Source organism: Citrus sinensis, chromosome 3 (genome assembly GCF_022201045.2).
Source record: "Citrus sinensis cultivar Valencia sweet orange chromosome 3, DVS_A1.0, whole genome shotgun sequence".
In the NCBI taxonomy this organism is placed as follows: Eukaryota; Viridiplantae; Streptophyta; class Magnoliopsida; order Sapindales; family Rutaceae; genus Citrus; species Citrus sinensis.
In genome coordinates, this window is record NC_068558.1 from 36,328,752 (window position 1) to 36,613,237 (window position 284,486).

General features: G+C 32.9%; 30 protein-coding genes, 1 long non-coding RNA gene, 3 other non-coding genes and 2 pseudogenes across 64 annotated transcripts; 20 read left to right on the forward strand and 16 right to left on the reverse strand.

The window, feature by feature from the left end:
• Positions 1-578: 578 nt before the first annotated feature.
• CHI1 (chitinase CHI1) lies at positions 579-2,068 on the reverse strand. Its single transcript, NM_001288905.1, is given in 2 exon segments — positions 579-1,132; positions 1,760-2,068. Coding segments are annotated over 2 exon segments (696 nt in total). The 5' UTR covers positions 2,052-2,068; the 3' UTR covers positions 579-728.
• Positions 2,069-13,987: 11,919 nt separating this feature from the next.
• LOC112495548 (chitinase 4-like) lies at positions 13,988-15,563 on the reverse strand. Its single transcript, XM_052438834.1, has 2 exons — positions 15,221-15,563; positions 13,988-14,552 (listed from the first exon to the last, which is right to left on the reverse strand). The coding sequence occupies exons 1-2, from the start codon at positions 15,495-15,497 to the stop codon at positions 14,149-14,151; spliced, it is 681 nt and encodes a 226-aa protein (XP_052294794.1). The 5' UTR covers positions 15,498-15,563; the 3' UTR covers positions 13,988-14,148.
• A 25,962-nt stretch (positions 15,564-41,525) lies between these two features.
• On the forward strand, positions 41,526-41,858 carry LOC102629949 (CASP-like protein 1C3). The gene has a single exon (XM_015530412.2). It carries the CDS (start codon positions 41,526-41,528, stop codon positions 41,856-41,858), a length of 333 nt encoding a protein of 110 aa, XP_015385898.2.
• A 16,367-nt stretch (positions 41,859-58,225) lies between these two features.
• On the reverse strand, positions 58,226-65,189 carry LOC102620278 (uncharacterized). 4 transcript variants are annotated; one of them, XM_052438152.1, is made up of 10 exons: positions 65,007-65,189; positions 64,058-64,260; positions 63,240-63,348; positions 61,951-62,296; positions 60,987-61,056; positions 60,728-60,795; positions 59,978-60,093; positions 59,787-59,893; positions 59,375-59,514; positions 58,226-58,869 (listed from the first exon to the last, which is right to left on the reverse strand). In XM_052438152.1, the coding sequence occupies exons 1-10, from the start codon at positions 65,085-65,087 to the stop codon at positions 58,610-58,612; spliced, it is 1,500 nt and encodes a 499-aa protein (XP_052294112.1). In that variant the 5' UTR covers positions 65,088-65,189; the 3' UTR covers positions 58,226-58,609. The 4 variants fall into 4 exon arrangements, with proteins under 4 accessions (XP_052294112.1, XP_006478781.2, XP_006478783.2 ...); XM_006478718.4 differs by having other exon boundaries at positions 64,058-64,281; XM_006478720.4 differs by having other exon boundaries at positions 64,058-64,274; positions 65,007-65,168.
• A 287-nt stretch (positions 65,190-65,476) lies between these two features.
• On the reverse strand, positions 65,477-68,600 carry LOC102621012 (uncharacterized). 4 transcript variants are annotated; one of them, XM_025099014.2, is made up of 3 exons: positions 68,451-68,600; positions 68,136-68,222; positions 65,477-67,341 (listed from the first exon to the last, which is right to left on the reverse strand). In XM_025099014.2, exon 3 carries the CDS (start codon positions 67,220-67,222, stop codon positions 65,579-65,581), a length of 1,644 nt encoding a protein of 547 aa, XP_024954782.2. In that variant the 5' UTR covers positions 67,223-67,341; positions 68,136-68,222; positions 68,451-68,600; the 3' UTR covers positions 65,477-65,578. The 4 variants fall into 4 exon arrangements, with proteins under 4 accessions (XP_024954782.2, XP_006478785.2, XP_006478784.2 ...); XM_006478722.4 differs by having other exon boundaries at positions 65,477-67,352; XM_006478721.4 differs by having other exon boundaries at positions 68,136-68,232; positions 68,451-68,599.
• Positions 68,457-71,449, forward strand: LOC102621679 (hypothetical protein). 2 transcript variants are annotated; one of them, XM_052438156.1, is made up of 4 exons: positions 68,457-68,601; positions 69,073-69,314; positions 69,987-70,235; positions 70,917-71,449. In XM_052438156.1, exons 2-4 carry the CDS (start codon positions 69,108-69,110, stop codon positions 71,184-71,186), a joined length of 726 nt encoding a protein of 241 aa, XP_052294116.1. In that variant the 5' UTR covers positions 68,457-68,601; positions 69,073-69,107; the 3' UTR covers positions 71,187-71,449. The 2 variants fall into 2 exon arrangements, with proteins under 2 accessions (XP_052294116.1, XP_006478787.2); XM_006478724.4 differs by lacking the exon at positions 68,457-68,601 and adding an exon at positions 68,723-68,987.
• Positions 71,450-72,009: 560 nt separating this feature from the next.
• LOC102621973 (signal recognition particle 14 kDa protein) lies at positions 72,010-74,660 on the reverse strand. Its single transcript, XM_006478725.3, has 4 exons — positions 74,505-74,660; positions 74,284-74,377; positions 74,064-74,173; positions 72,010-72,477 (listed from the first exon to the last, which is right to left on the reverse strand). Exons 1-4 carry the CDS (start codon positions 74,505-74,507, stop codon positions 72,316-72,318), a joined length of 369 nt encoding a protein of 122 aa, XP_006478788.2. The 5' UTR covers positions 74,508-74,660; the 3' UTR covers positions 72,010-72,315.
• Positions 74,661-75,584: 924 nt separating this feature from the next.
• On the reverse strand, positions 75,585-80,149 carry LOC102622273 (uncharacterized). Its single transcript, XM_006478726.4, has 8 exons — positions 79,988-80,149; positions 79,578-79,684; positions 78,621-78,664; positions 78,409-78,494; positions 78,122-78,230; positions 77,523-77,536; positions 76,722-76,823; positions 75,585-75,898 (listed from the first exon to the last, which is right to left on the reverse strand). The coding sequence occupies exons 1-8, from the start codon at positions 80,030-80,032 to the stop codon at positions 75,776-75,778; spliced, it is 630 nt and encodes a 209-aa protein (XP_006478789.2). The 5' UTR covers positions 80,033-80,149; the 3' UTR covers positions 75,585-75,775.
• A 29-nt stretch (positions 80,150-80,178) lies between these two features.
• Positions 80,179-84,059, forward strand: LOC102622574 (uncharacterized). 2 transcript variants are annotated; one of them, XM_052438155.1, is made up of 8 exons: positions 80,179-80,321; positions 80,434-80,522; positions 81,304-81,377; positions 81,481-81,572; positions 82,131-82,239; positions 83,081-83,094; positions 83,518-83,623; positions 83,713-84,059. In XM_052438155.1, the coding sequence occupies exons 1-8, from the start codon at positions 80,265-80,267 to the stop codon at positions 83,910-83,912; spliced, it is 741 nt and encodes a 246-aa protein (XP_052294115.1). In that variant the 5' UTR covers positions 80,179-80,264; the 3' UTR covers positions 83,913-84,059. The 2 variants fall into 2 exon arrangements, with proteins under 2 accessions (XP_052294115.1, XP_052294114.1); XM_052438154.1 differs by having other exon boundaries at positions 80,180-80,321; positions 81,289-81,377.
• Positions 84,060-89,719: 5,660 nt separating this feature from the next.
• LOC112498447 (U2 spliceosomal RNA) lies at positions 89,720-89,933 on the forward strand (annotated as a pseudogene).
• A 291-nt stretch (positions 89,934-90,224) lies between these two features.
• On the forward strand, positions 90,225-90,385 carry LOC127901541 (U1 spliceosomal RNA). Its single transcript, XR_008053781.1, has one exon. It is a non-coding gene; the product is annotated as a U1 spliceosomal RNA (small nuclear RNA).
• Positions 90,386-91,628: 1,243 nt separating this feature from the next.
• Positions 91,629-91,825, forward strand: LOC112498451 (U2 spliceosomal RNA). The gene has a single exon (XR_008053796.1). It is a non-coding gene; the product is annotated as a U2 spliceosomal RNA (small nuclear RNA).
• A 494-nt stretch (positions 91,826-92,319) lies between these two features.
• LOC112498392 (U1 spliceosomal RNA) lies at positions 92,320-92,480 on the forward strand. The gene has a single exon (XR_003065710.2). It is a non-coding gene; the product is annotated as a U1 spliceosomal RNA (small nuclear RNA).
• A 6,510-nt stretch (positions 92,481-98,990) lies between these two features.
• LOC112498169 (E3 ubiquitin-protein ligase RSL1-like) lies at positions 98,991-100,035 on the reverse strand. The gene is made up of 2 exons (XM_052436043.1): positions 99,410-100,035; positions 98,991-99,087 (listed from the first exon to the last, which is right to left on the reverse strand). The coding sequence occupies exons 1-2, from the start codon at positions 100,033-100,035 to the stop codon at positions 98,991-98,993; spliced, it is 723 nt and encodes a 240-aa protein (XP_052292003.1).
• A 12,346-nt stretch (positions 100,036-112,381) lies between these two features.
• On the reverse strand, positions 112,382-114,561 carry LOC102623341 (E3 ubiquitin-protein ligase RSL1-like). Its single transcript, XM_052436408.1, has 4 exons — positions 113,824-114,561; positions 113,592-113,743; positions 113,188-113,241; positions 112,382-112,558 (listed from the first exon to the last, which is right to left on the reverse strand). The coding sequence occupies exons 1-3, from the start codon at positions 114,477-114,479 to the stop codon at positions 113,204-113,206; spliced, it is 846 nt and encodes a 281-aa protein (XP_052292368.1). The 5' UTR covers positions 114,480-114,561; the 3' UTR covers positions 112,382-112,558; positions 113,188-113,203.
• Positions 114,562-116,592: 2,031 nt separating this feature from the next.
• Positions 116,593-123,689, reverse strand: LOC102624316 (E3 ubiquitin-protein ligase RSL1-like). Of its 9 annotated transcripts, XM_052437550.1 has the most exons (5): positions 123,045-123,639; positions 122,660-122,948; positions 122,398-122,543; positions 121,750-121,799; positions 120,621-120,843 (listed from the first exon to the last, which is right to left on the reverse strand). In XM_052437550.1, exons 1-4 carry the CDS (start codon positions 123,265-123,267, stop codon positions 121,762-121,764), a joined length of 696 nt encoding a protein of 231 aa, XP_052293510.1. In that variant the 5' UTR covers positions 123,268-123,639; the 3' UTR covers positions 120,621-120,843; positions 121,750-121,761. The 9 variants fall into 9 exon arrangements, with proteins under 9 accessions (XP_006478799.2, XP_052293508.1, XP_052293505.1 ...); XM_006478736.4 differs by lacking the exons at positions 121,750-121,799; positions 122,398-122,543; positions 122,660-122,948; positions 123,045-123,639 and adding exons at positions 116,593-116,863; positions 117,725-117,774; positions 118,549-118,694 and having other exon boundaries at positions 118,809-120,843; XM_052437547.1 differs by having other exon boundaries at positions 122,666-123,652.
• A 10,932-nt stretch (positions 123,690-134,621) lies between these two features.
• On the forward strand, positions 134,622-137,156 carry LOC102613379 (E3 ubiquitin-protein ligase RSL1-like). 3 transcript variants are annotated; one of them, XM_052438766.1, is made up of 4 exons: positions 134,622-134,836; positions 135,273-136,070; positions 136,734-136,807; positions 137,028-137,156. In XM_052438766.1, exons 2-4 carry the CDS (start codon positions 135,412-135,414, stop codon positions 137,117-137,119), a joined length of 825 nt encoding a protein of 274 aa, XP_052294726.1. In that variant the 5' UTR covers positions 134,622-134,836; positions 135,273-135,411; the 3' UTR covers positions 137,120-137,156. The 3 variants fall into 3 exon arrangements, with proteins under 3 accessions (XP_052294726.1, XP_052294725.1, XP_024955137.2); XM_052438765.1 differs by lacking the exon at positions 137,028-137,156 and having other exon boundaries at positions 134,658-134,836; positions 135,200-136,070; positions 136,734-136,997; XM_025099369.2 differs by lacking the exon at positions 137,028-137,156 and having other exon boundaries at positions 134,661-134,836; positions 136,734-136,997.
• A 5,700-nt stretch (positions 137,157-142,856) lies between these two features.
• Positions 142,857-144,647, reverse strand: LOC102613961 (DNA-directed RNA polymerases II, IV and V subunit 8B-like). The gene is made up of 5 exons (XM_025098196.2): positions 144,500-144,647; positions 144,277-144,358; positions 143,802-143,959; positions 143,329-143,423; positions 142,857-143,160 (listed from the first exon to the last, which is right to left on the reverse strand). The coding sequence occupies exons 2-5, from the start codon at positions 144,332-144,334 to the stop codon at positions 143,049-143,051; spliced, it is 423 nt and encodes a 140-aa protein (XP_024953964.2). The 5' UTR covers positions 144,335-144,358; positions 144,500-144,647; the 3' UTR covers positions 142,857-143,048.
• Positions 144,648-145,736: 1,089 nt separating this feature from the next.
• LOC102625354 (DNA-directed RNA polymerases II and V subunit 8A) lies at positions 145,737-149,181 on the reverse strand. Its single transcript, XM_006478737.4, has 5 exons — positions 149,061-149,181; positions 148,424-148,544; positions 147,495-147,652; positions 146,341-146,435; positions 145,737-146,085 (listed from the first exon to the last, which is right to left on the reverse strand). The coding sequence occupies exons 2-5, from the start codon at positions 148,497-148,499 to the stop codon at positions 145,974-145,976; spliced, it is 441 nt and encodes a 146-aa protein (XP_006478800.1). The 5' UTR covers positions 148,500-148,544; positions 149,061-149,181; the 3' UTR covers positions 145,737-145,973.
• Positions 149,182-150,326: 1,145 nt separating this feature from the next.
• Positions 150,327-154,724, forward strand: LOC102625626 (peptidyl-prolyl cis-trans isomerase FKBP16-3, chloroplastic). The gene is made up of 7 exons (XM_006478738.4): positions 150,327-150,493; positions 150,959-151,242; positions 151,754-151,837; positions 152,827-152,876; positions 153,623-153,671; positions 154,180-154,254; positions 154,394-154,724. The coding sequence occupies exons 1-7, from the start codon at positions 150,454-150,456 to the stop codon at positions 154,511-154,513; spliced, it is 702 nt and encodes a 233-aa protein (XP_006478801.2). The 5' UTR covers positions 150,327-150,453; the 3' UTR covers positions 154,514-154,724.
• A 405-nt stretch (positions 154,725-155,129) lies between these two features.
• On the reverse strand, positions 155,130-162,886 carry LOC102625916 (DNA-directed RNA polymerases IV and V subunit 2-like). The gene is made up of 8 exons (XM_006478739.4): positions 162,625-162,886; positions 161,306-161,788; positions 160,622-160,834; positions 159,157-160,040; positions 158,438-158,729; positions 156,857-157,801; positions 156,268-156,557; positions 155,130-155,942 (listed from the first exon to the last, which is right to left on the reverse strand). The coding sequence occupies exons 2-8, from the start codon at positions 161,774-161,776 to the stop codon at positions 155,441-155,443; spliced, it is 3,597 nt and encodes a 1,198-aa protein (XP_006478802.2). The 5' UTR covers positions 161,777-161,788; positions 162,625-162,886; the 3' UTR covers positions 155,130-155,440.
• A 2,051-nt stretch (positions 162,887-164,937) lies between these two features.
• LOC102626204 (60S ribosomal protein L44) lies at positions 164,938-166,412 on the forward strand. Its single transcript, XM_006478740.3, has 4 exons — positions 164,938-165,091; positions 165,726-165,905; positions 166,000-166,074; positions 166,173-166,412. Exons 1-4 carry the CDS (start codon positions 165,089-165,091, stop codon positions 166,230-166,232), a joined length of 318 nt encoding a protein of 105 aa, XP_006478803.1. The 5' UTR covers positions 164,938-165,088; the 3' UTR covers positions 166,233-166,412.
• Positions 166,413-170,322: 3,910 nt separating this feature from the next.
• On the forward strand, positions 170,323-171,604 carry LOC102614258 (cyclin-dependent kinase F-4-like; annotated as a pseudogene).
• Positions 171,605-180,822: 9,218 nt separating this feature from the next.
• On the forward strand, positions 180,823-182,118 carry LOC102614550 (cyclin-dependent kinase F-4-like). Its single transcript, XM_052438494.1, has one exon. The coding sequence runs from the start codon at positions 180,894-180,896 to the stop codon at positions 182,109-182,111; it is 1,218 nt and encodes a 405-aa protein (XP_052294454.1). The 5' UTR covers positions 180,823-180,893; the 3' UTR covers positions 182,112-182,118.
• A 357-nt stretch (positions 182,119-182,475) lies between these two features.
• On the reverse strand, positions 182,476-189,298 carry LOC102626500 (exosome complex component RRP45A-like). 3 transcript variants are annotated; one of them, XM_052436395.1, is made up of 10 exons: positions 188,927-189,298; positions 187,687-187,896; positions 187,173-187,268; positions 186,957-187,071; positions 186,257-186,337; positions 185,959-186,147; positions 184,470-184,753; positions 183,526-183,584; positions 183,049-183,260; positions 182,476-182,849 (listed from the first exon to the last, which is right to left on the reverse strand). In XM_052436395.1, exons 2-10 carry the CDS (start codon positions 187,851-187,853, stop codon positions 182,745-182,747), a joined length of 1,308 nt encoding a protein of 435 aa, XP_052292355.1. In that variant the 5' UTR covers positions 187,854-187,896; positions 188,927-189,298; the 3' UTR covers positions 182,476-182,744. The 3 variants fall into 3 exon arrangements, with proteins under 3 accessions (XP_052292355.1, XP_052292356.1, XP_052292357.1); XM_052436396.1 differs by lacking the exon at positions 186,257-186,337; XM_052436397.1 differs by lacking the exon at positions 188,927-189,298 and adding an exon at positions 188,428-188,901 and having other exon boundaries at positions 182,476-183,260.
• Positions 189,299-189,789: 491 nt separating this feature from the next.
• LOC102626802 (uncharacterized) lies at positions 189,790-190,607 on the reverse strand. The gene has a single exon (XM_006478741.4). The coding sequence runs from the start codon at positions 190,543-190,545 to the stop codon at positions 189,997-189,999; it is 549 nt and encodes a 182-aa protein (XP_006478804.2). The 5' UTR covers positions 190,546-190,607; the 3' UTR covers positions 189,790-189,996.
• A 3,418-nt stretch (positions 190,608-194,025) lies between these two features.
• LOC102627080 (uncharacterized) lies at positions 194,026-195,080 on the forward strand. The gene has a single exon (XM_006478742.3). The coding sequence runs from the start codon at positions 194,175-194,177 to the stop codon at positions 194,847-194,849; it is 675 nt and encodes a 224-aa protein (XP_006478805.2). The 5' UTR covers positions 194,026-194,174; the 3' UTR covers positions 194,850-195,080.
• Positions 195,081-196,419: 1,339 nt separating this feature from the next.
• On the forward strand, positions 196,420-198,044 carry LOC127898648 (disease resistance protein RLM3-like). Its single transcript, XM_052436044.1, has 3 exons — positions 196,420-196,817; positions 196,962-197,091; positions 197,775-198,044. The coding sequence occupies exons 1-3, from the start codon at positions 196,420-196,422 to the stop codon at positions 198,042-198,044; spliced, it is 798 nt and encodes a 265-aa protein (XP_052292004.1).
• Positions 196,936-200,177, forward strand: LOC102615145 (disease resistance-like protein DSC1). Of its 3 annotated transcripts, none has more exons than XM_052436477.1 (4): positions 196,936-197,091; positions 197,775-198,093; positions 198,208-199,319; positions 199,423-200,177. In XM_052436477.1, exons 3-4 carry the CDS (start codon positions 199,038-199,040, stop codon positions 200,080-200,082), a joined length of 942 nt encoding a protein of 313 aa, XP_052292437.1. In that variant the 5' UTR covers positions 196,936-197,091; positions 197,775-198,093; positions 198,208-199,037; the 3' UTR covers positions 200,083-200,177. The 3 variants fall into 3 exon arrangements, with proteins under 3 accessions (XP_052292437.1, XP_052292438.1, XP_052292439.1); XM_052436478.1 differs by having other exon boundaries at positions 197,870-198,093; XM_052436479.1 differs by having other exon boundaries at positions 197,941-198,093.
• Positions 200,178-201,259: 1,082 nt separating this feature from the next.
• Positions 201,260-208,789, forward strand: LOC102615421 (beta-galactosidase 10-like). Of its 3 annotated transcripts, none has more exons than XM_052436266.1 (19): positions 201,260-201,599; positions 201,876-201,971; positions 202,064-202,176; positions 202,322-202,388; positions 202,573-202,665; positions 202,908-203,048; positions 203,718-203,806; positions 203,913-204,018; positions 205,619-205,703; positions 205,824-205,942; positions 206,032-206,196; positions 206,432-206,640; positions 206,897-207,009; positions 207,177-207,295; positions 207,433-207,540; positions 207,646-207,756; positions 207,836-208,047; positions 208,133-208,439; positions 208,642-208,789. In XM_052436266.1, the coding sequence occupies exons 1-19, from the start codon at positions 201,417-201,419 to the stop codon at positions 208,750-208,752; spliced, it is 2,547 nt and encodes an 848-aa protein (XP_052292226.1). In that variant the 5' UTR covers positions 201,260-201,416; the 3' UTR covers positions 208,753-208,789. The 3 variants fall into 3 exon arrangements, with proteins under 3 accessions (XP_052292226.1, XP_015386034.2, XP_052292227.1); XM_015530548.3 differs by having other exon boundaries at positions 207,186-207,295; XM_052436267.1 differs by lacking the exons at positions 201,260-201,599; positions 201,876-201,971; positions 202,322-202,388.
• On the reverse strand, positions 208,294-210,212 carry LOC102627367 (uncharacterized). Its single transcript, XR_008052779.1, has 3 exons — positions 209,842-210,212; positions 208,626-208,809; positions 208,294-208,425 (listed from the first exon to the last, which is right to left on the reverse strand). It is a non-coding gene; the product is annotated as an uncharacterized LOC102627367 (long non-coding RNA).
• A 3,040-nt stretch (positions 210,213-213,252) lies between these two features.
• LOC102627556 (putative F-box/FBD/LRR-repeat protein At1g78760) lies at positions 213,253-216,059 on the forward strand. Of its 2 annotated transcripts, XM_006478743.4 has the most exons (3): positions 213,257-214,440; positions 214,844-215,005; positions 215,628-216,059. In XM_006478743.4, the coding sequence occupies exons 1-3, from the start codon at positions 213,505-213,507 to the stop codon at positions 215,913-215,915; spliced, it is 1,386 nt and encodes a 461-aa protein (XP_006478806.2). In that variant the 5' UTR covers positions 213,257-213,504; the 3' UTR covers positions 215,916-216,059. The 2 variants fall into 2 exon arrangements, with proteins under 2 accessions (XP_015386018.2, XP_006478806.2); XM_015530532.3 differs by lacking the exon at positions 214,844-215,005 and having other exon boundaries at positions 213,253-214,440.
• Positions 216,060-217,162: 1,103 nt separating this feature from the next.
• Positions 217,163-219,666, forward strand: LOC102627844 (protein THYLAKOID ASSEMBLY 8-like, chloroplastic). The gene is made up of 3 exons (XM_006478744.4): positions 217,163-217,552; positions 218,584-218,970; positions 219,297-219,666. Exons 1-3 carry the CDS (start codon positions 217,214-217,216, stop codon positions 219,321-219,323), a joined length of 753 nt encoding a protein of 250 aa, XP_006478807.2. The 5' UTR covers positions 217,163-217,213; the 3' UTR covers positions 219,324-219,666.
• Positions 219,667-219,883: 217 nt separating this feature from the next.
• Positions 219,884-227,649, reverse strand: LOC102629291 (GTPase-activating protein gyp1). 5 transcript variants are annotated; one of them, XM_052436281.1, is made up of 11 exons: positions 227,335-227,647; positions 225,724-225,880; positions 225,439-225,619; positions 224,504-224,574; positions 223,698-223,835; positions 223,519-223,610; positions 221,906-222,177; positions 221,312-221,397; positions 221,009-221,110; positions 220,142-220,329; positions 219,884-220,055 (listed from the first exon to the last, which is right to left on the reverse strand). In XM_052436281.1, exons 1-10 carry the CDS (start codon positions 227,469-227,471, stop codon positions 220,168-220,170), a joined length of 1,398 nt encoding a protein of 465 aa, XP_052292241.1. In that variant the 5' UTR covers positions 227,472-227,647; the 3' UTR covers positions 219,884-220,055; positions 220,142-220,167. The 5 variants fall into 5 exon arrangements, with proteins under 5 accessions (XP_052292241.1, XP_052292242.1, XP_052292244.1 ...); XM_052436282.1 differs by having other exon boundaries at positions 219,884-220,329; positions 223,519-223,562; positions 227,335-227,649; XM_052436284.1 differs by having other exon boundaries at positions 219,884-220,329; positions 225,724-225,800.
• A 12,581-nt stretch (positions 227,650-240,230) lies between these two features.
• LOC102606875 (ribosome biogenesis protein bms1-like) lies at positions 240,231-249,078 on the forward strand. 2 transcript variants are annotated; one of them, XM_052436986.1, is made up of 18 exons: positions 240,231-240,494; positions 240,593-240,739; positions 240,830-240,920; positions 241,006-241,124; positions 241,607-241,797; positions 241,914-242,124; positions 242,756-242,996; positions 243,283-243,686; positions 244,192-244,291; positions 244,601-244,794; positions 244,970-245,328; positions 245,620-245,716; positions 245,793-246,011; positions 246,619-246,858; positions 247,048-247,257; positions 247,517-247,786; positions 247,961-248,164; positions 248,415-249,078. In XM_052436986.1, exons 1-18 carry the CDS (start codon positions 240,390-240,392, stop codon positions 248,577-248,579), a joined length of 3,567 nt encoding a protein of 1,188 aa, XP_052292946.1. In that variant the 5' UTR covers positions 240,231-240,389; the 3' UTR covers positions 248,580-249,078. The 2 variants fall into 2 exon arrangements, with proteins under 2 accessions (XP_052292946.1, XP_052292947.1); XM_052436987.1 differs by having other exon boundaries at positions 244,973-245,328.
• A 9,602-nt stretch (positions 249,079-258,680) lies between these two features.
• On the forward strand, positions 258,681-261,067 carry LOC102630759 (uncharacterized). Its single transcript, XM_006478749.4, has 4 exons — positions 258,681-258,931; positions 259,026-259,273; positions 259,415-259,476; positions 259,873-261,067. The coding sequence occupies exons 1-4, from the start codon at positions 258,734-258,736 to the stop codon at positions 260,826-260,828; spliced, it is 1,464 nt and encodes a 487-aa protein (XP_006478812.2). The 5' UTR covers positions 258,681-258,733; the 3' UTR covers positions 260,829-261,067.
• Positions 261,068-284,486: the final 23,419 nt, after the last annotated feature.

The following is a 284,486-nucleotide window of genomic DNA, read 5'->3' on the forward strand; positions in this document are numbered from 1 at the left end:
CACACAAATATTTTTTTATCAATCACAGGCTTCAATAAAATAACATCAATCATAAAGCTGAAGTTTTGTGCTCCTGCAAAATTGATTTAGCTTTACTGGCAGCCCCCACAAAAGCTGCCCAGTGCCCGCTATCAGCCACCTTATAAATATATTGATTTATTTAATAAATTGTAAATACGTAACAAAGTAAGGAGGTTGAATGAAATTTAGTATCACAAAACACTGAAAAAAAGGTACAACAGTTGTCACGTAGGTTCCTTTGTCCTAATATCTAACACGATTCTCCGCATAATTCCGCGGAAATATTGTCTTGTTTTGGCAAGTGAATTGTCTCGTTCTGAACCATTTATTGTTGATCAAAATATTTGTTACATTTATTAAGCTATTAATTCATCATCTTTTTCAAGTTTTATGTAACATATATTATGTTATGAAAAAGCTGGGTTACTTAAAGTTGGTGTCCAATCCGACACTCAATCAATCACTAAAGCTAGTATTGCTCTTTGTATAAAGTTAGCTTTGGCTTTTCCTAAAAAAGCCAAACCTAAATCAAGGTGGAGTTTCTCCAAGAAGCATAATTAATCACAAACCATATAAGCAATAAAATATGGTCGGCAACACCCTTTTATTTCTTCAATTTATTTTGTTTTAGGTACATGAAACCGCCCTATATTATAAAATTACACCACATTATTTCAACAAGCCAGTGAAGTATCGGCGAAAACATTTTAACAAGAGAGATTTGGGCCAGGAGCAACACCAAATTTGTTGCAATAATCCTTATAATATCCAATGCGAGCTTGAACCTGAGCAGGTTGCTTGCCACCGCATTCAACGGCACCATTGATTCTCTGAATTGTTGCACCAAAACCTTGGTTCACAACTGGGTGCACATTGGTCATCCAAAACCACACGGCAGTCTTAAATGACACAACGGGGTCCTTGGCCACCGTTTCGGGAGCTCTTAATCCGTCAAACCCGATGGCTTTTCCGGCAGCTCCGTAGTTGCCATTTCCGGTGAGTTGGATCGGTCCACGGCCGTAGTAGAACTTTCCGGGAACACATGGGTACTGTTTGTTTTGTTCATCACAGTACCTGTTGGACTTGTTAATCTCTTCTATGTAGCAGAAATCTGAAAAAGCCAGACATTTTTTTTTCTAATTAATTCTCTCTGGGCTTAATCAAGATAATTGGCTAGTGGCAAATCATATCAATTAAAAGTTGGAGTATTCAATTAGTTTTATTGAAAACTTTTATGTGTTCATCAAACTGAGAACATCATTTAATACATATAAAGCATGTAATTAAAAAGAGTTGTCTAAATATACATGCTAATTAAGAAAGGCTCTTGCCAACAAGAAATTAAAAAGCATAGTATATTATTGTATTCTTTATAATCGTATCGATATCCTGTTGATGTATAATAAAAAAATAAATTTCTTATTAAAACAAACATGGGTTGGAAATAATTAATTTCGCAAGAATTATATATATTTCGCAAACAGCAGGAAGGTTATGTTCATTCCAACCTTATATATATTTCTAGTAGTGAACAAATATGGGCCCTTCGATTTGAAATTCAACTTCAACCTTTTGCTTCTTTTTTTTTTTTTGGGGCGCCCGGTGGGGGATATAGTTTTAAAAAATTTCAAAAACGGTTTTGAAAATAATAAAACAAAGAAAAGTCGTTTTCTTCTCTATGCATGGATTGCTCATAAATACTTTGCATGCAAAAAGAAATAAAATGGAGAGAACTTACGTCCAGTTTCATGAGTGACGTGTGCAAAAAATGCAGCAATCTCACGCTTCGAAACTTCTGGAGAGCCGCTACCAAATTGAGGATAAGCCTTGGCAGCATTCAGAAACGCATCTCTCGTGTAGAAGCTCTTGCCGGCACAACTCGCGGCTGCCTGATTCTTTATGCCGTCGAAGAACTGGGGAGTCACAATGTTAGCAACATTTTGACACATTACATTGGTGGGAAAAGCTAGGGCAAGAATGCCCACAAGAGCAAAGGTTACAATATTTTTTTTCATGTTAAGTGGAGCCATTTTGTTTAGGAGTAGAGAAATGTGAGTGATATGCAAATGTTGGTGATGGGAGTACGGCATTTATAGAGTGCAAAATGGACGTTATGTCTGCCACGTGCTGGTGAATTGTGATAAATTTGAACATAGAGTTTATCTCTTGTTAGGTTTTTCTAGACTTCGCATTTGTTGTGGCTTGACTTGTCAAAAGAACTAGAAATAAAATAAAATAAAATAAATTAAGTCTTTCGAGTGGGTTGTTGATTGACCGCCATCTATATTAAACTTTTTCAAATTAAATTTGAATAATAATTGTACAAAATATAATTTTAAATAACTAATTTTCAATAAATTTTGAGGAAATTTGTTTTTTAATGTAACTGAATTAATTGTAGATTGGAAAATCTTAAACTCATACTTGTTTCGAGCTTTCAGATATTGAAACTCAGACATGTTTATTTTTAATTATCTACCTACTCTGTTTATATATATACACATGCACTAGACTTTACACAAATTTTAACAAAAAAATATGTGGTTTGTACTCATTTGAGTGATTTAAATTTTTTTAGGTTTACTCTTGTTAATTAATAACTAATAACACGGTATCATATTTTCTCAGCTAAATACTTATTTGGTCTGTGTATTTTTCAGTTAAGTATCCATTTAATCTCTTTATTTTAGAAAATATTTCAAGACATCTTTACTGGTAAATATATTACATTCCTACCCTGATCTTTTCTTTGATTTTAGAATAATACCCTTACAATAATATTGTTGGAGATTCAATGAAAAGAAAAAAAAATGAATTTATCAAATTAGTCTTAAAAGTAAGATAAAAATTACTCTATCTATTTTTTGTTATCTTAATTTTAGGATTAATTTGGTAATTCAATTTTTTTACAAAAAATTAACTTAGCTTAAACATTGCTTTAAATTAGTTGGTATTAATTTATCATAAATGGTTACTAGTTGTTTTAGAATGATATTTATTTCAAATTTGCTAATATATTGGTTAATATGCTATTTATTTTTTTAGATAAAAAATTAATGCCAAAAATATTATTGTTAGTTATTGTTGTAAAAGGTAAGAAAAAATAAGATGAAGATCGTAACATATTTCAAATAGGATGTCTTTACATTTTTTTTAAAATACGTGGACTAAAAAGATATTTAAATTAAAATATAGGATATATACCCTAATTTCTTTATAACTTAATTTCCTTTCTTTCCTTAATTCTTTTTCCTTTTTTTTAGTGATATCACAACGTAAAAATTAATAATCAGTCCAAACATTTGAGTTTGTTTTAATATTTTCCGTTTATAAATACTAAAATATTTATGTATATCTTCGAAACTGAAAAGTCAAGTCTTCCACTAACTCCCGTTCTCAATTAGCGGCGTAAATTTGGGTCCATGAAATGAAAGCAATTCTTCTAGTACCCTTTTCTCCACACTAGTTCTTCTTGTTCTCTTCTCGGCATTGATATTCTGGTGTGTCACTAATCAATTTAATATCTCAAAATATTTTGGTGATGTCCTAATGTATATAAACTTTCATTCTCAAGTACAAGGGTTTTCATCAGTTTTAATAAAATCAATATTTAATATATTATAAAATCATGTAATTTAATAATATATTTGTAATAATTTTATTAAATCATATGACTCAATAACGTGTCATATGAAATAAACAATAAGCTGTCCACATGAAAAAAAAAAAGTTTATATATATACTTATAAAATTAATTAGAAAATATCCTTATTAAAAATCTAACCGATCAAAGGAGCTTCTAAAACTTTCTCGTAGGATAAGTTGTCTTTTTCCATACAAATACTTAAAAAACTTTTTTCTGATACAAACCCCAACATATGATTATGGCCATAGAAAATTTGAAAATTTTGTCCAAAAAAAAAACTTGAAAGAAAAGCTTAAAACTAATAACGAAAAATAGGATAAATTAATCAAACACATGATGACCAATTTTGCATTAATCTATTTGTGATAGCCAATTTTAATCAAAATAAATATTTCTGCAATCGGAAAAATAACTTTTTTTTTTTAACTTCGATATTAGCGACAGGCAGCCACTGATTGGGACCATCAAGTATACAAGTTTACAACGGTACGAAACTTGTTTTGATTGCATTCGGCTTCCCCAAAAAAGGGGCAAAAAAGAAAACAGATTTTCTTTGTAATGTCGGTAGCATGTTCTTTTGACAAGTTTAATAAAAGATTCAAGAAAATCTATGATTTTTTACTCAAAACTTTCCACCTGGGGAGATGAAAACTGCACAGTTAAAGCATCAAACACATTGTTCATGAATCATGATCAAAGGGAAAAAAATTTCTTAGCTGGATTGAAAACATCAAAATCAGTATTCATAAATCATGATAAGAAGATAAAAGTCCTCTTTGTCGGATAAGAAACATTAGCTTTTAAGTTTTTTTTTTTAAATGAACTTGGAAGGATTCCAGGTGTCCCTTTTATAATTTATCAATAGGGTAATTTGCCCTTATTTGTATGAAAAGCCAACCACTTCCTCCTCACAACCAAAAAAAAAAAAAGGACAAAAAACCAACCTCATCCGTCGAACCAGCCAGTAATTTTTCACACGTGTACAATTTTTGGGATTTCTTAACACATGCTGTTTGGAAAGCATCTCGTATCGCCCAAAATAAAAAGTGCATAATTTTTTTTTTTCAAAGGTTCTTTTATAAATGATATTGGTCAATGGAATTATTGTTTTGCTCTAATTTTTTATTAGGCTCTTCTCTTGGGATTTTTGCCCTTCATTCGAAGCCTTCTGACAAATCACAATTGGGGCTATTTTGAATGACAAAGCTTGCTGGACTTATGACTAGGCTCCTTTTGGTATTTCATTTCATTTGAATATGTAATTTCTTTAATTACGTTTGAAAAAGAAAAATATGACAAGAAAGAGGAGTATACTATAATAGTTATCTGAGTCTGATAACGGAACAAAATTTTACCTGTACAGTGCTTACCTTGATAGAACTCAGTGCACAAAGTAGTTGAGCATACATAACAAAATCCCCAAACTTTACTCCGTTGACAAACATGTCTAAGTTAAATTTACTCTATTATAAAAAGTCTTGGGCGTTGGGTGTTTTAGGAGCACCACATCATTCACATTCACATTATAATATTTGAGCAAAAGAAAATTGCCTAAAATATGTATGATTATCTGCAGGCTTTAAGTTTTATCCAATTAAAGAATTGAATGTTCATCATTTATCAAATTAATAACTAGTTTTTAAAGAAATTATGGCTCTAAAGTATTTCCAGTTTTCTTTAATTTCAGAGACGAGTCAATTAACAACCAAAATAATCCATTAATCTATGGCAGACGAGAACAATATTTCAATTGTAAATCAACCTGAAAGTTGTTTGCAAACAGATCATAATCTATAGGAACAAATCAGTTATTTATATATATATATATATACAAATTAACTTTATTCTTGATTTTTTTCTACACGACAATATTTGTTTACAATTGTATGATTCTGGCTGATGGAAGGTATAAACCACAAATCATGTGATTAGCAATTAGTTCTTTCAACTATTGTTCAAGCAATAAAGAGTCCCATTTCATGGCCAAGATTGCACTTCAACCAGAAAAAGACATGATCTTAAATGATATAACAAAATAAATATGTAGTAATTTCACTTACAAACTAAGGGTATTTTTTACTTTCCTCCATTGATTATTCAAAAAAACTTCCGCTGACCTGAAAACATTTTTTACCATAACAGTTGTGTGGCTGTTTAGTGGACCTTGAGGCGTTCCATAGGACATCCACTGATTCCAAATAAAAAACGCACCCTTTGTTGAGTCCGGCCCAATACATCTTTTGTCATCTACAATAAATTATTTTACAATTTATGTTTATGATTTTTGGACTTAATAACAGCGGTTCATTGACAATCTACTTTAACAGTAAGGGAACCTATTTTTAGGTTGCAAAACTTGCAGCAATAAATTAGCTTCCCCAAAAGAGAAATAAAGATTTCGCATTCTAATTAAATATCAAGGAAATTAATTAATTGTGCTCCATTATTCCAACTTCCGAGATCAGTACATCAAAATTGAACATTAATAATTAAATTGTTCAAAACTTGTTGCGATAAGCTAGCTAGTTCCCAAATGGAAGTATAAGATTTCACTTCCTTAGATAGACACGATAATCTTTTACTATAAATTTAAATTAAACCTTATTAAAGGTCTTGAATTCATTGTACGCACATAGTTTGAACCTCATATAGACCACCAACGTAACCATGAAGAAAACTATCTTCTATAAAAGATTTTCCCACCAAAGCTGAACAAGTATCAGATTTAGGGTTAGGATTAGGATTTGTCAACATTTAGAAATTTGGATTTAGATTCAGGATTTGGCAACATTCGAATTTCGGGTTAGGTTTTGGTAGTTTTCCTGTTGTATTTTAATGGCTATTAACAAGAAATTAATCAACTCACACAACTTTGATCAATTAAAGACAGAATGGAATCAAGAACAGAAAATGATTCAGTCAAACAAGAACCTAGAAAACTATTCACAGTGAACAAGCTTTACAATCAGATCAATTGTTTTGAGGACACTTCAAGGATTCCAAATAATCTAGAATCACCTGTTTTAGCTAAGAAACAAAAGAGAAATCACACACAAAGCAATGCACAGCAGGCCCTTTTATATTTTGGAAATTTTCTAGAAACACCTTAACAACCTTTAACCTTTTTGCCACATTAGCGCAGAATTTACAAATTGACTCCTCATTTGAAGTCGATTTGCACATTACTCAGCAACTTTCATTCGATTACATTTTAGTCCAAAAACATAACTCATGTCCTCACACTCTCCACCTTGCAGATCTGATTCAGCATTACTCTTGACCATAAGTGCTTTAAAAAAAAAAACCTTCAACCACGCAACTTAACAACTAGAACCATTTCCAATACCAATCAAGTCTACACAAATCTTAAATTTGGCTGTTGGAATTACTTCTGTTAACATATCAGTAGGGTTGATATCTGTATATATTTTTGTTACTACAACAAACCCTTTTGTGACCTCATCTCTGATAAAGTGCAACTTCATATCAATGTGTTTGGTTCTCCCATGATAAATTTCATTTTTGATAAGCTGAATTGCACTCTAATTATCACAAAAGATCTAAACTGTCTTTTGCTTCAACCAAAATTCATTCAGTAGCCTTCTCGGCCACAATGATTCTTTTACTGCCTCTATTGCAGCAAAAATTCAGCCTCGGTAGATAACAAAGCTACTATGTGTTGTAAAGTAAGTTTCCAACTTATGAGACAGTTTTCCAGCATGAACAGGTATCCAGAGATAGAATTTCTCCTATCTAAGTCACCTGCAAAATTAGAGTCCACATAGCCTCTAACTTCACAGACTTCTTGCTTGGATTTGCCATACACCAGACCATGATCTAAAGTACGTTTCAAGTACCTTATAACCCATTTCATAGCATCCTAATAAAGCTTATCAGGATTACTCATAAACCTGCTTACTACACTTACTGCATAAGCTATGTCTGCTCTGGTGCAAACCATTGCATACATTAAGCTTCCTACAGCCAGTAAATATAGAATTTCTTAGCATCTGATATTGGAGACATATCATCAGAGAGTTTAAATTGAGCTCCCAAAAGTGTCATCACAGGTTTTGAATCCATCATAATATACTTTTCTAACTCCTTACTGACATATCTTGATTGGCTTATAAATAAAGTACCAACAGCTCTATCTCTAAGAATATCCATAACAAGGATCATCTTAGCACTGCCAAGATCTTTCATTTCAAATTCCCCCTTTAATAAATTCTTAAGTTTCTCAATATCACTAGAATTTTTACCAACAATGAGTATATCATCAACATACAACAAAAGATACATAGCTCCACCTGAGCTTATGTTCCTATGATAGACATGTTGTGCAAATTTTATTGAACTCGCAAGTGCACGAATCTATTTTAGAATAGATCAATGGTGACAAGTGTCGATCCCACGAGGAGGTGGATTTTAACTGTGTGTAGAATTAATTTTTCTAAATGGGTGGTTGGAATTATGGTAAAGATGATTTTGAATATCTTAAAATTTAAATTGAAATGGCAGAATTAAATTAAAATGGAAACTATAATAATTGAAGCGCTTGGGTATCTGGATCCGCATTAACATGCACCATGGGCTAAATATTTCTTATTAATGCCAATTAAATCATGAGAGGGGAATCCACACCTCATGAACCACACTCTAATCAATATGGTGCTAAGAGCTTATCGTACCAAATAATAATAACTTTGTACTAGGGAGCCGGTAAAACCAGGGCGGTATCTAGACAAGATTATTATTATTTGTCGACGAAAAGTCAAAGCATCCACAAAAATTAGAGGGGAAGAGAAAATAAATTTACCAAATAAAGCCCATGACATATGTTGAGACTTCACCTTCAACCCAAGCTTGAAAAAAAATTAAGTACTCATAATTGAACTAGGGGTAAAATAAGAATTTATTAAAATACGTAGAAAATACAAGATGGAGAATGAATTATAGAAAATGGAACTTAAAATTGAATTCAGAGATATCAAAATAGGGGGGAGAGGTCCTATTTTTATAGATACATTGAGTAAACCATGACTATCGAATTAAAAACAGTTTGAACGCTCAGGATTGCGCCACGTCATCAGTCAATAGTACGCGGTTTGACCACGCGGTTTGAACAGTGATACGGTTTGACCACACGGTTTGAACAGTCAACCGGTTTGAATAGTGACATGGTTTGGTTGAAAATAATCTTGTGTATATGCATGTACTGTACGCGCGATTTTTAGTCCACTGATATGCTGCCGCGTCATCAATCAACAGTGCATAAGAATTTTCTCCAATGGAATCGTGTCACCTCATCAGTCAATGCCACATCATCGGTCAATGCCACGTCATTGATCCGTCTATGTGAACAGTGTCGTGAACAGTAACGTAAACAATACCGTACATGTGAATAATATCGTACATGTGAACAATGATATTTTTCATTTTATGCTCCTCCTAAGGTTTTCGACTGTCCTGAGTTCAAAAGTGATGTCCGTTTTACCGTCTGATCTCTCGTTCATTGTGAAATGACCATGATGTCCCTAAAATACATAAAATACTTAATTAAAATAAAACATATATAATTGAATCACAAGAAACTTAAAATACATAAAAGTAAGGGTGTTAGTAAGACTTGAAATGTAAAATGACGATTTTCTCCTTTATAAATATACATTTTCTAACACTCAACAAGACACAATTATCATATGTGCTCTTGTAATAGCCATTAGAGATCATAAACTGGTCAAATCTCTTACATTGCCTAAGAGACCCTTTCAAGCCATATAGAGACTTATGCAGAAGACATACATAATCCTTATGTCCCTTTACTTTAAAACCTTCAGGCTGTGACATTAATATCTTCTCTTCAAGATTATCATGTAAGAAGGCAGTCTTTATATCCATTTGTTCAAGCTCTACGTGAAGCAAAGTCACCATAACAAGTAAGGTTCTAATTGATTTGTGTTTTACAGCATGTGAGAAGATTTCATTAAAATATACCCCTCATTTTGAAACCCCTTGCCACAAGTCTTGCCATATATCTTGAGTCTTTAACACCTGAAATACCCTCATTCTTCTTGAATATCCATTTGCAGTTGACAATTTTCCTATTTCTTGGATTAGAAACCAATGTCCATGTCTGATTCCTTACCAGAGAATCCATCTCTTCCCTTATTTCTTTAATCTAGTTATTGTTGTTCTTGTTACTTAGTGCTTTTGCGTAGCTGCTAGGCTTTTCAATTGAAACATCCTCTACACTCGTCAATGCATATGCAACTATGTCTGTATATGCATACCTTTTTGGGGGTATGATATGTCTTCTTTATATGTCCATATCTAATTGATATTATTGCAGATCAGTAACTTGTGGTGCTGCATCTTCAATTACTACTGTATCTTGAGAATAATCTTCAACAGCTTTTGGTTGTACTTCATCTTTATGAGCACTAGACAACTCTACCTCAATCTTAACACCTTGATTAATGACTCCAGTAGTCAGTGTCTTATTTACATTAATATCAGTATCAGAAGTTACTTGATCAGACTTATTGATTACAACAACTTCATTAAACAGAATATATAATTAAACACTTATTAGCTTTTCCACACCAAACTCTGTAGCCTTTAACCCCATCTATATAACGAACAAATGCTCATTTGACAGCTTGTGCATCAAGCTTCCCTTGTCTAATATGAACATACGTAGGATGCCCAAATACCTTGAGATATTTATAGCTTGCAAGTTTTCCAGACTAGACTTCTTATGGAGTTTTGAACCCAATGGCTGATGATGGACTTCTATTAATGAGATAACAGGCTGTTGAGATAGCTTCAACCCAAAAACTCCTTGGTAATTGATAATTGATCAATAAGCATCTTGTTTTATAAACAAGAGTTCTGTTCATCTTTTCAACTAAGCCATTTTGCTGAGGGGTGAGCCTTACCGTCTTATGCCTCTTAATCCCTCATTCTTGATAAAAAAAAAAACTTTAAACTCTTTATTACAGAATTCAAGTTCATTGTCTGTCCTAAGGCATTTCACTTTGAAACCATATTGAGCCTCCACCAAAGCCTTCAAGACTTTAAAATTTTCCAAGACTTGATCTTTGGTTTTCAAATATATATACCCAAACATTTCTGGAGTACTCATCTATCACAGACATAAAGTACTTTCCACCACTTAGAGAAGAGACCTGACTAGGCGCTCAAAGATCAGCATGCACATAGTCTAAAGGTTGTTTAGACACATGCATCCCTTTAGTAAATTTGACATGTGTGCTTTGCTAAAAATACAGTTTTCACATAAGTCTAACTCAATTATTTTGTCACCACAGAGCAACCCTTGAATACTTAATTTTTGCATTCCCCTAATACTCATATGGCCAGGTCTAAGATGTCATAACATAGTTCTATCAAGCTCAGAAATAGTTGTCATTACAGTTGACACAAGCACTGATGATCCTTCTAATATATAAAGACCATTTTTCTTAATCCCTTTCATTACCATCTCAGTCCTTTTCATAATCTTTAAACCACTATTTTCAAATTTGAAGAAGTATCATGTACTATCCAGCATGCCTAAAGAGATTAAGTTCCTCTTTAGCCTAGGTGTATGTCTCACATCACATAGAGTTATAACAATCCCATCAAACATCTCTATTTTGATAAACCCTATACCAAAAATCTTACACACATTGTTGTTTCCCATCAAAACTCTACCACTATCCACATATTCATACTCATAAAAAAAACTTCTATCAGGACATAAATGAAAGGAACAGTCTGAATCAAGGACCTAATAACCTCTAATGTTGTTGTTTAAGGCTACCAACAAGTCAGCACTATGGTATCCATCATCAGATAAATCATCTGAGGCCACTGCTGCATCTCATATTCTCTCCTTATCATATTTCTTTTTCTCAGAACAATCTCTAATGTAATGGCCTTGTTTCTTACAGTAAAAACACTTCCTCTTCTTCATTTTTTTTCTTTTGCAGATCTATCAAAATTGTACGTGAAAAGTTCTCATTTATCCTTTAATACTGCATATTTTTTGTCACTGTTTAAAAGTTGGAACAAAATGAGTAATAAATTTCATTGGAACTCAAGTTGTAAAAATAAATTATAAGATAGATGGAGCATCATTCTCCCTAATTTTAATTAATAGATCAAACTTTTTCTTCTGGATAATTATTTCGAGGAATAGTATCCTTAGCTCGTTTACGTAGGCAACAAGTTAGCATAACCTACATATGAAACAATATCTTCTAAAGACTTGAAAATTCTCGTAAGCAAGAAGTTAGCATAACCTACATATAAAACAATATCTTTTAAAGACTTGAAAAGTCTAGTCAATTTTCTAAACTTTCATTCTTGAACGATGTCTATTTTCTTATAGGTAAACTCAAGGGACATTTTCTTTAAAAAAAGTTGATAAAACAAATATGAAATTGAATTAAATTCTCATAATTAGAACCGAAGCAGAAAAAAATGACGTTATTTTATATTTAAATAATGCTACATAGCATGATCTAAGAGAATATAAGAAATTAAATAAAAAATATTAAATTTTGTAAAAAAATTAAAAAAATTTATAAATATTTAAAGGACCAAACTAAATCGAAAATCTTCGTTCTAATTCTATTCCTATTGATTTTTCAAGAATTCAGTACTGAACCAAACTAAAGTTTTGGATTCGGCCCAATACCTAATCAAATCGTCTCATTGCCCACCCTTAAGTAAATTATTGTTTATATATAGCTTGTTGCAAAATAATAATCATATAGGATTCAATTACTTTGAAACAATTGCAACATGTGTCAAATTTTTTCATTATGATACTTCAGCTGTATACATGAAAAAGTAGTTTCAACGGTAGGATGTTGTTATTTGGTTATTAACATTATACCCTCTAAAAAATATTTCAGAACTTAAAAACAATCCGGCCCAAATTCCAAATCTCTCTCTTCTTCTCAAAATCATCTTCATCTCATCTCATCTCACCTTCATTTCATCTTGTTCCCTAATTGTCGCCCAAATTCTCATCTTGTTCTTGTTCATTTACAACTGAATTTGATTTAGCATTATTATTTGTGGAACTTTCAAATTAAATTGACCAAAAGTGACTGTTCCTTTGGGGGCGGACCCAGGCCTCGAAAATTTTTGCTTACACCCCTTAATTTTTTATAATTTTTCATAAAATAATATTTATTTTATTTTTAAATATGTCCCCAATTCAACCTTTTTTTTCTTCAATTAGAGTTAGAGATTATATATTTATTGAATAAATTGAAATCATCAGAAGTTTAAAGCCTTAGCACCGCTTTACTTTATTATAAAAAAATATTATAATTTGGTCTAATTGAAAAAAAAATGTCAATAGATTATAATATTATCACTATGAGTAATTTTAATCTTATAATAAGAGAATCTTTTACTTTAGGGAAAAAGATACCTACATCCTCAAGGTTTAGAGAAATGGTTATGTAGATCCAAAATTTTTAATAAAAGATACCAAGACCCACTTTTGATTATAATACCATTTAGCACTATTAACTCAAAAAAATTTTGTAAGGTTGTCCTATTATCTTAGTATGTTAAATTTGTTGGAAAAAATCCAATACTATTAGGTTATGTGACAGAATAATAAGTCTCTAAATGGTATGATTGAGGTGGTGCGATGATCCCACACAAATATTTCTTGTCAAACAGAGGGTTCAAAGCCATAAAATTAGTAGAGTAAATGCAATAAAATAATGTTATTCATAAAGCTGAAGTTTTATGCTCCTCCAAAATTGATTTAGCTTACTGGCAGCCCCGATAAAAGCTGCCCGGTGCAGGCTATCAGCCATCTTTATAAATGTGTTGATTTATTTAATAAATTGAAAATACATAAGAAAGTAAGGAGGCCAAATAAAATTTAGTATTGCAAAAGATTGAAAAAAAGGCGCCACTGTGATACTACGGTACGAAAGTTGTCGCGCAGTTTCTTTTGTCCTAATCTCTAACACGATTCTTCTCATAATTCCATGGAAACATTTTCTTGTTCTGAACCAATTATTGTTGTCAAATATTTTGTTACATTCTTTTTATGCCACACATTTTATCAAAATATTTGTTACATTTATTAAGTTATTAATTCGTCATATTTTTCAAGTCCTATGTTATATATATTATGTTATAAAAAACCTGGGTTACTTAAAGTTGGTGTCCAATCCGACACTCAATCAATCACTAAAGCTAGTATTGCTCCTTGTATCAAGTTAGTTTCTTTTTTCACTGACAAACATCTATCATATTACTTTTCCTTAAAAAAACCAAAGATAAATCAATGTAGAGTTTATTCAAGAAGCATAATTAATCACAAACCATATAAGCTGTAAAATATGGTCGGCAACACACTTTTATTTCTTCAATTTATTTTATTTTAGGTACATGAAACCACCCTATATTATAAACGCCAGTGAAGTATCGGCGAAATCATTTTAACAATCGAGATTTGGGCCAGGATAAACGCCAAATTGGTCGCAATAATCCTTATAATATCCAATGCGAGCTTGAACATGAGCAGGTTGCCGGCCATCGCATTCAAAGGCACCATTGCTTCTCTGAATCGTTGCACCAAAACCTTGCTTCATAACTGGGTGCAGATAGGTCATCCAAAACCACAAGGCAGTCTTAAATGACACAACGGGGTCCTTGGCCACCGTTTCCGGAGCTCTTAATCCGTCAAACCCGATGGCTTTTCCAGCAGCTCCGTAGTTGCCATTTCCGGTGATTTGGATCGGTCCACGGCCGTAGTAGAACTTTCCGGGGACACATGGGTAACGTTTGTTTTGTTCATCACAGTACCTGTTGTACTTGTTAATCTCTTCTACGTAGCACAAATCTGAAAAAGCAAGACATTTTTTTTTAATTAATTCTGTCTAGGCTTTATCAAGATAATTGGCTAGTGGCAAATCATATCAATTAAAAGTTGGAGTATTCAATTAGTTTTATTGAAAATTTGTATGTGTTCATCAAACAGAGAACATTATTGAATATATAAAAAGCATGTATAAAGAATTGTCTAAATACACGTGTTAATTAAGAAAGGCTCTTGCCATCAAGAAATTAAAAAGCATAGTATATTATTGTAAAGGGTGCATAAATTCTCTATAATCGTATCGATATCCTGTTGATGTATGGAAAATAAATAAATTTCTTTTTAAAACAAACATGGGTTGGAAATAATTAATTTCGCAAGAATTATATATATTTCGCAAACAGCAGGAAGGTTATGTTCATTCCAACCTTATATATATATTTCTAGTAGTATAACAAATATGGGCCTTTCGATTTGAAAATCGACTTCAACATTTTTTTCTTTTTTCTTTTTTTTGGGGGGGGGGGGGGGGGGGGACAACAAATAAATTAAAGTATAAAAAACGGATATAGTTTAAAAAATTTCAAAAACAGTTTTGCAAATAATAAAACAAAGAAAAATCGTTTTCTTCTCTATGCATGGATTGCTCATAAATACTCATGCAAAAAAGAAATCAAATGGAGACAACTTACGTCCAGTTTCATGAGTGACGTGTGCAAAAAATGCAGCAATCTCACGCTTCGCAGCTTGAGGAGAGCCGCTACCAAATTGACGATAGGCGTTGGCAGCATTCAGAAATGCATCCCTCGTGTAGAAGCTCTTGCCCGCGCATCTCCCGGCTGCCTGATTCTTTATGCGTTCGAAGAACTGGGGAGTCACAATGTTAGCAATATTGTGACTCATTACATCGGTGGCAAAGGCTAGGGCAAGAATGCCCACAAGAGCATAGGTTACAATATTTTTTCTCATATTGACTGGAGCCAGTTTGAGGGAAAGTTCACGGAGTAATTCAAGAAGTAATGAGAAATGTGAGTGATATGCAAATGTTGGTGACGGGAGTATGGTATTTATAGAGTACAAAATGGACGTTATTTCTGCCACGTACTGGTGAATTGTGATAAATTTGAACATAGAATTTATCCTCTGTTAGGTTTTTCTAGACTTCGCATTTGTTGTGGCTTGACTTGAAATCTAGCCAGCTTGACTTGTCAGAAAAACTAGAAATAAAATAAAAGAAAATAAATTAAGTCTTTCGAGTGGGTTGTTAATTGGCCGCCATATATATTAAAAAATTTCAAATTAAATTTGAATAAAAATTATACAAAATATAATTTGAAATAATTAATTTTCAGTAAATTTTGAGGTGAATTTATTTATTTTATTGTAATTGAATTAATTGTAAATTGGAAAATCTTAAGCTTATACTTGTTTCGAGCTTTCGGATATTGACACTCAGACATGTTTATTTTTAATTATCTACCTACTTTGTTTATATAAATATACACACTAGACTTTACAAAATTTTTAAACAAAAACTTATGTGGTTTGTACTTATTCGAGTGATTGAAATTTTTTTAGGTGTACTCTTGTTAATAACTAATAATGTTAATTCTATTGGCTCAAACTTCTGATAAACTTTTTTGTTTTGGTTAATCAAAACACGGTATCATATTTTCTTATCTAAATGCATATTTGGTGCATGCATTTTTAACCTAAGTATTCGTTTAGTGACTTAGTCTCTCTATTTTAAAAAATACCTCAAGACATCTTTACTAGTAAATTTATTACAGTCCTATCTTGATTTTTTTTTTACGTTTAGAATAATACCCTTGCAATAATATTATTGGAGATTTAATGAAAAGCAAAATATGTAAATTTATCAAATTAGTCTTAAAAGTAAAAGTAAAATAAAAATTACTCTAAATATTTTTTATTATCTTAATTTTAGGATTAATCTGGTAATTAATTTTTTCATAAAAAAATAACTTAACTTAGACATTGCTTTAAGTTAGCTGGTATTAATTTATCATAAATGGTTACTAGTTTTAAACTGATATTTATTTCTTAATTTACTAATATATTGGTTAATTTACTAATTATTTTTTAGATAAAAAATTAATGCCTAGAATATTATTGCAAAGTTATTGTTGTAAAAGGTAAGATCCTAACATATTTATAATAGGATGTCTTGACATATTTTTTAAAATATAAGAACTAAAAGGATATTTAAATTAAAATATAGTATATATACCCTAATTTCTTTATAACTTAATTTCATTTCTTTCTTTAATTCTTTTTCCATTTTTTTTAGTGATATCACAACCTAGAAATTAATGATCAGTCCAAATATCTGGTTTTTTTTTTTATATTTTCCGTTTATAAATAGTGAAATATTTATGTATATCTTCGAAACTAAAAAGTCAACTCCTCCACTAACTTCCGTTCTCAATTAGTGGCGTAAATTCGTGTCCATGAAATGAAAGCACTTCTTCTTGTACTCTTTTCTCCACATTAGTTCTTATTCTCTTCTCTTCAATTCATAATTTGGGTGGGTCACTAGTCAATTTAATATCTCAAAAACTTTTGGTGTTTTCCTAATGTATATACAATTTCATTCATTATGTTTTTACCAATGCACTCACAAAATATTTATATATTTTCAGATGCAGGGATCTTTATTTATTTTTAATGCGGATATACTATTAAGTCGTATGATTTAACAAAGTTAATATTCAATATATCATAAAGTCATGTGGTTTAATATAATGTTTGCACTAATTCCAAATTACATTAACTAATAATATGAAATAAACAATAAGCTACCCACACAAAAAAAAGAATTATATATATACTTATAAAATTAAATAGAAAATATTCTTGTTAAAAATCTAATCGATAAAAGGAGCTTCTAAGAGTTTCTCGTAGTATAAGTGGACTATTTTCCATACAAATTCTTGAAACTTTTTGCTGAAACAAATCCCAACATATGATTATGGCAATAGAAAATTTGAAAGTTATGCTCAAAAAAAAAAAAAAATTGAAAGAAAAGGTTAAAACTAATAACGAAAAATCGGAGAAATTAATCAAACACGTGATGGCCAATTTGCATTAATCTATTCGTGATAGCCAATTTTAATCAAAATAAATATATTTGCAATCGGAAAAATAACATTTTTTTTTAAAATTAAGATATTATCGACGGGCAGCCACTGATTGGGACTGTCATATAAACAAGTTTACAACGGCACGATACTCGTTTCGATTGCATTCGGCAGCCCAAAAAAGGGAAAAAAATAAAACAGCTTTTCTTTGTAATGTCGGTAGCATGACACTATAATTTCTATGAAGTACAATATAGTTTTTTTATTATATGAGATGATTGCTTAAGAGTACAACTTATATTACATAAAATTACAATTGATATTTATAAATCAGATTATTATTGGAACTAGTTTATATTAATTTTAATGAAGCACCATTTAAATTTTTTATTCTCACTAATATTCGAAAAATGTCCACTCCACTTACATTTTGTAAAGGAGAAAACTACCGGCACTTAATTATTAATAATAAGTGGGGAAGGATTCCTCATAATTCTATGGGGTCGAACAGCTGCACCCACATAAGTGAGTGCAGCTGTTTTAACCACTTGGCCAAAGTAACTTTGGCCGATACGACATTGCATGTTCTTTTGACAAGTTTAATAGAAGATTTAGGAAACATCTATGATTTTGACTCAAAAACTTTCCACCAAGGGAGATGAAACCTGCACAGTTAAAGCATCAAACACATCGTTCATGAATCATGATCAGAGGAAAAAAATTTTCTTTGCTGGATTGAAAACATCAAAATCAGTATTCATAAATCATCATAAGAACATAAAAGTTTTTCTTTGTGGGATAAGAAACATCAGCTTTTCAGATTTTTTTTAAATGAACTTGGAAGGATTCCAAGTGTCCCTTTTATAATGTATCAAATAGGGTAATTTGCCCTTGTACGTAAGGCCAACCGCATCCTCCTCACAAAAAAAAAATAATAATAATAATAAATAAATAAATAATAAAAAATCAACGTCATCATGCAAAAATCCCCACGGGACGGAAATCCTCGGAGATTTTTTCCATTCGGAGAAGGTACGGGATAATTTTATACTCAATTTTTTATTCAGAAAAAAGACGGGAAATTTTTTTTACCCAATTTCTTATTGGGGGAAGGAACGGGGGTGAGGTGGAATCCCCATCCCCTCCCCATTTCCCCCATTTTAATTTTATTTTTATTTTTATTTTTTAAAATTACTAGTTAATAAATAATAAATTTTGAATTATATTATAAAATTATAAATATTGATAAAAATAACAAATATCAAAATATTTATATTATTAAACTTTTCGGCCTAATTAACTAATTAAAGCCTTAAATTTTTATTTAAGACATTAAAAAGGCCGCGTAGATTCTATTAACTCAAAATTTTTGTTTTAATTTTAATTTAATTTAATTAAAAAAACTAATTATCTACTTTTATTTTATTATCGATATAAAAGTAAATTCTTTTCTTTTTATTGTATGATTATGAAGATTGATAAAGATAATTATTTTGATAATTTGTATTTTGCATGTGACTTTTGTAATGGATCAATATTAATGTAAGATATATTTCGAACTTCACTTTTATTTACATTTTTTATTTTAATATAATTAACTCAAAATTGAAAATAAAAATATATATTAATTATTCGAGGACCGGAGACCCTCGGGGATTCTCTGTTATTATTCAGGGAGGAGATTAAGATTTTCTCAAATAATTCTGATGCGAACGGAAATATAAGCAAAATATCATAAATGGGTACGGAGAAATTGATTCTCATCCATCGAACCAGCCAGTAATTTTTCACACGTGTACAAATTTTGGGATTTCTTACCACATGCTGTTTGAAAAGCTTCTCGTATCGCCCAAAACAAAAAGTGCATAATTTTCCTTTTCTCCAAGGTTCTTTTATAAATGGGATTGGTCAATGGAATTATCGTTTTGCTCTACTTTTTTATTAGGCTCTTTTCTTGGGATTTTGTGACAAATCACAATTGGGCCTATTTTGAATGATAAAGCTTGCTGGACTTATGGCTAGGCTCCTTTTGGTATTTCATTTCATTTGAAAATGCAATTTCTTTAATTACGTTTAAAAAAGAAAAATATTACAAGAAAGAGAAGTATACTATAATGAGTTATCTGAGTCTGCTAATGGAACTAAATTGTAACTGTACAGTGCTTACCTTGATAGAACTCAGTGCACAAAGTTGTTGAGCATGCGTATCAAAATCCCCAAAATTTACCCCGTTGCCAAACATGCCTAAGTTAAATTTACTCAGGTGTTGGGTGTTTTAGGAACACCACATCATTCACATTTACATTATAATATTTGAGCAAAAGAAAATTGCCTAAAATATGTATGATTATCTGCAGGCTTTAAGTTTTATGCAATTAAAGAGTTGAATGTTCATCATTTATCAAATTAATAACTAGTTTTAAAAAAATTATGGCTCTAAAGTATTTCCAGTTTTCTTTTATTTCAGAGACGAGTCAATTAACAACCAAAATAATCCATTAATCTATGACAGACGAGAACAACATTTCAATTGCAAATCAACCTCAAAGTTGTTTACAAACAGATCATAATCTATAGGAACAAATCAATTATATACATATCTTACGGCAACAAAAAACATACAAATTAACTTTATTCTTGATTTTTTTCTACGCGACAATATTTGCTAACAATTGTATGATTCTCGCTGACGGAAGATATAAACCACAAATTATGTGATTAGTAATGAGTTCTTTCAACTATTGTTCAAGCAATAAAGTGTCCCATTTCATGGCCAAGATTACACTTCAACCAGAAAGAAACATGATCTTAAATGATATAACAAAATAAATATGTAGTAATCTCATTTACAAACTAAGAGTAATTTTTACTTTCCTCCATTGATTATTCAAGAAAACTTCCACTTGACCTTAAAACATTTTTTACCGTAACCGTTGTGTGGCTCTTTAGTTGACCTTGAGGCGGTCCGTAGGATGTCAACTGATTCCAAATGAAAAACGCACCCTTTGTTAAGTCTGGTCCAATACATCTTTTGGCATCTACAATAAATTATTCTACAATTTATGTTTATGATTTTTGGACTTAATAATAACGGTTCATTGACAATCTACTTTAACAATAAGAAAACTATATATTTGCTTGAAAAACTTGCAGCAATAAGTTAGCTTTCCCAAAAAACAAATAAAGATTTCACATTCTAATTAAATATCAAGGAAATTAATTAACCGAGCTCCATTATTCCAACTTTTGAGATCAGTACATCAAAATTGAACATTAATAATTAAATTGTTCAAAACTTGTTGCGATAAACTAGCTAGTTCCCAAATGGAAGTACAAGATTTCACGTCCTTAAATAGACATGTATCTTTCACTGTAAATTTAAATTAAACTTAATTAAAGGTCTTGAATTCATCGTACGTGCATACTTTGAACCCCATATAAGTTATAGACCAACGTAACCACGAAGAAAACTATCTTCTATAAAACTTTTTCCCCACCAAAGCTAAAGAAGAAGTATCAGATTTAGGGTTAGGATTAGGATTTGTCCACATTTAGAATTTTAGATTTAGATTCAGAATTTGGCAACATTTGGATTTCGGGTTAGGTTTTGGTAATTTTCCCCTAAATTTTGATATATTTTTATTTTTAGTTAATTGTAGATAAAAATATGAATTTATTTTTTAATTTATACTTGAAAATTATATTTTTACTCAATAATGATGATAGAATATTTCCAAAACATTTAATTCTAAGGCTAACATAACGAAAATGGGTAAAATAATAAAACCTTAATAAAATTAACACTGTTATAACAACATAGGATTTCACGTTAATTTAAAATATTAGGAGATTTTTGTCTAGTTTCACCAAACAACAAGAGGTAATACTCATTTTCCCATTTATAAATGAGCAAATACTCCTTTAATTTCTAAAATTTGAACTAATTATGGTTTTAAATATTTTGCTACATTTTTTTTAACGTTACCCATATTATCAAAATATTTTTTTATATTTCTTAAGCTATTAATTTATCATATTTTCCAAGTTTTATGTTACATATAGCACACGTTAGGAAAAAGCCGGGTTGTTCAAAGTTGATGCCCGAACAGGCAAAATCAAAATGATTTTTTGGACTCCAAATCAAGCACCAACTTCGGCCAAACTAACATTGCTCATTGTGTAACGTTAGTTTTTCCCCCTATTTTTTCATGGAAAACGTTTATAATATTACTTTCCTTTAAAAATTAAAAATTAAGGGATTATTTTTATCTAAATTCTAATTATTTTTAAACATTTAGAATTTTTAATTTAAAGATTCTAAGTGAATTAATTATATTATCTCACCAACTAATTGATGAATGCCACATCATTTGAAATAAGTTTTTGGAGTAAAAAGTTTGAAGTGTATAGCACTACTCTTTAGAAATCTAGTTATTTTATGTTAAAACAACAGTAGTGATCAATAATGGTCAAGAGACTTATGTAAAGAAAATGATATAATTGATTAATTATTTAAAAGTTCTCTATATTTTAAATTTTAAAATATTATAAATTTCTGTACATTATGTTTTGGAATTGAGTGAATTTACACATTGTGGGGTGCAGAGGTGCCTACCTTCTAACAGGCCCATCTCTTGGGATTTGGGCCTTCATTCTAAGCATTCTTACATACAACAATTGGGCATATTTCGAACAATAGAGACTGCTAGACTTATGACCCTGCTCGATTTTGGCATTCGTTTCATTTGAATATATAATTCTTTTATGAAGGACACGACAGGAAAAAGAATGGGAAATTTATAAAAATAATCCAAAACTTTTGTAATTTTCATAATTAGTTCTCTAAATTTTTTTTATCAATATTAGCCAAACACAAGGTTTTCTCCCCAAATTACTCTTGTTTACAAACCAAAAGCAACTTTCCTTCTTCCTTTTTATCAAACCAAATGCAGCCTTGCACTCTTGAATCATCACCGGTGACGTCAAACGGCAACGGCAAACGCTGACGGTGAACGGTAAAAGTGAAACTCCGATCAAATATAGCATAATCCATCCAGATCCAACACCAAAATCCGCATCACCGAGTGGTAAGAGGTATTTTCTCAACTTGTGAGAGTTTCAAAGCGATTGCATCTTGGTGCGACAAGTTGCCCGTTGCACCAAGAGTGAGTTGCACCGAAACTGTGTCTTGGTGCGATAGATGCCCGACACGCCCCTGTCCCGCGTGCGCGCTTGCTACGACAGGCATGCCCGTCGCACATGATCTCAGATCGCGCACCATCACTCAATCTAATTCATGCCCACGACAACTTCTTCACCCATGCACCACTCCAACAACTTCACCCATACAATCGACATCACAAACCCTTCAATCTTCACCCACCATCACCAACAAAACATAAAAACCAAAAGATAGAAGAAGAATAGAAAATAGAAATCTAGGGTTTTTGACTTAACCTTTGATTTTAGCTCTTGACCGAAATTTTGATAATGTTGGCTGCCGAGAATGGACTCTGAGAAGCCGCTGGCAATGAGTGGACACGTTGGGAGATAAATCGGCGGTGAGAGAAAGAGAGAGAGAGAGGGAGGAAGCTTGGTGAAATGGGAGGGCTATTTTCGACACTTGGGAGGATTTTTGGCTAATGTCGATATGAAAAAGTTTAGAGGGCTAATTTTGAAAATAGCAAATTGTTTTTGGTTATTTTTGTAAATTTTCCAAAAAGAATGTTGTAACGGGTGATATGAGTTAATGGTGCGTTTGGCACACTATATTATATTATGTTGTATTGTATTATTTTAATACAGGTATATTGTATTATATTGTATTGTATTAGCACTGTATTATAATAATACTTACAATGTTTGGTGCTACACTGTACTGTATTAATTTTTAATTATACTATATTTGGTGTTGCATTTGTACTGTATTAATTTTTTGTGATTAGTTTAAAATGTATAGTTTAAAAAAATATTTATTAGTACTTAAAAAATATTAAATATAGAAGTCTTAAATTTTAGAAATTTAACAATTTTTTTAGTTTTAATATTAAAAAATATCATAATTCTATTAATTATATTACAATAATTAAATAATTTAATATTATATTATATTTACTATTTAATTATTTATTATTAATCATATTAAATTATAAATTTAAAATTAATTATAACATAAAATAAAAATAATATTATATTATAAATTAAAATATAATATAATATTATTAAATAATAAATTTATTAATTTATAATAATAATTATAATGTAAAAAAATAACCTAACTCTTATATCCAAATATTAAAAAAAAATGTTATATTCAGACTTTAGCTAAGTTTAGACCCACTCATATTTCAGACAAAAAGATAAACGTTACCTAACTATAGTCTTTGTAGCATTTGTCGCACTAATAACCCATTATTAATTGCTATTATATTTGACCAGTGGTGGACTTTGATCCTATTTATTTCGCTTAGCTTTGGAGAGTGTTTAAAATATAGTAAAGTTGTGTTTGTTTGCTAAGAAAATGAGCAAGAAAGTGAAGGAAAATTAAAGCAATGTTTTATTGACTTATTTTAGGGGTGTTCAGAATTCGATCCGATCCGTTCAATCCATCTGATCTGTAAAAATCATATCTGTAAAAATCCTACATGTGGATTGGTGAATTGGATTAGATTGAAATTTTAAAAATCCGCAATCGGTGGATTGGATATGAATTTACTTCCATGAATCCATAAAATTCCGTGAATCCGCAAAAAAAAATTATTTATTTAATTTAAAAAATATTATAAGTGTGACATTACATAGTTACATAAGCACCATAACATATCTTAGCCATTACCTAATAAAAATAAAAAATAAACAATGATTAAATAATCAAATATACAAATATAACTTATAAAAATTATAAAAAAAAAATAAAAACAAAGTCACACGCACTAGCAAAAATAAAGTAACATAACGCCAAGTCAGTGGTCACCAACAATTTGCAAACAAAAAATCCTAAGCTTCCCTGTCGTCACACGCACTAACAACACCCAATACTCGTTCGATACACTTTGGACACCGATTTTTAGGATGTTAGCCGCGCGATTCCGGCGATACCAAGCAATCTTCTTCCCCGAGTCCATCAAGCCACTTCACAATCATAGTTCCAGCCGAAAAATTTCACCGTCACAACCTTCAAGATCGCCACCCGTACAGCTTCTTTTGGTTCCCATCGTTGACGGCTCCGTAATCACCACTTTTCGACAGGCGCAACAGCCTTAGAGAAGGATCAAACTGTGTTTGTTTTCAGAAACTTTGCTATTTCAACTATTGCTCCTCGAACACTCGTGACTCTTTTGGGTTTTTGTGTGTTTGTGCAAAGACCTCACCAATTGAGGTAATTAAAGTTAAATTCTTACTTTCTTTTCGAGCTTAATAATATGACTAAATAAAATAACAAAACGAGATGAGTTGTTGGGATAAAATTCGTTAGAGACAAGGGCAAGATAAGTATGGGTTGTTAAGTTAAGTTTGTTAGGGAAATAGTTTAGACTTTGTTTTGTGTAGGAGTGTGTAATAAGGCTAGCTCTACAACATCATTTTATTATTTATATGTATCGGCTTGAAGTAGAGGGGTGTGGAAAAATTATCTTAACATTTTGATTTCAATAAAGAGGAATTCACGCTGGAAGTGGAAAGCAAGTTTAACTTTCTTGTGTTTTTTTTCTTCCAATACTTATTACTTAATTTGTTCCTATTATTTTTCATAATTAATTTTAATGATTTTTTTTCTGTTATTAAACAAGAATTGTGTGTTTGTGCAAAGAACTCACTGATTGAGTTAATTAAACTTAAATTATTACTTTCTTTTCAAGCTTAATTTGTTCCTGTCATTTTTCGCAATTAATTTTAATGATTTTTCATATTGGTGGTGTAGATGACTTCTCAACTTGATAAAGGAAAATGCGTAGCGGTAGATTCAGCTCCTCCAAATCCTAAATCATCCAGTAACGCTGAAGGTACGCCCAATAAATCCACTACTTCAGAAGCTTGGGAGCATTTTATCTAACTAAGTTCTGATCCACTACATCCTAGAGCCAAATGTCGATATTGTGGAAAAGAATATAAATGTGGTTTTAATAAAGGAACATCTAATCTATTGAGTCATATAAGAGAGATATGTCCAAAATATCCTAGTCGAGCTCGAGTGGACAAAAAACAAAAAAGTTTGTCTTACCAACTAGTGAAAAATGAAGAGCCATGTAGCCTTGTATCAGTGACCTATAGTGTTGAGGCTTGTAGGGAAGCAATTGCTAAGTTTATTATAAAAGATGAGATGTCATTTAGAGTTGTAGAGGGTGAAGGGTTTAGGGAAATATTGGGAGTTTTTTAAAATAGATTTAAAGTACCATCTCGCACTACTATTGTTCGTGATATTTTGCAACTTTATAAAAAAAACAAAGAAATATTTGACTGATTTTTTTTGTGAGTAGTCATCAAAGAGTTTGCCTCACTACAAACACATGGATTTTAACTCAAAATCTTTGTTATATGTGTCTTACAGCTCACTTTATTGATGATAATTGGACATTGCACAAAAAAATATTGACTTTTTGTCAAGTTACTGACCATGAAGGTGAAACAATTAGTAGGCAAATTGAAACATGCCCATTAGATTGGGGCATTGAGAGAGTTTTTACAATAATGGTTGATAATACTTCTTCTAATGATGGTGCTGTTTTTTATTTGTCAAAAGTTGTGAACAATTGGAACGGTGCAATTTTAGGGGGTCAAAATATGCATTTGAGGTGTAGTGCACATATATTAAATCTCATTGTTTCAGAGGGATTAAAAAGTATCATCAGTTGATTTCTAAAATTCTCAATATTGTAAGATTTGTTAGATTTTCACCTTCTAGGACACAAAAGTTTAAGGCATATGCAGAGCGAGAGAAAATTTCTTCAAATAAGTTGTGTCTAGATATCATAACTAGATGGAATTCCACTTTTTTCATGTTTGAGGCTGCTGCCACTTTGAAATTCTTGAAGGATTTTCATGATGCCACTTTGACATTTTCGGGTTTTTTATATGTGACATCCAATATTTGGAGGGATAGTAAGGATTTATTTTTTAAGATAATGGCTGAAAAAATAAAAAAGAAGTATGATAAGTATTGGGGAAATTATGAAACAATCAATCTTTATTTGTTTGTTTCTATTTTGCTTGATCCTCGACATAAAGAATGGTTTTTGAGATATTGTTTTGTAGTGCTGTTTAGTGAATTTAAAGTTAATGAGTTGGTTATTAAAGTGCGGAATAATTTACATAGTTTATATGAAGAATACAAATTGCTTTGTAGGGATGATGTGAAAGTAATGGATGTTGTAAATGATGAAAAAGAGTTAGAGGTTGATATTGAGGTTGATGCTAGGCAAGTGTTTGTGATGAAAAAGAGTTAGAGGTTTATATTAGATTTTTTTTAATTTCATTAGTTTATGGATTGGAGATAACTAAAATTTTTAATCCGTAAATCAATGCGCAAAATGATGGATTTGGATATGGATTGAGTTAAATCCACATCTGATCCGCAGATGTATGGATTGGATATGAATTGAGTCAAATCCGCATCCGATCCGCATATGTATGGACTGAATTTGGATTGAATTTAATCAATCCGTGGATTGGATTAAAAAATTATTATCCGCAAAATCATGGATCGAATATGGATTAATATCTAATCTGTAAAATCCGATCCGCGAACACCCCTAACTTATTTATTAAGCTTAATTACAGAATGAATTACATACATCTGGAATCTATTTATATACACATCAGTACATAGAGAAATTTGTTACTAAATCTATCTTGAAGTCTCTCACACTAGCTAACAGCTTACTGATATTGTTGTAACTAACTTCCATGTCATCTCACTGATTTATTAAGTTACTAACCAAGCTACCAAGCTTATCATGCTCTGAATCATCATCAATCATCATCATCATATATTCTAATATCCTCCTTCAAGCTAAATGATTCTGGAAGAACATTTAGCTTGCTTTTGAAATAATGAAATTGACTATAGGTGAGCGCTTTAATGAGTATGTCTGTTGTTTGATCAGTATTGAGAACAAAACGAATACTTAGTTGTTCTATTGAAACCTTCTCCCTTACAAAATGAATATCAAGCTCAACATGTTTAGTTTTGGTATGATACACTGGATTATTGGCTTGGGCAATAGAACATTGATTATCACACCATATAATAGGTATGGTGGATGGTTTGAGATACAATTATGATAAAAGAGTTTGTATCCATATTACCTCTGTTGTAGTTTAGGCCAAAGCCTTGTACTCTGACTCAATGCTTGATCTAGAACAACATGTTACTTCTTAGATGACCATGACACCATATTTGGACCCAAAACACAGCATAACTAGCCACTGATTTTTCTATTATCCCTATCATAGGCCCAATCAGTATTTGTAAAACAAATGATTTCCATATCACTATGTTAATAAAATTTTAAACCAAAGTGAATATAGCCTTTAAGATATCTTTATAACCTCTTACAAGCTTGCCAGTGTTCAACATAAGGATTAGAAAGAAATTGACTCAGTTTGTTGATAGGAAAAGCAATCTCTAGTCTTGTTAGAGTGATGTATTGCAAAGCTCCAATAACACTCATATATTGAGAGGCATTATCAAGTGTTGGTCTTGTATTTCTTGTAAGGTCATAAGAGGCAATCATAAGTGCTGCACATGGACTGCATTTATCTATATTATGCTTGGCTAATAGGTCAGTTATATATTTAGCTTGAGACAAAGGAATACCCTTTTCTGGTTTGGTCACTTGAATGCCTAGCAAGTAATGAAGTTCACCTAAGTCTTTGAGAGTTATGTATATATGAGATTACTTGATTCACCATAAATGGACTTGAACAACATAAAACAGAACTAGGAGAATATGATCATCATGTCACTTGTAAAAGAGAATCTGATTTACAATTTGGTAAAATGCCACCACTGAATTATAGTTGACTTGAATCTATCAAACCAAGCTCGAGGTGATTGTTTTAGGCCATAAAGAGCCTTATTTAATTTGTAAATATGATAAGGTTATGAAGAATCTACAAAACCCTTCTTAAGTTGATACATATATAGATTTTCCTCAAGAAAGCCATTAAAAATGCATTATTAACATCAACTTGCTAGTAACCTACTTATGCATCACAATCAAGCTAAGCCAAACCTTAATAGTTGAAGCTTTAACTATAGGATTGTATGCCTCATCATAATCCACTCCCTGAGTTTGACAAAAACCTTTAGCAACCAGCCTTTCCTTATGTCTGGAAATAAATCAATTTGGGTTATATTTAATCTTGAAAACCCATTTGTTACCAATAACATTGACAGATTTAGATGATTCTACCAAAATCTAGGTTTTGTTAGTCTGTAATGAGCAAATTATTCTTTCATGGCTTGAAACCACTTGGGATTTGCTAACGCTTGAGCTAAGAAGTAGGTTCAGTTGGGGTATTAAGGAAGGCAGTAAGATATATTTTAAGTTTGAATATACCAACCTTAGACATAGTGATCATTGGATGAGAATGAGATTCTGGTGGAGTAATATGTGTAGTAGATGGATTATGGTATGTGTGTGTGAGGAATCATTTTGTGTGTGAATTCAGAACTCTTATGAGGAGAAGAAATAAGTACCTATGAAATGCAGAGAACTAGAGAATTACTTGCTATAGAAAGTGCTAAGAAAGATTGTATTAGTGATTGTGAATTAGCAATACTTGACTGAGAAGATGAAAATGAATTATTTAAGTTGGATTGAGATAATGAAGTAGTACAAGAGGACTGAATAGATAAGAAATCTATACTTGACTTATAGGGAAAAGACTACTCATAAAAATAACATAATTGGAAATATACACTCTGCCTGAGGAATAAAGACATTGATAGCCTTTATGTTGAGTGCTATAACCAATGAAAATACATCTACCTGTTATGAACTCAAGCTTATGTCTATTATAAGGTCTAAGATAAGGAAAACAAGAGCAACCAAATACTTTCAGAAGGCTAAAACGTTTGAAATAAAGTATTTGATTGTTGTTCAAAATAGAAGTAGGTAATCTATTTATCAAATATATTGTTGTATGAAATGCATTCTACCAGAAAATTAAGGGAAGATTTGCTTAAGCAAGTAAGATAAGTCTAATATCAACAATGTTTATATGCTTTCTTTCTATTTTGCCATTTTGATGATGAATACGAGGACAAGGATGTCTAAAATGAATACCAGAGGAGAAAAATAAAAAAGAAAGTGATATAAACTCTCTTCCTCAATCAGTTTGAAATGTTTTGATTTGTTTATTCAGATGTTTCTCTATAAAGGTTTAAAGGAAATAAACACATCAAGAGCTTTTGATTTTGCAGTGAGGGGAAATATCCAAGTCAATCTACTATAATCATCTAGAATGGAAAAATAATATGTATAGCTCAGAGTAGAGGCAGTAGAAGATGGTCCCTAGACATCAGCATTTAGAAGTTGTAAAGGTTCTGTGGTCTTAGCATGGATAGAATTAAAATGTTGAAGATGATTTTTGTCATATTGACAAGCATTACAGAAAATGAGCTTAGAGATTTTATTGATATCAGTAAATGGATTACATGACTTTAAAACACATTTAAGTCTTGTTGGATCCTAAACTATCTTATTGCAAGAATATTGAAGACAAGAGCCCCTTATCGTTGGCAATTGAAATGGGAAACATAGACGTTCTAGAATATATTTTGAGAAGTCTTCCTAGCGGTATAAGTTGGTCAAGTGGAAAATCTCCATTGCAAGTTGTCATAAAGAAAAGAAATCTAGCTATTTGAAATCCTAACATTATTTTCTACTTCTTTTATTTTAAAAGTACAGTTTTCTATTTCAAAATTTATTATAAAAGATATATTAATATTTTTTTTTCAATTTCAAATGTACTACAATTAATTAATCAGCACAAACCGGAGCTTCTACTTTTGGAAATCGGAATGGAAACATTCCACTTCACTTTGCTGCATCATATGGCTATCTTAAAGGAGTGTGCTACCATAGTCAAATTGATTGAGTTGTTTAAAAGCTACAAATTGTGCATATGTAGAGTTTTGATCTAGTGTGCATCAGTCGTGCACTATAATATGTCTACCATTTATTCACAAATATATAGCTACTTAGAGATTATACATATAATCTTAATTTTGTTTACTTAACATTAAGTTCATGGACTTATATCTATGCTATTGTGCACTTTGTTGGATATATAAGTAGTCAAATTGATTGAGTTATTTAAGAAACTAAAGATTATGCATATGTAGAGATTTGGTGCATTAGTCGTGCACCACAACATGTATACTCGTCTATGCAAAAAATATAATATATCTAATAAAGCTTATAAAGTATTGAGATTATAACATAATGATGTCGTTAATGTTGTAATAAGTGACAATATTATATTACATTGTAGAGTTAATTTAGTGCTTAAAGCTCCTTATGATATTACATTGTAGAGTTAATTTAGTGCTTAAAGCTCCTAATTTAGTGCTGAGGATGGAGAATGCAATGGGAAACATAGCTTTGCATGAAGCCTTGTTTATGCTAGGCAGAGTCAATGTATGGAGGACAAGTACTGCCGGTAATTTTCTGACTATGGCTCGTTCCTATTTCTTATTAAATCCTACACTAGCCATAGACGACACAATCAAGACAAATATTATCAACTCCTTGGTGGCTATAGCACATTTTCTTGTCTCGTTGGATCCTAAACTATCTTATTGCAAGAATATTGAAGACAAAAGCCCCTTATCGTTGGCAATTGAAATGGGAAACACAGACGTTCTAGAATATATTTTGAGAAGTTCGCCTAGCGGTATAAGTTGTTCAAGTGGAAAATCTCCATTGCAAATTGTCATAAAGAAAAGAAATCTAGCTATTTGAAATCCTAACATTATTTTCTACTTCTTTTATTTTAAAAGTGCAGTTTTCTATTTCAAAATTTATTATAAAAGATTTATTAATATTTTTTTTTCAATTTCAGATGTACTACAATTAATTAATCAGCACAAACCGGAGCTTCTACTCTTAGAAGAACGGAATAGAAACATTCCACTTCACTTTGCTGCATCATATGGCTATCTTAAAGGAGTGTGCTACCGTAGTCAAATTGATTGAGTTGTTTCAAAGCTACAAATTGTGCATATGTAGAGTTTTGATCTAGTGTGCATCAGTCGTGTACTATAATATGTCCACCATTTATTCACAAATATATAACTACTTAGAGATTATACATATAATCTTAATTTTGTTTACTTAACATTAAGTTCATGGACTTATATCTATGCTATTGTGCACTTTGTTGAATATATAAGTAATCAAATTGATTGAGTTGTTTAAGAAACTAAAGATTATGCATATGTAGATATTTGGTGCATTAGTCGTGCACCACAACATGTATACTCGTCTATGCAAAAAATATAATATATCTAATAAAGCTTATAAAGTATTGAGATTATAACATAATGATGTCGTTAATGTTGTAATGAGTGACAATATTATATTACATTGTAGAGTTAATTTAGTGCTTAAAGCTCCTTATGATATTACATTGTAGAGTTAATTTAGGCTTAAAGCTCCTAATTTAGTGCTGAGGATTGAGAATGTAATGGGAAACATAGCTTTGCATGAAGCCTTGTTTATGCTAGGCAGAGTCAATGTATGGAGGACAAGTACTGCCGGTAATTTTCTGACTATGGCTCGTTCCTATTTCTTATCAAATCCTACACTAGCCATAGACGACACAATCAAGACAAATATTATCAACTCCTTGGTGGCTATAGCACATTTTCTTGTCTCGTTGGATCCTAAACTATCTTATTGCAAGAATATTGAAGACAAAAGCCCCTTATCGTTGGCAATTGAAATGGGAAACACAGACGTTCTAGAATATATTTTGAGAAGTTCGCCTAGCAGTATAAGTTGTTCAAGTGGAAAATCTCCATTGCAAATTGTCATAAAGAAAAGAAATCTAGCTATTTGAAATCCTAACATTATTTTCTACTTCTTTTATTTTAAAAGTGCAGTTTTCTATTTCAAAATTTATTATAAAAGATTTATTAATATTTTTTTTTCAATTTCAGATGTACTACAATTAATTAATCAGCACAAACCGGAGCTTCTACTCTTAGAAGAACGGAATAGAAACATTCCACTTCACTTTGCTGCATCATATGGCTATCTTAAAGGAGTGTGCTACCGTAGTCAAATTGATTGAGTTGTTTCAAAGCTACAAATTGTGCATATGTAGAGTTTTGATCTAGTGTGCATCAGTCGTGTACTATAATATGTCCACCATTTATTCACAAATATATAACTACTTAGAGATTATACATATAATCTTAATTTTGTTTACTTAACATTAAGTTCATGGACTTATATCTATGCTATTGTGCACTTTGTTGAATATATAAGTAATCAAATTGATTGAGTTGTTTAAGAAACTAAAGATTATGCATATGTAGAGATTTGGTGCATTAGTCGTGCACCACAACATGTATACTCGTCTATGCAAAAAATATAATATATCTAATAACTTTGCTAAACAAAACCACAACACTCATCAACTTTGCTAAATATATTCCCAGTATATCGCAAGCACCAGTGAATCTACTAAGGATGGAGAACTTAATGGCAAACACAACTTTGTATGAAGCCTTGTTTATGCTAGTCAAATTTACTAAATGCAAACAAGTACTACTAATAGGTTTTTAGCCATGACTCATTCTTATTTCTCATTAAATCCTACATTAGCCATACATGAGGTAATGAAGACAAGTATTTTCAACTCCTTAATAGCTTTAACTTGTTTTCTTGTCTTATTGGATCCTAAATTGCCTTGTTATAAGAAAGTTAAAGACAAGATCCTCTTACATTTGATGACTGAAATAAGAAACATGGACATTCTAGAATATATTTTGAGAAGTCTACTTTGTAATATAAGTTAGTCAAATAAAAATTCTTCTATGTAAGTTGCCAAAAAGGAAAGAAATCAAGGTATTTGAAATTCCAATATTATTTTCCATATCCTTCATTTTAAAACCATAATTTTCTTTTTTAAAATTTATTTTAAAAGGTGCATTAATATGTTTTTTGTTTTAAATTTCAGATATATTATAATTGACTAATGAGTACAAACCATAGCTTCTTTTTTTAGAATATGGGAATGGAAACATTTCACTCTACTTTGCTGCATCAAATGACTATCTTAGAGTGTACTTTTGACTTGAAGTTAATAGTCATAATGCTTTCAAATAGAATAAAGAGACATTTTATCCCATATACCTTACATGAAAAAAATGTCAGTTTAAGATGATGATGGAGATGTTAAAAAAGTAGCCTTACCCAAGTATGTTTGTCACTGACAATTGTTGCAACATTCTATACTTTGTAGCTAAGAATGGTTTGGTTAAGTCCATCACCGAGATTCGGAGACTGATATAACCAAGGATGAGGTAGTTAATTAGATGGATGAGGATGGGAATACCCTTTTGCGTTTGGTAGCCGTACATGGCCATTCTCAAGTTGTTTATACTTTGCTCAGATATGGTTGATCAAATCCTGAACTTACGAACAAGCAAGACTTGACAGCCTATAAAATGACTTTACAAGTATATAACATGCAAATGAATATATCTGGAAAATTAAAAAAAAAAACAGTGAAGCTATAACACTTTCTCTTTATTATCTAATAACCTACTCTTAAAATAAGGCTTGTTTTAACTTTCTATATAATATTGTGATTCATTAATCTTATGAATTTTTCAGTTGTAAACAACTCATAAGAAGGTTACTGCTCACGGTGAAAGCTCATGAGCAACAAGTCAGAAAAGTAATGAAAATCAAGTTAAATTAGCAAGCATAAATCACTCAATCTTATCTTAAAGCATATTTAAATTAATACTTAATTAATGCCTATTATTGTTTATCTTTAAAGGGACAACATTATATATCAATAGATTAATGAACAAATATATCAAATTTGTTTAGCCCATTGTATATGGTGAAAGCCCAAGAGCATCGGGCTAGAGAAATGATGCATATCAAGATAAATTAGTGAGTACAAATCATTCTTCTTGGTCTTATGATTATCGCTTGTGTATTTTTATAATTGAATTCTCTATCATAAATTACTTATATCTTTACATAAAATTGTTACATGTATTTCTCTAGTTGGAATATATAAAGATTGAAACTTAAAATAGACTAATACTGCACACAAAGAAATTTCATTCATTCATATGCATGATATATAACACATGCTCAATGTCCTTGCATGATATAACAACTCTTATTTGTCAATCATTTCCTTACTTGATCTTACCTCTATATCATGTAAAGTATTATTGCTATATGCTAAGTCATCTGAATATGTCATCAATACTTGCTGACTTATGTCACTTATATAGCTAGGAAGGCAAAGATGAGATGATTAAGTTAAGATCTTCACTAGGACATTCAAACAATTTGCTAAATATATCAAACAACTGACATACTAACACTTATAATGATAAGATATATTTCATTTTATTTATCTACATATACTTGAGTCTATTTTCGAATTATTTATTCTACAGAAGAAGACACTATCAATCTATTTCCACAATGACTAGGATTATGAAAGGATAATGACACATTTTTTAATCCATTTTTCATGGGGAAGTTAAGCAAAACGAAGTTCAGAGACTATCTTTATTCAAAAAATGAAGACAATGATTTAACCATTCATAGTTTTCAACAATGTCAGTATGAATTCTGTGACCATAACAATATTGATTCTCTCTTGGGCACAAATATTTAAGCACAATTCAACCTTTAAAATGGCTTTGGTTGCATTTGTGTTGATGTGCTTGTCCATTTCTTTCATGACCAATATTTTTTATTAGTGTCAAGCTATTAGTTTAAAAGGTACTCCACCTCTTCGCCACTCAAGGTTCTTTTGCCCTTATTTACATCTATACAAGTTGTACTTCTATTCTTATCGAATATTTCAGTTTTTAAACTAAACCGCATTTTTAGTATAGGTTAGATCCATTGAGATTACTTTTCGCTTTGGATTGTTTTAAAATAAAGAAGTTAAAGACTAGATATTTGAAATGTTAGCGAAAGGATAATATGAATGCTAGCCTTCCTCAGACCTTAATAGTTAGCTAGTTAAAAATTATATTTATACTCTTAGTTGTTTTCTTTAAATTAATTTATGAACTTATGTCTATGCAACTGTGCACTATATCGAATATGGAAAAACAAGTATAATTTTAATTCTGTTTAGGCAATAAAATATTGATTGGATTATATATACTAAAAATAACATTATAAGTATCATATATTAATGTAAAAAAATATGTGTTAGATATATATTTTTATTTTTCATGTTTTATTAAGGTAAACATTATCAAATTTTTTACTAATTGAAAAATTTATTTATAACTTGTCATGTGTTTAAGCAATAAAATAATATTTATGAGGTTATATACATCAAAATATCATATTTCAGATGATTTCTTTTTGAAAAAATAACTAAACACTTATATCCAGATATTAAAAAAAATGTTATATTAAAAAAAATCTACTATAATCATCTAGAATGGACAAATAATATGTATAGCCCAGAGTAGAGACAGTAGAAGATGGTCCCCAGACATCAGCATATAGAAGTTGTGAAGGTTCTGTGGTCTTAGTATGGATAGAATTAAAATGTTAAAGATGATTTTTGCCATATTGACAAACATTACAGAAAATGAGCTTAGAGATTTTATTGATATCAGTATATGGATTACATGACTTTAAAACACATTTAAGAGCATTGATGGCTGAATGACCAAGCCTTTTATAAGTATGTCTACACTAATTAAAGTTGAAGATACTGTCATAGTAGTTTGAACATAAGACTAATTATTTAAAGATCTAAAATGACTGAAATCATAACACATGAACTCACAAGAACCAGATAAATGAGCAAAAAGAGAATTGGTTTAGGGAAAGCTGAGTGAGATAAGAAAGTTGATGATGAAGATTGAGTTGAGACAGATGTTGCTTGAACTTGATACAAGCCTTTCTGAGAAATTCCTTTAAGCAGGATGTTCCTAGTTTTCCTAGCCTGAATATAATAGAAATTTGCAGCAAATTCAACAAAAACATCATTATCAGTGAGTGATTTTGAGACACTCAATTGGTTTTTAGTTATATGAGGTACAAGAAGAATATTATGCAACAAAATGGGAGAATGAGTTAAAGTAGCCAAGTTGGCATATCCAGTATATGTAATTTTCAATCCATTACCATCACCAACAAGTAATTGTTCAAAATCAATGTATGGTTTTAATTGAAGAAGAATACTTGGATTATTAGCAACATGTGTAGAGGCTCTATTGTCACAGTACCAAGGAAAATCTTTTATTGCTTATGGTGAAAAAAATATAGGAGATGCTGGTGTGAAAAGTTTAGTGGCATTATCAAATGCACTATTGTAACGATTGAAAGCTGCTAGACCAATAGTTGAAGAACTAGCACCAGGGTGATAATAACTAGGAGTTGAGATGGGATTGAAGTTGGGATAAACCATACAGCCTTGGTAACCATAGCCTCTGGGATTATATTGTCCATTAAAACCTCTAACAGCACCAGAAAAAGACCTATGAGCAAATCCCTTGCCATAACCATTAAGAAGCCTAAAACCTCTTCTACCACCTCTGCCAAATTGTCTCCAAGGTACAAATTTACGATTAAACTTGTTTTTGCATTTATTTGTTCCACGTCTAGGAATGAAATAGATTTGGCAGATGATAGGATCAAAATTACCACCATTGTTATTATTTTGTGCCGAATTAGACATATCTCGAAAGAATGAATCTAGATTTCAATTGTTTTTCTGATTACCAAAACCAGGCTTAGTAAAATCTTGACTTTTCTGAAAAAAAATTAGCAATTAAATTGTTCATAACATCATAACTAAGTTTTCCTTTCTTCTGGTAAAGTCTCATTCTATGACTTAATAATAAAGCATACAGATCATCCAAATTCATACTTTCTCCTCTGGCTAGTAGACTTGTAACAAGTGATTTGTACTCTTGTGATTCTAATCGAGTTAAAATATAAGTAACGAGATTAGCATTTTCAATAGGTTTACCAGCAATAGCGAGTGTATCAACTAATCTTTTCATCTTAGCAAAATATACACTCATTGTCATTAATCCATTTTTAACGGTTTGTAATTGCATTTTAATAGGTATGATTCGAGCTTGAGTTTGAGAAACAAACAATCCCACAGCTCTTGTGATGATACACAATGAATCACAGAGGAAAGCAAATTCTCTTGAATTGAGGATATCATCCAGCTGAGAAGTAGCTAATATGTTATGATCCACGCAAAGAAAGTAGGATTATCAACTCTTGTTCCTAATCCATTGATTGACGAGCTTGCAACATTTGAGGCTTGAACAAGATACTGAATTGGACACTTGCTTTCACTATTAATAAATCCTTCCAAGCCATTTCCTTTTATTTAAGTGGGAACTTGAGTACTCCAAACGATAAAGTTGTCTTGATCAAGCTTTATAGGTGTTACGAAGTAATAAGAAGTGCTGCTTTGATTAAAATCATTAGTCGGCTCTGATACCATGTTTCAAAAAAAGTAAAGTTGTGTTTGTTTGCTAAGAAAATGACTAAGAAAGTGAAAGAAAATGAAAACACTATTTTATTGACTTACTGATTAAGCTTACAGAATGAATTACATACATCTGGAATCTATTTATATGCACATCAGTACATATAGAAATTTGTTATTAGATCTATCTAGAAATTTCACACACTCTCACACTAGCTAATAGCTTACTGATACTGTTGTAACTAACTTGCCACGTCATCTCAACTGATTTACTAAGTTACTAACCAAGCTACCAAGCTTATCATAATTTGCAATTATCATGGTCAGAATTATCATCAATCATCATCATCATATATTCTAACAGAGAGGCATGCATTTCAATCCCTTCTTATGAAACTTTCGTCGCTCGTGCATAAAAGTTGTTTTTACAACTCAGTTGGGTCCAATATAAATTTTGAATAAGAATTTAAAATATTAATGAAAAAGAAAAAAAACAACTAACCAGTTGATGAAATGTAATCTAATGATTAGAAGTTTGTGTAAGAAATTACGTATATAAGAACTAAAAAGAAGGACCCCCAAACTTACCCATTAAAAGAAAAGATAAAACAAAACATTATTCTGAAAAAATCCACTCCATATTCAAAAAATAATTTACCTAAGGTAAGACTTGAACTTTTTATTGGACTACTAAAGAAAATAAAGGAGTAATATAATGCTCCTCATTCCTCCATTGTTACATATATCCATAGACACGACAAATTAAACCAAAAAGGAAAAGGAATGCTGCTAGCTAGGTTACATATATTGCAATCTCATCTTGCTAATATGCTATTACTTCTCTAACTTAGTTGATTGCGGGAGAGAGGACAGGTCTTTCACCACAGTTTAAAGCACAACCCAAAAGGTGAAGCAGTAAAGCACCATTATCACAGCAAATGCGATGATAACGCTTTCCTCACCAAGTCCCATAAATTCGTTCCACCGCCCTTGATCTTTAGATAAAGCTGCAAAATAATTAATGCCGAATTAAAGCTGCAACGCAGGAGTAATCATTTAAATTTATCAAGTATGATCATTTTGGTGTTGCTAAAAATCCTTTTTTTAATAATGCAAACAAATAGCATGCTCGGGCACACATTTTTACATGAAATTTTGTGCAAATGCAGTTTACAATATTATAAAAATCTTTACATCTTTTGCAACATTGTCAACATGAACGTCCACAAAATTTCGTGCAGGACTCATGCAAAAATTAAAAAAAATAAATAAAAAATTCTGAGATAAGCCAAATTAATCTCTCTTGGTTACTAAGAATGCTCGGGGAAACAACACAAGCAAATGCCACTAAAAATATTGCTAATAGATAACAATAAACATCATCCTTCAAAAGTATTATCTTCATATTACCGCCTTCTTTCAGAAAAAAATAACCCAGTATTTGCAATTTGGAATTCAGAAGGAACAAAAGAAGGAAAAAAAGGATGAAGTTTCAAAAATTACCGTATTAGCAATTGTCGAATGGAGGTTCAAAAGCAAGAAGTCAAAGCGTTTAGAATTTGAATGCCTTTAATTTTATTTTTTTTTCCCAACTTGATCTTATATAAGGTTTATTTTTCTTCTTTAATAGACAAAAAGACTGATACACCCCAAACATTAAAATTTGCTTGTTTTTGAAGGAGCAAAATTAAGGTACTGAGATAAGATTTGCTTGTTTTTGAAGGAGCAAAATTAGGGAATTCTGTTAAGGATTTGTGATTTTTTGATAGGAAAGAAGAGTTTCTAGTAAGCAATCGATTGAGTTTTACTATTCTTTTAGGTTTGTGATTTTTGGAGGATGGTTTTTGAGCAAATTCGCCATTTATTACTTATTAGTAAGGGAATGTACCATTTTAACTTTTTAATTACTTAAACAAACCGAAGTAATTAATAAATTAGGGTTTAAATGTTTTTTTCAAAATGATAGGAAGTTGTGTCCCTTTCTAAAAATGTTCAGGGTATCAATTCTTTTACAGAATTAGTTCTTAATATATGCTTTGTAATGACAGTATCTATAAATTGATATATTTCTTGAGGGTCAAGGGAGGGTTTTTTTTTTTTTAAAAAAAAAGAAAGGCTTACATAATTAATTATCACGCGTATTCAAAACAATTTTTAATGATAAAATACTAAAGCTAACACATTCATGGTAACAATTTGTTGAAAATAATTTAGGCTAATTGTTCGAAGGGTTATATTAGGGTAAATTTGGGATTGCAATATTAGCCTTCCTAAAGAAGAAGATTTTATACAAATTCTTGAAAAAAAGAGAGAGAGAGAGAGAAAAAAAAAATCCGCTTTACAAATAATTTGCAAATATTCTTGGTAAATTTAGAATATTCTTAGATAATATTATTACTTATTAATTACATATTGTGAATTGACCAAAATAGCCATGTTACTATGTCTGGCAATGTAAGTAATTATGTTACTACATCATTAATATTCACTTTCCAAATATATTGCAAAAAATATTCTTTAATAAGTTACTAATATGAATGAGTCTTACTTATATTACAAAAGAATTAATATGAATAACTATATTATTATATAAGTAATAATTAAAAGTAAATGAATGAAGACGAAAAAATAAAAAACCACCAGCAGTTATAATTCTAATTTATGAACCTAAAATTAAAAGGTAATGCTCTATCGAGCATTGGCATGGACAAAATATATCACCCGCAATTATAATTCCAATTGATGAATTTCAGTATTTTTTATTTATTTGATTTTGTAAAGAATGTACTTATGAAATTATATAATTTCTTTGAGGCCACTTATGGTATTTAAATATATTTAACAGTAAACATTTTGGAAAGTTATTATAGGCCACCCCACTATTAAGAATCAATAATAAAGCTGAATTTTTTGATGTTTAAGAATCACTTTTGAAATTGGTTTGCCAAACTTATTTTGAGTGCTAGATTGTCGAATATGTGATAATTACGTATTTGACAATCTAATCCCAAACATGCTATTATTCTTTTACTACTCCAATTACACTAAAATATCAAACAACTATACAGCAATTATTGAATTGTAAATTTTTACATGTTAAATAATAAACATAAAAGTCATCTTTACAGGGGGTAGTGGATTCCAGAACCCTAATTTTATATCTCATATACCACCTCAAGTTTTGTTACAGCAAGAGGCCAATATCTCCATGGTCACTATAGAGAGGATCTGCACATTTTCGCTGAGGGTGATAGCCATCTTGACGACATTTTCCGCGACGATTGTGATGATCACAAGCCATGAGAGAGTTAGATTGAACGAAGTGTCATATGAAGCAAAGTACAGTGACATGCCAACATTCAAGTTCTTTGTAATAGCAAACGCAATTGTATGCATCTATGGCCTTCTGGTTCTCTGTCTTCCTTCGAAGAGTTTGCTCTGGGGATTAATCGTTGCTTTAGATATGGTTTTGGATGTTACTTCAAGCATTTCGGCTGCTTTAGCAATTGGTCAAGTGGAAAAGAATGGGAATTGTGTTTAGAGAATAGAGATCAGTGTCGTGGATTATGTTGCAGTTTCATCCTGGCTGTTATAATCAACCTGCCGGAAACATTCCCCGAACTGAACAACTCCTGTCTGCCTGCCTCTCCTTTTCGACAACCTTGGCAAGTTAAATTACTGAATTTCCTGCTTGCTTTTCTCATCTCCACTAAAATTGTATTTGTAAATTAAAAAAAAAAGTAAGACAGACTATGAGTTTTAATCTGAGTTCTAATTATTGTGAGTCACTCCTTAATTGGATGATGAATTTTCTAATTTGGTCGTGGAATCATCCAATAGATGGGTTACTTAATTTTAATAGTAATTAAAATAACAATTTCAATTATAGCTATGACTATTAATTAAAATTTAAAATTGTAATTATGATTATAGTAAAATAACAAGAAAATAAACTTCAACCATTTAAAGATATACTGTTGTACCATAATATTAGAGACTTGAAATCCACAAACTTCATTTTTTTTTCTCTTATTTGTTGTGTAAGAAATTCCTCAAGAATTCTCTAGATTTAAGAGAAAACTAAGTCAGATTACATTTTTTTCTGAAAATTATTATTAAAAATACTCTTATTAACTGACTGTGGATAGTTTTTGGCGTGAAATAAAAAAAAAAAATATGAAATCCTTTTGAGTGTCAAATATTATTAAAAAAAAAAGATACGATTAGCATTATCAATTTGTATCAAAATAGACTGAAATCAGAAACAAAATAAGTTGTTTACTTTGACTCTAAAATTAAAATTTTAATGGACTATTACAAGTAGTCAAAATGTCCTTAGTTAATTATTATTATTATTATTATCTAGTAAAGATAATAATAACCGAAAAGCAATATAATAAACAATATAACAATAATATATTATTATACTATTACTAAAAATAATAACGACGGTAACAATAATAAAATATTAAAAATATTTTAATCGGCCCAAACGTTGTGGATGACTGCATCGTTCAGCATTCTGCTAGAAAACGACAATTTGCTCTTTGAATAAACAAAACGCCAACATTCCTAAATGGCAAATGCCAGTGCATAGTCCAGATGACTCGTTGATTATCTTTTAACACAATCCTTATTGAATGCAGCCTCTAAATGACGTGACATGTTCTTTCAAAAAATTATTATAAAAAAATATTCCTATCAATTAAGTGGGGATAATTTTGGGTGCGAAAAAAAAAAAAAGAGTATGAACTCTTTTTATAAGCCAAATATTATTTTTAAAAATCAAATTAGCATTATCAATTTGTAATTGGAATAGAGTAGAATTAAAATCAAAATTTGTTGTTATTTAACCATAAGAATCATAATCGAAATGAATTATATTCCTATCAATGTATTTACTTCATCTAAAAATCAGAATGTAAGAAAAATACTACAAGTTTACAATATTATGGTGAAGCTACTTGAAAAAGCCTTGATATATATTACCAAAAAAGAAAAGAAAAAGGAAGAAAAAGTATATACTAATGTGACCTTATTTAAAACTTCATAACCAAGATAATTAAGAAAATACCATTAAAAATATAACAATTATTCAGAAAAAAAACTCAAATGGTTAAGGAAAAGGTGAAGCTATTTGAGCTATAGAAATATATAGCCCTCTATACATTTAAATTAAAAAAATACCTCAAAAAATCTGCAATAAGAATAAAGATATGAAATTTGGAAAACAGAAAAAGGATGAAGCTTCAAGCTTACGTAATTAACTTATCAAATTCGAGTTCAAAAAGCAAGAATTCAACACGTGCATAATTAATTTGATTGTATTCGTTTTGATGTAGCTCAATCTTATAGAGGGTATTTTTTTTTCTTATATGACACAACAGGTAAATGCTCAATAAATTATGTAATATTATTTCATGCGAGGCGATCATGTGCCATAGGCTTTATTAATCAAAACAGTCTACCTTGATTGAATATTTTAATATTCTATATATATTTAATTAGCAAATTGTGAATTTTCTCTTTGTCTTTCGCATAACTGTCAATTAAGAATGTGAAGAACGACATAAACCACTTAAGTTTCTACTTCCTAAGAATCAAATGTTAATATCTCATTTCAATATTCTGTCCATGGTACTTGAAGTAGTTATTAAAGAATATATTATTGGCAGGTAAATATGATCTTTTAACAAACAAATGAATTAGATTTAATTCACCACTAATGCTATACTCAGTCAAAATACTTAGTTTATATTTTAACTGATGTGGCAAATAATGTGTCACTATTTGATTAGTTCAAGTGATAGTTAATTATTAACTTTTATCATTTCTAATGAAAATAATGAAATTATATGGGTAATAGACCCGTTGGGATACTAAGAAATTTATCAAAGATCCAAGTGATAAAAACAAATTCTAAGAGTGATTATAATCTTCTAAATGATGTAAATTCATATAACAAAATCAAATTTGGATTTAAGCCTAGGTTAAGGACTTAGAATTGATATGCGGATTTGAAAGAACAAAATTGACCAAGATGTTAATGATGAATATCATTATTGGTATGTTAATGAAGTATAAAAGAAATCTTAACTACTAGAGATTATAACTCAATGAATAATAAAACTCTACTTATCTTAAATTCAATTGATGGTTTGCAAGATTAGACTATTTTTAATACTACTGTTATAATTTAGCATTCTAATTATAGACATATTAAAAAAAAAAACCCTTCATTTGATGGTTGTGGAATTAATTTCTTTATTGACTGATGGAAAAAATAATTAGATTTAATCTGATTATTTTTTGTAATTTTTAAGGTGAAATTGTAATTTTCATTTTGGGGGATAAAATGGTTATTTTTTAAAGTTTCCGTTAGTTTTCTTAATGGATTCCAAACGGAAGTGGAAAAGTGAAACAAAATGTAACTTTAGGTGGATTCTAGCCAAAAAAAGAAGAAATTGTGTATTTTTAAAAAAATTAAAAAAAACGGTTGGACGGTGAATATTTTTCCTATAGAGATTATTTAATGGTAATGAGCCCTATAAGACTTGAACCCATTTCCTCAACTTACGTTAAGAAAATGGGTTCCACTAGGCTACAGGCCCAGAAGGTACTGTTTGGACTTAAACAGTTGATCTATAATATTTGGAGTTCAACTATCTCTAAAATTCTATTATAACCCCTTTTAGTTGGGTCTAGCTACTTTGCAACAGTTGTAAGGTGCTATCAATTTTAGTCTTATGTGACATTAAATTTCATTTAATCCCTTACTTTTTTTTTATTTATATTTTATTTACAAGTTTATGAGCTCTACCTAGTCACCTTTTAATATGTAATTTTATTTTATTTAATATTATTTTTTTACATTTATTTATAAGTTTATATACTTTAGCCGGTGACTTTTTAAAATGTAATTTTATTTTATTTAACATTATTTATCTTTTTAAAAAGAAAAAATATAATAATAAGCCTATGAATAAATAATATTTAATAAAATAAAGTAAATAATATTAAAAAGTTATTTTAAATAAATTAAATAATATTAAAAATGATATTATTTTTAAGACGCTATTATTTTTTAATATTATTTATTTTTTTAAAGAATAAATATAACTATAAGTCTATAACTAAATAAAAAATAATATTAATTTTTTAACACTCATGACTGATTATTTTATTTTATTTAACATTATTCAGTTTTATGAAAGAATAAATAAAATAATAAGCCTATGACTAAATAATATTAAATAAAATAAAAATGAATAATATTAAAAATGATATCTATTTTTAAGGCTCACTACTGATTATTTTATTTTATTTAAATATTATTTATTTTTAAAAGAATAAATATAATAATAAACCTATGATTAAATAATATTAAATAAAAAGATAAAAATGTTTAAAATAATATTTATTTTTAAGGCGCCCTATAAAAATGTTAAAAATAATATTTATTTTTAAGGCGTCCTACTGATTATTTTATTTTATTTTATGTTATTTATTTTTTTGAAAGAATAAATAAAATAATAAGCATATGACTAAATAATATTAAATAAAATAGAATAAATAATATTAAATAATTATTATTTTTAATAAAATAAATAATATTCAAAATTTATTCTTTTAAATAAAATTTATAATATTAAAAATAAAATTTATTTTTTAATACTCACTATTAATTAAATAATATAAATTGGAGACAATCTGGACATATGTGCTAAAAGTTTTAACTATTTAACTTGTTTATGTTTTTAATAAATACCAAGGAGTGTAATGTTAATACTCAAATAGAAAAATCTCTACCATTGAAACTACTTTTTTACTAAATCCAACGGTAAAGGATTGAACTCAAGAAAAGACAAAAATTGGTGGTACCGTGCAACTGTTGCAAGATAACCGAGTCCCTTTTAGTTATTTACAACCTAAACCCCCCATTTGAATTATAGTAAAAGACAAACATATATATTTAATTAAACTTACATATTAAATACCACTATTTTTTATTTGAAAACATATTTACACCAACATGCCATATGTATTATATGTTATTTAACACTTCTCTCAAAAACCCTCTTTTCTTTTCTTTCTTTCCTTTTTTCCCTCTCTTGAATTGACCATATTGATTTTTTTTTTATTTCAAACACCAAAAAAAAAAAAAAAATCGAAAGCCTTATGCTAAGAACACAATGGCATACCAAACAAACAAAATTTGAACTCTCTGTTTATGTGCTGAAAATAATTCGGAATCGAGAAATTATAAATTGAAAACATAAAAGGCTTTTTAACCAAAACATGTTAATAGAGGGTAAAAAAAAAAATCTTGAATCTCGTTAATGACCAAGCCTATTTCCGTTCTGTTGCTTTCTTCCTTCATAGTCAGATCTACTAATTTTGACATGCATTATTTATTATTTAAAAAAAAATTTAAACACTTCTATAAAAAAACCCTCTTTTCTTTTTTTGCCTCTCTCGAATTGAACATATTTATTTTTTTATTTCTAAAAATCGAAAGCCTTATGATTCCTTTTCCAAATCATATATGGAATGGAGGCTATCGGCAGTCACAATGGAATTATGCTAAGAACACAATGGCATATCAGAGAAACAAATTTTGAGCTCTCTATTTATGTGCTCAAAATTATTGGGAATCGAAATCCATAAATTGAAAAATTAAAACCCTTTTTAACCAAACATGTTAAAAGAATAAAAAAAAAATTCTGGATCTCGTTAATGACCAATCCTATTTCCCTTCTCTTGCTTTCTTGCTTCATAATCAGATTTACTACACTTTGGCAATTGAATTCAACGGAGAAGGGCAGACTCAATGGCTAGCTTGAACAAATTTCACATCCCCAAGGAACGGTATTTCAATAATGGCTTTGAACAAAAGGAAACTGAAGTGAAAACATTGGATTTGAACAATAAGAATGAATTGAAATACAGAGGTTTCATGAGAAAATATTCATTTAAGGTTTTTTTTCTTTTCATTAAGAGAGTTGTTATAAGACATTTAAATTATTTTTAAGTTGGATAAATAAAGAAAAGAGGGGGCGCCAATAGTATCAAGAAGGGTCACAAAATTATAATTCAACTTTGAAAAAAGATCCAGTCAGCTAAATAATAATTAAAGTAACTGCCCGTCATAAAAACGAGAACAAGAAACTAATTAAGGCTTAAAAATGGACCGTACTGCAAAACTTGCAGCAATAACTTTGCTAAATCAAAAGAGATGACTGAATTCTTGTGTTAAGAGACTTTCTCGGGTATATTATCAAACCAGTAATGTGGTTCAATCTTGCAAAATAAGAGACTCATTTTTCTCTGTCAGGGTAAAACCTGATGAATCAACCTGCCCGCGGGGTCCTAGTGACCCAGCAGCTATCACAACAGGCTCTCAAATGCACAGATTCGTTCTCGCCAGGAACATTTGACTGAGCTTTTAACTTTTGTAATCCATGTGAAAGACACGTGATTTGGGCTTACAACAATAACGGCCTAAACGACAGTTTCTCTGGTTCTCTCCGGTGTCGTTTTGATTCACTTGCTCGACAGAAAGGCCGTCCTTCAATTTCCTTTTTGCTTCCTCTGGTTCAATGAAGCCCTTGTTAAGAGTTTCTTTTTTCGGTACGACATTAGTAAAAGGTTATTGATGGGTGAATCAGAAGCCTGTCAAGCCCCAAAACACCAGTTCGAAATCTGTCAGGACGATTTTGGGTAGGGCCGGCTTTAGAGCTTGAGGGGCCTTAGGCGAAATTTTTTTATGAGACTTTTATTATTTTGTAATTTTAATACTCAAAGACATTTAAAAATGATCAAAATTGATTCCATCTTTAATTCTTGAATTTCAACAATAATAAAAAAAATCAAAATTTTAAAAAATAAAACCTAAAAATTAGTTAAGAAGATAGATTTTTTTATTCCATTAAAACCGTTAAAAAACAAACAAACAAATAAATAAAAACAATTTTATTTTCAAATAGAATATTTAGAATGATAGAATATAAAAATTTTAAAATGATGAATTGATGTTCAAAAATAAAAATGGACTTTATATTTTAAGAAAATAATTATTTTAAATGAACCAATGAATATAATAATTTTATTTGTGGAGAAGAGAACAAGAAATTTTTTTCATTTACTAATTCTTGAGATTATGAGATTTTTAATAGAAATTAAAAGAAATATTAAAAGTTAAATATGAATAATTGAAAAAGTGGACTCATATTTTGTGATACTTATTACAGCTATTGTCAAGCCTATATTTATTATTTTGGAGAAATATAGTTAAACCGATTTAAATACTTTTTCTGTTCAAGAGTTTTTAAAATATAGAATGTTCATAATGACACCCAAAAATTATACCCAAAAAAATTAAATTTAGTTTAGTTGTCAAAATTTTAGTTATTTTAAGTTACATGATTATATGTAAGATACATTAATCATCAAAACTCATGTAAATAATCAAACACCGTCAACGTAATGAGATAATGGAGCAATAGAAAATAGCTTGACTAATATAGAATTCGTTGTTCATAACTTTTAGTTACCTTGAACTTCCAATTGATGTAATTTAATGCCATGAGCAATACGTAATTGCGTTGCATTTGTCATTGCACACAAGGGAATGAATTAACACTACTTTTCCTCATTATATGTGGAATATGATCTTAAAAAGAATAATGATCTAACCACAACTACCTTTATATTTGTACACACTAATGTCTAGTTTTCGTCAACCTTTTGCACAAGTAAGTTCAATTAGAATGGCTGCCACATTGAAAAAAATTTTTAAAAAAAATTATTAATGAGATTGGTCAGTAGAATTATTATTTTGGTCCATATAAGTTTACTGGACTTATGAATGACGAGGCTTCGTTTGATCATTCATGTATATATGTCAGTATATATATTTAAACGATATTCATATATAATTTGTAATGACAGGATTAATTGATATTGCATGTGTGGTGAACTGACTTCACATGTACATGTATGTATATTTAAAACAGTTTGTCATGATAAAGTCGATATATGCATTAATTAACTGGCGACAATTTACTGAAAGTCCATTTTATCACGATGTGAATCTAATTGAAAGTATCTAAACAAGTCAAGCACATAACATAAAAAGAGGAAAAATGATAAGACAAGCCAGATACTATTTATACTAATCTCACGTTGTTGATCACATTGTGTCCCAAATCACTCTTCTGATTGGATATTTTTTTTTTTTTGGTTAAGTTGTTATAATCAATAGAAATTTACAATTTGAAATTTATTAAAACTCTAGATACAGACACATATAATACAACTCCGAGGTCTAGTGAGCATTGAGTTTGGAAAAAATGTCCCACTCACATATAAGGAGAAATATTTTTCATTCAATGGGAATGAACCCCATAACACTTGAACCCATTTCCTGAACATAAGTTAAGAGAATGAGTTCCACTGGGCTACTGGCCCAAAGGATACTTTTGGACTCGATAAAATGATTGATCTACAATATGTTTTAATAAGGAGTACCTCTAAAGCCCCATCTAACCCCTTTTAGTTCATTGGAATTATATTAAAGACAAACATAAATAACTAATTAAACCAACATATTAAATACCACTAATTTTTTTTTTTTGAAAAACTATTTACACCTGCATGTCATATGTATTATTTATTATTAAAAAAATTGTTTTTAACACTTGTATAAAAAACCCTCTTTTCTTTTCTTTCTTTCTTTTTTTCCTCTCTTGAATTGATCATATTTATTTATTTTTATTTACAAACACAAAAAAAGGAAAAATCGAAAGCCTTATGATTCCTTTTCCAAATCAAATATGGAATAGAGGCTATCTGCAGTCATAATGAAATTGTGCTAAGAACACAGTAGCCAGACAAATAAATTTTGAGCTCTCTGATTATGTGCTGAAAATAATCGGGCCATAAATTGAGAAATTAAAATGCTTTTTTAACAAAAACATGTAAATAGAGAAAAAAAATCTTGATCTCCTTAATGGCCAATCCTGTTTCCTTTCTCTTGCTTTCTTCCTTCATTCGGCAATTGAATTCAACGGAGAAGGGCAGACTCAATGGCTAGCTTGAATAAATTTCACATCCCCAAGGAACGGTATTTCAATAATGGCTTTGAACAAAAGGAAACTGAAGTGAAAACATTGGATTTGAACAATAAGAATGAATTGAAATAAAGAGGTTTCATGAGAAAATATTCATTTAAGGTTTTTTTTTTCTTTTCATTAAGAGAGTTGTTATAAGACATTTAAATTATTTTTAAGTTGGATAAATAAAGAAAAGATGGGGTGCCAATAGTATCAAGAAGGGTCACAAAATTATAATTCAACTTTAAAAAAAGATCCAGTCAGCTAAATGATTAAAGTAACTTCCCGTTATAAAAACGAGAACAAGAAACTAATTAAGGCTTAAAAATGGATCGTACTGCAAAACTTGCAGCAATAACTTTGCTAAATCAAAAGAGATGACTGAATTCTTGTGTTAAGAGACTTTCTCGGGCATATTATCAAACCAGTAATGTGCTTCAATCTTGCAAAACAGGAGACTCATTTTTCTCTGTCAGGGTAAAACCTGATGAATCAACCTACCCGCGGGGCCCTGGTGACCCAGCAGCTATCACAACAGGCTCTCAAATGCAAAGATTCGTTCTCGCCAAGAGCATTTGACTGAGCTTTTGACTTTTGTAATCCATGTGAAAGACACGTGATTTGGGCTTACAACAATAACCACCACAACAAAATTTATTTATTACAGCAGAGTTTTTTCGACAAATTTTAATTAAATGCCATTAATTATTATTAAAGACGTCATGTCTAATAGCTATGCCATTGTTCATCACCGATAAGGTTAATACTACAGCAGACTTTTAATAAATGCTATAAAAAATATTAACTTAACTTATTTTAACGGCATAAGAATGAAACATGTCGTGGAAACATTTTTTTATGGCATAGAAATATATGCCATGAAATGCAATTGTTTTAACAGCATAAATATATTAGCCATGAAATATACAATACTTTAATAGTGTAAAAATATTTGCTGTCGATATAAACTAAATCCTATATAATTTTATTCCAGCCCGCTATATATCCATTGATTATCAGATTAATTATTCAATCTTATCCTTCTATCTCCATTTTTTTTTTTTTTTTGGTTTCCTTACGGTAAAATCAACTTTTTTTTTTCCTGAAAGTTGAATCTCTTCTAGCAATTGAAGGGAATTCTTTCAATTTGTGACGATAGAAAATACTCTAAAATCAAATAAGGTAAGTTGATATTCCATATATTGAATTGACTGCTTTACTAGAATAATTTATAAATTACCTTTTTTTGGCGTGTGGTTTTGTTTAAAAACGACACTTATATTTTGTGCCCTAAATCGATCTTAAGCCTGCTCTACCTTCAATTCATAATTCTTCATAGATTCATCCAAATCTGTATATTGGGGTGATTTTCTTGAAGTTTACGCACTGAAGAAGCCCATGGTAAGAAATTTTTGTTGATTATAATGATGACCCTTACATTAACGAAAATTGTTCTATTTATTTTCTCTATTATAAAATTCAGAAGATTTTTTTAAACAATTTTACAATCAATTTTCGTTGATTTTGCTTGTTGAGTTTGTCTTTGAAGATTGGTACTTGGGTTTTCACATACGTGCGAATGTACAATTGGGTACTATTAATTCAAAGAGACCGAGTTAAGTAAGTTGTTTATCTTTTCTCCTCTTAATTTAATTTTTTTATATATAATTTTAGTTCTATTGTTATAGTAATGAAATGAAAATATTTAGTTTATGAAGATGTTTCAGTTTTATATATATATATTTGAAACAATCTAGATAAATTCATTTGGATTTTCTTTTTGGCTGCAATTACTAATTTTTTCTCTGTGTTATGTATAATGAATTCGCTTAATGTTTTGCAGGGCTCTGGAGTTACAACAAGAATTGTTTTGAAGGCCAAGGATTTTGCATCAAGGATAGAAAATTATAGTTTAAATTTTTAATGTAACAATATTTTTTTCCTTTCTCTTCAATTGTTGTATCAAAATAATAGAACTTACGAAGTTTTATTGGTTGTCTATTGACAATTCAAGTTATACAATTTTTGTTCCAATGTATGAAATGCAATTTTACCATGTGAATGAAGTAGAGAATGAATTCGAGAAGCATGAAATCAATTAAAAATAATAATCATATTTTTTCACCATTTAAAAAAAAACTTTCAAAATATAATATTTTAACAGCCTGTATTGAAATGACATTTTAAGTCACTACAGCAAGCCATAAAAAATGTTAATTGGCTTCATCACCTTAGTTATTAGAGCGGATCAATAAACACCGTTGAAGCACCTATCAACGGCTTATATTGCCTGCCATTTAATCTATTAAGCGGCGTTAATTTTGTGCCGTTAGAAGTGTATGACTTTTCACGGCTCATGGGTTAATGGCATACAAATCTTTGCCATCTTTAGCTATTTAACGGCATGAACGGCCTAAACGACAGTTTCTCTGGTTCTCTCCGGTGCCGTTTTGATTCACTCGCTCGACAGAAAGGCCGTCCTTCAATTTCCTTTTTGCTGCCTCTAGTTCAATGAAGCCCCTATTAAGAGTTTCTTTTTTCGGTACGACATTAGTAAACAGTTACTGATGGGTGAATCAGAAGCCTGTTAAGCCCCAAAGCACCAATTTGAAATCTGTCAGGAAGATTTTGGGTGCGTTTGGGGCAGCTGCGCTGCCACCCTATATTATAGGGGATATTCCCCTTGAATTTAGGGTGGGGAGCAGCTGCGCTGCCTGCCCCAAACGGATGCTTTGTCCAGTAAAAAGCGACGGGTTATTTGCACCTTAAACGTAAAGAAATTAGATAATATTAGTAGATAAAATGACACATTTCATATCATATTATTTAGAACACAAATCTTGTATGGAATATTCATCAAAGCCTAAACACTGATTATCGATGATGAGTTTAATGGAATAAGGAGTTTTAATGGAGATTAGGCAGCAGTCTGTAGGATGAAAATGACATAAAGAGAGAAATCTCATATTTTTCTTGTGCTTATGTTAGGATACAAGTTTCATTTTTCTTTCATCAGCCAACTTGAAATCAATGGAAGAAGTTTTGGATCCCGCGTATTTTGAAGCTGCAATCAGAGGCAATATCGATGATTTCTTATTTTCTGATATCCCTAAACAGGATCTACATCATATTTTCGAGAAAGTCTTGACTGATGGTAGTAGTTTACTTCATGTGGCGGCGAAGTCTGGTCATGGCGAAATTACTGCGAAGATAGCCCAGTATTATCCGTTTTTGATCAACAAGACGAACAACCAAGGAGATACTCCTCTTCACTGTGCTGCTCGAGCTGGGAAGTTAAACACAGCCACCGCACTTGTCGACTTTGCTAAGCACATTCCCAGTACGTCGCAAGCACCAGTGGATCTGCTGAGGATGGAGAATGCAATGGGAAACACAGCTTTGCATGAAGCCTTGTTTATGCTAGGCAGAGTCAATGTATGGAGGACAAGTATTGCTGGTAGTTCTCTGACTATGGCTCATTCCTATTTCTTATCAAATCCTACACTAGCCATAGATGACACAATCAAGACAAATATTATCAACTCCTTGGTGGCTATAGCATATTTTCTTGTCTCGTTGGATCCTAAACTATCTTGTTGCAAGAATATTGAAGATAAGAGCCCCTTATCGTTGGCAATTGAAATGGGAAACACAGACGTTCTAGAATATATTTTGAGAAGTCTGCCTAGCGGTATAAGTTGGTCAAGTGGAAAATCTCCATTGCAAGTTGCCACAAAGAAAAGAAATCTAGGTATTTGAAATCCTAACATTATTTTCTACTTCTTTTATTTTAAAAGTGTAGTTTTCTATTTCAAAATTTATTATAAAAGATATATTAATATTTTTTTTTTCAATTTCAGATGTGCTACAATTAATTAATCAGCACAAACCGGAGCTTCTACTTTTAGAAGATCGGAATGGAAACATTCCACTTCACTTTTGCTGCATCATATGGCGATCTTAAAGGAGTGTGCTACCTGCTTGAAGTTAATGGATATAGTGCTTTGAAAAAGAATAAGGAGACCTTGTATCCGATACACCTTGCATGCAAAAATGGTCATGCGAATGTGATGGTGGAGTTGCTCAAAGAGTGGCGCTGTCCAAGTTTGTTTGTCACTGACAATGGCTGCAACATTCTACACTTCGCAGCTAAGAATGGGCATGCAGACATGGTCAAGGCCATCATTGAGATTCCAGGGACTAATATGACCATGGATGAGGTTGTTAATAAGATGGATGAGGATGGGAATACGCCTTTGCATTTGGCAGCCTTGCATGGCCATTCTCAAGTTGTCTATGCTTTGCTTAGATATGGTAGGTCAAATCCTGACCTTAAGAACAAGCAAGGCATGACAGCCTACAAGATGGCTTTGCGAGAATATTACATGCAAACGAGCATCGCTGAAAAGCAAGAAAAATCTATGAAGGTATGACTTTTTGTTATCCAAGAATCCAATCCAGAAATAAGACTTGTTTCAACTTTCTATATGTGATTTATTAATCTTGTGAATTTCTCAGTTGCAGACAACTGATGAGAAGAGTATTGGTCGAGCTGAAAGCTTAGGAGCATCAAGTCAAAAGAGTAATGAAAATCAAGATTAATTGGTAAGTACAAATCACTTGTTCTAATCTTAAAGAATAATTAATATATAATTAATGTCTATTCTTGTTTATCCTCCCATTGATTGCAATTTGAGGTACACATTATATATCCATAACTTACTAACAATTATGTCAAATCTGTTTAGCCCATCGCATATGGTGAAAGCTCAGGCGCATCAGCTCAGAGGAGTCATGAATTTCAAGATAAATTGGTGAGCACAAATTGCTCAATTAGTCTTATGATTATTGTTGTTTATCTATTTTCATATAGTTAAATTCTCTATCATAAATCAATTATATTTATATATTATAATATTTATAGTTGAGATTATAAAGATTGAAGGTTAAAATAAACTAATAATATACACAACGAAATTCAAAGAACAACAGTATTTTTTCATTCACTCATATGCATGATATATAACACATTGTTTCTTTGCTCATTGTCCTTGCATGATATAAAAACTCCTATTTGTCCCATCATTTTCTTGCTTGATCTTACCTCCATAGTATGTAGGGTATTATTGCTATATGCTGAGTAATCTGAAAATGTCATCAAACTTGTTGGATCATGTCACTTGTATAGCTAGGAAGGAAGAAATTAGGTAACTAAGTTAGGATCTTCAGTGGGACATTCAAACACTTTGCTAAATTTATCAAACACCTTGACATACTAACACCTATAACAATAAAATAAAATATATTTCATTTTCATCTCTTTGCATATACTTGAATGTATTTTTCAAATACTTCATTCTGCAGGAGAAGACCCTATCAATTTTTTTAGTCACGACTAGGATTCTGAAAGGAGAGAGCATGCCGTTTCTTAATCCACTTCTGGTGGGAAAGTTAAGCGAAAAAGAAGTTCAAGGCTTTAGAAAAACTCTACTTGTGGTAGCAGTGCTTATTCTTGGTATAGCCTATAGTGCTTCTGAAAAAATGCCCAGTCTTGATGATGCTGGTTCCAGTAATTCTGGTGGCACTTTCTCGATTCAAAAACTGAAGACAATGATTAAACAATTCTTGGTTTTCGACAACGTCGGTATGAATTCTGCCACCATAGCAGTATTGATTCTCCTTTGGGTACAAATAGTTAAACACAGTTCAACCTTCAAGATGGTTTTGGTTGCATCTGTGCTGGTGTGTTTGTCCATTTTCTCCATGAGCATTACTTTCTATTACTCTGAAGCTATTCATGTCAAAAAGGGCTCCACTTCTTCCCCAGCTATCAAATTTCTTGCGCCACTCTTTATGCCCATACAGGCGGTGCTTCTGTTCTTACTGAGTATTTCAGCATTTAAACTGAACCATGTTCTCGGCCTAGGCCAGCTCCACTGGTATTACTTTTCGCTTTGGGTTGTTTTTGAGCATAAGAAGTTAAAGACTGGCCGTTTGAAATGGTGGAAAAATGGGTAGTATCAATGCTGGCCTTCCTTGGAATGTGTATTTTCTTATTTTATTTAAATTAAGATTGTGTGTTTCTATCTACGCAACTTAAACTCTATTGGATGTGTAGAAAAACAAGTTTAATTTTTATTCACTATATCTTTACATAAGGATTGGCTTTATATATATTGTGTAGAAATGAGTGACAATATGACATTTCATTGTAAATGATTGCGCTTCTTGAGAATACGTGGATCACATGAACTAATTATTTAGTCTTTGTCGCACTAATAATCCACTATTAATTGCTAATGTATGAACCTGTGAACTTTGACCCTATTTATTTCTCTTGGCATTGGAGATGCATATATTTATCAATCCCTTGTTATAACATTTTCGTCTCGTGCATAGAGGTTGTTTTTACCACTCGATAGGGTCCGTTACAAATTTTTAATTTGAAGTTAAATTATTAACAAGAAGAAAAAAAAACAACCAACCATTAAATAAAATGTAACCTGATGATCAGAAAGAAATTTGTGTAAGAAACTACGTAGAACTAAAAAGAGGGACTCATGAACTTACCCGTCCAATAAAAAGCAAAAACAAAAAATAATTCTGAAAAAAATTCACTCTCTTTTCAAAAAATAATTGACTTAAAAATTGAACTTTTTACTAGATATTTGAAGAAAGGAAACGAGTAATAGAATGCTCCTCATCCCTCCATTGTTACATAGATCCATTGACAAATACAACCCACAGTGAGAATCAACGTTGACAGAGCAACTGCGATGATAACAATTACCATACCATCTCCCATAGCTGCGTCCCCAATTCTTGAGCTGTAGTTAAAGGTGCAATGCAGGAGTAATCATTTAAATTTGTGAAGTAGGATCGTTTACAAATCATGTGTGTTGCTAAAAATCCTTTTTTGAATAACGCAAACAGAATAATCCTCAGGTGCAAATATCTGCATGAATTTTTTTGCAAACGCGACGTTTACAATGTTATAAAAAATCTTTACATCTTTTACAACATTGTCAGCATGTGCGTCCACAGAAGTTCGTCGTGACTCGTGCAAAAATCAAGAAAATTCTCAGATAAGCCAAATTAATCTCTCCTGGTTACTAAGAATTTCCGGAGAAACAACACAAGCAAATGCCACTAAAAATATTGCTAATAGATAAGAATAAACATCACCCTTCATAAGTATTATTTTCATATTACCGCCATCTTTCAGAAAAAATAACTCAATATTTGCAATTTGGAATTCAGAAAAAAAAAAAAAAAGGATGAAGTTTTAAAATTACCCTATTAGCAAGTTGTCGACTGGAGTTCAAAAAGCAAGAGTTCAACACGTTTAGAATTTGAATGCTTTTTAACTTTTTTGTCCAGCTCGATCTTATATAGGGTGCAATTTTCTTCTTTAATGTGGTATTACAGAATTAATGCTTAACAAATGCGTTTTTAATGACAGCATCTATCAATTGATATATTTCTTCAAGATCAAGCGAAGGTAATTTTCTTCAGAAAGGCCAGCATAATTAATTATCACGCTATTTAAAACAATCTTTAATGATAAAATATTAAAATTAACACATACATGGTAACAATTTTTGTTAAGAATGATTTAGGTTATTTATTTGTAAGATTACAATAGGGTGTATTAGGCATTGCAATCTTACCTCCCAAAAGCAAAAGATTACAATAGGGTGTGTCTGCTTTACAAATAAAATGCAAAAATGTTTGGTAAATTTAGATTATAATCATTCGTATTAATTTATTAAAGAATACTCTTTCCCAAATAGGCATGATTCCAAGTCATGAACCTAAAATTAAAAGATTTAGCAATTCAACAATCAAGAGTATGTACGCTGGTAAGTGCGGAAAATAACCATTCAACTGAGAGTAGTATCAAAATTGTAATTCCAGTGAAAGCCAATGGACCGGCACAAAGATACCATTCCATTAAAGAATATCAAATATCGGAAGGACTTCGAGGGTGACCATTTTCCTGCGAATGAAAAGTGCCATACATGATTATTTATCCAACTGTGTTTAGGGAATAGAGATTAGTGTCGTGGAATAAGTTGCGGTTCACTCTGGCTCTTATGATCAACCTGGTGGAAAAATCCCCAAAACTAAACAACTCCTGCCCGCCTCTCTCAACTTTCAACAACCGTTGAAAGTTAAATCACTGAATTTCCTGTTTGCTTTTCTCATCGTCATACCCTGATGCTTTTCCACTTCTACCAATTGCATATGGCTCTGGCGAAGAACTATTACATTGCATTTCAAGACCATGATAAGATCGACTAACGAAATACTCTGCTCCAGATTTAGCTGTTCCCTTAACAATAGGATCGAGACTTCTGTCACGCAATTGCAAAGCCTTCTCCGCTGCATTTGCTAAAGCAAGAGCTCCCTCCTTCTCTTCCTCCCCATTTTCTGTTTCTGTAACAATAGTGAATTAACAACTAGCGCAATATCTTAACTGACATAAGGTGTTCTGAACTGTGCTCTTCAATGAACTTCAAAACCAAATTGGGCAATTTAAAACAAAAGTATCTTTCGTGTAGAAAAAAACCTATATGTACCAGACATTGCTGTACAACTAGTTAACCATGAATTTGTTGATTTTATTTAGAAATTAATCATTAAAATTTTAGTCTCTTTATCTCACAAGAAATCAAAAAATTCTAAGTCAATAGGCTTTTCTAGTAAATTATAGATCAGTCAGGTTTTTTTAACTCATCATTCGACAAGGAGAAGAAGACACTGACAAATAGCCTAACTTTATTTTTTGTAGCACTTCAATTGTCAGTTTGTCACGACGAGAAAACTTTTGACTAAATGTTTTCCTTTGAATCAAATTTCCATTAAACAACATTCAAAATTGTAAACCTCCAGAATAAATCATGTTTACTGCAAAGCCTCAAACCAGAAGTGAGAGGCATACCTTGTTGGGCAACATCTTCCACATATCCACCTTTAAGGAAGGAAAACCGTGCTTCTTCAGCCTGATCGTTTGCTTCAACTGGTGAAGAACTCATCAAATCACGAAATTCCATCACATATGCTCCTGTCCATTGAGTTCCTCTAAGGGAAGAAAAAAATTGTCAATGTCAGGTTTTAAAAAAATGAAAAGTTGAAATTAGGTCCCCCCCCCCACCCCCCCCCCGAAACCAAAAAAAAAAAAAGATTAACAAGAAACAGAAAAAATATATTAACATGTGAAAAAGTACAATGGTGTGCCAGATATCCACTAGAGAACCCAAAAAAAGGTTAAAAGGGGAACAAAAGCTATATAATTAGTTGAAATTACATTAATAACTAGCGTTTAAAATTTAAGAGAGAAAATCTTGCTGTACCTGCCGAAAGCCAGCATAGCTTCAAATGGGGTTATAACAGGAGCCAAGAATTCTTTGCTATCCAAAAGAGCAGTTTGGGCACACGAAATGTTAATGAAAATATCACACTGCAACAAATAAAAAATACCATAATTAACGTCAACTTACTTAACAAAAGCATAGACATCCTACATGCATCTATCAGAACTTGCCTCTGGAAAGTTTGCAAGTTTTGCAGGGTTTGGTCTTCCCATGACAAGAGTGTATGCCTTTTTCCCTGCTTTTGTAATCAATTCTTTCATCTGATGAATCATATGAAGGTAGCCAGCTGCGTCAACACTAGCAAATTAATTCCAAGACCTCTGTAATGCATAAATGAAGCAGCATACATAAGCCTTAACACAAAAGACAACTTTTAAACTGGAAAACAGACACGTGCACAAATTTAATCTGTAACACCTAAGAATTGTTACAGTAGGAATATGGCCTCACTTTCTTCAAGTGTATAAATAGACTGAACAGCTCCTGCCAGTTGTTTCATGTAGAATTTATCATTGATCAAGTAAAGAATCAATTCACCACTCAAAATTATAAAATCAAAGCTTCAATGTATGAGAGGTATCTTGTGTAAGAGGAACACAAGAAAAATCTTCTCTTAATCATGAATCTGATCTTGTCATTTTGTTTCATCTTTCTGAAAATAACACAATCTTTCTAAAAAAATTACACAGATTTTATCATTTTATTTCATCTTTAGTTCTTAAGATTATTAAGAGAATTAGAAGTAACAACCATAAGAAAAGGCAATTACAATATTAACAGTGATAGTCACCCAAATACGATTGCATTTACTTTTAGCTAGCCAAGTGTGCCTAATATATTTTTACAAACTCATAGTTCGATTCCGGAACACCAATGTGTCACTTTGATAAGATTAAAAGATCATAGAAACTTCAACATACCTACACCAAGAGTTCCCACTAGTACTCCAACAATGTTAGCATCCTTTGCTTTCTCTACCAGGTAGTATCTGAAAGAAACAGTAGTGCAGTGAAACACACAATAATGCTACAGGAGTAATACGTAAAGGGATAAAGATGGACTATATATCTTTAATACTACATGAGAAGGGAAGACTAAAAGAAGAAAAAAGGACATGGAGAAAAATAGACGCATGTAAAGGGGGTTGCAAAAGCATGGATGACATTGGTTGAATAATACCTACGCTTAAGAATTTTCAACTGTTGAGATACGTCAGTCAGCAAGCGCTCTTCTGTTGCATCATATCTGACTAAAAGCAACATCACCAGAATTAAAAAATAAATAAATAAATATTTAAGGGAACAATACAACTACTGTCATACTTATGCATGCTGGAGGCACACTAAATACATGAACAGCATCTCAAGTAATAGTAATTTAGATTCTAACGAATTTTTCCTAGCCCTATAGAGACAAAATAAATAAAGAATCAACATGATGCAGGAGAAATTGTAGTGCGTAATTTGTTGTTTCTTACTGTCGCTTGTCAGTACCAAAAACAAACGAAATACACTGGAAAACTAGAATTTTATTAGTATTTCAAAAAGTATTATTCTTTTCTGATTGAGAAAACTCTGAGAACATGACGGAAGAAAATACACAAGCAACACTGATATCTCGTTTCGGACTCTGGAACAGAAGGAACTTCCCACTCTTGAACAAGAATGAAGAGTGGTCCAGCCTGTGATAATACATTTTCCTATCTAGCACCACAAAAATAGGGGAAAAGCTCATACAGAAAAATAGTTGCCAACTTATGGTTTGAGTTTAGAAATCAAACAATCAGCATTACAACCTGACCACCAGGTTTGATGAAAAACTGTAGTGTAAATACATGCGAAGTAAACAATCAATCTAAATGAAAGAAGACATGGGAAGGAGAACCACACATCTACTGCACCAGAATTAATGAGACTGAGCAATTACTTTGTGTCAATGAAGAAAATAGAAAAGATGAAATCAATACAAACATTTCCAAAGAAAATATATCCTCAGGCAACTAAGATAGACATTGTGTGTGCTTACATGCATTTACGAAAATAAGAAAAGCATTGTGTGTGCTAATGTGCAAATTCTACAAAAATATGTTAATATGAAAGGAAACTTGGCAATAAATTTCAGGAGAAATTTAGCAATTATCTACCTATTTCGCAACAATTAAATGTCAGTACAACATTTGCAAAAGCTGTATTGTCAGAGCCAATCCAGAAAAGCAAGTATTCCTCCATTTTTTTTCCGTCAGGGATATTCCAGACCAAGCCTCCAATTGTATGCCTAGTACCAGCTACGGAGGAAGAACTCTCATCAGCAGTGCAGCCACCAGCTGGTCCACATAAGCTTTTATGATCTTTGGATGGTGTTATAACTGAACACATAACATCTGCAAAATTGATTTCTAATTTCGACCCAGACCCATAAGAGCTTGATGCTACTTTCAGTGCTTCTCTAATATGTGGTATTGCATGCGCATACTCCAATCCATAAAGGGCCTGCACTTAAAAGAAAATCTGATCAACAGCCCTAACAAGATCTGATCAACAAAAACTTCTGGCAAGATCAAATCATTACATCACAAAGAAAAACCATTCAATGTAAAGAAGCATCCAATAGGAGGGGCACAAAACAAAAAGAAGAAAAAAAGGGGAGAGAGAGGATACGCCACCCATGCAGTGGGACATAGTGTTCCGATCTAGAAGAAAATTTTTCCTCTTAATTAAGTGGGATGATTTTCTAGATATCTGATATTGTGTGTCACACCTCATAGTGAGGATACACCACCCATACAGTGGAACATAGTGTTCCAATCTAGAAGAAAATTTTTCCTCTTAATTAAGCGGGCTGATTTTCTACATATCTGATATTGTGCATCAACCTGATAGTCAAGTCATAATTAGTCCTTCCAATAAATTAAATTCCAACATGCCAGAAATTCAAGGAAACAAAGCTTCTAATCTAGTTGGTTTTATAACTATGGAAAAATTAAAGTGAAAACTAGAAGAGGCAGCTTGAATTGGCAGATTTGTTACTAATATGAATATACAGACTCCATAAATTTCAGGATTTCAAGCATCATCCTCTTAAATAATCCATAAGCCAAGGACCTAATAGGTACAGAGAGATTGCTTGCCACATTTGATTGAGCTTTAGGCTATGTTAGCAATATGAATACATGTCAAAACATCACAAGTTTAGGAGACAAAATGACATAAAACATCACAACATCAACAAAAGGTGGGCATCGGGCACAAAGTTTTCATTACTGACATCCACTATTCCTTGCTGGGGACAGAGAAAGTGGTTTAAGATGGATCAAGAAGAAATACATTAGATTTTCACAAACTAGCATCTGCTTATGGCAACATAAAAGTAAAATCAGTGCAGAAGGCCAAAAAAAAAAGAAATGAAAAAAGATTATAGGAATTAAAATCATACCAAAATAGGTTTGCCATTGGTCAAAGCATGCTTTGATAAGTTTTCAATGCAGTTGGATGTATTAATGGAAGCCTTTCCAAATACAAAGAATGCGGGAAGAGTTGATGTCCTGCAATCAAAACGTTATGCCCTTTGAACCAAAAAGTTAAATTATTATTATTATTATTTAAAAAATGAACTAGAAAGTCGACAGTCATAATAAAGTAGAAATATGATGAACTAAATTTGACTGTTGCATCCACAAACCCTGAACTCAAGCAGTCACTGAAAAGACCACCAGTAGGCAAACCAATAAAAACTAAAACAAAATGATAAAAGATGAATCATAAACAATGTAACTCTTCTTCACCTACCACCTAAACTCATAGCATAGTCTTCTAGTTATTTAAACTTTCATCGACTGTAATCATTTTCCTTATAGATGACAAAAGAAAGGATAACAGGATTTTTAAGTTCCATCAATCCTAAGAAGGCCTAAGCATTGGTCAAACTAAGACTTTCACAGAAATCAAATGTACCTAATAAAAGTTATTTTTTTAGTTATTACCCCATTCTAATATTTCTTGACTCTCTAGCAAAAACTTTTGAATGTAGTCTTTTTATCTCATAAAAGTAATGAGAAAAATCAAGATAGAATGCAAGGCTACGAGCCTAAGATAATTTTTATAACCCCATCAAAAATATTAATAGAAAATATTATGTGACTCACATTTCCATTCATAATATTATAAACATGACCAGAAACAGCCTTGACAACAGTGAAAGAAAACAAAAGGAGAGATGGAAAAAAAAAAAAAATTAGGTTAATGAGTACTCACGGGCTAAGACAGGTATGTCCATAATGTATGACACAATCGGCATCAACGTGGGATGCTCCAACCTCGTCAACACAACAGCTACCATAAGTTGTGTCTGCCATTACAAATAATCCAATATCTTTGTCATCCACACTCCGCTCACCATCAGAACTTCTAAGTGACCCAAGTTTGGTCCTCAGCGCTCGCACTATTCTTATTGAATCCTTCAATAAATCATCTGGGAACTAAAATCACTAAAAGCTTAAATTAAATAAAAACAAGGAAATTAATTAATAAATCAATAGAAATTCTAATCCTCAGGATCCCCAGACACCTTTAAACATGCTTGCATGATTACTTAAATAAATATACACATATGAGTTAAGATTACACCAATTTTATTTATAAAATAATTTGATTCGTAAAACTAAATATTGGATTTTATACTTGCAAGCGTACTCCCATGACTGCCAAGCCTCAGAGATACTTAGCCGTCCTATTGAATCAGCGATAAAAGTTTATGGATCTTATTGCTGCATGATTGTTACTAATGCGATATTAAGCATGGATTAGTAACATACTAATGAATTTAATCTCAATAGTTGAATCAACCAAAAAAAAAAAAGAATCATAAATAAACTTATCAACTGGTCTAAACTAATAAAAGTTTATCCTTGGCATGCGAGTCAAGCTTTTAATTCTCATCTCTTTTTCTTATGGATTGAGTTTCCAGGAAAATCTCTGTTTTGCTGCCTAGAAAATTCAATCATGCTAAACAAAGCTACTTCAAAATTCTTTATTTAAACTAACAAAAATAAACCTTTATCTTCCATTGTTTAAAAGGCAAAGCCAAATATTTAAAATAAAAAAGCAAATAACCAAATTTCTTTAAAATTAGAAACCCGAGATTTTACTAGGGTTTAAAAAAATGAAAAAAAAATGAAGAAAATAAAATACTAATATATGTTACCTGCAAAGCAACTCTAGTGAATTTCCTACTGTAAATAAAATCGGCAGTGCTGGCAATTTCGTAATTTAATTCGAAGTCCATGTCCAAAGAGTTTACTAATCTCTCTGTATTTCACTCTTCAAATCGAAAGGATGGAAAGCGACGAAGAGAAAAGGAGCCAGGGGGCGGTTCGTTTTTGCCTTCAGGTTTTATATTTTTTAAAATTTTGAGTAAATAGTAAAACGAGTAATGACGTATGGCTCCCTGTAGTTTTGAGTTTCCTCAAATGAGTACACCTGACTTCCATTTCCGCAAAGAAAGGTCCGGACGCCTGTGAAATGACGGCATTACCCTTCGTTCAAAAATCAATATTTTAAGAAGATTTTTGTGTCATTTTTAATTATGAACAATTATTTTGTGCAGTTTTTTTTTTTTGTTTCCTTTTAAATTTGGTTGAAATTATTTTTCACTACTAAAAAAGAGTTCGAAAATATCAAAATGGAGGATTATTGAAAATAAAAATTTGGCATTTTCTCCTATACTTGAGGAATAGTGTCAGAAAAGAACATGCTCTCCAAAATATTGATGTACAATTACAATACATCACTCGAAGAGAGTGTTAACACACTCCTTGCAATACCAATGATCTCTCCGAGTAACCTATGTAGAAGCTGCTTGACCTTCCTCATCCAAGACAGCAGCTGCAGAACCTCGAGAATGATCCTTAAATGGAGGTAACTGAACGTCGTCTTAAATCTAGCAAACACAACATCTATCGCAAAATCAGATTTAAGGTTTGACTTAGGAGCGAGACCATAGAGAGCATACTTGCCGTACGCTAGCAGCCTGATCTGTTGGGGTGCTTTTAACTTGCTAACGATAGACCTCAATAGCCCATCTATGCGCAATACTGCAAGGAAGTTAGGAGGCAGAGACTCCATGAATGAAGATATGTCCGCCACGGTCAGAGAGACTAATTCCTGCTTCACTTTTCTTCTTTCTTCTGCTGACATTCCAGCTCCAAGAACAGATTTGCTGTCAATAGATCTTCCAGTAAAAATGAGAGGCAAGTATCGTGAGTACTGACCAATACCAAATTGTTCACCTAGATGTTTTATTTCGTCCGAGTCCAGAAGAATCAATGCCTTCCACAGTCGACAATAGTCTACTCTAAATGTATCATCCAATGTTTTGCAAATTCCATGATCAAGAAGAACCAAAGAAAAGCCATTCCGACCTTCTGAAGAAACCAATATGTTGCCAGCGTGTGGATCTCCATGCACAAAACCATGGACAAATATCATTTCAGCAAACACCTCAACCAATGCTTTTGCAACCTTTATGGGATTTGCTTTTATTTCCTTCAAAGAATCAAGATCATCGACTTTGCAGCCCTTACAAAACTGCATCGTTAGAACGTGGCTTGTTGTAAAATCCCAAAACACGTGAGGAACCTGGACCATCTCATTGTTTTTAAAATTCTCAGCTGTTTTCTCAGAATTTTTTGCCTCCTGAATGAAGTCAAGCTCCAAAGAAATGGTCCCAGCAAATTCTGATACCAGCCACCCAAACCTGTACTCTGGGAAAATCCATGTAACAGTCTTTGAAAGGAAAGACATAATTGCAATGTCCAGCCTCATCTTATGCTCTAACCCAGGGTACTGCACCTTAACTGCGACTTCTTGATCACCTCTCAGTATTGCATGATGCACTTGGGCAATAGATGCAGCAGCAATTGGCTGCTCATCAAGAGAAATGAATATCTCAGACAAATGCTGACCCAGATTGCTCATTAGTACTTCTTTAATGGATTTAAAATCACAAGGAACTGCCTGATCCTGTAGAGACAAGAGAGTTGATGAGTATTCTTTGGGAACCTGCCTAATGGCAGCAACAAACTGACCTGCTTTTACGTAGAAACCTTTGTTCATTTCACATAATTTCAAGATTCTCTTGGCTGAACGTAAATGAACCTCAGATAGTTTGCAAAGATAATCTTCAGAGCCAACAGACAAACCGTGTAAAGAATATTTGTAGTCAGCAATAGTGAAAGTAATAGTCGAGATTGCCCGAGAGGAGCGAACAATGCCATCGATTCCAGCCTTAATTTTATCCGCAAAGAGTGGAAATGGAAGAAAATCAGAATGACTCGTTGCATGGAAGGTGAAACCGGTGGCTGTTAGTAGGTAAACTGTTCTCTTCAATATCTTGCTAGCCTTCATGTTATAGAGGTTCATCCAATATCCAATTCTTTTATAGATTCAGAACCAAAATAATGTTTTTCACCATATAAACCAACGGTTTCACCAACATTAGCCACCTCCATAATCTCAGCATCTGGAACCTCGCTACACTCCTACATTTGAGCTATAGAGTCGTTAAAAATTGCCGTTAAGAATCAACTATGAAGCGTATTAAAGAAGAGAAAATATCCAACATCAAGAATACCGAATAAATAAGCAATATAAATCCATTATTGACTCTGCTGACTGAAGTTGCATGTAAGCGCTTGAGATTGGAAGGAGAGAGCCAGTGCCCATGTATAAAATTAAGATTTTGGGTTGTATCAGATGATGAGTTTTTGTTGGCTATCTTTCACTGTTAGAACGTGCTCGCCCAATTACTTACAAATATTACACACATAATAGGCAGGAACCAATTACACCAAAAAGGACTATCACATAAGGAATACTATGAATATGATTTCAATACATGTGTGTGTGACACTAGCATGCAAAACTAGTATTTGGAATGAATTTGATCTCAAGAGATGAAAAAGCAAAACAAATAAACCCTATTGAATTTGATTTCGATTGAGTTTCCAGACAACCAAACAGAGAATGACGATGGAACAAGTTTTTTTTCAACACATGTTTTTGGTAGTCAAAAGAAACCATCAAATTACCACGAATTTCTTTAATGTCCAGATAAATTAAATTTACAATGAAGATCAGAGAATATTTGTTATTTTACCAGCAAAGTAAAAGGGAAAACGAACAGGCTTCAACATTTTTCATAAAGGAACATAATTTCTCTAATTTTAACAGAAACTTAAATATAACATGAACTATACCCAGTTAGCTCAGTTTAGTCAATTAAACACCAGAGGTTTTACGAGGGTTTAACATAATAAATAAATAAATGTGTTACCTGCAAGGCGACTATGGTAATGAAATAAGCGGTGCTGGCAATTTCGTAATTTGATTCCAAGTCCATGACCAAAGAGCATCAGTACTTCTGTTTCACTCTTTAAAGAGAAGCGAAAAGGGAACAACAAACAGAACCAAAATGCAACCCGAACGGGGAACGGGTTTCCAGTTACCACAAAAACACGACCCAATCAATATTACATTTCTATTTATGCTTTAAGTAAAATTAACTTAAAGTAAAAAAAAAATGAAAACTTAATTAATAACCAGAAGAAATCCTAAGGAAAATAAAACGATAAGAAAACTAGTGTCTCACATTGGTGCCGGAGACGTTTTAACCGTCATTGCTCGCCGTCTCACCGGAAGTCCAAAATTTCTGGCTAGTGGCTCAGAAGATTCTTCATCTGAACTAACGAAGCCAGCTGCGAGCCGCCACAAGCCTTGCTAATATCGTCGCTCACTCGCGGGTGCGCAATCACAGGCCTCCGGAAGCTATCAATTTCCCTATTTTTCTCTCTCTGTTTTTCTTTTTTTCTTTTTTTTTGAGAATTTCGATTCTTACGCTTACTTTGATGAAACGAAAAAATCAATTTAAAAAAAAGTACAAATGAAATGAAACAATTTTAAAAATTTGGTTCCCGGTATCGGGTTAAGTTACTGTCAAAACAAATCCGGGTCAGACCGGACAATTTAGTCAATTTATACGACGTAGTTTGTCAATTTGCCTTAATAAAAGGAAAACCGCCTTTCACAGTCACTCTTTTTCCTCCGTTCCTTCTCCGTCCGTTTCAAATTATAGGGCTTAGGCTTTATCGTTCCAAAATTCTCTCGTCCATTCGACATTCAAATATATGTAAGCCACACTGTCTAAATTTTTAATCTTTAGTATTTTAATTCTATCATATCCATAGTTATTAAAATTCCAATTTTTTTTTCAGGTTTAATTTTACGTTGGATTAGCGATTGCTGAAGAATGAATTGTATTCAGGCTACAAGTGCAGGCAAACCTTGTGTACATCTTCCCAACAGAATCCGTTCGGTACGTGAGCGTAATACTGCACGCCGGACTTCATTGAAGCTTAATGCGACGGCGTACAATCATGGCTTGCCGGCGTTGAAGTGCCGACAGAAAAATACGGTCGTTTGCTCGCTTGGTGGCAAGGACAAGTCAGATGATAAGGTTAGAAAGAAGTCCTTTTTGTTTTAAGGCTGTGTAGGCGTCTCTTCGTGGGTGATTTAATGAATGCTTATATTTGGCTTTGTAGATGGCTCTTTGTGGGTGATTAGTGAATGCTTATATTTGTTTGATGAAAGGTGTGGCAGAAGTTATAGAATAAAATTATGTTTTGCATTCTCTGTTTTTTCTTTTTTAATTTGGTAATGGAGTTTTTTTGTTCGGCTTGATAACCCATTTGCATTTTGTGCCTGATGGGGTTAGCTGAATAGCTGGTTTTGAGTAGACTGTGATTCTTTTAACTTGGGAGTAATTGCTTTGAAGGCTCGATTTTGTGCAAATGCCGCATTCTTGAGCTGTAATATTCATAATCTTGAGAGTAACTTAGGTGTTGTGCAGGTGTAACCTCATCCATGATGTTAATCTTTTTTATCTGTAATCATGAAATTTATTTTTCAAAAGAATTTGGGCCGCTTTTGTTTTCTCTTTGACCTTTTTAACTTAATATTAATTGTCATTACGAGAGTGGCAGTTCTTCAATCAGTTATTCCCTTATCTTATTTGCAAAGGGCTTAATAAAAGCTGAGAATTTGTTTTTGAAACATATTTGGGAGCATAAGATATTTGCACTTGCTTGGCAAAACTATGCGCATCTGACATTTTTATGTACATCATCAGGGAGCTCCATGGCAAGATTTCAGTAAAGCTATGGGAAATCTGGGTAAGGGGCAATCAGTAGAGGATGTGTTACGGCAGCAGATTCAAAAGCAGGAATTCTATGATGGAGATGGCGGCAAAAGTCCACCACGTCGTGGTGGCGGTGGACATGGTGGGGGTGGTTCTGAAGAATCTGGGGATGAAGGCGTTTCTGGGATCATAGATGAAACTGTGCAAGTGGTATTAGCAACCATCGGCTTCATATTGCTGGTAAATTATCTGTTTCTCTTCCTTTTCTTTTTTTCTCGCCCTTCAAATTGTGTCAGAAAGCACATGACCAAACATACAGTCTTTAGATCACTAATTCTCACACATATGTGACTGTTTAGTCGTTCTTAATGATTGATGAAAATGGTGCAAATAATGAAAATATACATGCACATGAAATGCAATGCTGTTTCTGAGCTAAACTTCCGTCTTTAATGACTGATGATCTGCTTAATGTGAGGCTTAAAATTTAAAAATAAAGCATTTAAAATGTTAATTGAATAAGAAATAATAGCAATAGTTAATTGAAAAAAATTAATAGCAGTGGGAAAATAATGGGTGCCTTCTGAAAGTTGCTTTATCATATCAATTACCAGTCTTTGTTGAAATAATGTAACATGATATATTTGAATGAAACTCGCCTCATCTTCCTGTTGGTGTTTGTACTTATGTTTGTAAACATCTCATGATTGTCTTTCTTGTTTTATCTTACGTTAGCAAGTTTTCCATGTGCTAAGTTTCATATCCACTTTATTGAGTATTTAAAAAATGCTTTAGTTTATTGATTTTCTTGATAATGATAATAATAATAATAATGATTTATAGGTTTTTAAGTCCATAGTTTGAAAATTTGTGTCGCAGCCCATGTTTATTATCATCTCTCACTTGCTGATTTCACTGCAGTATATTTACATAATTGCTGGTGAGGAGCTGACTAAGCTAGGAAAGGATTACATAAAGTATCTTTTGGGAGGAAGCAAGAGTGTTCGTTTGTCAAATGCAATGGACGCGTTAGAAAGTTTCTGGAAAACACTGAGCGATAACAAGTTGGTCTACGATAAGTATTGGTTGGAAAAGGAAATTCTCAATACCACAACATGGTTTGATGGTCCTGAGAAGTATAGACGTATGCTTAGGTCCTACATGGAACGGAGTGCTGATGAGGAGTCCTGATTTATTTTAGCAATCCTCCTTCCTCTCCAAGCCCACGTTATTTCTTTCCTCCTAACCTTGTATCTTCTGCAACGTTAAGAGGAACTATTATTAAACTTTAGGAGGAACTAGCATTACATACTCTTTTGTCCTCTCTTTTTTATTTTTCTGAGGCTGCTACAAGATCAATTTCTTACCGCGTATTATTAGCTTAAAAGCAAATTTTGTATAGCAATTTAAACTTTATCTTCCATAACATTTCAGTTGAGTATTGGCTCAGGCCTCGGATGTTTTTGTTTTGCTTGTCATGTGGCCCAGATCTGTCTTCTCATCCGTATATTAATTCCTGTTGAATTTTACCTATACCATTAAGGATTCCAAATTAGTAAGAAGCTCAAAGCCGACAGAAAATTAAGTTTCTTAGAATATGCTAGACTTAACTGGAATCACAAATTAGGTGAATGAGTTGCCGGTTTGATCAACAGGAAAAGTAGCTTGGAATCTCGTCCGATGCAGTACGATTGATGCTAGCATGAATGCAATAATATTGTTTTGCTCGTCTAACAAAGGACTCAAATTTTGATGCATTGATTGCTTATTTTAAATGCTTACAAACTTCAAGTTGCTAAAAGCTTTAATGGGAATGTGAACAAATTGCAACGGAGGAGGATAAGATGATCTATTTGAAAGAACTATAATATAATAATAATAATAATAATAATCACATGCTTCTGATGAATGATATAAGGTCGTTTTGGCCTGCAATTATCCTCAACATTACCCTTTCAGCCGAACAAAACATTTGATTAGGGCAATCATGGGAGGAGCAACAACAAGACGTTAATCATATAAAGGTCACTTCAATTGCTCCGGATAATCAAAATAATTGATGCTCATCTGATATTAGTTGCAGAAATTTCAATCACAAATCAATCTACGGTGAGGCCAGCCAAAAAATTTAATCATTTGCAAATTTTTCCAGATCATAAGCAACCGATAAGAGAATCGAATGTCATCTTCAACAGGGCAGTCAAACAAAAACCCATTTCCTTATCCTCTAATTGTTCAAAACTGAAAGAATCTTTCTCCGAATATATGAGAAGACACAAAGGTTTCCAATGGTTTCTCTAAGAAGGAGGTAAGAACTTGTTCACACTCTCTTTGGCTTCTTCGTTGAACCCGCTCCATCTTTCCGATCTCCATCTACACCCTTCTTCTTGTCTTTCCTCTCCCTCTTCTTTAGAGCAGCCATGTGTGCCTTCAAAAGAGTTGCATAAGAAGCTTGAAAGCGCTGGTGATCCTTTGCCCCTACCTTCTCAACAAAATCAGGAATCCCTGTTACTTTGTTAGCAATGACTTACAAATGCATCATCAAAAATAAAAATAGACAACCAATTCTCCACCATTACCTAGCAAGACATGCATCATGTTTGTCCAGGAAAAGAGATCAGGATTGGAGCGTAAGCACAATAGGATAATTACAATGCATATTCACGATCTATATACATGGTACAGTTCTTAAATGCCCAGATCAATTCTAAATTGCACCTCTCACAAGTGGAGAAGCGTGGCAATGAAATAATTCTTATAATAAAATTCAATGGTTGCAACCATATAATCCAATTTCCCAATCTTTCTTAACCCAATATTCAGGAAAAAAAAATGATGTGGCAGAGAACACTAACTTTATGAACTTGAGAACATGATTGCTCGGAATTAATTATTGTTGATCGAGAACATGATAGCTCTGAATAAATTATTGATGATTAGTCTGAGAAAGTTACCATAGTCAAGACATCAAGAACCACTTCTCGGTCTAATCTCGTATGATATTCCAGAAACCAGAAGACAAGAACCAAGAGAAACCTCCACATATTTTTCAGAATAATAGAAAAAAGGTAAGAGCTTGGCTTTGTATTCCTTTAATTTTTAAATATTAACTTTAACAAGGACATATGAGAGCCCACACTCCCTAACAAAGCCACTGAGACATATCGCAGCCCAATATTATCCTAAATAAAAATAGAATCACCATAACCTATTGCTATTGCTTGTTTACCAATAAGTAGCTCACCCACAGGAGCAGAAAGAGGTCAAAGCAAAAAACAACGAGATGGGAGGAAACAGTTTAGTTGTACTATTCTACCAACCAAGATCATCAAATAAGTATACAAACTTAGTTCCTCCTGCAGATGCTACATCTACCAACCATGTTCCGAATTTCTTACCAAGGCCCTTGTATCACAGTTCGGTTCCAAGAATATTGTCTAACAAGACTTCTCTTCACCAACACATCAGAGTATTTCAAGAATCAAGCTTCAAATTGTAAAGTGAAGCATGACTAAAAGAACCACCCCATAATGACAAAGAATCAATTCAACCTTCTTGTGCTGTTAGAAAAAAATATATTTTTAAGGCCACTTTATACATGCCTAGAATCAACATCAACAAACAAGAAGCAACAAGAAAAGTTGCTGACCTAGCACCACTTTTTCCTGATTCAAGCTCTCCATAACCAAACTACTCAGATATCTAAAAAACTTCATCTAAACACCAAGACAAATTGGTCCGAGCAATCACTTTCAAAGGGGTTAAACATGAAAGCACCAATTGCTCTGGGAAATTTTACAAGAGAAATTCAGTTTCCATGCACATCACATTCATGTTAAACTTTTTTCAAAGCTTAAAACAAAGCATCTTTTCCTACTAGCTTTAGTGAACATTGTAAAGAAAGAAAATCTCGAGCTTAAAACGGTAAGTTCTATCTATCAATGAATTACTAGCATATGATGACCGACTTCGAAATCATACATAGAAAACTGCTCTCAAACAGTTCATATACATCAAAAATTGAACTTAGCATTGCGCATGAAAAATTGATGAGAAAAAGAGACAAACCGTAGTAGAAATCTTTTGCTTGCCATCAGTAGCACGAATAAGGCATCTGTACTCAACTGGTTCTCCAGCAGTTGCCATTTTATTCTTTTGTGATTTAGACTTCATTGACGCTACAATTCACATTAATGAAATTTAAAAAATCATAATATCACACATAATAAACACCATAGCTAATAACCCAGATCAACTAAAAAACAAAAAAAAAGGAATTCGAAATTACATCGTTTGAAAGTAACCCAAACGGAGCCCTTGTCCCTGTTGCGCTCAAACATGCTTGTCAACTCATTTAGAAACGGATCCGGTTGCAAAAGACCCTTTGAAATTAAACCCAGAAATTTGAAAAATCAGCACAAAATTATATATTTTATAAAACAAAAGGAATAACCAATAATCCTTTTGGGTAGATAAACTAATAGAATTGAGGAAGCGATCGAGGGTTACCATTAATGACGTTTATGTTCGTTCTTGCAGTCCCAGACTGAATGAGTAGTTACTGAATGAGTAGAAGAAGCAACAAAGCAAATGAAATAGAATGGAGCTATTAACATTTTATTTCATGGGCGTAGGCCCAAGGCCCATATAATGCTTTTTCATTTTTGTACTTCTATTGTTTTCTTTTTAAAAAATTAAAATTATAAATTATAAAGAATTATTCTGCGTGGAGCTCAAAATATCCTAAATAGTAAATACATCAGACCTCTATAATTTAAAAAAATAATTAAATATAATTTTATCAAGGTTATTTTATTTTATTAAGGTTTCTTAATATTATTCTTGTTTTTACATCTACTTATGAAAAAGGAGGGAATTAAAGTCTTAACAATTACAAGGTGTAAATAGCTTATATTAGTAATTTTTATTTACTAATTCATAGGTAAACCATTTAAAAAAGAGTAGGGCTTCTTTTAACACCCCTCTAGATATCCTTATGACACTCCTTTTGAATTTTATTTCTTACAATTACCCCTAGTTAATTTATAAACTACAAATTCATTTCCATATTCCTACAAACTTTTACCCAAAAAAAGTATTTCTTTTAATTTTTATTTATAAAATACATAGAAGAGTCCCAATATCTTTAATTATTTTCTTTTTATTATATAGTTTCCATCTGCATAACTATGAATTTTTATACATTTCTTATGAAAAATAAAATGTTTAAAATAAATATAAATGAGAAGTTATCAACCGTTTATCATAAGTTTACTCCATTATAAAAAAAAGATTCTACTTAAGTATTTTGAAAAAAATATATATTTAACTTTAAGTGTTTAATTATGAAATGGGTGAGTGTAAAATTTTGTTAAAGGAATAATTCACTGAATTCTCTTTGAAAATAAGAAATGAATTAATTTATTTTTTATTATTTAGGTAATTTCAACTAAAAAAAAGAAAGATATAAAATGAATTCCATGGGTGTCAAAAAAGCTTGCTCCTTCCTCTTTGAAAAAACAGATTTTCAAAGAATACTGCAATGTCGTTCAGTGCCAAGAGCCTCTTCCTATCAGTGCAAGCGGATCAAAAACCATTCAAAGGCGTGCTGAATTTTCAGATTTTCAACCAATGCCAAACCATTGAGCCATGGTCTGGGTCTACCTAGCTGAATAGGAATTTGCTGCATGTCTTAGTTTGCACAGAATGTAGATAAAACTTTCTTTTGTGGAAAAAAGTAAAACTAAAATCTGGATAAATCTTCTTAGTGAACAGATTCTTCAGTCTGTTTCTTGAAGCTTGATGACAGCATCGAAGCTAAACTTCTCATCCGGTTCAAATAATTTTTCAAGATCTTCAAAACTCTGCTCAACTCTCAAGTCTTTACTTACTTTTAAATCTTCCTGCATTGACCCAAAAAAAAAAAAAATGATAAACAGTCTTTACTTACTTACATTTACCATAGAAATATAATTGAGGAAATGGTACTGCCACAAAACTCATCATAAAACAATTTGGCACGAAATAATTAATCATCAATTATCACGGTGAATTATTAGAAGCATCTACAAGTAAATTTCTTAATCTGACTACCTTTTACAGTATACTTAAGTATATCGCAGAAGGAAGGCATTTGATGCATAACATACTCCTATACTTTAACCAATATTTCCCTTTGAAGATCTTTAACAATATCTAATTTATTATGCATTTTTTTTTTGAAGTACAAAATACATTATTTGGTCAAATAATTAATTCTACGGCATACTCATCCATCAATATTTTCTAAATTCATGTTACAGAAACCAATTCTTGAAATTTATCATAAGATTGGAACATGCAATCCAAATGCCATATATAAAAGGAAAGTCCATCCTCTTAATTTATTGATGTGATATTAATACGAGTTTTCTAGAGTCATTACTCCACTTGTACTCGATAGAAAAAGGATACAAGTAAAAGAAGTAATAGTATTCACCGTCACGTCAACCTCCTTTTTTTTATTTTTTTATCTCATCTTTTTTATTTTCTATTATCTATTGAAGAACATTACTAATATCGTGCATCAAACTTGTTACCATATAAACACATAACTTTATGTAAGCTTTGAAATCATTGACATGCCAAATCAAATGCATCAATTTGAACACTTTTTTACTCTATCATGCTAAAGCAATAAGCAAGCAATTTGTAGAAAATGCCAAGATATACTCTATCGCAGGTCACCTTTTCCACAAATTCAGCTACGGTAGTATCAATTACTTTCTTGATGACTTCCTTGTAAACATTAGTAGGTCCAAGTACTTCTAATAAAATGTCTCGTGGTATCTGCATGACATGATAAACAAGCATAAAATTGGTAACCACCTTTACAGTCAACAAAATAAAATCCTTGTTTTTGCAGCGACATACATGCATGCTTATTAAAAAATGCTATAATGCCACTGTCTTTTTGCATCATTATGTAACTCAAAAAAAATTGAATGATTCAGCAGTTCCCATACTTTCAGTTCAGCCTTGAGAATTTAGACACAAAACCCATTGCAACATATCGTTGGAAGGAAAAGGGAAAATAAGGCTGAATAAAAAACACAAGCTGCAGGACTCTCACCAAAAAAGAAGTGTGCCAACTCTCACTACAAAAGAAGTGTGCCAAACTACGAGTTTCATAATTTCATACAAACAAAGAATCCTACGCAGACAAAAACATTCTAGTTTAGCATAAAAATGGATTGAAATGTAACCCCAACCCCTCTTTTTTTCTTTGGGTTCCTTTTACTTCCTTTTACAGAGCTTGCTCACATCTTTCTTCCTATTAATATATATAGAGTTTCAGGGTTGGGTCAATGGTTAGACATTCCAGGATTAGATCAAGGTGTCTTCACTTTAAACTCTACAAATTCATCTCCCAATCTGATTTGCTAATCTTCTTTTAGAGGTCCACAAGGGGATGGAAGCAAAACAAGATCACCATCATCACAAATCAATGAATTGATTGCAGCAAAACAATAGGTGATGGCAACTTACATTTGGTGTTTTTCCTGGCAGTGTCCAGATTATTCACCACATATGAGCAGCCAATTGAAAAAATTTCCAAAAAAATAAAAACATTAGTGATTCATTAAATGAGGAAGCGGATAAAATATAGTACATAAGAATACAACGGCAATATAATGATATGAAGCATAACAATATGAATCATGCATTTAGATCTAGAGATAATCCATACTTTCTGTCTAGTACAAACTGTGCCAGAACTTTTTATTAGTAATAGCTTACCATTCAACATACAAGAAACAAAAATTCTCAGCAAATTCAGAAAGTGGCAGTATCAGTGATGTGAAAAGAGATCCCAGTAGTCCAATATCATCCTAGTCTATGGTAGGCAATGATTAAACATTTCAAATACACATACAAGCAAATGCACACTCAATTGGCAGCGAGTAGTGCATAGGCAGAGAATATGATGTTCTTTTTCCTTTGACCAGGAAGAAACAAGTCAAAACTTAAGCCAATAAGATATTTTAAGAAAGCACATGCATGCAAATCTGATGATTATGTGTTTTCAAGGTTTAAAAGATAAGAATAACTTCACAAGAAATTGTTCAGTGCATAAATAATCTTACCTCCTTTTACTCTGCGAAAGCCTGGAATTGGCTGTGCTGCAGCAACCATTTTGTTGAATACATCATCAAAAATTGCCCGTGTTTTAGCACTGGATACCTCGACACCTATCTAGTAACAAGAAAAATATTTTGTGGTCAAACTTAAAAGCCATGTAATTGCTTCTGAATGTATAAAAAGTTTAGTATAAATCCAAGAAATGTGCGAGAAGCATAAAAGTTTCAACTTCAACCTTGAAGGTTCCATAATTTGCATAACATTTTGACAGAAAAAAAAAAAAGTCTGATACCTTCAGTTCCGTAGCCTCGTTTGTTCTAGTAGTAGAAACGACAAAGTCTTCAAATTGAGAAGAAGAAACTCCAGCATCTTCCACAGCTGATTCAAGTTAAACCACGTATTTGCAGAAACTCTCAGTAGTAGCACTCGGAAAAAAGCCACAAATAAAAGGAAAATAAAGAACAATTGAGGACAACCAGAAATAAGCAAAAGTAAGACACGAACCTGACAATACTACAAAAATAGGCAGACAATTTTTATGATTCTTCCTGCAATGTGAAAAGGCTAACTAATAATTGCTGTGTAACAGGCATATGGATTTTAATCATGTTCTAGTTCAAAATGACACAGCATGTTTGAAATATAAGCTTCAGAGCATAGGTCAAGTTATCAACCGGCAAAGCACCCAAGAATTCAAATAATAAAGGTACAATAGTACTGTCATCACATAAATGCACAATCCACAGCAAGTATTGCTTATTTGTTAAGCAAAACTCCAAAGGAATGGTGTGCCAGGAATATTAATCAGCCTACTGTGTCTGTAAAATACTCAGAACAACTAAAGAAGTCCACTGCGTGCTTTGTTTTGTTATTTCTTCAACAGTTCTGAAAGAAATCACAGACTAAACAAGATGATCTCAGGCATCAATTATTGCATATTGGTAATTCGGCTGTTCACTCTGTAGTTAAACAATCAACTTCTACGTGTAAAAACGACATAACTGACTTACACAAAAAGGATAGCTACCAGCCATCATGTGTAAAACGTTACTAGATCCCCTTGCTACCTATTTTTTCCCCCCTCCCACAGGGAATCCTACCATCTCTAATTATAGGGATGACAAGGGGTCAAGATTGCCATCCCGAGCCTGGAGCGAAAAATCCCAATCTCAACCCAACTGATTTTCGGAGATATAATAATAGGTGCGAATGGGATGGGGCCGTCTCCCCATAGGAATTTTGAAATCCCTACTGCTCCTATGAAATTGAACCAAAATATTGTAAACAAATAGCCTTGCCACACCCTGAGTTATCAGGTAAGGCTTAGCAAAGCAATGTATGAAGCCTCAAGCACTGACATAACCCACATGCAGAAAACAGATTTCGGGTGAATATCTCGAATGAAACAATTGATTCACAATTAGCAGAAAATCAGGTATTAAATTGGGAGAGAAACATTACCTTTTCAAAAAGTTATGAGTGTCACACCTCGTTTGAGGCAAAAAACATGCTCTTTTGGAAGAAATTATAGGAGTAGAAACATCAAAATGTTGTCTGCGATTAACAATCTGCAAAGAACCATACAATGCCATCAGTGTTCATATTTCAATACAAACATATAAATAAGGGGAAAAAAAAGGTATTTGTTTTTTTCCAGAACAAATACTGGAAAAATAGAATAAGTTAAACTAAAATTGCATTAAAGGACGATAATTAAACCCATGTAAGAAAAAATGCAATACATATAAAAGGAAGTGAACAGATTGAAAATTATGAAATGGATACAAAAATATACAATAAAATATAAATATACTTTGAACTTTTTTTTGGGGTCAAATTAAGAGGAATAAAAGAATGAAGGCGGGAATTACTCTAGGGTTCAAGCCTAAGGAGAGTGATTTAACGGCTATCTCCATGTTATCTTTATCTTCTCCTTCTGCTGCTTCAACTGTTATCTTTTATCTTTACTATTGTACAAGCCAACGCCCTGTGGTTATGGTGATGTATGTTTAAACGCTGTCGTTTAAGAAAAATAAAAAGGTTTAAATTTTACGAAACGGCGCCGTTTGGCACCGAGTGAAATTTATATAAAATCCAACGGGAACTCTGTTGATAAACAAGAACAGGAGAAGCATCGGGAGCGTAGCAATGGCCTCAGCTTCAGCCACAATGACGATAATTCCATCAAAATTTCAAAATATTGAAGTAAAAAAATTCATATCATTCTCTGTGCTTTATTTACTTTTGTTCAAAATTATCATTACTCACAAAACAATCAAGTTACTTCTCATTCTTTATTTTATTTTATTTTTTGTAGTTGTTTTCTCCGAGGAGTTGCGGAAATTACACTCTTTGCCATCCAAATGCGCCCAAGAGTGTTAATTTCTTCCATTTTCAAAACTCCAGGTATAGGTCTGAATTAATGTGTCAGTTCAATTAAATGATATTCTCAATACAATTAGGATAAAGGAGCGAAAGAGTGTTACTACTTCTAATATTATTATATAAAAATTAATGATACCTGGCTATGGATTTACTAACTTACCGATATTAAATTGAAGAGCGATTTAGCAATCACTCGATAGTGGTACAAATATAAGTAAATTTTGTTTACTTTCCCTCCAGTATTGTCTAACAGTAGATGGTATTGGTCAATTTATTTGTTTCGTTCGATAACATTATTTGGAAGGTGTTTTATGAATTCCAGAAATGTGAGAGGTTTTTGACAGATTTTGAACCCACTTGGCTCCTTTCCGTATCTTAATTTAAGTAAGAGAGGTCCCTGCAATTTACTATAGGGAAATACAAATCCATGTTCCTAATGACAGACGAAGCAAATGGATAGCTCATGGTGGTATTTGCTTCGTTTGTATTTTTTAAATGACGGAAGCATTAGCCCTGTCTCTATAATAGATTAATAGATTCATTCTTGCTTCTTTCATCTACCTTAGCAAACAGAAGAAGAACTCGTCGTTTTGCATAAAGTATATCTTTTCTTACTTTCAGTTGCTTCTTCTGCATCGTTTAAAATGATAGTAATAATAATAAGTAAAATTACTTATTCACTATGACCCAAGCTTAATTGATACTTTCCATGTGCTTACTTTTATTTAAAATGATTTTTATATATTTTCTTTGTTAATGAGATCTCTATGGATATTGCCTTGCATAGTTGCTTCTTCGTAAGGCCATCATTATATTGTAATCCCCTTATGAGAAGGGTCCAACATGTGTTAAAGACGGTGTCTGCAGTTGATTCAGGTGAGCTTCGCATAATAAAATATGTCATGTAATGTCGTTTTGTTTACTTCTCCTTTCTGTTGGTGTATGTTACTGAGTAATTTGCTTCAATGGTGCTATGTAGGCGTAGAAGTGTCTATTACAGAACCAGAGGACTTGATAACTGTGAAAGATGCTAAGATAGTTGTAGAGTCTCAAGATGAAGATAAGATCCAGGTTTGCCTTTGGGATTCACTTGTTTAATGTCATCCAAGATCATTCAAATATTCATCATTATTTGCATACCGGTAATATGCAGCTTAGCTCAAAATATTGCAGCTTCTTATAATAGGTCAGTATCCTTTGAGTATAATGCTATAAGAATTATTTTCCATTGGCAACTTTTATGACACATAAAAGTCCAGAATGGATTAGTTGGACTAGTGATTTTTATTGTGTATTATAGATACTGGTTCATGGTTTCATTTAGTAATATAGCATTCAAAGTGTTTATCTGAGTTCATGAAAGTGAATGAAAATGGTTTGCAAGAGTTTCGAGGAACATCAACAGCGCGTGAAAATTCAAACACGACTTTACCTGGTAGCTTATGTTGTTTGGGCCCTTAAATAAAGTTCCTGGAGGGCCTTCAAACATTTTTTAACTCTACAGGGTTTGCTTGCCCTCAACATTTGTTCCTTGTAAGAAAAACTATGGCAATGATAATTGTTGGGCCGTTTTGCCTTAGTCATGATTTAGTTAAGACCTCATTTGTGATTCTCATGTTCAATTGACAGGTAAGAGTGGACTTGACTGGTGATGCAACACAAAGAGTATTTGATAAGGTTTTAACAAATTTAGCTCGTTCGGCACCACCAATTCCAGGATTTCGGCGAGAAAAAGGAGGTAATGCATTGTTGTTACTTGTTTTTATTATTATTACGTTGTTTGAGTTCGCAGTTGCTTATGTTTCTTTTTTTTTTTGGAACATTTAAAAATGTGCCATCGTATGATATTTTTCAAGCTCTATCGTTACTTCTTCACTTTGATGAATAACATTAAGCTTTATGTAAAGCAAAAATGAGTTGTCAACCATATCTAATAATACAAATCCATTGTCAAATTTGTTAAGGAAAAGGAGGTTATGATGTTTGGTAATATTTCAGTTATATAAAAATTACGTGAACTTTGATATTACTTATTAATTTTATTGTTCCCAATATCTTATAAAAATTGAATATGAAAACTATTGAGCTTAAAAAATGGTCAACATCTTACATATTAGGCTATTAACTGGTTGATATTAGTTTCTATCAACTTCATTATCTGTGTTGGGAATTCATAAACATCATTTCCAAGCCTAGTTTTTGTTTAGTATTTGAATGTTTTAAATCATATTTTGATGACCTATTCATGCCAATAAATGCCTTTTCATTTTGACATCTTTGAATTCTACCTTTGGACTTATGGTCATCAATAAAAATTCCCCTTTCCCTTGATTACTTCAGCTTTTCCATGTCTATCTGACCATCTATCGTTCTCTGTTATGCAATCATCAAAAGAGCATGGTTTAAGTCTAGATTGTTATCGGTTGTATAGGATCATCAAAGTTGGTTTTGTTGAAACTACTGAATATTTTGTTTTGATAATAGACTGCCTCTTCTTTAGGTTCGTAGATTTTTCTTTTGTAAAACCTCAGAATTTTCAGTCCATGAACTCTAACCTTCTGATCTTGTACCTAATGCAGGAAAAACTACAAAGGTGAGCATCTTCTGGCATTGGGTCTTCCAACAACTTAAAATTGTTTTTGAGTAGCATTACCTTTGGCTAGATATATAGTGTACGAGGGCTGATTAATTTTATTCTTTGAATGCACATTTGCAATTTTCAAAAAAATTGCCTTCTCCTCCTTATCCAAATTGGTGATTGCTGTCAAATGTAAACATTACCAGTTAGGAAACCTGTAGGGCCTAAGTATCGCACACATGTTTGGTATCGATATACAGATTATGGGAATGGGGGTGTGTGATAGTCTTGAAGCTCCTTAAATTAAGCTATAATTTCCGAACTTTTACGAATAGCCTTTGTCAAACCACGTTTCACTTTGTATGAATTGCTCAAACTCCCCTGTTATTTAAAACTCGTTCTTTTGTGTCGAAAAAGGCTAAATCTTAATTTCTACAGGTACCTAGGGATTTTCTCATACAAATCCTTGGTGAAGAGCGGGTAACCAAGTTTGTTGTTCAAGAAATAGTTAGGTCAACATTGACTGATTACACAAAAAAGGCAAGTCATCGTCAACCCCTGTTTACATACATCTTTTTTTTTTCTTTTTTGCTTGACTGACGCTCTTGGGGTTTTTTCTGTCGAAATAGGAAGGTTTGAACGTGAAGGACAAGAAAGTTACCACAACCCAGAAGGCAGAAGAACTGAGAAAGTCGTTCTCTCCAGGAAATGAATTTGGTTTTAGTGCTGTGTTGGAGCTTGAAAAATCGGAAGTTGAAGAATCTGAAACTGAAACATCAAGCTCAAGCTCAAGCTCTTCTGATGAGGAAAATGACGAGGTTCCAGTTAGTTAGAACTTTACCATTTCTTGATGCCACCACTTAATTGGGTTATTTCTTGCTTAATTGTAAGTTATGCAATTAGTGTTAATGAGCTCTGGCCTCTTGCAATGACTTGCAATTTCATCTCCTAATAGAATTTTGCATATTTAGGGTTTATAATTAACATCTTACTTTACAATCACGGAGATAACTGGTCATTGCATTAACAACACATGTCAGTTAAAACATTAAATTAACACTACATTCGTATGTAACATTGACGATCTTTACAACATTAACCAAGTCTTTTTGTTATAAACTATTTAGTAGCTACATCACGAGCTGTTGGGATATATTTTACACAAAACAGACTAGTATAATCTTTTAATCTCTGAAAGAACCGATCATTTTGTACAACGTTGATTAAATCAGATTCAATCTCTAGCAGAATCAGCCCCGATTCCCAGAATATCAAGAGCTTCCAGTGCATAATTAGATTCAACCTCATGCACAGCATATCATCTAAAACGTTCCTTAATGTGTGGATTTACCAATCAAAAAAGAAAACAAAAGATGGTATCATGATCTAAAACTTCATTTAATTAACTTCAAATGCATTTGCATTTCCATATCCAACAAATTACACATTACACAGAAGCATAGACATGTAACGCATAAACTAGAAAGAAAATACGTGAGAGACATAATTGTTTAACTAGGTAGCTCTTACCCTATTACATTCACCATTTTTTTAACTAGATAGCTGTTACCCTCTTACATTCACCATTGGTTCATAGAAAATGAACACTAAATGCGCCCCAAAGAGAAAGCTCAATGAAGAACAAATACAGCAAAAACTGAAACAGTGCAAAGCAGTAAGATGGCATCCGAAACCTGGTCAGCCCAGGAAGTGCTGATGCTGAATCTAGCAAGGTTATGATAGAACGCGGCAAGGCACATCGGTCCCTGTGAAAATAAAGTGATATCAAAGGCCAAGGTGTTGTCAGCCAAGTGTGCCAATAACAGCAGCAGTGCTGATATGACACAGAGACCCATAGCGTAGCTTAAAAGCACGAGATTCCTTTGATGTTGAAGAAGAAGGTCGGTGCCATTAGAAACAGCGTCGCGTCCAAAACCAGTGGAATATTATTCAGAGGCTAAATTTTGGTAACTATCAAAGGATCTCACAAATATAATAGCCACCACCGCAAGGACACCATTTATGTGGAACCGAAGCATTTATCGATCATGTAGCATTCGTGGAGGTCGGATTCCAAATGGCATTTTGAGACAGGTGATATGAATGAAAACACAAATGAATCTGTGATTGGCTGTATGTATATATATAACAATTTTGAACCACTTAAGAGACTTATGGAAGCAGGACTAGGAAAAGCAGTCAAACTAAAACTATGGTTAACTTTTAACTTTGATTAAGTGTTGCCTGTAAGTAGTAGTTCATAACTTAAAACTTCAAACTGCAGTTCACAGTTCTCTGCTGCTCACTGACATTATTCTTTTGGGATTCTAGGACAAAAATAGAACACTTTGATACACGAGTCTCGTTTGCTTAATGTGTTTCGCTTGGGTTGTATTTGTACTTACTATACGGGTAATTTTTAGGAACCCTTGAGGTTTGGTGTATTAACACTTACATAAAATGTATTGATGTAATTACATTTACTTCTGTTAGTATAAAAATACGTATGACATCAGTATAGGAGGGTAAATGTGTAAAATCATATTTAAAATTAAAAATATTTTTTTTGCTAGATCAATACAATTTTGACCGATTTGCCCGCCGTTGACCGAACGTGACCAGCCGGCCATGGCTCCACAGGCGGCCGATGGTAGTGTTTTGCCATTGCCAAAGTCCCCAACGCTGGTGACCAACGCCAGTCACGAGAGCCTCTAAATCAGCTGCATCCACCACCGAGCATTAACCCAAGAAGATGGGTTTTGTCTCACAACCCCCACACCGGCAGTGCCCCTTTGGCCGTTGCTGATGCCACCCATCCGCCATCACCCTTGAGCCATTCCGATACCATGCAGCAACCTCTAACATCCCAAAATTCAACCACACACAGCCCTCAAAACCCTAGCTCGCAGCTTCTCACGCCACATGCCACTGCCATGATTTTTGCCATCGGTGAGGGTTCCATTGTGTCACCGTCCATCCCCTCAACCAACCCCCGTGCAGCTCCGACCTCAAAACATCTCAACAGCCACAAATTTCATCCCGCACTTGCGGCCATGTTCAACCCAATTAGATCTCACAAACGAAATCCTCTTTAAGCCCAATACACCGCCAACATGCATTTTGTTGAAGTGGGTTTTCAAACAATTTGTTAATTCTGATGCAGTTAATTACTTTGATACTTGATAATATTTTACTAAGGAATTATTTCAGTTTTAAGGAATTTTTTATAGTTAACATGTCAATTACTTTACATAAATGATTTTTTTTTTTATCTTTTTCTGTGTTTTGTGATTCCGGCCAAACTTATACCCATCAATTCTCAAATTTATATTTAATAATTTATTATTTTAATAAAAAGAATATTTTAATAATTTTAATAACTCACTCACGGTCAATTTAAATATTAAATAATAACAGAGGAGATTTTTATAATTATATCAATATATTCTATTTAAATATTAATAGGTTAAACCTCATATACTTAAAAATTACCCCTTACTATGATTTACTTTATTAATGCTCACGCTTCTGCTTTCAGTTTCAAAAGATTAATGATCACACCATTTTTATGTACCTGGCTATGCAGTCTTAATGAAAAAGATGTGACTCTGACACTCCCACCATTTTTGTGTCTTTACCCAGTTGATGTTATTTTCCTTTGTTATTATTGACTGCCAAATAAAATATTTTAAGAAATAGAAACACTTTTCTACATGGTTTTCTTTGAACTCTGAACACTTTCTTGTAGTTGTGGATATTATTATGTTAATATTTTAAACTTCTCTTAGAAGATGGGATCAGGCTACGGTGCAACTGTGGCACCGTGCCACAGTTACATCTAGTCGTTGAATGCAGTTAGATTAGTGGAGTCCACTGACATCCAACGGCTAGATACAACTGTGGCATGGTGCCACAGTTGCACCTAAGGTTTCCCCTAGAAGATGTCCATCAAAGTCACTGTCACACCATTTTGATGTATATGGCAATGCAGTGACTCTCAATTAGAAAAAAAAAAAAAAAAAGTGATTTTGACTTCTTTGACCCGTCCTTTCCTTTCCTTTTATGTTCTTTATTTCTTTGGGAAATAGTCATTGTCTATATGATAAAATTAAATTAATAATTTTTCATCAAACAGTTCGAATGTACCAAAAAAAAAAAAAAAATCCTTGAAGGTAACATAGAGTTGCAAACGGCAGACCTAGTGTAGCTAAAAAAATGTAGTGTGCACTTTTTCTCTGCGAGAAATCTTTACTAATTTAAGAATTAAAGAGAGTTACCATAATAAGCACATTAATTAATAATGTACAAAGACATTTATTATGCATTATGTGACAAAAAGGAGCCCATCGTTTTCTCATTAAATTAAAATCCTAGCCCATTTGAACCAAATCATCAAATACCAATCCACCTTATAATAATCCATGCCAAATTTTCCTGCTACAACACATCCATCTATGAAATCCACACACCAAAACCTTACTGCTCGTATTCTTGATTCATTAATTCATTGTTTTTTGACTCATCTTATAATTATTTTTTCAACCGTGAATTGTGAAATGTGATGTGTTGATTGTTTAGAGATAAAATTTAATTCATACTTGCCCTAGTGATCAGTGAAAATAATAGAAACATTTCATTAATTTAGCAGAAAGTTCATTTACACACACATATATATACATACCTAGAATATGTTGAGTATAAATTTCAAATATTTGAAAGAAAATCTTTCTTCGCATATGTACATGAAGCAACTTGAACCTAAACATTCTTCTTAGTCCCGATCTCGCTTAGGAAAGGGGGCAGTTTATAACAAAGTTTTTGTGTTGCTAATTCTTAGACGTAACGCCTCTTATCCTATGCTGCCTATTGTTACTGGTGTAATAGGGTTGAATTGTAATACAGAACCCATGGGTGTAACCTTTCGCTCAATACTAGAATTGACAATTGAAGCATCTGAGACTGCATTAATCGGGGATACACGACAAAATGAATGGTTTTATCTATAAACTTTACCTTCAACAAAGCATAGATTTTTTCAATAATTTTTTTTTATTCTTTTCTATCCCAAATTGTCTTTGTTAATCATAATAAAACTGTGGTACGACACCTATTTTGGGGGAAAAAAATCCAACATATACATGGTTTTCCAAAACTAGTTTTGTACAAAATAGTACCAATTATTTGCTTATATTCTTTATAAGAAAGTTAAGCCCTACTAAATAATCAATTCAAGAGGATGAGTAACAGCATAGACTAAACATTATACATCACAATAATTTATTCATTCTTTATTATTAAGTGGTTTAAGAGAATCGGTTTAAGTTTGTATTCATAACCAATTCCTCTGAAGAAATTAAAGAACATATTTGTTTTAATAAGGACCCAACAAAAAGAGAACCCATAAAAAATTTCAAGGATAATCGAATTTCGCATGCAAGGTTTCCAATTTTAGCAATTATGAAACGTCACATAAAAGCTTGAATTGTACAAAAGCTTGAACATACGGCGTCGTAAAACTGGTGTTTGCATGTTTGCTCTATAGATTGATGTGGTTCGGTTGACTTGGTCAATTTTATATAAAATTGACCCCTTTCTAACAGGCTTATCTCCCCATTTGACATAGAGTCGAGCTATTGGGCACCCCTGGAAAGTCATGAAACGTCTTTTACTTGTATTTACAATTTTACTTTTACACCCCTCCACTCATGCATCGTTGTTTGCAATTTTCATTTGTGTTAAAAGCACATTTGTTGTTTGTTGGCTGTTGAAGGTGCTTCAATTCGTTGATAAGCCAAAATTCCTACTCTTTCACTCATAATATTCATATCAATTCAAATGTGGAGAATTAAATAAACAAAATACTACAGAAAATCTAACAATGAAAGGGAGAACTTTTGAATATTATATCTAGATTGAAAATTCACTATTAAGATTTTTTTTTTTAAGGGAAAGAGAAGTTAAATTTAAGAAAACCATGGTTGCATACTATTCCTTCGTTGTTTGGAGATTGTTAACAAACAATGGAGGGTATTTTTATTTGGGTAATGAATGGCTATTTAGGTCTTAGAGAGCAGTTTGAAAGCAAAAAGTGCCAATATATATGAATGTGGAAACTGCAACCCGCTGATGAACTTATATATATGGAAACTGCAACCCGCTGATGAACTTTGTTTGATATTTTGAAGTACAAATGATTGGAGATCAAATAAATTTTCCATTTTTAAGAATATAGCAAGGGTGTAAAATTTGACGGTTTCATGTAAGACTTTATGTTAGTAAAATACTAAATTAAATCTTCCAAATTATATAATTAAATTTGAGAAATTGAATATTTGTTCTCTTGTTTTCATTACAAGAGATCAAATTATTGGAGAGATTCAACCTAAACTCCTTATTTTTATTACAAAAGGCCAAACTAACTTAACTTTATCCTCATACTCATCCACCATGAAATAATGAAAGCATTCTCTAAATTATGCTATCGGTTAAAAAGTTGTATTAATTGAGAATGTGGAGTGCCTAATTTTATTTAGAGGGAGTTCTCTAAGACTTTTACAAATTAAACACATCGATTTAAAGAGAGAAAAAGAAGAAGCGGTCAGCTGTATATACAAGAAGCAACTGCATAAGCTTAAAACTCATCCCTTTCTCGGCCTGTTGGCGAAGATCAAGTAGCGTAGTATCTCAGATACTGTATCTGTTCTTATCAGTTTAATATATGATATGTGAGCCAAAGGCTCGCACGATATTAAATTAACCATTTTAAGGCGGAGAGTTCGCTACGGGAGCTTGCTACCGGGGCTCTCGAGCGTCGCCCTTGCGTTGCACCACTGCGAGAGCCTGGCGCACCCCACCAATCCAGCTGAAAGTTTTTCACATGCAATCTGCTTCTTTTTTTGTGTTATTTATTCTCAAACAAAATAAATATTCAACCTGCTTTTGCTCAAGGGTTTTTAGTGATAGAGAATATAAATGGTATGTTGCAGATTCAACCGTGCATGATCTGCTTGCTGTGGAAATCAAGTTATAGCATGATATTGAAATGAGCTATTCGACATTGCATAAATATCCCACATCGGGAAAAGACTGAAAAATAAAAAAACCTGAGGCCAGTACAAATAAAGAAGCTGGAGCAACGTAAGAACATACTTACCTGGACGGGGTCAATGGCGGATCAGGAAGGCCCATGGCCTAGGATGGTGGCTCTCATTGCACTTGGAAGAGTGCACCACCCTAAGGTCTCCCCAAGCGGGAGAGCCTACGTCATAATTTGTGACAGTGGGGGCCTGCGTTCGCGCGGCCCCTGTCCATTGCTAGTAAAAAAATTTCACCATTCAAATAGGCATCATACTCTCTTCAACATCATAATAATAGTACTAGTAATGTTTAACTGTTCCACTGAGCATAATAATACCATTCAAATTAGCAACATGGAGTCTCCATAATCCCATAACCCTTAGTATTAACCTAAGGATTGAAAATACATACTTTGAGAACAAAATTAAAAAAAAAATTGAATTTTTGTAATAGAAAGTGGGGAGCAACATGTTGTATCTCTCGTAGAACGGAATCGGAGTCAAAACCTGACATCAACATTTCATCAGAAGATTTAAAAAAGGAAATAGGATCTATATGGTGATTTTGGTAATAGCAACAAATATGTAAAAAGAAAAAAAAAATTGAATGGTAGAACTGACAAGGCTAGAACCATGGATTTTGAAGCTTCTGAAAGCTTCTCATCCATATATGTATGATGTATCAGATATAAAATTTTGATATCCAATTTGAGAGCTGAAGTTAAAGTGACCATCAGGTGGGCAATTAAATAAATGAAATATTAGAGAGAGATTCTAAAAATGAAAGGGAGAACTTTTGAATATTACATCTAAATCGAAAGGTCTCTATTAAGAACTTTTTTTTTCCCTTTTTTTAATTCCATCTTTGTTTGGAGAGATTTTTGTTTGGATATTATTACCAAACAATAGAGAGCAGTTTTGTTTGGTTATTGATTTAGGTCTTGGAGAGCAGTTTGAAAGCAAAAGGGCAACCAAGAGCCAATATATATGATTGTGGAAAATATAACGCGCTGATGAATTTTGTGTTGTATTATGATGTACAAATAATTGGAGATCAAATATATTTTTCTTTCTTCAGAGACAGCAGGAGTGTAAATTTTTGCGATTTCATGCAAGACTTCATGTTAGTAAAACACTAAAACCTTCCTACTAATTGCATAAATTGGAGAAATTGAAGTCTTGATATCTTGTTTTCGTCATAAGAGATTAAATTACTAGAGAGATTCATCCCTTGACTCATTACAAGAGGAGCGAAATTAACTTAATTGTACGGTTATGCACCACGAAATAAAGAAAGCATTTCTATAAATTATACTATAGGTTAAAAAGTTGAGTAAATTGAGAACGTGGAGTGCCTGATTTTAAATTGGAGGTAGTTCTCTAAGACTTTTCCAAATTACTACATTGATTGAGAGAGAAAAAGAAGGAGCTGTCAGCTATGTACAAAAGAAGCAACAGCATAATCCTAAACTCACACCTTTCTCGGCATTTTGGCCAGGATCAAGTTTAGTATCTGTTCTTATCAATTTAATATCTGATATGTGAGACAATGGCTCGCACGATATTAGATTAATTATTTTAAGGCGGAGAGCTCGCTACGGGAGCATTCTACCAGGGCTCTCGAGCGTCGCCCTTTCGTTGCACTACTGCAAGGGCCTGGCACACGCTACCCAATCCAGCTGAAAAATTTCACATGCTGTCGTGGGATAAGCAGGATTTTGTGATGGAGAATTTAAACTGTTCCTTGCTTTATCTTCTTTCTATCAAATAAATTTAGTGATTAAGGTGTTGTCATGGATACAAATTTATTGGGTGTCTAGTCTTTGAGTAGACAGCGGCATCGGAATTTAATTGTAAATCACTGATCGATGAATTATTTGTTTCCTGAAACAATATCACGAAGGATCGATATACAAGCAAGTTAATCATTTGAGAAAAGAAGAAGAAGAAAGAATTTGCCTAGACCATGGAATGCTCTTAATTGGATGGTATGTTGCAGATTCAACCTTGCATGCATGACCTGCTTGCGGAGGAAATCATGATATAGCATGATGATATTGATACGAGTCATTCGACATTGCATAAAATATCCCACATTGGAAACAGACTGAAAAATAAGAAACCTAAGGCCAGTACAAATAAAGAAGTTGGACAACATAAGAACATACTTACCTGGACGAGGTCGATGGGGGATCTAGAAGGCCCATGGCCTAGGATGGTGGCTCTCATTGCACATGGAGAGTGCACCACCCTAAGGTCTCCCCAAGTGGGAGAGCCTACGTCATAATTTGTGGCAGTGGGGGCCTGCGTTCGCGCGGCCCCTACCCATTGCAAGTAAAAAAATTTCACCATTCAATAGGCATAATACTATCTTCAAAATAATAATAATAATGATAACAGTACGAGTAGTAATAGTCAATTCTTTCATTGAGCTTAAATCCTAGTTGGTAGGTGCTGAAAAAGTTGTAGTTATGAAATAAAAGTTAATAATATTAGTAAATTTAATTTTTAAATAATAATTTTAATAAGATTTTTAAAAATATAAAAGATTTTTCATCATATAAATAGAAAATTAAATCAAATTAGTTTCTAAACTAAAGCATTTAATGTTTATCAAACACTTTAGTGCTGTAACTTTTAAGATATAACTATTCAATCTTAATCTCAAACAAGGCCTTAGTAATACCATTTAAATTAGTAACATAAAAAAACTGAGTCTCAATAATCTCTAACCCTTGACGAATCTAAAATGCCCAATGCTAGAGTTTTAAATGGAACTTAATTTAAGGGTTGAAAATAAATACTTTGAAGGAAAAAAAAAACACTTGAAAGTGGACAACAAAATGTTGTATCTCTCATACAACACTCTATTGTTCACAGTCATGACCATCATAGTATCTTCAAGTAAGCTAGCATATTATATGAGAGATTCTATAATACCTCTATGGTATTACACCTATTTAATGCATGTATGATATGTGTTCATTTATTTTAAAAAATCATCATGTAATTGATAGTTATATTTAATTCATGAACACATGTCATAAGTGTATTAAGTGAGTGTAATAAAACAGAGGTACTCTAGTATCTCTCCATATGATATTATCCTTTCACCAATACAATGAACTTAAGGTTTGAGTGTGTATGGTTGTGATCAAAATCATTACCTATGTAAGTACTACAAGAAATAGTTGATAAGTGACAACTATCTTATACTTGATAGTGTGGTTGGATCTTACAGCAAAAAGGTACTAACATCAAGGAGGATCAACTTCTAGAATGCTGAAGAGTGAGAAACAAGAAAAAGCAAAATGAGTATAATATAACTCAGCGAGTGAATTCTTAAAATTAGCTTCTCTCTATATACATTTAGAGAAATTGTATGATATCTCTGATACATTATATTATATAATTCCTCTTCATAAAGGGACCCATTTATGTCTATCACGTAATGAATCAAGAAACGTAACTGGATAAAGTAGTGCTTACGTGCTAAGGTTTCTCGAAAGCCAGCTATAAGAAACGTTTGTTTGTAAGCCCAAAACTTCGATTTGCAATGAGTGCAAAAGTTATAGTAATAATTTTATTATTTTGTTTCTTTCAATGACTTGAGAAAAGTGCCATGAACCTACGACCTCCTTCCACAAACGAAAAATCTCAATCGCTTTAATTAAGTCAAGAATTTCTAATTTGGATGAAGGACGTGAGGACAAAAGAAAAAATAACTTATGTTACAAAGAGCACACATTTTCAGCTTATATACACAACTAATGCATTAATAAAAATTAAAACTTCAAAGAAACATGTTATTTCCTTATCATCTTCAAATACCGTGCACAGTAGGATAGATGTAGCAGGCATCAAACGCTAACTCTAAGGAAAATGCAAGACTTGATACTGAGAGCATCTATTATAATCATTCAACTAACTAGTTCTTAACGAAAAATATTCGCTGGGGGATCTTGCCTAGACCCAAAAAGTGGCTCAATTTTAAGAGAAGACAAAGCAACGCATAGAGAGCAGATGGCAATGCCCAGCACTATAGATACAGCGCACACGACTGCAAAGCCTAAATTGTGATCAATTGCTCCTGAATAACAGACCATCAATGCTAATGATGCCCACATAATAACTACCGCTACCGGAAGGAGAGTAAGCATGCGCTTCCGAACATCGCCATCTCTGTTTGCTTGGCTTTCCAGAAATGGATTTTCATTTGGCATGTTGTTGAGACCCGTAAGAAGTCACTTCAAAGTTTCACAAATATAAGATATTTTTTGAGTCACTTGAGAGGATTGAATACGCTTAAGTAGACTTTAAAAAGAATCAACAAAATTAATCCTCACAATGCTGTAGAATGGTAACTATGGTTCTGGTTAACTTTTAACTTTGACTAGGAGTTGACATAATTAAGCACTAAGCAGCGGTTAAACTGCATGCAGTTTTCGTTCTCTCTACTCACTGTCACTGACATTCATTTGGGATTGTGAAGCAAAAGTTGAAACACCATTTTTATGTATCTGACTCTGTAGTTTTAATGAAAAAGTTGTGTCTTTTAACTGCCTTGACTCTTCCCCCCCTCTCCATCTTCTTCTTCTTCTTTTTAATTAGGAAATAGTCTTATAAATTTAGAGAAGTACAGGGAATTAAAATTAACAAGTTAATTGATGATGTACGTTGATATTTATGTATTATGTGACTAAAGAAGAACATCGTTTTCGCCTTGAAGTTAAAATCCTAGCCCATGTGAATCAAATTATCAAATAACAACTCATTCATACACCATACACCAAAAATTTACTGCTTGTATTCTTAGTCAAATAATTTTACTTATTCTCTCTCTTTTTTTTTTTTTTTTCTAAATATTTTTAACATGATGCTAGTTATTAATATTTGAATTGTAATACCAGTAAAATTATCTGTTACTTCATTCGATCACCCACATAATAGATTTATATGATATTTGCTCAACAGATATCGACATGTAGATGGATTATGGTTCGGTGGTCCAGGAAAACTTAATTAAGTAATTGTTTATTTTTTTGTTACTAAATTCAGTTAGGATGTATCTAGAACTCAAATGTTTACCCTTTCCGAATTGAACTACCACGACGTGACCAAATTTACAACTTTAATCGAACATGTTAGGATAATTTTTTTTTTTTTTTTTTTGGTTTCCCCTCTTTCTTAATTAGGATTACTAGCATACTACTTAATGAGTTACGAAGTACTACTAAGAAAGGTTTACCTAAGAACCTTGACTGCAAGCTATGCAACTCTAATGTGAAATGTTTGTTTTTTTATTATAATACATATATTTCTACTTTCATTAATAGCTATGACTCTTACAACTGTTTTTTTTTTTTAATAGTAAAATGTGATGTGGTGATTTTTAGATACAATAGGTTGAACATAATTTCAAATAATTGAGGAGAAAAAAAAAGTTCCTACATCAACATATGAAGTAACTTAATCATATAACTTCTTTATAGCGTATTCTGAATATTTGGGTGCACAATAAGTCAAAAATATGCTTCCTAGTTCCTATATACTCTTTTAACAACATAGACCAAATAATATAAATCACATTTCTTCTTTAATTGTTATTAATTAAGAAGTTTAAAAGAATGGGTTTAAGTTTGTCTAATAATTCCTCTTAAGAAAGTAAACGTTTGTTTTAACAAGAACCCAACAACAGTTTCAAGGATAATCAAATTAACATGCAAGGTTTCGAATTTGTGAACATGGTCGGACCAAACTCTATATCCACTATGAAATGACCAAGTCGCCCTTGACTTAGACAAACACAAATATAGACAATTGTACATTATACTTCACATTTCTTCATTATTTAGATATTTTGTGATCTAAGAGGACCGGTTTTGAAAGTTTGTCCGATAATGCGTCTTAAGAAAGTAACAATATGAAGGATGATCAAATTAACATGCAAAGCTTTCCAAGTTTGGCAACTAGGGAACCTCCTCACATAAAACTTGGAATGTATTACAAAGCTTCAACAAACGTCGTCGTGAGAGTGATGTTTTGCCGTGGATTGATGTGGTTCGGTTGACTTGGTCAATTTTGTATCAGTTTGGGCCCTTTTGGACGGTTTATTTGCATTAACCAATCTTTTCCTTTGTTATTCCTTACTCTTTATGACTAGGAAAATGCTTTTTCGATATCCCATTTGCCCTCGTTTTGTTGAATGACACTTGTGACCTTACCGTTGTTGAAAAATCTTAAATTTTGGATTAATTTTCCATTACTCCTTGGAAAATAAAAATCTTCAAAATGCTTACAAATTATTATAAATTTTAGTTTATTCTCTCTCTCTCTCTTTTTTCTTTATTTAAAGATGGAGAAAAAATGAAGGTAGGTTGATGAAATTTTTTGATCTTCTTAACCAAAGGTCCGGGAATAAATTGAGATTAACTATAGTTTAAGGTATGAGTTTTATATATTCTTCCCCTACTATTTGTATAACTCCACCCCAATTACTAAAACTTTTTATTGTTACAAATTTGCCTTTCATATATTGTGCTCCACATTTTCAATCTCGTTTTATTTAGTTGACTGAGACCTTTCCCTAACCTTATCAAACTAAAATCTTTATTTTTGATTTCAACGGGTGTTGCGATTGAGCTACTCCATCATATTCATGTGTGTATTTTTATTTTTATTTTAAACCATTCATTTTCTTAAAGTTCAATAGAACAATCAGAAGCGTTAGCAATCTAGTCCATGTTGTTATGGGTGATGAATGGAGCATAAACATCACCTAATGGATGCATAAGAATCGTGTCTCTTAATGAAAAATTAGTTCGAAAAATTAACTGAGTTAATCACCTCCAAGTTCCATTAATTTGTCACTACTCAATAATAAAATAAATTGCAGCAAAATAATGAGAATTTGTGCCAAAACTCAAATGATAGTTGCAAATTTCTTCATGAGGATGATAGCCTGTTGCTTCCTAGTTTTGTGTGCTTGGCTTTCTTTTAAAGCTTGGAAACATGTTTACGGTGAGTGGAGAGAGGAGAGAGAGAAAAAAAAAAGTTGATGTAAGTGTAGTTTGGTAATAAGAGACATTTATTTATAAAATATTTTGATTTACAATGCTTTTGTAGGGTGCGTTTATAATTGGGGTGGTATTACAAAATAAACGAGGTTGAAATATCATTATCCTTTAGATATTCTTGATCTTTTAAGTATTTGTTTAACCCCCAACTTATAATATGTTGTGTATACCCCCATCTTTTTCGCTGTAAGCTTAGGAATAATGGAAAACTTGAGGGTGTTAAGCTTAAGCAATACAAAACCATGCTCCATTTGGCTATTAAACTACAATTATTTAACTTTAATTATAGTTTTAGAAGTTAATGATATTTTAACCTATAGTTATCTGATGAAAAACTTGTATTTGCTTTAACTTTTATTTAAAAGTCGAAGCTTGCTCTTCACAACAATTATGGCCTGAAAGCAATACTAGAGTACTAAACGGAGCCTAAGTTAAGGAGTTGACAACGAAAACTTTGAGGAAAAAAGGAAAATTGAAACCTTAAATTTTAATAGAAAATGGGAGGCAGATACATACAACACTGCATTGTATTTGTTCACTGAGTCATGACCGTCACAACATCTCAAAGTAAGACATGTGATACATATGGTGATCAAAATCTTTATATGTATCAAAGCTACTTGTGTGTGATACTACAATAAATAGTTGATAAGTGACAACTAGAATATAAGTTTTTTTTAATATTGAGGTACTATAACTTTTAAGTTACAGTTATTGTGAAAAAAAATTGTAATTATGAAATAAAAGTTAAATAATTTATAATAAATATAAATTTTAAATAATATTTTTTATAATATTATTAAAGATATAATAATTTTTTTCATGATGTTAGTGAAAAATTATATCAACATAGTTTTCAAGATACAACAGCTAGTATTTATAAAATATTTTAGTGCTGTAGATTTTAAGTTACGGCTGTTCAATCTCAATCCCAAAAACATTCATTCTATATTAAAGGGAGGACATCGCAGTCGAATCTCACAACAAAATGATAGTAACAGCAAGAAGTAACTCCTCGTATGCCTGGGAGATAGAGACAAGGAAAAAAAGCAAAATGAGTGTAATACAACTCAGCGAGTGGATTCTTAACATTACTACTTTCATAACGTACAAGGAAGGTAAAGAATAATATAATTAGTTAACAACTAGATAAAAAATGAAACCAAGTTATTTATAATGCTTTCAATTAGTATTCTCTTTACATCCATTTGTATAGATGGAGAATAAAATGACGCAAAATGACAATTTTCTAAGCATATGGAAAAGTTGGTTATAACCTTGTTGAGAGAAATCAATGCACAAGGAGAGCTACAAGAATGCAGTAAGCTCAGAACAATTTTCTAAGCATATGGAATAGTGAATTCATACACGGCATTGATGGCAGAGATAACCAGACGCATGCAGAGCAACATAAGCTAATCATAATATTGTTACTGAGATATATATTGTGTATAGTTCCAAAACATATTCCGAGTCAATATTGAAATCCTACCAAATCTTAGGATAGAAACATATAAACATATCAAATATTGTGATTCTAATTAGCAGACTAAACGTCATATCATCATCCATTGTTAAACTTCATAATCAAGTACGGAACAATCAGTAATTACTAAACTTTGTAAGCAACAGTAGAAAGATTATAGTAAGTTCTTCAAAAAAGGAAGATTGACTCACAGCCATAAGAAGAAGCTTAGCTTTGATCTGGGCCAGTCCTTCGATCATCTTCAATTACAATAAAATGCAACAGACTTAGTACTTATATCTGGCATATTTCCTGCATAAAAAGAGATGAGTGACCAAAAGTGGCACCAAAAGTGCCGATCTGATCAAACGCTTTCAATCGACGCTCAAATCTAAAAATAATAATAATTAGTGTAGAAACATTGAAGCTATAAGAAAATTTTCGAACTACTTACTTCTTAATCAAAAAAGCTAGAACAAATATAAATCCTGCTGCCATGAATAAAATTGAAAACGCTATCCTGCAGTTGCATGCAAAACTCCTAAAGCATAAACATCCAAGCGGATACTTTCCCCCACATTTATAGCAAAATTGAGTCTTGCATCTGAAAAAGTAAATAATGTTGATGATGAAAAAAATTATACTTTTGAAATTAATAGTTAATAACAAGCAAACGAGGGAATTAGGGGGGCAAAAAAAAAAAAAAAACTAGCCTGCACATGACAACAGAGCAGCCGTTCTTGCGCTCAACACAGTGGCCACAGCCAGGGCACCTAGTCCAATTCATCGTCTCCACAAGCTGCCCAAACATAATATCATTTGGGTCCCTCAAGTTCCCACTTTCTTCACATCTGAAGCCAGCATGCCATTTCAACTTGCACTGAAAACAGAACCATTGCTTGCAACTTGGGCACTGAGCTTTCTTCAATGTCCCATTTCTCTCACACTCATTCACTACCAAAGCCAAGCAGTTTGTGTTGGGACAGTAGCTTCTCTCGAACCCCAGAACATAATCGTCGCAAAGAACATCACACCATTTTGAAAAAAGACTCGATGGGATGATGGGTTCGCAAGAAAAAGGGTCTAAGTCATGACTACACTCTAATCCAGGGCATTCGATTTTGGCTGTGTTGTCGTCTTGGACCTTCACTTGTATGTATTTGGCTATGCAATCTTGACAGAAAGGGTGTGTGCAGCGATTCTTGTTCTTGAATTTCTTGCTTGCTGCCATTGGCTCTATGCAAATCTCACAAGTGAAGCTGCTTCCACTGCTTTCTTCTTCTTCTTCTTCTTCTTCTTTCTCTAGGTTTTCTTTTGGTGTCTGCAGTGTATTTCCCATGACTTTTTTGCAGCTCTCAATTCTCTCATTCACTTTCTTGAAAAGGTAGTAGTGGTAAAGTACGCTGTGCTTTTGACTGAGGATATAACGCAATAATTTCGTACCGTTTTCGTGGATAGTGGATGGTTCTTTCAACTTCCTGCGTTTGCGCTTGCTTGGGATTGGGGGTGAGGGGAGGGCTTACATGGACATAACCATGTAAAATTTACATTATAATTTAAAAGTCTTTGTATTTTTTTCAATTCAAAAATCATATTATTTTTATTAATTTTAAGAAACAAAATCTGAGGCTGTTTGATTAGCCAATTTTTTATTTTAATTTGAATAAGTCAACAAATTGTAAAATTATTTTCATATTTTGTTATTTGTTTTTGATACCTATCTCCAAAGTCAACATATGGCTATCCAACTAACGTAATTTCATCTTTCAACTAACGTTATTTCATATATTAAGTTCTTGAATTTTCCATGCATATCATCATAGTGACTTCACTCATTCAGTTCTTGAATTTCCCATGCAGATCATCATAGTTATTATTCTTAAGTTTTTTATGTAGTTATGTATATACCCTATATTCTATATATATATATTTATTTATTTATTTATTTATTTATTTTTAACTGAATTGGATTTCAATTCATGCTTTAAGGTATGATTTTGGGTTTGAGTAATGATACAGCCACAAACTCTTGTACAAATTTATTTTGTACAAACTGACGTGACATTAATTGATTGGTTGAATAAAAATATAAATTAATAAAAACAAATCATGTGGGCCAAGTGATATTTAATTCAACTAATCTTATCATGCCACATCAATTTGTACAAAATAAGTTTGTACAAGAATTTGTGGCTGTATCATTACTCTTTTGGGTTTATACTTTTATGGTTAGAAAGTTTTCTATCATTGTCTAATTTATATTGCTTATGCTTATAAATTTTAACATATAAACATAGTAAGATTACAATGTAAAAAATATAGGATTATAGTTTTTTAAAGTAAAAAAAAAATGAACAAGTTGATATTTATTTAAGGGGATTCAAATAAAAAGCAAATATATTATTTAAAATTAAACATTCAAGCCTATTTAAAGTTTAGACTAATTTAATTTTATTTAAATTTCAGACTAAATAAAAAAAAACCACCTATGTATATTTTTTCTATGAAAAAAAAAATAAATGACATTATGCGTAATACATCACACTAAAAATGTACTCAGGATCAGAAGCTTTTGGTCCTCGAAGTACAACTCATAGTTTGTTAGCCTAATATCTATTCGTGGGCGTAGAGAAATCAATAAACTCAATTTAAAGTTTGTCCCCTACGTCAAGACCTACTTTCATCTGTCAAATTAAAATAATATGGCACATAAGTATTTCCAAAAAATTTGAAAAAAAAAAAGTTACTCTCTTAAAGGGAGACAAAGAAATAAATGAATTAAATTTAAATCGAATCGTAAATGAATTTGATCAAAAATTGATGAATTTGAATTTATTAAACCATTAGTAATTTCATGATTCGAATTTGATTCGTTTATTAAATGAATATCCATTTAATTCATTTATTGAACAAAATTAGATGAATCGAATCGAATTTGGATTCGTTTACCATTCATTTAATCATTTATGTGGAATTAATAACAAATCAATTGAATCTACATTCATTTACCCAAAAAATAATAATAAATAAAAACCAAGTAAAATAAAATTAAAAAAACCATAAAATTTACATCCTACAAAATATAAAAAAATTCTAAACGAATAAACGAATCAATGACCTCAAACCCAAATTATTTAACCAATCAAATCAAATTCAATTATTTTGTCAAATGAATCAATTTTTTTTTCAAATCTAAACTCATTTAATTTGAATGGAATTAATAGAATAATCAAGTCGTGTTGCCACCCTACTCACAACATACGTGGAGAGACAATAACAAAGTAAGAAATGTCCGCCATCAGCGAGTCCAGTCTAATTGGTTAATTGATAACTTACTGGTATATTGTAATAAAATGTGGTAAGAAACTTGGAATTCAGATTAAAACAAACTGATTCAAATCATGATAAATATCACATCAATCTGAAGTCAAAGATAAACTGACGTGAAACACAAATTTTATTATATATGATATTTTTGGTCAAAAAATTAATTTATTAACATAATAAACTAATTATTTGAACCAAAACTTTAACTTATGTCATCTAATGGAAAGGTTTGCAGCTCCATAACAATTTGACAGAACGAAGCTTCCTGAAATATTATGATTTAAAATCGCAGTATTTGGCGTCCGCGAGAACTTCTCATATTCCCTTAAAAAGCCCATCATTTTATACCTTTTTCAAGTACAATCTTCTCCTTTATTAAACAGAGCTGTACTTATTATTTAATTTCCATTACTCAAGCCTCAAGAAAAGGGAAAATCGTCTTACTTTTTGGAAACTGAAATTTCAATAATTATATTCAAAATCCTTAATAAGCCTTAGCCCTGATTAAACACAGTAACCTCTACAAAAAAAGAAAAAAATGGTCAGAATTTTCCCTTCTGTTTTTGGGGACTAATGACGCTGTAAAGGAGTTTGGAAAATCACTTCTACATAAGTCGACGAAGACACGAAGTTCACGACCATTAGATCTCCTGAGAAAGGCATGATATTTCTCTATATATATATATATATATATAAATGTTTCAGTCATAAATTTTAAAGTGCGGAAAAGTGCAGAAAACTTTTAAAACCGTATGGTTTTAAAGGTTTAAAACTGTAAGTTTTTAAAGCTGTGTGGTTTTAAAAATTTTCCGAACATTCCCGCACTTTAAAATCCCTGACCATAATAGCACAAATTGTTATACAAATTTATTTTGTACAAACTGATTTAGTATTAACTCATTGGTTGAATAAAAATAAAAATAAAAAATTATGTGGACCGAGAGTTATTTAATTTAACCAATTAAATCATGCCACATCAGTTTGTACAAATAAAATTTGTACAGGAGTTTGTAGTCATATTATTACTCATATATATTACATCCGTCCACCATCCCTCCCAATGTACTAAACGTTTCTGTTTATTTGGTGATTAAGATTAGGACATATCAGTGCTACTTCTACCTGAGTACCTACGAGAAATAGTTTATAAGTGACAATTAGAATAGACTACGTTGGTGAGACGATAGCAAGCTTGAATCTCGCTATAAAAAGATATTAACAGCAAGGAGGAAGCTCTTGAATGCCCGAGGAGATAGAAACAAGAAGAAGAAAGATGAGTATAAATGTATAATATATATAACTCGGTGAGTGGGTTCTTTAAATATTACTACTCTCATAACATACTTTCCGGAATCCACTAGTACTAGAAAAGAATAATAAAAACAGAAATAAAAATAAAATTACAAGAAGGGAGAAAGCGAATAATATAATGAGTTATGAGTATGATTTCAATTAATATTCTTTTTACATCCATGTCTATGTTGGAGAATGATGCAAAATAACAATTCTAAGCATAATGAAAATTTACTCACAACTCAATGCACAAGGAAGCCATTCTAAGCCCGTCGTACATGAGTGGAGAGTAAGCTCGGAATTAAAAGTAGAACAGTCACAGCTAGTCATACACTGCAAATATGATCAATGTGCATGTTCAGCAATATATGCTAGTCATATGTAATTGGAGTGTCGTCATATACCTATGCAGAATTGTTATAGCTACCATAGACAACTTGATACTCAACAAACATGTGTATCGATAAAAGCTGGTTATATGTAGACTACAGTAAGCAAGATACTCACCCAAAGTGAACTCATAAATGGCAGAGATAATCAACTGGCTTGCAGAGAAACATAAACTAATAGTAATATTGCAATGGTTCAGCAACTTGTTTCAATTCAATATTAAAATACCAAATCTTGAGAGAAATGCATATAAACTTACCAACATTGTATTTCTGCGCATGAATAAAATTCTGATTAATGGACTATATGTTATTTCCTCAATCATTGTTACACTTTACAATCACGTAATGAAACAATTAGTCAGTAAACTTTGTAAGCAACAACAATGAGATAAAATAAATAGAAAATCAATAGTTCATCCACTCACTGTCCTCTTAATCTTCATAACATCCATATTAAATTACTGAGAAATACGAAAGCGGAAGCGTACCTGAATCCATGGTGATTCATAGTGGTTCTTGAGTGTAGGAGATGGACTTCCAATCTTCTCTTTTTCTTGAGTTTAGAATTCTCTTTGAGAGGATTAGAGAATTACAAAAGATTATTAGAGAGATTGGGGACCATAACCCCTTTTTATATAAATATCGTGACTATTAGTTTTCCTTTTGGAAAACCCAACAGTCACGTATTTATGATAATAATCACTTCAGCCCCTCATTAAAGTGATGATTAAATTCTGGTATCTATGCATTTAATCCACAATAATTATACCATTAACTATTTAATGAACTTCAATTAGATCACTTAATTCTTGGCTTATTAAATAATAGCACACACATTTTATTTATTTCATGTGTGGCCCCAAATATATTAGATTAATATAAAATTAATCTAACAATATCTCCCACTGGGCCACAAATGAAAAACTGAAATGTGTCAAACTTAATGAGCTCATGAAATTGCTATTATGTCCTTAGGGTATATATGAACAATCTAGTTCAATAACCACATCGGTATAGGATCATAGCGGCCTTTGTTACATTAATTGTAACGCAACCATCCATGGTCACATATATCAATATAGTTACATAACATAGATCAATTGTGGATGCATAGCATGGAAATTACATGCAATGTGATCTAAACATGTCTATTCCCAGCTGGTCCTAATTCACTTTATTGAGATCTAAACTTAAGTTAGTCCAACAGAGTGTAAGGAACTGAAATACTGTATTTCTGCAGAAAATAATCTAAATAATATAATCAAAAATCTAAAAGTCGCACTTAGTAATGATACAAACTCCCACTAAATCTGAATATCTTCAAGTAAAATCACACCCATACGAGCAGTGTGCTCATGAAAGACTTTAGGTGGTAATCCTTTAGTGAGCGGATCCGCTATCATGGAGTTTGTCCCAATGTGCTCTATAGATATTTGTCCACTCTGTACTCTTTCCTTCACAACAAGGAACTTGATGTCAATGTGTTTTGACTTTGTAGAGCTCCTGTTGTTGTTGGAATATAAAACTGATGACTTATTGTCACAAAATATCTTGAGCGGTTTTTCTACACCCTCTAGAATACGCAGCCCAGTGACAAAATTACAACCATATTCCTTGATTAAACGCCTCATAACATGCTACAAACTCTGCTGCCATAGTCGATGAAGCTACAAGTGTCTGCTTGGCAGATCTCCAAGAAATTGCTCCACCAGCCAACATGTAAATATAGCCTGATATGGATCTTCGGCTATCTTGGCATCCAGCAAAATCAGAGTCGGAATACCCAATGATCTCTAACTGATCCGACCTCCTATATGTGAGCATGTACTCTTTTGTTCTCTGTAAGTACCTCATAACCCGTTTGGCTGCTTTCCAATGATCCATCCCGGGATTGCTCAAATATCTGCCCAACATGCCAACTATGAACGCAATATCTGGACGCGTACATACTTGAGCATACATAAGACTCCCTATAGCTGAAGAATAAGGAATCTTCTCCATTTCCTGGATTTCAAGATTGGTCTTAGGGCATTGACTAAGGCTGAATTTATCTCTTTTGGCGACAGGGGTGTCACCTGGTTTACTGTTTTGCATGCCAAACTTCTTTAAAACTTTATCGATATAGTTCCTTTGTGACAATCCCAGAATACCCCGAGAACGATCCCGATGTATCTCGATTCCTAAAACAAAGGAGGCATCACCAAGATCTTTCATTTCAAAATGTTTTGATCGAAAACTCTTGGTGTCGTGCAGTATGCCTATATCATTTGTGGCAAGCAATATGTCATCAACATATAAAACCAGGAATATATGTTTACTCCCACTGAACTTGTGATACACACATTCATCAATAACATTTTCCTCAAAACCATATGAGATAATTATTTGATGAAACTTAAAGTACCATTGACGAGAAGCTTGTTTGAGCCCATAGATGGATTTGGTTAGCTTACAAACCATTTTCTTTGGGTCTCCCAACACAAAGTTTTCTGGTTGTACCATATAAATTGTTTCCTCAATGTCACCATTAAGGAAAACAGTCTTAACATCCATCTGATGTAACTCAAGATCAAAATGTGCAACAAGTGACATAATTGTCCTAAAAGAGTCTTTCGTAGAAACCGGAGAGAAAGTCTCTTTATAGTCAATTCCTTCCTTTTGAGTAAAGCCTTTAGCTACCAGACGTGCTTTATACCTTTCCACATTACCATTTGAATCCCTTTTGGTTTTAAATATCCATTTACAACCAATGGGCTTCGCACCGGAAGGTAATGAGATGAGTTCCCAAACTTTATTGTCTTGCATTGACTTGTACTCTTCATTCATGGCTTCGATCCATTTATGAGAATTGGAGCTTTGCATGGCTTGATGAAAGTTAATTGGGTCATCTTCCATCACTCCAGTTTCATCCTCATGTTCCTGAAGAAATACTATATAATCATCCGGAATAGCATTTCTCTTTTCTCTTGTGGATCGTCTTAATTGCACAGGCTCTTGAGGTTGTTGAGTTTGTTCCTCAAGAACAATCATCTCATGTTGATGCTGGGGTTGAACAATATTGTCAGATGGTTGAGGATCTGAATTTACTTCATGATCAATGACAGGTATTAAAACTTGTACATTGTCAAAAGCAACAGTGGATCCCTCTTCATCTTCAAAGACAATGTTTCTTACTGGATTTCTCCCCCCAAACTCAACATCCTCAAAGAATGTAGCAGTTCCCGTCTCAAAAATTGACCTTGTACTGGGATCATAAAACTTAAAACCCCTTGATCGCTCTGCATAGCCAACAAAGTAGCTGCTTACAGTTTTGGAATCCAATTTCCTTTCATGAGGTCTATAAGGCCTCGCCTCAGCTGGACAGCCCCAAATATGTAAATGGTTTAGACTAAGCTTTCGACCCGTCCAAAGCTCATAAGGTGTTTTAGCAGCCGCTTTAGTTGGCACTCGATTTAGGATATAAGCTGCTGTTTTTAGTGCTTCACCCCAGAGTGATTCTGGTAAAGTAGAATGACTGATCATACTTCTTACCATATCCTTAAGAGTGCGGTTTCGTCTCTCAAATACACCATTCATGCTAGGCGATCCTGGCATAGTATATTGAGGGACAATTCCACATTCCGCTAAGTATTTAGCAAACGGTCCTGGACGTTGTTCACCTGAACCATCATATCTACCGTAGTATTCACCACCACGGTCAGACCTGACATTTTTAATCCTTTTGTTGAGTTGTAACTCAACTTCGGCTTTAAACGTTTTGAACACATCCAAAGACTGTGATTTTTCATGAATCAGGAATATATAGCCATATCTCGAATAGTCGTCTATGAAGGTAATGAAATATTGTTGACCATTCCAAGTAGCTGTAGGGAATGGTCCACAGATATCTGTATGAATTAATTCTAAGACGTCTGATGTTCTGTAGGCTCCTAATTTCTTACTTTTGGTTTGTTTTCCCTTGATACACTCAATACAAACATCAAGGTCTGTAAAATCAAGAGATCTTAAAATCTCATCAGACACTAATTGCTCAAGTCGAGCTTTAGAGATGTGACCTAAGCGTTTGTGCCATAATGAGGCCGAATTTTCTTTCTCTAATTTACGCTTTATACCTCTGGAACTAAAATGCAGGTTTTCATTATAACGTGAAACATTGTCTAGCAAATATAGATTGTCATAAGCATTAAGTAAACCGGTTCCAATAACATTAGAATTGATAGATAAACTAAATTGTCTGTTTACAAATGAACAAGAATAACCAGATTTGTCCCAAACAGAAACTAAAATCAAATTCCGTCGAAAAGACGGAACAACAAAAGTATCTAACAAATCCAAATAACAACTAGTTTTCATAAGTAATCTAAAATGCCCAATTGCTTCAACTTCTACCGTCTTGTCATCTCCTACATAAATGCATCTTTCAGCATCACTTGGCAGCCGGTAGCTCAGGCAACCCTGCAATGAAACACAAATGTGAGTAGTAGCACCCGAATCTATCCACCATGTGTTTCTTGGTACTGAAGCTAAATTAGTTTCAGAACAAACCAAAGTAAAAAATGTACCTTTCTTTACGCGCCATGCGTGATATTTTTGACATTCCTTCTTCACATGTCCAGGCTTGCCGCAGAAGAAACAGCCATGCTCGGCCTTTGGTTTCTTTGGCTCTGGACCCTTACAAGCAGCAGCTTCACCTTTTTTTGTTCTTTTGCCCTTATCTTTAGAAGTGCTTACCATATGTGCATATTCGGATTTCTCTTGCTTCAGTCTCTCTTCTTCTTGCACACAAAAGGAAATCAGTTCATTGAGATTCCATTTTTCTTTCTGACAATTGTAACTGACTTTGAACTGATTAAATTGTGTTGGGAGAGAGATAAGGACCAAATGCACAACCAAATCATCATATAGGTCGAGCCCTAATGCCTTAAGCTTAGAAGCAAGATGAGACATCTCCATGATGTACTCCCGAACGTTTCCCTTGCCTTTATACTTTATTGAAATCAAGCTTGCTAAATGCGTACTTGTTTCAACCTTATCATTTTTTGTAAAACGTTTCTGAATTTCGGTAAGAAACTCACTAGCACTTGTAACCTCATCAGTTATAGCACTCCTAAATACTTCTGGAATACCGCGCTTCATGATCATAAGACTCATCCTATTAGATCGATCCCACTTCTCATAGTATAACACATCCTCAGATGTACTATCATCAGTGAGTTCGTCTGGCTTAGGGTGTCTGAATGATAAGTCTAGATCCATGCAGCCTAAGAGAATCATCATATTCTCTTTCCAGTCCTTAAAATTAGTCCCATTTAGAACCGGGACACTATTCATGTTTGCAGATATAGAAGTAGCAGACAGAAAAGCTAAATCGAGAAGAAAAAAATAATGCTCACATTAAATAACTCAAGTAATAATCTTTAAAAATTTAAAAAACAAATTATAACATTTCAAGATACCTAGCACAACATTAGTAACAAGTCTTTGGACTATAATACTAATTTTAAATGGTACTCTTGTTGCAATGATCAAATTTTGACAATAAATTATGTCAAGTAATGAACCAATCTTTGGATTAGTAAATTACTCACATTAAGTTATCTTAATAATCGTCACAAATTTACCATCACAAGTGTGTGTGTAATTAGGCCAAATATTAACCTTCCTTTGGGTCGATTAACATCCGCAGGAATTACACAAACACAAACATCTAACACTTCAAATAAACTACTCTACACAAGAGATATCACTTTGGTGACTTCTTGTTTTAATTAGCATATCATCAATGTTAGACCAATAATAAACTTATGTTATAAATCATTTTAATTTAAAGATTATAAAACCATAACCGAAATAATTGATAAAACCGAAACCGAAACGTGGTCTAACCACAACAATTACAAAATTCCAAGCAAAATGATATTAATAACTCAATAATCTAATCATGGATGTGGCTCTGATACCACTTGTCCTCTTAATCTTCATAACATCCATATTAAATTACTGAGAAATACGAAAGCGAAAGCGTACCTGAATCCATGGTGATTCGTAGTGGTTCTTGAGTGTAGGAGATGGACTTCCAATCTTCTCTTTTTCTTGAGTTTAGAATTCTCTTTGAGAGGATTAGAGAATTACAAAAGATTATTAGAGAGATTGGGGACCATAACCCCTTTTTATATAAATATCGTGACTATTAGTTTTCCTTTTGGAAAACCCAACAGTCACGTATTTATGATAATAATCACTTCAGCCCCTCATTAAAGTGATGATTAAATTCTGGTATCTATGCATTTAATCCACAATAATTATACCCTTAACCATTTAATGAACTTCAATTAGATCACTTAATTCTTGGCTTATTAAATAATAGCACACACATTTTATTTATTTCATGTGTGGCCCCAAATATATTAGATTAATATAAAATTAATCTAACACTTACAACATAAGAATCTTAGCTTGGATTCGAGGCAGTCGAGCTCTTTGATCTGAGCTCTTCTTAACGAAAGTCGGGAATAAATTGAGCTTAGCGATAGTTTAAGGTATGGATTATAATATTTTTCCCCACTATTTGAATAATTCCACCCCAATCACTAAAACTTTTTTTAATGTTACAAATTTGACCTTCATATTTTGTGCTTCACATTTTCAATCTCGTTCAATTCAGCTGATCGACACCTTTCCCTACCCTTATCAAACTAAAATCTATTTTGTTGATTTCAGTATGAGTGCCACAATTGACCTACTCTAGCACATTTATGTGTGCCTTTCATTTTCTTAAACTCTAACAAAACGATCAGAAGCATCAGCATCATAGTTGGTGAATGGAATATAAAATCACCTAATCGGTGTCTAAGAATCGTGTCACTTAATGAAAAATTAGTTCAAAAATTTAACTGAGATAATCACCCCAAGTTCCACTAGTTTGTAAATACTCAATAAAAAATACATTGTAGCAAAATTATGAGAAACAGTGCAAGAGAGTTCAACAATTCATGTTTATTTGTCCCAAAACCCAAATGATAGTTACAAATTTCTTCATGAGGATGGTGGCCTGTTGCTTCCATTTGTAGTTTTGTGTGCTTGGCTTTCTTTTAAAGCTTGGGAGCAAGGTTACGATGAGTGGGGAGAGAAGAGAGAGAAAAAAATGTTGATGTAAGGGTAGTTTGGTAACAAGAGGGGTTTATTCATAAAATAATTCGATTTTCAATGTTTTTGTGGGTTGTGTTGTAATGGGGGTGCCATTACAAAATAAAATGGGGGTGGAAATGTCATCATCCTTGAGGTATTCTGATTTTTTAAGTTTTTGTTTAACCCTCAACTTAATACCAGCTTCTTCGTTGTAAACTCAGGTATAATAGAAAAGTTGAGTTGGTAGGGGTGTTCAGAATCCAATCCGATCCGTTCAATTCATCTGATCCGCAAAAATCCAATCTATGGATTGGTGGATTTGATTAGATTAAAATTTTAAAAATCCACAGTCGCTAGATTGGATATGGATTTACTTCTGTAAATCCACAAAAATCCGCGAATCCGCAAAAAAATAAAAAATATATTTATTTATTTAATTAAAAAATAATATTTGTACATGTGTTACTACTTACTAATAAATAAATAAGTTAAAATGTAGTTACATTAGCACTATACATATTTTATCCGATAATAATGTATAATAAATATGATTAAATAATTGAATAACTAAATAAACAAATATAGCTTTCTAAACATTTAATTTTTATAATTTTAGTTAATTTTCATGTATTGATTTAAACAAATGAGATTTCTTCTTTTCACGGTATTATATTTTGAGACTTTGAATGTATTATTCTATCTTTATTTAAACACTTAATTTATTTAAATCTTATTCAATTTTGAATTTGATCGGTAATAAAATTATTTTTATATAAGATTTTTTATTTAATTAGTTTGTACAATGAACAGAATTAAAAAAATTTTAATCCGCAAATCGATCCGCAAAATGGTAGATTGGATATTGATTGGGTCAAATCCACATTCGATCTATAGACATATGAATTGGATTTGGGTTGCATTCGCCAATCCGTGGATTAAATTGGATTGAAAATTTACAATCGATAAAATCATGGATCGAATATGGATTGATGTTCAATCCGCAAAATCTTATTCTCGAACACCCCTAACTTGAGGGTATTAAACTTAATTAGTTTAATAGCTCCGTTTGGCTATTAAACTACAACTATTTAACTTTAATTATAATTTGGAAGTTAGTGATATTCTAACTTATTAATCATTTTCAGGTGCAGATGCCTGCATTTTTTTAATGCTGGCATACTTTTAAACTGTGCGGTATAAAATGGTTAATTTTCGAAAAGAATTATAAAATCGTAGAGTTTAAGAGAGTTAAAAACTAACTCTCTTAAATTCCATGGTTTAAAGTGTATCTGTATGAAAATAAAATGAAGACGCCCGCACTAGAGAATGATTATCTAACATATAGTTTATTTGATGAAAAACTTATATTTACTCTTAACTTTTATTTAAAAGTTGAAGCTTGTACTTCTCAGCAATTATGGCCTAAAAGCAATGCTAGAATACTAAATAGAGCCGAACTTAAGGAGTTGAAAACGAAAATTTTGAGAACAAAATTTGGTCCCAGGAAAATAATAATAATAATAATGATTATTATTATAAAACACCTTGAAAAATTAATTTTTATTAGAAAATGGGAGGCAAAATGTTGTATCATTCATACAACACTACATTGTATTTGCTCACGAGTCATGACCACCGCAACATCTCCAATGGGAGGATATATAGCTCAATCGAATCTCACAACAAAAAGACAGTAACAACAAAAGGGGACCTCTCGGATGCCTGAGAGATAAAGAAAAGAAAAGGAAAAATGAGTATAATATAATTCAGTGAGTGGATTGTTAACATTACTACTTTCATAACATACAGGGAAAGTAGGGAATAATTTAACGAGTTATAATAAGGTAATGGAACCAAGTTATTGATAATGCTTTCAATTAGTATTCTGTTTACATCCATATGTGTAAATGGAGAATATAATGATGCAAAATAACAAATTTCGAAGCATATCGAAGATTTGGTTATAACCATGTTGAGAAAAATCAATGCACAAGGAGAGCATAGTCGTACAAGAATGCAGTGAGCTCAGAACTAAAGCAGAGTAGTCACAGCAATATAATTAAGCTAATCATAATATTATGACTGAAATATATATTTGTGTATAGCTCCAAAACCTATTCTGAGTCAATATTGAAATCCTACCAAATCTTACGATCAAAACATATAAACATATCAAATACTGTGATTCTGCGCTTGAATAAATTCTGATTAGCAGAGTAAATGTCATAGCATCATCCATTGTTAAACTTCATAATCAAGTACGGAACAATCAGTAATTACTAAACTTTGTAAGCAACAATAGAAGGATTGTAATAAATTTAAAAAAAAAAAAAAGGGGTAGATTGACTCACAGCTATAAGAAGAAGCTTAGCCTTGATCTCGGCCAGTCCTGCGATTATCTTCAGCTACAATAAAATGCAACAGATTAAGTACTTATATGTGGTAAATTTGGTGCATAAAAGGACATGAGTGGCCTTTCAGCTTCTTCAACATACTTAGCAATGTATCACACACATTCTCTCAATCATATGATCAAACAAGTAATGTGTTTCACTGTAAACTCAAAAGGTAACATCGCTTTTAAATAATATTTTCTCTCCCGCGTCATCCATGGCATTAACAGCATCAATTAATAAAAGTGGCACCAAAAATTCTAGTCTGATCAGACACTATCAATCGACACGCGAATCTAAAAATAATAATAATATTGAGTGTACAAACATTGAAACTATAAGAAAATTTTCGAACTACTTACTTCTTAAATTCATCAAAAGAGCTAGAAAAAATATAATTCCTGCGATGAATAAAATTGGAAATGCTCTCCTGCAGTTGCATGGAAAACTTCTAAAGCATGAACATCCGAGCGGATACTTTCCCCCACATTTATAACAAAATTGAGTCTTGCATCTGAAAAAGTAAATAATGTTGATGATGAAAAAAAATTATGCTTTACAAAATAATAGTTAACAAAAAAAAAAAAAACTAGCCTGCACATGACAACAGAGCAGCCGTTCTTGCGCTCAACACAGTGGCCACAGCCAGGGCACCTAGTCCAATTCATCGTCTCCACAAGCTGCCCAAACATAATATCATTTGGGTCCCTCAAGTTCCCACTTTCTTCACATCTGAAGCCAGCATGCCATTTCAACTTGCACTGAAAACAGAACCATTGCTTGCAACTTGGGCACTGAGCTTTCTTCAATGTCCCATTTCTCTCACACTCATTCACCACCAAAGCCATGCAGTTTGTGTTGGGACAGTAGCTTCTCTCGAACCCCAGAACATAATCTTCGCAAAGAACATCACACCATTTTGAAAAAAGACTCGATGGGATGATGGGTTCGCAAGAAAAAGGGTCTAAGTCATGCCTACACTCTAATCCAGGGCATTCGATTTTGGCTGTGTTGTCGTCTTGGACCTTCACTTGTATGTATTTGGCTATGCAATCTTGACAGAAAGGGTGTGTGCAAAGATTCTTGTTCTTGAATTTCTTGCTTGCTGCCATTGGCTCTATGCAAATCTCACAAGTGAAGCTGCTTCCACTGCTTTCTTCTTCTTTTTCTTCTTCTTTCTCTAGGTTTTCTTTTGGTGTCTGCAGTGTATTTCCCATGACTTTTTTGCAGCTCTCAATTCTCTCATTCATTTTCTTTCAGAGTCCATTTTATAAGGTATTAATGGAAAAGCAAACGAAAACTCTTGGAAAAAATTGTTAGATTTCTGATTTCTGTTTGACTGAGAATATAACGCAACAATTTCGCACCGTTTTCCTGGATAGGGGACAGTTCTTTCAACTTTCTGCTCTTGCGCTTGCTTGGGGGTTGGGCGTGTGGGGGAGAGCTTACACGGAAATAACCATGTTTTTGCATTATAATTTAAAGTCCTTGTATTTCATTTTATTCAAAAATCATATTATTGTTATTAACTTTACGAAATAAAGTCTAAGGCCGTTCTTTTACCCTTTTTTTTTTTCTGAATAAGCCAACTAAATTTTAATGTAAAAAAATTTCATGCTTTATTTTTATTTTTCATATCTATTCCCGGAATCTACATAAGTATGTCCAATTAATACAAACTCATCTTTCTTTTCCAACTCACATTCCTTTCCATTTTGCTGAGTTACTTCATTCATTAAGTTCTTGAATTTTCCATGCATATCATCATAATTATTATTCTTAAGCTTTTTGTGTAGCTATGTATATAGTCTGTATTTATAGAATCTTTTTTTTTACTGAATTGGATTTTAATTCATACTTTAATATATGAGTCGTATGACTTTGGGATTAGGCCTTTAGGGTTAGAAAGTGTTCTATCATTGTCCAATTTATATTGCCCATCCTTACTGATTTTAACATGTAAACTTAGAAAGGGTGCAATGTAAAAAAATATAGATTTTTATTTTTTTAAAGATATAAAATAATAAACAACCTAATATTTATTAAAAGAGATTCAAATAAAAAAATAAATATATAATTTAAAATCAGACATTCAAATCTATTTATAATTCAAATTAGTTCAATTATATTTAAATTTCAGACAAAAAAATATCACATAAATATATTTTCTCTGTTACAAAAAGTAGTATGACATTATACATAATATATCACACTAAAAATCTACTTAGAATCAGAAACTATTGGCTCTCCAAGTACAATTCATTACTCTCTTAAAAGGGTGGCAAGACGAATAAATAAATCGAACTTGAATCAATTCGTAAATGAATTAGATCAAAATTCAATAGATTTGAAGTGATCAAACCAACAGTAATTTCATGATTCGGATTTGACTCATTTGTTAAACAAAAATCCATGTAATTTGTTTCTTGTACAAAATTAACCAAATCAAATCGAATTTGGATTCATTTACTATTCATTTAACCATTTATACAGAAGTACGAACAAATGAATCGAATTTAGATTCGTTTACAAAAGTAATAATTAGTAAATAAAAAATAAGCAGAATAAAATTTAAAAAAACCATAAAATTAACATCCTAGAATTTACAAACAAATCTTAAATAAATAAATAAATGAATCAATGACTTCAAACTTAGATTTTTTAACAAATTGAATTGAATTCACCCATTTATTAAATGAATTATTTTTTTCAAACTTAAACTCATTTAATTTGTATCGAATTTAATCGAATAAACAAATCATGTTGCCACCCTACCGACAACATACATGGAGAGACTCACAAAATCGAGTTCAATAACAAAGTAAGAAATGCTCCCCGTTAGCGAGTCCAATTGGTTTAATTGATAATTTATCGGAACATTGTAACAAAGTATGGTAATAAACTTGGAATTTAGTTTACAAACAAATCGACTAAATCATGCTAAATATGACGTCAATCTGAAGTTAAATAAAATGTGACGTGAAACAAAATTTTATTTTATATTATATTTTTTAAAATTATAAGTACTTGGCGTGCAACGAGAACTTCTCTTATTCCCTTAAAAGTCCGTCATTTTATACGTTTTTCATTTACAATCTTGAATCTCCTCCTGTATTAAACAGAGCTGTACTAATTATTTATTTTCCATCACTCAAGTCTCAAGAAAAGGGAAAATCGTCTTATTATTTTCTGAAAACTGAAATTCCAATAAGTATATTCAAAATCCTTAATAAGCCTTCGCCCTGATTAAACGCGGTAACCCCTCCCCAAAAAGAAAAAAAATTTTGTCAGAATTTTCCCCCCCTTTTTTTTTTTTTTTGGGACTAATGACCCTGTAAAGCAGTTCGGAAAATCACTTCTAAATAAGTCGTTGAAGTTCACGTCCATTAGATCTCCTGAGAAAGGCATGTTATATGTATATGAATTACATCCGTACACCATCCCTCTGAATGAACTAAACGTTTCCGTTTTATTTGGTGACCAAGATCAGTACATATCAAAGCTACTTCTACCTAAGTAACTACGAGAAATAGTTTATAAGTGACAATTAGAATAGACTAAGTTGGTGAGACAATAGCATGCTCGAATCTCGCCACAAAAAGATATTAACAGCAAGGAGGAAGCTCTTGAATGCCTGAGGAGATAGAAACAAGAAGAAGAAAGATGAGTATAAATGTATAATATATATAACTTGGTGAGTGGATTCTTTAAAGATAACTACTCTCATAACATACTTTCTGGAATCCACTAGTACTAGAAAAGGATAATAAACACATAAATAAATATAAAATTACAACAAGGAAGAAGAGAATAATATAATGAGTTATAAGTATGATTTCAGTTAATATTCTGTTTACATCCATATCTATGATTGGAGAATGATGTAAAATAACAATTCTAAGCATATTGAAAATTTAGTCACAACTCAATGCACAAGTAGAGCATGCCAAGCCCATTGTACATGAATGGAGTAAGCTCGGAATTAAAAGCAGAGCAGTCACAGCAAGTGATACACTGCAAATATAATCAATGCGCACGGTGAGCAATATATGCTAGTCATATATAAGTGGAGTGTTGTCACATACTGGTGCAGAACTGTTATAGCTGCCATACTTGATACTCAACACACGTGTAACGATAAAAGCTGGTCATACATAGACTACAGTAAGCAAGATACTCACCCAATGTGAACTCATAAACAGCAGACATAACCAACATGCTTGCAGAGAAACAGAGAAACATAAACTAATAGTAACATTGTAATGGTTCAGCAACATATTTGAATTCACTATTAAAATACCAGATCTTGAGAGAAATGCATATAAACTTATCAAATATTGTATTTTCGCACATGAAAATTCTGATTACAGACTATATGTCATTTCCTCAACCATTGTCACACTTGGCTATCACGCAATGGAACAATTAGTCATTAACGTTGTAAGCAACAATAATGAGATAAAATAAATAGAAAATCAATAGTTCATCCACTCACAGCATAAGAAGCTCAGCTTGGATCTGGGGCAGTCGAGCACTTCAGGCCAACTACAACAAAATGCAAAACATTATTTACTTATATGTGCTTTCTAATCTTAAAGTCCTTGATTTATTTGTTAGGAGGCATGCTAAGTTGCGATTAACAGATCCTGTTGTTCTTGCCGACATGGCAAAATGATCTGGCCCTCTAGAAGCTGAGAATTGGTGCAGCTTGGCAGGGTACTTTTCAGCTTCACAACAATTTCACTTTTGATCCACATAGAGTGAAGAAAATAATTAAATATGTCAATTAATTCGCTAAATAACAAGAGATGACTGATCTTTTAGCTTTTACAACCTACGACTAAGCAACGTGCCAAAATACAAATTGCCGCAAAGTTGTAATCATTGTATTGTTAGACTCTATCAACTCTCAAGCATATTATCAAATGACTAATGTGCTTCAACACAGACTCAAGGTAACATCATTTTTCAGCACCATTATCTTCCACATCATCCACAACATTAACAGAATCAATTACTTCAAAAAAAAAAAGGACCGGAAAATTGTGACCTCAAGTCATCAACATGCACAATAAACTTACGCAAGATCCAAAATCTAACCAAAAGCCCTCTTGGCACTTTCAATATTTCCAAGACCTAAAGTTCTGATCTGATCAAACATTCATGTATAATCACTATGGGCCCCTTCTCCATTGTCAAACACTACCAATTGCATTACAAATCTTTTTTCTTTTTTAGAAAAAAAAAATTGAAACGGAAATGATAAAACTTTAATTCAATCAGCAAAAAATTTGAAGCTCAGAAATTTTTCATACTTACTCTTTTTCATTAGAGCCAATACAACCACATGCATTACAACTATAATTGCAATGTTTGCAATCATTAAACGGCAGTATCGGGTTGCTTGGCATGGACATCCAAATAAAGTCTTTCTCCCACATTTATAACAAAATCGAGTCTTGCATCTGAAAAATAATAAATTAAAAAGGAAAAAAAAAACAACTTTGATCATGAAAAAATTAAATTCCCGAAACGTTAATTAATAAATAACAAGGAGAAAAGAAGGAAAACAAACTCGCCTGCACAAGACATAAGAACAGCCTTTCACTTTCTCAACACAGTGGCCACAAGCAGGACATCTAGCCCAATTCATCGTCTCAGCAAGCTGACCAAATACAATATCATTCCGGTCCCTCAAGTTTCCACTTTCTTCACATCTGTACCCAGCATGCCATTTCAACTTGCACTGAAAACAGAACCATTGCTTACAATTTGGACACTGGGTTTTCTTCACCTTGCCACTTCTCTCACACTCATTCACCACCATGGCCATGCAATTTGTGTTGGGGCAGTAGCTTCTTTCAAACCCTAGAACATAGTCCTCACAGAGAACATCACACCATTTTGAAAAAAGACTCGCTGGGATTACGGGTTCGCAAGCAAAAGGGTCTAAATTATGCTTACAGTCTAATCCAGGGCATTCGATTTTGGCTATGTTGTCGTCTTGGACCTTCACTTGTATGTATCTGGCTATGCAGTCTTGACAGAAAGGGTGCGTGCAGAGACTTTTGTTCTTGAATTTCTTGCTTGCTGCCACCGACTCCGTGCAAATCTCACAAATAAAGCTGCTTCCATTGCCTTCTCCTTCTTCTTTCTCCAGGTTTTCATTTGGTTTCTTCTGCAGTGTGTTGCCCATGATTTTTGCAGCTCTCAATTCTCTCTTTGATTTCTAGGAAGTCCATTTTTAAAAGCTATAAATGGTAAAGAGAACCAAAAGTTTTGGAAACGTTTTGTTTGTTTCCCGATTGTAGTGAGCTTGTTGCTGTTTCTTTACTGACCCACAGCGTTCATTCGCTGACTCGCAATAAAGAGTCAAACTTGCACACCAACGGGGCGGGCCGGTTCAGAGCAGTGCATCCAACCATCGGCTTAGCAAGAAAATCATATTAGTGGGAAAAAATTTATATAACATCAAAAAAAAAAATCTCATTTCATTTTTCTTATAATTTTATTAGTATTTTTTATACATTTTAAGAAACTAAATTTTTAAAAAAGGAGTTAAATCATAAAAGATTGAAGAGCATATATATATATAATCATTCTCAGGTGCGGACGTCTGTATTTTTATTAATGCAAGCACTTTTAAATTGTACGTTTTAAAAAAGTTTGTTATTATATAAACCATAAACCCATATAATTTTAAAGAGTTAAAAACTAACTCTCTTAAATCTCGCAATTTTAAAATGTGTTCGTATTAATATAAAAAAAAAAAACACTCGTACTAGAGAGGGACTACATACATATATATATATATATAGAGAGTATTAGTTTAGATTTTTTTATTTTTAATAATAAATTTAATTTTGACGGGTTTTAACGTTAAGTTAAATTTATGTATTTAATTAATCCAACATGGGCATCAATTATTTAGATAAAATATGTCATCTGAAAATTTTGGACGGAACCTTGGTTAGTGGCTCCACCCCTGGGTCTAATAAAAAGGATTATTTGAACCAAAACTCTAAACTGTGTATGTAATCTCTAAGTTGTGGAGGCCAGGGATTGCACGGCTTGTAAGTCGTAACACAGAGCTGGGCAGCTGCATAACAATTTAAAGCTTCCTGAAATTGCATGACTTAAAATTAAAGTATTTGCCGTGTGCTACCAGAACCTCGCATTATCCCTTAAATAGACCTTCATTTTGATTTTTTTTTAAATTACATTTTTCTCCTGTATTAAACAGAGCTGTAATTATTTATTTCCCATCACTCAAGAAAAGAGAACTCTCTTATTTTTTTCAAAATTAAAATACTTATGATCATCATCCCTACAAGAAAAAAAAAATCGTCAGAATTTTCATTGTGCTTTTTGCCTAATGCCCCCTAAAGAAATTCAGACAATCATTCTGTGTAATTCAAATGAAGTTCATGACAATGTTTATGCGTACATGGTGATCAAAATCATTACATGCATCAGAGCTATCTACACAAGTACTACAAGAAATAGTTGATAAATGAGAAGTGACCGTTATAATAGACTGGGTTGATGAGAGGATAGCGTGGTCGAATCTCACAATAAAAAGATGCTAACAACAAGAAGGAACCTCATGAATGCCTGAAGATATAAAAAAAGAAAAAAGAAAAAAGAAAAAAATAAGGATAGTATATATAACTCGGTGAGTGGATTCTTAACATATTATTCCTTTCGTAACATACTTCCCGGAATCTATTAGTACTACAAAATAAGAAAAATGAAACAGAAACAAATATAAAATTACAAGAAGGAAGCAAGCAAGCGAATAGAATAATGAGTTATGAGTCAGATCACAGAGCAATAATTGTATAATGATTTCAGTTAATATTCTGGTTACACCCATATGTATGATAGGAGAATGATGTAAAATAACAAATCTAAGCATATTGAAATTTTAGTCACAACTCAATGCACAAGTAGAGCAAAATAAAGCCCGTCGTACATGAATGGAGTAAGTTCAGAATTAAAAGCAGAACAGTCAGAACTAGTTGTCATACACTGCAAATATAATCAATGTGTGTGTAGAGCGATATATGCTAGTATTGGAGTGTGCTCATACACTGGTGCAGAACTGTTACATCTACCATGGACAACGCTGATAATCAAAACATGTGTAACAATATAAGCTGGTTACACGTAGACTACAGTGAGCAAGATACTTACCCAAAGTCAATTCATACACGGCAGAGATAATCAGCAATTTATATGCGGTAGAGATAATCAACATGCTTTCAGAGAAAAATAAGCCAATAGTAATATTATAATAGTTCATCAACATATTTCGATTCAATATTAAAATCCTACTAAATCTTGACAGAGAAGCATATAAACTTATCATATAGTATTTCTGCACATGACATTTACAAGAGACCACATGTCATTTCATCCACCATTGTTAAGCCTAGTAATGAAGTTATCGAACTATTAGTTACTAAACTTTGTAAGCAAAAATAGTGATCTATAAAAGTAAATAATTCATCCACTCACAAGATAAGAAGCTTAGCTTTGATCGGGGGGAGTCATGCGCTCCAGGTGACCTACAAAAAAATGCAATACGTTATTTACTTATATGTGGTTGCTATTAACAGATTCTGTCATGCTTGATAACATGGGAACATGACCTGGCCCTCCAGAAGCTGACAATTGGTGCAGCTTGGCAGGGTACTTTTCAGCTTCATAACAATTTTACTTCAGATCCACACAAGATGGAGAATATAATTATGTCTGTCAATTAATTTGCTAAATAAACAAGAGATGAGTGATCTTTTAACTTTTCAACCTACAATTAAGCAACATGGCGAAATACAAATTCCTGCAAAGTTGTATCCATTGTATCAATCACATTCTTGTAATCAACGTATTAGAGTCTCTCGAGCATATTATCAAACAAGTGATGTACTCTAATGTAAAACTCAAAAGTAACATCATTTCTCAACACTATTATCTTCCACATCATCCATGACATTGAAAGTGTCAATTATTTTCAAAAAAATAAATAAAAAAACTCATGCAAGACAAATCTTAGCAAAAATCCTCTTAGTACTTTCAATATCTCGAAGACCTATCAAACATTCCTGCCCCTTTTCCATTTTCAAACACTACCAATTGAAGCTAAAACATTTTTTTCATACTTACTTATTTTCATTCCAGCGAGTACAATTACATGGAATATGACCATCATTGCAATGGTTAGAATAGTTAACTGACAGAATCCAATTGTTTGGCATGAGCATCCAGATGAAATCTTTCTCCCACATTCATAGCAAAATCGAGTATTGCATCTGAAAACGTAATTGGATGAAAAAAAAAAAAAGGAAGAAAGTCAATTTTGATGATGAAAATTTTGAATTCTCAAATTATTAATTAATAATAAGGAGAAGAGGGAAAATAAACAAGCCTGCACATGACAACAGAGCAGCCATCCTTGCGCTCAACACAGTGGCCACAAGCAGGACACCTAGCCCACTTCATCCTCTCCACAAGCTGACCAAACACAATATCATTCTGGTCCCTCAAATTTCTACTTTCTTCACATCTGTACCCAGCATGCCATTTCAACTTGCACTGAAAACAGAACCATTGCTTACAATTCGGACACTGGGTTTTCTTCACCCTGCCACTTCTCTCACACTCATTCACCACCATGGCCATGCAATTTGTGTTGGGGCAGTAGCTTCTTTCAAACCCTAGAACATAATCCTCACAGAGAACATCACACCATTTCGAAAAAAGACTCACTGGGATTACGGGTTCGCAAGCAAAAGGGTCTAAATTATGCTTACAGTCTAATCCAGGGCATTCGATTTTGGCCGTGTTGTCGTCTTGGACCTTCACTTGTATGTATCTGGCTATGCAGTCCTGACAGAAAGGGTGTGTGCAGAGATTCCTGTTCTTGAATTTCTTGCTTGCTGCCATTGGCTCTATGCAAATCTCACAAGTGAAGCTGCTTCCTCCTCCTCCTTTCTCTAGGTATTCATTTGGTTTCTTCTGCAGTGTGTTTCCCATGATTTCTTCGTTTTCAGCTCCCAATTCTCATTTCTCTGTTTCATTTTCTTGCAGAGTTCATTATAAAAGCTGTAAATGGTAAACGTGACCAAACTTTTTTGGAAATGTTTTGTTTGTTTCCTGATTGTGGTAAGTTCGTTGCGCTCTTAATGACCCACTTTGCCCATTTGTTTGAGTAAAAAATCGAGGCTTCTTTGCAACTGCGCCACATCAGTGGTCATTAATTTGCGTGCTGCATAAGCCCACAACCTCAGTGGAAATAGAATCGTAGTAATAAATGATATACATCAACACTCATAATCCTAGCTGTTTTATGAAAATTGAAAACCAGTTATAATCATGCCCAAAATCAACTTAATGTTGATTTCTTCGAGATTCAAGAAAGGAGGACAACTAAAATTTTGAAAAAGAGAAATCGAGCAGCATGTTTATATCGATTGGCTCGTGTAGGGAATCTTTTCCACGAACGATTAGGTGGGTGTTTCACATTGGGTTGGATTTCAATTTTAGGAGATAATGATTACGAACTAAGAAAAATGATAGTTTTCATAGCTCGATTTATTTTTATATTTTGATATTAGTGTCAATTTAGTCTTTGTACGTTAAAACATTCTTACTATTACATTATCGATATCCTGATATTACTTTTTGTTCCTTTTAATTTAGTTTTAAAATATTATCTTCTTACAATGATATATTTTTTTTATAAATTAATAAAAAGAAAAAAATAGATACTAATTTAATCCCAAAAATAAAAATAAGAAAGGATTTATATTAATTTTTGTGGAATATTTTGCTGAGGAGTTAATACATTAATTTATTTATTAATGTCCAAAAAATTGGTAATTTAATTTTTTTAACATACGCGAGCTTCCACAAAAGTTAATGTATATTCTTTTTGTTTTTATTTTATTTTTGAGGTTAAAATAGTAATTTAATTTTTTTTATCAATGTCTAAAAAGAAATATTATTTTAAGACAAGTATTATTGTAAAAGAAAGGCAAAAGGAACAAAAGTAACAATAAGAGTGTCAATAGTTTAATAATGTAGATGTTTTGAGGTAATTTTATAAATATAAGGGATAAATTGATATTAATCTAAAAATATAAGGATCAAACGAATTTTTGCCCTTTCAATTCACTCTAACACGACGGTCAAAACAAATCAGGATCACACCCTTTCCAAATATTACATTAGAAGAAAACATACAATATTAATTTCAATTCAAAAATTAAAAAAAATTATAATACATTAGAGGTATCAGATTGATTATAATATAATTAAATAATATTGTACTCGTGTGTGTGGATATTTTTTTCAAACCAATATATACAAGTGATAATTAGTTATATTAAACTCCAAGAATTGATATTTGGCACAAAAAAAATTGTGAACTAACAGTATATTTTAAGAAATTGCATAGAGCCAATAAAAATTAAACAATAGTTATAAAACAATATTGAAGCTAAGAAATTCTTCATGACTATTTAATAGAAGCTACCCCATATTATAAGTGCAACAAACACAGCAAAAAAAACCATTTGTATAAAGAGCTCTCGAAAGGTGTCTCTCAACAAAACATTGCATGAACATCTACTTGGAAGCTTTCCCCCACATTTATAACAAAACCGAGTCTTGCATCTGAAAAATTAAAATTAGTTGATAACAATAATAAACTAAACAGCGATTTTGATTAAGAGGAAATTAAAGAGGGGAAAATTAACTAGCCTGCACACGACCACGTGACAGCCGTTCTTGCGCTGAACACAGTGGCCACAACCAGGACACCTAGCCCACTTCATCCTCTCAACGAGCTGCCCAAACGCGATATCATTTCGGTCCCTCAAGTTTCCACTTTCTTCACAGTGGTACCCTCCATGCCACTTCAGCTTGCACCGAAAACAAAACCAGTGCTTGCAATTTGGACACTGAGCTTTCTTCATTCTTCCCTTTCTCTCACACTCATTCACCACCAAAGCCATGCAGTTCCTGTTTGGGCAATAGCTTCTTTCATACCCTCGCACGTAATCTTCACAAAGAAGATCACACCATTTTGAAAAAAGACTGGATGGGATCATGGGTTTGCAAGAAAAAGGGTCTAAATTTTTTTGACAATTTAACCCGGGGCATTCGATTTTGGCTGTGTTGTTGTCTTGTACCATCACTTGTATGTATTTGGCTATGCATTCTTGACAAAAGGGTGAGTGCAGAGATTCTTGTTCTTGAATTTCTTGTTTGTCGCCATTGGTTCGATGCAAATTTCACAAGTGAAGCTGCTTCCATTGCCTTCTTCTTCTTGTCTCCCTCGGTTCTCAGTTGGTCTCTGCAGTGAGTTTCCCATGATTTTTTCTCTTCGTTTTTTTTTGTTATTGTTGTTAAGAAATAAAGTCATGTCTATTTGGTTAATTTAATCTGATAAGTTTTGCTAGGTTGGTATGTTTAGCAAGAAACTTGGATTCAAATCATGCTAATATCATGCATGTTATAAAGAAATTTAATTTAGGGAAATCTAACTTACTATTGTTGTTACAAGGTCACAATGTTTTTGTGAATAGTAAAAAATTGCTTGTTACTCTTCTCAATTTTTTTGTCAAGTGTAACAAGATTTAGTTAGCAAATCATTTACATTTGACAAACCCAAAAGAGTAGGCTTGGAGAAAAAAAAATCGAACCGATCGGTTCGTGAGTGGTTGTACAAGATTGGATTGATTTCCAAACCAATTTTATCAATATTGATGTAAAATTTTGCTCAGTGTATAATAACTAATTTTGTGTTATAGAATTTCTTTTAAATCAAGGTTTGTGACCTACTTTTTTCCTAAAGTGATTTCTTAGATTACGTGTCTTCTTATGATTATTTGTCTTTAAAAAAAAATTGTCCGAGGGTACTAGTTTGTTGGCGATAACCTTCCAATACTCAAATTAGTCATTGTACTCAATTTCAAAAAAGCAAGTCTATAGGGAGTGGGACAATTTTATATTCATATTATGTCTTACCTCCAAATGTGGGAGGCTTTAGCCTTATATAGATTACTTGAAGAATTGAGTTAAAGGAGTTATCATGATGCGTGGCATTGTTAGTTTGACAAATGCCCATAAAGCCCATGCATAACGACACTTATCAATATGTGTTAATATTTGTTCATGATAGATATTCTTTGAACACTTAGCTTTTGACTTTTAATGGGCTTGGACTTGACTACAACCCTTATATTGGTTCCCTATTAAGAGGATTGGTTTAGCGGCATAATGAATTTTTGTTAAGTTATTGCTAGCAGGCACTTATAATATTTTATAAATAATTGCCCTTAATCCATTCTTGTAAAGAATAGCCCTAGAGCATTTTTTCAAACAAGTTTTGCATGTAGGCATATTTGTAAAACTCTACCCATAAACAATTTCCTATGTTTGCCCATAAGTGTTTCGTAAAATATTTATTTGTTCGTAGGCTCATTTTATAGAACGTATGTTTGTTTGTAGATTCATTCCATAAAATGTATGTTTGTTTCATAGGTGCATTCTATATAATGTTTTGATCTACAGACTCATTCTATAGAACACTTGTTGAATTATAGGCTCATTTCTTAGAATGTTTGTTTGCTCGTAGGCACATTCCATAGACTTTTTGTTGTCCTATAAGCTCGTTCTGTAAAATGTATATTTGCTCTAGACTCTTTACATCAAGCATTTTCTATATATCTAAGTCATTCTTGTAGAAAATAGGTCTATATCATTTTTTGTAGAATGATGCATTTAGGCGTTTTATTAATTCTTTTCTTAGAATACTTTCTAAATACCTAAGTCATTTTTTTAGAGAATATATCTAGGTCATTTGTGTACAATCATGTCCTTAGATATTTTTTCGATTTTCATCTTTGGACAATTTACATGTAATATTTTACAGATAATACTTTTTAAGAATCTAGGTTCACAAGAATAACCTAGATAATTTCATATAGAAAATTTTTGTGGGGCTTATTATTTTGGGTTGTTGGGCTTTTTGTCAATTTGGTATAACACTCATCAGATTTTTTTTTGGTATTAATGAAAACAAAATTGGGAACACTGAACTTCTCTCTGTCATAGTTGAACTTGAAGATACCACCCATACGTTTGTTAGTTTTCTTTCTTTCTTTCTTTTTTTTTTTTTTTTTTTTTGGTGGGCCTTCAAACCACTAAATACATTTATGTAGTGTTGGGAGTATGCGAAGTCATTTTTAAAGTTTAAAGAATAAATTATTATCCGAAATAATTTTAGAAAAATATTTTATTCTATTTTAAATGTATTTTTCTTTTTTTGTAATATACTGATAATTATTACTACTAAAGGTAAGTTTCTTAAGATAAGATCTAGAAAAATTATAACTTATTATAATGTACAATTTATTCTTATTGATAACTAGTCCAAATTGGGATTGAAAATTTTTATAACTACATAAAAGTTATTCCTACATAGAGTAACACTATAGAGAGGTATTCCTACATATAACATATGCTTGCTCGTATAACTGAAAGACGAACCCTCAATTCTTGCTCTAATGAACCCTCCATTCTTGCTCTGATGTGAAAAAGAAAGAAGACGATTTTCTCAGGTCGGAGCACTGTTCATTTTTTATTCATTTCCTTTCGCATATGTACTTCAACCAATTGTGATAAAATTTAAACACAAATGGCAATAGTGGAGTGATAAAGAGCATTGTTATAGGAGTCGTGTCATATTTAGATAGGATGAAAAAATCGCATCGATCTGTTACTCTATTTATAGGGCCGGCTTTAAAATGTTTGTGCCTTAGGCAAAATTTTTTTATGAGGCCTCTATTTATTTTGTAATTTCAATACTTGAAGAAATAAAAAAAGGCTCAAAATTTATTCCATTTTTAATTCTTGAATTTTAAAAATAAAACTTAAAAAAGAGTTAAGACGATATTTTTTATTCCATTAAAACTATTTCAAAACAAACAATCAAATAAATAAGAATAATATTATTTTCAAATAGGATATTTAGAATGATAGAACATAAAAAGTTGAGATGATGAATTGATGATCAGATAGAAATAAACTTTGTATTTATATAAACTGATTTTTTTTAAAATTAACCAATGAATATAATAATTTTCTTTGTGGAGAAGAGAGGAAGAAATTTTTTCATTTACTGATTTTTGAGATTACAAAGTTTTTAATAGAAATTAAAAGAAATATTAAAAGTCAAATGTTCTTACATTAAATCATTAATTTTTTTAGGAAATTGAAAAGATAACTAATTTAATTTTTTGTTAGAAGGACTAATAATGAATGAATTAATGATTAAATAATATTATTAGTTATATCTATTTAACATTAATGTTATCAAATATAGATTTTTCATAAAAAAATAATTCTTAATTGTAGGATAATTAATAATTAGAGAGATGTTAATAAACTTTTTGATTTCCTAAAATACGTAACTTAAAAAAATGAAAATTATTAAAAAAATCAAAAAATGAGATTTTCACAAAATATGGGGCCTTAGGCGACCGCCTTGTTCGCCTATACCTAAAACCATCCATGTTTATTTATATGATATTTTCGAACAAATATATTAAAGCAATTACATTTCATGTCTCTCGTCTCATGCATGTTACTGCTGATTGCCTTTGATATTTTAAACCAACTTTGATTCACCAAATTAATCAATTAATTTATTTGCTCTAAATTCTCATAACTTACCCATGACAGATTTCCAATGCGGACACTCTATTTCATTTTTCTGCAAATTACTCAAAAAGTTTTTGGTTTTTAAGGCAATGTTTATTAAGCCATATGAGTGGTGGCACAAATTTTTCGCAAAGGTCCAGAAACTGACTTGAGCGTCGGAGGGTTCACGCCGGAAAAACTTCTGGCGCCTCTGACCGTCTTCTATGATTTCAAGTATTCGTAGGTTAATCGCTAGTGGTTGCAGAACATCTTGACAATTGACCAATCAATTCTCCAAAAAATAAATCTAATGATGGTGTCGAAGTCTGATATTAAGTCGCTAATAGACTAGATCAAATTTGGACATCAACAGTAATGTCATATGATCATGATTTTCCAAGACATCGTCTACTTCTAGTTAGTGTTTATACTAATAAATATATCAATTGATGTTATTATTGTGATAAATAATATAAAATACAATAACGTTGAGCCTACTTTGATGTATTTACAACTTTACTGTAGAAGCCAATCTCTAATTTTTTTTTGCAAAAAAAAAAATAATAATAATTAACGTGGAAGATTGTAAATATAACAAAATCAAACACAAAATTAGTTTTTCAAAGGAATTAGAATTGTCTCATTATCTGAGTTTCTCCTAAGCACAAAATATTGATGGAAATGGAAAATTATTGGTTAATAGATTAAAATATATAAATAGTTAAAAATTTCTAGACACTAACACTAATTAGGTAGAAGGTAACGTAAAATACTTAAAAACTCAAGGAGTATTACACAATAAATCAAGCCTAGATGTTTCGCCTTGTTAATTGATATATTTCAATATACTGTTTTACCATTATTTTTGTTAGAATTCTGTCAGATTTTTCTGCTAAATATCACCGCTTGAGAGAGTATATGTTGGCTCGTATATTGAGACACGCAAACACAAACTTTAATTAATTTTGGTCTCCTTTATTAGTCATTATATAAATTGACTACAAGTTAATAAGCTAATTAAGAAGCTCGTGCATGTGAGAGGCTTGTCAGAGTTGCAAAATCATGGGAGTTTATAGAATATTCACTTGCGAGATTTGCACGGAATCAATGTCAACAAACAAAATATTCAGGAACAAAAATCTCTGCAGACACCCCTTCTGTCAAGAATGCATAGCCAAATACATAGAATCCAAGGTTCAAGACAGCAACACAGCCAAAATCGAATGCCCCGGGCTCCGCTGCGAACAATTTTTAGATCCTTTTTCTTGCAAATCCATGATCCCACCGAGCCTTTTTTCAAAGTGGTATGGTATTCTTTGTGAAGATTATGTTCTAGGGTTTGAAAGAAGCTACTGCCCCAACAGAAATTGCATGGGTTTGGTGGTGAATGAGTGTGAGAGAAAAGGTACGTTGAAGAAAGCTCGGTGTCCCAATTGTAAGCGATGGTTCTGTTTCCGGTGCAAGTCGAATTGGCATGCTGGGTACAGATGCGAAGAAATTGGAGACTTGCTCGGGGACCGGAATGATATGTTGTTTGGGCGTCTTGTAAAGAGTAAGAATTGGGTTAGGTGTCCTGGATGTGGCCACTGTGTTGAGAGACGAGACGGCTGTCCTGTTATGAAATGCAGGTTATTTTCCTCACTTTTTCTCTTTTCTTTCCTTTTCTCTTATTTATATATGTATATAGGAGCTTGCTACCTTACAATTATTGTAAGGTACTGCTCTTTCACAAAGTGGGTCGTGAAGTCCAGGACTGATTACTATTTTAGTGAAAAAATTATACTTTAAAATAATTATAAGGTAGTCACTCGCATATATTTAAAATATTTCAGCCAACTAACATAATGAGTGAGATTATTTACACCTCTTACTAAAACTATTAAAGCGTGAAGTTATTTTAATTTAAATTAATAAGGAATACTTTTTTTCTTTTTCTTTTTTTAAAAAATTTAACCACAAGCATATTGTTTACAAAACAAAAGAATTTTTAATTCAACTTGTTGGCAGTTGGCTTTGCTTATGACAAATAGATTAGATTAAGCAAAATCATCAACAGTATTTAACAAGTGGTTTTATTTGTAAGTAAGATAGTGTTCAAAGGATGCAAATACCTCCCGCCCTTAAAAGACTATGACATCTATAGAGTATTAGTATATATAATGGAGTGTTGAATTTTAATAAATATGATATATTTGGTCTTAGTATGCCTCCTAATATGACTTGTGACGTATATATGGTGGTGTACAGAGAGTATAGACAGAAAGGCATTTTTCTAATGACTCAAAAGTTTTAAAGTACTATATTTACCACTGTTCATCCTTTATAATTATGAAAAGGGTGAGGCTATTTATCAGTTAAATAGTTATAAAACACACACACAACAAAGGGCGTGAAATAATAATAATCTGAACTGATAGTGCTTGACCTTTTTTTTCAGATGCAACACATATTTTTGCTACAAGTGTGGAGGAAAATGTCCATCTGGGTGTTTATGCAAAGAAAAGGGCCACATCTATATTCATTACTACCAATTACCTGTTAACATATATGTTTCCATAATATTGATTTTGATGATAACAAACAAGAAGAGGGAGAAATTTGTGGAATCATTCTTTAAATACATGAAATGTTTGTCATCATAAAAAAGGGGGAGATTGTTAACATGTATGTTTCCATAATGTTGATTTTGATGATGACAAACAAGATTAAGAATAATTAATCTTTTAAACTCAAATTATTTTCTTTTTAAATAAATCATTATTTTCACATTTTAAAGGTTTTATATTTAATGAAAAAATGATTTTATGAAATTATTTGTTCTTTCAAGTTTATGGTTTAATTAAAAAAATTTTGAAAACTTTGAAATCAACAAGTATTGCTTGAAATTTTGGAGAAGAACTTATTTGAAAAGTGTCATAGCATTTTGAGCTACATCATAATTTCAGAAAGTTTTGGGATTAACAAAGCATTACATAGAAATTCTGAAATTGGACCTATTTGTAAAATTTCATAACGTTTTGGGCCGTAATATAGTTTTATAAAGTTTTAGGATCAAACTATAATTTTAGAAAATATGTCACTGTAGCAGTTACTGTATAAAACGGCGATCCAATATCTTGATAACGGCTCGCCGACATCTAACAGAATTGAAGATTAGCCTCTGGACCTAAACGGCGATCCGACAATTTTGATAAACGGCTCGTTGATATCTAACAGAACTGAAGATTAGCCTCTGAACCTAAACGGCAATCCGACATCTAGATAACGGCGATCCGACAATTTGAAAAATCAGCCCAATGGTCATATTGACCAGTCAAACGACGATCCGACAGTGTGCAGAAAGTCAATAACGGCTAGTTTTCAGCTCCAACTATAAATAAGCTCAATCCAATTCAAACAAAAAGAGATCCAAGAGTTATCATTGAGCTTGCCATTGAGCATAAAATTATTATTGAGCTTTGAACTTGTTTTTATTTCTTTGATTCACGCCTTGAGCATTCATTTGTAATCAAACACATTGTGTGAGAGAAAATTCATTTGTAATATTTATCCTTGAGAGGTTGTAAGTGTTGGGATACACTTGGGTTAAGAGATTGACGATAATCTCTTGTTGTAAAGGTCTATTGACACCTTGGAAGTCAATTGTAAGCGTTTGAAGCCTTGAGAGGCTAGCTTAGTGAAATTCTCAAACCTAGTGAGCTTGGAGGCGTGGACGTAGGCGGGGATTGCCGAACCACATAAAAATCATTGTATTTGTTTTCTCTTCCCTTACTTTTTTATATTGTAATTGATTTATTTGTTATTTTTTAAAATTAGTTTTGGATTTGCATTGAGTTTTGTTTTAGAATTGAATAATTTTTAATATCCCAATTCACCCTCCCTCTTGGATTGACTAGTTAGTATTTCATTACCCACCATGTTTGCACTTTTTCTACAGTTCCTTGTTGCAGTCCTCTTTTAGAGCGGATGAAAGCATCTCATTGATCTGTATTATAAGCTTTTTCTTTCTTTTTTTCTTTTTCCTTTTCCCCCCAACATATTAAAATAAAATTTACATTTCATTACTCCTGAGCCATGTGACTGCCGATTTCCTTTTGCAATTTGAACCAATTTTGATACATCGAATTAATCAAGATATTTACTTCTAAATTGATATAAATATACCAATTACAGATTTCCAATGCGGACACATGAGACAGATACGAAATTTTTAAATGTCACTTAAGAGAATGACTTGATGATACGCCTAAGGTAAATACTGAAAGGTTTCCGTTTCCAAAATAGATATACGATTGAAAACAATCGAACAGTGTATTTACTATTTACGAGAAATCAAACACCCCTCTACCTTTGAAAAAGAAGAAAATTTTGATTTCTAATAAAGAAATTGAAGAAGAAAAATGTAGACAAGGCCTAGCTAATATTAAATCACGTATTTGCCAGCTTAGAATGGAAGCTTCCTGAATAACCCTGTCTCTGATTTTTTGTGCACAAACAAAATTTATTTAACATTGAGGAAAGCCAATTAATAAATTAGAGAATCAAACACAAAACTGGCTTCATCTGATTATTGTTGTGGTTAGATCTAACTTTTTTAAAGATAAGATAGTTTTTCTATTTGATAAAACAGAAATCAAACAAATTTGACATGTTAACAAGTGAAAAATTCGCTAATTATAATGAAAAACTTTTTGAGTAATTTTTTAAAATATGGAGTCTAACTAAAAAATTGGATCAAATAATGGAGACTAAAAGAGTACTTGCTAGCTTAATGCCTTTTGATTTTAGACCAAATTTGATACATAAAATTAATCAAGATATTTGCCTCTAATATGACTCGAATTTATCTACTATAGTTTCCATTGCGAACACAAGAGACAAGTTTGAAATTTTTCTAATCTCAAATTTGTATCTTTTAAATGTTTATCTACATAAGAGAATGATTTGATATGTCTAAAATAAATAGTAAAATGCTTCTTTTCCAAAATAGATACAAGAGTATAGGCTTGATAAAAGTATTTCACAGATTGATCATAATATCATTAAATGATCATAAAGTTAATAAAATTTGACCATGTACGACATGAATACCATAATTATAGCCAAAGTCATTGATACCCATAATATATATATATATATATATAGCAGCGGTGGTAAATTGACGGCAAACGAAACCGACAGTAACTGCATAATTTTAAACTTTAAAAAAACTAAACTTGCCATTCATTAGTCAATGGTTGTTGGTGTGCTTGCCATAAATTTGGTGCTTATTGGCCATGATTCATGCATTGCCGTGATAGCAGCAAGGCAATTACCTGCAATTTCGAGTCCAGGTGATGGCAGCGAGATCAACGGTTGTAACCACAAAAATAATTGTGTAAAATCATGGCACGCACGCTAGGTGTTTGATAAATTGCCCTCTGGTAATTTTTTTATTCGTGAGTTTGCCGTCATTCCCTAAATTGGATTAATAACTACTGTGTAGTTTATTGTTGACTTGTTCTGGTTAACACTATGGTCGCAACCAAACACCACTGTTTTGTTGCGTTTTTATCCTACTCGCAAGTCGCAACCGTAGTGTTGTTTTTTGTTTTTTTGAAAGACCGTAGTGCTGTCACCTATACGGCTATACCACATTTTTGGTCTCAAAGTGTTCAGGTGTCAAATTATTGGGCGTTGGATCACTTTCATCTGAAACCAACGGTACACTAGCTTAACAGCTGAAAAGGGCCTAAAGAGTCGTAACCGACCACAGTTGCAGTTGCAACTACCACTTGCAACATAGACGTGGCCTGAAAAAATATATCAATTTTTTATTTAGAAAGCCTTTGCCGGCAGCGTGAAGATGAAGAGTCTAAAGTCGAATCTCTGATGCGATGATTACCTGACTCTTAAGGTAACTTCGATGTAAAATCGGATCTACTATTTTTTTCTTCCCATTTTTACACTGTATAGTTAATGCACAATTATGAGTTCATTTTAGTTCACGATCACTATTCAGTCATCATTTTGATCCGCTGTGAGTTTATTTCCACTTCCATGGTTCTGCTATGCTTCGTAATTTTGAATCTTTGAACTGATCTTATGATATGTACAAAACATAAAGCTCTTTTGATCTGAACTTATGCACAATTATTCGCTTTATTTTGATTTGGTTAATCTCTTCCTGTTCATTTAAATTTCGTTTTGAGTTTCCTCTGAAAAACATTTTATGTATAGGGATTTAGAATCTGAATGGCTGTTTGCATTTGTCTATCAGGGATCTAATTTGTCTCTTTCTTGTCTCTATGTTTGACTGAATAAATTACGGTTTTGGTGATTGTATCGGGTAGGAAGCTTGAAAACCAAATACACTGCAGAAAGGTTTGCCTCTGGAGTTAGAGAAACAGTCTGATAGGCTATAAATAAATCAGGTAATAGGCTAGCTCCTGTTGGAGACTTATTGTGATAGCGTTATTGCAAATTCTGAGCATGGGAAATTCACTGCAAAAACCAATTGAGAACCGGCAAAGTCCCCGGCAAGAAAAAGAAAATCCTCGGCAAGAAGAAATTAAAGAAGAAGAATTAGAAGACATTGATGGAACCTTCACTTGTGATATTTGCATAGAACCAATGTCGGTCAACAATAAATTCAAGAACAACAACCTCTGCACGCACCCTTTTTGTCAAGACTGCACAGCGAAATACATAGAAGTCAAGGTTCGAGACAACAACACAGCAAAAATCGAATGCCCGGGGCTACATTGTGAACAATTTTTAGACCCTCTTGCTTGCAAACCCACGATCCCATCGAGTCTTTTTATAAAGTGGTGTGATCATCTTTGTGAAGATTATGTTCTAGGCCTTGAAAGAAGCTATTGCCCTAACAGGAACTGCATGGCTGTGATGGTGAATGAGTGTGAAGAAATTGGAAGAGTGAAGAAAGCTCAATGCCCTAAATGTAAGCAATGGTTTTGTTTTCAGTGTAAGTTGGCATGGCATGCGGGGTATCGATGTGAAGAAAGTGGAAACTTGAGGGACCGGAATGATATTGCATTTGGGAAGCTTTTGGAGAAGATGAATTGGACTAGGTGCCCTGGTTGCGGCAACTGTATTGAGCGGAAAAAAGGCTGTCGTATTATGTTCTGCAGGTTCATTTTCCTCTCTTTATGTTTATGTATCTTTTCAAACCGTTATTTGTTATAACAGTCACAAACTTTTTGATACTTGCCATCAATTTTTCGTTACATAGTGTGTTATGAAAATATGTTATCACACATTATATTGTAGTGATAGAAAAAATTTCTAGCGTTGGTTCTTAAGCCCTGTTTGTGACTGCTGGTGCAACCCTCCCAAACAAATTTAGTGTTGCTCTTCTTAGCTGCCACAGAGCTACAGGTATTTGAGCCTGAAGGAGCGCTACTCCTGTGCCAAGTGCATGAGCTTGAGAAAAAACTCAACTCAATAACTTAGCATTTTCGTTTTTGTTTTTGTTTTTTTTTTGTTTTTGCCTTCTTCTGTTTGTTTGTTGCTTATATACGTAGTGTGCGAATACTAGTAAGATAGTGTTGAATTTAATAAGAGATATTATCCACGGTACCTTTAGCACTGTTAAGATAACTGCTAAGATAACGCATGCATTTGAAGTATGAAATTCAGTCTTATGTACTTATAAATTAAAACACACCAAGAAAAGGAGTATGGACTTTGTGATATGAAATCTCATGAATTTATATTTTTTATCAATTTAATTTGTGAACTAATAGTGCTTGCTCTCTTTTTTCTCTTTTTTTTTTTTGTTTTTGGGCCCCCAGATGCAAGACAAGGTTTTGTTATGAATGTGGAGGAAATTTAAAGAGTCCATCTGGGTGTTTATGCAAAGAAAAAGGTGACGTCTACTGTCATCACTACTGTGCAATCATCTGTGGACTCATTCTAATTTTTACAGTTTTAGGAGTTTTAGGAGGTGTGATCTATGGAATTTATTGTGTTATAAAGCGGGTATTATATTAAAATGTTTGCACCGGATAATGGCCTGATATACGGTACATATTATAAATACTGAAAGATTTTATTTTTCTTTTCTTTTCTTTTTTCCCCCCTCCCAGAAATAGATATTTCAATAGAGGGTGTCACTGGGGGATTGCCAAAAAGCCCAGCCCGAGCCTGGTTGTTCTGGGGTAAGCCCAAATGTACTTGAAATAAATAAACATATATATATTATTTTTAATTAAAAGTACAGCTTTTTAACATATATCAAACCCAAGTTATACACGCACACACATAACCGATCGATAACATATATTTAATACATTTAAAGTTTAAATCAGTCATGCCTAATTTTTAAAGCCTAATTTAATAAAAAAAATTGAATTTTATAAATTATAATATATAAAACATAATTTTTTTTTAAAAAAAATGTAGAATATAAAATTTGGGCTTTTTTATTCGGTCTGAAACAAAAGATAAGCTTGGGCAGACATTTTGTCATCCCTGGCTTCTTCACTTCACAGCCTCCTCAGTACTCACTCATACAGGAAAACAACCTTTGATCAAGCTCGGACTCTTGAAACGTATAGATATATATATATATATATATATATATGTATGTATATGTATATGTATTCAAAACAAATAAGATTATAAAAATTCGGAATCAATAATCAATCGGTATATAAGCTTTCCAGATAAAAAAATTACTATGGAGGTTGGAAATTTATCACGGATGCTTACTAAACATAATAATAATGAATGTGAATTATTATTATTATTATTATTACTATTATTACGCGGGTTAAATATTTATGATCATTTGAAACAACAAAACACTAATTCTTGCTCTAACGTGATTACAAATATGATCCAAACTGTAACTTCTGAGAAATTGTGGGATCCTTGTACTTTTCAATAAATTTAAAAATTCCTTGCAAAGTTGTCATACAAATTAATCACCTAGGGCTTGTGAGAGACTTGTGACGCGATAGTGTAATTGCAAAATCATGGGAAATTCTCAGCAAAAACCAATTGAAAACGGAGAACATCCCCAGCAAGAAAAAGAAAAAATAATAATAATTAAAGAAGAAGAAATTAATGGAACCTTCACTTGTGAGATTTGCATAGAACCGACGCCGGCTAACGATAACATAAAATCTGTGTACACAACACACCCTTTTTGTCAAGACCGCATGGCCAAATACATTGAAGCCGAGGCTCAAGTTTCAAGCCAACGACACAGACAATCGAATGCAAAATGCAAACCCATTGCGAACAATTTTTACAACCCTTTACTACCAAAATGCAAATCCATGAGCCCATAATGTTCTGGGTTTTGAAAAACGCTGTTGTCCTAATAATTTTGAATTTATTTTTTTTGTCAATATATTATATATTTATTAGGTTAATTCATATTTAATTGAATAGATTGATAAAATACACTAAATTTTCAGTTGATGAAATATATATGTACATTAAAATATAAATACACTCTGTACATTGATAATTTATTAATATATCGATTAATTAGTATATTTTTAAATTATTATATATCATAGCATTGTTATTAATTTATGAAGATTATACGGTAGTTTCAATTTAGATAGCTGATGTCAAAATAATTTCCAAAAGAAGATAAATTTTAATCTCAATTTCAAAAAAAAAATAAAAATTGTAAGATGACTTAACAAAAAGTTGAAACAAATGGCAAAATTAAAGTTGCAAATAGAGAATATGGAACAAACAAATGACTTAATAGGAAATCGGTCATCATTGTTAAATGTGAATTATTATTATTATCATTATACATGCACACGCATTATTATTATCATTGTTAAATGTGAATTATTATTATTATCATTATACATGCACACGCATTATTATTATCATTGTTAAATGTGAATTATTATTATTATCATTATACATGCACACGCATTATTATTACTGGGCAAACGTATTTGTGATCATTAGCCGAGACACAATATTATTATTATTATTATTGTTATTATTAATTGGGTAAATGTATTTGTGATAAATCCAAAGATCTGGAACTAAACTTCTCAGAAACTGCGGAATCCTTCTACTTTTAAAATTTAAATTAAATTCAAATTTCTTACCATTGCCATATTGGGAAATGTACAAAAATAACCTAAAAATTTTTGTAATTTTTACAATGAGCCCTTCAAACTTTTTTCTATCAACATTAGCCAAACACAAAGTTTTCTTCACAAATTACCCTTGTTTACAAACCAAAAGCAACTTTTCTTCTCCCCCTTGATCAAACGAAAAGCAGTCTTGTACTTTTGAATTATCATCAGCGACGACAAACAGCAACGGCAACGGCGAACGGTAAAAATGAACTCCGATCAAATACAACATAATCCATCCAGATCCAACACTAATACGTATCACCGAGCAGTAAGAGATATTTTCTCAACTTGCGAACTTGATTCAGTACGATTACAGACAGGTGCGACAGGCACCTGTCGCACTAAGATTTCGTGCGACAGGCACCTGTCGCACTAAGATTTCGTGCGACAGGCACCTGTCGCACTAAGATTTGGTGCGACAGGCACCTGTCGCACTAAGATTTGGTGCGACAGGCTGCCTGTCGCACCAAGATTTGGTGCGACATGCACCTGTCGCACCAAGAGTAGGTGCGACAGGTAGCCTGTCGCACCTATTTATGATAATCAAATTGCATTCTATTTTTCCGCCAGCCCCAACCTAACCATCTTAAATGTTCGTTATTTGGTGCAGGTTTTCAATTGCTTTGCCCGGCACTTTTGCCTGCATTTTGAGGCTTTTCACCTCGGAATGGCACCCGTTTACGTGGCCTTCCTCCGATTCATGGGTGATGAAGAAGAGGCCAGACAATTTAGTTACAGTCTGGAAGTTGGCGGAAATGGTAGAAAGCTTACGTGGCAAGGAATACCTAGAAGCATCCGCGATAGCCATAAAAAGGTTAGAGATAGCCAAGATGGATTAATCATTCAAAGGAATTTAGCTCTTTTCTTTTCTGGTGGAGATAGACAGGAGTTGAAGCTCAAAGTAGCCGGCTGAATATGGAAAGAATAGTGAGATACATATAACTATAAACCCCGTCAAAGATATTTTACTTCGAATCTGCATCATACGTATGCGGTAGTCGAAATACTTCTGTGTAAATGTGTAGATATAGATTGCTTGCAATCTCTTTTTTCACTCTTTTATCTATTTGCTTACAGGTAAATCTAACTTCTGCAATAAGTTTCATGTTCAACAGTGGCGGCTTGCATGGCACCTCTACTTCTTCGTCCCCTTCTAGCTGGTGGATGTGAGATTGAAACTGATTTCAATGTGGGTGGTGACAGTTCTACTCGGCTTCTGCAAGCAGCAGCTGCAGCAAATCATGCTCAAATCACTCTACAATTATTTGGTAAAAAATCTAAAATAAAACACCACCTAAAAGCCAAAGTCACCTCAGACCTCGCACATGTTTCTTTCTGACTCAATCATTATCATATCTAGCAGCAAAGAAACCTAATCCATGAAGAAAACTACCATGAGAAATCAAAGCTCTTAATAACTTTTCGGCACATTATGTTACTTTCAATCCCTGCTGTATCCGAAAATGCTTCTTCCTAACGTTGGGGATCACCATAAAAGGAAGCTCTTGTAGCACGACAATTGCAGTATGTTTTTGCCAAATTTCTTAATTTGTTGTTATTCATAAACCAAACCATGCAAGCGTAAAGAAGCTTTGAGTTTCAACATCAACTGGAAACACCCAGTAAATTCAGTAAATAAGAAAAAAGAATCCAATCAGCTCTCAGCACAAACTGATGATCTTGATAACGCATCAAGTAGATCTTGCAGTGAATTCGGCGGTGAGAGAGAGAGAGAGGAAGGAGAGGACGGAAAGGTAATGTAATGGGAGGGGCATTTTCGGCACTAGGGATGATTATTGGCTAATGTTGATAGGAAAATAGTTGAGGGGTTAGTTGTGAAAATAACAAATTTTTTTTGGTTATTTGTGTAAATTTCCCTGCCATATTTGATCAGGCTAGCCCATATATGGAGCACTTAATAGGCTCCAGTGAGAAAGAGACCTATTGTGATAAGAGATATTGCAAAATCAATATGAGAATTTCACAGCAAAAACCAATTGAAAACCGTGAGTGTATACTCCAGCAAGAAAAAGTACATGAAAATCCTCAACAAGAAATCGAATTAGAAGACACTAATGGAATCTTCACCTGTGAGATTTGCATAGAGCCCATCTCAGCAAACGATAAATTCAGGAACAAAGATCTTTGTTCACACCATTTCTGCCAAGACTGCATAGCGAAGTACATAGAAGCCAAGGTTCAAGACAACAACACAGCAAAAATTGAATGCCCCGGGGTACATTGTGACCAATTTTTAGACCCTTTTTCTTGCAAACTCATGATCCCATCGAATCTGTTTTCAAAGTGGTGTGATGTTCTTTTTGAGGATTATGTTCTAGGGTTTGAAAGAAGCTACTGCCCTAACAGGAACTGCATGGCTTTGGTGGTGAACGGGTGTGAGATAAATTATGGAACATTGAAGAAAGCTCGGTGCCCTAATTGTACGCAATGGTTTTGTTTTCAGTGTAAGTTGGCATGGCATGCGGGGTATCGATGTGAAGAAAGTGGAAATCTGAGGGACTGGAATGATATTGCGTTCGGGAAGCTTGTGGAGAGGATGCATTGGGCGAGATGCCCCGCCTGTGGCAGCTGTGTAGAGCGAAAAGAAGGTTGTCGTGTTATGTACTGCAGGTTTATTTTTCCTCTTACCTTGCTCTTCCTAACCATCATATGTTACTGTGTGTATCACAAAGTTTTCGTTAATAAGTTAGTTATTATTTAATGATAACCAAAAAAACATGGTAAACATATTATCAAACATTTCACATGTAGACAGAAAAGATTTCTAACATTATTTCTTAAAACCTTGTTTGGAACTACTCCATTGTTCCCGCTTAGCTGCCATAGCGTAACATATTCTCGGGCTAAGCATATCAGCTTAAGAAAACACTCAACTAGAGGTGATAATAAGGGATGGAGGATATACAAGGTTAGTGGGTGCCGTAGCACCTGCAGAAGTTTGGAAAATTTTGGGGTTACTAAATGAAATATGAAAAGTTAGTGTAAACCGTCTATATTAATGTATAAACTTTATATATTAGATAATAAAGTAATCTAAGAGTTCCCATTAAGGCACATTAATGTTTGATAGCCTTTTTACTTTAAGGCTTAATAATTATTTTCCTTCATCTATAAATTATAAATGCGGTCTCTTTTTTCATATAGTATTGACAGTAGATAATATTCTTAGTAATTTTTTTTTTACTTTTTGATGATTTAGCTTGGTAGTAATTTATTATTGTTAAGAACTTAAAAATTGTAAGTTTAAATTTAGCTCTCTTAAAATTTTCCACTGAGCTTTGTCCCTAGTGACAATGTGGGTTACAACTCAGTTTTTATTTTATTTTATTTGTGTTAATATAAATAAATATAATTAATAAATTAATTAACATGCCATATCATGATATGAGTAATAATAGTGTCAAATTTATGCTGAATAACCTCAACAGATTTATCAAATTATCACACGAATATATGTTTAACCACCTCAACATTACATTTTGCACTTTAAGAAGACGCGCATGCATTAATTTGAATTATGAAAATTGATCGGTCTTATTTATGGTGCTTGCTTTTTTTTTTTTTTGTTTTTGGGCCCCCAGATGCAAGACAAGTTTTTGTTATGAGTGTGGAGGAAATTTAAAGAGTCCATCTGGGTGTTTATGCAAAGAAAAAGGTGACGTCTACTGTCATCACTACTGTGCAATCATCTGTGGACTCATTCTAATTTTTACAGTTTTAGGAGTTTTGGGAGGTGTGATCTATGGAATTTATTGTGTTATAAAGCGGGTATTATATTAAAATATAAAGACTTTTAAGAAAAACCAGAAACAAATTATTTTTTTATCAAAAGAAGCATTTTTGATAGCTTCACTTTACTTTCACTTCACAGCCTCCTCTTGCAGAAGCTCAAATTGTAAGAGGCATACACAATTTTAGCAAGAGGCATACACAAATTGTAAAAGCACCATTTTCCTGAGTTTCACTTCACAGTCTCCTCATGCAGAGAAACAGCCTTTGATCAAGATCAAACTCTGAAACATACGAAGGATTCCCTTTCAGCAACATCAGAAGGCCACCAAATGATACGTATATCTCCCTGTACATATCAAAACAGATAATTATATAAAGATCGACAAAATATAACCAATTGGTAAAAGATAAAAGTTAATTAACAAACTCTAAACTCACATATGTGATTTTACATATGCAAATCTCTAAGGTTCATCACTTACTGTTATTGGAAAATAAATAAATGATTACATACGCTTTTACATTTGCGCCTGAACCTTCCTCTGAGATCCTGTATATCTTTCCCTGCATGATATAATCAAATTTGTCTGCTATTGAATCCCTGCCAGTCTACAAAACGATACAGTGGGAAAATTAAAAAAAAAAAATGTTGATATTAGAACATTAGAAACTAATTAAGATTAGTGCAGCAGCTAAAATGAAACATATGTATATCATATTGGTCTTTATAATAACAAAAGAAAACGAAAATTGGCAATAACTAGAGCATTATCAAGAATAACACAATCGGCATTAGGATTGCTTTTTCTTTTGGAAAATAATACATATATGCTCATCACATTCCTCATGATGACATAAACTATACGAAAAATCGACACTTTACAGAAACGAATTTAGCATATTGTTTCAAATTCGCATTCTAAAAATTATATACACACACACACACAAGCACGCACATATCAGCAGAAAAGAACCGAGATAGATTACCTGAGTGTAATAATCACCAACAGCTGAGCCGTCTTTGTTTAATGTAGAAGTTAACAAAACCACATGCTTTTCATTTTCCTTAATTGGATAAACATCAGTATTGACATCGAGTGTCATTAGCATTTCGAGGCTCTCACCCTCCGCTTCTATACGAGAAACTACGAAACAAATACATTCAAGGATCTGTGAGCACACAAGATTAACGAATATGCATGGCATTAATTCGTTTCAGGATAATATAAAAGGTCAACTATTGTTTAAGATACGACGGTTATTGTTTGATTGATGACATGTTATCTTGGTATCTTCACTTTGTAAGCATATCATCACTCTAAGAAGAAATATAACAAATGAATAGATTTCACCGCAGATAAAAAATATCATCATATATAAGAATTGATCGAATACAAAAGAAATAATTCATGTAAATGGTGAAAGTAGAAAAAGAAAAAGGAGGGGGGAAAAAAGAACGCACCGGAGTCAAATTTTTTTCCATCTGGATTGATTTTGCCAACTATGAACGTATCTTGCATCGTCACAGCAAAATTGTTTTTGACCTACAAGCAAAAATGTAGCCGTTAATTATCACTAATCAGGAAAATACTTTTTTTAAATATATATATCAATAATCAAAGTAAAGAAAAGAAAAGAAAAGAGGTTGAATAAATTAGATAATGAAAAAGAGAAAGGAGGCTAACCGAATGAGAATGAAGATGATCTCTGAATTTGTGGTGTGAAAATCCCTAAAGGAGGTGTAGCCCTAGCTAGGGTTTTGTATGCCCATATATACGTGCTAGAATTTTTGCTTAAATCCTTATTGATTCTGTCGCTTTTTGAGATATGTGTAGAGTTGGTCAAAAGAGCCCGGCCCGGCCCGCCTGAGATGGGCCTAAATATGAACATTAAAATTCAAAGCCCGCACAAATTAAGTTTGTATAACAGTCTAAAAAAAGATTTAGGTTTATCCGGACTTTTTAATTTATAAATTAAATTTAAATAAAAAATTAAATACTAAATTAATATATTTTTTATATTAGCATTTGTGATTTTATTATGTTGTGTTACTAATATTTTATGTGTTAGACTATTATTCTATTATGTATTGAATAATTATATTTAATTTAATTTTTTTAATTTATTAAAAAATAATTTTATATTTAATGAAAAAGTCCAGTTCTACCCCAAAATCCGACTCAAGCCCATTTAGGCTCGGTCTAAGCCAGACCCGTCTAATTTTGGACGGACTTTTGATTGACCTAGGCTTGTTATTAATATTATGGGCTTGAAAAAATCAGATCCAAACCCATATTTTACCAACCCTACATATGTAGGTGTGAATTGGGTGATTAACGGAGAATAATTTCAATTTAACATGGTTAATTTTCACGGAAGACCGTATTTGTCTCTGAACTAAATAAATAATTCCTAACATTTCAAGAACTTTCACATGAGTCTTGCCTCCGCGAGTTGAGAGACATTGACTCACAAAAATTCCTACTGTGAGAGTCTTACACTGAGACTCCAATCAAACCAAACAGGGTGGGAAAAAGTTTCCCACACTTCAATGTTGATCCATTTCAAAATGCTTGTAAAATTTTTTTCTTGGATGGATACAGAGATCGATGATGTGGTACGCTCGTGTTCATGTAAGATTAGAATTTGATAAAACCTAACCAACTGTCAACAAATATTTGTGCAGATTCCTCTCATAAAAGTAAATTCCTTGAACATTTACTTAAGTCGTATGAGGTATCGATTGGGCCTTTATGCTGACATAATAATTGTCCGATACATGAATTATGAAGGAGATGGGTTGATGTTTACATCAAAATAAATGATGTACTTAGATCTTTCACACCAACAAAAGAGTCTACACTTTTCAATTTTAAGAACCGATTTTCAAAGATATAAAACTCCTTATATCTACACTGAATGTAACAAAGAGGGCTTCATCATATAAATTCCTTTTATCATTTTGATAAATATAAAACAACAGACACAGCAAAACACATTCAGTTCAGGATATGCCTTAAAGGCCTCTCTTAACACAGACACAGCCCACCATTTTACCCCACATCAAAATGAAAAGGTGAGTTATAACAGTTTCACTGCAACATCAACAAATTTGCTGGTTAAACGAGGGATTTGAGATACTACATCAGGGTTTACATTTTACAACTTCCTCATCAGGAGAAACAGCCTTTGATCAAGCTCGAAGTGAGAGACATAAGACGGATCCCCCTTGAGCATCATTAGAAGCCCACCATATGAAACATATATCTCCCTGCAAAAGAAGAGAAAAAGGAAAAGCAACATAAATCATTGAATTTTAAAAAGAAAAAGCCCACAAAGCCACTTAAACACAAGAAAATCAGTTTCTTCCGCAATTCAAAATCAGGTTGTATATTGAGCACCAGCCACAAAAAAAAAAAAAAAAAAAAAAAAGAGAGAGAGAGAAGTTTTGGTTACAGAGGTTTAAAGATGTATCACACATGCCCAGATAAAATAATAATGAATGCTTTGGGTAGTGGTTTCATACGCTTTAAGTGATTTTCCAGAACCTTCATCTCCAATCTTGAATAGCTTCCCATGCATAATGTATTCATACTTGTCAGCAAGTGTCTTTCTCGCACCCTGTAATAAATAAGAGTAAAGTTCAATATATAGATAGAATAACAGCTACAAAAACTAAAAGCAAACAGAGTACAGGTAATACAGTCCAAAACAAATATCAAGGATGCACCAATTTAAGGTGTTTTCAGATGACATTTTCCTTGCAGTTAGGTTAATACTATGGTCTAAGGGTACCCAATCACTCAATTTATTTAGGGTCATATACTATTATCATATCAGCAATCATTATCAACTCAACCCCTCAAATCATCCTCCTGAATTCCGATTTGAGCACAATCTTAATTTTCTATAATGTTTTTCACTGCCTTCTACACTCAGGCATAAATACTGGCTTTATTGTCAATCATATTCATCTCCAAAACTTAATAATAACTACTCAAGCACATGAAAGATTATATTTAAACAGGAAAAACATTGATTACAAAAAAATAAAATGCCCATTTGCAATAGAACATTTCAGAAAACATAGAAGGAATTACCAATGCTGTTATATTCAGAAAATGCCCCTTTCCAATACAATGTTTACAAGGTTATTGTGCCATTGTGAAAAAAGAAAGCCCTTAATTTCAAGAAGCATTTAGAACTAAAATCTGAACCAGGGGCAATTTATGGGGAAATGGTCTCACTACTTCTACGCTGATGGACCGGATATAATACATATTCTAATCTGGAGATATCCTAACTTCCGAAGTACATATTTATTTTGCATAAAGAAGAAAGATTTAAAAATAAAATAATTGCAAATTCATATAAGAAATAACATGGCTAAAGATCTATGACGAACTCAGATAATGCCACGTCAGAAGTGAATAACTTTCCCTTGACATGAAGTTGCCTTCAAATAGCAAACAAAATAAGATATTTCTATATTTTGAGTAAAACATGATATTCTCTACTAATAGCATCTTAATAGTTGGCTAATTTAGTTTAATATCTGCTACAACAATTTGATAATACAACACCTGATGATTTTTTTTTTTTTAAACAGCAAATAACTCAACACAACATATATTATCTTCTTCTCACAAGATGAAAAGCCTAGAAGAAGAGCAAGCTTACTGGAGTATAATAGCCAGTATCTGGTGTTCCATCCAAATTTAACGTGTGAGCCAAAGCCATTGTGAATTTATCACCGACACGCATAGGATATAGCTCCGAGTTCACATCTAGTAGCATGTACATGTCACAGTTCTGACTATGTGCTTCAATGCGGGAAACTATACAATGACATCAAAAGGTAAGCCCAATATGCGCAGAAAAAGAAATTCTATGAATTAAATGTTAAACAGTTCACGAACACCTGGTGAAAACTACCAGCATAAGACTAAAAACATGTGTGGCACATCATATAGCAAAATATTTTAACACAGTATTAACAAAATAAACTGCATTATAAGAAAAAAGCTCTATTATGTAGAAATAGGAATCTGAACAAAAAAATCACTTCATGTCAGCCCACAATCAAATTAAAGATCAATGAAAACTTAAATCTAATCCTTACATAAGCCTTTTTATCCAAATAAGTTCAAGCATAATATAATTCTTTCTTGAGATGTTCATTGTGGACCACTTTTCTGTAATTGCAAACAATTTTCAGATACTTTAAGAGAACTTCCCAATACTGAACCTCGAATTCTTCATCAACTAGAACAAGGTTGAAATGTGTACGGTACGAAGTAGGAAAGAGAAAAAAGTGCAGAGCAGGGAAATGTGATGACGCTAGTAATTCTTCTAGATCATTCTTTTCACTGATTAGCGAGACTAGCATCATAGTTTAGATTCAGACATCATTCAGTGCAGGTAAAAAATCAATTATACTCAACATCTCATCCTATAGGTCAATGACTATGTAGTTTCACCAGCTGAGCAATCATCAAATTTTGCATGTCTAGGATATTATGTTAACACAAAACCAAGGTTTTTAGCCCAAGTTCTCAACAGACAATGAAATCATGCATTGAACCGACAACGAGGATCCGAAATCATACCCTTGTCAAACTTCTTGCCATCCGGGTCTATCTTCTCAACCACAAAAATATCCTCAAAAAGTACTATATTCGACATTGTTGCAACAAAGAAAAAACAAAATCCCTCAGCAGTAACTGTGACCTACAGATACACAAAGAAGAAAGTAAAGAAACTACATGAATTCCCACAAATACAAAAATACATACAAGCCCATAAACAAATAAGCATTCACTATCACCCTTTCAACCTCACAAGTCACAACCTAGACTGTAAAAATCAGATATAAAAAAGACCCGTATTTGATTTGCTTACTATACATTCTCTCGTTTTCATTTTTAATTTTCAACTAAAAAGCAATTTTGAACAGAAAAAAGGCACTCGAAGTGCTTTATAGAATAAGTACTTATTTAATTTTTTCTTACAAACAGGCCCTTAAGCTCTAATTTCTAAAGTCTTGAACAAAGAATCAGTATTATGCTGGTTCAAGCTGCCGCCACCAAAGTTAGTTAATTCTTCAAGAACTTAACAGAGCTTTAATTAAAAGCCAAATAAAATTAAAAAAAAAATGAAGTAAGATAAACAAATATCGAAACTTAAATAAAAATAATTTTGAAGTATCTGAGCTAGCGAAGAGGGAGAGTAAGACAAAGCACGAACCTGGGCCGAGGGTTTTTCGTTTTTGACGGTTCTGTGTTGGAGGCAATGAAGAAAGGAGATATATAATTGACTGCGAATTTAACGCTGTTGTTTTTGGGGTTATGATCGAGTTACCTGCAGGTGAGGAATCTGTTATTATTTTTATGGGTAATTTTTAAAAATCTCCCATGAGGTTTGGGCTTGTTGCAAGTAGATGGCGAGAATTGATTTATTTGTAAAAAACCCCCTACCGTCAGTTAAGTTTAACATTGACCGTTAGTTGACCGTGCAAAGACAATATTACCCTTAACAATAGTTTATAAACGAAAATAACTAAAAAAAAAAACCAAAATTATTAGTTATTTTACCCTTTTTAAATTATTAATATTTTCTTAAAGTTCCTATAAAAAAGTTAAAATTAAAAAATTAAAAAATCATTTTTAAATTATTGATATTTCCTTAAAATTCCTACAAGAAAGATAAAATTAAAAATTTAAAAATGAAATAGTCATAATCTTTACCTATGATATTGTAAATTTTTAGAATTGACAAGGATAAAATTGTCAAAAAATAGGGTTTGTGCTTTTTGCACCAATAATTTTGGTTTTTTTTATAGTTATTTTCGTTTACAAACTATTGTTAAGGGTAATATTATCTTTGCACGGTCAACTAACGGTCAATGTTAAACTTAACTGACGGTAAGAGGTTTTTTATAAATAAATTAATTTTCGCCATCTACTTGCAACAAGCCCAAACCTCAGAGGAGGTTTTTAAAAATTACCCTTATTTTTATCATTATTAATTTTATTAAAACAAAAAATAAACAAGCAATTCCTTCCCACCTTCATCGCGCCGGGCTTCGCCAACCTGCGTGGGCCCATAAAAGGTTTGGGCTTTGAACACCCAGGCCTGGCCCGGTCGTTTTAAGCCTGGTTTTGGTTTCTTTCCATTTTAAAAAAAATTCAATGTTTAATATTTATTTAAAAATTTTAATTAATTTAATTTTTTATTAAAAAATATAATCCCATTTTGGTTACGGAATATATGATGCGTTTGAAATTAAAGTTGGTACGTTATAACTTAAAAGATACAATATTAAAATATTTAATAAATACTAAATATTTTAATTTAAAAATTATATTAATATAATTTTTTATTTATATAATAAAATTTATTTAAATTTTATAATTTACTAATTTTTATTTTATAATTATAATTTTTTTCTACTATAATTATTTCTAAAAAATTACGGTAATTCAATACCAAACTGAATACCAAACGGAATTTATCATGGGAGGAGCGAAGGAGCCACGTCATGAACAACAAACTGTACGACTAGAAGATTTCGTTATCCACTTTGAAACGTTACAGTCATACAAACTCAGCACTCAGCAGACAAACAACTGGAAAAGATATGATGGCCTCTTCTCCTTCTCCTTCTCCTCTGCTTCTTGGTAAGCTTTTTCACTTTATTTAGTAAAACTTCAATGCCATTAAGCTGCTTCCTCAATCTCATTCATTCTGTTTTTGCATACCGATCATCAAACCAGCAAGTTTCTTGAAATGCATCGTGCAGTTGCATTATATTCGTATAATGGTCACTTATTATCCAGTGGATATTCTAACAGCCCATTAGATTGTGATTAAGTTAAATTTACTTTCTTGTTACTAAGTTTGATACCCATTGTCAAGATTCTTATATAAAGTGTGATGGAAAAATGGTTAGGATTTTAAGAAACGAACAAAAATGTATCATTCTTCATTCTCCAATATGATCTATACGGACCCCCTTTTGTTTGAAATTGGATGCTGGTACGTGGGACGGAATTTGTAGCATATGACGTTGATAGATACTTAAATCTTGATCTTTTTGGTCTTAAATCTACTTTGGCTCACTATATATATTTGTTTTGTATTAGGCTCCTCATCTAGCAAAACTCTACATATCCATTCTCATGGCATTTCATTTGACAAGATTCGGGGTCTTTTTGTGAGATGCTCAAGTTTGAGACCTGGAGTTAGAACTTCGATGACTAGTGTTCGTGGAGATGAAATGAATTTAGTTAGTCGAAGACATCTCATTGGGTTGGTTTTGGGAGTTTCAACCCTCATTTTGGACTCATTTGATGCCAAGGGAGCCGGCTTGCCTCCTGAGGAGAAACCAAGATTGTGTGACGACGCGTGCGAGAAAGAGCTTGAAAATGTATGGTGAGATTACTTTACCTCTATCTCCAACATTTCTTTTCTTGTTGCAGATTTAATTTCTTTAAACGGGTTCATAGTTTCTTGTTGTGACACACTGCTAAATTCTTTAAATCTTCAGAACAAGAATATTTTGGTTAAATTGAACATGAACGTGCACTCTGTCAAGAGCCTCACTTCATTTACATTTTGGCTTTTACTCGGTTTACTTTCACTCTATAGTATGCTTCTTGAACTTTTTCTTTATTGTTGATTGATGTCTACTGTCTGCTCATTGCTTACATGTACAGCCATTGTAATTGAATTTAGTCCACTTGTTTCTTAAGGTTTATTATTGGAGACATATTATGGTTATAAACATATTTTTCTCACCTTCATGATCAGATTGTGGGTTGAATATTTTTAGTTATAGATGATATATGATCAAGCGTCAAGTAGAAAATAACTTGTGACTTCCATTAATTTTTTTTGCTTATCAGCAGTAACCACTATAACAAATTTCTGTAATGAAGGTACCTATGGTGACTACAGAGTCTGGTTTGCAGTACAAGGATATCAAAGTTGGTCAAGGCCCGAGTCCTCCTGTTGGTTTTCAGGTATGTCAGTTACTCTGGTTTGTAAAAATTGCCTTATCTACATTCTAACAAAAAATAACTAAAAATGCTGATTTTGACCACAAGTATATCACTCTCTAAGAGATGCACTATTTGATTGATGGCCTCGTAGATATATTGATGCTGAAATATAGTCGATTACAATGGCTTTTTATTCTTATAAATTCAATTAAAGGCTCTTGCCTATATCCTCTCCATCTTCTCCAGGATAATAATTTATGTAGACTTCTAACAGCATTCAGAAGTACAGTAATTGCATTATAAATTTCTTGTTTTGACACTCCATCAGAGTTTAATCTGTCGATTGAGGAGAGCATCCACTTCTTGGGACTTGCTAGCCAGAATGAGCCTTTTACCTTTCAGCACCTATCTAGATGGCTGTTTCAATCTGAGGAAATAAAAAATTATGCGTGTGCAAACTTAATTTTGACTTGTCCAACATTCTATATTTGGAACAAGACCATTACAATTCTTAAAATTGGATAGTTGAGAGCAGTTTGAAGTTGCTGTTAACCAAACATATCAAGATATTTACACATTGGCAAATGGAGAAAGGAAGAGAGAACAGAGAGATAGATTTGCCAGACAGACTATGAAACTAGATTGAATTAGAAGTTGGCATTTAGTTTGTCAAGCATATAATAATTTGAGCTAGACCTTTGCACCTAAACTTCAGTCACTGCAAACTCTGCCATCTGCACCACGTATGAAAAATGTAAAAGAGACAGAGAATTCAAACTTGCCAAGCTCATATGATGGAAATAGTTAAATGAACCCGATATTTTCAGTGATCTTCTCCAGTTTAATTTGTTTTCATTTTAATATAAAATACTAGTTTGGTTCTTTTTGTTTCTACTGAAAAATGGGTGGGTCTGCCATATATTGTCTGCCTAACCAATTTATTGAGATTTCCTGTTGCTTCTTCATGTATTATTGACTAAAGCTTACATCAATTGTACTATTACTCTCAGGTGGCTGCTAATTATGTTGCCATGATTCCATCTGGTCAAATATTTGATAGGTTAGTATATCAGCTTTCATCAAAATGACTATGTGTTAATGCTGTTTTGTAAGATATTAAACTGGAACTAACTTCAGATCTCGTAGATGACTTGTATGCGAATTATTTTCTGCATTTGACCACCCAAACTATTGTAAATGCAGACAATCCATTTTAAGTTTAGCGTACAAGTACAAATTGTGGATTAAGAAATAACTGAGTCCCCTGAAGTATCTGCAATAAAACAGTCATATGTTTGTCACATGTTGGGGTCAGCAATACGAATGCTCTTCTTCCCCTGCACGTCATGCACAATGCAGGACCATCTAGAAGTTCTTTGTAAGCCTCTTTCATCAGTATTGCTTCCTATGTGACATTTGCTCCATGCCTACACGGCTACACCCTTTCTCCCTCTCATCTGTAATGCCTGCGACAAACTACTCTTTTTACTACTGCAGCTAATTCCTTAAGGTCAAGACTGGACATGACCAAACTTCTTAGTCAGTCTTGCTTTAACTTATCCTTAGAGTCACCTCTACTTTCTGTGGATTTGCTCCCATTTCTTATCTTGTTCTAGGGGAAGAAGTTGATCTATAAGAGGATTCAATCGTGGCTTTCAAACATCTGATTTTTAAGATCCATCATTTAGTTTTTGTTTTAATAGGATTAGAAATGTGCTACTTCTCAGTGTGAGAAACTTTAATTGGGATCTGATGAGGCAATTTTTCTGAATTCTTACTTCAAACTTTCTGTTTTTAATTTTGCAGTTCACTGGAGAAAGGTCAGCCATATATTTTTCGCGTTGGCTCTGGGCAGGTAAGTCTGTTTATTTTAGCTAAGTCACCAAGAAAGATGATTGGTTTTTGCACATGGTATTATTTCATTGTCATGGGTGCTTTCTGTTACTCAGTCTGTGCGAGTTTGGTACTCTTGGTTCTTTCTATGTTACTGTTTTGTTTGCTTTCAGTATCATCATAAAGTCTGCAAACTGATTTACATAAGGATTTGGCTCTTCTTTGATTTTATAAGAACCAGACAGCCAAATGGGACACAGCTTTAACTTTTATTGAAAAAATAAAACAAAGTAAGACCAACAAGCAAAGAAACCCCGATTTTTGACAATAAGGTATAATTTGATAATATTTTCATGCTATGTAAATGAGTTACAACAAATATTTAAGCATTCTATAAGGAAATGCAGCTTCTTCTTCTGGATTGCTCTGCCTAAAAGAGAAAATCCATTTTCCTTACAGAAAAAATGTTTTTGTTCAGCAATATATTTTTCATTTGCATCGCTGATTGATTCTTTGTATGCCTAAAACAGGTGGTCAAAGGACTTGATGAAGGAATATTGACCATGAAAACTGGAGGGAAGCGTCGACTCTACATTCCAGGACCGGTAATTTCTAATAACCTCCTTATTCTTCATAATTGGGAAGAAAAAACCTGTACATAAACTACAGCTCCGCAGCGTTGCAATTGAGAAGATAAATTATGTTATCATGTGTACGCTTAATTCATCCCTTGCTTGTGGTTAGCTGGCATTTCCGAAAGGTCTGGTTTCAGCTCCAGGAAGGCCCAGGGTGGCACCAAATAGCCCGGTGATTTTCGATGTGAGTTTGGAATATATACCAGGTCTTGAAGCCGATGAAGGGTAAGACAATTTACATTTCTGTATGCAGAAATAGTTTCAATTTCTTCTCTCTTGACAAAATACAAGCTGGAAAAGAGATGCATAATGTGAGTACGCTGCAGTGTAATTGTGCACAAACAGTGATTCTTTTTTTCCCCCCTTCCTTTCCCTTACCATGTAACCAAAAGAAATGATACCATTGATGGGGAATGAGATTGATTTGTTACTTCAGGTTATCTTTACTGTTATCAGATTTAGTCAGGCTCTCTTATCATGGTCATGAAATTTCTAATTTGAATTCTATTTTACAAATTCGACACAGGCAGTACAAAATTTTCGTAGCATAAAATGATTGAAAGATTGAAAATTGGAGGAAAAAAAATGAAAGGAAAATTTCTTGAGCTAAAGTGGGCCTTCGTGCCTTGGCTTTCTTGATTAGGATGCAAATGGGAAGCAAGCAACCAACTAGTTTTCTGTTTTAAAGTCTGGACATTAAATTTCAGCTTGAACATGTCCTCTTCCAAGGTGTGAGAACTGAGTATACAGATAAATTTATAGAAATTTGGGTAACTCATAAGTGGATTTTGAGCTAATGATAAGAATTTCAAAGAGCTTGCAACCTACAGATAAGATTCCAAGCCTAGACCCTGATAAGTTGGATGCTATAAGTCTCCACAAATTCATGAGTTAATTTTGTTACACTTCTTTTGTGGCCAAAGATCAAATTAACTGTCAATACGCTGAGAACAAAAGAAGATCCATCAGACAAAAGGAGCTAAGCAATTGCCAGATTCGACCTTTCAAATATGCCATGCTTAACAGTCTCCTGGAACAAAAAGTTGGGACTCACAAGGGATGTTAAGCTAAACAACTGCTTTCCACATATTCTCCAAATTTTTACAAATATACACCTAACAGTAGGTTAAAATGAGTTCCCCGCCACCATGAAAACTCAACAGAACTCAGTGTCGAACTTTAAAGTGATGCCCATGCTGAAAAGTTCTTGACAAAGTAACTTCGCTCCATAAGGTACATTAGCCTTAACTATGTCATCTCCTGAATCACATATACGGCAATAGGGGCCCCGAACCTTACGTCCACCACCCACTACCCGTTGGATCACATTTGCAACGTTCTTGCATTTCCTACAAATATGCATCTGGTAGGAGTCGCTCAGCGTAAACAGGCGTTCATGCAAGTTGGCAGCAGCACCATGGGCTATAAGACAGTCACGCTCCATCTCACCAAACTTGATCCCACCAAATCGCTTCCTGTCCGCCACTGGCTGTCGGGTGAGGGGGTGGACTGGCCCAGTGTTTCGAAACTTGACTTTGTCCTCAGACATGTGAATAAGTCGCTGGTAAAATGTTGGCCCTATAAATATGAGCGAACGAACCATTTCACCAGTTCGGCCATCATAAAGTCTCTCCGTTCCCCATTTGGAAAATCCAGCCCTGTCACATTTATACAGAAAATAAATACCATTCAATCTGTCAACCATTTAAACAAACAAAACAGAATAAGAGAGCAAATGCAATTTGGCAACTGAAACATAAATCTGAAACAAGATAGAATCTAAGAGATGACAAGCCAAAATCAAAATAAAAAAACATGTACAAAGAAAAAAAGAAACACAAAGTTGTTAAGTGTAGAACACTGTCACAGATTCATGATGGAAACAAAGCCACCTAAAAGTGATGGGAATTTATCTACAGACGACAAAAAGACATTTGACACACTGAAGTAATAGCATCAAAATCATTACTCAAGTAAGCATACCTGTGAAGTTGCTCAGTGATTGCATCAACAGAGGGAGTAGCAAAAGGAGTGGCATATCTTTTCAAGCCACTGCAAATCCCCTTTCCTAAAGCAGCAATTCCCTTTCCTAAAGCAGCCTCTAAAAGTTGACCAGGAGTTTGCCTTGAAGGAAAAGCATGTGGATTTATTACAATGTCTGGAACTATGCCTTGTATGGTAAAAGGGAAATTTTCTTGAGACTCCAAAAAGCCCAAAACACCTTTCTGCCCATGCATGCTAGAGAACTTGTCTCCAAGACATGGGGAACGAACCTGCATTAAGAAATCCAAAAAATTATAAATATTTATATACGGTGCACTTTTTAAGGCAGATTCACCAACCGGAAGGCCATCTCAATGCCAGACCAATTTAAGCACATTTAAATAAATATTAACTGCATCTTAATGGAATCTTGCATTTCTGCACATATTTCTAGTTTCCACACACACTAACTGTCATCTTCAATATGCACATATAATGTACAAAATCACAAGGTATTTAAACAAAGTGTGTGAATGTCTGCATATGTTCATGTAAATAGTAATTCAGGTAAAATACCATATCAACTTACCTGTCTCAGAGATACCACAGAAAAATTCTTTCCATCATCATTAGAAGATAGCACGACTTTCTGAACCATTCCCCGTTCAGTGTGCTTCAGTTTTATACTGTGATCAGCCCCAGAATCAGCATACTTTCCAATCACGATGTCACCACTCTGGAGGTTAGCACCAATGAAGGGAAAGCCATCATCATCTAGGCTGTCGACGCGGCCAATTTTACTTTGAATCTTTCCAAAATTCACCATATCATCAGATGACCGCCTCTTCACCTGCATCTCTTTGTTATCGACCTCAGCCTTGTAACTTCTAATGTGCTCAGATCGAAACATACCACGTTCCAGAGAGGCACGGTTCATCACCAGGGAGTCCTCTTGGTTGTATCCCAAGTGGACATTCACAGCCACAATCGCATTCTGCCCATTGTAGAGCTCTGGCCTTGGCAGTATATGATTATGGCCATAACCTGGTTTTCCAAGACAATCTGAAATCATTGTCCGAAAAAGGGGCCTTTGAGGGTAGAAAAGCTGGTGTGATAGAGTATCAACTCTGATGCTGGGATTGGTTGTTGGAAAACCTATAGCCTGGGAAGAATGCTTCTGTGATTGATACAGAACCCTCCTTGCATGGTCATGGTTCGCAAATGGGATAATCCCACAACTCAAACCAAGCAAGAAGGACATGTCAAGTTCACAGTGAGTGAACTTTATGGGTTTTTTATCTTCAATGTCCTTTAAGAGGTATTTAATACCCCATGCAGTACAGCAATCTTCCTCTTCTTCAGTTCCAACAAGTTCAATTATTCCATGGTCCAAAAGGGCTTGAAAGGTGTAATTTTTCCCCTCCAGGGATTTAATCTTGCCCATATTTTCAACCACCAAAAGAGGGCGTAAAATCCTCCCAGCATCCATAAATATCCGTACTTCACTTTGTAGTTCATCTCTTTTGATTTCCACCTACAAGCGAAAATTGTACATTAAGAGGTTCAGTAGGAAAGTAACAAAATTAATTAGATAATAAAAAGCTAACTTGCACAGTTAACCCTTTATTTGCAGAAGCAAAAAATGGATAAACAGAGAAAAACGAAAACTTCAGGCCTCAAAATATTTTAAACAGAAAGAAAGGACAGAAAAATACGTAGGTGTGCTCTCAGGAAGATTCTCAAAGCACATCAGCAACATAGATATTCGTAGCAAACTTACATTAACCATTGCAGCAGTGTAACACACTTAGGCTAAATAAGGCAATTTTAAGGATTAACCAAATATGATTTAGACAACAGTGAAAAGGCCCATTAAGAACCACTTTTGCTTGTAAGTAATATTGAATGCAGTTGTGAAAGGAATACACAGGTTACCAAAAGTAAAGAAAACTCACTGCTAACTGACTATAAGAAAAATAACCGCACATTACAGATTAAGGACCTAGATGCTGGCTTTCAGATTTTAAAGAATGGCAACAATTAACAAATTCTTAGTTAAAGAAAACAGGTGAACCTTGTTACACGAAGAAACAACAAAATAAATATCCAGTTTCATAAACATATACCACTAATGTAAGATATTCATTGTTTAATGGTAGTTAAAGGGAACCTGAGTGGGTAACTCCTTCCTGCGACGCTTCCTTCTTAACTCAGAAACAAATGAGAGGGAATCCTTACAAACTCCAATCCAATCTCCGTCAACAAACACTTTAAACTTTCCTTCCAGTGAATAGGAAGCATCATCTGCCAGCTTTTCCATTCCACTATTAAACAACTGCTCAATTATGGGCTCCAATATGCTTGTACTAATCAGTCCAGTGACACCTAAATTTTTCACAAGCCCACAATTTTCACCATCTGGGGTAGAGAGAAAGCAAATCTTACCCCAGTGAGAAGGATGCCTGCGTCAAGAAAATTGAATAACAAAGACTGACCAGAGATTTTTTTTTTTTATAAGAAACTGGAAAATGTATTTATAAAGATGATGCAAAAACAGATAGCGGACCAGCTGCCCATTCAGAAAACAAAGACTACTACTATTTGTGCTAACAAAAGTATACCCAATCACCTGTATATAAGGTTAGAATCAGTTATAACTCCCTATCTCAAAACCCCATCCCAATTTAGATATATGAAGAAAAAGGATGAATCTTGAAACTCCTTAGAAACTGAAGCCCAAAGTGAAGCAAGAAGACGAACTCTATCCCACAGTTCTTCAGCATTTTCTACACTTTTCCCCTCAACTATCAACTATAATTTTTTTATTGGAATCAAGAACATATATCACTCACATGACAGAAAATATCAAGTTAGTTTAGAATAACTTACGGGTATCTAGCATCTCCCACCTTCCCTGTATACTGAACCTGCTGTCTTGTTCTCCTCAAATCAACAAGTGTCTGCAATGGATTTGCTCGTCCAAGATTCGCCACTATGCCAGAAATTCTTTCTGTCCTCTTGAAAGGATGTGACCACGCTCCCGTTGAGAAGGCCCTTGAAAGACCATTGGTTAATATGGATGCATCCAGATAGTATTCAATTGGACGCACTGTGCGATCACCGTACAGATCTCTCTGCAAAGCCTTTGCCATGCGCTTCCGAGCATGTGCAATGTGTACCTTGAGCTCTCGCTCGAGCAGCTCACCAGCCAGCTCCAACCTCTTGTTTCTAAAGTCATCTCTATTATCACATTTTCTACGACCACTATAGGCCTGTAAGAGACACTTCACCATATAACCAAGAAAGCGGGCCTTCTGTTTGGTGCCATGGAGAGAGGGGAACAGATATGTGTTCATGCACTCTTCAGTACTTTCCCCTGGTGGAAATGTGGTTCCCTTAATGAGTTTATCAACATACTTGAGAGCATTCCTCCCTTTCCGGAATTCATCACACTTGTTGTCAGCATCATGAATTGAGGCAAACAATATGTTCAAAATGCTGCAGTCCTCACAAGTAAAATCAATGAGATTTACAATTTCTTTGTCTGATGATACGCCAAGTGCAAAAAACAAGATCCATATGGGGATCTCTGTTGACAAGAAATATACTGAAAGCACTTTCTCGCCTCCTTTAATATCTTCAAATTTGGACATATCTACCAGTCTAACAATCAATCTGTTTCTCTTATTCTCGGACTTGTAGGCTACAGTCCAGCCCATACTATTTGAAACCCAAAGCCTTTTCAAACAAATTTGCTCTTGTGCAACAAAAACCTGGAGATCATAAGAAAACCTTATCACATGTCAAGTTATTTTCAATATCTTGCAAACACCAAATGACAGAGACCAACTAAAAAATTGGAGAACATTGATACCAACAAATCAATCTGATAGAATGTCAAGAAGACTCTTTATTAGACAGCAGTACAATGAATGGAATAAACAACAAATTAATTGCATCAAGAAGCAGTGAAACGAACTCTACCAATTTCTTTGCTGACTAAGCGCAAAATTTGATGAACACAAAAGTAGTAGCCATATTAAAACAATTCCAGTGTAACCACTAAGGAAGTTTACCCAAAACATTATCCCATAAAAGAAACATAATTTGAACAAATATGGAGTTGATACAACTAATGTGTCTTAATCATTTGTGAATTGATAGAAGCTATTAACAAGTAATCTGTAATCAGGTTCTGAACATCTCAATTTTAACATTATTGATAGTAGCTATTAACTTAATATTAACATTAACAAATTCACCAATTCACCGTACATGAAAAGAAACAGAGAATGAAGTTGTAACAAAGATACACAATAATGTGAAAGACAAAAATCAGAAGCTCTAGACTCACCTTCTCTGCACCTTTGATAATAAAGTATCCACCGTGATCAAAATCACAATCACCTTTCTCCACTCCCTTCATCCAGCAGAGGTCAGACTTCACCATTACAGGAATCCTCCCAATAATGATGTTCGTAGTTTCATCGCTTAAAACCTCCTTCTGAATATATTGTTCTCTTCCAGTTTTGAATTTGTCACTTGTGACACGTTTCTGAGTGTATACCTGATAGATTACAAAATGCAACAGGATGCAAGTAATTAAAGAGCTAGAACAAAAATTTTCTTCATACATTCAGCACTACAGCTGCGGCGTCCAGTCAATTAAAAGGACATTATGCAAAGACATAAAAAGAATGAGATGACCTGCAGTTTCAATAAAATATAGAGATTTCAAAATATCAAAGACCAACTAATTAGGGCAAAATATAGCAAGGATTCTTTGAATTTTCAGGCCAGTTGTTCCTATATTATCCCTGTAATAAAAGTTCCCACTCAACATTATAGTTGCCGGTAAATTTATCAGACTCAAACTATTCCATTATCAGATGAAGAGGGGCTGATTGCATCAATGAATACTTCCAAAACAATGGGTAACGTATCAATACAAAAACTAACGAAGAAATCCAAAAATATCATATCAAAAATTATCATAAGTTCAGACTCCCCAGTGAAGTCAACAATAGTTTTTATTCACCTGAAGTTGAACCTTCACTTTCATCCTAGATGAATATGTCATATTCTGCAACCTTGCATGCCTAGGAAACATATCATGTTCATCACCTCCATTACCGGCAAAGAAACTAGGCTTATCAAGAGTGACCTGCCCAAACTTCATGGAAGCATATCGCCACTCACCCTCTCCTTTCTTTGACGGGTCATAACCAGGCTCAACTATTGTCTCTCCAAATGAATCAAAGGCCTTCTGGAGACCATTCTTAATAAACTCATTGTATGAGTTGATCTGGTGACTAACCAGACCATATTCATTAAAGAAAGACACTGCTGCCTTTCTACAGAATGTTTTCAGAAACTCCTCTCCAAGATCACATAGGCTGGTTGGGTCTGTAAACCCGTTATCATCTGAATCCATATCATCTTGACCAGAAATATTTTCACCCTTACTACTCATGGCTATATCTTCCTTGGCATTTGATGATGCCCCCATTGGACTCAAAGTCTGCAAAGATGAAAAAAGGAAAAAAAAAAGATTAAATAAACAAATGCATAAACATAGAAGTAATCATGCAACGAACATTAAAGCCCAATGCCCAAATTTTCTGTGAAGAAAACCAAAAAAAGATGAAATCCTAGCTTAACCCTCCTGAACTGTAGGATAATTGAGTGTCCAGCCAGATCAGTTAACAATTTTCTGGGGAAATGAGAGAAAGAGATCCTATCTCCAGTTGAAAACATCTTTATGGTTGTAAGCAAAAATATAACAGTTTCTATTCTAGCATCTGACATTTTAAGAAAAATAAATTGTGTATCCTAATATTTTCTCAACATTTCTTAGTATATAATATGCACTGTGTACTTTAGTCTCCAACAAAAGAAGCAACAATGTTCCACAAAAGTAGAAATTCCAAAATCTGTAGTTAAAAACTTAAAAAAGATTTTGACCTCGTCGTGTACACATTTGTCAACAAGAATATATAAATAGGGCATATTTACATTAAACCAAATACTTCATCATTTCCATCATTCATTAAGTTAATACGGGGAGTCAATACAAGCCAAAATTTTTCTCTGACAAAAATTAGAAATGCTGCTTTTCAATGGGAAAAAAATAGCAACCGATGATTTACTAATGTCTGTTTCAAGTCAGCAAACCTTCAAAATCAACCATTTCATTAGTAAATTTCCAGTTTCCAGGTCTCTTAATGCATGAAATACATTTCACTTTCAATCAATTATAAACAAACTCATACAGTAAACAAAATTCTTAAAACAACAAAACCCAAAAGTCAAAAATCCCAAAAATAAACAAACAAATAAATGGAAACAGAAACTTACGTTGAGCTTTTCTATTGAGTGGGTAGTATCAAACAGAGGCTAAAACCCTAAACCCCTTTGACAAAAAATTGAATCTCTGTTCACTAACACTCAGAAAATCCAAACTAGGGTTTGTAAACGATCAGTCAGGCAATGGCGTTCGTTCTGTGTTGTGAGAGAGGAGAGAGAGAGAGAGAGAGAGAGAATGGAACCAAGGAGACTGTCTTCACTCTCCACAGTAATTAGCTGAAATTTTTCACTGTCTTGTCAGTGCTGTTGCGGTCAATTGCGTTGCTTTTTGGAGAGTGGTTTGAATGGTAATATCTGGTAGTTTTAGGGACTATATCGGAAATTAATTAATTTTGAAACGCAGCTTAGAGCTGGTAAAACGGATCATCGGGTCGTATTCATGTCGTGTCAGTTTCGTATCGTGTTAAATTTAGGTAATCAAATCTGACCTATTTAATAATCGTATCAAAAAATTGAGACATAAATCCGACACGAAAAAATAATTGAGTTACCTAATAACCCGCTTAATATCTATTATTAAACAAAAGTTACATCAAATATTTACACATTGTCATACATAAGTATGCACATACATACATACATCCATACATACATACATAATTTATCGATATTATAAAATATACATATCTACTAAAATATTACACACACTATTGAGGTTTTAATTATATATATGTAAATAATATTATATATCAATATTATAAAATATATATGTCTACCAATATTTTATACATTTACACTATTAAAGTTTTAAATATATTTAAAATTTTATAAATAAAATATTGTGTCTATATTCATCCTTTTAAAGAATAAAAATAAAAAAGAAAATTATCACTAATATTTGAGTTTTGATAACAAGAATCTGTAAATTATTTTAAAATAGAAAATATAATTGGGTCATTGATAGGGTAAATGGGTAAAGAATTTTAACCCTAACCTGACACATAAAAAAATCATGTTGATCCGGACCCGACCCATTTAATAATCATGTTAAACTCGACGACCCATACTTATTTATTGGTGTCGTATTCGTGTCGGGTAATCGGATCGTGTCAAATTTTACCAGCTCTAATGCGGCCCATTTGTGAAAAGAGCGATGCTCCTTTGAAATCCTCATTTTCCTTCTTGTATACATAACTCTTATTTTAATAAAAAATTAAGTAATAATATAGTTACAAATTTTTATATATATTTATTTTAAATAAATTAATGTGGTATAATCAAATTAGTTTGATTAAATATTTCTTGACCCACATGATATATTTTTATTATTTTATATTTTCATTCAACTAATAAATTAATATCAAATCAGTTTGTATAAGAGTATGTGACTGTATCATCACTCTAAAAAATTATAAAAATGACAAAAAAGATTACTATATAGTTTAAATAAATTTTAAACAAGATTTATTTTAAGCAAGATTTTTTATAAAAATCTTATTTTTTATATATAATTTATGACTTTATTGCCTTAAAATTATTGAAAATTAATTATATAATTTAAAAGTGGGAGGATTCGTGATTTGCAAGTGGAAAAATGTTTTAACTTAGTTAAATAATTTATAATTTTATGTAATTTTCTCTAGTAATAGAGCTTTGATTCTAAACGTGGGGTGTTATAAGGATTTTAAAGGTGTATATGCTGAGTTCTTGATGTGGCGTGGAATGGATGTGTAATTTAAGGCAGATTTACTTGATGGGTTTTGAATAGGGATGGCAAAATTCGGGTCCGGGTCCGGGTTTAGCCTTTTTGGATCCGGACCCGGATACCATTTTCTTTTTCCGGACCCGGATTTTTTCACCTGGGTCCGGGTCCGGGTTCAACCCGGAAAAATCTGGGTTTCCAGATTCCGGGTTTTGAACCCGGATCAATGAATCAATATTAATTTCTAAAATTCTAAAAATAAAAAATTAATACATTTCTAAACAATAACACATTTAGATTAATCAATAAAATTAATTAAAAAATAATATAAAAATTAAATATCCGGGTCCGGGTTCCGGATGTCCGGATTAACCTAAACCCGGACCTAAATTTTTTTATATTCCGGTATGGGTTCAACCCGATCCGGATTATCCGGGTTCATCCGGGTCCGGGTTATTTTGCCATCCCTAGTTTTGAATGTTGGTGGAATGGATGTGTAATCTAAGGCAGATTTACTTGTGGGTTTTGAATGTGGGGTGATATAAGGATTTTAAAGGGGTGTGAAAAGTACTACTCCAGTGGAAATTGCAAAAACACTGTCCACCTAATGGGTTTATTACAGATGGGCTTGGGCCGAACCAATTTAGATCCAATTTCACTAACCCTCTTACCGAACTAGGGCAAAATGCAAACCCTAATCCTAGCTGCTGTCTATTTATTCTCTTTTTTCAGAAACCGAGTCTCTAGTTACCCTTAGGCAGCATTTGGAAGTTACGAAGAGCTCTCACCTCCTCGTCGCCGCCGCCGGCCATCATGGTACTGCTTCGTTTCCTACCACTTCTCTCACGTTATTTATTAGTTGAATTAAAGCTTAGTTGTGATGGGCAATTTTCGATTCGTGCGTCGATATCGTTGGCGAATTTGGGGAAATTTTCGGTTCTTGTTATTCAAAAAATTATGGTGCTGTTATTAGTTTAGGTCACAACTCTCAATCAAAATGGATTAATTGAATTCATGTATTGCCTTGGAAGCATGTTCATGATATCTGAAAATTTGTGCCTTTTTCCGTTTTCTCTGATGAATTAAATTTTTGTTATTTTGGCATGATCTTTTTATCTGAAAGTGAAATATGAAACTCGTAATCTTTGAAGAATGTTGTTTGTTAATTAGGTTTCCCTCATGCTTGACTTCTCTTTTATAACTAAACTAAGCAGCATATATATAGTATTTTCAGCAAGACTGGGCATATGCTGAGTTCTTGATGTGGCGTGGAATGGATGTGTAATTTAAGGCAGATTTACTTGATGGGTTTTGAATGTTGGTGGACGTTTTGTTGTAACTGCTCTTGTTCATGATTGTTTGTTGTTTTTGTCTCTACTCATATAATGTTGGTGTTGGTTTTTGTGATTCGAGGTGAATGATTCTAACAAGTAGTGTGTGTGTATTGCAGGTGAACGTTCCCAAGACTAAGAAGACCTACTGCAAGAGCAAGGAGTGCAGAAAGCACACCTTGCACAAGGTGACACAGTACAAGAAGGGCAAGGACAGTCTTGCTGCTCAAGGGAAGAGACGGTATGATCGTAAACAGTCTGGCTATGGTGGTCAGACCAAGCCTGTCTTCCACAAGAAGGTATAAATTTTATGTGGTTTTTGGATATTTCACTTTTTTTTAAATATAAATTGTGATATTTTTCTCACAGATGTTTGCTGATTTCGTTTAACAGGCTAAGACCACCAAGAAGATTGTGCTGAGGCTCCAATGCCAGGGTTGCAAGCATGTGTCTCAACATCCCATCAAGGTTTGTACTCAGCAACATTTTGATTTTGTTGTAGGGCTCAATTTTCCATTTTCATACTCGGACCAGTTCTTAACATTTACATGTGTTGAATTGTGCAGAGGTGCAAGCACTTTGAAATTGGTGGAGACAAGAAGGGAAAGGGAACATCTCTTTTCTAAATGCCTTTATTTTTGTTTGTATGCTTTTTACTTTGCTGCACTTGATGGAACTTTACCCAGTATGAGAATATTTGTTTTAGTTTTGTTGGGTTAGTTTGATGCTGTTAATTTAAAACTTGAAGCGGTTGTTTGTTAAGTGCTTATTTTATCAGTTAATTTTAGAATTGGATTTTTTGACCACTTTTTGTGACTTGATTTTTTGTGATAGTTGTGGTATAAACTGGAAAACAGTAAATCCTGGGAATTTATATACAACCCTCGGACTCCCATTAAGTTGACTTCCCATCAACCTTACTTTCAAACCCAGAACTAATGTTTGCTTATGCATTAGATTTATCAAATATTTGATAGGTTGATTAGTTTTAAAGATTGGATGGATTGCATTTGCTTATTTTGAAACTCTTGGGAAAGTGTTATTTTAAGAGAGCCCGTTCGAAATAAAAAATATGCCTAATTACCACAATGTTATGAACTTTGATTCTGAAGGCATAAAAAGTTGAGATATTAATCATCAAACAATGAAAAGTTGTGTGTTAAAAGATTTTTAAATACATCTGTTCACAGGAGCCCGGAAAACTCAATTCGATCCCTGAACCCATAACTGGAGTCCCGGCAAAACTTGATTAAAACTCAATGCAATGCCCAAACCATACTAAGGCTCCGTTTGGTACAACTTATTAAATAAAGCTTATAACAGTAGAGTTTATATCAATAAAGCTTTTGGACAAAAAGTCATTGGTTGTTTGGTTGTCAATAAAAAAAGTAATTTTGAACTATTAAACTATGTGATATTTTTTATATTATATATATTTAGAAAAGCTTTATAACCTCTACTCCCAAAAGCTCAAATTTTGGGCTTTTCCTAGTAGAGGTAAATTAGCTTATTTAAGCTAAAAAAACTCTACTAAAAAAAACCAAACACCATAAAAAATTTTAAAAAGTGTTTATACGATTAAATAAACACTTATGGCTCTTAAATAAGTTATACCAAACAGGCTCTAAATCTTATTGAATCTCATACGAGTGGAGGGGACTTGGCACTCTGCCTTGGCTTTTGGGGTGACCACATATAGCCCCCAACGTACAACACTCCATTGCGTGGGCAAAATTCGACCTGCTCCGAGGTATATTGTAATCACAGTTTACTTGTCACCCAAGACTCTTTGACTGATGGGTTTTAAATTCTTCACGACTTACCTATTGATTCAAAAATCATGAATTTTAATCCACTTTTATCGGAATTTGATGGAAGCGCGTACTTTCATAACTTTACTACTGTCTTTGCTTGGTAAAATCCTCTTGTGGTGGTATAACATTCTTTTCCTTCCAATTTAATTATTAGTGTATGGAATAAAAGTAAATGAAAATTTTGAAAATTGAAAGTACAGAATTGCAATTTGCAAAGCACTCGTAAAATCAATAAGCGGCTCACTTTGGTCTGAGAGAGTCCAACAAATATGGGCTAAAAATCTGCTACTCCTATTGACTAAAATTGTTGTCGCTAATGAATGAGTTAGCGACGTAGCCTGCGCCTCTTACTTTTTAAAGATTACATCTTCAAAGATAAATATAGACATTAAGAATTTCAGTTCACTTTTATTAGAATGAGATGGATTCACATCTCTTCATAATTTTACTATTCTTCTTCTCAGTAAAACTCTCTTATATTAGGTGTACACGTCTCCTCTCTCAAAAGAATTATTGTGATTTTTGTTTCACTCAAGCAATAATAAGATAGTAATAACTTATTTCTCAATTTTAAAATTTTCATATATCTGAGTAATGTCAATAACTTTTCTTAAATTTTGACTTTAGAAACTTTCTTAATTTTATTAAATTTTGTTACAAATTTTTCATAAAATAAAAATCAACCGACATTGTCACCTTGTTTGTTTTACATATACTTAAATGATATCATAAAATAAATTACAAAAACTTATTATTGCAAAGAGTAAAATTGGTAGAAATGACAGATATTAGAGCGTCTCCAAAAGACTCTTCAAATAAAATTTTACTTATTATTTGAAGAGTCATTACAATATTAAACACTCCAAAAAATATATTAATTTAGATTCTTCAAATAAGATTTGTTTCTCACTCTTTAATATTGTCGAGTGAGTTTCTCCATCTTCTATTAATATTTTATTATTATTTATTGAAAAGATAAGACTGTAATTATTATTATTTATGTTTCCTTTAAAAAACATAACAGCAATTTAATTTAATAGTGGAAAGATTTGATTAAAATAATGTTAACTTATTCTTATTTGATGAGTCTTTTGAAGGATATTATATTTTTTTCATCCATTTATTTATTACATCAATAAGCAAATTAATATTTAAAGAGTAAAATCTAAAAAAAAAATTTGGAGATGCGCTTAGAAATGGGCCTTTTTCAAGATGGTAGAAACAACAGATATTTAAAATGAGTCTTTTTCAAAATGTTTTTGACCGCTTTGAATTTGAAGATCAAATTTACTTGCTTCAGTAACATAATTTGACAAAATTAACTAGTCAATTATTATGAAAACTAATGGGCTGAAGATTCTATGTGAAAACTTGTGGGCTTTGGGCCGAAAAAGAGAGTAATTTAGTAAAATTACTGAGCAAGCTTAATTTGTGTTTTTTTTTGGTTAATTTTAATTTTTTTGATAAGAAAGAGATAGTAGTATATTGCACTCAAAAAAGTTGAGATTTGGTGCTTAAAAAAGGAAAAATCAAACAATAATCAAATTTAGAAAAAATAAAAATAAAATTCAGGTGCTATACAATATCTTTCTCTCTCATATTCTTTTCTCTTTTGGTAATTTTAAAACCCGGCCAAAAAAATTAGCTTATAACTTCCTACATTTGTAAAATTTTCGATAGACTGAGTTGTTTAAGTTTGGATAGATTACGTTCACTTATAATCATACGTACATAATCCCATTTAGGGATGGCAATGGGGAGGGGAGGGGAGGGGACCAATCTCCCCGTACCCATCCCCGACATTTTGCGTATGTTCTCGTCCCCTCCCCATTCCTGTTAAAATTATTTAAGAGAATCTCCATCCCCTCCTCGAATAATAACAGGGGATCCCCGAGGGTCCCCGATCCCCGAATAACTAATACATTTTTTTTATTTTCGATTTTGAATTAATCATATTAAAATAAAAAATTCAAATAAAAGTAAAGTTCGAAATATATCTTACATTAATATCCATTACAAAAGTCACATACATTAAATTAGTAAGTAACGCAGCATGGAAGGGATACAAACTATCATGAACAAATTAATAGCCTAATACAAAATTGTTACAAATAAAATCAAATTTAGATTCAAAATTAACTTTTCAATGGTGGCGTGGACACTTTATAAATGTGGACTATTCCCTTTACAGCACAATAGTTAAGTCGAAACAAATCAAAAGCAAATATTAGATTAGATTATATATTAAAATTGTGATTTGCTGTAGGCAATGATAACATCTAAAAATAAATAAAAAATAGATTTAAGATAAATAAAAAATAGATTTAAGTTTAAAATATTTAATGAATATTAAAATTAAAACAAAAGTTTTGGGCTAATAGAATCTATCCGTTCTTTTTAATGTCCTAAATAAAAATTTAGGACTTTAATTAGTTAATTAGACTTAAAAGTTTAATAATATAAATATTTTGATATTTTTTATTTTTACCAGTACTTATAATTTTATAATTCAGATTTTATTATTTATTTACTAGTAATTTTAAAAAATAAAAATTAAATTAAAAATTTAAATGGGAAAATGGGTAGGGGATGAGGATTCCACCTCATCCCCGTCCCCTCCCCAAATAAGAAATTGGATAAAAAAATTTCCCCGTCCCTTCCCCGAATAAGAAATTGGGTATGAAATTATCTCCATACCCTCCCCGAATGGAGAAAATCCCCGAAGGTACCCGTTACTGTAGGGATTTTTGCCATCCCTAATCCCATTTCCTAATCCACGCTAGATATAAAAAACTCGTATCTTCCATATTTAGAGAGCTTCTTAATCATTCTTTCTCGTAAGCATTATAGGAAACTAGTTTTAGTTTTCACTCACAACAATATTTTCAGAACAAAACTCACGCACAAAAGAATCTTGTTTTCTTTTGTTGACTCACAAAAATGGAGAAGTATTCTCTTACCAAAAAACTTGGCAGCGGCTCATTCGGTTGTGTATGGCAAGCTGTAAATAAGCATTCGAGAGAAGTTGTTGCAATCACAGCATTGAAGGAAAGCTATTCGCTGGAAAAGTGCTTAAATTTGAGGGAAGTGAAGTGGTTGCGGAAGCTGAACCATCCAAACATTGTGAAGCTTAAAGCATTAATCATGGAGAAGGGCAATGTGTTCTTTGGCCTTGAATGCCTGCAGTGCAATCTTTACCAACTTATGGAAGCGAAAAGAAGAAGCAGCAGCTCTTCTCTGAATCTACAGTAAAGCATGGCTATTCCAAGTATTTCGGGGACTCGATTACGTGCACCAGCAGGGTTACTTTCACCGGGACCTCAAGCCAGAGAACTTACTTGTTTCGCAAGGTACCATCAAGATTTGTTGATTTTGGTCTTGCCAGGGAAATCGATGCTTTCCCACCATATACAGAACGTGTAGGAACACGATGGTATCAAGCCCCAGAGATTCTGTTTAAATCAGGAATGTATGGCTTAAAAGTTGATATGTGAGCTATGGGAGCTATCATGGCGGAATTACTCCTTTTTCGTCCTCTTTTTCAGGGTACTGATGAAGCTGAGCAGATGTACAAGATATGCAGTGTTCTTGGCAATCCTACTATGGATTCTTGGGCTGATGAACTCCGTCAAGCAATGGCAATTAACTACCAGTTCCCATAGTTATCCGGAGTCAATCTCTCCGAGTTAATGCCATCAGCAAGTAAGGACGCAATCAATTTGATTGAATCACTTTGTTCGTGGGATCCCTGCAAACGGCCGACGGCTGCAGAGGCATTGCAGCACCTTTTCTTCAAGAGATGCTTGTACGCTCCACCACATATTCGTTCGGTACCAGCAGTGGCCACAACGACAAGGGGAATGTTAAAGCAACAAGGTGCTGGGATTGAGGCTGAGGCTTTACCTAATCCAAATATCGCTAAGCAACTTTCTCCTCTAGATATAATAATGGTTGTGCAGCCAAAAAACTCAGTCAAAAAACAAAAATATTATACAGCTAGTGGAAGGAAGGGTCAACATCAGAACTTGGCAAACATGGCAATTGCTTATAACGGGCGGCCTGTGGCGCAGATGAAGCCGCCTCCTATGAAGGCTGTGGTACAATGGAATGATGAATCAAGAGAATGGTTTCTCAGACCAATTCAAAATCTGGAACCTGGTAGAATACACAAGAAATTTGGTTGAAAAAGAAGGGCTCTTATGAATAGGCCTGTCCTAATGGTTGAATTGATCCAATGTTACTAAGTTTTGAATGTATTGTTTCTATGTTTATTTGAATGAATGTATTAATTCTGACTTTTGTTCAGTTGTAAAATCCCAGTTAAGCCAGGGATCTTTCTAACATATCCTTGAGCATCAGCATTATGCCTATAGAAAACTGGTTTTGCAAAAACAGAATTTTTAAATATTTAGACAGATACAGATCAAACTGACACATCTAGAGTTCTTCGGCTGGAATGGGTTATGATTTATATCCATACATCTGGCAAATCTGGAAGAATGTACAAATCATTTCTTTGGCTGGAAAAGCTGTGGTACAATGAAATATACATTTGAATAATTGCTTGAGAATACTACACCAAAATTTCCATTAACCATTATGCATCTTTGAAATATATATATATATTCAATTCTAGCAATAAGCCAAACAAAGATTTATCTGTCCGAATGATTCATACAGAAAAGGTCACTTTTGGAAAAAGGTCTCTCTTATTAGTAAAGCTATAGAAGTGTCCTCACATTTCGAGAGGTGATTTTCAGATGAAATGATTTGAAAGACATCAACTAAATTGCACTCGTCACTTGTGGAGAAGTTTCGGGTGTGTTTGGTATCGTTTTTTACTACCCGTTTTTTGTTTTATGAAAACATAAAAGTGTACAATTTGTTTTGTGGATGCATTTTTTAACCATAAACAAAAAATACAAAAATAAAAAAGTTCTTGGTTTCTACTTTCTCTTCATAAATGTAGAGAACGCCAATTTGGCGTTCTATAGCTTTCTGTATTCTGTCATCATGGGTCTCACACTTCCAATGCAATAATTACCACTAAAATCTTGTAGTTTCCACATATTTGTTAGATAAATGGTTTATTTTAATATAATAAATCTGCGATGAAAAAACTGATTTGCATACATTAATAAAAAAAAATTATATTTCTTAATAAAAAATAAAGTTAGCATAATTAAAATAAATAAATGTAACAATCAATAAATACTTTTTAAAATTCTCATAAATCATTTAAATACAAAATTAATTTCTTTCAAAACTTAGGAAATTTACAAAATCAACCAATGATATTCCTCTTAAATTTTGACTAAATTTTTATTTTGAGAACATATTAAAATTAGATATATATATATATATATATATATATAATAATGTAATTATTGAAATATAATTTTTTAAAAATATATACCGAATAAGTCCTTATTATTTTTATTTTTCCAAACAAACTACCAAACTCATTTTTACAATTTTCATTTTCAGACATTAGTTTAAAAATAAGCTACCAAACATTTTTTATTTTTATCAAAAACTAATTATTCTTATTCTATAAAACAAAATAAAAAATACTATATAAAGCGCACCCTTCATTTTTTTTTTTTAATCTCAACACACAATAGCCTCGAAGATTACATTAAACTTGATGAGCCAATCTACTAGCTGTGGACAAAATTAGCAAGTCGATTGATTAGTATAAGTAATGTGGTGGGCTGATTTTATATGAAAACTTGTGGGCTTTGTATGGACTAAGAAGGCTCAAATATTGCTCGAAATGGAGAGTAATTTATTTGTAAAGTGGTGCTGTTGGCACCCCTTTCAAGTTCTCATATAATCCCCTTTCTTAACGAACCCCATATTCAAGTAAACGTATTTTCTACTTTGAAAAATCTTTAATTTAATGCTATAAATATCCCTTAATTCATCCATTCTTAATAACGCCCCATATTAAGGTGTTTTTTTTTTATCATTTTTGAAGAAATTTTATTTAAATCATGATAATTATTATGCATAACAATCAATCCAGAGGTCTTTTACTAAGGAAATGTTGAATAGAATAATTTTAGATTCTTTAACCATTCAATTGATTTTCTAAAAGTAAAATAAAAAAGTTCATTTCTCCATGATAATATGATATAATGATTAGTGTGATAATAAACAATGGTGTAGGAGAGTTGGTACTCAATTGAATAGTTCAAGAATCTATAGGCTGCACATGATTAATTGAATTTTCGTTGCATGGATTTACTTTTCATACATCTAGTCATTGTTACTTTAGTTTATTTTCAGCATTGTAACTTTAAAATAAAGTTGGCGTTGTATCTATTTATAGTTTATTTGAAGATTCTTAATATGATCAGAAGATTGATTATTTACGCAATGTTGTCAAACTTTTCGGTGGTTATTTTATAGAAATACAGAATGAATTTTATTAGAAAATGAAAAGGAAATTTTTGAAAACTTGAATTATTTATTTGTTTAATGGGGTAATTATAGAAAAGGAGTTTTATGAAGGATTTAAAGATGTGGCAATAGTCCAACTATTATTTGTATTTTTGAAAAATACAACCATGATATGTTGCTTATATCTTAGATTTATAAAATTTTTAATAAGCTGATTTGTTTTAAGCTTTACTTCACTTATTATCTACTTTTGTAAAATTTAAAAAAAAAAATTCAATTTTGTTTATGTTGGCGAAAGCCTGACTGAAATAAAATTTATCCACTTACCACAATGTTATGCACCCCATGGCCAGCGCATTATAGTCATAAAGTCAACAAAAATTAATAAAAATTTGACTATCAAAATATGTCTAGACGATGGGCTGTATTAGTTTAAAAAAAAAATACTTTTAAGAAAGTTGTTTTAGACAACATTGCTCCAAAATCCAAATTGTATTTTTAAGTTAATACAATTCAATAATCCTCAAGACTCTTTCTAGATAACATAAAATAGGGTATCTCTATTTTATTCTGGATGAAACTGAACTAATAATTCAAAAGGGGTTTTGAGAAAGGCGTATGATGCTCTTTATGTCAAGCCTGAGGGGATGTTCCTAGTGAATGATGAAGACGGCGATATTATAATACTGTATCTTTCGAATCATTAAGCACGTAAAAAATAACCATCAGAATAAGAAAAGCTAGGTGCCAGTTCCCATAACTCCATGGGACAACATGATAGGGCCTCCTCCTAGTTTAAATTTCGTGTATTGTATGAAAATTTCAAAAATTAGAATTTTAGAATTGCAATTCCCGAGCAACCATAAAATCAAGAGTCCAGTTATGGTACTACAATGGTACCATACTACAGCTGGATCCAGCCATTAAATTCAGCTATGGTGACCATTGTGAGCTGGATCCAACAGTGATATGGTACTACTGTGATACCATAATTTTGTCCTAAAATCAATAAGTAGCCACTTTGGTTTGAGGGGGTCTAACAAACATGGGCTAAAAATATGGGCATGTAATGGCCCATGTATTACTATTTTTCTTGTGGAATTTGAAGACTCTCAATAATTCTCAAAGTCTTTGCATCTCCATGTTATGCACAATGAAACTGAAACGATCATTCAAATGAGTTTTTTTTTATGAAAGCGAATGACGCTCCCCGACTCATTCCATGAGGGCTGATGAAGACGATGGTAACAAATTATGACTTGAATCATTAATCATGCAAATTAACCATCAGAAGAAGCAAATGCGCTAGATTGGTAGTTCCCATAACTCCGTAAGGCAAACATTAACATCTCGCAGGGAAGGACAAGCAACATGATATGGTCTCCTTCTAATTTAACTATTCGTGTATTGTTTTGAAGTAAATGAATATCTTCAAAATTAGAATTGCAATTTGCAAAGCCCTATGAATCAGTAAGTTGCCAGCCCACTTTGGCCCGAGAGTCCACAAATACGGGCTATTGGGCATGTTAATGGGCCATCTCTGACTACTTCTCTCCCTTGACTCTTTTACTTGTGGGAGTTTATCCAACTCTTTGCTCTCTGGACATCTTCAGGGACGAAATAAAGATAAAAAGTTTTAATTTATTTTCATTAAAAATTTGATGGATTCACTTCACAACAATGCTTCTCTGATTAGCAAAACCCTCTAATGGTTGGTGTACAGCTCTCTTCTCTTCAAAGAATTGTTGTGGTATTTACTTCGTCCAAATATGAATAAAACAATAATCACTCGTTTCTTAGTCTTAAAAGATTCGTATATTCAAGAAATATTAAAATTCATAAATAGAATCTACTTGAAATTTTCAAATACGTTGTAAACTTTCCTAATTTTGTTAGATTTGGGTTGTAAAGCATTCACAAAATATGACCTAGCTGATATTATATTTCTATAGTCACGGCATAAGTAAATTTAATTGAATTATTCCTATTATTATTATTTTCATGTTTGTTTTGTCTAATACTGAAAATAAGTTATTTCTATATTTTTGTAAAATTAAGGAAAAAAATTTAACTTGAAAAAAAAAATCTTAAGTATGAATATATATACTTTATATAGGAAAATGATCTCGGCCTCTCATTGAGTTTATTCTAAGTTTAGTCTAACAATGTAAAAATTGCAGGTTGTATGTAATATATTGTACTGGAAATATTTATTTTTAATAATATAAATATATGTAGACAAAGAGACCACTTACAAAGTGATTGACACTAAAAAATGTACATTTAATAAGGATAAAATTATTAGTTATTCACTTATTGTGTCGATTAATGCGTTCATTATTTCTAAATTATTTTAATACTCCTCAAATATATTTTAGGTTAAATTAATTCGTAATTTGTTAATTTTTATCTTGTAAATATTTTTTAGGAATAAAGATGAAATTGAAATTGAAAGCGGGAACAAAGAAGAACTACTGGAACACCAATTGAAGAGATGTAATAATAAATAAAAAATAAAAAATAAAAAAAGAACAAAAGCATGTTGGTGATGACCATCACCAACATGTATATATAATATAAAAATAAAATAAAATATTAATATTAATTAAAAAAAGGATGATTCCAAGCAATGAGGGGGCTGGAGCCGAGAGCCAGAAGCTAGTAGAGCTGATTTTTCAAAAGCCAAGAGAGAGTTTAGCTGAAGAGTTTCTTTGTTTCTTTGTTTCTTTTCTTTTCTTGTTTCCGTTTGTATTAATTTTCTTTGTAATATATTTCAAAAAGTTTATCAAATAAAAAAGAGTGTTGTGTTTTCTTTCAATATGAGTGGCTAATTTTATTAAGCTGAGGTGAAGGGTGAAGCTCAATGTTTCAAACTATTAATTATTATTATTTTCTTAAATGAGTTTTTAAGTTTATTTAATTCTTTTCTAATTATTTTTATATCAAGTTAATTTATAAATCTTTTTGGATATGTATGGTATTTTGACATAATGTCGACACATTAATATAGTGTGGCACATTAGGTACTTTATTCCATATTTATCCACACACATAAAATTAAATGATATAATAATTAATTGGTAAAAGTGAGGCAAAATATAAATAAGAGAGTATTAAAATTATAGTTTGAATACAGAGAGTGGATCCTAAACCTTAGCATATTTTTAAATTGATTTCAAATAATTTCTTTTCCCACAATTAATTTTCTTAGTTTTAAATTGACTACTAGATTTAAAATTCCTTGTGGTTCGACCCTGGCCTCACCGGGTTATATTATAACTAGACACTCTTATACTTAAGAGTAATACACTTTTAAGTCGTGTCACAAAACTAAAATTAGCAAATTGAATGACCATTAGCTAAACCAAAAGAAAATTAAAGGTAGCCAATTTATCCCAAAATATAATTTTTAATTTGCATTTTATTTTATTTTTTAAAAAAACTTGTACTCTAAAAAAAAATTCATTGTGCTCTTCTATTTTTCTATTTTTCTATTTTGAACAAACTATCAATGTAAAATTTTAATTTAGACATGATAAGTCGTCTATTTTTCAATGGCAAATACATGCAATGTTTTGAATTTTAATGGCCAGCAAGTAAAAGATGTCTCGTCGTTTTAGAGTTCGCAAGTAAACGACGTTACATTATCAAAAAACTAAACGCGACGACACGCCGTCCTTTGTATTTTGACAAATGACAATAGTATGAGTTGACGGATACTATTTATGATGCGTCGTTTGTATATCAATAAGAAATTATGTGAAGATCTTATTAATGCACCAACATCATGACGTCCATGTGATTATGAAGTCTTTGGCACATCATCTATCATGTTGAATTCCACGTCATCCATAATTAAAGTAAGAGATCATTTGTTGTTTTCCTAATTAAATAGAATGACAAAATATTTGAATTCTTCATTATTTATTTCATGTTTGTTTTCTTCAACATTGATAATAAGTTATTTCTAAATTTTGATAAAATTAAGAAAAAAAACCCTTTAAGTTGAAAAAAAAACTCTTAAGTATGAATATATATACTTTGGCTTCATATAGGAAACAATCTCTCAGCCTCTCACTGAGCTAATTCTAAATTTAGTCCAACAATGTAAAAATTATACATGTGATGTGTTTAAATTGTAGTGGTCAGTAGGTAACAAGTGACTCATCGTTTCTCAGTTTATACGTAAACAACGTGACATTTGAGTACTAAAAGATACAACGACATATGTCCTCCGTATTTTGACAAATAACAAGTGGATATACTGTGCGCCAACACATAGTCTTTACAATGCGTTGTTTTAATTTCAATGGGGAACAATGCATCATTTAGATTATTAGGGACGAATGGCATGACATTTGTATGCTTACGAGACCAGAGACACATTATCTACCACGTTGAATTCCACGTCATCCTAATTAAAGTAAGAAATCATTATTATTTTAAAGAAATCATTATTATTTTAATAATTAAATATGGTGATAAAATATTTGAATTAGTAATAATGATAAAAATAGTTGACGATAAAAATAAGCTGTTGTGAAATATTTTTGAAACCACACACTTTGAACTTCAAGATCGAATTTACCGGCTTTATTTGGTGCTAATTAGATGAAAATTAGCAAATCAATTGATTACTATAACTAATGGGCTGGACTGATTTTATATGAAAACTTGTGGGCTTTACGCTTATGACTAAAGTCTTGTTTGAAATTGAGGTGTTGTAGTTTAAAAGTTACGGTTGTTGTGAAAAAAAAAAATATAATTATGAGATAAGAGTCAATATTATATAGTAAATAGAAGTTTTAAATAATAATTTTGACAAAATTAGTAAAGATATAATAGAATTTTCATCATCAAGTATAAAATCAAATCAACTTAGCATCTAATCCATTTCAGCATCCAATTCCTCACGAAGTAACACTCCTTTATTTCTTCTATTCTTTTCCTTTTGGGTGTTTTTTTTTTGGGTCAGTTTGGGTTTTTTTTAGTCAAATCATTCCTTTTAAGCATAAAAAACAAATATTCCCCCCCCCCCCCCTTTTTTTTTCTTTTTAGGCAGCATAGCTGATGGTGAAAAGAGGGGTGGCCACAAGTTAAATTGAACTTATGAATGTTGGATGCTATTTGGTGATATTGTGCTACTGAATTGAATTTATGAATGTTGAATGTTATTTGGTGACTATTGTGCTACTAAATTTAAATATTCGATAGAGATTGAATGAATATAGTAGGTTAGAGATTTAAACTTTTGCATTGGCATAATTTTTTCCTTTTTCAGTTCATATCCAAGCAAGAAAGTCTGGATAAAAAACCCATGCCCGGGAGGTCCCGGACTTGACCTGGATAGGATGTGAAAAAAATTAGGCATGAACCCGGGACTTGACAGCAGTTGTATCGATCCAGGACGGTCCTGGGCAAGTCAAAACCCGACTTAGACCCAAGGTTTTACCAATCTTAGTTCCCATAGTCCATAAGACTAAATGAATGAATTTAGGTAGGCTAGAGATTTAAATTTTTGCACTGGCACAATTTTTTTTTTCCCTTCAATTCATATTCGGGCAAGAAAAGCTGGGATAAAAAACTTGTGCTTGGGAGGTGCCGGGCTAATCCTGGGCCAAAAGTGAAAAACTGGGCACGAACATAGGTCCAGGCAGTTGTTGTATCAATCTGACAAATCTCGGACAAGTTAAAACCTAGCCCCGACCCAGATTTTACCAACCTTAGTTCTCATAATTTAATTATTATTGTATTATCTTAAAAGTAATTGAAAACTTTGGGCTAAAATTCTGTCACAATTTTGATACACCCATTGGGCATTTAAATACTGTTGGCTGCAGATTCTTGTAGCTATAAATAAGTTAGCCTCCACCTTTTATCTCATAAATATATCTTTAAAGATAAACACACACATCGAGACTTTCAATTTATTTTCATTTGAACTTTAGTGAATTCATGTATCTTCATATTGTCACTACTCCTTATTTAGAAAAATCCTACCATGCTGTGTGTACAGTTCTCTTCTCTCCAAAAAAATTATTGTGGTCTCTACTTTACCAAACGAAAATAAAGTAATAATCAATCATTTGAAAATACTTTATGCACTTTCTTAGTTTAGTTAAATTTTGTTACAAATCTTTTAGAAGATATAAATTGACCGATACTATCTTATAAATTGACCGAGACTATCTTTTAGGCTGTCTCTTATATAATTAACCGTTTTACTAAAAAGAAATTAATAAAACTAAAGTTGGTAGAAATTTCGATCTTTAGAAATGAGTCCTTTTTGAAATGTTTTTTAATCCACCCGCTTCGAACTTGGAGGAATGAGGATCGAATTTACTGGCTTCATCCTTCAGCCATTGGACAAAATTAATTAGTCCGTTAATTTTATGACTAATGGGCTGGACTGATTATGTATTAAAAAGTGTGGGCTTTTTGCTCATGGATTTAGAAGGTCCAAAAATGGGCCCGAAAGAGAGAATTACTTAGTAAATTACGGAGTACGCTTAATTTGTAAGATTTTTTTTCTTAATTTTAATTTTTTGATACGAAAGACAAAGAGGTAATACTGCACCCAAAAGTTGATGATCGGTTTCTTTTTATTTTATTTTATAATAAAATAATAATTAAATTAAGAAAAAGAAATTCAGGTATTCCAGTATCTTTCTCTCTCATCTTCTTTTCTCTTCTCAGTTCTATTTTTCTTAATTTTTGTGAACTAACATATTGAATTAAACAATTCAAACGATCCTAACAGTCTAAGCTTTAAAAAATATTAAAATATTAATGTGTTTTATTATTTTAAAATTTTAATTAAGCCCACTTTTCAATTATTGGAATTAAATCTAAAAAAAAAAAGAAAAGAAAAAACAGATACGTACGTAAACCCATTTCCTAATCCACGCTGGATATAAGAAACCTATATATCCCATATTTAGAGAACTTATTAATCATTCTTTCTCGTAAGCGTTATAGGAAACTAGTTTTAGTTTTCATTCACAATAATATTTTCAGAATAAAACTCGCGTACAAAGGAATCTTGTTTTCTTTTGTTGATTCACAAAAATGGAGAAGTATTCTCTTACCAAAAAACTTGGCAGCGGCTCATTCGGCTGTGTTTGGCAAGCGGTAAATAAGCACTCGGGAGAAGTTGTTGCAATCAAAGCATTGAAAAAAAGCTATTCGCGGGAAAAATGCTTAAATTTGAGGGAAGTAAAGTGCTTGCGGAAGCTGAATCATCCAAACTTTGTGAAGGTTAAAGAACTAATCGTGGAGAAGGGCAATGTGTTGTTTGTGTTTGAATGCATGCAGTGCAATCTTTACCAACTTATGGAAGCGAAAAAGCAGAAGCAGCAGCTATTCTCTGAATCTGCAGTCAAAGCATGGCTTTTCCAAGTTTTTCGGGGACTCGATTACGTGCACCAGCAGGGTTACTTTCACCGGGACCTGAAGCCAGAGAACTTACTTGTTTCGCAAGGTACTATCAAGATTGCTGATTTTGGTCTTGCTAGGGAAATCGATGCTTTCCCACCATATACAGAACGTGTAGGAACACGATGGTATCAAGCCCCGGAGATTCTGTTTAAATCAGGGCTGTATAGCTCAAAAGTTGATATGTGGGCTATGGGAGCTATCATGGCGGAATTGCTCCTTTTTCGTCCGCTTTTTCAGGGTACTGATGAAGCTGATCAGATGTACAAGATATGCAGTGTTCTTGGCAGTCCTACTATGAATTCTTGGGCTGATGGACTCCGTCAAGCAATGGCAATTAACTACCAGTTCCCACAGTTATCCGGCGTCAATCTCTCTGCGTTAATGCCATCGGCAAGTGAGGACGCAATCAACTTGATCGAATCACTTTGTTCGTGGGATCCCTGCAAAAGGCCGACGGCTGCAGAGGCATTGCAGCACCCTTTCTTCAAGAGATGCTTATATGTTCCACCACATCTTCGTTCGACGCCAGCAGTTGCAGCAACGCGAAGGGGAATGTTGAAGCAGCAAGGTGATAGGATTGATGCCGAGGCTTTACCTTATCCGAAGATCGTTAAGCAACTTTCTCCTTTGGATATAATGACGGCTGTGCAACAGAACTCTGCTGCCGGAAGGAAGGGTCAACAGAGCTTGGCAAACAAGGCTATTGCTGCTAATAGGCAGCCTATGGGGCAGATGAAGCTGCCTTCTATGAAGGCTGGAGTGCAATGGAATGCTGAATCAAGAGACTGGTTTCTCGGACCATTTCAAAATCTGGAACCTGGCAGAATATACAACGAGAAATTTGGTTGAAAAAGAAAGGCTCGTATAATTCTATTATAATGGTAGAATTGAACATTGTTAACTAAGCTTTGAATGTATTGCTTCTATGTTTATTTCAATGACAAAAAATTACACTGTTACCCAAATTACAAACTTTTGTGATTCTCAGCCCAGTTTCTAACATATCCATGCGTACATCATTGTGAAGTTCAGGAATTGAAAGATCCTTGTAAGCATTTGCAAACGCAGCATTTTAAAATATTGGATAGATACTTAAAGATCAAACTGACACATTTTACTGCAGAGTTCTTCAGCTGAATCTTCTTTTGATTTGATTAACTAATGCGATTTGAGGTTTATGTTCAAATATGCAAATCCGGAAGAATGCATAAACAATTATTCACAAGATGTAGAAATAAACACAAATCAATGTCTTCCAAACAACAAAATCAGACCGATATTATAATTTAATAATAGCCTTTCTACGAATCAACACAAATTTCCCAACAGCAGCAGTTCTTACAAGGAGACCGACAGCCGCCGAATAACTAGTTCAGTGATCAATTAATATAGGGTGCAACGACTTGAAATCTCCCTCCGGTTTCTATTTGACACACTCTGGCCAGTATAAGTCCATTCATTTCATTTGAAATCGAACATCAATTAAATCTTGACTTCAATTGCCTCCCAAAACATGATGAAGTGCATCCCTATAGAAGAAGCGAAGGCAAACTTGCAATTGATCTTAGGAGGATGGTGTTTGTCAGACTGTGATAATTGATATCATGGAACTCGTCAGTGCATGCTTTTGATAAAAAATTTCAGAAAATTGACTTACAATTGATGAAGCATTTGAAAAAATACCAAGATAAATGAAGAAAAAAATTATGAAAGAATGAGCTGAATAACAAAACTGGCAAGGGGAATATTTCTATTGGTTCCACTGGCCAAAGTTCATCTAGCTCACATGGGCAGGAGAGGATGCCCTCTTTTTTCTCTTGTGCTTTGGCTTCGCAGCGTCCATCAATGTTTTGTCTCCACCTTTATGCACTTTCGTTTCAGATACATCCATTGCGGAAGATGCTGGAATAACAATTTCAGGTGGTTCCTCTGACTTTGACTCACTGGACTTTCTTTCGCTTACTGCGTCTTCTTGTTTCTCCTTGGATGTTAATGTTCCTGCAATTTGTACTCTTCACACAGATCAGTTTCTCAGTGAATCTTCTGTGTTCCAGTAAATGCTCACTCAGTAGACTCTACATATGCATTACAGGACACCTGCCAAAGTGGCTTCTCCCCTCCCCAAAATTTGCCTCCCCATGAGCCACCCAATTAACCGATGGTAGAGAAATATATAATTCAAATAATATAAGTTTACAAAACATAATCAGCAAGATGTCAATCTAAATTTTTGTGCTTCTAAGAGCAATTTCACACAAAGTACCTTGTGAAGCTGGAGAAGCTTTCAGGACATCTGAATCAACACCCTCGGAGCAAGGATCCCTTAGAGGAGAAGGTCCGGGTTAAAAGAAAAAGAATCAGTGAATGGATGAAAATACAGTAAAATCATGGGTTACCTCTTCAAAAATTTCAAATTAAACTACAAAAACAACACAAGCGCATAACAAATTCAGAAGTCCTGTAAAGACTACAATTGTCCCAACAATTACTAGCATCAAATTGAATTCTAGCTATAAGCATGAACAAAGAACTACTAAAACAAGTTTATTATGCTGCTAGAGGCACTTAAAAGGATCTACTTACTATGAAATTTTTAAATGAAATGAGTTGAATGACATCAATTAAATTGCACATATCACTTTTGGAGAAATTTCATTTTCCACAATCTCAACTCATTTGGAGAAGTTTCATTTTCCCAAATCTCAACTCACAAAAGCTTCAGGTTATATTCAAACTTGAAGGCGTTGAGCACCCAGAACCTTCACTTATCATACTATAACATGAATAACAAGTATGGAAAGCGAAATACAGGGTCCTTTACAGTTCACATATTAGAAGACAAATGCAAAGGGAAAGAAGATAATTAATGTAATAGTTTTCACTACAAAATCATGAAAAAGAACTTTTAACTGATTGACACTCAGAAGAGATTAGCTATTTCACAAACATAAAAATGATAATTTGTTAAATTACAACCAGCTGATCGCAAAACCTCCTAGTCACTTATTTATTTAAATTTTTACTAGATGGCGATAAATCTGAGACAAGAACTTGAAACCTAAAGCATAAAGCAGAGAAGTGGGCCTTGAACGGATAAAAATCAACTTTTTACACAAATTCGAAGTTTTCCTTCTGTACAGAAAGTTGGGTACTTCCCTAAAAAGTGCCTACCCAAATGTATGGAACCTAGAAAAACAAGCACCATACCTACTTGCAGCCATCCCAACAAAATTAGTAGCTGCACCATCTCTCCTGCTACTTCGGCCGAGCTCAGACGATTTGGATTCACCTGCACCATCATCACTTGGACCAGCTCTTTCCGCAGATGCCAGTCTTGGCTTCTGCAAATGGTTCCATGACAGCTCACTCACACCCTTTTGGCCAGACAGTTCATTTTGTTTTTCTTTCAAATAAGGACTACCATCCAAAATAATTGAAGTAGGGTGACGCTTGATCTTACGTAATGCTCTTTCTGTGTTGAAAGTTTCAACCTACACATATCATAGAAAATTTCAGGGAGCAACAAAGCGAAATTCTGATTTGCAAAACTTTAGTACAAAAAACAAATATTGGAAAAGAAACAAAAAATTAAAATCATAAAATCTGGGAAAAGATCCACAGTTAAAGAAAACAAGCACATTAAAACTAGCCTCGTTTGCTTCCAAACACAAGCAAAATTATCAACATTTGACCCCCTGATTCAGTTCCTTTCCTTAAAAAGCTGATCAAATGTATGGCTAACACTCTTAGAATATACTTTCAAAGCAGCAGATTAATGACACAAATCATTATCTCAGGAAAAAGGGCTTACTAACTCCAGCTATATATTAAGAGTGCAGTCAGAAATCAGACAAAATGTTTCTCCAGCAATCCAATCTTGTTTTACCCCCACTCTTCAACTCGACAACCAAGACATCTACTACCTGTGCTGATTTTGATTCAAGCAATTGATTTCTCTCCACAAGGTTCTCTCTCACTTGTACCAGAACTCCTACAAGGCTTAAAATGAAATGCTGAAGATTTCTCCCATATTTTGACCTTTTGAAGACAAAGAAAGCAAAAAAAAACTTGGGGAAGAGATAGGGGCAGCAACAATAAATGAATAAGGCCTTGTAACCATTAAATAATTTCTTGAATGTACCATTGTAGACCAAAATTAACAGTTTCATAAGAAATGCTTAACTAGAATCTAGAATTATGGAAGCTGCAATGAGGTTTTAAAACACGAGGGAGAGAAAGAAAAGGATAGCTGAGGCTGATCGTCAGGCAGAATCAATTATTAGGGACTAAGTAATGACAAACAATTCAACTTCTAAATAAGGAGTATTGCATTGAAAATAGGTACGAGTACATTTACAAAGGGATGACTCATTATATGGAATATCATAACTTATGTTCAAGTGGCACTCTATGTATTAGAACAGTCACAAAATAAGGATAAAAGTTTGCCTGTCTATCACTTTCAACAAGAAATTGTTGGTGTGTTAACATCTAGAGGTAAAAGAACAGTTGAAACCGTACACACTCAGCATATTACCGCTTCCAAACCTAATTGCAGTGATCCAATCAGCGATAATTAGAGCCTATTTCATACATATATTACAACGGATAGGAAGAATAAAGCCTTTTTTTTTTTGAGGAACTAGGAAGAATAAAACCTTTTTCAAAAAAACTACTTTGAAAAGCAGAAACTCACAGCATCTTTTATCTTCTTTGTCATATCACCAGCCATCCTGGAAGAGAGCCTCAAACATTGCATGATAACACTCTGCAGGACTCCCTCTCCTCCAGGTTTCTGAATAGCACAAACGTCACCATTTGCGTTAAGTGTAGCAGTCATTCTTCCCGCCATTACAGCTTCTTCATGGTGGGTTGGATCAATAACCTACGCAGCATTTTCTCACATTAGGACATGCTGATTAACAAACTTTCACTCTGCATGAGAATGCATATTTGAAAATTACAGAAGATTTACAGGATTAAAGTTAGCATACAATCAAGCTCTCACTACTGAAAAATCCAAAAGTCACTGCAATAGGAAGATGATGTATAATCAACGGCAATGGTTCTCTCTCCTGTGAAAAAGAAGCACTCATAAACAAGTAAATAATAATACATAATGAAACAGCCATCTGAAATAATCAACGGCAATAGTAGCGTACATGGAGAATCCAAAATAATTACTCCTATATCCATGCAAAGGAGCAGATCAATACGTGAAGGACAGTCACCGCGACTTAGATTTTATGATTAGACCAAAATAAGACGTGTCCAACAATATCCCAGAAAAAGATTAAAGAGCAGAATCTTGGAAAGGGTAAATTAGGCAGGAGAGTAATCTGCCCTAACCATTCCTGTTTTACCATTTCCTTTTCTAGTTACATTGAAAGAGTCATCCTTCACTACTACATAATCTTCAGCTGTTGTAAGTATTCTTCCTCAAAATTTTTCATAATCCACTAAATTTCGTATCTTCCATCTTATTTTGAAGGTATAATATCAATCCAAAATAAATTCCTTCAAAATTCAACTCTCAATCAGGTTTTCTAATGTTCAAAAGTGAAAAAAAATATAGACTGTAGAAACATTAATACAGAGGGACTCAAACCTTATTCCTTAAGTCCAAATTAAGCTTGTATACAGTTGTTCAACAAATGCATTTAAATTTAATCAACAGCAAACTCTAACACTAACCTCAGGTGGATGTACTATCACTTCCAAACCATCTTCTCCTCCTAGTGAGCATTCAGGCCTCCTATACGTCAGAAGAGCACCCAAAGCAGCAATATTGGCAGCATCAACAAGATTTCTGTTCCCGCACAATGATGAAATATTTACTTACAGATCGTGACATTTAGCATTGATTAACTAAACCAAACAATGCATACACACATGTATATGTTTACTCACCCTCCATTATCTAGAATGTGGAGATCAATACGTATAGCCCACACTAACTTCCCAGCTAGAACACAAAGCGATTCTGTATCCACTGCCCTGCTTTCCCTGCAAGATTCCTCCAAGTTAAAACCTTCAAAATGTCATTTGAATGCATATCCGCTATGTATAGCTTGGTTTTCCTCTAAAGGGCTGATAAAAGATAGGTTTCACATGAATTTCCAATCTTACTAAGATGCCCCCATCAAGGTATCCCAAAATTTTAGGAAACTTTTGTGTTTTTAATAATTATGAATAATTCTTGGATATAAAATTGGGAAGAGAAATATAGCATGATTATTGTGTAATGCTCAAATTCATAGAACAATTATCTATCATATGAGTTTCAAACCTTCTGAATGATCCAAAAGGTGACAAACATAAACTCTATTTGAAAAGTAAAAGTTAATGAAGCCAAACCTTTGTAAAATGGTCATAATAACAACATTGACAATAGAAGATTTTTGAAACACATAAAAATTGTCACCTCAGACCACGATCTACTATCAGTCCCAACTCCACTGCAGATTCACCAGGACGGCCCGGCTCAAATGAAGGATCAGCCATTGGTGAGAATTCAGTGTAGATTGACAATGTCCCTTCATTAGGTCGATCTCGATAAGGTTGAGCCAGTTGTCCAGTTACAAAACCCATTACATGAGTCTGACCTAGCTGAACTTCTGATGAACCATCTTCCCTGCATGTACATCACACCATCAACTCAAAAGGAAAATAAGACATCCAAATGTCTATTACCGAACCAATAAAACAGAAACATTGCAATAACACAAAGAAACTGAAGCTATCCTCTATGCATAACTGAAGATAATAAACAAATAACCATTAAATTCCTACGAGCATATCCTTCCACAAGCAATAACAAGAATCCGAGTAGAAAATGAAAATGCAAGTGCCTTCAGTACAAAAGGCATCAATCAAATATACAAAAAATGGAAACAGTTGGAGATTAGAGAACTGGCATTTGAAAAACAGTAATTACCCAAATTGGAGTAAAAATTTAAACTTCAAAATATTATGTAAGGACATAAACTCGCAGTATAACCTAGAAACTAAGTGGGGTTGCAGCAGGGCAAGGCTCGACTGTAAGCAAAAGAAGATATTCAAAACAAAAGCAATTACAACATATAATCACCTAAACCAAGAAACCCACTTGTGTACATGTATGTGCGTGTCTCTCTCCTCTATGTAGGAGAAAGCGGATACTTGCCTGCCAAACTTGATTGATAGTTTACGGTATTCATAAGGGTTGCGACCATCAATTCTGATACCAGAAGTCAGTGCAGTCTTTATGAATTTCTTCTCATTCATAGTTAACTGCCATGTATTTGCCAATCTCAGATCCATTTATTGTCTCAGTTCTGCCACCGAAGGGAAGGGGGAAAAAAAAAAACTGAGCTTCTCACACACATTACACTACCAGTAAAATTAAACCTCTAATTCCAGTTTCTCTCCAACGTAAAAACTTTGTTGAATTAATCAAAGCATGAAAGTGAAATGAGGTTGTTCAAAGACAAAAATTAAAGAAACAAAGAGGAAGTAGCAGCAGCAATGCAGGCAACTTAAACTGATAATGGTAAATTAATGGGCTAAATTATCTAAATCAACTCCAATTATTGCATTTTCAAACACCTCTACTAATTACACAACACAATCCCTTTACAATAGTTAAAAGAAAAAAGAAAAAAAAAAAGCCGTCAAAAGTTTACCTTCAACAGAAGCTCTGCCTTAGTGGCAGCGGCAAAGCAATGCAGCCGTTCAGCAGCAACAAGCTTCGACTTTGGTGGAACTAGCTTTCAAACAGCGGCGGCGGCAGCAAGTTCCAAATTTGAGAGAAGAGGAAGAAGAGCGGCGGGATAGCCCGTGGGCTAGCCTTTAGTTTTGAGAGGGAAAGAATTTTGGTTAATTTTTAATTGATTTTTTCATATTTGTTTCTAATTGATACCTGTTAATTTAATTTAATAAATAACAATGCTGTTAAAATAACATGATCTTAATTTGTGTTTTTTTAATGAGTTTTCTGTAATGGTTTGAAAAATTACAATACCATTGAACCAGGTTCCCGGCGCGGGTGTACAGTTTTAAAGGGCGGCCGGGTAAAACCCGGACCCGAGTCTTCTTGATATGTTTCAAGGTCCTGGATGGTAAATTGGTAATAAAGTGCTGCCACTTTTTTACACTACAGTAATTTAATATAATTTTTTGTGTAAAAAAAAAATAGAGGGAAAAAAAAAATCACAGCTATCAAAGACCCCGACTGCCGCTTCCAAACGGGATGTAACTCGCAAGGGCTTTCGCAGTTTCGCTGTGCTAACGTAAAATATACGAATGTGCTTGGTGTAAATATACGAATGTTGACAATAATTTTTATTTCCTACTAGCTATTACACAAACATTCTTCGCCACTAAGAACTATAACTATATGTCACTAGACATACCAATTTCTCCCATTGAAAATCATCAAACGACATGTGAACAAATAATGAAACAATCGCTTAGAAAACGATTATCATGATCATTGCTCATATTTGGTTCAATTTAACCAGAAGCATCCATTCATCCAAACAAGCCATTGAAGTACTTCCTAAGTGCTTCTTCTCCATTAAACAAAATGCACTTCCAAATACACATTCACTCTGTCATAGCTTCACTAACCTCCCAGTCCCACATGACCAAATTACAAATATAAAAATATTTTATCTACATTAAAATATTTAGCTATACATAAAAAAAAAAAGAAATAATAATTACAATAATTCGACTGTTCAACTTGGATTAACTAACCAGACAAGCTAAGGTAAATGGACGTGGCAACACCAAGCGCGTAGACTCCAATCGCGGCGCCAACAAGATCTTTCCTGGACCCGGTCACGGCTCCGATTCCAGCGATTCCCGCGACTCCAATCGGAACCCGGCCCAGTAAAGCTTTCCCAGCGTTACCCACAACAGCACTCGCGTAAAGCACCACGGCCCATTCCTTGAACCGGTTCGACCCGATGACTTCCGGTTTCTCCTCTTTCTCTTCTTCTTCTTCTTCTTCTTTGGACCGGCGGCTATGGCACCGAGATACTCGTTTGAAGGCCGAGTCGACCTGGGCTTGACTGGGAGGGTGCGGGACCCACTTGACGACGAGGGGAGGCGGGTGGGGAAGAGAGAGGAGCCCGTGGTGGATGTGATTGGAGGCGGTTAAGAGCTGGTAAGGGAGGACGCCCTCGAAGGCGTGTTGAGTCAGTGAGAGGCAGTGAGAGTAGGCCGAGTCGCATGCTGAAATGAACTCGTTCGAGTTCGAGAGAGATGAGTTGATTTGCTTTGAAGCTGATAAACCCATTTTACTCCGAAGTGGGCCGCTGTCTGAAAAATTCCTCCCTGTTTCTACAATTTTTGTGTGGATTCTGTTGTGCGCGTGTGGATTATATTATCACTTGACTTACCTTTCAGCCCATAATATGTCCTACATTCTTTATCATATGGCTCCCTTTTGTATCAAGATATTTTTTAAAATAATGTCAGTTTTTTACTTGTTTCATATAGGTCCTACCATTAACCATTGTCAGTTTGTCACCGGTAGTAAATTCAATTGTCTTTGCATTCTTTTGAGATGTGAAATCAACTTATCATCATAAACGTGGGAATAGGTTTGAGTATTTGTTTTTTGGGGGGTGGTTTGAGTACTTATTCATTTGTGAGAACAATTTCTTAATAATAAAAATAAAATCAAATTTGTGATGTAATATATTTAAAAAATATATAACTAAAGGTAAATTTACCCCAAAAAAAAAAGAAAAAATTCTACCAGCCTAATTTCTCCTAATTTACTATCCAAAAAGGAGTATATTAAATAATAGTACCCTTAAGTTAATGTCAATAGATATGCCATCATACTTAGGGGTATTGTTGTTCAAAATACTCAAATTTTGTATTTTCTTGAATAAAAATTTTAAAAATTTATACTTAACATGGGCTATGTGCCATGTGGTAAATTAACAACAAACTTCGATTTTCCTTGAGCTTTATTATATATTAATAAATTTATACTCAAATTTCCTTTCCCGTTTGGGATTCGGATCCGACCCAGCTCTCCGTTATTATATATTACATAAAATATTTTATCGAATTACTTTTTATTTTCAAAACAAAACCTTGCAATCGATTATTCTCCTCTTACGTTCAATTAATCGGCTGAATTAACATGGCAAATTATGAACTGAAATTGCAACAAGACAACACCATTCTAACACGGGCGAGAAATCTCAACTGGGATTTACAAAACATGGAAGCCGACTTCGTAATCCAATTTCGTGCGCACCTTGAGCACGACCAAAATAATAATAATAACAATGTCCTCCCACGGCCACATGCCGCCACCGCCACCAAGAAGTTACTGTACATGCAAGAAGCAAGCAACTTTTTAACCGACGATGGCATGTCACAACTCTTGACTAACATTCTTGAAGATGAAGGAATAACAGCCGACGCCGATGGACAGCTTTTATGCGACGGTGGGTTGCAACTTCTCCGGCCCGACGGGTCCAGGATGCTGGCGTTTCCTCAGTCTGTGAGAATTTACATGTTGTCAAAGTTGGTGGATTGTGTGCTTAGGTATGTCAAGTGGTTGAGTTTTAGTCCCCGCAATCGGTCTGTCAAATTTGTGCCGATTTCAATTGATTTAAGCCATGGATCATGATAATTACTAATTCATATCTTGGCTTTTCTGAATCAATTGTAATTTATATTGTGGATTATTTTAATTCATTAAATCTTAAGGAATTTCATTTTATTCCTAGTTTTTACGGAAATTTTGATGTTACATTTATTAATGTATAGTTATATATACAATTCATACAAGATAGCTGTAACAATGTTATATTACTATTTTGGTTGTTCATGTGGTGTCTAAAACCTTCCTGCATCAGTTGTTTATTTTTCTCATTAAATTAATTTATAGTTTAACTTTTCTCAATTATATTTACTATAGTAAAAATTAACAATTTAACTCCAAAGATAAACTTATCCAAGTGAAAAAAAACACATGCAACTGCTTTCCTCTTATAATTTCATGAAAAATCAAACAATCACGGTTAACCTCCTCTTGCTTCTCCTCTCATTTCTTCAAACCGACCACCATCTTACGTATACATGTCAATAACATAAATTATTTATGTGAATTTGGTTAATGGATCTTAATATATAACGTGAACCCATACCTTCACGTGATTGGTTGGTTGCGTGCACGGCATTAGGATCACATATAGGCATTTATACTTTAAATTTTAATTTACCCTTCATTTTTATTAAAAAGATTAAAAAAGAAAAATCATCAGCCCGCCTATATTATCTTGAAATTATGGAGAACTTAGTATTTTTAAAAATAAGATGAACAATTTAAAAATAATCAATTCAGGAGAGAATAATGTAAAATTTACCATTTTTCATCATCATAAAAAGTTAATTAATTTATGAACCATTATTCAATTTCTCTATGATGAACAAGCAATACCAAGTGACAAATTGGCAGCAATAACACATCTTAAAATGTTTTGATCTCTGTAAACTGCATCCTTTAAATTGGGATATCAGTAAAAAATAATATTAATAATAATAAATAAATTGGAATGTTGAGATATTTTTCAGTACATTTGTGGCTGTAGCTAGCCAATGTTGCTTCAACCGAAGAGTCAAAATGAAGCTATCATGGAGTACTAGAATATGCGGAGGAATATGCGTTGGTCATGGTAGGTAGGTAAACCAAATCGACATCGGCCACAAAAGTTGGACTGCATTGCTTTAGGAAATAATAGTCATAGCCTTCTTCATTAAGAGAGTATTATTTCATATCCCAAGTATTTGATTTCTCTCTTATTAGGTAGGGATGGACATTTTTAAGTACATAGAAAAATACGACTAAACCGAACCCAAATAGTTCAATAAAGTTACTTGACTTTTTTTTTGTATTTATTAAATTACCACTATTAATTTTATATATCATTTCATAAATAGATATGTCATTTCAATTGAATAAGAAATTAAGACTTAAATATTAAAATTTTATAATATTATTATGGGTAAAAGCTTGTTTAGTCCCTATATTATGAGGTTAGTGTCCATTTAGTCCCTGTATTTTTAAAAACACCTCAAAACGTCCCTGCTACTAAATATTGACACTTATGCCATTATTTTTTTTTATTTTTAACTTGCTTTTACAATATTATATTTTTACAATAATGTTTCTTTTTTGGATATTAATAAAAAATTAAATTATCAAATTAAACTCAAAAATAAAATAAAAACAAAAAAGGTATATATTAATTTTTGTGCAAGCTCACGTATGTCTAAAAAATTAATATCGTAAAAAATTACATTATCAATTTTTTTAGAAAAATTAATATTTTAACTCAAGAGTGTGTTCCACAAAAATTAATATATATTATTTTATTTTATTTTATTTTTTGGTGTTAAAGTGGTAATTTATTTTTTTCTTTTTAATAATGTCTAAAAAAATTATTATAATAGGGTTATTTTTTTTCTTTTTAATAATGTCTAAAAAATTATTATAATAGGGCAATATTATAAAAATAAGTTAAAAGGAACAAAAGATAATGGCAAAAGTGTCAATAATTTAATGGTAGGGATGGTTTGAGGTATTTTTAAAAATATAGGGACTAAACGAGCACTAACTTCAAAATATAGGGACTAAACGAGCTTTTACCCTATTATTATTGCTAATATCAGGCTCTCGCTGTGTCATATTTATTTTGTGTTTCGGATCGAATTAGGAAACAAACTTTGATTTTTCTATTCCCACTCGATTTCCGTATGGGATCAGGAGTCAAGTCTCAGGCATAGTCCCTAGCCCTTTATAGATTCATACTCTCCAGATTTCACATCATTAAACAACACCACTTCCATTTCCATTGTAGTGTATTTTCTTTTGTTCTCTCTGTCTCGTTCTCAAAAAAAATGTCCAATTGTGAACTAAAACTGAGACAAGACAACACTATTCTAAACAAAGTGAGAAACCAGCTGTGGGATTTACCAAACATGCAACCTGGTTTCATATTCCAATTGCGTGCCCATCACGTTATTAACCAACGTGCCACCAGCGCCAAACCAGACACATTCTTGTACTTGCAAGCTGATCATACCCTCTTTGTAACCTACAACAACATGTTCCACTTCTTGTCTAACATTCTTGCTAATGAAGGAGTCACGGTCGACGCCAACGGATGCTTTTTAAGCGACAAAGGATTGCATCTTCTCCGGCTCGACGCATCTGGCGGGATGCCAATAATGTTTCCACAATCTGTGAAAATTTATACATTAACGAAGTTGGTAGTTTGTGTTCTCGATTATTTCAAGCGGTTGCGTACCAATCCGAGCAACAGGTTTCGAAAATTTGTGCCGATTGCTATGGATTTGAGGATGGCTATTAATAATAAGTCCAACGTGACCAGGCTGCCGGAAAAGAGAATTGAATCAGAAAAAGATTGTGCAATTTGTTTGGATGGGATTGTTGTGGGGCAGTTGGCTTCTTGCACGCCTTGTGATCATGTCTTTCATAAGAGGTGCATTGACTTTTGGCTGGAGAAGAGTCGTTCATGTCCACTGTGCCGAAATGATTTGCCTGCTGGCTAGGTTTCTTTTTTTTTTTTAATTGTTAATTTTGCTGTAGATATATGTTTCATTATTTTCTTTGGACAAAAATTTCTATCTAGAATATGTGATGTTTCTATTTGTTGAATTTGATCATGACCATAGCTTGTCATATCAATATTAGAATTAATTTGTTATATTTTGTAACTAAACAATAATGATGTTAATTATTATTTTACCCTTGAAAACCTTTTTTTTAATGTTGCACAATGAAACACCAGAAAAACTTTAATTCCATGTGTACTTTTTTTTCATTTATATTTTCTTAAAAGATGAGAGGTGGATAAACTCAAATCTAATTTTTAATCTCTTACCTTTTTAGGATTCAAATTCAAATGGCCAACTAAATAAAATTACTTTTAAAAACCACTCAATCGAGATAATTGATAAGTCGTTTCCTTTTATGGCAGTCCTAATAAAGAAAAAAAGGTAATATAAATAGCACAACTTCCACTTATGGGAGCATTACTTAAAAAATTTAAAGTAATTGTTTTTGTTACTAAAATCAAACGGCAGTATTATTGGTCAAAAAGGAGTTTCTGTTCCTATTTTTCAAAACTTGAGCTATTTATATATATTTAAGCAAATCACGAGGCACAAGTGTCCTTTTCCTTATACTTTTGCAATCTCTTTATCGTGTTTTCGATTTCTTGTCATGCATAGCTTCCTGCTTCGTATGCTTGACTTTTTCATCGACTTACTGAAGATTTATCTATTCATTTTTTTTCTCGGAAAGTTTCTTTATAATTTCACTTGCAGTAGATGACTATTCTTAAAAATTTAAGGGATCCAATTGTTTAAATAACTTTTTATTTATCTTGAAAGTTGTTTGATGAACGATAACCACTAAGCTATCGCTGAATATGAAGCAAATTGAAACAACACCACTTTACTTAAAATTTAATGCTAACATTACATTTCAGAGGTCATTTTGTATCATCAATGTGATGGCATCCAAGAAATTCCTTTTCCTGTGTTTATTTTTCGTGCTGGCGACGAAGTTATTCATTATGCACCTTCGTTCTTCAAGTTCTGTCACAGTAATCGAAACCCTTTTGCCTCGCTTGATTATGCATATGTTGCCACACCGTGTTACAAAAATTAATGACATGTAAAAGGGAAATGAAATGGCATTTGTCAACTATGTGCTTGACTTATTGTGTAAAAACACAATTCAGTCTTAATTCGCTGGACTACCAAGCGCTTTTGCCTTTTGAATTTACTGGCGGAAGTAAATTGGTAATGACATTGAAAGTTCCTCGCCGAATAATTTTTTTAATTTCTCTGACTCTACTTTCAAACTTTCCTTTCTTTGATTTTCCTTCATTCCTTGATTACAAGAATTTTTTTTACATAAAAGCTTTTTATCTGTCTGCCACTCTCTATTATCATTATTATGTTTTTTGATTTACCAAATCTGGTATAAGAAAGCTCCAACAAATTTTGCATTCAATTATTTACTTCACACATTTTCATACATACTCATACATCTAAGTACTCTCAGGATTAATTCTCTGTTTTTATAACCAAATTACTTTCTAAAATCTCCTTCATGGCTTCTTCTTGTAGTAATTATGACGTCTTCCTAAATTTCAGAGGGGAGGACACTCGCGTAATCTTTATTAGCCATCTCTACACTGCTTTGTGTCGAAAGAAAATAAAAACTTTTACTGATGATGAAGATCTTAACAGAGGAGATGAGATATCACCGGCTCTCTTGAATGCAATCGAAGGTTCAAAGATTTCGGTAATCATTTTCTCAAAGGGCTACGCTTCTTCAAAATGGTGCCTGAATGAACTTGTCAAGATTCTTGATTGCGAGAAAGCAAATCATCAAATTGTTATTCCAGTTTTCTATAACGTGAGCCCATCCAGTGTGCGGCATCAAACTGGCAGTTTCGGAGATGCTTCTGTTAAGTTCGGACAACAGTCAGAGAGATGCCAGAAATGGTTCAGAAGTGGAGGGATGCACTGACCCAAACATCCCATTTAGCTGGCCATGAATCCACGAAATTCAGGTAACTCTCATTTATCATTCATCATTCCTCTGTTTCTGTCTTACGATAAGTCACTCGTAACAATATTAGATAACAGGTTGCAAATGCATGATTTGTTGCAAGAAATGGGAAGAGAGATTGTTCGCAAAGAATCTAACGAAGAGCCAGGCAAACGTAGCAGATTGTGGGATCATAAGGATGTCAGTCGTGTATTGAAGTATAATAAGGTAAGAATCTACCTTTTTTTTATGTTTTGTTTGGACGGTTGTATGTATTTTTTCCTAACCACACTGGCATACCCATTTTTCAGTAAATTTTCTTATTACCAAAACATCCTTAAGTAAAATTATTTGTATGAACAAAACAACCTAAAACACAAGAACCATAATTAAGTAAATTATTGGCTGAGGGTGTCGAGAGAACAAGTTTTTATTTTAAAATTTTAGAGAAAACTCTAAATTTTATCAATTTTGGAATATTGAAGTATTTTTCGAATATGTGTGTGTAGTCAATCTCTCGTGCAGCGCCCTATTTTTTTTTTTCATGTGAATACATTAAAACATGTGGTGTAATAGAGTTAGTACAAACACACTATTAAAATACACGGTTTTATAATGCATTAGATACTAACTCTATTAAACTACATGGTTTAATAGTGTATTCTCTCTCGCTTTATACACACACGCTAATTTTATGAAGAGTGTCGAAACAAATTGAGTGCCATATAGGGGGACTTGAAAGTGTGAAAATAGCCCATGCATTTTTTTGTTTTTCCCATATACAAATTGTGAAAAAAAAAAACAAATGGAATTTTTTTTTGGGGCCCAATTAAGGAGCTTTTAATAAATTTTTATGAAAGTTTTTTCTTGGATTTAATGCTAACTTATTGTTGCTTTTTTTTTTTTATAAGGGAACTGATAAAATTAAAGGCATATTCCTTGATTTGTCCAATAAAACAGATATCCATCTAACTTGTGGAGCCTTTAAAAATATGCCCAATCTCAGATTGCTTAAATTCTACGTTCCTAAGTTCACATTTATTCCAATTGCGAGCTCTAAAGTGCATCTTGATCAAGGTTTGGATTATCTTCCGAAGGAATTGAGATATCTCCACTGGCACCAATATCCCTTGAAGAATGAAGACGTTGCCATTCGATTTAAAGCCAAAAATTCTTATTGAACTCAACTTACCTTATAGTAAAGTTCAGCAAATATGGAGAGGAAAAAAGGTATAATGAAACACTAATACCAAACATTTGTTTGTTTTTCGATCCTTAAAAAGATTTAATTGTGAAGTTCTTTGATGCTAATTTATCCTAGTAATTGTTTATTTTCTTTTGCAGAAAGCTCCAAAATTAAAATATATTGACCTCAATCACTCCTCCAATCTCACTAGAATTCCAGAACCATCGGAAACTCCAAATCTCGACAGAATGAATCTTTGGAATTGCACAGGCTTGGCTCTCATTCCCTCGTATATCCAGAATTTTAACAATCTTGGTAACTTGAGTCTGGAGGGCTGTGAAAGTCTTAGGTGCTTTCCACAGAACATTCATTTTGTATCTTCCATTAAGATTAATTGCTCCGAGTGTGTTAATCTCAGCGAGTTTCCAAGGATTTCAGGCAATGTAGTAGAGCTAAAATTAAGGCATACCCCAATAGAAGAAGTTCCCTCATCAATCGATTGCCTACCCGATCTTGAAACCTTAGAAATGAGTAATTGCTATAGTCTGAAGAGTCTTTCAACTAACATTTGTAAATTGAAATCTCTTCGCAGCCTTCATCTTGCTTTCTGTGAACAGCTTGGGAGTTTCCTAGAAATCTCGGAGAAAATGCAACTCCTAGAAATAATTAATTTAGAAGAGGCAAGCAACATTAAAGAGCTGCCATCTTCAATTGAAAATCTAGAAGGGCTCAGGGAGCTACAGTTGATGGGTTGCACTAAACTTGGTAGCTTGCCAGAGAGCTTGGGCAATTTAAAAGCTCTGGAATTCCTAAGTGCTGCAGGGGTATCGACTACCACTCCTACCGTGAGATCATAAAAATCCCTCGAGATATTGGCTGTCTATCCTCATTGGTAGAGTTAGATCTCAGTAGAAATAATTTTGAGAGTTTACCTTCAGGAATAAGCCACCTGTCACGGCTAAAATGGCTTCACTTATTCGATTGCAATATGCTTCAATCGTTACCAGCGCTTCCACCGCATTTGGTGATGTTTGATGCAAGGAATTGCAAGCGGCTCCAATCTTTGCCAGAACTTCCATCATGTCTAGAAGAACTGGGTGCATCCGTTCTGGAAACACCATCCAATCATACCAGTGAAAGCAACATGTTCCTGTCGCCGTTTATATTTGTTAATTGCCTGAAGCTGAATCAAAATCAAAGTATTTGGGCAGATATGCAGCAAAGAATTCAGCAAGTGACAATTGCATCACTGAGACTATTCTGTGAAAAGGTACCCAATATATTCTTTTTCTCCTGCCCTTATTTTTAAAATGCATTTTTAGGATTTTACCACATTCTGAACTGCTGAAAAATCACTTTACAACGTATTATAGGAATTTGATAAGCCGCACGGCATCAGCTTTTGTTTACCAGGAAGTGAAATCCCAGAGTGGTTCAGCAATCGATCTTTGGGATCTTCAATAACTATTCAACTGCCACATCGCTGTGGCAACAAACTCTTCATCGGGTTTGCGATTGGTGCGGTTATTGAAATTGATTCCGATCACGATAATACCTCATGTTTCTTCAGAGTGGGATGTAAGTTCGGTTCTAATCATCAGTACTTTTTCGAGTTGTTTGACAACGCGGGCTTTAACTCAAATCATGTCATGCTTGGATTATACCCTTGTCGGAATATTGGGATTGGGCTGCCAGATGGAGTCAATAGAGGCCACCAGGCAGCTGCTGCAATTTCATTTGACTTCCTAATCCAGTATTGGTCAGATTTCGGCAAAGGCCGCCACAAGGTGAACTGCTGTGGGGTGAGTCCAGTATACGCAAATCCTAACCAGGCCAAACCCAACGCCTTCACTTTCCAACTTGGTGCCAGCTGTGAAGATGTTCTTGATAATGCTGAAATTGTCGGCGGATCTGATCACGAGGATGAAGAGGAGTCAATTCGCAGAGAGCAGCAATTCAATGGTCTTCGATGGCAAACTTCCATATTCTCTCAAATTTTAAAAAATGTTTGTTGTTTTGATAATGACCCGTGAACAAAGAGATTCTGAATAACTTCACTCTTTTTTCCATGGTAAGGTCCTTGGCACCTTGCCATGCATGGGCTCTTCAAATTGCTATTATTTTAGTGGAGAAAAAAAATTATTTAAAATAATATTAATTTTTTAAATTTTGTTTGAGAGAGAATTTATTTTTTATTTTTTATTTATCACATAAATAAATAAATATTTAAAGAATAAAATTAAAATTCTTTTGATACTGCTGCATGTGCACTTGTATCAAAATGGAATTTTTATCATAATTTTAGTATTTAATTACCAATTTATTGCTTTTGTATCCTATTGGTTTTAGGAAGCGGCTGTCTCCAAATATATATATTTCCAACTATAAATGCAAGGCTGTAACGCCTGTGATATATCTTACAGCATATTCATTCAAGGTGGTCAATTGGATGAAGACAGCTATTTCTTTTGATTGAAAATAGTAACAAAAGCAATGATTGTCAGCATTAATTTGATACTCGAGTCAACTGATTAGTTTAAAATATAAATATCTTTGCTGTAATATTTCGAATATCTTATCCGCTATCCGATATGCGGCCGCTTCGTTTCAAATGGGGAGATACTTATCTAATGGTTAATAACACTAGAGTGCCTAACGTTTTAAGGTTCTACATATAAAGGCATAGTGTTTTCATTATAATCATAAAGATTCTCTAATTTATATGAAAATAAGTGAAATAACCAAACTAACTCGCTTTAAAAAAAAAAACTACCAATATGATACACCGGGTGTTCAGAAAAATAAACTACCACCTTTATAATACTGAACTTTAAATTCTTAATTATCACATTTTTTTTAATAAATCTTCAGAACTTAAGAACATATAACTTATAAATAAATATATATTCCTTAATTAGATGGTTAATTCTCACTTCATTTCTTTAGTTTAAAGGAAGGAGTTCAGTAGTAATTAAATTGTGAGCAGAACATCTTCTTTAGGAGTAATTTCTTTCAATTTCATGGTGCATTTTAAGTTACACTCATTAGTCATTTTTATTGTGGTGATAAAGATTTATACATACTTTCAGTCATTTCAAAAAGGTAAGGGATCTAATTGATAAACATGGACCGACCGTATCAGTTTAAAAATAGAATATCAAAAGAATAGAGACCCTAATATTATTATCTCCTTATCTGATATTGCTTACATTTCTTTAGTTGCTTTTCTCAGATGCTTACCAACATTCCTATAAATGGCCGAGGCTGATGTAGATATATTTGCAGACTGACAAGAGCTTCAATATTTCACCAGCTGCTCAAGCACTGAAATTTTATCAACATTATCGTCAAGAAATATATATATGAGATGAAGCGAATGAAAATATTACCAGTTAGGCTTATTGTTTTGTTCATCTTCTCCTCCTTCAGCTGCTTCAACTCATTTTGTCTAGCAGCAAATGTAACGTATGATCATCGCTCTTTAATCATTCACGGCCGGCGAAAGCTTTTCCTTTCTGCTTCCATTCATTATCCTCGCAGCGTTCCTGCAGTGAGTCATCACTCTATCTCTCTTTCTCTTATTTTTATTTTTGAAATGTTGGATAAACAATTTGGATTCTCTATAACATAATTCATTTTTTGGTTAGGAGAAAGATATTGTCATATAAGTTTTTTACACAATAAATTCAATTTAGTTGTTGTCTCTTGGGAATGTCCATATAATTGCTTTATAGAGAAGTGCAAATTTCTTTATCTGAGAATTTTCAAATTATTAGCCATAAAAAAAAAAGAAAATAAAGCTTAATCTAAATGTGGCATGTGGTAGATGTGGCCGGAGCTTATTCAAGCAGCAAAAGAAGGTGGCTTAAACACGATTGAATCCTATGTGTTTTGGAGTGGTCACGAGCTTTCTCCAGGCAAAGTAAAGTTTTTTTTTTTTTTTGGGGTTAGTTAATTTTTATATTTATCAATTTTATTGACATTTTTTTTTTCTATGTGGGAATTGGTTTCAAGTATTCTTTCGAGGGAAGATATGATCTGGTCAAGTTTGTGAAGACTGTTCAGCAAGCTGGGATGTATATGATTCTGCGTATTGGTCCATTTGTTGCTGCTGAGTACAATTATGGGTACGCAATTTATTTAATGTTACCATATATAGATTGAGATTTAATTGCTTAATTATATATATATATATATATATTCTTATCCAATCACAGTCTTTCGTTTCTATTTACGTTTAATTAAAATCTAAATGTTGATCATATGATTTAGAGGCGTACCGGTTTGGTTGCACTACATTCCTGGCAGTGTCTTCCGGTCGTATAGTAAGCCATTCATGGTATGAAATTGATTTCTGATTGTGACTCAGTTATACGTTCGCACTTTCTAAAATGTGAAGTAGAAATAATAAAATATTATATTTTACCAACATTATATTGCTTCAAAATTGATAGTTTATAAAGTGCAGATAATCGCAATTGGGACACATGTTATTGAATCATTTTTCTGTTGGGTGTTTATAGTCTTACATGCAAAAGTTCATGACACTAATAGTGGACATGATGAAGAAGGAAAAACTTTTTGCATCACAAGGAGGTCCCATCATTCTGGCGCAGGCAAGTTGAAGTTGGCTTCCACACTACTTTATGCCCCATTTTATGTAGCTTTAGCGTGAAGAAAAATAAACAATAATGTGCACGGATAAGGGAAAAAAAAATAAAGATACTAAAAATGCAATGATCTTTCCAACTTTAAGATATCTTTATTTTTCTTGTCCTTTCAATTTATTAATATTTCATTTTGGGTAACAAATGATTTCAAAAGGCATTTTTTTGACATTAATTTTCGGATTGTGTAGGTTGAAAATGAATATCAATGGTATGAACAATTTTATAAAGGAGGAAAGGAATATGCGATGTGGGCTGCTAGTATGGCTGTTTCTCAAAATACGGGAGTGCCCTGGATTATGTGCCAACAATATGATGCTCCTGACCCCGTGGTAAAAGATTAGTTACAAGATAATTAATTTGGCAGAAATTTTAACAAAATTTAAATACAATATAATTTTTTTAAACAATGGTAGAGCTATAAATTATTCTATAAATTTATTTTATATAAAATGATGTGGCATAATTCAATATGTCCTGACTAACGTGTTTTTTTTTATTTTTTTATTTTTATCCAATGAATGAATTTAAGTCACATTAATTTAAACAAAATAAATTTGTACAATAATTTAAAGCTCTATCGTTATTTTGTTTTTGGGCCATGTCCAAATTTAAATACCAAAAAACAAAAAAATGATTTACTACAAGTCTACAATACAACAGCTCTAAATAACAATTCTCACAGTTTTTTGGTATTAGCAAATAACATTGTAATATTGTATAAATATTTGTAGCATTTGAGGAAACAAATTAGTTTTAGATTAAAAAAAAGTTTCAATAATTAAACATTTATTGCTGCTTCTTTTGGAAAACCCTTTTTTATGTTTTGGGTAAAGATTCTTTTGGGACTTTTAAGAATGAAAACAAGAAAAAAAGGTTAATACATGTCAGGTGCCAAAAAAAAAAAAAAAAAAAGAGAGAGAAAAGGTTAATAATATAAAAATAACGAGAATTTCAAGCTTTTAACTCAAATCCATATAATTATTTTCATTTTATTGCAGATAGATACTTGTAACTCCTTCTACTGTGACCAATTCACGCCTCATTCATCAAAAATGCCCAAAATTTGGACTGAGAATTGGCCTGGATGGTAATACAAAAATTGTTTGATTTGTTGGAGCTTTCTTAAATTTCTGATTTAATCTCTTTAGAGTTTAGAGTATATATGTGTACTATTGATGTTTGAAATTTGGCAGGTTTAAAAAATTTGGGGCACCAGATCCTCACAGGCCGCATCAGGATGTTGCCTTCTCTGTTGCTCGTTTTATCCAAAAAGGTGGCAGTGTACACAACTACTATATGGTATTGTCAATTTGGATCTTCTTTTACTTTTATTCATGCAATGTGTTTCTTTATAAAATAGAGCCTCCAAGCCCAAGTCAGAACCAGTAAAAATAAAAAATTATTTAATCGAAATTATTAATTTATTTCGATTCTATTTTAAATTATTTCTTTTTAATTGTCACATTGAAAAACTCATCATTAGTCACATTTTACGTTTCTAGATAAGATGGTTGTGAAAAGTATTACGAAAATTGTGTCAAAACAAGCAATATCAAAATATTACAAAAATTGTGTCAAAACAAATAATATTTACTTAGTTATTGTACCCAAACTCATGGGTGGAGCTCACAATTTTTTTTCTCATATTTCTATTCATAAATTTTTAGTTGATACACTGATATATTACAATCAGAGTTCTATTGATATTTACAATCAGAAATCAATTGAAACTCTCCTGAATAATTCTATTGTGGCACAACCCAAATATCAACCTTTCACTTAAAGCTGAAGAGAGGTCTGCCCTCACTATATAATACTGGAGGGAGATCGATTTTACACAAATCTATATATATATAAAGTTGGGACTTGAGGAGGTGATGTGTCGTCACCATTTCTCATATTTGTATATTCTCTATTATCTAATAAATAGAGAAATTTTCTTTTAAATTTGACTTTTCATCTTCTCATAATTAATTTGATTGTTATTACGCAATAACAATTATGTAAAGATTTTAATGAGACATATTCTTTGTAATAAACATCCAAGGGAGAATGTTATGAATTTATTAAAATAAATGTAGATGTTCATAACATATATCTCTTAGTCTCTCCACTATCTCCCATTAGCAACATTTAGCTTCCCTATAACTCCCACTATTTCACAAGGAATTATGATCCATAATTTTTCATTAATTTCATGAAGTGATTATGTAACTATAAAAAGAGAGCTCATCTTTTTATTTTGTACACACACAATTGGAATGAATAAAATCACTCTATAATATATTATCTCATTTTATTCTTTTATCTTGCGTTGCTTCTTTATTTATATTGCTGGTTAATAACTTTTTTTATTTTTTATAAGGCTGCCTCATCTTTAAAAAAAAAATCAATTCATATTTTTTATCAGTTTCATCAAGTGTAAAGTAAGAAAAAATGATAATACTAAATTTTTTTTTAAAAACTGTGTGAAGCACGGTTCTATTTTTTAGTATAAAAAAAAATTCAACCCCTATATGCAAGGGGAATCAAATCCCAGCGCTTACGTGAACCCATGGTGTGCCAATGGGCTACGGGCCCATTGGTTATTTCTATTTATAATTTGAACCTAAAATATAGTTAGGTATTTAACTTTGCCCATGCATTGTTATTAACCCAGATTTCTGTTCTTATTTTTGAATTTGGCCCACTTAACTTTATATTTCTAAAATTTTGCCCAATAACTTTAAGTTCAATAATCTCCCCCTCCTCCAGATTTCTGGAATTTGCTTACCGTCCCTTCTCTACTTTTACTTTTGACCATTTGGTCCTCCAGGTTTCCAACTCTGGTTCCGCCCCTGTCCAAACTTTTACATTTGCTTGTCATAATTACCATTTTGTTGTTTCCTGTGGTTTATAGTATCATGGTGGAACAAATTTTGGTCGCACATCAGGAGATTTTGTTACAACAAGTTATGACTATGATGCACCAATTGATGAATATGGTGAGTTATTTTTACATGTCTATGATTAAAATCTACTAAATATATTTTACAAATTCATCTTCTAGCTAGCTCTTGTTATTTCTTTGATGGTTATGCTGAATTTCCCACTTTGGTTTATAGGCTTACCAAGGAATCCAAAGTGGGGACACCTTAAAGAACTTCATGAAGCTATAATGCTATGTGAAGGTGTATTGCTCAACAGTGACCCTATCAACTTATCACTAGGCCCTTCCCAAGAGGTGATTAATTTGTTTCTCCTTGTTGTAACCTCTAGATTTTCAATCTAAGATATCATCCTTCTATTGTGATTTAAGTTTCTGTTTTGTAGGCCGATGTCTACGCTGATTCCACTGGAGCTTGTGCTGCATTTCTTGCTAACACAGATAATGCAACTGACATAATGGTTGTGTTTAGAAATGTGTCATATTTCTTGCCTGCATGGTCAGTTAGCATTCTCCCAGACTGCAAGAATGTAGCATTTAACACTGCAAAAGTAAGTTTCAATATCATAGTCCCTTTTCAGCGCCAGATGGCTGCATGTTATAAAATGCGGATTTGGCCTTACACACTGTTGTTAAGACGACCGCACTTGAGATTGTTTCATATTAAGTTATCCTGTTTTATCAAATTCTATAAGTATAAAAATTGAGGTGCATGTGTGTCATTACAAATTGGTTAGATGTCCAACTTATAATTATAAATGTTAAAAAGAAAAAAAAATGACGCAGGTAAGTACTCAAACGTCGATAATTGAAATGGTACCAGAGTATTTGCAGCAGTCAGATTCATCAGCGGATGAAGGTTCTAAAGCTCTACAATGGGATGTATTTAAGGCGATGACTGGGATATGGGGGGAAGCTAACTTTGTTAAAAGTGGTCTTGTGGATCATCTCAATACCACAAAAGATACTACTGACTATCTTTGGTACACAACAAGGTTAGACTCATTCTGGAAAAAAACTTATCAGCAGATTTTTTTATCGTTGAATTTCGGGATTTATCGTTGAGAGATTCTTTTTCCTTTTTTCTGAAAACTGATGTGGGGTTGGATTGATTCAATTATACTTCATTCGACCCATTGCAAAAGCTTGCTGGTAAAAGCTCAGGGCCTATTCATTATTGCCTCAAGATTTATGAATGAGTCTGGAAAGAGTTTCTGAATCTGAGGTGTTGTATTTGCTCTCTGATTGCAGCATAATTGTTAACGAAGATGAAGAGTTCTTAAGGACAGGAAGCCAGCCGGCTCTTCTAATTGAATCAAAGGGTCATACACTTCATGCTTTCATCAATCAGGAACTTGTTCAAGGTTACTACCTTTTTACTTTGTCCAAAGTTCTTTTTGAGCTCGATGCCTGTCCTTTTTGCACTAAACTGTTGTTTATGATCTAGTATACTAACATGAGCCGTTGAATTGGCACATTCAACATCAATCAGTTTCTAAAATTAATTGTCTCATCAAATCTTTTGAATAAGCTTATTCAGGAAATACTACATATTCAACTGGCACACTCGTCTTCAATTTCACGGTTCCCATCCCTCTCAAAGCAGGGAAGAATAAAATTGATATATTAAGCATGACGGTTGGCATGCCAGTGAGTCGCCTGTCTTTCTATTATTTTACATAATTATTTTCTGGAGAAGATATATAGGATCAACTGTGAGTTACTTCTGATTGTATCGAATGCGACATTCAAAATCCTTATTAGTGCTACTCTTGTTGCTGCTTTAGAGTGCAGGACCATTTTATGAGTGGACAGGAACAGGATTAACCGGTGTTAAGATCAAGGGTTTCAACAACGGGACACTGGATTTGTCTTCATATAATTGGACCTATAAGGTTTGCTTCTTCAATATTTAGTTTAATACGATTTAATTATTTTACTAGCCTTTCAAATTTCTATAGCCTCACCTTACGCTTTTCGCGGTTCCTATGTTTTTCCAGATAGGAGTGCAAGGACAAGACCTTAGTATATATAATCCTGATAATTTGACTAATGTAAATTGGACACCAACTTCAGAACCGCCAAGAAATCAGCCTCTCACATGGTATAAGGTAAAAAAATACTTGGGATATTCGCCATTTTTCGGTTTGAAAAATAGCTTCTAATTTCTTAGTACATGGAATGTGACAGGCTGTTGTGAATGAACCGGTCGGGGATGAACCCATTGGTTTAGATATGCTTCATATGGGGAAAGGCCAAGCTTGGCTAAACGGTGAACCGATTGGAAGATACTGGGATAAGAGAAGTTCTATTGATGATCATTGTATTCAGGAATGCGATTACAGGGGCACATTCAACCAACAAAAATGCCTAACTGGTTGCGGGGAACCAACACAAAGATGGTAAATTAAGATAGAAAAAAGAAAAAAGCTTACGTCTTTTTTCTTGTTACGACAACCATTTATTTGTTTATATTGCATCGTTCAGGTACCATATTCCCCGGTCTTGGTTCAAGCCATCCCGAAACATTCTGGTGATTTTCGAGGAGAAAGGTGGAGATCCAACGAGAATCAGGTTCTCGCGGCGTAATATCTCAAGCATTTGCGGTCTTGTTACTGCGAATGAAGATGGAAATGAAAGCAGCAATAGTAATGCAGCTGTTCACCTCAAGTGCCCTAAGAACCGTAGCATCTCTACTGTAAAATTTGCAAGCTTTGGAACTCCAACAGGAAAATGCGGTTCCTTCAGCATGGGGGATTGCCACGATCCTAATTCTACTCCTGTTGTTGAGAAGGTAATTACGGCCTCATTTGCTCTTATTATTTATGATGTTATTTTGTTAAAAATACACTTATTCATTGCAGATGTTTGCACGTTATAAAATTTGGATTTGATTTTGTACTGGTTGTGTCAAATCTGAATTTTACAACGTGCAGGCATCCGAATCTACAAATTTTACTTTTATATATTTCTTTTATACCTGATAATTATTGCAGGCTTGTCTCAACAAAAACAAGTGTGCCATAGAACTAACTGAAGCAAATTTCAACGAGGGTTTGTGTCCTGATGCAACTAAGAAACTTGCAGTGGAAGTAATGTGCAGCTGAAACCGTGGATCCAGTTAAAGAGCAAATTTATCTTCACAAAACATCAAGTTTCTTCCCCTGTATAACAAAAAAGGAAAATTTGTCATTTTAATTAAATATTAGTTAGGGAGCTTTTTTTTTTTTTTTGGATTTTTTCCCCCTCCTATATCAATTTATATAGCTATTTCAATTCATATAGCTTTTAAACGGGGGGAAAAGATTATCAAGATCCTGAAGGTTTGCGCTATCATCATACATATTAAAATAACCTTGTATAAACTATTTTAACACTAACGACCAATATCGAGAATAATCCAATACTTACTTAAGGGAGGCTTGGTGCTCAAGAAAACAGAGTAGTGGCTAGATAACAAATACCTTCACAATCACACTCAAGCATTAAGAGAAGATTTATGGTTAATCCATACAATCACTCTAGCTAATTAAAATAATCATTATGCAATATCATCATCAGCCATAAATCACAGTGGAACCAGTGCATGTACAATTGTACACCAGAAATTCTCAAACTTTCTAGTTGTTAAATATAAAAGCTGAACAATTTTCATTAACAACCAAATTTCATTGAATCCTGTTAATCATTCTTAGTACTCACACAGTCACACTGAGCCAACTATAGTAGGAGGATGATTCAGCGTCACAATCTTCTTGTCATTTCATTTTCATTATAACTTCAGTAGAAGGATGACAGTTTTTTAATTTCATGTACCTTCTCCTGGAAACTGTACAAAAATATTTATTCTGATAACTTCTATTAACAAAACCAGAATAAACAACTTGTTAACATGAAGATCTAACTTGTAATTAACTATCAATTTAGAGAAATTAATTGTGGTAATATAAAACCCAAAAGCCAAAGTTATCATACGATTACAACCAAGTGGTCAAATTTTCTCTAGAAAGATTAATGCATGGCATCAAATTTGACAAATACACACATAAGTGAACAACAATTTGTCTAAAACAAACATGCAAACAAGCTGAAAGCTCTTAGAATTAATCCACCATTTCCAATCAAGATCCAAGAAAAAGAAAAGTCTTAATTTAAATCAGCAAAAAAAAAAAAAAATGCACAGATCAATTACTAACCTCCGTGACTAGATTTACTAAGAATGGGGTTACAATTTGCCAGGTAGAATCATCATCATCAGCCTCATCAACAAGCAAAACCCACTTCACTATTCCATCTTTCTTCTTCATCTCCAATGACCTTCATTATTATTGTTTTCCACCTCTGCTAAAAGTACTTGTAATGTGGAAGCCAACTATCAACTACCATAATTAATGCTACCCACTTTGAATATTCCGGCTGCAACCAAAAAGTTCCAAAATGCCATCATAATGGTATTTACAGCAAACAATTTTTGTTTGCTGCTGAAAGAAACAAAAATCTGAAAAAAAATGTTATTTTTGGTATTTATAGGGTAAATTTACATTTTATATTTTCATTTTGAGTGGTTTCAGTTTCACAGAAAATAAGGGGAGAAAAATATAATCACTCACATCTAATGCTTAAATAAATGTAACATCAACATTTGACGGATTCAAATATTAATTAAAATTTTAAAAAATTTTGGGTTTATAATATACTATTAGAATTATGCATTTCTAGGCAGTTTTTATCACATGCCTAACTGTGCACATGTTAAGTATCTATTGAGGGGTTGTGGGCTCTACAATGAGAGATTGACATGCGCTTCGATTGAGTTGAGATTGAGAGAAGAAATAATTAAGAGAGCGAGAATGATGCGTCGATAACATTGACAAGCGAAGGTGCAAGGCTTTGTTTAGTATAGTTTTTTGAATAAAACTTTTGTAGTAAAGCTTAAACAGAGCTTTAAAAAAAACAGTTGTTAGAATGTTTAGTTTTTAATTAAAAAAGCTCTTTTAAACGATTTAGTTATATAATTCTAAAAATGCTTTTGTAAAATAAATTTATAAAAAAATATATATAAATTTTTCCCCCCTTCTCTTCTTCCCAATTAGTCTTAGCAAATTATTGTTCTCCAGATTTATTTCCTTGCATTTACTTACCCGCAACTCCTATCTGTTTTCTCTTCACAGGATGAAGGCAATTATTGGAAAAATATCGGACAAGGCTTTGTTGTGTCTGACAGGTCTTCTCAAGAGGGTCGAGTTGATTTATGTTAAGAGGTGTGAATGAACTTGAGTTGATGAGATTTCTTCTAAAGAATGGACAGTGCTGCAGAGAATGAGTTTCAGCTGGGCGGAAGACTTCGAGAATCGCAGGGAGATTATCTCAAGCGTAATGAAGTTTTCCAGATCATCTTCAAGTGTTGCTCTCAAATTCTTTGATCCTAATCCAGGGAATGTTTTGTTTTTTCAATATCTAATTACGATGACAGGCTTGGGAGGAAAAACATGCGATAGAAACTTTGTAAGTTTATACGTAATTGTTCGAAGTAACATTCTTTTGGATTTGCGGAAACAATGTCAATTGCAACGACGGCCTAATGCTTTATTTGAAGCACCAACTACCTAATTATCTTTTGAATTGATATATTGCTCAATGAGTCAGTTCTGTCGTAGTTGATGAATTTTACTAATATTCATACTCATCTTCATGTTATATGCATTTTTGTCAAATTTTATTTATAATTTTGTATGACTTTACTATAATTTTACTTTGAAAAATTTAAGCATATATCATATAGAGTATATATTTATGTAGATGAGACCAAGGCTCAGCGCTAAACTGGTTATTAGGCAGCCTTATCAAAGTATTCGTTATATTGAAATTGATAGATTTTAGAATTTTACAATAAAAATTATGAAATAATTTCTTAGAATTTCTAAATATTTTTGTTATAATTAAAAAAAAATTTTTCCTTTTAGTTTACTCAATATCTCTATACCGTAGAACTTTGTTAAATTAATACTCGATAAATTGATAACATTGATTAAAAAAATAATTTTTTTTGGCCCCAACTTGGAGCCAAAGTTATAAATTAATAATTGAGCAAACATATTGGATAAGAACTTTTCAAAAGAATCTTATTTTTCTATTGGACCCAAATAATACATAAATTAATAATTAATTAATTTGAAACTAAATATATATGATTTTTTCTCTGTTTTACTAACATAAAACTTTTACTCATGTCGTTGGTGATTATTGCTTTCTTGATACATTTAAAATAAAAAGCAATTGTTATATTATATGTGTTATGTTAAGAGAAATATGAAGATATCAACTTATAATATTGCTTCTAAAAAACCTTTTATAATGAATTACCCTATAGACCCCACTTGATATTGAGGTTGAAATTTAATAAACTGTCTATTTCATAATTTTTGATAAAAATAAAGTTTGTTAAATTTTGTAAAAGTAGCTTATTCAATAATTTTTTTTTCCATTTTGTCATTAGTTTTTAAAAACAGGTAGATAATTGCTTTTCAAAAGCAATTTATTCAATAAGCTACAACACTTTTTTAAAATTCTTATCATAACCGTAGTATTATAATAAAAAGATAATTATATCTTATTTCTTCATAAACCCTAATACATAAGTCATTAGATTACCGCTACAATTTAGTTATTGTCATAACCACGTATGTTCTCTCCAGTTTTTAACTAGTAAATTCATATTGTAATTTCATAACTATAACTTTTAAAGTTTAATCTATATATACAGGGGCGAAAGTTGAAAACTTTAGTTATAGGTGCTGAAGTGAATAATGTATATATAGTTTAGAGATATTTTTTAATTTCTATTATAATTTAGGGGATATCATGTATATTTAAAAAAAGTGAAATTTTTACAAGGGCCACGATCCACTCTAGTCTCCATTAAAAAATGTCATATATATATATTTATATATTTTTTTTTCTTTGTCTAGTTTTTATTCAATTTTAATCAGTTCATCTTGTTAATTGAGTTTTTTAATATAATTTTTTACACATTTAAGAAAAAAAAAGTTTGTTTAAACGATTTATTAAACATAATGTAAAAATAAAAGACAATTTAAACTTACATTTATTTTGGTCATCATATAATAACAATTTATTTGTAATAAAATTTATTAAATACTTATACTCTACTTTTCAAATTCACAGCAACCGCAACAATACAGTTTACTAAACATCAAGCTACTTTTTTAATTAGTAGCTTATTTCATCTGCACAGCACAAGCGGTTTATTTCATCAACCTCCACAATTTCAAACTGACCCATAATCATGATCCAACCACACAATTCAGCCAAAGAATTATCTAATGAGTAGTGACTAATTCAATCAATCAATATCAAATTAGAATCATATCATACAATTTGACAGAATCAATATATTTTCTAATTAATTTTATTTTATAATTTATAAAAATTTCTATTATAAATGTGATATAATCTTTATAAATTAATAATTATTAATTTAACGAGATATTAATATTCGCTAAATTACTATATTTTTAATTTTTAATGTTCGCAACACTATTAATTTATCAAAGTTCTACCTTGATTTGCTCCAAGTGGGCCTAAAAAAACCTGGTCCGGTATCAAGTATGTGGATTTTGTTCCAATCCAAGTCAGGCCCAATTTTCCATCTTATTTGTGTGATGAGAACACTGAGAACAACAGAGTTCTTAATTTGGCGGGAAAATTTCCCATTTACGCTATCCGATTTTCTTCTAAATCACTACTAATTGGTCCGTTGAAACACCAGATCAGTCTCAGTATCTCTCTGTCTCAGTATCAACATAAAACCCTAAGCCGGACTCCCCAAATTCAATGAAATGGTAGTTTGCCTCGAAAGCCCTAAATGCCGCGAGGATGATGGTGATAGACTATGCAGTCTTCCAGAGCCCGTTATTCATCAAATATTCTCGTTCATGGAGACAATTGATGTTGTTAGAGCAAGCGCCGTTTCGCGAAAATGGAGGTATTTGTGGCTTTCAGTTCCTTATTTGAGCTTCGATATGAGCACAATCAGTTCAAACCCACAAGAAATATGGTCTCACGAAAAATTCAAAGATTTTGTCAACTGGGTATTACTGTCTCAGAGTGGGTCCGTTAGTATTCAACGATTTCGCCTTTACTGTTTGAGTTACGCTAATGATTATACAGTTTACAGATGGGTCTGTGCTGTGGCACGGCGAAACGTGCAAGTATTTGATCTGACTGTTTATGGAGAAGTAACTGAGTTACCCCATTGTCTTGTAACTTGTGAGTCATTGGAGGCACTGAAGTTAGCTTGTTGGCAGCTTCGCATGTGTGTTTTAAAGTTGCCTTTTTCTGTTGGTTTTAGTCGGCTCAAGTCTCTTGATTTACATAATGTTGAGTTTTTGGACCATAATTTGTTGCATAAATTTGTTTCAAGTCGACGCTTGCTTGAGAAACTGATATTGAAGTCATGCAGTTTTCGTGATTTCAAAATTCTTGACATCTCTTCCACTAGTTTGAAAAGTTTGACTCTAGATGATTTTGGTGGGGATGAATCAGGCAATTACAAGGTTAAGATTGCATGCCCAAATCTTGTGTCTTTCAACTTTCTAGCTTCATGGGCACCTGACTTTGCCTTTGAGGACTTAGACTCTTTACAAAATGCATTCATTTTCTTTGATATTATTGATAGAGATGAGAGGGATAACGAAAGTTGTCATATTTTATCTAAACTCCTCAATGAGCTTTGTGAAGTTAAAGCTCTGAAACTATCGACTGCCTTTCTCCGGGTATGTTTTCTTATTCTTATTGTGCCAAAGCATGATTTTATTAGAACCTGTCTACAGTTTTCTTTCTTGACATTAAATGAGTTACTATCTGCTGTAATAAACAAATCTTAAGTAAACAGATTGTACTAACATTCTTTGTGCCAAATCTTAAGTAAACAGAATGTTCTCTGGTTGTTTAGTAAAATGAGAATTCCATTGGAGAGGGAAATATTCCAAAATGCTTATTTGTTCTTTAGACTCTGCATAAGCCAGCATGACACTGTCAATCTGGATAATTAACTTGTTGATGTCAAAAACTGAACCAATTGCTGATGACCTGAGTTTATTTACATCATCAACAGTTAGGTTTTTTTGTTCGATTATTGCACCTCCCTTGACTTATGTTTTCATGTTTTTCCTCCAGTTTCACTTTGTACTTGAAGAGCGGGGTTTTATTCCCAATTCATTCAATTATTTGAAGTCTTTAGTACTTTCTGTGAGCATGGCTGACTGGGTCGTGCCATCCATAATTAGCTTGCTCAACTGCTCTCCAAATTTAGAAGCTCTTACAATATATTTTGAAGGGGTAATCTCAACTCCTAAAATTATTGCCTTTGTTAGACACTGTTTCTTCTATCTATTTACTTTTATCATATCTCTTATCTATGAACTAAAAATAAAAGCTTTTTAAAGTACCACTGGGCTTACTTCAAATTATTACAATATTGTCAAAGTAGGTGTTTTATATTTTCTCTATTGCTTGGAGCTTAAAGTAAAAGATAATGTTGAGGGTCCCTATTCTTGTGTTGTTCCCACACAATTGCTTGTTAGAAATATGGAACTTGGATGATGTTTTGCTGATTGAGAGTTTTAGATACAACAAGCATTTATGTTAAAAGTAACAATATTGCACCTAAGAAACCAAATGTTAAGCCACTGCTTGTATTTCTTGAATTTCTGATAACAAAGTTTCTTAATGATAAGAGATTCATAGTCTGATTGCCTTTTTGAGCTTTGCCTAGTAAGACTGTATTCTGATGAGCATAGCAAGAAAGAGCACATGTGGATATTTGGTTTGCCAGTTATAATTATTCACCTTTTTTGTTTTCAAGTCGTCTTTACCTTTTGTTTGGTTCAACAAATTATTATTCTTCAGAGTTAATTCCTTACGTTACTTACCTGCACTCCTATCTTTTTTCTCTTGACAGGAGGATTGCGATGATTGGAAAATATCGAACAAGTCTATTTTTTGCTTGACGTGTCATCTCAAGACAGTCGAGTTGATTCATGTTGCAGGTGATGAGAATGAACTTGAGTTGGTGAGATTTCTTCTAAAGAATGGACATGTATTGAAGAAATTGAGTTTTAGTTGGATGGAAGATGTTGAGAATCGAAAGGAGATTATCTCAAGGATAATGAAGCTTCCCAGATCATCTTCAAATGTTGCTCTGGAATTCCTCGAGCCTAAGCCGCATGATGATTTTCTAAAATATTAAAGATGATAGGCGGAGGAGGAAAAATATGTGAAAGAGGACTATGTGTGTCATATATGTTGGGTAATTTCTGAAAATCGGAGTCTTTTTATAATTACCATTATGACTATTTTACCAGCGTGGAATTTATAATTACCATTATGACTATTTTACCCATAGTGAGTAAGTCTATTTACAACTGTTTTATCAAACAATTCGACAGTTTTACCCTCACAAACAAAGGAAAATTACAAGCCCACGCAATCGACAAAATCTTCATAACAAAGCTATCAAAAGTTATACAAGAAACGGTTCATCTATACAAGCGAGCAAAATTACAGGTCCTTTAATCCTTTATTCATACACAGACGGTTCTAATTAAAAACCATTAACGTTGCATCCTCTGCCATGCAACATCAATATTTACTATTTTATTCTCTCCTCAGTCAACCTTCCATAAACCAGAACGTTAACATTATTTTCAGATGTTACCATTGATATTTTCAAGCATCGGCAGCCTTCCTAGCAGGTGCTCCCATGGAACCGGCAATTGCTTTGGTATGTTTAGCTTCGTGATCTTTTGGAGCAGGCGTAGCTGATGCTTGAAAAGATCCTCATGCTTGGAATTTTGCAGCAGCCTTGGTTTAGGCCTTGATAACTTCACCAGAAACAACCTTGAAAACCATATCTAAAATAAGAAAATAAGATTAAAAAAATGTCAAAATTAGGTCATCTAAGAGCTAAATACTCCACCGTGTACCAAAAGGGAAATAACATTCCAAAAAGGGGGTAACATAAAATGAGGAAGAGGTATCCAAAATTAGTAACAGGAAAAAGGAATAGAGATTTTAATTGTTATATTGCTCAATTCTCTAGGACATTGATGAATTATGATATTCATCTTCGTCTTTATACGTTACCATTTGTGTTAATTTATAATGATTATAATTTTTACCACTTTGCTATGCTATGATTACTCTGCCAAAAATTAAGCATATATTTTATGGATAGATTTTACAGTACAAAATTGCGAAATAATTTCTTAGAGTTTATTTATATAGTAATGTCAATCAGCTGAAAAATATTAGATCATACTGCTTTAACATTCCTTTAAAAAATTGTAAAATTAAAGCAGTTTGGGCGTGACAGTGCGGTGCATATTTTTCAAAATATATGGGTATCTGTCATTTGTTAAAACTATATGAGATGAGGTGTATTTATACTAATCGCTAAGGGGATAAAAGTAATTATCCGCTTCCATGTATATTACAAAAAAATCATCATCACTCTTCATCCCTCCCTCTCTCCCCTCTCCCCGCCACATGGAGTCTCAATCAGCTCTGGCTCAAATGGGTTGTCTCAAGTTCCATTTCTCTCAAATGGGTTTCCACCAAAGGCCTCAGATTTCACTTCCTTCCGGTAAAAAGATACAAGCTTTGACCGTAACATGTGGGCTAAGAGATGCAAACAAAAAGCCAATGTGGAGGTCAAGAGTGTTGTCTTCAGAAGCCATACAGGCGGTCCACGCCATGAAATTAGCCAAGTCAAGTTCCAAACTTGAAGAGGGTTTTCAAAGCAGAATCTGCAGGCTGCTCAAAGCGGACTTGCTGGACACCTTGACTGAGCTCAGGAGACAAAATGAATTGGATTTAGCCCTCAAGGTAAGGTTTTTTTTTTTTTTTGTTCATCTAGGTTTTTTTATTTGCTTTTCTTTTTGTCCTTTTTTTTTTTTAAATTGCTTCAGGTGATTACATGCGTAGAAATTGCTTGCTTGTGAGTTCTGGGGAGGTGTTGTGGTTAATGGTCCAACATTTAGTGGTTTTTGAATTTTTTTATTTTAGATTTTATTTTACAATTGATTATACTAGAGATAATTTCTATTTTGTATAAGATCTTTTTTTGACGTTTATTACTGGAACAATAATTTGATTTAAAGTTATAACTAAGGCTTCCTTTGGTCTTCAATAATTACTTGTTAACATCATGTTGCATTCTCTACTATAAAGCTCTTTTAAATTCAGAATGATGTTTTTATTGTGAAATCTTTCTGCATGGTTAATTTCGGTTTATGGCAGACAGATATTGATTATGACTTGTAGGGGAGAAGCATTAGATATGTTGGGGTAAAATTGAGAAAATTGGATGATGAAGTTCTTTGCATAGATGGAAAAATAGAAACATTGTTTTCTTGATATTTTGTCTTTGGAGTGGGATCTGGTTATTACTTTCAATCATATTATTACTGAAGCTCATTTGTTTTTTCTTTCATTGTTCGTGAGCAAATAGAAGGAAAATGAGTGGCTTCTCAGCATGTTGCAAGGCTAATGGTTCCAATATGACCTCTCTAATTATTTTTGCTTACAGCTTGATAAGTGACAAGTAATATAGCTCTTTATTATTGAACTAGGCTAGTTTCTTTGTCCTGAAGAATGCTAGAGTAGTTTTAGAACACAATGATGTGAATTTATTAGTTCTTATTTGAACTCTCTTGTCTAAATGATTTTATAATTTATTAAGATGCAAGTATTTCAAAGGCATAATTGCTGCCTACAATATGTCCAGTCCGGTGACGGGGGCTTGTATTATCTACTTTTAGCCTACTTTATCTGCTTCTTTTATTTAGTTGCTGATTTGTTTATGAGTTCAGTATACTTTTCTATTTTATATGCTATCTGAAATGAACAGGTAATAGGTCTTCAACTTTGTGCGGAAGGAAGTTTGGTATAAGCCAGATCTGTCCTTATACAGTGACATGATTCTAATGTTGGGAAAGAACAAACAAATTGCAATGGCTGAAGAGCTGTTCTGTGAACTCAAAAAAGAAGGTTTAGATCCAGACACGAGGGTTTATACTGAAATGATTGGAGTATATCTGCAAGTGGGCATGATAGATAAGGCAATGGAGACTTACGAAACAATGAAAGCATCAGGCTGCACACCACATAAATTAACTTTCACAATTTTGATCAGAAACCTTGAGAATGCTGGCGAAGAAGAGCTTGTTGCCGCTGTAAGGAGAGACTGTATTCAGTATGTGGAATTTCCCGAGAGATTCCTTGAAGAAGTTTATCAGAAACATGTAAGAATCCCACTACTTTTAGAGTCAATTATTATCTTTACCATTAGTTTGTTGCATCCCCTTAGGTTAATTAAGGATTCTCATTTCGTGACTGAATCTGAGAAGACTTATAACCCTACTATGTTCATACATGTTCTTGAAAATTTGGGAGTAGAAGTTGTGACACGCATTGGTCAAGGCACATTGCATTTATGTTCATATGATAATGAATGGTAATCGTTAACTAGTGATAACGGCATTGTTTCTCTGATGAGAGTAAGTTATATTAGCTTGCATGAGATTTTTGCTTCCAAAGAAATATCTAACTTTGTTTCCTGGTATTTCAGAGAAAGACACAGGTGGATCTTGTTTGATGAATCAATTTCATGGATGCAATCATGCGGCTGGTTTTTCTTTATATGGGCTATTTATACTTTTCCCAAGCTCTCATCAAAGCCTTGGTTAGACTTTCAATGGGGGTAGAGAGAAATTTTGGGAAGCCATTCAACATGTAAAGAGAATCTTTTTTTTTTTGTGCCAAGCATGTAGTACAGCGCGGCCGAATTACTTATTTTCTGGTATCTTTGCAGCAGTCCTGGCTCCGCATTAGATACTGTTATTAGGACAAAGTAGATTCGGGTATAAAGATTTATCTGTACACTAGCCGTGATGATAATTCTATTCCTTATTGAAACGAAATTCGCATTTGCTTTTCAATTTAACTTTAGAAGGAAGGGAACCAGTATTAATTGATCAGTAGAACAATGATCGCAATTGCAATTTGTAATGGATGATATTTCTTGATAATTAACAATAAAGTGACTTTTTCAAATGATTTAAATAGGCGAGAGAAATGAACAGAATGGAGGGGACCTGCCACTTGAACCTAGTGCTAGCTGGTTCCTCATATCACTTGAAACGTAAAATCTTGAGATAATACTTAAGAACCTGATACTTGTTATATGTGAAGTTAAAAATAATCTTTTCATTTTTGCTAAATATACAAAGGAATGCCCGACAATACACATATATTACAGGCCACACTTGACAATACAGATGAGAAATGGGTTGGCCTCTTGTATTAAAAATTAGAGGAAACATACACTCTGCAGGTAAAAAAATACTTTAGAAACCCATTAAATGGAACACAAAATGAAGCGAAAAAAATAGTTACTGAAAAGAGGAAACTGACTTCAGGCTGCTCTTACGAGTTCCTCTTCAGCTAGCTAAGTGGCTAGGACAGTTATTGAACATACTGTGCCACATGTATGCTCTAGATAGTACCATCTCGAGTTCTTGGTGTGTCCAGGCGTGAGTTGGTAGGTGTTGAAGGAACATTACCATCTCTTGAAAATCCAGCTTCTGAAGCTTGTCTGACCACTGAAATGAATGAACATGTTCAGGTACTTGATATTTGAGATGTTTATGAAAGAAAATGTTAATGAGCACATGCTAATCATACGGAAAGAATCATTAATGCCTAAGCTACCTTTCAAATTTCAAATGTTAGGAGGAGAATATTTGAAAGAAAGATTAGTTAAATTTGCCCCTGATATGCCAAGTAACCCTTCAAATACACGCATGTGTGTGTCATAACTAAGAAGTTAATCACAAACACCCATACTGGGGGCAGAGACTTTAAGAGTTCACATGAATAATTGCCTTCAAAAACTTACAAGCCTCAATATATGCCTAAGTTACCAGGTGTGGTTCCTTGGGTCTACAAGAGAAGCCCACACACAAGCAAGAAGCTCATGAATGAATGAATGGTATCAGAAACCATAGGCATACACCATGAGTCAAGTTGTGGCACAATGAGCGAGTTATTCGATGCTTAGCTCAGTTTCAATCAGACGGTATTTTTCACATTTAAAGCATTCTAAAATCCACAAATCTAACTAGTTAAAGCCTAAATGAAGCTTGTTTAATTGCTTAAAAGCTGTAACAAATATGAAATGTGCTTGTTTCCAATTTTCTTGTCGTCCAAACCAATATTAGATTCGAACAAGCAAAAAGAGGCAAATTATACCGGTGAAGAGAGAGAGAGAGAGATTCTTACCGTTAAAAGAAAACTGGCAAATATGTACACAAGAAAATCGGGCAATGCATCTCCTTCAGCAAGATATGTGTCCCACAATCGCGTAACAAGATGAAATGGGATCTGATAAAACAAAACCATTTTCCTCACGGCTCAATTTGAAAAATGCAAAGGATGGCTCTTATATATTGATCCTCCTCAGTCACAACTTAAAGAGGCCAATAGAGATTAGTGAGGAAGACCACTATCTTACTAAAACAGAAAAGCGAACTAGAAGTAAATTACAGCAAAAGAAAACAATGGCAATGCAAGCTGAAATCATACCTCGCGTATTAGAAGACAGTTAAACCAACGGAAAGCAAATTGAAGAAATTCAAGCCCCTGCTCTTCAATGTGTTTTGAAACAGGTTCTGTTTCAAGAACAGAATAGTTAATACTTAATAGGGCAGGAATACTATTTGAAGCAAACCCAAATATCGTAAACATACACATGCATGAGGTAAAAGCAAGTGCGGCTGGGTGTATAAATTTTTTAAGAGAAATGAGGCTGAACCCTCAAGGGAAAACACCAAATTTTAATGGCAGTAAAGGGGAAAAATAACTTTCGATTTGAAGCCCTTTAATTAGATATGCATAATACTATCATAAGTACTTCTGATATTGTTACTGCAAACAATATAACACTCTAGCAAATTATCATCTGCAACAATAAGGGATATGGTTTGGAGGGCTCTAGAGGTGAGCTTTCAAAGGAGTGACCAAAGGATCCATCATGAGTTTAACCACCAAGCAAATCACCATCATATTAGAAAACCTGAGAACTAATTAGCAGACTTAATTTAATCAAAAGTAAATGCAACTTAATTCATATGTGGGAAATATTAATAGGAGGAACTAAAGGCCGTAATAAGGGTTTACCATCAATCCGGCGAACCAATTCCTTTAGCTTAAACACAAGCCTCTGGATTCCTGGTTGAGCAAATGTGTAATGATCTTGCATACCATCAAGCAATTTTGATAGACACCAATAGCAATCAGCCTCTATGTCAGATATTTTCTCCGGTGTAATATTAGCTATTGACCAATCATCCACACTCCCTTCTAAATATTCTGAAAGGAAAACAACGAGAAAGGGTGTAACAAGATCATTTATCCCCTGAACGTATCCACTTGCAGGATGTCGAATGGCCCTGACCCAAAAAAAAAAAAAAAAAAAATTGTAAACATATCACAACAATAAAATAACAATTGCTAGTGTCACTACAATAATGATGGAATATACTCCACTGAGGAAATTTTAAGTCCATATTAACCGTATCATCCAGCATCTTTTTTCTCACTAAACCATTGAGAGCAGAGAGTTACCAGGTTTCAGGAGGCTATTAAGTTACTATGCTACAGGGACTATTCACCACCAAAGAACATGCAGAAGGAGAAATTATGCAAAAATATCATTGGAAAAATTAGACAGCATGATACAGATTTGCACAATGAACCAATGCAGGGAAAGCTAATTCATCTAGCACATGTTAGTGCTATATTATAGATCCAAAATTGAGGAATAACTCAGAATTCAATTCTCCTCAATATTCGGTAGAAAACCATCAACGGGTATGTGCTAAAAAAGTGGGCTATAAATCTTTTTTCTTTTTTAATAAAAAACTCAAACTTGTATTTAGCATAAAAGATGAAGATTCAGTAAGGTGAAGTGGACCAGCTGTCCATTAAGTAAACAAAAAAGAAAAATAAAGCCTTCAACATTAAACATTGACAGAACTTAGTACATCCACATCAACTTTCAGGACCTATGATTCACACCTAATGGATCATTTCTGAAGAACAAGACATAATCCAGATCAATAACTCAACATCTAAGTTCAAAAGCTTTTTTAGTGCAAAAGAGGAAAGAAAGCAGAACAAGTGAGAAATAATGCATAGAGTTTTGAAAACATCTGAAAGTCTTAATACGTAAACTACACACACAATAAGGAAATCATGGTATTTATGAGGTTGGAGCATAGAATGCATCCACATAAAGGCAACCCCAATCTTTTAACTAAACAGAATGAGATTGGAAACTTTCTTTACTATTGAGGATCAAGAAGATACAGACAAAGTTAATACAACTTGTGGATCAAAAGGAGCTGACAGTATTTTGAGCTTGATTCGATCATAACAAATGCATATTAAAATTAAAACAAACATATCTCGTGACCATATCATGGTCATCACCCATCAATTTGAATCAAGATCAGGATCTTTGACGGCAGAAGAACACAAGCATGTTACAGCCACTAGATTGATGAGACTAGTATATGTATAGTTCAACATGTAGTTGAAAAAAAAAGACTTAACCAAAAGCATGAATTTGTTTACCAAATTGAAGATCTATTTGACTGCTAAAATATTCACTATCTCTTCCTTCTATTTACTTTGAGCTAAAGCAATCATAAAAAATTTGTGCAACTAGCACAGATTGTCATAAAAAGCACTGGTGTAACTAAGTGTAAAAGGATAACAAAGCATCTAACCATGTATACAGAATGCGCTCCAAGGATTTCTGAACTTGCACTTGCTGAAAGAAAGTAACATCAGGCACAGTTCTTGGACAATCGACAGCAATCTAACAAAGACAAGAAAGACCACTATCAAGTATCATTTGAAAAGATCAATAAAGATCAAGATGGATAATCAGTTTCGCTGAAAATACCTGGCGTAGCATGTTGATTTCATCATCTGAACGTTCAGTATCTGGGATGTCATAAAACTGAGCAACACAGTCAAAATACTCAAGACGCTTCCTTCTTAGGACTCCCTCCCTTCTATCTGAATTAGGTGGTGCATATCCCTGTTGTCAGTTCATATTTAAATTTTAAACAGTAATGAAACTATATTCAATAAAGATAACTGTCAGTAAAATGATGCCGGAATTAGGTAAATCCCAGCATTTGGATGGTGACAGACCACTGTATTTTTAACTGTTGCAATAGACAACTTAAAAATCAGAAGAAAAACTGAAATTTCATGGATTGTTTCAAAAAGAAGGAATATTCATAGCCAACTTTCAAAGCCCAATCTTCACGATAAGTCAATGGCAATAGCTGCTGAAAATAATTCTGTTACGCTAAAAAGGGTGCAAGCAAGCTTTCTCATCATTCCATTCTTCCCTCACACCAAAGTTAGCACAGATCAACTGATAACAAAGTTTGCAAGGAGCTATACCATAAGTGTCTGTTTGTCATCGTATAGAAAAACATAAATTACCACAAGGGCAAGATTGCTTATACCATATTAGCACCATTTTGAAGAGGGTAAAGTTTTAGAAAGCTAAGATTAGCATTTGACATCTAAAATATGCAGAAAGTCTTGAACAGATCAACAACAGAAAACCCATCCCACAATTTCTCATAAGACAAGCTAGTCTCTAGCATAATTGACCAATGATATTATCCAACTCAAAATTTTCATCACATTGTTACTTAAAACTGATCCCAAGTCTTAGAGCATCAAGCTCACCAAAAGAAGCCTCCATACAGTAGGGCGCATGTACGGTGGTACACCACTCCAAGCTAACTCGCGTAATCTCTCTGCATGACCGGGTAAAGAAAGGAATTATATTAAATGTGATAAGCTAATGGACAAAAAATAGTATTCCCAATATCAATCAAAACCAAATGAGTTGCAGGTAAAGTTTTTTCAGATACAATTTGTTTAAATCAAAGTGCTATACTGAAAAAAAGAATAAAAGGATGATATCAAATTAATTAGGATGCCACTATTTGCAAAATGTAGAAATGAAAACTTCATAGCAGGACCATATAGCATTTTTTCTTACTTTTTTGACAAATAAAGCAAATGAACTAAAAGGGACAAATGTTAAGGAATAAACAACAAGCAACATAGGGATCCCAAAATATCACCTTAAATAGAACAATTTACATACAGAAACAGTTCCAAATGCATGAAGAGGTTTATGGTCTCCTTTAAAATGAGTTAAATATAAAAATAACCAAACTAAAAATTCATTTTTACCAGTGTAAATTTTCACTAGATATCTTTTCCTTACACCTCAATTTAAAAAAGATTATCATCAATATGCCTATGATAGTTAGAGGAAAAGAAATAGTTTCCACAGGTTTTTAACATATTGCTTGTTCTGTAGCATATTTCTTGAGGAACAAAGAATGCTTTGAAAAAATCTTACAGCCAAAAAGGCATTAAGCATTATCCAGAAATACAAATAATAGCAACATTGACTCTAGACTTGTGCATGTTTGTCTGCATATGCGAGAGAAAGAAGTTACAGATGAATATTTAAACAGTTTCTGGTATATTTTTCTACCTTATTCCTTAGCATCTAAAATTTGACACACAACATCAGAAAATTTACTAGTTATCGTGACAAGTTAATATATACAATGTCATAAATGAGACATTAAATAGCATGGAACCTAATATCACTGTTGGTGCAGAGAGCTCCTTCGTGAATTTCGTAACCCTTGCAGAATCTGTAGCTCTAGTACCGATGGGAGACTTATGAGCTTCTTTTGATGTATTCTCAATATTTGATGTTGATGACTTTAACTTATTAACATTTCCATTATTTGACTTGCCTGTACTCGGGTCTTCTACCTGCATTATAAATGAAACAACCAATTAAATCCTTAATAAAAGAATACCACAGGGTACTTAAATCTCAGTATTAACAATAAAATGAAAATATCATCGAATATTACCTCCATAGGATTCTGCACATGGTCACTTGTGCCAGTGTCACTCTCTGAAAAACTCCTTCCAAAAGTTGGGGAGCGTTCTGGGGTGCTCAGGTCATCTATTGGATCAGCTCTCCTGGTCAGCAATACTTTCCCAGGAATACTGCGACCTTTAAGCAAGCTAGATCAAAAGCAACGGTACAAAAACAAACTTATAAAATACTCAAAAAAAAAAAAATGAAATGTATATATTTTCAAAGAATGTGCATGTATATTAAAAAAAATTAGAAACAAAAAAGAATAAATACTGCCGCAAGATGCATCACTAGCTGAACTAACAAAATCTAGGACTCTAATATGTGCAGTGAAGATAAGCTATCTCAGTGGTATCTAGTCTAATAGCTAATGCTGAAAAATCCATACAAAATGAACTATGGCAATTCCTCCTCTTTCTGTTATAGAGTAAATGCGCTGTCAGTGAACTCCTGCTCTACAGTATGATGGTAGTTGGAAGGCCATTCTTGAGTCAATAACATACAATATGTATTGCATAGACAAACAGAGAGTAAGACATAGAAGAAGGCGAAGGCTGAGCAGGAGACTAGGCCATCATATAGCTTACTGCCATGCCATGCTTTAATTTTAGGCTCCATAGATGGAACCATGTATTAGGTATTAGGAAGGGGAGGACACCAGTCAGCAGCTAAGATGGGGTTCAATACACCCAAAGGACAGTTAGAAGAGGGTACACTCCCAGGAAAAATCCACCAAGCAATATCGAGATTTTTCAGTCAGGTTTCAATTACAAATAAAATCATTCAACAGAAACAATACCAGCGTCATCCTCTTCTTATCAGTTGGTTTTAATAAAAGATGCTAGAAATTCAAAAAACTTTGTATTAGACACAGAAGCAACCAATACAAATATCAGAAGTCAGAAATGATCTCATGCAGAGTGTGTCTCACCACTATCAAAGCAAATAGATTAAGCAATTTTTGGAAACAAAATGATAACGTATGCAATTTATTACGGTGCAATTGATAGAAACAAAATCTCACACCATAAATTAAGTTAAATACAATCAAGCACAGAGAAATGTGTGAACTTTCTAACAATGGTATGCATGTTACTACGAGTCATCAAATTTAAAACAAATCAGCATCCTTCAATAAACGTCAAAGCAGGAATCATATCATTAAATCTAACACAGGAGCCAGGAATAATTCCCACTGTAAATTGCCCTCCATTTCACTAATATTCTAGACCCAAATTAACCTTCATTTGTTCTCTCTCCTTATATTTTCGCAGAAAGCAAGGATTTGGTCGAACTTGCATGAATCACTCAATTATTTTCTTCAAAAATCAGCCAAACCCAAGTCAAATTTTCCAACCATATCGTGAAATCCCAAAGATCAAAGCCAAATTCTACAATCACCAAGCCTAACTCTAAATAATTACCCAAATGTGTCCTAAATCTACACTAAGACCACAATTATCAGCAAGTAACTAATGAAACAATATATACCGAAAACAGAATTCAAAGATCTATGCATAACTCTCAAATGGGTAATCAAATCTGGTGGGAAAAACAAAAATTTGTGAGAAATGAGGAATGGGAAAAGCTATTAGCGTACCCTTGGACATTTCTGAGGGTTTGATTGAATCTAGAATCGAGGGTTGAGGGCGAACTAATCTCTCTCTTTGGCTGATTCTTGTTTTCTTCTTTATGGAGATGATTAGTATCGTTTACGTTGCTGCTTTTGCTCTTCATGCTTTAGTGCTGCTGCAGCTGTTGTGTAAAGACCATGCTTTTGATTTTGTATTTGTTACCCGTTTCAATGACTGATCTTGCAAGACATGGAAATAAATCAATTAAAAAACATAATTTAATTTCACGAAACTATTTGTTAGAATTTGGAAGTTTTAATATTGTTTTTCTTTTATGTAATTGTATAGACTTCCTAAGTAAAGAGAATAAATGGATTTTATGTATAATAATAATAATACAACAATATATAGTCGTTTTCGTTTTATTTGTAAAAAAAAAAGTGACACTTTAAGAACAAAAATTGACAAGAACCGTATTTGTAGCAGTTTTAAATATAAAATTATACTTTGTTGTATTAGCAAGATTTCTTTTCTCCCAAAAATAATTTTAAATAAATAAATAAGGAATCTAGAGAATACAATGGTAAAAGAAGTACGTCATGGATTAGTAATTATTTTTCAAAAGGATTTACAATGGTTATACAGATAAATAAACACAGAATGTAGGGAATACAATTGTAAAAGAAATGCTTCTTGGATTAGTAATTATTTTTAAAAAGGATTATTGATTGCCTGTATGGTCGATTACAGTAGTTATACAAATGAATGAATGATTGTTAATTTTCTTTTCTTTGAAAATAGGGGTCGGCCAGTAGTAAGAATGAAAACCAAATTTTCAACCATTTATTTCGCAGGATTCGGACTCTTCGCCGGTCCATTAATTAAAATTTGCTAATTGCCATGCCTATGCTTCTCAAAGATTTTATATGAAAACCAAATAGATACATTTCAGAAAATTCTAATTATATTAGAAATGTTTCGATGTTATTCTTCTGACAACGAGAGAAAAGATAAAATGAAAACAAAGCTGATTATTATTAATTTAATCAAAAGTCAAGTTTGAAACTCATGCTCATGGAATTAACCTCTTTTGGTTAACCCCCCAAAAAAAAGAATAAAGATAAAGATCGATCTATGAGAAATCTCATTCAATTCGATATACTAGATTCAAAAACCCTAGCTAGATACCAAAAGAATTGACTGCTAAGCTACATGAGACAGAAAACTCTCCTATTTCGACCACAGAAATCGAGTCATTCAACAAAGAGATTCTGAAATTGCGGAGGCTTGGTTCAATCAAACTACTGAGTATTGGAAACAAGTTATTGCGCTTGCTCCTAGTTAATATATTCAAGCACCGAATTGGTTGACAATCACGGGACGTTTTGAATTTTGAAAAAAAAAAAAAAAAAAAAACCCCATTTTTTCATTTATTTAGAATTTTATTTTTGGAATTTTGATACCTATTTTCTTTTGGTATAATTAAAAATTAATTATCTATTAGCACTATTAGTATAATTAAAAAAATTTCCGGTAAGAAATAATCAAAGGAATTTGATTACATTCTTTCTAAGAAACATACAGGAATATGGTGTAATACTCTAATTGAATTTGGTTTCGAGGAGTTAGGCACTGATTGATGGTAAAGTGAAAAAAAAAAATTGTGTTATAATGTTTGGTGAATATAATTTTTAAATTGTAATTTTGATAAAAATAATAAAAATGATATTATGCATGAAGTTTTCACTTAAAATTTTGATTTTTTTTTGTTGACATAAGTTGTAACTAGGATTGACAATGGGACGGGATGGTATGAGATTTACCAATCCCAATCGTATCCCGCATATGCAAGTGGGATGAAAAAAGGTCTCACTCCCGTCCTTTTTTTTTATAATAAAAATATATCATGATCTCGTCCCAAAAGAGATGGGATCTTGTGTGATCCCATCCCAATTGAAAATTTTTTCATTCTTAGTCAATAATGAGATGTGATAAGACGAAATTTGCCAATCACACTCTCGTCCCGTATATGCAAGTGAGATAAAAAAATGTCTCACTCCAGTCCCTAAATTTTTTTTCTGGAACAAAAAATATGTCTCAATTCCATCCCAAATGCGGGATCACATCCCATCGGAAAAAATTATCATCCCTAGTTATAACATGCATGTGGCTTATAATTTGGGTACTCATGGAAACAAATTAATTACTGTGAGTTAAGGAAAAAGACGAAAACAATGCAAGATACCCCTTTGAAAAAAATAAATAAGAGTAAAATTAACAATGCAATAAACTTTCTATTTGTTTCTACAATTTAATATTCTTCCAGACGATTAAACCCAAGAAAAAAAAAACCGACACCTAGAATAAACAATTAATTAGAGTCTTCCTAATGAAGTAATGCATGTCCTGAACCGCCCCCCACATTCCCTGTGGTCATGCTTGATGAAAAATCAACCTTAACTTGCTCACAAGAAGTTGTCAGCCAAGTTGACTTGAAATCTTTACCCATGTGTTGGAAAATAATTTTCTCGTAAAAATCATCATTTATAATCTACAAACATTTATGTTGTTGTCACATTTATATTCTTAAATGTTACATGCATATTCTGAAAATTGTTTATGAATATTTTACAAGCACTATAATTAAATTAATACTTGCACTAATTTCAAAATATGTGTTACATGCATGCACATGCACTTAATGTGGCTCACATTCATAATAACTTGAGATGAACTAAGACTAATCATATTTATGTTAGATAATGACGAGAATAATTTTTTTATATTTCTAAAATTAAGATAAGGATAATTACTCTTTTTTTTTTATGGAGGAAAGTGAATGAAGTCCATTACATTTAATGAGGGTCCCTATCTTAGCCAATAACAACTTTGCCTGTGAATTACCCACCAACCAAAAGCTATATAAAGAAATAGACTAGAAGTTTCTAAGTATTCTTCAAAATTATCTTGAACAACAATGATCGGAGGTGAAGATATATAACTTATTTAAGTTTATATCTATAATAAATTCCTATATATATTATTATTAAGACTACATGTAGAATCAGAGCCACCCTTCAAATCTTGTTGTTCATTTATATAATATTGTTTGCATTCAATTTATGGTTTTGATCTTATATGGTCGTGACTTTATATGCTATGATGAATACATGTATTAAACCGTGTCACATTGTGAAGATTTTAATGCTTGAATTCACTAATGTATGAATAAGTGTTAATAATGAATACATATTACTGTGGAAATCATCGTATTCATGATTGCAATACATTTTGTTTTATTTAGCCCAATACTTAAAATATGATAGATTTACCACAGAATAATTATACGATCTACATAGATTTATTGAATTTTTATATCATGTTCTACTAATGCCTTTAGGGTGCGTTTGGTACATGTATTGTATTATGCTGTATTGCATTATTTTAATGCTGGTGTATTGTATTATATTGTATTGCATTAGCACTGTATTATAATAATATTGTACAATGTTTGGTACTACACGGTACTGTAATAAATTTTTTGATTAATTTAAATTAAATATTATATTATATTATATTATATTAATATACTTAAATTGTATTAATATTTTATATTATTATTAATTTTAAATTAATATTATTCAAATTTATTCATATTTAAATATTTATTATTAGTTATAATAAATTATAATGTAAAAAATAATATAATATAATAATATTGAATAATAAATTACATGTTTATTAATCTATATTAATAATTATAATATAAAAATATAAAAATAATATTAAATTAAAAGTTATATTTAATAATAATAATTATTATTATTATTATTATTATTATAAAGCAAAAGTCAAAAAGCAAGGCTCCAGCGACAGTTGCAAAAACAAAAAGAGAGAGAGAAAAAAAAAACAAAAACAAAACAAGCAGCAGTTGCCGCATTAAGTTAAACCCGACTGTGAGTCGGGTTTAGCTAATGCGGCAACAACCGCATTAGTTTGGGCTTTTAATGTGGTGGTTCTGTAGTTTTTTATTTGCCAAACATGGGCTTGTATAAAATTAATACAATTAGGTACTTTAATACAACAACCAAACAAGCCCTTATTGAAATATCATCACATTTTTTAAAGAAGCCACAACATTTGAAATACATAATGATATTTGTATAGCATATGTTCATATGTTATAAAGGATTTTATTTTAGACATGAAAGGCATTGAACAATAATTATTTGGCCCCAAAGGGAAATAATTATCATACTAATTCAATTGGAATAAGATGGTAATTTGATAATCAAAATTAGAATTTCCTATGCCCATAGGTATGGAGTTTTTATTTTGGTGTTTACATTTGCTATTCTTGTTATTAAAGATTAATGTAAAATTCAATAGGTTATGTAACATTTGCCCTTAGGAAGGTTTGAATTACAACTAAATTTTTACATTGGTAAATTCAGTATTGAGATTAAAATTTTCTAAGCATTAATGTATTTTTTTTTTCTCTTATACAGTGGTTCCTAATTATTTTAGTGATTCTACTCGTGTTCCAATGTTGTATAGTGATAACTTTTCTAACTAGAAAAAGAGAGTTCTCTTCGGAGTGCATGGATATTGACTTGCCACTTCATGAGGATGAACCGTCTATCCCCACGGAGTCAAGTACGCAAAGGGAGAAAGATGCATATGAAAAGTGGGAGCGATCTAATCGCTTAAATTTGATATTCATGCAATCTCATGTCAGCAAAAGCATTAGAGGTTCCACCCCACAATGCGCTAAAACTAATGATTTTATAAGGGCTATTGAGGAATAATTTGTAAATCCTAATAAGGTATTAGTAAGCACTCTAATGCAAAATCTTTCAAGCATGAAGCATATAATACTAAAGGTGTGCGGGAGCATATAATGGAAATGAGGGATATTGCTACTCAACTTAAGTCACTTGAGATAGAGATGTCTAAGTCATTTTGGCTCATTTCATTCTTAATTATTTTCCCAACGAATATGTTCCATTCAAAATATCATATAATACACATAAAGAAAAATTGTCTCTTTATGAACTTTTGACCATGTATGTTCAAGAGGAACACAAATTGAAACATGAAAAAGTTAGAAAGTGCCCATTTAACTACTCATGTGAAAGGAAATAATCAAAAGGGTAAAAGTGTTCCCAAGGATAAGGAGAAGAAAGTGCCAATAAAGAAATTTAGTAAGATGGATCAATGCTTCTTTTGTAAGAAAAAGGGACACATGAAGAAATATTGCCAAATATATAAAAATGGCTAGAAAATAAAGGTAAATCTATCTCTTATGTATGTCATGAATCTCATTTTATTGATGTCCTTAATAATATATGGTGGGTTGGTTCCGAAGGCAAATGAGCAAGGGAATCAAGATGCAATCAAATGTTGAGGCTGTGAGAACTTTTAAATTGGTTTTAAATTCTAGTTTTTATTTAGACCTTGAAAACACATTTTATGTACCCACATTTTCTAGAAATTTAATTTTTGTTACTCATCTTGTTTCATTAGGATTTAAATTTGTTTTGAACTCACAGGTTGTAATATATATAACAATAATAATTATTTTATTGGCAATTATGTTTTATTTAATGGTTTAAATAAGTTAAATTTAGATCTCACGTTTGAGTTTAATCTTTTTACTTTGTGTGATGAAAATATTGGCATTAACTATTGTATTATTAATGAGAATGCCTTCAAACTTTGGCATATAAGATTAGGATATATCTCTATAGAGAGGATTAAAAGATTAGTAAATGACGGAGTTTCACAAACTCTTGATTTTACTGATTTTAATACTTGTAAAAGCTGCATTAAGATAAAATAAGCTAACAAACTATTGAAGGTGCTGAGAGGAGCATTGAAAATTATTATGTAATAGAATATGGGGAAATGGCAAAAAATTGCGTCCAATAGGATTTGAACCTATACCAAAGGTTTAGAAGACCACTTTTCCATTCCTTGCCTAAATAGTCAGAGATATTTTATCTCATTTATAGATGATCATTCAAGATACTTATATCTCTATTTTTTAAATCATAAAGAAGAAGCATTTGATACTTTTAAGATTCATAAAGTAGAAGCAGAGAGATAAAAAGAAAGAAAAATAAAAATTGTAAAATCTGATAGGGGTGAAAAATATTATGGAAGGTATACAAAAAAAAAATGCCTAGTCCATTTGTAAAATTTCTCAAAGGCGAAAGTGTTATTACATAATATACAATATGCTTGGTTGTCTATACTATACATTTGTGACATCTCTTGAGTACTTTAGTTTTACTATGCATGTTTTCTTGTTAATTATTACGGAAAATTAAGAAGAAAAAAATGGAAAAAATGCTTTATGAATTGTGGGTTAACAAATTAGAGATGTAAACCATACTATTATTAAGTAACAAATAAGAACAATACTAATTTAAAAGAGAATATATAAAATAACAGCACTAGCAAAGTTAAGATGACAGATTGATAATTAGATGATAGTAACGGACTTTGTATTTTAAAAAAGGAAAATTATTCACCAACCATTTGGTTTTTCACCGTTTTTAAAAAATATACAATTTTTTTTTTTGCAACGCTCCATCTGAAGTTAACATTTTTTTCATTAGTCCACTCTCGTTATAACACCGTTAGAACTTTGCTAACATTATAAAGGTAAAATTGTTATTTCACAACGACACAGTGGTGTACATGTGCAAAACAATATAATTTCAAGTGGACTTCAACAAAAAAAAATTAAGAATTGTATATTTTTAAAAAAATTCAAAAACAAAAGTGGTCGGTGGATAATTTATCTTTTATATTTGAGGGTAAAAAAGTTATTTACATAATATTCCGTTAGTTCTCTTAACGGTTTGAAGACAGAAGTGGATAGGTGCAAAATAATATAACTTCAAGTGGAATTCAACCAAAAAATAAAAGAATTGTGTATTTTTTAAAAAGACCGAAAAAACAGGTGGTCGATGGACAATTTCCCTTTAAAAAATTAATTTTCTTTTAATTCAAAAGTGAATCAACCAATGTAATAATTAATTTTTTGGTTCTTTGTAGAAAAGAGAACAAGAATTTTTTAATTATTGTCATTTCGTTGTCTACTGCAGTTTTAAAATTTTAGTTTTTTTAATAGAAATTGAAAGAATACTATAACTTAGGGATTCTAATAGAGAAATACCTAAAAAAAAATTATTAACTAAAATATTATTAAAAAGATGTCCAAAAAATGACCCTTCCTATAAAATATTGGCCTTTGGCCCTAATTCTTTATTGTCTTTATTAGTACACGTAGACAAATACTAACACACAATATGCAAATAGAAGCTAAAAGTTAAAGTGAATATGCATGTATGATCCACGCTTAAAAAGGAAAATCAAACAAATTCTCTTCCAATTATAAAAGTTATTAGTTAATATTGGCTTGACTTGTTCTTGTACTTAGTGGAATAGCCCGCTCTCATTTGTAAAGGTTTACACGAGCACTATTGGTGTTTGCTTCCGATTCTCTTATTAATAGCATCAGGGTCCCTACAATTTGGTCAAAACTTTTGGATGTCATCATCATCTTCTCAGGATCCAATTTGATTCATGTTGGTTTTGTTTTGTTTTGAGGAGGTGATGTAGCATCACCATTTCTCATCTTTGTATATTCTCTATTATCTAATAAATAGAGAAATTTTCTTTTAGATTTGACTTTTCATCTTCTTATAATTAATTTGATTGTTATTACACAATAACAATTATGTAAATATTTAAATGAGACATATTCTTTATAATGAACATCCAAGGGGGAGTGGTGTGAATTTATTAAAATAAATGTAGATGTTCATAACATATATCTCTTAGTCTCCCCACTATCTCCCATTAGCAATCGTTAGCTTCCCTATAACTCCCACTATCTCATAAGGTATTATGATCCATAATTTTTTATTAATTTCATGGAGTGATTATGTAACTATAAAATGAGAGCTTATCTTTTTATTTTGTACACACACAATTAGAATGAATAAAATCACTCTATAATATATTCTCTCATTTTATTATTTATCTTGCGTTGCTTCTTTATTTGTATTGCTAGCTAATAGCTTTTTTTATTTTTTATAAGGCTGTCTCATCTTTAAAAAAAATCAATTTATATTTTTTATCAGGTTCATTAAGTGTAAAATAAAAAAATAATAATAATACGATTTTTTTTTAAAGCTGCGTGAAGCGCAGTTCTATTTTCTAATTAGATGATATGAGACGAATATAGGTACTTAACATCGAATTTCTCAAACAATTGCTATAAAATTTTGAAAGAGCACGTGTCATGTCTTATGTTATTCTTTGTTTTTTTTTTTTTTTCGTTTTTTAACATAGCAAGATCCTTTCTTTATTCTATTGTTCTTGAGATCGTTTCCAAGTAATTTAAGGTGACATAGATAATTCAGTAATAAAATCATAATGACTCTTCGACCTCTCTCTCTTGAAAATTAGTTTCACAGCTCATTTATCTCTCCAATACACAGATACGGAATTTGATTCTGATCAATCAATGGAAACCGAGCTCCACAATCGGTCGCGCTCCCAAATTTCTTTCTCAGATTCAGTCTCGTCCGTCGCCGCTTCTATACTCTTCGCATTTGTTGATTAGTTTTGAACAAATCTTGCATCTCCTCTTCTGTTTCGCCGAATATCGTAAAATCAGCCTCAGGAGGGAACCTATTGATAAAGATTTCTTCATCCTCAGAATGCCGGTTTATGAACCACATGGTCAATTGTTTCCCCATGAAACGTGGTTTTTTGTGCTATGCCTTTGAAAAATAGAGTGATTACTCGATCAGATATTATTAGAAATGCAGCTGTAGCTCGATCACGTATTTTTCAACTCCTTTCTATCATCTGCTGTTTAGCCGAAGATCGTAAAATCAGCCTCAGGAGGGCACCTAAAAATCGAGTCAATTGTTTTCGCAAGTCACGTGGTTTCTTGGCATGCCAAGGCCAAGCCGTCTGCTGGTTGTTTGTAGTGGACTTCCACCCTGGAAAGAAATTCGAAACCTGAAAATTCATTGATCGTGCCACTGGAGTTGTTATCGCCGAGAAATTGGTAGTACCTACTTCATCATTGTCACCATTAACACTTCAGGCTGTGCACAAGTATGCCGTTAAATTCAATAACAATTCAAGACTTGGGCCTGATTAGTGGCAGGGTCTGGATCCGGTTTTTCTACTTCGAGCTGGTGACAACCCAAGAATTCAAGAAGAAGGCCTGATAAGCTGCGTCAAGAGTTTGAGTTGGTTAAACTTCTGGGTAAACTTGCGACGAAACTTTGGGCACACATTAATTGTAGGCCTGATCATGACAAGCCGGGAAAAATACATTCCGATAAACATGGGAGAAATGACGGATTAACTGCTTCTAGAAGCCAGCTTCGGGGCAGGGAGCAGAGCTCTCTAGACAGTGGTAGTGAGCAGCATATAATCCAAGTTTGTTATCAGAACCAGGACTCTGCTATTGCTACTGTTTCTGATCCAGGTGAGCTAGCCTCACAACCATTTGACAATGCATCATCTTCTTCTGATAAGAGCCTAAAGGTCTCCGATCCACCTGCAGATAGAGACGGTGACAAAAACCCTCCACCATATAGATTACGACCCGATAAAGTGACATCCTCTCAGGCTCAAGTACAGCCCATCAGCTTTGCTAGTTTGGCCAAGAGCTGCATCATTGCCACTGCTCAAGTGGGTCTCGCTGGGATGGTTTGGTTTAATTCTGGCACCTCTTTATCAGCGAATGCCAAATTCTCTCGTATAGGGCGGAGCTTTTCGGTTTTGCTGGATTTCTTTCTTGCTTGGGTGCTTATCTTGTGCAGCATAGCCGCAGAGCTCCTCTACTGATGACGGTAATTGGCTGTGTTGCTACAAGTTGCGGATTCTTGTCAATCTTGGGGACACAATTTCCTGAAAATCTCAAGCTATGGCTAACTGATGATCTTCGTATGTTGTCTATTTCTGCCTTATTTTTTGCTTCAGTTCTTGTCATTCCCTGGTCATCCGCCGCTTAGTTGCTAGTGCTTCCGCTATCTGCTGATTCCTGTATTTGTTTTACCTTTTATGTTTTAGCAATTAGAATGTTTGATATATTTCCAACATATAGCCTTTGTGATGTATTGACAAAGTAATGTTCATGTAAGATTATGACTATGGTAATCAACCAATGTGATCATTTGCTTTGTCAAAATTGCTGATAAAGCAAACAAGCACAGCAATGCTCAAATTATCACTGAATGCTGTTTATATCTCTAAATTACTTATTAATTATTTACGTGTGCAAGAAGCATGATCTAAGCTAAACTAAACGATAGTTCAAAATACCCTTGAAGAATTAAGAGTTTGATTAGTCTATAATCAGCAGGTTATATCCTCTGTGCATAACTGAACTTCCGGATCGGTCTCTGCTAAGTTAGGTTGTTTCAATGTACTGAATCTGAATATAAAGCTTTGCTAGTAGCTTCTGATTTGTCTTGCTTATCCAAGGTGCCATTGGAACAAACCACGTACATTGGAATTGAAAGCAAGCTCCATTAATATTATTATCAGTAGGCAATACTGCTTCAACAACCTTGCTAGTGTGTGGCCGTGCCAGATTTTCCATGACCTTATCACTAGACATAAACGATTTAATAACGACACACTAATTAGCCTTAGTACCTGGTAACTTGTATCAATGTTGCATGGAGTTTATACATTTAGGTGATGTTTGGTTGGGAGGAAAGAATGGAGAAGGGGAAAGTAATTCAAATTTTCTACTGTTATTTCCACTGTTTGGTTGCACAAAATATATAAGAATTTAATTTTCATTATAACGTAGAATTTGAATTCAACATCAAAGAGTGAAGAATTCAAATTTCTCTTATGTTGGAAACCCAAGCTTCTAAAATTGCCCTTCAACATTTTAACTTGCTTGATGCCATTAATAATTATTATTTATAATTTTGTTTTATCAATTTAATATTATAAATAATTTTATATTAATTAAATTTAATGAACGATTTAAGAAATTTAATAAAATAAATATTTATTTTATTTATTTAATATGAAAATATATAAATGTAAATTAATCATTGTCGGATCTCCGCCGGAACTTCGTCGGACCGTCACCTGAGCTCTGTCGGAAAGTTGTCGGAAAGTCGTCGGACCCTTAGACCATCACCGGAAGCCACCAAAATTTTGCCAAAATGTCACTGGCCGCCATTGACCGGTGTTGACTTATGTTGACCGCTATTGTTGACTGCTTTTATTTATATTAAATTATATTAAATAGTTTATTATGTTAAATTATTTTATAGTTTGTATTAAATATAAAATCATGAATTGTTTTAGAACTTTTTGAAATTAAAAAAGTTTGGTATTAATATTAATTATGTTTTATTACTAATATAGATAATTTAGTATTTAAGGCAAATAATAAATTTGTCCAAAGAAAAAAATTGTAATTCCTTTCTCTATCAAATTTTATATCAAACAAAATAATAAAATTTAATTTCATTATTCTCTCTGCTACTTTCTTCTCATTTCCTTTCCATTCCACTCTTTTTTTCTCCTCCCTTTTCTTAAAACTAAACACCACCTTAGGACATATAAGATATTTTGTAAAATTATGACTCCACAGGATAAATGACAACTCATACAATTTAACTAATATGACATGTCAATAAATTTACTAATCCATTCGTTGAAAAATAATAATAAAGAACATTTGTTTAATTTACATGACTAATTCTCGGTTCAAACAAAACTTGGGCCATGTATCATTCACATGGTAATCTATATTATCTCATGCTACTAGATTAACCATTCGGATAATGCTACATATAATTTTGTTTTCAAAATGATATGTATCAATTGTAATACAAATGTCACCAAAAAAAAAAAAATTGTAATGCAAACCATAGAAAGTAAAAATAAAAAATTAAAATTAAGATCTCTTTATAGGAAAGGTTCATCTTCTTCGCTACTGTTGAATAAAGCAATCAGAAAATTTCATCCAAGAGGAAGCCTCTACAGCTGTATTCTTTTTTATTTTATTTATTTTTTAACTAGAAAATAGAACCGCGCTTCACACGGTTTTGAAAAAAAAAATTAGTATTATCATTTTTTTTTTACTTTACACTTGATGAAACTGATAAAAAATATGAATTAATTTTTTTTAAGATGAGACAACCTTATAAAAAATAAAAAAACTATTAGTCAGCAATACAAATAAAGAAGCAACGCAAGATAAAAAATAAAATGAGAGAATATATTATAAAGTGATTTTATTAATTCCAATTGTGTGTGTATAAAAAAAAAAGATGAGCTCTCCTTTTATAGTTACATAATCACTTTATGAAATTAATGAAAAATTATGGATCATAATTTCTTGTGAGATAGTGGAAGTTATAAGGAAGTTAAAGATTGCTAATGGAAGATAGTGGGGAGACTAAGAGATATATGTTATGAACATCTACATTTATTTTAATAAATTCCTAACACTCCCCCTTTAATATTTATTACAAAGAATATTCCTCATTAAAATCTTTACATAATTATTATTGTATAATAACAATTAAATTAATTATGAGAAGATGAAAAGTCAAATCTAAAAAAAAATTCTCTATTTATTAGATAATAGAGAATATACAAAGATGAAAAATGGTGATACCACGTCACCACCTCAAGTCCCAACTTTATATATATATATATATATATATATATAAATTTTTCTGGGAAAATATTATTTTCGGCCCTACCCTAAATATTCAAAGTTTAGGTCCTTAACTGTTAATTATTTAAATGGAGTACATAATTTGATTATATTATACAATAAGACCCATGACGTCACGTGAAGGGATTTTTTTTCTTAATCGGTTTAATTAATAAAACCAATTTCTCTCTAAAGCCCTACTGAAAACACCCTTCACCGCCCCATAAACCCAACGCTTCACTCTCTTCTACCTCCTTTTCCGTTGCCACAACCGCTGCAAAAGCACTTCTCTCTTCCAACTGTACCACGGCAGTCAACTCCGTTGACTACCCCGCGAACAGCCGAGTCATGGAACAGCCGCACAAGGCACACAGGACTCGCAAATCGGGCTCTTCTGCGAAAAAGAAGTCCAAATCCGATAAAAATAAGCAGGACAAGAAACAAAACCCTAGGGTACTCAATTGTTATTTAGTTTTCCCCCCCTTCATTTATATAAATAAAATAACTACTATTGCTGAATTTAATTTTTCGTTATTGGTATTATCGTTTAGGCATTTGCTTTTACATCATCTGTGAAAGCCAAGCGATTACAGTCACGAGCAGTAGAGAAAGACCAACGTCGGCTTCACATTCCGACTATAGACCGCTCTTACGGTGAACCACCGCCATTTGTCGTTGTAGTTCAGGGACCTCCCCAGGTTTTGCACATTTATTTATTTTATTGTTTTAATTTTGAAAGTTTAGATGGCTTTTTTTAGTTGTTATTATAATCTACAAAATGGCGGCAGGTTGGGAAGTCTTTGTTAATAAAGTCTCTTATAAAGCATTACACTAAGCATAATGTACCTGAGGTTCGAGGACCGATCACTATTGTATCAGGTTTGGATTGATCTAGTTTCGTGAATTGTTAGTTGGATTTAAAAGTTGGTGGAGCTTATTGAGAGGGATTGGTGAAATTTTTTAGGTAAGCAAAGGAGGCTACAATTTGTGGAGTGCCCGAATGACATCAATGGCATGATTGATTGTGCAAAAATTGCTGACTTGGCACTGCTTCTCGTTGATGGAAGTTATGGTTTTGAAATGGTGAGATGCCATTGTGAATAATTCTGTTTGGTTTGGACTTCCCAGCTTCTTTTGTAAATTTTGGCTTTGGTGTATCTGAGCTGAATTTTGATTTTTTGCTTTGAGTCTATCAAATAAGTCCATTTATATGAAGTTTATATTCTTAATTGTAAATATTGTGGTTTGAATTGCGAATGATCCGTTCCAGGTTATTTGATAGTTGTGCACGAACTATCATATGATTAATTTGCGCCCTTTTAGCTAGTAGGATATATATATATATATATATTTTTTTTTTTTTCTTTTGATGCCTCATTTTGCTTGCATAATCAACTTGATGGAGCTGCAGTGGCTCCTTTTTCTTTTTTGTGATCTTCATAGTTCTGTGTTATCAGTTCTGTATGATTTTCTGTTTTCCTGTGTTCAAGGATTTCAGCTTAGATTTGTTGATAAAAAAGTTAAAACAATTTTGAGTTAAAGTAACTGATTGTTTTTCCTTGCAGGAAACTTTTGAGTTCCTTAATTTAATGCAAAATCATGGATTACCAAGGGTTATGGGAGTTCTTACTCACCTTGATAAGTTCAAGGACGTGAAGAAACTAAGAAAAACAAAGCAGCGTCTTAAGCATCGTTTCTGGACAGAAATTTATGATGGAGCAAAACTTTTTTATTTATCTGGTCTCATTCATGGGAAGTAAGTTTCTGTACAGTGCATTATAGACCTATAATTTACAATTATGGTAAAATTAATTTTTTCAACTTATAGATTTTTTTGAGGTTAACTGTCTTTTTCTTCCCCTTATTCATTAGGTACTCAAAACGTGAGATTCGCAATCTTGCACGGTTTATCTCTGTTATGAAGTTTCCTCCTCTGTCATGGAGAACGTCTCATCCTTATGTCTTGGTTGATCGTTTTGAAGATGTTACTCCTCCTGAAAGAGTGCGTATGAATAATAAATGTGACAGAAATGTCACAATTTATGGTTATTTGCGAGGATGTAATCTGAAGAAGGGAATTAAGGTATGGATCGACAACCATTGTCACTGTTCCCATTTGAATTTTTTGGTTATAAGAATATGCTCACCTTTTTTTGACAAATAAGGTGAGAAGTTGTTTCGTCTCTCAACATATTAGGGTATTGTAGCAAATGGTGTTTTCAGAAAATTTATGATTTACAGACATATGTTACTCTAGGTTTATGTGGGTTTGAGGCACATAATATTCTTCTAAATGGTCATTATCAAGGACTCGTGCATTCTGCCCTTTTTTTCGTCCTTTTTTAAGGCTCAAGTAACATGGAGCTTTGTGCATTTCAATTGCCCGTGGCTGATATGGGTATGCATTGAAAGTGCAACTAAAAGAATTATTAGGATGAAAGCTGACCAATAGGTCCAATTTTCTTCTGGTAGAGAGTCTGGGCTTGTTAGTATGAGAGTTTTGAGATAATTTAAAGCTTGTGGGTTAAGATTATTGACCGGTAGGGAAAAAGAAATTTTCTTTTCCAGTCTTTACGCAAAAAAATTTGCTATTATGTCTTGACTTGTATTTGATTTATGCCTTCTATTAATGTTCATTTATCTAGCTCTTATCCTATAATTTATACATTTGTGATCTATTTTTCCTTTTTGATGTTTTTTCTTTTTGGAATCAGGTGCATATCGCTGGTGTTGGTGATTACAGTTTAGCTGGTGTTACAGGCTTAGCTGATCCTTGTCCTTTACCTTCTGCTGCCAAAAAGAAGGGACTGCGCGACAAGGAAAAACTTTTTTATGCACCCATGTCTGGCCTTGGGGATCTCCTTTATGACAAGGATGCTGTCTATATAAACATAAATGACCACTTTGTTCAGTTCTCTAAAGTGGATGATGAAAATGGGAAAACAAACCACAAAGGTTTGTTTATTTCTGTTTCATTTTTTTTCCTAGTATTTGATTCTTTTTTGGTTGTTTTGTTAATGGATAAAACCCTTTTTTAATCTTTACGTATAATATTTTTTGTGGTTCTTTTGAATAATACAAAATGGAAATATCTTTTGTATTCTTGATGATGCTTACATTTACCTATTTCTTTAAATATTCTGTTTTGAATTTAGGCAAATATCTTATCGTATACTAGTTACAACATCTCTCATTTTTTACCACTCTTTTGGCTCAAGTATTGTCACTTTTCTGTTACCAGGAATGGATCAAGATGTTGGTGAGACATTGGTAAAATCGCTTCAAAACACAAAATATTCGATTGATGAGAAGTTAGAAAACAGCTTCATTTCCCTTTTCAGCCGGAAGCCTAATGTCTCATCAGATGCTACCAACAATGCAAAAGATACGGATGATGATACAGAGTATATTCATGATAAGCAGTATCAAACTGGGGAAGGAATTGCCAATGGGCTTGGTGAAAGTCAGAGGGCTGAGGATATGGATGGTTCAGAGTCCTCAGATGAAGAAACAGATGCTAAAAATTGTGAAACAATAAAAAGTGGTGACAATGAAGATAAGTTGGTGGAACATGTTGAATTTAATGATGGGCGGCTACGTAGAAAAGCTATCTTTGGAAAAGCTGTTAATCATGGTGATCCGAAGGTACTTAATGATGGCTACGTAAGAGTTGATGGAGTCTGAAGGATTCAGATTTTAATTTTGGTTACTATCTAGATATTAGTCTATGTTCTTTGTGCTTTGTTGATATATTTGAGATATATTTTTTGAGACCATGTCAACACCCCTCACTAGTCAAAAGTGGATTCTAATATGCCCACTCCAGATTCTTATGTTTTGATTATATACCTACACTGGATTATTAAAAGTTATGTAACTCATTGAACAAAAGCTTTTCAGCTTTTATATGGATTGTTCTGTAAACTTATATTATTAGTTGGTCCTGATGCTGTGTATTTTACATGCTACTCATCATTTAAGGGACTGTTCTTTTGTGGAGCAAGCTCTGGGAATTAGGATTTTATGATCATTAGCTTTATTATACTTTTGCGTTTATGAAAATATGACTTTTTCAACTGAGTTCACAGGCAATATCTAACTGCATCTTTGATTTACAATAATAATGTTGCACATTCTTGCTTTGTTGTAGGATTCAGATGAAGAGGATGAGGATAATGAACATGATGATCATGATGAGGACAATGTAGACTACCAGTCATCTTCTGGTTCAGAGGAAGGACAGTATGATGGTATATCTTCGTATTTACTGTTATTGTGATGCAATATTCAGTAACGGCATTCAAAGAGGAATAGATACTCTTTTTTTTATTTGTGACCATAGTTTACAAATATCTTACATGAGCCAATGTAAGATGGCTAGAGAGGGTGTTTTGAAGCATGAAATGCATTTTGATGTTTTCGTGAATATCCATCTCTATGAATGGTTGTTAGTTTAAAGTTTTTTTTTTTCTTTTTTGGTTCCTTCTGTTTAGAATTCTTTCTGTGTGGAATTCTCTTTTCTGCTTCTGAACTTGTCTTAATTTTTGCACTACTTGAAGATGGTATGGGAAACATTTCAAAGTGGAAAGAGTCCTTGTTAGGAAGGACTGCCTTCAGACAAAGCATGAATCTCAAGCAGCTTGTCTATGGGAAATCCACATCACTAGCAACTTCATCCAACGAAGTGCAGGACAGTAGCGAGGATGAAGAAACTGATGATGATTTTTTTAAGCCAAAGGGAGAAGGGAATAAGGTCCGTTCTGATGTTATCTGTGTGATTATTTCCTTGATTGTTTCTCTTTCTTTGATGTCTTTCTCAATAAATAATAATTTTAGATATGTTGTTAGTTTTAACATGACATACAAGTTTGATGGAAACTTAATGCAATTTTGTTGCGTACTCTCTAATTCCTGTTCATTTATTGCAGAAGTTAAGAGAAGGAATGGCTAGTGGAAATGTCAATATGGATGACTGTTCCAAATTTAAAAGTTATGAAGATCTCAAGTACTGGAAAGGGGAAGAAGTATACGAAAGCATCCGTGATCGTTTTGTTACGGGTGATTGGTCAAAAGCTGCTAGGAGAAATCAAGTTTCAAAGGCTAACTCTGAAGACGATGATAGGGATGATGCCGTCCATGGTGATTTTGAAGATTTAGAAACTGGTGAGAAGCATGAAGGCCACCGTGTGGATAATTCTGGCAGTGATGCAAATGAGCATGAAGATGAATCAGCAGTTGAGGAGCGAAGATTGAAAAAGCTTGCTCTTCGCGCAAAATTTGATGCACAATATCCTTTTTCTTTGGACTTCTTATTTCTATTTTTTATATATATTTCATTAGCTGAGCATCTTCTACTGCTTGCTTCTCAACCTCTTATTGATGGATTTTCTATGAATTTGGATGCGGATGTGATGGATGATGCATCCCTCTTTTGCTTTTGCTGAAAGCCGTTGGTTAATTTGTTGGTTGTTATTTTACATTTTCTTGTGCATGGTTCATTGTGTCATGAATTGCACTGGAGAAATTATATTTTGGTTTTTTATTAGAATCTACTTTGATGACCTTAACTTTCATTTACGTATAATGGATCTGAATCACCGGAGGAGGATATGGATGAAAAAGATGGGGGAAAGTTTCACCGCGGCCAACCTAACGAAGTTGGACTGATTGACAAGGTAGATCTTGTGCTATGTTTCGTAATGTGTTCTGCATGCTGTTGTTTGTTTTGAGTGCTAACTCACATTCTTCTAGATGAAGGAGGAGATTGAACTTCGTAAACAAATGAATGTAGCTGAGCTGAATGATCTTGATGAGATCACTCGATTAGAGATTGAGGGATTTCAAACAGGAACATATCTAAGATTGGAGATACATGGTGTTCCATTTGAGATGGTTGAATATTTTGATCCCTGCCATCCTGTTTTGGTTGGAGGAATCAGTCTTGGTGAGGAAAATGTTGGATATATGCAGGTAAAAATAACCTATTAATGTGCTGTGGTGAAGTATATTTTCTCAATTGTCTCTTAATTTAGGGTGTCTTCATTTTTTATTTTTCTAAATTACCGCTCAAAACTTGTGAATTTTTTATTGTATATTATATATTTAGGTATATTTGTACTCACTGGCTGCTAAAGTCAACCGACAGACTCATTAATCCTGGAAACGAAAATGGGCATTATTAATGAAAACTCTTTTTTTTTTTTTGGGTTGAGTCTAGATACCCTTATGCCTGAATCCGAATGTTTATGGGACAAAGTTCATTTTTGGCATGTTTGTGGCTTCTGTTCACTAAGTAATTTTAGAATATATCTTCTTGTTTCATTCTTAGAGACTTGAAACTGTTGTAGTTTCATTTGTATCATCCTAATGAGTGAACTGCTGGTGCACTCTGTATATTTGGGGTTCTTCTCTGGTCAATAAGATTTAATCCTTAAAAATATATTAAAAATAATGGCCTACAAGTTCACTGCTAAAGTCATTGGATTAAATTTGGTAGAATAACCAGATTTACATAGATAATATTTTGTCTTGTTTCACAATCTCCAAGTCATAAGATGTTTCATTGCTTTTCTTCCAGGCTAGGTTAAAGCGACACAGATGGCACAAGAAGGTACTCAAGACTAGAGATCCCATTATTGTTTCTATTGGATGGAGGCGTTTCCAAACTACCCCTGTCTATTCCATAGAGGACCGTAATGGGCGGTATCGCATGCTGAAATACACTCCAGAACACATGCATTGCCTTGCCACGTTCTGGGGTCCTCTTGCCCCTCCTCAAACTGGGGTGGTTGCTGTCCAGAATTTATCCAACAAACAGGTCGGCATTCTCTTGTTGCTATAACCTGTCTATATAGAAGTTTTTTTATCTAGAAAAGGGAAAACTTCCATCATGTTAAGAGTATGTTTCCATGCTTCTTCATGATTGAGTTGTTTATCTTTTTTTTTTTTGGGGGTTAATTTTACTTTTTTTACAAATCACCTAAACTTCTTTCATTTGATTTGCCAGGCTTCATTTAGGATTACAGCAACGGCAGTTGTGCTTGAGTTCAACCATGAAGCAAAGATAAAGAAGAAAATCAAACTGGTTGGTTATCCCTGCAAGATATTCAAGAAAACTGCACTTATCAAAGATATGTTTACGTCAGATCTTGAAGTGGCTCAATGTGAAGGTAAAGAGGTTCGTACCGTCAGTGGAATCCGTGGGCAGGTGAAAAAGGTAAGCATTGAATGAGGAAGTTTATGTCAGTTTTCTGGTTATTGTGTTTTTTGGTTTTTTGTCATTGAATATAATTTGTCTGTACATAATAACATGCAGAACGTCTGTTTTTCTTCTCCAAATTTATTTTTTCCATTAAATTTCATAATTATTCTCAGTGAATGATCAGAATCCTTGATTGTAATTGACATTGTTGACTAGTTAATATTTTTTCTTAGGCAAGTGAAGGCTGATCCTAGTAATTTTATTACCTTGTCAGGCTGCTAAAGAAGAAATTGGTAACCAACCCAAAAGAAAGGGAGGGCAACCCAGAGAAGGGATTGCCAGATGCACCTTTGAGGACAGAATTCTGATGAGCGACATTGTTTTCATGCGTGGATGGGCTGATGTTGAAATTCCTTGCTTTTACAACCCTTTGACCACAGCCTTGCAGCCTCGTGATAAGACTTGGCAAGGAATGAAAACTGTAGCAGAGTTGAGGAGAGAACATAATTTTTCTATTCCTGTTAACAAGGATTCACTCTATAAGGTAATTGATGATGTGAGACATGTAATTCTTAGGATTCACTCTATAAGGTAATTGATGATGTGAGACATGTAATTCTTTGTAATCATGGTTCCTTCCTCTGGCCCAAAATGCTGGTCGGTGTAACTTTTTGTGGTCATTCGTAATAACTTGACTATTATTTTTTTTTTTTGACAGCCAATTGAGAGGAGACCAAGGAAATTCAACCCATTGGTGATTCCTAAGTCATTACAGGCAGCTCTTCCATTTGAATCAAAGCCCAAGGATATTCCAAACCGGAAACGGCCACTTCTTGAAAATAGAAGAGCTGTAGTCATGGAACCTCACGAAAGAAAAGTTCATGCTCTTGTTCAACATCTTCAATTGATTAGAAACGAGAAGGTATGCCGGTAGAGACCAATGTTTTATAATATTTACTCGACAAATTTGAATCTGATGTTGCTATTTTAGAATTAGTAGTGAAATTTATGCAGCACAATCAAACTTTATATTTAGTTATTAGTATCAATCTCATTCTTGTCTTGTATTTGTTTATTTCTGCACTTCATGTGCTGGTCTGCTATTTCCAGTTGCAAATTTCTGAAAAGCACTAAGAATATCTATGTTTACATATTCTGTTGGGGTTATGCAGATGAAGAAGCGAAAGCTCAAGGATGAGAAGAAGAAAAAAGAAATTGAGGCTGAGAGAGCTAAAGATGAGCAGTTAACTAGAAAGCGCCAGAGAGAAGAGCGGCGTGAGAGATATCGGGAACAAGATAAACTAAAGAAGAAAATTCGGAGACATTCAGAGGCCTGATGGTCCTAATACTGAATGGTTACATAAATCATTTAGGATCCCCTCTACAAGCTTGTTTCAGCAATTTTTTGTAAGAGATGATGTTTCTGAGCAAGCGAGATGGCACCCTGATATCAATTCGTAGTAGTTGATGTGCAGTGAAAGCTTTGATGTTTTCTACAACTGAATCATCATGGATCAACCCACATCATGGGGTGGATCGTTCAGTATGGTAAGATGTTGGTCGTGAATTTTTGGTTGTAGCCACGCACAGGTCCAGCATTTGATACCAAGAATTTAGGATATGGATTAGTTGTTTCCTGAAATTACAATAGGAGATTTTTATTTCTACTTAATCAGGAGGATAGCTGAAGAGGAAAGTTGATGCTATTGAGTTAAGAGTTTTCAAATGAAATTCAGCCATATACTGAGATATATTTCCCCAATTTTGGAGTGTGTATTTTGAAGATGTTAAAATTACTTTTATCTATTAAACTTATCCATTTAATTCCTTCAAATATGCAGTAAATTGTTGTGAAAAATGTGCCATCATGCCCCAAGTTTATGAGATTTTTGTTATCTGCCTTACGATCACAATCACAGATTCACAGTGTGTAAAATGATGAACGCGATCTGGCTCTGCTAAGTCACCAGCGTTTGCTTGACATCACGTTCTGTGTCCGAGTAACCAGATTCTTCAACACTCCCCATCAAGCAATATTGTCTATCAAATATTTAATTAAATTTGACTTTGGGCATGCTTATACAACATAGCCTCTTTCTTGTCGTCGGCTCAACGAAGTATCAGCCGCTTCAGCTAAAGCTTTAGTCCAATGCCCGTCCTGCATTAGTGAATCCGACTAACCGATTTTTCATTGATAAGGTTGCATACTTTCCTATTCGAAGTTGCATCATGAACTCCTCGGCAAATATATCTTGACAACTCCGTTCAAGTAGTCATTGGTGGATCAGGGTCGCAGGCCTTGCATTTCTCAAAAAACTCAAAACAAGTGGAAGAGGAAGTGACCTACAGTAAACTGTGCGCAAAATTTGCGGTATCACAGAGAGTAAACCTTGAGTAACCTCATCACATTGGTTCACAATCATTGTCTTTTTGAGACATTGTTGTCAATCTGTGGTAGTCAATGTTCTGCAAAAGCATTGACAACTGAATCATCATGGATCACGCACCCTCTGTGATCAACAAATAATTTGGGCAAATCTCAATTACGCAACAGGAATCCAGTGAGTCAGGCAGAGGCATAACAAGTGATCTATTGTTCTAACCACACAAAACTCGCAATAGGAGATTGCTTTCTGCTCATTGTAATCAGGATATACAAGTGAAGAGGAAAGTTGATGCAACACGGAGTTTGATATTCTGAAAGAAATTTTGCCACTTATCTTAAATCTCTCATCTACTTGGAGAGAACTTTTTGTATTATACCCATTTTACTCCCTTACATAGCAGAGGAAATAATCTCTTGTTCAAACTGCTTAGCTTCTTACAATCATTGTATCATAACTCTACGAAGAAGAGCAAATAACTGAGACCAACGACAAAGCTGTAAAACATATTATCAGATGGAATTTTAGCTTGATCTATATATCACCAACATTCAAAAGCATACTGCCCTTCGTATTCAATGCCTGAATATTTCATGTCTCTCAAGTTCAAGGATACGGGATATAAATCACATATCTTGAAAGAAATGTTGGAATCAAATTCAAAATGCACGCATGAAGTAGAATGGCTTAAAGTAACGTGCAGAAATAATTGTATAGCTTCAAGTAAACGCACGCTAATACGTGTAAGGAGCAGGAAGAATTTTTCTAAAAACCTGAAATACATAGCTGCAAACAACCTCAGTATCTGCTTTGCTCTGATTCAGCAGCCACAACTTGAAACCTGGAGAAACTAGCCGCCTGAAAATTTCAAGAAACAAAGCACAGGCCAGTAATAAGAAGGCCGATGCTAGGGATAGCGCCGAAATTATGAAGTAACATTTCTGTGTTGTTGCGTGCCGGGAAGGGTTTCCGATTCCGATCAACAGGTTCTAGACGCTGCGGCGAAGGCGAGCAGGACGGCGAACAGAAGGACGTGATACAAAGTCGGCTCAAGACTTTCATCGACGTATCGATTAGGAATAAGAAAAAGAGTGGAAGAAAAGAAGAGGGAACATAACGAAATTAAAATTGATAACTGGGTCTGAAATCCTTTGCTTGAATTCATCTTCTATTCTTCTTCTTCATCTCAAGATCCAATTTGATTCGGGCAGACAAACGGAAATGAGAAATTATAATTTGTGGGGAATTATTGAGGGGTATGGAATGATGTTTTCCCTTTCTTGACCGGTCGGGTAGTGTTTGTCAAAATGTTTTTCATGGTTGGCCCACATGGTAGGTTTTATTTTTTTCTTTTTCTTTTTGGTAGGTGTATTTTTTTGCCCCTAACTTTTGAATACCGCAACACACATAATCACAAACACAGAAAAATGAGTTATCAGATCGTGTTCGTGTGAATTTATATAGTGTAAATTTTATATCGTGTTAAATTTAGATCAATTTAAATTCGAAAAAAATAAATAATTTATCTAATAACTCACTTGATATTTATTTACTTAACAAAATTTATATTATATATAATTTTTTGATATTATAAAATTTTATAAATAAAATAATGTGTATATATTCATCCCTCTAAAAAAATAAAAGGAAAAAATTATGTTTAATGTTTAAATTTTGATGATAAGAATTTATAAATTAATTTATAATAAAAAAATATAATCGTGTTCATGTCAAGTAATCAGATAATATAAAAAATTTTCAACTTTGACCATGACTTTTGTGTGTGTATATATTATCTCATTAATTAAAACAAATGTACCCCCAATTCACCGACTTAAATGACCCGTACCTAGGTTCATCATCAATAGTCGATGAACACCTTGACTTGAGTTTGTAACATGTATATTTGGCGTGTGACGATCCCTCATTAGGGAACGTTAGGCACCAAACTTGCGTGATGACACACAATAGATTAAATCTACACACACATATAATAATAATAATAATAATAATAATAATAATAATAAGAAGAAGAAGAAGAAGAAGAAGAAGACAGAATTCCTAAATATTTTAAAGTAAAAAATAAGTTAAATACAAAAAATATAAATTTTAATTTAGTGTATTTAACCCTTAATGAATAAAGGTCTATAGTTTTTTTAAGTTTTTTTAACTTACATGACTTTAATATGATTAAAAATCTCTAACTGAAGCATATATTGCATGTATGTGTACTTTATGAGACCACTAATATATAAAAAAAAAAAATTCAGTATATTAAAAATTATTTTTTATATGTTAATACATTAAAATATATATTTTTTATTTTAATGATATTTTCATTTTTATTAAAATGTTAATGTTTTCGTTAAAAAATTATTATATATATTTATTTAAGGTACTACATACTAGGGAGTTCATCAAAGAGCAATGTTTATAGCCGATGAGGGTGCAACAAATGTCGAAACATTATTGGATCGGACCTAGGTTCGTCGTCATATGATATGAGAGCTGGCAGACTGAGCTCATCATCCTAGAAGGTGTAAGTACTTTTGCTGTCTTTTTTTTTTTTTTTTTTTTTTTTGAGAGACGTACTTTTGCTGTCTTTAATTTTTCATCACTATATTATATGCATACATAGATGTGTATGTGTACTTTCTAAAACCATATTAATATATAAAAATTAATTTTATATATGTTAACTTATTAAAAAATATTTTTTTAATTTTAATAATATTCTTACTTTATTAAATGATAATATCTTCGTTAAAAAATTATTCTATAAATATTTATTTAAAGTACCATATGCTAAATGGTAATTTCTTCGTTAAAAAATTATGCTACAAACATTTATGTAAAGAACCATGCCAAGGAGTTCAAGAAAGTACAATGTTTTCACCCAATCTGTGGTCTCCCGGATTAACTTTTACTGTTAGGCTTTCAGCAATAATGATATTGTTATGAAAGGCCACGCGTAGTGGCACTTTAAAAAGATTTTGTTTTTAGTTCATACATTAATTTCATTTAACCCTTTACTTTGTTTATTTATGGTTTATTTATAACGTTATGTATTTTCGTAGGTGGTTTTTTAAAATATAATTTTATTTTATTTAATATTATTTATTATTTATTTATAAGTTTATGTACTTTGATTGATGATCTGTTAAAATGTAATTTTATTTCATTTAATATTATTTAACTTTCTAAAAGAATAAATATAATAATAAACCTATGACTAGATAATATTAAATGATATTTTTAATAAAAAATATTAAAATTTTATTTTTTAAAATAAAATAAATAACATTAAAAAAATTATATTTATTTTGTAGGACTCAAAGTTACTTATTCTATTTTATTTAATATTAATTAATTTTGAAAAATAAATATAATAATAAACTATGACTAAATAATATTAAATAAAATAAAATAAAAATTATTAAAATAATATTACTTTTTTGCGACTCATTACTGATTATTTCATTTGATTTAACATTATTTAGTTTCATGAAAGAGTAAATATAATAATAAGTCTATGACTATATAATGTTAAAAAAATCAAATAAATAATATTAAAAATTTATTTATTTTTAATAAAATAAATAATATTAATTAAAAAATATATTTTTAAGACTCACAACTGATTATTTATGTTATTTAATATTATTTAATATTTTAAAGAGTAAATATAATAATAAGTCTATGACTATATAACGTTAAATAAAATCAAATAAATAATATTAAAAATTATTTATTTTTAATAAAATAAATAATATTAAAAAATTTATCCTTTTGAATAAAATAAATAATATTAATTAAAAATTATATTTTTTTAAGACTCAAAACTGATTATTTATTTTATTTAATATTATTTAGTTTTTTAAAGAGTAAATATAATACTAAGTCTATAACTAAATACATTAAATAAAATAATTATTTAGTTGTGAAAATAATGGTTAAAAAAAGAATGAAGTTTGGGGCTTTGGTCAAAATTTGAGATAATTTATAATTTTTTTGTGAAAATAATCAGTGTAAAATTAATTGAAAAAAAAACAAAAACAAAAACTACAAAAGATAGAAGGATAAGTCAATCGACGAACCAAAGTTGACGTTTTGATGAGCTGTCGTGGTCGTTTTAAAAAGGCACGTAGTGCAAAAGAATTTCAAAGTTTCGTGGCGGTTACATGAAGTTGATTTGTATTTTAGTGCCCATTTATCACATGGGGTTCTGTACCTTTATAATTTGCATATTAGAATCTAGAAGCATTGTTTACTAACTTACGACAGTTAGACTTGTGATACTATTAATTAACGTTTAGTTGTTTATGTAACTAAAGAGTTTGTATGTTTATATATAGGGATGCACAAAGTGGCTCAACTTAAAATAAATAAATAAATAAATAAATATATATATATATATATATAGGGATGCACAAAGTGGCTCAACTTAAAATGCTCGTTTTGTAACACTTTTTTATATATAAGAGCAGCTAAGCAAGTGAAGATGAAAAAGCACCTAAATTATTGAGTATGCTTTTTTGTTTTTTGGGTGTTGGGGGGTGGAGTTAGTGGACAAAAATGAAATCTAACCATAACAGTCTCGATCTTTGAAGGAGAAAAACAAGATTGAGATTAGGGATGGTAAAATTCGGGTCCAGGTCTGGGTTTAGTCTTTTCGGTTTCGGACCCAGACGTTATTTTCTTTCTCCCGGACTCGGATCAAAACTCGGAAAAATCCAGGTTTTTGGATTCCGAGTTTTGAACCCGGATAAATGAATTAATTTCTACAATTCCAAAAATAAAATCTTCATATGAAGATGGCGATTTTTCACTGGAACCAAAGAAAGTGTTTATGGCACCTGGGTTCCCTCTGTTCTGCAGATCATTTATACAGAAAAAATGATTAAATACCCAAAAAGGAGGATCACATGTCTGCAGATTTGGCCCGCAGAAAAGATTCAACACAATCTCCAAAACCATTTTAGAATCCGCGATGGTGAAGATGCGCTGTCACAACTCAAACAACGACAATCGACAGCCGATGATGATGAATACAGGAGTTGCAAGGCTGCGACGGTGGTGAACCCAAGAGAACGAGTTGCGACGGTGGTGAACCCAAGAGAACGAGTTGCGACAGTGGCGAACCACGCTTGCGACGGTGGTGAACCCAAGAGAATGAGTTGCGACGGTGGCGAACCAAGCTTGCGACGGTGGTGAACCCAAGAGAATGAGTTGCGACGGTGGCGAACCAAGCTTCAATGTGTGAATGTGAGTCTGTAAATTAGGATTTTTGTTATGCTTGTATTTATATTAAATAATAAATATAATTAAAAAATAATATTAAAATAAAATATTCAGGTCCGGATTTCAGATATACGGGTTACTCTAAACCCAGAATCAGACCCGGATCTATCCGGGTCGTTAAAATTCATTCTAGATTTGGATTTTTTTACACTCCGGTACAGATTCGGCTCGGTCCGGATTATCCAGATTCGTCCGGATCCGATCCAGGTCCGGATTATTCTGCCATCCGAGATCTTCAACATTTAATATCTCTTGTCTCATTTTATTTGTCCCACCTCGTATGTTTTTTACCGGCTATAACCGGGAATGGTAGTTGGTTTTCTCTTTTGTTCCCGTTTAAACTTCATGTAACTTTAAAATTTTTTATTCGAAATACACATGTAACTTTAGTTGAAACTTCATGTAATCGTCGGGGAAGAGTGAACTCCAGTGGATGGTCGGGTTGACTGAGTCGAGGACTTGGTAGCGAGCTGAGAAAGGGCTGTTGGTTCGAAACGGCTAAAAAGGACAGTAGGGTTGTGAAGAAACGAGAGTACGCGTTGAGGAAGATGAAAGGGCCATTTTGGTGTGAGAACGGAGACTGAATAGATAATTTCAATTATCTATTAATAATTTAATGGGCCATTCTCTCTTCATGATTAAGATAATTTCAAAGTCATTTTTTTCAGCCGACGATCAAACAAGAGACTGTTTTGAATTTTGATTATGACTTCACTTGGTTACAAAAAAGACAAAGTTATCATCACTTCTACACACCTTGACTTTCAGTTTGAAGTTTCAACCAAATCTAAATCTAACATCGAAAAAATGGAACTGTTCCATGCGCCGGTGTGGATCTGCTCAGATTTCTAAATTAAACTCATTAATAAGAAATTTATGGTTAACCACATTTGATTAATTTCAATAATTTTCAGGATCTTATAATCGTAAATCCCAAATCCCACCAAGATTTTCATGAACGAAAAAAGTATTTTCAAAGTTGAAATCACAACAATTTGATTTTTTTACTAATTCTTTCTCCTTAGGCCTATTTGCTTTCTTAGAACTTTTGTTTTTTACTAATTCTTTCTCCTTAGGCCAGTGAGGGTGCAACAAATGTCGAAACCTTATTGGATTGGACCTATGTTCATGGTCAACGTCGACAGATTGACCTCTTGCTGCTCTATATCTTCGGCCTATAAATATGGCCACGTCTGTGTTGCATCACTGGTTACAATTTACAAACCACACTTAGTTGTCGTCTAGCTATATGGCCGTTGGATATTATCCAACGAACTGGGGTAACACACGACAGCTGCTGTAAGTAACTGGAGAAGTCGGTAATTGGCCGGTCAGCTAATGGGACTTAGATTACATTGGAATTGTAGTACCGTGTTACAGTTGCAATCGGCCATTGAATTGACTTAAATTTACTATTGCACCCCTCATTTAAGTGGATCTAATGGCTGATTGTAATTATGACACGGTACCAGCCGGACTCCAACTAATGATAAACAGCTGATAGGCTAGAGAATAGGAGAAGCGGGAAAAAATATTGTAATAACTAAACGCGTAACACATGCAATAAATGGGTCTATGCAAATGAAGGTTGGAACTGATTTTTCGCTGTGCAAGTATTGGGTTATGTAATAGTAAACAATAAATACTTAAAATATTCACTTAACTTTTAATGAAAATATAGACGGAAAAACATTTAGCGGGGGGAAAAATAGATGGAGGAAAGGATGTGTGTGAATTTTTTTTTGTGTTTTAATCAGATTGTACGAGTTGTGATTTTCATTGTATATAAGAGATTTTTTGGTAAAGCGATTGATCGATTTGATTTTATCACATGATTCAACCACATTCCCTTAAGTTATGTTTGGGAGGTAAAGTATACGATTAGATTAATTTTAGGATTAATTATTTATCTTAGTGGCACTTTAAAAAGATTTTGATTTTAGTTCATACATTAGGATCCATATCACTCATTTTCTTCTTTTGTGATGTCAAATTTCATTTAACCCCTTACCTTCTTTTTTATTTACGATTTATTTATAATGTTATGTATTCTAGTAGGTGACTTTGTAAAATACAATTTTATTTTATTTAATATTATTTACTTTTTTATTTATAAATTTATGTACTTTGACTGGTGATCTGTTGAAATGTAATTTTATTTAATTTTCTAAAAGAATAAATATAACAATAAGCCTATGACTAGATAATATTAAATAATATTTTTAATAAAAAATTAAAATATTATTCTTTTAAATAAAATAAATAATATTAAAAAATAATATTTATTTTTTAGGACTCACAATTACTTATTCTATTTTATTTAATATTATTTAATTTTGAAAAATAAATATAATAATAAGCTATGACTAAATAAAATAAAATAAAATAAAATAAATATTATTAAAAATAATATTAATTTTTGGGACTCATTACTGATTATTTCATTTTATTTAACATTATTTAGTTTCATGAAAGAATAAATATAATAATAAGTCTATAACTATATAACGTTAAATAAAATCAAATAAATAATATTAAAATTTTTATCCTTTTGAATAAAATAAATAATATTAATTAAAAATTATATTTTTTTAAGACTCACAACTGATTATTTATTTTATTGAATATTATTTAGTTTTTAAAGAGTAAATATAATAATAATATATAACTAAATAACATTAAATAAAACAGAAATATATACTATAAATAATATTAAATAAAATAAAAATAATTAATATTAAAAATTATATTTATTTTTTAATGCTCACTACTGATTATTTTATTTTATTTAAAACTTTTTAGTTTTTTGAAAGATTAAATACAACAATAAGCTTGCAACTAAATAATATTAAATGAAATGAGAATAAATAATATTAATTAATATTTTTTAATAAATAAATGATATTAAAAATTAATTTTTAAATAAAATATATGATATTAAAATAAAATTTATTTTTTAAGACTCGCTACTAATTAAACAACATAAAATTTTAAACAATTTGAATTTGGTTTATAGTTGTCTATTTTTGCGTCATAGTGAACAGATAATTAAATTAATAAATAAGTAAATATGGCGTGTGTTATTTGATTTGGTTTCTGGTCTTCGTATGTCATTTTCCTATTTTAAAGCACTTTTCTTCTGTTAATTCTCTCTTCATGATTAATAAAAATTGTTAATAAAATCACAATATCCAAAGAAAGTAGTACTTTCTGAGATCCCATTAATATATAAAAATTAAAAAATTTCAATATATTAAAAATTATTTTTTATCTATTAATATATATATATATATATATATATATATATTTATTTATTTTAATGACGTTCTCAGTATTAAATTGATAGTGTCTTCGTTAAAAATTATTCTATAAATATTTATTTAAGGTACCGTGCTAAAAAGTTCAAGAAAGTGCAATGTTTATTGCCAGTGAGGGTGCAACAAATGTCGAAACCTTATTGGCAATCTAATCCAATAATAACGTGACATTACAAAGATAATAAAGATACTTGTCCCCCTTAAGGCGACTGACGCTAGCACTGCTCCATATTTATATGCTGAAGAAATAGAGCTGCAAGAGGTCAATATGTCGACGTTGACGATGAACGTAGGTCCAATCCAATAAGATTTCGACATTTGTTGCACCCTCACTGGCAATAAACACTGCCGATGCGAGTGCAACAAATGTCGAAACCTTATTGGATTGGACCTTGGCATCATCTTCCTAGAAGGTGCAAATACTTTTGCGCTCTTTAATTTTTTATCCCTATGGTCTCTGCATATATAGATAATTAATAAAATCAAATTATGGATACCAAAGTTCTGTCCGCGGGAATCCGGTACACAAACTTGCCGGAGGGCTACGTAAGGCCAGAATCGGAGAGACCAAATCTGTCTGAAGTTTCTGAATGGGAAAACGTTCCTGTTATTGATTTGGCTTGTGATGATAGAAGCGTAATTGTGCAACAAGTTGCTGATGCTTGCAAGAATTATGGATTTTTCCAGGTTTGTGTTCAAACTTTCCTTGCCCTAAATCATTTGAGTTTGTTATATAGATGTACAAACGAGTTAATCAGTCATAGATTGGTTGCATATACAGGTGATAAATCACGAAGTGCCTTTAGAAACGGTGGAAAGAGTCTTAGAAGTGGCGAAAGAGTTTTTTAACCTGCCAGTTGAGGAGAAGCTGAAGCTCTACTCAGATGATCCGTCAAAGACAATGAGATTGTCAACGAGTTTTAATATCAACAAGGAGAAAGTTCACAATTGGAGAGATTACCTCAGACTTCACTGCTATCCTCTTGACAAGTATGTACCGGAGTGGCCTTCAGATCCATCTACCTTCAAGTAAGTATCTCTTTGTTTTTTCTGCTATTTTTCATTTTTTTTTAAATTACACACACACACACACATAGATACATACACGGAAAATTAGGTATTTCGATCCTCCACCATCTGAAGATTAGATTTTTTTGTGAAAATTTCAAGGACCAACAACGACATGATGTATTCCTATTTGCCAGATCACACGCTGGATATCTCAGAATCAGGTATGAAACAGTATCCCTTTTGAAGATATTTTGGATTAATACCTGGAGCATGCAAAATTATTATAGAGAAAATTATTTATAAAATTCAAAAAACTTTATATTTTTTGAAAATGAAGATGATACAACCAACTTTTGAAAATGAGAATGAAGTAGAATTATTGTTCAGTAAATTTCATTGGTCCTGCAATTCCTTAGAAATTTTATTTTATCTCACAGGGTCTTGAGTCCCTATGGCTATGGACCTGGCTCTGCCAGATCAACTCTTGGTTATTTTCTGCGGAATTTTTATTTGATTTGATTTATCTATTTATGTGTCTTGTGAGTACGTGTTGTTTACAGTGAGTTTCTGTAAATTTCTTATGTTTCATGTCATCTGATTCTATCCATCAATGGCAGAAATTATGTGCAGTTTGGTTCATAAAGCTGTGAAGCGGTGGGGTTCTGTACCTATTCGAGGTTTCAACCAAGAGACAATCACTTCAAAACTCAAAACCGATTATTCACAGGTTCTTTATGGTTTGGCAAAGATGTTGATCAAGAAATCTAAGAAATTGGAATTACTTCCAGCTAAACATCAGTCAGATGTTGGATCAACAATCCAAGAGAGTGGCGATGATGACCATTTAACCCAAGTTCATCCTCAATGCCGTGACTCTATTGCTACTGTTGGTAATCTAGCAAAACTTCCGGATAAATATGGGCCGGGTGTTGGATCAACTGCCTTTAGAAGTCAGCCGTCTGGTGGAGAGCAGAGCTCTCCTGGTGGCAGTGGTGAGGACCATATAATTGAAGGTCGTTATCAAGGCCATGAGTCTTCTGCTAGTGCAGGCTCATCCGACCTGGCCTCACCAGCATTGAATAATACACCATCTGCTTCAGATCAGAGCGTAGGGGCCTCCGCTCTGCCTGAGGACAGAGACGATGATGAGCAGCCACCGCCAGACAGATCATTATTTGATATGGAGCCTGGAGTAGCCCCTCCAGCTGAAAGACGGCTCAATCCTTCAAGTGTGGCCCAGATATGCCTCCCTGTCAGTTGTGGGGTGTGTATCGCTCCGTTACAAATTTGGTATAATTCTGGCACCACTTTGTCACCCAATGCCAAAATTCTCTCACTATTTGTGGAGCTTTTTGGTGTTGCAGGATTGCTATTGAGCTTTGGTGCTTATTGGTTTCAGCGAAAGCACAAAACTTCTGGAGTGATGACAGTGATGGGATGTGTTGCCACCATTTGCGGCTTCTTGTCCATCTTGGGCACACGATTTCCTGAAAAAGCAATGCTATGGCTTACAGCTGTTCTTTGGGGACTGCCAATTGCTGCATCACCTTTTGCATTGAAGGAGTTAGTTTAACCCTGTTAAGGAAGCTCATAATGTATGGAAGGATGCAGCACACGTGTGAGTTGAGTACAGTCAGCTGAATCAATTGAAGAGTGAAGTGCCAGCTCAACTGAAGTTAGTTAGACACGTTAAGATCATATTCAGTTAGCTTCTTCATTTTCTGTTAAGCTGTAAACAGCTGAGTATAAATACAAGCATCTTGTAATCATTTTGTTATTAAGTGAAATGAAATAAAGCATTTGATTCCAGAAGTCTTTTTACAATTTTCTTAGCACTCAAAATACATTTTCTCAGTAACCAAACAGTCTGTTCATTCAAGCTTTTAAGCTTTCAAACAAACCCATATGAACTTCCATTTATTTACCTCAGACACTGTGTCGCTCTGATATATGTATGGCCAACGAGCTGTTGATGTAGAATTATGAACTTATGATAATGGTAATTCACCAGTGTGATTTTTAAAAATAATCACACTGGTTCCCTAATTTTTAAACGTGTTTGGTTGACTAGAAAACAAATAGAGAGTAATCCATAGAAAACTAAAATCTTATTTTGTTACCTAGTGTAGGGCACAAATTAAGTACTTCTGAATGCTATATCAATATGTAATCCTAAATGTACAAGAAGTTTGTGCTGAGACTTGAAGAGTTCCATTTGATAAATTATAACATATACTTGGTCCATATTCCTCTTTGGCGGATGCAATCGAGGTTCCTTCATAACAAAGATTTGATGAGATGGGCAGCATGATAAACGAGTTGGAGATTTGCATACAGGCATCAGCATCTTCGTCACTTCCTTCCAAATCAAATTTTACGACATCCGATATTCTTTCTAATTTTTTGGCGAGTGAAATTTTTGCTGTCGAAGAAAAGATGTTAAAGCAATAATGGCTACCCTCTTCGTGAGGCTCGTTTCTTGCCTTCTATATAAGGCTCACCCTCTTTCTTCTAATCAATATCCGTTTCTCTCGGCCGTCCACTTTTACATTTCTCTTTTCCACTTACAGCTCTGCCTTCATGGAAGCTGATCAAATGGTCAAATTATGCTCTTCTTAGCTTTCACAGATGAGGATGGTGACATTATTATTACTCTCGATGGCAAAACGAAAGAGCATGGTGCAAGCAAGTCAACAAAGAGGCATTCCGAATCGCTTTGCAACAAATTTGGAAACCAGTTGGGGAGTGTCAAAATTAAAAGCTTGGGGAACAATAAATTCATCTTCACGTTCTCATCAGAACTGGAGCATAGACGTGTCTAGAATTTGATAACGAGGAGAACCAAACATGAGTATGGCAACTGCATCTTTTGCTTTCTGCTAACTGTAAACACACAGTTGAGATTTTGAAGGACATTTTGCTTCTCATCTGAAATCTCTCTTTTATTTTGAAGTGGAGATCACGTATTCTGACAAATACATCTGTTTGGTCTGATTTATCTTGTCAAAAAAGAATTTAAACCCTTTTATTCCCCTTAGGATATGCAAGAAACGATTTGAAAATGCATAAAAAAATCATTGTGAGTCTCACAGAGAAAACAATCTCTTGTTCAAACTACTTGGCTTCTTATGATTATATAAATTAGTTTCTGAGATGCATAGGATATATCATGACCGATAAACTGAATCTATCACCAGCATTCGATGGATACTACCCTTCAATTTCCTCCAAATTCAATACCTGAATCTTTTATATTTCTCAAGTGCAAAGTTTCAAGTATACGGCCTCACAAATTACATATCATGAAGTTCTAAGAGGTTTTGGAATCAAACCCAAAATACAAGTGTATACATAAAATGTTAGAACAATTCAAATGATGTGCAAAACTTGACTATAAGGCTTAGACCGTTCATGGATAAAGTCTAACCTGCCGTCATGTGTAATGTCAATCAGATGAGTTTGAGAAAACAATCTCTTCTGGAGTTAAAAAAGATGGATTCCTGTTAAATATAGTTGCGCCAAGCAACCTGGCTTCAATTAACTTGAGAGAGTTCTTAAAAGGCAGGACGATGGGTCTATCTGTAGAAGAAGAAGGAATCAGCTCTATCCTCATTTAGCTACCAAAACTTGAAACCTGAATAAACTAGTAGCCTGATCATATTCTCCGGAAACAAGGCAAGCGCGTGCAGGGATTGATAAAGTTGACGCCATGGAAACTTTAGAAATTATGAAATAAAAACTCTAGATTGCTGCATACTGCCCTTCAAATTGATTGCTTGAATCTTTTATCATTCTCACATGATATGACTTATTGTTGCTCTCTGTATGATTCTCACTTCTTATGCTTTTATGTTTGACAACTTGAAAGTTACATGCCCATTGTGATCTATGGCCAATGAGATGTCGACATAGAATTTTAAATTTAAGTGTATGGTGCGTAATTAACCACTGTGATTGTATGAACTAATCTTACTGTTTTTTCTAATGTTTGCATAGATGTTTGGTTGATTAGAAAGTGTGTGAAAGTAAAGAAAAATAAACTAAAACTTTAAGAGTTTGTTTATCAGTTATCATGTCAATTGCTTTGTTAACATGCTCGAAGAGCAAGTAGGCACAACGATGCTCTGCCATTAGTTCTAAGGACTACATTGTTACTGAATGCTCCAATACTTGGAGATTGGAGAATGTGATTCAATCTATAATGAGTTGATTATTTTATCCTTCGCAAAACAGAACTTTTGGATCACTCTGCCAAGTTGGATTGTTACCAGCGCCCTTCACATAATATCTTGTGTCTGAATAACCACTTTCTTTAACACGCACCCTTTATCTTGTAAGCGGTTTCTCCAAAACGTCGGCTACTTACTCATGGCATGGAACATAATATACTCACGAATCTCCTTGTTTGCTACTTTCTTGTTCAACTGTGGAGTGACTCGTCAATAACAGCATGATTTGTTGTTTTTATGTCACACAAGATGGGCAGGACAAGTCAGATGAGCCAAAGTGTTTGTTGAATTCAGATTCAGTACTTTTTTTCTTGATTTAATTACAACACTTTGTTTTAATGAGCAAGCAAGTAGTAATAAAATAACAATCTTTATGCAATGGACTTGATCAGGTGCGCGACTGAGCATGCGTCAAGATCTGGGAGACCGTGCATACCTGATGAACCCTTCTTTATACAATACTACAAATGATCTCCGCAGCTCTCCAGATCCTGCCACATGCGCAGCCGCGCTTCACGATCACTTGATCAGCCCTCCTTTATACAATACTACATATGAGTCCACACTCACAGGTGTTGATAGAAAATAAGTACAGGTAATTAATTTTACAACTCACAAAGTATGGAATATCTTTGTTTTACTGTTCTTTATATGCAGAAGGACCAATCTTTCCGAAAATCTGAAATACATATCCGCAAACAAGCTCAGGATTTTGAAAATGAAAAGACAATACAACCAATATTCGGAAGTGAGAAAATGAAGTAGAAATAGTGTTAAAAAAAATTTAATTAAACCTGCAAATTCTTGGAAGTTTAATTTTATTTCAAAGGGTCCTTGACCCCTTGTGGGCTTGGCTCCTCCAGCTGCGGATCAACTCTTGAATATTTTCTGGCAGAATTATTTTATTTATCCACTTATGTTTGTTGCGCGTATTGTGTTATTTACAGTGAATTTCTGTAAATTTTCTTATGAAATGTCATTTGATTCCGATACATCATTGGCATCTCTTATCTACAGATTGCTTAATAAAACTGTCAAGCAATGGGGTTCCATACCTGTCCGAGGTTTCGACCAGAGTCGGATAACTTCAAAATTCACAACCATTCATTCAACTGAGGTTTTAGCTGCAGTTGCAAATAGTTTTAGCAAGCAATCTCTGAAGTCGGAGATGCGTCCAGCTAATTGTCGGCGAGATTTTGGATCCACTGCTTTTATAAACTGGTCACAGAGTGGACGGCAGAGCTCTTCGAATAGTGGCTGTGAGGACTGTGTAATCCAAGTTGATCATCTCCCCCATGACTCTGCTGCTACTGATGGCTCACTTGAGCTGGCCTCACCAGCTTTGCACAATACACCAGCTGCCTCTGATGAGAGTGTGCTGACCTCCGCTCTGCTTGAAAACAATGACGATGACGGACAGCCTCCGCCGGATAGATCACTGTTTGATATTGAGCGCGGATTGGCCCCTCCTCAAGTTGAAAGACGGCTCAATCCTTCAAGTCTGGCCAAAATATGTCCCTTTGTCAGTTGTGAAGTGTGTCTCACTCCGTCCGAAATCCGGTATAATGCCGGCACCTCTTTATCAGCCAATGCCAACACACTCTTGCTTTTCGCACAGCTTTTCGGTGTTGTTGGATTTCTTTTGAGCCTTGGTGCTCATATCTGTCAGCGTAGACGCAGAGCTTCTGTAGTGATGACAGTAATGGGAGGTGTTGCCACCATTAGTGGTTTGTTGTCAATCTTGGGCACTCGATTTCCTGAAAAAGCCATGCTATGGCTGACTGCTGCTCTTTGTGCAATGCCAATGTCCGCCTCACCTTTTGCAGTGTACGAATTGATTTGATCGATTTGGGAACGCAATGCCTAAATGTCTTATACGATGCCTTTACAGACGCAATCCGTGTGAATTTTCATCTATTTACATAGGTACTGTGATGTGTGGCCAATGAGATTGTTGGTGTAGATTTATGAATTTATATTAACCAGTGTGATGGTACGAATAAAAAATACACTGTTTTCCTCATGATTAAATGTGTTTTGTTGATTAGAAAACAACTAGAGTAATGGACAAAAAACTGAAATCTTATTTGTTAGACAGATGAGGTAGGGCACAAATTAAGCATTACTGAATGCTATGTATCCAATAAGTGCATAACATCATGCGGTTATGCATGAATAAAGAAAGTTGTGCTGACTTGAAGAGTTCCATTATCGATAAATACACATCCTTGTCTATAATCTTTTCCACCACATACAATCCAGGTTCCATCATTACAAAGATTTCATGAGATAGGCAGCAGGCTAGAGAGCTGGAAATTTTCATACAGAGTCCCGCATCTCCACCATTAGCTTCCAAGTTAAATGATGAAACCAAGGCAGCAAATGTTTTAGTTTAAAGATTTGTGACGGCAAAGAGTCTTGTCGGGAAAGCTCTTTCCACCAAGCAAATCAACGAAGAGGCATTTCGTATCGCTTTGCTACGAATTTGGAAGCCACTTGGAGAGTGTGACAATTCAAAGCTTGGGGATCAAATAGATCGTAGACGTGTCTAGCTTCTAATAAACGAGGACCAAAACAGAGTATGACGACTCTTAGCTTTTGATTGATATCAGCAAATTCATATTTGGGATTTGGGATTGTTTTCTGCTAATTGTAAATTCAGTAGAGTTGAGATTTTGAAGGGCATTTTCCTCATCTGAACTCTCTCTTCTATTTTGAGGTGAAAATTATGTATTTCTCACAAATACATATGCTACAAGCACGGAGAAACAGGTCTGATTATGTTGTCAAATAAGAATTTTACCCTCTGCAATCCCTTTACGATGTGCAAGAAACGATTTGAAAATGCATGAAAAAGATTATTGTGAATCTCATAGACAAACTGTCTCTTTGATTACATAGATTAGTTTCTCAGATGCTTAGGATACAATAAGATCAGTAACTTAAGTCTATCACCAACTAAACATACTACCCTTCAAATTCAATGCCTGAATCTTTCATGTTTCTCAAGTACAAAGTTTAGAGGAGTGGGCAGTATCACAAATTACATACCATCAAATTCTAAGCATTGGAATCAAAACACAAAATAGCATGGATTATCACATATCTTGGAAGACAATGCATTCCTGTAAGAAATATTGTAATTAAATCCCAAAATTCAAGTGGATACTTTATAAAGTAGAACAATTCAAATTAGGCATAAATCTTGAACCCAAGGTTTAAACTGTCCAAGGATAAAGTCTAACATGCCCCTCCCATTTAACTTGAATCAGATGAGGTTGAGATAACAATCTCTTCATATACTGCAATTATTAAATTTTCCATAGAGAAATAAAATAGTATAGCTAACTAATTCTGGAGCTCAAAAAGATGGAATCTTTTTAAATATATTAGCATCAAGCAACATGGCTTCAATTAATTTAAGAGAGTACTACAAAAGCAGGAGGACAGGTCTTTCAAAATACATACAATACATATCTGCAGATGAAGAATGAATCAGCTCTGTCCTCATCTAGCTGCAACAACTAGAACCCTGAATAAACAAGTAGCCAGTACATTACAAAGTTGATGCCATGGAAACTTAGAAATTCTGACGCAAAACTTTGGATTCTGCACAATGCCCTTCAAATTGATCACTTGAATCTTTTATGATTCGCAGAAAGATACTTTAGTACTCATTAGATATCTTGGAAGACATTACATTACCCTCATTGACTTTTTTCAGAACAGAGTCTGTCAAAGGAGGGTGGAAACTGGAAAAGGAAAGCCCTTGCTTGGTCCTCAGTGGAAGGTTAAGGCAAAGCCTAAACTCCTAATTGTCTAAAGTATTGACATAGCTTTCAAAACTATCGATGGGCATTACTACTCCAAAACTTGCTGACACTTCAGTTGTGATGTTGATTTCAAGACGGGAACACAATCAAAGAACATATATTAACTTATAGAGGACCCTTTCAACGCATATGTCTGTCTAGGACTACAGGTCTACATAGTACATAGTTTTCCTACAATGATTTCTGCAGACAAGCTTCTAACTTCCTATGGAGATTCCCCTTGGTCTAATTCTGAAAAGGGAGAATATGTGTACTTAACAACATTGGAATTAAAACAAAAATATAAATGGATTAGATTCAGTAAAATAGATTCAATTGAAATGAACTAATTATATAATTAGATAACCCCCCGTCTTAAAAGTTCCAACAAGACCTAGGTTGTTTTATATATATATATATATAAATCCAAACTCAAGTTACTCAACTTAGTATTCAAACAGCTAAGATACAATATACATGAACTTATTATCCAGCTAATTAAGGGTGTATTTAGGATTGACGTTGGGCAGCCGTAGCTTAAAAGCTACAGCAGTAAAATGTTTAGTAAACACTAGCAGTAAAATGTTTAGTAAACACTAGCAGTAAAATGTTTAGTAAACACTAACTGCTGTAACTTAAAAACTACGTTCATATAATTTTTCACTTGTATAGTGAAAAATTTATTATAACTTTGATAATTTTATAAAAATTATTATTTAAAATTTACATTTATTAGATATTAATAACTTTTATTTTATAAATATAATTTTTTTTCCACAGCAGCTACAACAACTCAATCTCAAACACAACTTAAATAACAGGAAAAGAACAGCATTTAAATATTACAAATCTAACACAGCTAGTTAAATTTGGAACTCAAAAAGGGTGCACTTTGTTTATTATTTGCTGGCAAAGCAACTTACGTTCAATTAACCTTGGGCATAAGCAGAGCCAATCTTTCTGAATCTGAAAACAAGGACAGAATCTACTTCGTCCTCATTCAGCTGCCGTAGATTGATCCATGAACAAACGAGCTTGAAGATTTCAAGAAACAAGACACAGGCCAGGATTGATAAAGCCGATGCCAGGGAAACCACCGAAATTACGAAGTAACATCTCTGAACTGTTGCATACTGCCGCCGGGAATTGATTCCGATCAACAACCCGCCAGATGCTGCGGCGAAGGAGAGCATGACGGCGAAAACCAGGGCGTGAAACAGAGATGGGTGAGCTGCAAAGAGGAAAGTCGGCACAGGACTTCCATTGACGTTTTGGTGAGGGAGAAACAAGATGAGTAAAGCGATTGCGAAGGAAAAATACGATATGAAAATTAACAATCGGATTTCGAGTTTTTCTTGGCTTGAAGAAACATCATACGTATGAGTTTCTGTGTCAATCGTCTGCTTCTCAAGATTCATTTGTAGGTCTTGATACGCATGTCGATTTCTAGATTAGATCGGGAGGGAGGAGGTTACAAAGAAGAAAGGTCAATGAATCTTTACACGTGTCAGACAGGGTGTCTGGCACATGAATCAAGCAGGGCCCAGTTGTTAGACCCAGCATAGCCCAATAGATACGGGCTTTCGGGCCGCCTGCTGTAAAACATTTTTAGTTTTTTTCACCCCTAAAAAAGGTAAATTACAAGCATTGTAGAAGCTTGAATCATTCGAGTGAAACTAACCGCTATGTTACAGAAGCGATGACGTTTTAAGTAGACTATATTCTATTATCCAATTTAGTATTTGTTAGTAAGGTTCTTACCGATATTGGGGGTCTCTTTCCTTACGAGTTTTCTCTTAAAACAACTAAGGATGAGAGAAAGTATAAAGTCGTCATGACTTTCATTAGTCACTCATGAGTGTGAGTGTTTTTTTAGTTTCCTTTCGTTTGTTTTTTTAGTTCCCTTATAGCAGTCTTTGTTGAGTTTCAGCATTAAAGTCTCCCTTTGCTTTTCTTTGGTTGATTGGATTAGTTGTAACGGCTGGTCACCAAACAATTTCAGTCATTTTTGTATGTGTTTTTTTTTAAAAAAAAACAGATGGATGCAGAGGATTTAATCAAAAGATGTAGAGCAATAAAGTTAAGTGACGAGAAAAAATGGAGAGTTGCCTTCAAGAGGAGTATGAAAGCAAAGGGGGAGAAGATCGTGGCAGGTTGTCTGATTGGTAAAGTCCTTCATATGACTACGAGGGAAGTGAGTATAGAAGGATTGAAGTTAGCAATGAATAGGGTGTGGAAAACCTCACGTGAGGTAAAAATTGAAAAGTTCGGTGATAATGTTTTCATGTTCAAATTCGGTTATGAGGTGGATAAACGAAGCATCCCGGTGGGTGGTCCGTGGCATTTCGATAGAGCTCTTATTGTGCTTGTTGAACCAGTTGGCATAGGGGACATCAAGAAGCAAAGTTTCAATCAAGTTTCTTTCTGGGTACAAATACACGACGTGCCTATTATGTGTATGTCCAAGGAGATGGCAACACAATTGGGGGCAGTGATTAGCAAGGTAGAAGAAGTAGACACAGATGATGCAGGGGAATGCTTAGGTCCGTTTTTAAGATTGAGAATCTCGGTGGATATCTCTAAGCCTTTGAAGAAGATAATTGAGTTAGAATAAGATGAAGAAGATGCAGAGGATATCCCCATGAGGGTAATGTATGAGCAGCTGCCTGACTTTTGCTTTTGCTGTGGGCGGATTGGCCACTAATATAGGGAATGTGCCCATTACAGCTCCCAATCAAAAGATGAACTAGCACACGGCCCATGGCTCAAAACAATCACCATAACAGAAAAATTAAGACAAAGCAGGAGAAATGATAGATGGGATACGGATTCAGGTGGGTTCCATACAAGGTATTCAACTCCCACAAAAACAAACTTAGGGTGAAATAGAGAAGAAGATTAAAAGCAGCAGAATCGGGTCAAGGAAAAGAACCAGACGGGGCCCAAATTAACCCGGGTTTGGATAACTTGGATATTGCCAAGAATGGAGACCATATGGCAATAGAAGGGCATTTAATGTATGATGTTACAAAGCAAGGTGGGCTCAGAAATACGAAGACAAAAATACAAAGTTTTTTCACGCAAAAGCCTCAGCTCGGAAGAGAAAAAACCGGACCAATGGGGTGGAAGTAGGGGTGGGCAAAATCGGATTCGGGTCGGGTTCGGATCAACCCGATCGGGTTTCGGGTTGGTTGGGTTGGATAAAAATCGATCCAAACTCCACCCAAATTTATAACCCAATCCGATCTGATCCGAATTAAATTCGGATCGGATCGGATCGAGTTAAAAAGTTGGGTGGAGTTTGGATCGGATCGGATGCAGGTTAATTCGGGTTCGGATTAAATTCGGGTTATTCGGATGAATTCGGGTTAATTCGGGTCGGGTGTAATCGGATCAGATTCGGGTTAATTCGGGTTCGGATCAAATTTGGGTTATTCGGATCAATTCGGGTCAATTCGGGTTATAATTAATTAATTTGGCAATTTGGGATTAAACGTAACTTTAATTGAGTTACTCCATTAATTATCTTTAATTAGAGGGAAGAGAGTGAAAGGGAGGAAAAAGAAATTGTATGACTTTTAATAAAATAACTTATAAATTTAGAAATTATGTACATATGTTAAAATATTATTTGTTAGTGGTTTCATATTAGATTATGAAGACCCAAAACATCACGCTAGAATTTCTCCTGTCCAAAAGTTTTTCACAATCAAAAAATGAATTATTTTTTACAAATTTCAAAATTCAAAGAAAACCTTAACGACTTGCTATGTGGCACAATAATAAGTCTTAATGTCTTATAGTAAAAGATAAAACCCATTAAATCTAATATTAAAATATAATAAATCACAAAAAATCAATTATTAATTAATAACAGAAAATTAATGCCAGATTATTTTCATTTTATTGATAAAATTAAACAATATATAATTATATATAATTAACATACAAAGTTACAATTAACATTTCTCATATAACATATAACAAATAAAAATTATAATTAATCATTAATGCATATATAATTATATAATATATACCATCTCTTAAATAACTTTAAAACCTGGATTTGCTGTCTTGCTTATTCGGGCTTCAAGCCTTCAAGTTCCATTTCCAAACTTCCAAGTTTTCCAACTTCCAATTCCAAAACAGAGAGTGAAGAGAGTCAGAGACCTTTTGAGACTGGAGGCTGGATCCGTGACCCGTGAGGCGTGATCGTGAATGGGTGTGGTGGCCGGATGTCAACACTCAACAGCCGTTCTCGGATTCAAGGCGTGGATCCGGCGCTTGGTTGCAGCAGATTTGTAGATCGGGTCACGATCTTCGCGAAGTGGTTGCAGCAGATCTGTAGGCGTGGATCCGGCGCTTGGTTGCAGCCGTTCTCGGAAGTGGTTGCTGGTTGCGTGTGGTGGCCGGTTGAAGCTAGCTCCGTGAACTGTGCATGTGTGTTTGCTGCGTGTGGTGAGCGACGAAGGCCGTGACTTCGTGAGACGTGAATGAGTGTGGGACTGTGGGTTGGCTGCTGCCTGCTTGTGCTTGACGGCTACTGGTTTCAGTGATTTGTGTGTGACAGTGAGGGTTTGTGAATTGTGATAGTGATACCGTGAGTGAGGGTTTATGACTGTGAGTTGTTACTTGTTACTTTGCTTCGCTTGTGTTGTTTTCTTGGTGAATTACTGAATTGTTTTGTAACTTTTGTTGCGGTGAATAGTTTGGAGTGAATTCTTGAATTGTTTTGTTGCGGTGAATACTTTGTGAAATGTGAATTACTGAATTGAATTGTGAATTATTGTAAATTCGTGAGTCTGTACTTTGTACTGTGATCTGTATTCTGTTTCTATGAGAGTGTGAGTTACTAACTCAGTGTCTGTACTCGTGTGAGATGTGAGTGTGTCATGTGTGTGTCTGTGTGATACTGTAAGTGTAAATTTGTAATTTTTGCCCAAGTTTTTTTTTTGTCTCAACCCGATCGGGTTTTCGGATCGGATCGGGTTTCATCCGATCCGATCGGGTTGAGATAATTTCACCCGATCGGGTTTTGTTGACCACCCGATCCGATCCGAACCCGAAATTTTTTGGATCGGATCGGATTGGATAATTTGCCCACCCCTAGGTGGAAGATGAAAATGGCAAGTGGATTAAAGAAGATGACAAAGTGGAGTAGCTGATTTGTGACTACTTTACACATATTTTTACCACGACAAACCCTTCACAGAGCCAACTAAACACATCCCTAGCAACTGTTCCAGCAAAGCTCATAGAGGATATGAGAAAGCTTATGGATTAACCATTCACAGAGGAGAACGTAGAAGGAGCTCTTGCTCAAATGTGCCCTACAAAAGCACTAGGTCCAGACGGGCTCCCTGCAGCTTTTTTCTAGAAACACTAGAGCTCAGTTAAAGAGGGAGTTTTCAAAACAAGCTTACACATTCTAAATGAAGGAGGTAACATAGCATCCTTAAACCATACTTTTATTGCTTTGATCCCAAAAAACCCAAAAGCCTAGGAAAGTGTCGGAATTCCGGCCAATTAGTCTCGATTTTAATGTTCGACAATGTCATTTATAGAATTATTTCTAAGACAATGGCTAATAGGCTTAAGCAAATTTTAGATGACATTATTTCCCCAATGCAAAGTGCTTTTGTCCCTAGTAGGCTTATCACCGATAATGTTATTATTGCATATGAGTGCCTAAACAAAATCAGATAGAGTAGGGGAAAGAAAGAGGGTCTGGTAGCCTTAAAGCTAGATATAAGCAAAGCTTATGACCGAATTGAGTAGGCTTTTGTTAAGGGTGTAATGCAAAAGCTGGGTTTCCCTATAAAATGGGTAAATTTAGTTATAAACTGTATCTCCACAGCAAGTTTTTATGTGCTGATAAATAGAGTGGCAAAATGGCTAATTCATCCTCAACGAGGGCTAAGACAAGGCTGCCCCCTCTCACCGTACCTATTTATCATATGTGTTGAAGTTTTTTCTAATATGTTGGTGCATGCAGAAAATCAAAACCTTGTCCATGGACTGAGATTAAGCAAAAACATTTCAGTCACCCACCTTCTTTTTGCAGATGACAGTTTGATTTTCTCAAGAGCCTCTAGCTTTGATTGCAAGAACTTGAAGATGTTTTTTGATTGCTACACTGCAGCATCTAGACAGGTTTTTAATTACGAAAAATCCTCTATGTTCTTCAACTCTAATACAAGCAGCAGCCATATGGAGGAAATCAAAGGGATTTTTGCTTTAAATGTGGTCTCAAAACATGAAAAGTATCTTGGTTTACCTTCTATGGTGGGGAGGAAGAAGACTAGTTTTTTCAATGATATAAAACTGAGACTTTTGAACAAGTTATCTAGTTGGGAAAGCAAATTTTTTTCTAGTGGGGGCAAAGAAGTGTTGATTAAAGCTGTTGCTTAGGCTGTGCCAGCCTATGTAATGAGTGTTTTTAAGATCCCTCAAAGCTTTTGTGATGACATTGAGAAGGCCATTGATCATTTATGGTGGGGTTCTTCTGAAACAAAAAGAAACATTCACTGGACAAGATGGGAACGGTTGTGCCACGCCAAGATAAGGGGGGGATTGGGTTTTAGAGATTTCTCTAGCTTTAACCAAGCCTTAGTTGCTAAGTAGGGATGGAGAATTCTGCAGCACCCTGATTCTTTAATGGCAAAGATATTGAAAGAAAAATACTTTAAGCACTGGTTTTATGGATGCAAAATTTGGTTCAAACCCCTCTTTTGTTTGAAGAAGTATATTATGGGGTAGACAGTTGCTCCATAAAGGCATAAGATGGAGAATCGACAATGAGAGCCAGGTTTTAATTTCCAGTAGCAATTAGATAAAAAAACCATCAGCTTCCTAGTTTGGCTCTATATCCATAACTGCCCCCTGAAACTGTAGTTGCTGACCTTATTGATGAAAGACACTAATGGAAGGAAGACATGGTTTCCCAGCATTTTCCAATGGATGCTGCAGAGAGGATCACAAGAACCTCATTCCTAAAAACTCCCCTAGCAGGATTTTCTCATTTGGAAATATGATAAGCACAGATTTTACTTGGTGAAGAGTGGGTATCAACTGGCTGTTAAGTTAAAATTCCAAAACTATCCAAGTTGCTCAAATGTTACCAAGTCAAGGTAGGAGGTGATATGGTCTACGGATCTTCCAGAAAAAGTCAAAATTTTTATTTGAAGGCCTGCTCAAAATCTTCTCCATACAATTGGGAATCTATGGAGGAGGAGGGTGGTGAAGGATCACTTTTGCCAAAGATGTAATTGCAGAGGAGGGGATGTTTTCCATGCTTTAATAGAGTGCAGGGCAGCTAGAAGGGTTTGGAAGTTGATTGAATTTTATGAGGATGTAAAGCAAATGGCTCGGCAAGACATGTTGAGTGTGCTGCAGGATTTAGATGTGAAGAGAAAAAAAATGAGCTGGAGCTTGTTGTTGCGATGTACTGGGCTATCTGGTACTCCAGGAATCGTTTTGTGTTTAAAGGGAAAGAAGAAGATCTAAAAAAATCAGCGGCTAGGGCAAATGCTATGGTGGAATCATACAGACGAATAAAAATCCCAAATGAGCAAACTTCTCCAGGCCACAGCAGAATCAGTCAACTGGAATGGGCAAATCCTCCAAAAGGGTGTTATAAAGTCAACGTTGATGCTGCAATCAATGTTTCTAACCAAAAGGCAAGGTTGGGGGTAGTCATTAGAAACTCTATGGGGAAGGTTGTTGCTGCAGCAGTCCAAGGAGCTCCATATAGGTGAGATGTGGCGTGTATGGAGGCTGAAGCTGTACTATTCGATATTCAAAATGCCCAACAAGCAGCTTGTTTCCCAATAATTATTGAGTCAGACTCAAAGGAAGTGGTGGATTTATCCTTAAAGAAAAAGATCAACAAGACTGAAATTGAGTGCAAAATTGCAGAAATTCAAGCAAATCTGGAAAATTAGAATTTGTCCTCGTTGTCATATGTCCCTAGGAGCTGTAACTCTATTGCTCATTCTATTACAAAGATAGCTCTAGGTTTTGAAAGTCAAGTCGTTTGGCTGGAAAAATTTCCAGAACAAATCAGGTGTACTCTTTCTAAGTTCATCTAATGGAAAGCTTTACTTTCTCTATAAAAAAAAGTAGACTATATTCTGCGCATGGTAATCAGGGTACCGTAAATAGTAAATAGAGAGACCGTTTGCACTTTATTTAAACTGCTTAGCTGCACATATCTCAGATGCAGTGAAAAACACGACTATTATCATATGGACTCCCAGCTTAATCTATCAGCAACAACATATGCACACTGGACACCGCCCTCCAAATTTATTGCCTGAATGGCTGCATCTTTTATGTTTCTCAAGTATAAAGTTTCTAGGCTGCATCTTTTATGTTTCTTAAGTAAAACACATTCAAATGATGTGTTCATATTTGGATACCCGCTTCACTCGAAGGTTTAAATTTTCAACCATTCGAGGATAAAGTCTTAACTGTACAATGGTGCAATCATCTTAACAAAGAACGGAGATAGTACAGCTAATTACTTTTGGAGCTCAAAAAGGAGTTTTGTTTATTACTATTTTGCATCAGCAAAATGGCTACGTCTAACTTCAGAATTTTGTTCAGAAGCAGCAAGACAGATATTTCTAGATAAATACTTCTCTCCTAACAAAGAAGGGATCAGCTCTGCGCTCATTCAGTTGCCACAGCCAGAGGAAACCAGCATCTTGAAAATCAACCACCGGACTCAAGCATAGTGGCAGGACGAAAAATTATTTAAATGTACCACAAAAATTTGATTCCAAACCCGAAGTTAAGGGTGTTCAAAATCCAATCTGATCCGTTCAATCCGTCTGATTTATAGAAATTTGATCTGTAAAAAATTCGATCCGTGGATTAGTGGATTAGATTGGATTAAAAATTTGAAAATTCGCAATTAGTGGATTAGATTGGATTAAAAATTTGAAAATTCGCAGTTAGTGGATTGAATATAGATTTACTTCTGTAAATCCACAAAAATCCGCGAATCAGTAAAAAAAAATTTATTTAATAAAAATTAAACTGGTAAATATGGTATTATACTTACTAATAAATAAATAAGTTAAAATATAGTTACATTAACACCATATTATATTTTATTTGATAATAATATAAAGTAAAAATAATTAAATAAAAAAATTATAGCTTCCAAAACTGTTAATTTTCATGTACTAATCTAAACAAATAAGATTTTTTTTTTCTTTTTGGTGTGTTATATTTTGAAATTTTGAATGTATTTTCTAACTTTAATTAAACAATTAATTTATTTAAATTTTATTTAATTTTGAATTTGATCGATAGTAAAATTATTTTTATATTAATTTTTTTTATTTAGTTAGTTTGTAGATAGGACATAATTAAATTTTTTTAGCCTGCAAACCAATCCGCAAAATGGTAGATTGAATATGGATTGAGTCAAATTCCCATCCGATCTACAGACGTATGGATTGGATTTGGATTGAATTTTACTAATTCATGGATTGGATTAGATTGAAAATTTATAATCCATAAAATCGTGGATCGGATATGGATTGATGTCCATAAGTATAAGTATAAGTAATTTTACATAATTTTAAATTTACATATATAAATTTATTATTTTGAAAATATTATTTATAAGCTCTACAATGAAATTTAAATGACTATCCAAGCATTTATTTAATATTTATTTATTTATTTTTATTTTAATATTGTCAAAATTTATATAAAACCTTCTCCAATCTTATATTACACTAAACACAAGATAATATTATTATAATCCAATTGGTATTTTAAGTAAATGGGAGTGAAGAATATTTTAGCAAGTTAAAATAATCCATCTATATTTTTAATAGATAAATTTTTTTATTTACTAAATTACCTTTAACCCATATAATAAAATGTTTTGACAGACTAATATGTTAAAATTTTGAAACTTAATCTTTCCTTATCTTTTTAGTAAACAGAAGGAATTGCATTGTTAATAACTAAGTAATTACATCTATATCGTTGGAATAGCTTTGGTTGAATCCAATAGTTGGATCACAAAAAGACAAAAAAAAAGGTGTATAAAATCACAATTGCATTGTAGTTGGACCCTCTTCATTAATTCTTTAAACTTCTTCTTCGTTTGAATTTTTTAAAAATGATATGAATTTATTATAATTATTATTTTTAAATGAGGTGGGTTTACAAAAAGTTATAGGGATTACTTCTTTGAAAAATAATGTTTTCTTTACCATGTGACAAGTTTATTTTATTTGGACATAATTGTGAAAAAGGATCTCCGTGATCATCACTAAAAATAAAATCTATATAACTATTTTGCCAAACTATGGAGATATATATGTTCCTTTTCCTAATTTATCACATGAGTGGAGATATTTCTATCCCGTATTTTGGGTAAACCCGACCCCTTTCAAAAATTATTTACTAAAAATTCACGTTGTTCTTTTAATTTAAGTAGAGAAAAAATTCTAAACAATTAATCAAATATTTTTTTAACTTAATCATTGTCAACCATTAATGCTATTTTGCCATAATTTTAATTTGATTATTTTACCTTTATAATATAAAATGAAAAAAATTGTAAAAAAATTTACCATTGTGTCATAATAAATTAGGTGAATAGAATTAGGTGCTTGACACATGTCACTTGATCATTGGTCAGACTGTGAAATACAGCTAATGATCAGTTGACATGTGACCCATCGCACATAATAACATGCGTGGCGACGCACACTTGATTGGGACTCATAAAGTAAGTATTTAGTTTATAACCTATATATAATCTAACATTTTTAATTGAAACCCAATAATTTTTCAATACCCCCTGCGTTTAAATAGCATAAACTTAATAGCCAATAAATTTCAAGAGACGCCATGTCAAAAAGAGATGTTAGTTTAATTGAAGCTTAATAAATAAATTAGTACAATGAATCGTTTGGAAACACTAATTTTGAAGAAAAAAATATTGGTGAAGATAAAAATAATTTGTGAGTATTTTGGTACTTTTATCTTATAAGAGTAAAACAATCAAACTAAACCTATGTGTCAAATACACCTTAGTTGTAAAAAATGGTCAAGAGATATGGAGATTTAATTGATTAATTATTAAATTTCTTCATTATTAGAAATTGTTAAAAATAATGTGAATTTTTTATGCTTATTTTTTGAAGTCGGGTGATTTATACAGCTTGAGGGATGGAAATATTAGCCAGATTAGTAATGTTTTTATGATAAAAATTTACTCGAATTCTCAAATTTATATTTCAATAAATTCTTTGACGGTTGAATAATTCAGGTAGGGAGTCGAGTAAATTTAGGTATTTACAACTAAGAGAATTACATATATGCCCCAAAAAAAAATATTAGTTAATTTGAGGATATTTATACAAAATTGAATGGTCAATTTAATGCCGTTTGTTTAAGCTATGTAAATCAATTGTCAACGTAGGAAATTTATAAAAGGAAAAAAGAAAAAGAAAAAGAAAAGATCGATTTGAGTTATATAAATTGAGTTATACTTCAAGTATCATTGTAAGCCCTACTGCATCGGATGTAACGCAATTCCTTTTTACTTTCTCTTCTTTGCGGATGTGAATGTGCTGAGAATAATTTCTCAAGGAAATATCCTACCTTAATTTTTAGATGTGTGTCAAGTTATCGCGGGCAATGTCATGCCAATTTAATTTTAGACACTTGGAGGATTGGTATTCTGTGAAAAATCAAATTGCGGTATATAAAAACGACTACTGCTGCTGAATTTCCCTCTTTATTGTTGTTTAAGCTCTTACGCCGCAGATTATTTTCCCGTGATGTTTTGCTTTGTTTATGATTAGACAATGAGTAAACCTAAATTATTAAAAAAAAAAGGGGAAGGCCCGATTCCACAGGCATATGTGTGGTTTGCTTCCGTGATTTTCTAGCTTCACTGTGCAGGCGGCCTGATTCGATGCATGTGGGATTGTGGGATCAGTCCAACCATCTCCAACCCGTTGGGAAGTGGTACCATTGGCACCCATCAAATTTCGTTACAAATGTCTGTTTCTGACTTCTGAGTACACCCCACGTGGATTATTTTTAATGTTCAACTTACTATAAACCCCCATTTAAGTTTCAAAGTTACCGTCGTCTGAACCTTAAAAAGATGGCCATCGCAAGTCCTACTTGCAACACCTTGAAAATGAAGAACGTACCGATTTTTAGAATTCTATAAGGGTGTTTTTGTACCGATATATAGAATTCTATAAGGTCATATTCTTTTTTTCTTTTTTTACTTCTATTATTTTCATTTTCCCACACCTTGAAATGAAGAATGTACCGATTTATAGAATTCTATAAGGGTATTTTTGCCTGTAAATTTGGCTGCTATGAATTTTATAACGAGCGCATTTAATTTTTTATTAAATGCACATGTAACTGTTGCTCTTAATATCTAATTAAAAATGTAACCGCTACTTGTTAAATACCTTTGGTCTAATTCTTCTAATTAAATTTAAAGTATAACCCCAGCCTTATTAATCACATATTAAATTTTGGATTTAATTTCTTATTTAAATTTGAATTTAATTCGCCGTTGCAATTTCATAACAAAATTCTAAATTTATTAGAAGTTAAAAAAAAATTAGAATTGATTGCATAACTAATTTTGAATTTAACCAGCCGTTACAATATTTGTAACACCTACTTTGATTCAATGCAATCAATAGCTATACTATAAATATTAATTTTTTATTCACCCTAACATTACTTTGAGTATATAAATACGACCTACTCATCAGGAAAGTCTATTTAAATCTTTGAACTATTCTGCCTTTCCTGTAAATGATGACATACTTCACACAAAAACTTTTTTAAATACATTTGGGTTTTCTTAGTTATGTTTGTTTTGGTCATGAACATATACTTGGTTCTACAAGAGTTTATAAGAATTGAACCCAACAATTCCCTTTGAAGTGGCTCCACTCCTCTCTTACATAAATGGTTTCTTAATCAAGAGTAACTCGTATTACTTCTCTTTGATTTTTTATGTATAAGAATCATTAAGAGCATAGCTTGTCCATTTTTCCTTATAGGCATCACTGTTTTCATTATGGAAATGGATAGAAGGGTAACCCTCATAGTGATCCAACTAGTTATTTTATAATTACTTTATTCCTTTAAACTTAGATCTAGGGATAGGCAAATAACCGTATCCAATTCAATCTGATCTGAAAAATTTTGGTTCAAATTTGATGCAGTGGAAGGCTCCAACCCGATTGGATGATGGTAAAAAACTCGATTAGGTTAAAACCGATCCAATCTAAAAATACAATTGGGTTGACACTTGAATTAAAAAAAAAAAATTGTTTCAATAGGTAAAGGTGAGCAAATAACTTGATCCGATCCTATCTAACTTGATCTAAAAGTAGTAGTTTATTTTAATTTTTATTCATTTTATTTCAAAGTAGTAGTTTTCATTTTTCCAGTGTCTTTTGATTCATTGAAATTTGTTAATCAAACACTAGATATCCTAGCTCCGTGTCCAGCAAATAATGCATTTACTTAGCAATTAAAATACATAAAAAAAAGTTATCAACTTGTTTTTCATTATAAAAACCACAATAATATGGTGTTAAAGCACTGAAGAATATATATTTATACAGGGTAAAATTATTATTTTATCCTCCAAGTCTCACTAACATTTTTCACTTTTACCTGTTTAAATCTTCTAAGCTTTTTTTAGATGTATTTTATTATAATTTAAGTATTTTATGTATTTAAGGAATATTTGGTCATTTCACGACTAACGAGAAGTTGGACAGCAAAATGGATGAGATTTTTTTTTAATTTATAACAGTCGAAAACTTTAGGAAGAGTATAAAAAGGTATTGATAATGTTCACGTATATGGTACTATTCACATATACAGTACGATGACGTAGTGTTGATCAATGACGTGACATTAATCGATGATGTGACAGCATCCTATTGGACCAATAATGTGGCATTGATTGATTATGTGACGTTGACTGATGATGTGGCAGGAAGTTATTGGACAAAAATACTGATGTGGCATTGACCGATGATGTGACAGCTTCTTATTGGATCGAAATACTGATGTGGTGTTGACTGATGATGTGTTCCAACTAATCAAAGCTTGCCGCATGGCGTAATCCTAAGCGTCTGAATTGTTTTCATCCGATGGTCAGGATTTATCCATTATATATATAAATAAAGGGCTTCCTTCACTCAAATTTAACACCCCTAAATCCATTTTTGAAATCTATTTTCTGTCATTCTCTCTCCATTTTGTATTTTCTACGTATTTTAGTAAAATTATCATTTTACCCTTAGTTCAATTATGAATGGCTAATTTAATTTTAAGCTTGGGTTGAAGATGAAGTCTCAGCATGATCCATGAACTTAATTAGGTAAGTTTATTTTATTTTCTTCTTTGATTTATGTGATTGTTTTGACTTATTGTCGATAGACAGTGTATCATGTCTAGATTTTGCATGGTATATCGGCTCCCTAGTGAAGGATCGTTATTGTCTAGCACAATGAGCACTTAGCACCATATTAATTAGAGAGAAAATTTTCCTCTAGTATTTTGTGGGTTGTTTGATTCAATGTCAACAAACAATATATCTAAGCTATTTAGTGGATGGTTTTACCACGTTGTCAATAGAAAGATTATTATCGTCTGGTACAAAATGTTTTTGACACCATATTTAATAGAGTGAGGATTATGAGGAGTGAAAATACTCCCTCATGAATTAATTGGAACTAAAAAAGAAATATTAAACTCATGATGAATGTTGAGTGTGAATCCAGAGACTCTAGCATTTCATTTGCATTGATTTCATTTTTAATTTATTCCTGCCTTTTTATTTCAAATCTTAAGATAAAAAATAGTAAAAAAAGTTCACTTTCAACCAATTCACATTTACACCTAGAAAATTAACCCTATGCATAATTAAATCTATCTCCTCGTGTAATTGATACTCGTTAGCACAAAATCTATAATATAATATATTTGTGCGCTTGCAAGTATAATTAAATTTACACAACATCTGGCAACTGGGGAGTTACATTATTTATAACTTGAGATGCAGCCATCATTAATTAGTTGTCAAACTAAAACGAAAAAAAAAATTGCCCTTCGATGAAAGTTTATAAATCACAATCCACCTTAAACAAAACTTCATTGATTCGCTTCTCATTCTGTAAGTTATTTAATAGAGCATGAAATTAAATATAAAATGAGTAATGATAGACATACAAAATTGTTTATCTCAAATTTCATCTTGATGTGTCATTCATTTATTGGTTAGTAATTCATTAAATAATTCATTATAAGATCCAAGTGAATTTATTATATTATTCTCCTCAACCAATTGATTAATTTACTTTCTAAGAATATCTGTTAAAAGTTATGACCAATTCTCAGTTTGCATCAAAAGAGAATGGAGTTGTATACTTTCTGTAGTTGCAAGTAACTACACAAGAATTTATAACCAGGACTTTTGTTCCTTTTTCAAATTATTTGGAAGGAAATTTTAATATTATCTGATTTTTTTTTTCCTATCTTTGGACTGAAAAACTGTATTAACAACTATATAAGGAGTTCTAAACTATTGCCTTCAAGGTGATTTCCTCTGAATCATAGTTAAGAAATCAAGCTTCTAATGAGAAATACCGGAATTAATTTCCCAACCATGCATAGTTACATGTGGAAGTAAAATAAATAAAATCAAAGCAGAGTTTACTTAACTCAAGATTTTAGGCTATTAAAAACATTTTCCAATAGGTTCATAAACTGGATCAGAAAGCCAAGAATTTGTTTTTTGATTAATACTGTTAATTACACAGTAACATGGCTTTTATTAATTTCAGGGATTTCGTGAGAAGCAGAACACAATTGTCTGAATAACTGAAATACTAGGAATTATGAAGAAACGGGCCTGAGAATTTCAAGAAACACCGTACAGGACAGTATTAATAAGGCTGATGCGACAGAAACCAAGGAAATTCCGAAGTAACATCTCCAAGCTGTTGCATGCCTTGAAAAGTTTCATATCAACAACGCGCCAGATGCTCCGGAGAATGATAAAATGGGTGAGATTATTAGTCCATGAAATAAATCTGGTTGCTCAGTAAAAATTATCAAAGTTGATAATAAGATTTCTATCTATGTTTTCATGAGGAAAAAACCACACAATGAAAGAAACGGTGACGCAGAATCCTAAAATAAAATCTGGAAACTTGTTTAGGGATTCTTGGTCAACTGCATGGGCTTCGGACTCCATCTTTTACCTCTCAAGATTCATTTTGGTTGTGCAGAAAAATAAAAAAAATTATAGTGAATTTGACGTTGTTGTTGGTTTTTTCATTTTTATTTTTATTTTTTTCGTGCATATGTGATTGTCATTAGCTTCTTAGATTGTGATTGGTATTAGCTTCTTAGAGTGAGGGACAGTTTAATCTTTGCTCATCGAACTTGAATATGGGGTGCGTTGCTTTGGATTTCATATTTGCTTTAATTGGAATACCCTTTTCTTTACACCACTTGATAAAATTTGTTTGTTGACCTTGAACCTGGGGTAAGGTGAGTTGCTTAGGTTGTTTTCATTAAATTTCTCAGCAATTTACTTTCAAGTAATCTCGAAGATGATGATGATGATCATCATCATCTTTAATTCCATTTTTCCACTCCCCCCAAGGAATTTGTTGCTGCCTTTACACGACACCATAAGCTATTTAACTTTTCTTGGTTAAATTGATTTCAAGTTATCTTCAGCGTTTCAGATTTCGCATTAACACTTTCTGATTTTGTGATAGGTACTGTAGAAAGATGGTCAACATTTTTCATTCACTTGCCTTGAAGCACCAAAACGAACTTCCAGATTCTGAACAGCAAATTGATGATCATGTAGTCCAAATTGGGGGTTACTCGTAAATCTTACTTTTATGTGTAGTACGTGCACATGTTATTAATCTTAATGTGGCCAAAATCTGTCTCTTTGTCTGTTGTGAAGTGTGCCTCGCTTCATCAGAAATTCGGTATAATGCCGGCACCTCTTTATCAGCCGATGCCAACACACTCTTGCTTCTTGCAGAATTTTTCGTTGCCGTTGGATTTTTTTGTGCGTTGGTGCTTATATTTGTCAGCGTAGTCGCAGGGCTTCTTTAGTGATGACAGTCCCGG

What these genes read in the sequence shown, in the direction of transcription:
- LOC112495548 (XM_052438834.1), bottom strand. Translation starts at nt 15,497, where the DNA reads ATGAGAAAAAATATTGTAACCTATGCTCTTGTGGGCATTCTTGCCCTA. An exon ending in CGTCACTCATGAAACTGGAC is followed by an intron (nt 14,553 to 15,220) that starts GTAAGTTGTCTC and finishes TTGCTTTTTCAG; the next exon opens with ATTTGTGCTACGTAGAAGAG.
- LOC102629949 (XM_015530412.2), top strand. Translation starts at nt 41,526, where the DNA reads ATGGTCACTATAGAGAGGATCTGCACATTTTCGCTGAGGGTGATAGCC.
- LOC102620278 (XM_006478718.4), bottom strand. Translation starts at nt 65,087, where the DNA reads ATGGACTTCGAATTAAATTACGAAATTGCCAGCACTGCCGATTTTATT. An exon ending in AACTTGCAAACTTTCCAGAG is followed by an intron (nt 59,894 to 59,977) that starts GCAAGTTCTGAT and finishes TATTTGTTGCAG; the next exon opens with TGTGATATTTTCATTAACAT. An exon ending in GGAAGATGTTGCCCAACAAG is followed by an intron (nt 58,870 to 59,374) that starts GTATGCCTCTCA and finishes CTATTGTTACAG; the next exon opens with AAACAGAAAATGGGGAGGAA.
- LOC102621012 (XM_025099014.2), bottom strand. Translation starts at nt 67,222, where the DNA reads ATGAACCTCTATAACATGAAGGCTAGCAAGATATTGAAGAGAACAGTT.
- LOC102621679 (XM_052438156.1), top strand. Translation starts at nt 69,108, where the DNA reads ATGAATTGTATTCAGGCTACAAGTGCAGGCAAACCTTGTGTACATCTT. An exon ending in AGGACAAGTCAGATGATAAG is followed by an intron (nt 69,315 to 69,986) that starts GTTAGAAAGAAG and finishes GTACATCATCAG; the next exon opens with GGAGCTCCATGGCAAGATTT. An exon ending in CCATCGGCTTCATATTGCTG is followed by an intron (nt 70,236 to 70,916) that starts GTAAATTATCTG and finishes ATTTCACTGCAG; the next exon opens with TATATTTACATAATTGCTGG.
- LOC102621973 (XM_006478725.3), bottom strand. An exon ending in TTGGGTTACTTTCAAACGAT is followed by an intron (nt 74,174 to 74,283) that starts GTAATTTCGAAT and finishes TGTGAATTGTAG; the next exon opens with CGTCAATGAAGTCTAAATCA. An exon ending in AGCAAAAGATTTCTACTACG is followed by an intron (nt 72,478 to 74,063) that starts GTTTGTCTCTTT and finishes TTTGTTGAGAAG; the next exon opens with GTAGGGGCAAAGGATCACCA.
- LOC102622273 (XM_006478726.4), bottom strand. Translation starts at nt 80,032, where the DNA reads ATGGAGATAGCCGTTAAATCACTCTCCTTAGGCTTGAACCCTAGA. An exon ending in TATTTTTGTAGTATTGTCAG is followed by an intron (nt 78,495 to 78,620) that starts GTTCGTGTCTTA and finishes AACTTGAATCAG; the next exon opens with CTGTGGAAGATGCTGGAGTT. An exon ending in ACGAGGCTACGGAACTGAAG is followed by an intron (nt 78,231 to 78,408) that starts GTATCAGACTTT and finishes TCTTGTTACTAG; the next exon opens with ATAGGTGTCGAGGTATCCAG.
- LOC102622574 (XM_052438154.1), top strand. Translation starts at nt 80,265, where the DNA reads ATGGCCTCAGCTTCAGCCACAATGACGATAATTCCATCAAAATTTCAA. An exon ending in CAAAATTTCAAAATATTGAA is followed by an intron (nt 80,322 to 80,433) that starts GTAAAAAAATTC and finishes TATTTTTTGTAG; the next exon opens with TTGTTTTCTCCGAGGAGTTG. An exon ending in GGTGTCTGCAGTTGATTCAG is followed by an intron (nt 81,378 to 81,480) that starts GTGAGCTTCGCA and finishes GGTGCTATGTAG; the next exon opens with GCGTAGAAGTGTCTATTACA.
- LOC112498169 (XM_052436043.1), bottom strand. Translation starts at nt 100,035, where the DNA reads ATGGGAAATACACTGCAGACACCAAAAGAAAACCTAGAGAAAGAAGAA. An exon ending in TGCTCTGTTGTCATGTGCAG is followed by an intron (nt 99,088 to 99,409) that starts GCTAGTTTTTTT and finishes TATTATTTTTAG; the next exon opens with ATTTGAGCGTCGATTGAAAG.
- LOC102623341 (XM_052436408.1), bottom strand. Translation starts at nt 114,479, where the DNA reads ATGAATGAGAGAATTGAGAGCTGCAAAAAAGTCATGGGAAATACACTG. An exon ending in TGCTCTGTTGTCATGTGCAG is followed by an intron (nt 113,744 to 113,823) that starts GCTAGTTTTTTT and finishes TTACTTTTTCAG; the next exon opens with ATGCAAGACTCAATTTTGTT. An exon ending in TCTTTTGATGAATTTAAGAA is followed by an intron (nt 113,242 to 113,591) that starts GTAAGTAGTTCG and finishes ATTTTATTGTAG; the next exon opens with CTGAAGATAATCGCAGGACT.
- LOC102624316 (XM_052437544.1), bottom strand. Translation starts at nt 119,425, where the DNA reads ATGGGCAACACACTGCAGAAGAAACCAAATGAAAACCTGGAGAAAGAA. An exon ending in TGTTCTTATGTCTTGTGCAG is followed by an intron (nt 118,695 to 118,808) that starts GCGAGTTTGTTT and finishes ATTATTTTTCAG; the next exon opens with ATGCAAGACTCGATTTTGTT.
- LOC102613379 (XM_052438765.1), top strand. Translation starts at nt 135,412, where the DNA reads ATGGGAAATTCACTGCAAAAACCAATTGAGAACCGGCAAAGTCCCCGG. An exon ending in TGTCGTATTATGTTCTGCAG is followed by an intron (nt 136,071 to 136,733) that starts GTTCATTTTCCT and finishes TTGGGCCCCCAG; the next exon opens with ATGCAAGACAAGGTTTTGTT.
- LOC102613961 (XM_025098196.2), bottom strand. Translation starts at nt 144,334, where the DNA reads ATGCAAGATACGTTCATAGTTGGCAAAATCAATCCAGATGGAAAAAAA. An exon ending in TGGAAAAAAATTTGACTCCG is followed by an intron (nt 143,960 to 144,276) that starts GTGCGTTCTTTT and finishes TTTGTTTCGTAG; the next exon opens with TTTCTCGTATAGAAGCGGAG. An exon ending in TTGGTGATTATTACACTCAG is followed by an intron (nt 143,424 to 143,801) that starts GTAATCTATCTC and finishes ATCGTTTTGTAG; the next exon opens with ACTGGCAGGGATTCAATAGC.
- LOC102625354 (XM_006478737.4), bottom strand. Translation starts at nt 148,499, where the DNA reads ATGTCGAATATAGTACTTTTTGAGGATATTTTTGTGGTTGAGAAGATA. An exon ending in TGGCAAGAAGTTTGACAAGG is followed by an intron (nt 147,653 to 148,423) that starts GTATGATTTCGG and finishes GTCATTGTATAG; the next exon opens with TTTCCCGCATTGAAGCACAT. An exon ending in ATACTGGCTATTATACTCCA is followed by an intron (nt 146,436 to 147,494) that starts GTAAGCTTGCTC and finishes TATTTATTACAG; the next exon opens with GGTGCGAGAAAGACACTTGC.
- LOC102625626 (XM_006478738.4), top strand. Translation starts at nt 150,454, where the DNA reads ATGATGGCCTCTTCTCCTTCTCCTTCTCCTCTGCTTCTTG. An exon ending in TCCTTCTCCTCTGCTTCTTG is followed by an intron (nt 150,494 to 150,958) that starts GTAAGCTTTTTC and finishes GTTTTGTATTAG; the next exon opens with GCTCCTCATCTAGCAAAACT. An exon ending in TCTGGTCAAATATTTGATAG is followed by an intron (nt 152,877 to 153,622) that starts GTTAGTATATCA and finishes TTAATTTTGCAG; the next exon opens with TTCACTGGAGAAAGGTCAGC.
- LOC102625916 (XM_006478739.4), bottom strand. Translation starts at nt 161,776, where the DNA reads ATGGGGGCATCATCAAATGCCAAGGAAGATATAGCCATGAGTAGTAAG. An exon ending in TTATCAAAGGTGCAGAGAAG is followed by an intron (nt 160,041 to 160,621) that starts GTGAGTCTAGAG and finishes TATGATCTCCAG; the next exon opens with GTTTTTGTTGCACAAGAGCA. An exon ending in CTGTGGTATCTCTGAGACAG is followed by an intron (nt 156,558 to 156,856) that starts GTAAGTTGATAT and finishes TTCTTAATGCAG; the next exon opens with GTTCGTTCCCCATGTCTTGG.
- LOC102626204 (XM_006478740.3), top strand. An exon ending in AGCCTGTCTTCCACAAGAAG is followed by an intron (nt 165,906 to 165,999) that starts GTATAAATTTTA and finishes TTCGTTTAACAG; the next exon opens with GCTAAGACCACCAAGAAGAT. An exon ending in TGTCTCAACATCCCATCAAG is followed by an intron (nt 166,075 to 166,172) that starts GTTTGTACTCAG and finishes TGAATTGTGCAG; the next exon opens with AGGTGCAAGCACTTTGAAAT.
- LOC102614550 (XM_052438494.1), top strand. Translation starts at nt 180,894, where the DNA reads ATGGAGAAGTATTCTCTTACCAAAAAACTTGGCAGCGGCTCATTCGGC.
- LOC102626500 (XM_052436397.1), bottom strand. Translation starts at nt 188,564, where the DNA reads ATGGATCTGAGATTGGCAAATACATGGCAGTTAACTATGAATGAGAAG. An exon ending in CAAAGAAGATAAAAGATGCT is followed by an intron (nt 184,754 to 185,958) that starts GTGAGTTTCTGC and finishes TGATATGTGTAG; the next exon opens with GTTGAAACTTTCAACACAGA. An exon ending in AGCTTCTCCAGCTTCACAAG is followed by an intron (nt 183,261 to 183,525) that starts GTACTTTGTGTG and finishes TACAAATTGCAG; the next exon opens with GAACATTAACATCCAAGGAG.
- LOC102626802 (XM_006478741.4), bottom strand. Translation starts at nt 190,545, where the DNA reads ATGGGTTTATCAGCTTCAAAGCAAATCAACTCATCTCTCTCGAACTCG.
- LOC102627080 (XM_006478742.3), top strand. Translation starts at nt 194,175, where the DNA reads ATGTCCAATTGTGAACTAAAACTGAGACAAGACAACACTATTCTAAAC.
- LOC127898648 (XM_052436044.1), top strand. Translation starts at nt 196,420, where the DNA reads ATGGCTTCTTCTTGTAGTAATTATGACGTCTTCCTAAATTTCAGAGGG. An exon ending in TCAGAGAGATGCCAGAAATG is followed by an intron (nt 196,818 to 196,961) that starts GTTCAGAAGTGG and finishes ATTAGATAACAG; the next exon opens with GTTGCAAATGCATGATTTGT. An exon ending in GTGTATTGAAGTATAATAAG is followed by an intron (nt 197,092 to 197,774) that starts GTAAGAATCTAC and finishes TTTTTTTATAAG; the next exon opens with GGAACTGATAAAATTAAAGG.
- LOC102615145 (XM_052436477.1), top strand. Translation starts at nt 199,038, where the DNA reads ATGCTTCAATCGTTACCAGCGCTTCCACCGCATTTGGTGATGTTTGAT. An exon ending in TGAGACTATTCTGTGAAAAG is followed by an intron (nt 199,320 to 199,422) that starts GTACCCAATATA and finishes AACGTATTATAG; the next exon opens with GAATTTGATAAGCCGCACGG.
- LOC102615421 (XM_052436266.1), top strand. Translation starts at nt 201,417, where the DNA reads ATGAAGCGAATGAAAATATTACCAGTTAGGCTTATTGTTTTGTTCATC. An exon ending in CGTATAGTAAGCCATTCATG is followed by an intron (nt 202,389 to 202,572) that starts GTATGAAATTGA and finishes GGGTGTTTATAG; the next exon opens with TCTTACATGCAAAAGTTCAT. An exon ending in GTGTACACAACTACTATATG is followed by an intron (nt 204,019 to 205,618) that starts GTATTGTCAATT and finishes TGTGGTTTATAG; the next exon opens with TATCATGGTGGAACAAATTT.
- LOC102627556 (XM_006478743.4), top strand. Translation starts at nt 213,505, where the DNA reads ATGGTAGTTTGCCTCGAAAGCCCTAAATGCCGCGAGGATGATGGTGAT. An exon ending in TATCGACTGCCTTTCTCCGG is followed by an intron (nt 214,441 to 214,843) that starts GTATGTTTTCTT and finishes TTTTTCCTCCAG; the next exon opens with TTTCACTTTGTACTTGAAGA. An exon ending in TTACAATATATTTTGAAGGG is followed by an intron (nt 215,006 to 215,627) that starts GTAATCTCAACT and finishes TTCTCTTGACAG; the next exon opens with GAGGATTGCGATGATTGGAA.
- LOC102627844 (XM_006478744.4), top strand. Translation starts at nt 217,214, where the DNA reads ATGGAGTCTCAATCAGCTCTGGCTCAAATGGGTTGTCTCAAGTTCCAT. An exon ending in AATTGGATTTAGCCCTCAAG is followed by an intron (nt 217,553 to 218,583) that starts GTAAGGTTTTTT and finishes AACAGGTAATAG; the next exon opens with GTCTTCAACTTTGTGCGGAA. An exon ending in AAGAAGTTTATCAGAAACAT is followed by an intron (nt 218,971 to 219,296) that starts GTAAGAATCCCA and finishes CTGGTATTTCAG; the next exon opens with AGAAAGACACAGGTGGATCT.
- LOC102629291 (XM_052436281.1), bottom strand. Translation starts at nt 227,471, where the DNA reads ATGAAGAGCAAAAGCAGCAACGTAAACGATACTAATCATCTCCATAAA. An exon ending in AAATCAACATGCTACGCCAG is followed by an intron (nt 223,611 to 223,697) that starts GTATTTTCAGCG and finishes TGTCTTTGTTAG; the next exon opens with ATTGCTGTCGATTGTCCAAG. An exon ending in ACTGTCTTCTAATACGCGAG is followed by an intron (nt 221,111 to 221,311) that starts GTATGATTTCAG and finishes TTGTTTTATCAG; the next exon opens with ATCCCATTTCATCTTGTTAC.
- LOC102606875 (XM_052436986.1), top strand. Translation starts at nt 240,390, where the DNA reads ATGGAACAGCCGCACAAGGCACACAGGACTCGCAAATCGGGCTCTTCT. An exon ending in ATCTGAAGAAGGGAATTAAG is followed by an intron (nt 242,125 to 242,755) that starts GTATGGATCGAC and finishes TTTTGGAATCAG; the next exon opens with GTGCATATCGCTGGTGTTGG. An exon ending in AGAATTTATCCAACAAACAG is followed by an intron (nt 246,859 to 247,047) that starts GTCGGCATTCTC and finishes TTGATTTGCCAG; the next exon opens with GCTTCATTTAGGATTACAGC.
- LOC102630759 (XM_006478749.4), top strand. Translation starts at nt 258,734, where the DNA reads ATGGATACCAAAGTTCTGTCCGCGGGAATCCGGTACACAAACTTGCCG. An exon ending in TCAGATCCATCTACCTTCAA is followed by an intron (nt 259,274 to 259,414) that starts GTAAGTATCTCT and finishes GAAAATTTCAAG; the next exon opens with GACCAACAACGACATGATGT. An exon ending in GCTGGATATCTCAGAATCAG is followed by an intron (nt 259,477 to 259,872) that starts GTATGAAACAGT and finishes CATCAATGGCAG; the next exon opens with AAATTATGTGCAGTTTGGTT.